Source organism: Vulpes vulpes, chromosome 8 (genome assembly GCF_048418805.1).
Source record: "Vulpes vulpes isolate BD-2025 chromosome 8, VulVul3, whole genome shotgun sequence".
NCBI lineage: Eukaryota > Metazoa > Chordata > Mammalia > Carnivora > Canidae > Vulpes > Vulpes vulpes.
The window spans coordinates 105692215-105980572 of NC_132787.1; the positions used below are offsets into that span (position 1 = coordinate 105692215).

General features: G+C 41.0%; 3 protein-coding genes and 1 long non-coding RNA gene across 57 annotated transcripts; 2 read left to right on the forward strand and 2 right to left on the reverse strand.

Moving 5' to 3' along the window:
- The first annotated feature begins 17025 nt into the window (after positions 1-17025).
- MBOAT2 (membrane bound glycerophospholipid O-acyltransferase 2) lies at positions 17026-139931 on the forward strand. 5 transcript variants are annotated; one of them, XM_072767743.1, is made up of 14 exons: positions 17086-17213; positions 59884-60048; positions 64682-64827; positions 70240-70317; positions 101233-101328; positions 112320-112375; positions 113608-113662; positions 118738-118921; positions 123652-123844; positions 124219-124322; positions 128012-128076; positions 129784-129916; positions 132005-132156; positions 133909-139931. In XM_072767743.1, the coding sequence occupies exons 4-14, from the start codon at positions 70286-70288 to the stop codon at positions 134132-134134; spliced, it is 1296 nt and encodes a 431-aa protein (XP_072623844.1). In that variant the 5' UTR covers positions 17086-17213; positions 59884-60048; positions 64682-64827; positions 70240-70285; the 3' UTR covers positions 134135-139931. The 5 variants fall into 5 exon arrangements, with proteins under 5 accessions (XP_072623846.1, XP_072623842.1, XP_072623844.1 ...); XM_072767741.1 differs by lacking the exon at positions 59884-60048 and having other exon boundaries at positions 17027-17213; XM_026009141.2 differs by lacking the exons at positions 17086-17213; positions 59884-60048 and adding an exon at positions 36220-36331.
- An 11667-nt stretch (positions 139932-151598) lies between these two features.
- Positions 151599-259412, forward strand: KIDINS220 (kinase D interacting substrate 220). Of its 50 annotated transcripts, none has more exons than XM_026009157.2 (33): positions 151671-151844; positions 159895-160038; positions 166844-166942; positions 167644-167742; positions 169942-170040; positions 170968-171069; positions 173723-173821; positions 176418-176615; positions 178821-178919; positions 181158-181256; positions 182551-182649; positions 184715-184892; positions 190593-190757; positions 191927-192106; positions 193135-193300; positions 195102-195253; positions 195440-195729; positions 196472-196612; positions 197327-197570; positions 197749-197837; positions 199445-199589; positions 203563-203725; positions 223131-223309; positions 224376-224602; positions 227015-227128; positions 227928-227984; positions 232238-232273; positions 233970-234002; positions 238163-238294; positions 240138-240236; positions 241251-241487; positions 248945-249001; positions 257459-259412. In XM_026009157.2, exons 2-32 carry the CDS (start codon positions 159931-159933, stop codon positions 248993-248995), a joined length of 4179 nt encoding a protein of 1392 aa, XP_025864942.1. In that variant the 5' UTR covers positions 151671-151844; positions 159895-159930; the 3' UTR covers positions 248996-249001; positions 257459-259412. The 50 variants fall into 50 exon arrangements, with proteins under 50 accessions (XP_072623891.1, XP_072623892.1, XP_025864945.1 ...); XM_072767779.1 differs by having other exon boundaries at positions 257462-257815; XM_072767780.1 differs by lacking the exon at positions 257459-259412 and adding an exon at positions 254353-254450.
- On the reverse strand, positions 257197-260866 carry LOC140600036 (uncharacterized). Its single transcript, XR_012003248.1, has 2 exons — positions 260650-260866; positions 257197-258780 (listed from the first exon to the last, which is right to left on the reverse strand). It is a non-coding gene; the product is annotated as an uncharacterized lncRNA (long non-coding RNA).
- A 13667-nt stretch (positions 260867-274533) lies between these two features.
- On the reverse strand, positions 274534-276977 carry ID2 (inhibitor of DNA binding 2). Its single transcript, XM_026009161.2, has 3 exons — positions 276511-276977; positions 276093-276156; positions 274534-275302 (listed from the first exon to the last, which is right to left on the reverse strand). Exons 1-2 carry the CDS (start codon positions 276856-276858, stop codon positions 276100-276102), a joined length of 405 nt encoding a protein of 134 aa, XP_025864946.1. The 5' UTR covers positions 276859-276977; the 3' UTR covers positions 274534-275302; positions 276093-276099.
- Between the last annotated feature and the right edge of the window lie 11381 nt (positions 276978-288358).

The following is a 288358-nucleotide window of genomic DNA, read 5'->3' on the forward strand; positions in this document are numbered from 1 at the left end:
CTCTGTTCTGCACTTTGTGTCATAATAATCCTTTAGTCCCTGCCCTTGGAGCTTCTTACCCTTGAAGCAGAGACTATACCTTATTTCATCTTTGTCTCCCTGGTCCATAGCCCAGTATGTGATGTGCATCAAATAAAGAAATGGATTTTCAGGAAAAACATTTTTTCTCATGTTTCACTTTCACCATGATTTTATTTATATTGAAATGCAAATCTGTCTTTGTTGGTGGTGATATCATTCTGTCCTTACTGAAGAAGGAAAACAGTGTTAACAAGAATCAAAAAAGAGCAACCCAATCCTCTTCCATAGCTCCCCACTTTCTGCCCACCGACTTTTGATTTTCTAATAATTACTTTAAAAAATCATTACTATGCATCCGCCTTGGAACTTTTCCAGATTTTCAGTCTTACTAAAGCTGATTTTTTTTTAAAGTAGGCTCCACACACTGCATGAGGCCCAATGTAGGGCTTGAGCTCATGACCCTGAGATCAAGACCTGAACTGAGATCAAGAGTTGGACATTTAACCAACTGAGCCACCCAGGTGCCCCTTAAGCTGAATTTTTAAAGTCAAGATACTTGGGGTACTTAGGTGGCTCAGTGGTTGAGTGTCTGCCTTTGGCTCAAGGCGTGATCCTAGTGTCCTGGGATCGAGTCCCACATCAAGCTCCCCACAGGGAGCCTGCATCTCCCTCTGTGTCTCTGCCTCTCTCTGTGCCTCTCATGAATAAATAAAACTTTTAAAAGTTTAAAAAAATAATAAATCAAGATACTTGTAGAAACTATTCTAATAATTCTGAATATTACTCTTCACCTTTCATGAACAAAACTCTGATTCAATATAGGGAACAAGAATTTATTGATCACTTACTTAGGATGTTGTTCAAGTAAAAGTCACATAAACCTTTCCTATTTAGCATTCTGAAACTTTTCTTTTTTTCCATGTTGGAACATGGCCCAAACCAGGACAATCCATCCACCAAAATAATTAAGTATAATAATGAATTATAAACCAATTAAAAATAAAAAAATCATTACCAAATTATAATAGACAAGAGGGAAAGGAAGAAGGAAAGAAAAAGATCAACCTATCAGTCAAGCAATCAATAGATGGGTGAGAAGGAGGGAGGGCTTACTTTTATACCAGGATGCAGAAGCCAAATGCTACATATAATGTGAGTACTGGAGTTGGAAAACCCCATATTGCAACCATGATGTTAAAGATCGACTCCAGTAATCAGGGGCTGTTAAGTTTAAGGGAAGTATTGATGAGGAGCAGGATATTTTTGAGGTTTTCACGAGTTACTTTCAAGTAAAATTATTTATTATAAGGGAGGAAAATAAGCATTATAGAGTGGAGATTTTGGACAACCACTAGACTGGGTGATCAAAATGAACGTGACTATGAGGGAGAGACTGACATCACACACAAAGAATACAAAACCGCCTATGCAGTATTACCTCCATCCAACCACAAAGGAAGTATCAGGTAAGCACAAAATGAGGAATATTGTACTAAAAAAAAAAGAAAAGTTAATGGGAGCTAGAACTATAGTCTTCAGAAGTGTCAAGGTCATGAAAACCAAAGAAAGGCTGTGGAAATGTTCCGGACTGAATGAGGCTAAAGACACCTGCTAGACTGGATCCTGTCCTGGGAAAAATGCCCTAAGATTTAAAAATCCCATTAGATCACCTGGTAAGATTGGAGTATGGGCTGTAGATTGTTAGATTACATAAATGCATTTCCTATCAATATAATTAATGAAGTTGATAACTATTTTGGTTATTTAAGAGAAAGTTCCTAATCTTAAAAAATACACACTGAAGTACTTAGAGGTTATGGGTCATAATGTATATAACTCACCTTAAATTATTCAGGTATTATTATTAAATCACGTGTATGTAACATGAATGAAGGAAGGAAAAAAGAAAAAACAGCACAAATGTTAGAGCAAATGGGATAAAATGTTAACAGTAGGTGAGTCTGAGTCTGAGGAAAGGGTACACACGCGTTCCTTGTGCTATCTTTATATTTGTAATTATTTTCAGGCTGAAATGGCTTCCAGGTAAAAAGTTAACAATTCTACTGTTCTGATAGAGTCCATGAAACCATTTCTCTGTCTTCAAAACTAAACTATCTCCCTCCCTGTCTCTGAATACTTACAGCACTTATCTATGTTGCTAGTGTTTTTTTAATCTTTGCATACAGCCTTGTATTATTACTCAGTTGTTTCTGGTTGATTTGGGTGTGGAAGACTGTATCTTATCTTCTCAAGTGCATGTTAAGCGCTGGGTGTGTGCTCTTTGTAACTTTCATGTCCCCAACAGAACATTGGCACAGAACAGGTGCTCCGCATCGTCTGGAGAGACCTCTGGCCAGGAAGATTTGGCTTCACATCTCTGTTCCGCCGCTCGGTTGCTCTGTGAACTTGAGCAAATCCATAGACATCTCTGTGCCTCAGTTTCCCCTCAGTTTGTTAAGCTGGGGGACTACAGGTGACTTGTTTTAAGGCCAGCACCAGGTTAAAGATTTGGTTATGTTGAAGCAACTTTATATTCTAGAAGAACATGTAAACAAATTAAAAGTTAGAATATGAGTTTCCATGTATTTAAAAAAGTGCTTTATGGCATATCAGGCTGAAGCTATTAGAAACAATACAACAATTTTGAGAGTTCAAAACCTCTTGACCCTTTCAAACTTTTAAGTTTGAGCAAATTTGTTGAACTATACATAGATACCTCTACTTGTTTCATTTTGGTGACATTTTTTCTTGACCATGAAGAGCGTGGTAATTGTGGGCATAGAGAGAGTGAATTTCCCTGAAAATTTTTTTTTTCAGCAGTCAAGTTGGTTTTATATCCATCCACATTCTACCCAGCTTCCCTGTGGCTAATAAAACACACTTGTAAGATACTTGGTTGAGGTGATTAAGCGTGCCTGATGTCCTTAGCAGTTTGATGTTCAGTTAATAATTCTGCATTTCTTACTTTATGATCAGGCTAAGTGTCTAGAGCAAAAGCCCATAGAATTTCAGTCTTCTTTTTTTCCTCCTTCTCAGGGCCAAAAATCACTCAGTTTTCACATTGAAGCTATAAGAAGTCTCGTTCAAGTACATTTTTGCTCCTGAAAGATTAAAATAATGGGCATAAGAAAAGATTCCTTCTCTTTTATTGATTGAAGTAAGTTCTCTCTTTTTAATTTCATCTTTGCCTGTTTCATATCTAACCAATCTACCATCATATTAGAATTTTCAAAGGTGTCCACCAATATAGTAACAAAATGTACTTTAAGTTTTATCTCTAAGTAGAAACAAAATTGCAGCTAATAAAAATGTATGTGGAGTGTCACAGTTTCGCTAATAAAAATGTATGTGGAGTGTCACAGTTTCCAATTGTCAAAGCTCCCACAATGTGTATGAGAGCTAAGTGGAATTTGTATGTGCACTGAGGTTAGCCACATAGTAAAGGAGGTTTGTGGTTCATGGAAACACTGTTAGATATGTTTCTATTATCTCTTCAGTGTTTTAAACACAAATATTTTGTAGATAAATGAATAGACAGTAACTAATACTAAAGAAAATATAACTATAATAACTAATACTGAGTGCATGCAATTTCTTAACATTTTCAAAAAAGTTCAGTTAGTACTCATTATAGTCGTGAATTGGTTTCATCCTGATTATGTCATCTGTGAAGTTTTAAAAGCAAAAATGGGCTCCCTGAAAGGTCTAATGCTGAGACCACTCATGTTAATTTTCCTTAGCTATTCAGATTGAATCAGATTTAATTCTCCAGTTGGGAATATTGTAGTAAATCAGAATAGTTATGACCTCAGAAGAAATATTCTTTTGTGTAATTCTGTGTCACCACTGAGGCCTTAGTTTTCCTTTACTACATTATTGCACTTGTGCTTTATATTGATTAATTGACCGTGTATTGGGAATAGTGGAAAACCCTCCACAAGTGACCTGTTGTTTTCATTATACTCTTTAAAGGTTGGCGAGAATTTTATCTTGTGCCATAGCTATTACAGATAACAGAATGGCTGCTGGTGAAAATATCGTTCAGAATTTCTACCTTGCCAGCAGCAAAGAGTGAGTGATGGTCCATTTCACTCTATCATTATTGCTTCTTTAAATAGAACTATAATTTTTTACTTTGTGAATATGACATCTTGGGGAAAAAATGTTTGGTTTACATATATAGAATCAAACATATTACACAGACCATCAAATGAGACCACTGCCCAAGGTCAAAGATATATTTCACCTTCTACAGGAATACCATTGAAGTAGAGAATTAATATTGTGTGAAATTCATGTCCATGTTATAACCCACTGCCCACATCTTCAAAAGCAGTATTGGTTTCTTTATAACTAATGGCTTTTCAATACATTGGTGAATTTATAACTCACCCTCCTCCTTTTGAATGAAGTGTGTGTCTTCTCTAGAAATTTGAGATGTATTTCAACTTGGAAGTCTAGGGGCTTACTATTCTGTGGCATATATTTTAAGGAAAAGGTCAATTTTTGTTCACTAAATTGTTGGCCTGACAAAATGTTGACACCCCAAATCTTGACAAATATCTGTATTCAGAATAGGTTTATACTTTCCCACCTCAATAGGAACAATTGGAGCATTGGAAATACTACTATAGGTTTGTCTAATTCAAACATTTAAGAATTATCTTTATAAGAAAGACTCGATACATAAACATAATTCAGAAAAAGTAAACTTGGTTCAAAACTTAAATCTGAACACTGTTAATGTGTAATGTGAAATATTTTAAATGATAAAGATGCATGCGTGTTCGTTTCTGTTTTTTCTTTTTAAATAAACTGGTTTTTTTATTTCTTTTTTCTTTTTATTTATTTATTTTTTAATTTTTATTTATTTATGATAGGCACACAGTGAGAGAGAGAGAGCGGCAGAGACACAGGCAGAGGGAGAAGCAGGCTCCATGCACCGGGAGCCCGACGTGGGATTCGATCCGGGGTCTCCAGGATCCCGCCCTGGGCCAAAGGCAGGCGCTAAACCGCTGCGCCACCCAGGGATCCCTAAACTGTTGTTTTTAACAACCATAACAATTGTACAACTATTAATTTAGGGTTAGGTATAATAGACCTGGAAACTATTTATGGGTGAATTCATATACTTTGATATGATGCTATGTCTGATGATAATGTTAAGTTGGCTGATTTAATGGCCACTTAAATTCAGTTAGAACACAGTTCAAATCGATACTTTAATATGTGTAACCATTACTGTTAGTGATATTTATTTGATGTTGTTTATTAGTCATGCTATTTTATTTACTCTGTTGAATCAGATTCTCCTTGTAAGTATAAAAAAATGCACTATTTCAGTAAAACCTGATTAGCAGAGTTTAGGAATCAAGTTTATTTTTACTTTGTAAACATTTAACATTTAGTGTCAAAGATGCTGTTATAAGTTGAGTGCTGCTACTGTGAAAATCAGAAACATGAGGTGGATTTATTTTTTAATGTTCTCACTTACATTTTATAAGTGGTTGATTTAGTAATCATATAAACAGTGGAATACCGTGATTTAGTCGATGAGTGCATCAGCTTTGCCTGTGGTTTGGGTGTGTTGTGACCGCTTGTTTTCTTTTGTTGTACAAATTCCTTTTCTTATAACATGAAATTTTTAACTGCTTACACCATATTGCATCGTTATCACATTTTGTTACTTTTATTCATTACCAAAGTTTAAAAAAAAAGGATTTTCAATGAGGGAAATGTATGTAATTTTTGTGACCAATTTAACGGAAAATATTTGGTGGAAAAAAACAGTAAATCAGGAAGATAAAGTTGAGAAAGTGTTAAATAAGACAAAGAGCTGGAAAATAAGAAAAAAAATTGAATTGAATGAGAGGATCAGTTCAGGAAGTCTAATAGCTTATAAGTAAGAAGTCCATAGAGAACAGAGATAAGGAAGTGGAGAAATGGTCAAAGACTTAAGAAAATTTCCCTGAATTGAAGGTCATGTGTTTCTGGAAGTGAACAGGCCCCTAAAATACCCAGTACGAGAACTAGAAAAGATCCTCCAAGACACATCCCTAAAATTTCAGAATACTAATGATAAAAAGAATATCCAAAATGTTATTAAATAAAGAAAAAGAAGAAGAAAAAAAACAGATCACATACAAAGATTCAGGAATTAAAGTGGCATTTCTTAACAGCCTCATTGGAGGTTGTAATCAAATGGAGTAATGCCTTTGAGATTCTAAGTGCAAAAGAGTTTCAACCTAAAATTCCAGACGGAGCTTTGGCGGATGTTACAGATCCGTGCACTCAACAGCCACTCCCCCTCTTTCCTCTTCCTAACTGCCTTCCTCTGCTTTAAGTACTCCAAAGCTAAAAAACAAAACAAAACAAAACAAAACAAAAAACTATTCCCCAGGTTCCCTTGCAGCAAAAGTGCTATGACTTACCAAGGTCCTATCAAGCGAACCCACCATGAGGGACTTGGAAGGTGGAGATGTGTAAGGGGCTACATGGGGTATTAGGCCTTCTGTGACATCCGTGTCTCAGTGTTTCTCACCTTTTTCTTTTTATTATTGCTCCCCTGAGGAGCCTTTTTAGATATTTCCATCCCCAATTATTCCCATCTATGATATTGTAATACCACAGGTACATTGTCTAACCATTTTTGTACTATATGTACGTTTTATATTTTATTTATTTTTTTAAAGATTTATTTATTTATTTATTTTGAGAGAGACAGAGACAGAGAATGAGAATGCACCAGTGGGATGGGTAGAGCGAAAAGAAAAGAGAATCTGAAGTAGATACCCTGCTCAGTGCAGAGCCAGATGTAGGGCTCCACCTCAACCCTGAGCCAAAACCAATTGACTGCAACACCCAGGTGCCTCAAGTATATGTTTTATATTTTGAAATAGTATTTTTGCCTACTCATTCCCTCCAAAAACAATTTTTGTCTCTATTGGGGGAATATTGTGCCTGCTGAGAAATCATGTACTCTCTGATCCCTAGAATCATAAGTACCAAACAGCAGGTGGCATTGGCAGTGGGGTTGCTATTAGAACAGTCCAATGGGGTGATTGAGTGTTGTTCTTGGCTGTGTAACACCCAGGTGTTCCAACATAGGAAAAAAGTGAGAGAAATTCTTCCATGACACCAAATGAAAACCTTAGGCTGAAGGCTTGCGTTAGAACTCAGAGAGCACCCAGTCCAGAATGGGGCAGGGGAATATAGCAGAACATCTAGGGAACCATAAAACTGATAGATTACCCCATGCATGCAACTCTGTTAATAGATGTTTTAGAGTTGTGTGGTCAGATTTGGAGATGAATTAGTGATAGTTACACAGAAAATTGAATGAAGAAAAAGGTAAATGTTAACTCCAGGACAAACACAAAGTAATGGAAACATAATCATAGTATATTATGTGGCTCATCTTTGAAGAATATTTATGAGGTTATAATAATGGAAACTCTGAATATTTATTTAACCCACAGTGGTGATATAATTATACTGGGAGGATAGGTTCGAAGGAAGGGTGGAAAAAGAGCTGTATTCCCACCATCCATAGTAAAGTGGGCAATGTATATTGCTTAAAATGAGAAAGTTTTGAAATAGCAGTACATGCTTTTTTTTTTTTTTTAAAGAAAATTCAGAAGACAACAGAACAGTTTTAAGAGTTGAAAATGTTAACTATGGGAAGCAAAAATCAGGAGTGGGGAGAAATCAGGAGTTGTTAGGTGACCTTCCTTGTTAATGTCTTATGTTGCTATTAGGTTTTTAACTTGCACATGAATTGCCATTTACATACACATAAATGCAGTGAAATTCAAAAAATAAAAGCAAAAGAAAAAATGCCTGTACTGTTATTATTATTATTATTATTATTATTATTATTATTATTTTGCCTGTACTGTTCTAAGGTCTATTAACTGCTTCTCTTTTCATCCTCTCCCTGGATGATCTCGTTAATATTTGTATACAATGTCTTTTTCTTCATAGAAGTCCCGGCATATGCCATTCCTTGGGAAAACATTAGATATGCATATTATTTATAGGTCTTGATCTAAATGAGCCTCTTAAAACTGAACACTGTGGTAAATGAATTCCCTTTCCTCCCCACATTCTCTTCCTGGTTCAAATGCTCTATCATATGAATGGTATATTGGCCCATGCTGGCTCTCAAACGCAGGATCTCAAAGTTGGCAGATTTATGATTTTTGTAGAAACCAGTTACCAGAAACATAGAAGAATATTTATATCCTTATTACACATATACAATCAAGAATTTGAGCATTTCATTTTGATTTCATCTAAATAACAGCATGAGTCTAGTAATGTTAGTTGTATAGTTATCATTACTTATTTAGCATTAGTGGATTTAGTTATTTTGACATAGAAAAAGGGTTATTGATTGATTATCTATAAATTTGAAAGACAATGGAACCTAGTTAATTTACTTATTCTGGTAGAAGAGTCAAGATCTGTGACTTATTTCTGTATCTGCTTAATTAAAATGAGGTTCTTAACAAAGTAAGACCCTAGAGCAATGGTTTTTAAACTTCTATGTGTGCTTAGGAATTAACCATGGATGTTGGTAAAATGCAGATTCCAGGGCCCTGACCTTTAAATCCTCCCCTTCCCCTCTCTCCTTCTCCTTCTTCAAATTCTGATTCTCCATGTGTTTGGTATTGTCCAGAAATCTGGATTTTAAACAACTGTTCTCAGTGATTCTGGTAAAGGAAGTTGCGTGGAAGCCACTGAGACACACTGACTTGTTGGGTTGTGTCAGACATATTTGTGTTGGCTTTTTTTTTCTTTTAATTTATTTCTCAATGATACTCAAGCAACTCTAGAGGGAATAATTTTAAGTGCTCTCTCAGATAAGTATCCAGGGACCAGAGGCTGAATATATTTTGCACAAAGAGGAATAGAGTAGCTTTATGCAATAAGATCAAATTCCTGGCTCCTGTCCTAGAATAATATAAGATCATTTCATTGGTTACCAGTTGGACGCTGACCAAAAGAAGATAAGTATTTGTGGATTCAGAGAGATGGTATTTAAAGAAATACTATACAGAGAGATGAAGTCTAATGGTAACTGGGATTTTCAACATCACCATTCAGAGTAATAATTTTTTAATTTTTACTTTATAGGTGGGGGGCAGAGGGAGAGGGAGAGAGAGAATCTTAAGCAGACTCTGCACCCAGTATGAAGCCTGATGGTGGGGTCGATCTCAGAAGAATCCCTGAGATCATGAACTAAACCAAAATCAAGAGTTGGATGCTTAATTGACTGAGCCACCCAGGTACCCCCAGAGTAATAATTTTTAAATGTTTCACAAAGTAATACTCCAAATGATAAATTATGCATTCATTTGCGCAGTTCTCCATGAAATCCTTATATTAATTACTGTTTGTCTTTTTCTTCATATTTTTTCTACTGTGTATATTGTAAAGGCTTGGAATCGATACTGACAGTTGAAAAACAAAATAATCTAATTAACCACAGTATATTCCAGGATTTATGAAGAAGATAAAGTTTACTTGTCATCTGATCTATTTCTGTGAATATAAAGCTCTGTTTCAGGTGAGGTAGGCCAGGACTGTGATCAATCATTTAAATTAATGTTCTCAACAATCCTAAAATTTGTAGGGAACCATAAAAGACCACAAATAGCCAAAGCAATCTTGAAAAAAGCAAAGTTGGAGGTATCACAACTCAAGTTATATTACAAAGCTGTGGTAATCAAAACAGTATGGTACCGGCACAAAAATGGACCATGGAAGAATAGAAAACTCAGAAATAAACCCACAATTATGTGGTCAACCAATCTTTGTCAAAGGAAGAGTATCCAATGAAACAAAGACTGTTCTTCAACAAATAGAGTTGGGAAAACTGGATGGTAATGTGCAAAAGAATGAAACTAGACCACATTCTTACACCATACACAAAAATAGACTTAAAATGGATTAAAGACCCAAATGTGAGAACTGAAACCATAAAAATCCTAGAAGAGAATACAGGCAGTAACTTCTTTGACATTAGCCATAGCACCTTCTTTCTAGATATATCTCCTGGGGCACAGGAAACAAAAGCAAAAATAAACTACTGAGACTTCATCAAAGTAAAAAGCTTCTGCACGCAAAGGAAACTATCAACAAAGCTAAAAGGCAACCTACAGAATGGGAGAAGATATTTGTAAATTACATTATCTGATAAAGAGTTAGTATCCAAAATATATAAAGAACCTGTAAAACTCAACACCCAAAAAACCCGAATAATCCAATTTAAAAATGGGTAGACGACATGAAAAGACATTTTTTCCAAAGAAGACATACAAATGGCCAACAGACACATGAAAAGATGCTCAACATCACTGATTATCAGGGAAATGCAAATCGAAACTACAATGAGATATCACCTCACACAGGTCAGAATGGCTAATGTCAACAACACAAGAAATAATAGGTGTTGGTGAGGATGTGGAGAAAGGAGAACTCTCTTACACTGGTGGGAATGCAAACTGGTGCAGCTACTTTGGAGAACAGTATGGAGGTTCCTCAAAATATTAGAAAATAGAACCGTTCTGTGATTCGGTAATTGCACTATGGGGTATTTACCCAAAGAATACAAAAAATACTAATTGGAAGGGAGACATGCACCCTGATGTTTATTTATAGCAGCATTATCTACAGTAGCCAATTTACCAAAACAGCCCAAGTGTCCACTGAGTGATGAATGGGTAAAGAAGGTGTGGTATATATACACAATGGAATATTACTCAGCCATAAAAAAGAATGAAATCTTGCCATTTGCTTAAGTCAGAGAAAGACAAATACCATATGATTTTATTCATATGTAGAATTTAATAATCAAAACAAATGAGCAAAGGGGAAAAAACAGAGAGAGACAAGCAAACCAAGAAACACTAAAGTATAGACAGCAAACTGATGGTCATCGGAAGGGAGGTAGATGGGTGGATGGGTTAAAGAGGTGATGGGATTAAGGAGGGCACTTGTGATGAGCACCAGGTGAGTGGAAGTGTTGAACTGCTACATTGTACATTTGAAACTAACTGTATGTGTTAACTAAGCAGAACTTAAATAAAAACTTAAAAAAAAATTTTAAATTAAAAATAAATTAACTCTTTTTACATCAAATTTTAGTCCTCACTGGTTTTGTTTTCCCTCTCAACTTGGAGAGATAAGCTAACTTTTTGTTGTTACTCTACACTTCTGGTTGGTCTATGTTTTCCCTTGTAAATGTGACCATATACTGTGAGACCTGAGACTCCTATAATAACAGTGGTGAGGATGATGATGATGATGGAGGTAATGATGGATAATGTTTATTGAGAGCTTATAGTGTGACAGGCATCACGTATTTGAATGGCACAGATCATTGTTATTCCCATTTTATAGATGGAAAGGTTGAGGTCCAAGGAGATTACATAACTTGCCCCAAACAAATAAGTAACAAGTAGGCTTCCAATTCAAGAAATCTGGTTCTAGTGCCCAACTTCTTTACCTAGTATTTTCTGTAATGCTACCCTCTCAATGTCTCCCCAAAATTAGGGATAATATTTCAAATGAAGAATCTAAGAAAGGAGCTTCTACTGGTAGTATTTTCACCCGATCTGCATTCTCATTTTGGATGTGGTAACACTATTTATAAATCTGGTAATATAGTTGGTTTAATCTATCTTGGGAACATTTGGTACCTCTTTCATTACAGATTTCTACTTTATTAATATCTTGTCAATTATGACTCAATTTTATTTTGTTTTTTAAGTAACCTGTATGCCCAAAATGGGGCTTGAACTCACCACTCCGAGACCATGAGTCACATGCTCTACCAACTGAGGTAGACAGGCATCCTGGATTTCCACTTAATTTTAGTGTGTTGTGATTTTACTTTATTTACCTATTTTTAAAAAAGATTTATTTATTTTAGAGAGAAAAAGAGAGAGAGAGCTCACGAGACAGTGAGCAAGGGAGAGGCAGAAGTAGAGGGAGAGAAGTAGGCCCCATGTCCAGTGTGGAGCCCATGCAGGACTCAATCTCACAACCCTGAGATCATGACCTGAGCCAAAATCAAGAGTCGGAGGCTTAACTCACTGAGCCACCCAGGTGCCCTCTAATGTGATTTTAATAGGAACTCTCTCGCGGTATTCAGTATTTAAAGCTCAGGTCAGAATTGACTTATAAGAACACAAATAACAGAGAATAGCTATCAGGTTTCAAATGGAAAATAAATTGAAATATAATTTGGTGAAATCGAAACCAGGCCACCATCTGATTACAAGGCATTCCTTAGCATGTACCTTATGTTTACCCAGAAGAGTCATCTGTCCAGAAGAGCAAGTCCTTTGACAAGCAAACTAGGTTAGATGTGGTAACCACAGACTTTATATGTAGAGATGATTTTCATTCCTAATTCTTTACTGCCTCGGGCTCTAGCATCAGTATTGTAATCTGTGAAGCAAAACCCAGCATCTGAAAAATGACAGAAATGGAGGAAGGGTTTGAGCAGAAAATACCTACAACACAATATGTTCTTTGACACATTTACCCACGAAGAAGGAAATTTGCTCAAAGTGTTAGGCCTCTGGGGGACTTACACAGAACGTGGTGGGCTGGAGAACCACCAAAGGCTCTCTCTTTGTTGCGGAGCTGGCAACTCCGCTAGTCAGACTAGACTATTTAGAAGAGCAGTGATATGTCAACATATCTAAGGAAGGGAACTCCTCTTATAATTACAGGTAAACAAGAAAAGAACCTGAAATATTAAGCAGAACTGAGAAAATGAGGCCTTCTTGCCCAGCATGGTACCCCAAGTAGATGAAGTCAGTGTTCTTCAGGGTGATGGTAATTATGATGAAATCTGGGGTGGGAATTATGACTTACATTTAATGTGTTTCATAATTTGGACACAAATGCCATTATGCAAACGTGTGGAAGCATGAGGGTTTGTAACCGCTTCTATATAAGGATCAAAGTTTTCAGATGTCATACTTATAAAAAATAAGCACTAAGGTGCTGTTCTTTTTTTATTGAGACTTTACTCGTTCATCTAAAGGTGAAAGAGCTGAATAAATCTATGAGGAAGGTGGAATGTTTCCCCGAGATGATGCACAGATATAACTCAGAAGTCATCACGGGTCGCTGAAAATCATAGACTTCTTGAAGAAGAAGGTCTGATTAGAGATAAATTAGAGGTAGTTCTGAAACCAGAGCAATGCAATTCTCAAACTGGTGAGTAATAGTTTTGTGTGCAGCTCCTAGTCACATAAACCTAGACTGAAGGTAGGCTTAGGGAGACAGAAAAAAAATCTAGAAATCCTTGGGAATCATATAATTTTCGGCAGAGAAGTCACTGTGAGATTAGTTTCTAAATCTAATGTGTACATGGAGGAAACCAAAGCAATTTGTTTGCTGTTATAGGGCCTCGTAAGTGGCAGAGCCAGAAAACAGCGGAGCCAGGACTTCAATGCAGGTCTCCTACCTTTACGGTTTCCTGTGTTTGTTACCTCGTGTTCAGCGTACTTTGTGATGTCCTAACTGAAGCATGTTAGGTCTTAAAGGGTGACTTCCTGAATGTCATTTTTTTGGTCTGTTAGGGTTAGTTTGTAAGTGCTTAAAGATGCCAATCAGTTAAGTGGGGCTTTTATTACGTGTATGATCTAATGCCCTTCATCATCCAAATTATTCTAAGATAAAAGAGCACATAATGGGCAGAATGATTGCCTAAGAACTCTCCTTTCATGACACATATCATTTTTATGAAACAAAAGCAGCTTGGCAGATTATTCATTTCTTTTGCGTGGTTTCTTCAAAGTTAAAAATAAGTTTATGTTAGCAATCTTTAACTACCAGAGCCGTTTTAGGAGGGAAGAGCAAGGTAGACAGTCATTTTATTATAGGTGAACTCTGCTCGGTGCTCTTACAACTTGGTCTGAGCAACTCTTGTTAAAATGCAGTTGCTATATGGAAACCTCTTCCATGTGAGTTCTTGTCTCTAACGCAAATACTACTCGTACCTTAAAAATAAGTAAGCCTATTGTTAATTTCACGTTCATAGAATACTCCTGTAAGGTAGGAGGAAGTTATATGATCCAGTTTAACAACGAGAAAGTTGAGGCACAGTAAAGTTAAGCAGGTTTCTCAAGTTCACAGTTATTTAGTGGAAACGTCAGGACTAAAATTCGGGTCTTTCTGGACATGTTCTTTTGATTTTAACATTAGAAAAAGGATCTTATTTGGTACTTTCCTTACAGCGCTTCATTCTCTGTTTTGTGGATGACTGTTTTCTTTTTTCGATTATAGCACCCCACAAAGTTCATGGGCATAGCAAGTACTCAATTTTTTTTTTCTTTTTAAGAATTAAGAATGTGAGAATCACTCTTACAGGATGGATGTGATCTGAGGTAGGACAGTGAGGCATTATATATAATTAGTTCAATTATTTCCCCCTTCATCACAGTGTAAGAGCATTCTAGTCTAATTAGCAGACAGTGGGCGGAAGGCCTGCACCAAATTTCCGCTATCATCACAGTTATTAGCTCAAGATACAGGCCTCAGTTTCTTCATTAAAAACATGAAGGGGTAGTGTTTTTAATATGAGAAAACTAGTTTCCATTTTCAGAATTACATTTCTTGGCTGGTAATGAAGAGTTCTTAAGTTTTACCATACACCAGGCACAGCTCTGAGCTCTTCATTTAGGTAAGCTTTTATAACCTCATAACCCATGGTTTTGGTGCTATTATTATCCTCATTTTCATACACGGGAATCTGAGGCTTAGAAAGGTTAAGTAGCCCAAGATTTTGCAGCTAATCAAAGGCAGACACAGCTGAAAACCTAGGTCTGACTCCAAAATATAAGTATTAGTATTACACTGTATTTTACCTATAGCTTTACAACTCTGACAGCCAAATTTTCCAGATGACTAAAGTCCTCCCTATTGTAGATATGTGGCCACCCCATATAGAGGTGTATCATGTCCTACTAAGATAAAAATTCAGTCTAAGGAAACTCCTTTTTGTAGACATTATTTGTTCTAGACCTGAGGCTGTATCTGGATGCTACTTTATTTAGGTTGCAATATGTTCCCAACACCCACCTTTTGAGTTTTTTAAATGGTATTTTAATTTTTCCATCAGTTTGTGTGCTCAGACACCTGTAAGCTTTCTCTACGATTCCTCACAGTGCAGAAAAGGAATATTTTTTAACATTATATTAGTAGAGAGCTCCAGATTACTGGTATATTTTAATGAGCAGCCCATTGAACAGGTTCGCTAATTGATTACAACTCCCATGGGAACTCTACTCCAGGGAGAACGAACTCCCGTTTTGCTTTTTCCTTCTGTCCTTTAGTCAGTTTGGTTGTTAGGATTAAGCTAACCCAACAACCAAGGATTGCTAGGCAGAAAAGGATTGAACCTTTAGCTCAACTGCCTCCTTTCCAGAGCGATGAGTGAGGTCCAGGGGATTTAGAGGCGCATATATTCATATCTGTGCTGTCTCATCATCCAAGACTCTAGGTGATGGTCTAGTCAACGGAGCCCCTGACAGCTGATGAGAATTTCTGGAGTAGGTTTAAGGGTCAGGAAGAGGGGGCACCTGGGTGGCTCAGTGGTTGAGGTCTGCCTTTGGCCCAGGTCGTGATCCCCGGTCCTGGTATGGAGTCCCACGTGGGGCTCCCTGTGGGAAGCCTGCTTCTCTATGTCTCTGCCTCGCTCTGTGTGTCTCTCATGCATAAATAAATAAAATCTTAAAAAAAAAAAAAGATGAGGAAGAAGAGGGCCTCGTGTTTCAAATATAAAACTAAAAAAGAAGACTACTTGGATCTGTCCTTTCTGCGCTGTTGCTGTGCTCTTGTGGCACCTTGCCGCCCTTCTCTGGGACTCCGTCTGACTTGCGGGTGGTAATGGTACTCATGGCGCACGGTTTGGTGTGGACACCGATACCTTTCAGGCCTTCAAAGCACTGTGTAGCCTGTGGCTGAACTCCCATTAACCATTAGCTGTGTCCACCCCAAATTTCAGATTGCTAAATCGTTGCCGGTTGCGCTTTCCTCGACACTCTCTTCCAGGAATCCGAGTCTTGTAGACAAAAGCTGACACTTGCATTTTCAAGGGCCTCAAATGGTGCAGTTTTATGAAGTCTGGACACACAGCTCCGACATCCCCATCACCTAGACCAGCAGGCGGGCAGGTGCGCGGAGACTGCACCCGGCGGGGCCCGGGCGGGCGGGCAGGTGGCCGCGGGGTGTCCGGCGGTCCTGGGGCGGCCGCCGAGTGGCTCCGGGGGTGCGGGGTGGGGTGTCCTGACCCGGGCTCCAGCTGCACGGCCAGGGGTCGTGGGCGCGGCGCAGAGGCACACACGATGGGCGCTGGCTTCAAGGGTGGGCTCCCCCGGGAGGCGGAGGGCCGCCTCCTCCAGGTCGCCCTCCTGGTGGGCCGCCTCCCCGCGGGCCCCCACCTCGCCCTGCGCTGGCTCGACGGCGACCCGCGCGTCGCCCCTTTGTCTGGCGGCCCCTCGTCCCCGCTCTGCTGTCAGGGCCTCCTCCCGGGGAGCGAGGCTGCCCCCGGCTGTGGCGACGCACGGAGGAGGCGGCGAGGGCCGAGGCCCCACACTCCCGCCGCGCGGGGCGCCCGCCCACAGCCCCGGCCGCAGCCCTCGCCGAGGCCCGGGAGGGGGCGGGGCGCGGCGCGGTCCGCGCCCTCTGATTGGCTGCGGGCGTCGAGGCGCCGCGCCGCGATTGGGCGGCCGGGCTGTCTGCGCGAGGGCGCGCGAGGTGGGGAGGGGGCGCTGGAAGCTGCTGGAAGTCAGGGGCGGGGCGGGCGGGCGCGGGCGCGGGCGCGGGCGCGGGGGCGGGGGCGCGGGGCGGGCGGGGCGCGGGCGGGGCGCCGGGGGGCGGGGGCGCGGGCGCGCGGGGGCGCCGGGGGGCGGGCCGGGCCGGTCACCGCCCCCGGCCCCGCCCCGGCCCCGCCCCGCCCCGCGCCGCTCACACCGCGGGCGGCCAGGGGCAGGCGCGCCGGCTGCATCCCCATCCTCGGCGTCGCCCGGCTCGGCGCGCGGGGGAGCGGGCGCGGGCGGCCGGAGCGCGGCGGGCGGAGCGCCAGGCCGGCCATGGCCACCACCAGCACCACGGGCTCCACCCTGCTGCAGCCCCTCAGCAACGCCGTGCAGCTGCCCATCGACCAGGTACCCGCGGCGGCCCTGCTGGCGCGCGCCCTCGCCGCCCCCTCCCCGCCGGTGCCACCCGCGCGCGCGCCCGCCGGGGAGGGGGCGACCCGCCCGTTATTGTCCGCGCGCCGCCCCGCGCCGGCCGCCGCTCCCGCGTGCCCACCCAGCCCCCACCCGGCCCCCGCCCGGCCCCCACCCGGCCGTGCCCGTGCAGCCCGGGGGGCTCGGGCACCGACGTGCGCGCGTGCATGCTCGGCCCTGCCCCCGCCGCCCGCCGCAGCCGCGCCCGGACCCCGCGACCCCGCGACCCCGCGACCCGGCGACCCGGGGCCGCTCGCAGTGGTGCGGGCACCGGGTGCGCGGCGCAGGGAGGCCGGGGCGTCCGCGCCCCCCGCGCGCGTGTCGCGGAGGGTGCCCCTCGGGGAGCCGCGTCGGACGTGCCGCGGAGGAGGGGGGCCCGGACGCGCGAGCGGGGCGCGGGGGAGGCCGGCTCCGGGCGCCCCGACCCGCGCCCTGGGACACTTTGCCTTCAAGTGCGGCGCGTTGAGCGAGAGGCAACAGTTTGCGGGAAGGCAGAGGTCGGGGAGGGAAGTCGGAGCGACGCGGTCATCCCGGGGTCCCCAGCCGAGAAAGTTGCAGCCTTGTCGTTGGCGAGAGGGCACCTTACCCCGCCCCTCCCGCCCCCTGGAAGAAACAGCCGGACCCGGTTTAGGGAAGGGGCGTTTGAGTGTGTGCGAAAGGCCTCAGGGTTGTTAAGGAATAAACAGGATTGTGATGGCAAAAGCAGCGCCATTTTTGTGGAGAAAAAAGTTTGGAAGTAATTTCTCCGAGTGACATTTAGGGTAGTGGTTGGGGAAGGGGAAGGGGAAGGGGAAGGGGGCGGCCGAGCTGGAGAATTGCCCTAGCCCCAGGCTAGAGGTGATTAACTGAAATTTCTGCTTAAAAGTGTTTCAGGTGTACTCCATCCAGAGGGGGTTGTACTTTGCAAGGGATCCTGGTTCCTTTTCTTGGGAGTGTTGCTGTCATGTCATCAGGGATTTCATTTATAAGACAGGATTCCTCTGTGTCCATACTCGGTTTCATAGCAGCAAGATGGGAAACCACTCCTGGGCCTGACATTATGACATTAACTTGCTTTGTGCTTGACTGTTTTTTTTTTTTGAAGACTGAAATGTGCCTGAGTATATAAAAAATTTCTGCCTCCTGTTTGGACCTGAATCCCTTATTTCTATTTCAGTCCTAATTTTTGATTCCTGGTAAAGTACCTATGTCCTGCAAATCTTGAGCAACAGTTCTAACGCTGTCATGCTAATGAAATACGAGCCGTGAAATTAATCATGTACTCTAAGAAAGTAGTCCTCTCTGTTTATTAATAAACTGATGAGGACCTAGGGTTGTTTTTTTTTTTTTTTAAATCTTGGCCCCTGTGGAGGATTCTCACTTTTCCAAACTGAAGTACAGTATGACCTTTTAGTGTATTACACTACTGACTTAAGTAGGTTGCTGCCACGGTAGCAGCAAATGGCAGGGATGCAGGATAGGCATCTGTTTAAAAATTTTTTTGATGACGGGAAGCTAGGCCTCAAACTTTTTTCTTTTTAGTTGAGGTGCAGTTGGCATACAGTGCTCTGTTAGTTTCACGTGTACAACATAGTGATTGGACAATTCTGTACATTACACAGTGCTCACCAGATAAGTGTAGTTACCATCTGTCACTATATAACTTTTCATTAATTTTAGGGAACAGGTGTATTCTTTCTTGCTCCGCCTACCATGATGTGTTTTTTTTTTTTTTTAACTCTGCTAATACCTTTTAATTATATAATGCTTATAACTTTTTAAAGTGATGTAGTATTAGTGAACTCTTGTAAATATCTCAGCAATCCAGAGCAAGCTCTTCTCAGTACTGAAATAAACAGGAATCTCGAGGAAGGGTGACAGGACTAGAGATTTTTGACTTTCCTTCTTATTACCTGTAGGTCCTGATTTGGTATCTTGGACAACTTTCTTTCTCTGGGGACTCCTCTCAATTTTTGCAGCCAGTTGTATTTTGAGTTGTTTCCTCTTCTCTAAGCTAATCTGAAGATGTTGGATTAATAACCACACATGCTTAACTTTTTATAGTGATAATAAACTATTAATTTGAAGCACAAAAAAGTCGACTTTTTTTGCTGAGAAAACTCTTGGAGTAATTAAAAACTCATGTTGTAGATTGGGTAAAGAGTCATTTAACCATTAAGATTGAGCAAAATAGAAATTAATTTTTCTAACATGTAAATAATTGAGTCCAAGTTGAGAGGAAGCCTAAGAATTACTTGTAATCAAATAGTGTGATTCAACAGGAAAAAGACAAATCAGGAAATGAAAAGTGTAAAAATATAACTTGTTAGTATGTTAATTTGGTATGTGCTAATTAACAGTGTTTCGAAAATTTAGGAAATTATAAAAGCAGGTGTTTAATGTCAGAGGAAGAAAAAGACCGTGGGGCCAGAGAAATAGTTGAACTCTTGCACAAGAGTGAGCATAGAATTTACAAAATGATAGAAAATACTTGTCTGTATGGAGTATACAAATGTACATTGCAGGCTGTAAGGTAAGAGAGAAGGAGAAATGTTTTGCAGTGAGACCAGGCAAAGCAAAGGGGCAGATCTTGCCTTAGACTCCTGAGTTGGTTAATCCTGAGAATTGCAAAGTGACCTTGAGGTAACCATAGTATTTCTCAGCATGCCTTACATTTAAATAAAAATATTAACTCCAGTATGGAGTGAGGGTAAATGATACTTTAAGTCTCTGATGTTGCCCCTTTCTAGGCCTTGGATTCCAGGTGACTTTATTTCTAGGGTGGTTATCGTGAAAGGGGTGGATGGAGAGTGGATTTTGAGTTAGGACTGAGGGAGAGCTGTGCCAAGACGAGGGCCGGACGTGCTGTGGAGAAGCCATCAGATGTCACTGAATATAATTGTGTTCTTTATTAAGCGCTGATGCGGTGAATTTTTAAAAGACCCCCAAAGTGAGAATGATTACATGTCCCAGACCAAACTATTTTTTAGAGTTTTTTGTTTTTATTTTTTTAGATCTCATCATATCGTATGTTCTGCTACATTTGATTGACTTCACTCTGAGTTACCAGACTGACTCTGCTCTGGTAGCCCCAGAGCAGCTATGGTAAAATATCCCCAGCGATGGGGTATCCAGGGTGGCATTCTTGGCAGCCAGTTGGCCCCATCACACGGTCCCATTTGGAGACAGCGCCATCGGTTTAGGGATGGAGCTATTTGGGTGGAGAGAGGACAAGAGGGAGACTCAGATATTTTGAAAAGTTTGGAGGAGGAAGAAAACGATGGGTGGGGGAAGGAAGATGACCTGTTGCAGCTAATCCTGCAAAGTCAGGTCATCATTACAGTGGGTGACACCTTACAGTTTACAGATCTCTTTCACAGCATTGTATGATGTAATTGAGCCTCACAATACCTTGTGAAGTCAGATGAGATTCAAGGTCTGATATATTTTAGCTGGATGTATATATGTTATATATATGTCGTACATATTATGGTATTAACCATTTGAGTAAGAGGTCAATTTTAACTTATAGTCTTAATATGTGGCAAATAATTTTGGCAGATCACTGTTGTAGATCTGGATTGCCAGTATATTTTGGGGGGAGATAGTGGAGATAAAGAACTTACCAGATACTGAAGTTCTGGTGGTAATTGTTGGAATAGAGAAAACTCTGTGTGTCTGTAAGAGAGAAAGAAGTGTGAATGGAGGCTTATAAAATCCTGTTTTGTTTTTGGTCAATTTGTTGATTGACCTTTTCTGTATATTTTTCCCACTGTACGATATAGGCATCCAATGGAGTGAAGGAATATGTCTGGGAAAAGAGTAGTTTCAAATATTAGCTTATTTAATCCTCCCATAGTTCTGTGCTGTGATGAACCCCATTTTACAGATGAAGAAATAAGTGGAGTTTTCAGCATTGGGCCTTTGTAAGAATACGGCTTTTAGGGGGAAGAAGGTGAGTAACAACGAAACAAGCCAATCAAGGATTGATTTTATTTTAAAGCTGCCACTTGAACGCTTTAGGTTTAGGACATAAATATTTAACTCATTTGTCTGTCCTGTCTACTTTTACACCCGTAATGAGCATCAGTCTTCATCACGAGAACCCAGAAAATACTGAGACAATCTGCTGTGGAAGATTCCTTTTAATAAGGAAGGCATATGGAACTAGGAATCTTGAATCTGTATTTTAGGCCCTGTCAGTTAACTAATTTTAGATATGTCACTTTACATAAATGAGTTCCCTTCTGTGTAAAATGTGTGTTGCGCTTAGTTTTAGAATTCCATGATCCTGTGTTTGTTTCATTAGCTGAAGAAGCTGCCCCAAATTCTTTCTGGACTGAGTTGGAGGGAATATAAATAAAAACTTGAGGGAGGAAAAATGGACTAATAAATTTTGAAGAAGTTTGCAACAGTGAGAATTGAAACTGCCTTTCTTTAATCTGAAGCAGCTAAGCAAAATAACCACATGCCCTGAAAATTGCAGTTAACGCTGGTTTCCCTGAATTCTGTCCCTTTATCTGTAGGAAGTAGTAGTGTGGTGGTGGGGTGGCAGAGGCACGATTGGGTCTGCAGCCAGACTCCGCCAGCCCTGTGCTCTTTGGCAGATTACTGTTTTTCTTCAACCCCCAGTCTCCTCATCTGTAAAACAAATAATAAATAACACCTACTTGTAGATTATTGTGAAGATTAAAACACATGAAGTCTCTGTAGAGCGCCTGGCTCCTCGAATGTTTGTTACACCTTTCCTCTCCACGCGTTAGGAACTGTATGTAAGTTAACATCTGTTCATATGTATTCCAGTTTTCATCTTTAGGACTTCCTTTTTTAGGAAGGGAAATAGGAGGTTGAGGTTCAGTCATATGCCCACACAGTGATTAAATTAGGATTAAAAAATCTAGTTTTGAATTTGGAGTCAGAAGTGGTTTTTCTGCCTCTTTACAGCTTCAAGAGTTCTTTTGTCCCCTGCTTTAAAACTTCCTGTGTTGGCCCTGCCTTGAGAGGTACAAATAACCCCAGTCTCTGTTTATGGGGGGTCCATCAGGGCTGACTTTCCAGGGAAGTCATCAAAACGACTCACACACACACAGCTTTTGCCTGCAGTCAGTTAACAGGTGAGATTCCACAATGAGAGAACTTGATAAGATTTCTTTAAAATAAGACAAGCCATAACCACAGTCCTTGCAAGAGGGATCATTTCATGATTTTAAGGATGACATGGGTCTAGCCTGAAGCCCAGCTTTGGTAAATATGTAGGGTGTGGAAAAAGAGGGCGAGGATCACTAGTGTGTGAAAGGTAGAATCAGGATTCAGGAGATCCGAATAGGCGCCAGCCTTCTTCTTTCTGGGCTTATCAGAATCCTAACCATTCTTCCAATTCTGTGTCCCATGCACCTTGCGAATAAATCTTTCTCTGAATCCTCTCCGAAGTGACTGATTTCTTATTCGAACCACAGAAGTATTTTGGATTTGATACAGTTCCGGCATTTATTCTGCTTATCTATGTATCAGGCAGGGTTCTGGTGGGAGCCAGGTTGAACTAGGTAACCAAGGAGACCTTAAGAACTATTTACTGAGATAAGGGCAGGTTTAGGGAAATCAGCAAGGAGGAGCCCAGTCCCCCAGGACCAGCTCCACCAGGCCTAGAGACTGGGAGGAAATGGAGCAGAACCCTAAGGGGGAGCCCGAGGGGCTGCTCCCAGAGGCCTCCTTGAGAAGGGGGTGGGAGAGGTGAATGATACCTTGCACCCCTCCCATCCTCCATCTCCTGCTGGTGTCTCCTTCGAGGGCGCTGGATGCTTTGGGGCCGCAGAATTGAAGTGGAGGGTGGATCTGGAAGGGCATTTAAATACCCACAACAATATGATTACTAGTAAGTATCTTACAATTTTACTCATTTCTCGACCTGCTGAATACAAATAAAAAAAACCTTTTGTCACATCCCCATTCTTTTTCTCAGTTATTCATTTTGAAAGAATAGTTGATTCTTGCTGTTTCATTTTCCTAATTCCTGTTCACTCTTAGAACCGTTGCAGTCAGTCTGCTGCCTCCAACACTAACAGCCGGGTCCAGCGGCGGCTTGAAGAGATGCACTCATGGTCACTTGCCTGTGTCACACTCCTCTTGGCCTCCACGCTGCCTGCGGCGGTGCGCTTTCAAGAGTGGCTCTGAGACCGCTTGTATCAAAAGTCCCTCCCTCGGGGCTGTTGTTAAAAATACAGATTCCCAGTGTCTACCTAGAACCTCCTGCATGAGATGAGGGCCAGGGAACCAGTGTTTTTGACCAGGCTCTTTCCTACCCCCACCCCCAACCCCACCCCCTATCAGAAAGCTTTTTAAGAGTCTCCATATTAACTCAAAGGCTAGAAACATGTGATGTGTTTTTAAAATGTTTGTATTTGATTATTTAATGTGTAGCCTCTAAAATAGAACACAGGATTATGGTGCTATTGGCAGTAGGATCGCAATATTTGGAAAAATAAAATTCATAGTGTTCTCCAGGCGGTATGGGCCTGAAATGGGCCAGGTTTTTTGTTGAATGAGGTACACGCCTCGCTTCAATCCTGTTGTTTATCTCTCGTGACTGTGTATAACCTCAGGTATAGACAGTGTCAGGAGTTAGAAGGTGGGCTCCTCCCCAGATATGAGGCCTGCCCGGTGAGAGGTGCTGTCCCCCCCGATTGCCAGCCCTACTTTGAGAACCTTGGACGGCGGGCTGAGAACCTCTTGGTGTGGCCGCTCACTCCCTTATATTATCCAGAGCACGGCCGCCCCAGCCAGGCCGGGCGACAGCGTGCCCAAGGCCTCGAGTCTACAGGTGGTGGAGCGGGAGTTTCAAGCCTGGTCAGCTGCTGCTTGAGGTACCTGTGTCCTCAGTCACTTGATGTTCCTTCTGTTGCTTTTCCTGTCTTTTGAGTCCGCCTTGGAGTAAGCTGTTTCCCCTGCAGCCCTCCCGCTCCGCCTCTCCCCTCGGCTCCGGGCTCCCACCTGTTGGTCCCTCCATGGGAGTGGAGCAGAAGCGCCCCCCCCCCCCCCCGTCATCCGGATCTGTCTTTGGGAGGCGTTAATGGGCACATCTCGGGCTCCCCCCTTTCCTGGGGCTCCTTCTCACACGTGGTTTCCTGCCCACTCTAGGAAGCCCTGTTTGGTTTCGGGGGGTTTGGCCACCGTCGCTGATGAGAGCTTCCCAGCAACTGCCTCGTGTCCCTCCTGCTTTCACCTCTGAGGGCACCTGTAGCACTTTTACCCAGATGATTTCATTTGCTTATTTTATTTCATTTATTTCATTTTCTCCCTGCTGGGCCATCAGTTGCCTACGAATCGGGGCCTCCTCTTACTCACGTGTGCCCCTCATGCTTCGGACCAGCGCTGGCTCACTTAGGCCGCGCTTGGGATGAGGGCACCCCCGCGGCCAAGAGCACAGATTGGCACCGGTGACTGTCACTTACTAGCTGTGGCCTTGGCATCCACGGATCTCTGGTAGGCAGGAGGGTCCTGGTCTCTGGAATGGGGCAGCCGGTGGGCCCTGCGCCTCGGGATGGGCTTGGCGGGGTGGAGGTGGCTCCCTGGGCGCCGCCGAAGCTCGCTGGTGGCTCCCGGACTCCGCAGGTGTCTTTCCCAGGTGGTGGCCGCCACAGCGTCGGCCCGCGAGCTCGGGGGTCTGGGGGTGCGTTTGCGGCCGTCCCTGGTGCCCGTATTTGAGCGTCCGGTGTGCCGGACAGTGTGCTGGCCCTGCGGATCCGGAGAAGAAAGTGGCTGCAGCCTAGAGCAGTGATTTTAAGACTATTCCAGAAGCACCACTAGCAGGGGGAGCCGGTGCCCGGGATCGGGGCGGAGGGTCTGGGTGAGGAGCTCCGAGGAGTGGACAGGGGGCCTGTGCACTTGTGCTCCACGGGACCCCGGGATCGTTTTCGTGGTGGCTCTTTACTGGGTGACGCGCTTCCTTGTCTCTGCAGCCCAGCTGGCCAGGGGCTCCCCGCGTGGGGTTCAGGTCCCCCCGTGACTTGGTGACCTCCAGCGTCCCTGGCCTGTGAGGCTTACTGAAGCCTGCACAGCCGACCCGTCGTTCCCAGGGAAGCTCCACCAAGCCTTTTGGCTGACTTTATTTTTTTGGTAACTTAAAAGGAGATTGGGAAAGCCTAGAAGAACTTTGGAGGGCTGCGACGATTGTTCCAAAGGAAATGAAGATAACCCCGAGAGGTACCAGCATTCTCAGCGAAATGACTGCAGCGTCTGGTGATGCGGGAGATTAGGAGTGGTTGAGAAGAGAGGCTTTATCAGGAGATTGGGAAGAAGCCTTCAGACTGCGTAATTGTCTTTATTCAGAAAGAACAAAGGGCTGCCGCGGGTGCTGTGCCCTCTCCCCTTCCAGAAGGACTCCTTTGGGGTATATGCCCCCTGGCCCAGGACCAGCCGATCCAGGGAAGCCCGGGCCAGCAGCAGGTGCCACCACTGGATCCCCTCTTGCAGCCAGCGTCCTTGTGGACTGAGGAAGCCAGGGGACCCCCAGCTGCCAAACAGAGGGACCTGACTTTTTTGTGAAGACGCAGGCCTCTGACCAGCTCGCCTTGCCCCTGTCTAGGCAGTGGACAAAATGTCACATACTTTATTTTAATCCACAACCCCATAGAAACCTAGTTTTTAGAGGATTTCTGTGTGAAACTAGGTATTTATGGAAGACTGGACTTACAGATAATGTATAATTTTAGGTATATTTAAGTTACTCAGTTATATGTGTATTAAATAACTCTCTGCTTATACAAACAACAAACTCTGAATCCTTTTCCTTTTTTTAAAAAATATTTTATTTATTTATTTATTCATGAGAGACACAGAGAGAGGCAGAGACACAGGCAGAGGGAGAAGCAGGCTCCCTGCAGGGAGCCCGACGTGGGACTCGATCCCAGGACCCCAGGATCATGACCTGGGCTGAAGGCGGCGCTGAACTGCTGAGCCACTCAGGCTGCCCTGAATCCTTTTCTTTTTGAAACTAAATTATATGTAAATCTACATACATGAAAGATACTTAGGTGATACCTAGGTTTTTCTTTTTTTAACTTATTTAAATTAAGTTAACATACAGTGTATCATTAGTTTCAGACGGATACTTATTTTGTTAAAACTGAATGGAAAGGCTCTGCCTTTTTGCAAAACCACAGGTCTAGTGGGTGCTCAGTGGTGATTGAATTGAATGCATTCAATTTGACAATATTAAATTTCAAAGATAAATGTAAAGTCCTGCAATGAAGTTCTAGAAATTAATTGTATAAAAGGAGAATGGCCTGAGACCAGCATTAAATTTTATGAGTAAACCTTGGGAGAGTTTTTGTTGATTGGAAGGTGCCATTTAGCTGACCAGGTCACAGGTTAGGTGAAGTAGTAACGCCAAATTAAATTACAAATTTGGACGTCTAGAGGTCACTGGGCAAGGAATGTAAATGAACATAAATGTAGGTGCAGCCTTTTATGAGGTGCGGACAGCATGGCCATCTCTAAAAAGAAAGCCCTCCCTCTTGCTCATGGTTACCAAAGCTGATTTTTCAAGGGAAGCTGGAATGCTAGATTTTTGTGAAAATACGATTTTTAAAATTTTGGCTAAAATATGCTTACGTTTTCTTTCTTTGAGCTCGAACAACACGTGTAGGCCAGATTTAGCTTATTGGCCATTAAGAAGTATGTAGCAGTTTCTGTTACAGTTGAGGGTGGGGAGTCTGCTCTGAAGTGTATCGGTCTGGAACATGAACCAACCAGATTATAACAATAGTCAGCACCCAGGACTAGAGAATCTCTGTCATGCAGTAGTTGAAGAAGTAATTCTTTTATTTCATCACTTGGTAATTTCATCCTTAAATTGGCCAATAGAATTTCAAATTAAGTTTCACCTGACTAGTTCTTTTCCTTGGGAGTGGGTCACATCTTGGAAATAATCTTGAAAGTTGATATCCCTCTATTTTTTATTTTTAAAATATTTTATCCATTTATTTTAGAGAGAGCTAACAAGTAGGGAGGGGCAGACAGAAGGGGAAAGAATTCGAAGCAGACTCTGCACCAAGCATGGAGCTGAATGCAGGATGTGGGGCTTGATCCTACCACTGTGAGTCCCGGACCTGAGCAAAAACCAAGGCTTAGATGCCCAACTGATTGTGCCACCCAGGTGCCCCAGAGAGTTAATATCCCTTTAAAGAGGGAAGGTTGGAATCTTACACAACTATCGTTTCATTCTTTAGGCAGATCTAGTATTACAGATTAGATTAATTGATCTAAGTTGTCCAGGCTGTTTTGTGGGGTGTGACATTAAAAAAAAAAATCTAATAGGGAATAAAGTAATATTTGAAAATATTTGATTGTATAAGCCCCTGCCACTTTTTCAGTTTTGTTAGAGTGTACATTGTATTTTGGCTGGTGTGTTTTGTCTTGTGATAACTATTCAGGGTTTGGAGTTTAAGTTTAATCTACAGTTGCTTCACTGTGAGTCTTAGCATGCCTTTTCTAATACTAGGACTGGCACAGCTGTTCATGTTAGCTGCTTACCAAGAATAGAAATAACGAAGACTTTCAGTGTCTGAGTAGAGCTGAGAAGATGAAGGTAGAGGGCAGGGTGAAGATTCCCTTGCTGATCCTTAGTATCTTTGGAGATAAGAGGTCCCTAGTCTAAGATGATAATTTTGTTCTTGTAAAATATTTTAAAATCACATAGTAAGAGAAAGTCTTAGTATATTTGGCATCAAGAAATTGAGCTTCAGCCTTCCATTGGATTTGAATGCAAATTCTGATAAACTAATCAAAATTGAAAGAGAATTTTGGGTATTGTCAAACTGGATATTTGTTACAATTTGCAATATGGCTTGGAAGGATTCCATTCTAAAGTGGTTTCTTTTTTAAAGTGCAGGAAATATAAATTAATGGAGAAATACAGTGTTCTAAGAAGGTTTTTGGCACAGACTCAGAGTTTACCACATAGGATATAAAGTAATTTATAAAGTAATTTTGGTAGCCAACACTTGAGTAGATTTAAAAAAAAAAGTCCTCAGAATATTAAAGACCAAAGGATGTTGGGACCATTTCAGCAAAGACAGAATAAATTGAAATAATGCCCAAAGCTGGTCCTGGATTATTTTCCTTTCTGTATTGATTTTATTGAAAACAAGGACCTCTGGAAAACAATGAAAATGTTAAACTGCACTTCCCTATTTTGTTCCTAATTCTAGATTAGGGAGATGTATAATATTGAAGTTTTAGCTCTTGTAAAACGATAAAAGGCCCTATAGGTCAGTGTGCCTTGGCTAGGTTGGTGACGTGGATTAGCAAGTAGATTAGCCATCTCTGTTTTGGACAACAGACAGTGTGCAACAGGGCCCGGCCCAGCAAAGGAAGGCCAAGTGTGTGGTGTATTACTGTAAGTCCTATCCTGGGACGGTGGACGATGACCAAAATCCAGAGCCTTCTCTGAAACTGGGGATCAAGTTAACGAGATAGTAGTCATGTAGGAGATAAACCTTTGATAAATTGGTATCATTCTGAGAGTGACTATGGAAATTTGTAAATTGTTGGAGGGTGGTAATCTGCAGCGAATGTTCGTACTTTTAGAACATTTTTTTTTTAAAGACATTATTTATTTATTCGTGAGAAACACACACACACACACAGAGAGAGAGAGAGGCAGAGACACAGGCAGAGGGAGAAGCAGGCTCCATGCAGGGAGCCCGACGTGGGACTCGATCCCAGGTCTCCAGGATCAGGCCCTAGGCTGTAGGCGGCGCTAAACCGCTGAGCCACCAGGGCTGCCCTAGAACATTTTTTTTTTAAAGAGGAAAGTTGCTGGGTGATGGTAACACTTGAGGTGTTAGGAATCACCATTTTGGTGGGAAAGAGAAAGAAGGATAAGTAGTTATGGCTTACTGAGTACGTTGTAGGCCACGGGTTTATTAGGTCCTGGATGTGAAGATGAGTAAGAGCTGGTTCTGGCTCTTGAGCTGCTTGTGTAGCACGAAGAGAAAGATTGACAAATGTTTACAGCATGTACGTGAGCATCAGAGGAGATGTTGGGATTAGTTTGGATAAAGCTGCTACAACAGAGAAGCCCAATAATGTCAGTGACTTTGAGATAGTTTATTTTTCTTAGGTATCAGTTTGATGCAAATGGCCTAGACTGGTGGATAGTTAGGCACCACCTGGTCATCCAAATACCCGTATTTCTTTCAGCACATTGTTCTTCTACTGGGGCCTTATTATCAGCCTGATTGAGGCTGGTTTGTGTATGGCAGTGGTCGTCCTTAAGCTAGAGGTGGCACGAGGATCCTCTGCTGCACTTGCTGAAACACATTGCTGTGCCCTATGAACAGGTTCCAGATCGGGGCCTGACAATTTGCCAAGTGTACTGGGTTCACAGGTGATGTTACTGCTGCTGCCCTGGCAACCATACTTTGAGATTTTGGAGGGTTCCAGTCCTCCAGCAGGAAAGAAGGAGAGAGAACCCAAGTGGTCAGTCATTGGCCAGAAGTGGCACATACGTATCACTGTGACTCACATTCCTTTTGCTAGAGCTTTGTCTCATGGCCACAGGTCACAGCAAGGGGATGGTTGGGAGTGGGTCTAGGGGCTGGTAAATGTCACCTACCTGGGCAGCCGTGTCCAGCCACACTTCTGCTACTGTGTAAGAGCAGGACAGGCTCCACCCCACTCTGGAATCATCTAGGGAAAAACAGCTGTAACTCAGGGCTGGTTTGGCCATGCAAGGTAACACTGGAGATAGAATCTTGAGGGTTGAATTTTCCTGACATCCCAGGGAGGCTGAACAACTTGCATTTCAGGAAGTTGTTTGCAAAGGAAAGGAGGGCAGGCTCACTCCTTCAGTAAATACTGGTTGCTGGTCAGGCTTTGTGTGAGGCCTGGTACTGCAGGGAGTCAAAGTAGAAGGGCAGGGGCTCATGATGCCACTGATTAAAAAGCAAATATGCTTCATGCATTAAGACTCCAGTGGTTAAGATCATAGGTGCAGGAGTCCGCGCGGATTCAGGTTGTGGTTCTGCCACTAAGCAGCACAAGCCATGTGCGTCGCTTGGGCCTCACTTCTGTACCACAGAGCAAGCGCTCCATGAACGATGGCTCCCATTGCACCTTTGGTGGGCACTGCTCATGTGAAACAAAATCTTCGCTAGGAAGTCTCTGCTGGATGGCTGTCTGGCTTCTCCTTGAGCACCTCTGTGATGGAGAACCTCCTTCCTTTATTTGGCCAGTTCCATTTCTGGATAGCTGTAGCTGTGAGGGAGTTTGTTATCCTGGGGCCCATAAACTTTCTGAAATAATCCAGAAATGCTCTGATTAAGCCCATTTCTTCATGGTCACCTTTCAGGTCATTGGAGACATTCCATTCTTTCTTTCCATGGTTGGCCAATGAGCAACTGCACTTTAGTAAATTAGATTTCGCTACCCCTCCATTTTCTAATATGGAATGCATGGGCTTATGCGTGAATACTTGTAGCTCTCCTGGGATGGATGCCCTGCAGCTACACGTTCAGTTTCCAAGTGTTGCTCTCTTGAGAGTATTGCATTGTTGGCATACTTGTTTGAAGATTTATTGCTTTTTTGCCTCTATTATTTACTAATATGTACGAAATAATAAAAACAAAATTACTGATTGAGTAATGGAGCATGTTCTCATAAATGATACGTTTGAATGATCATGATATGATAGATGATGATAGAAACCATTGGGCATGCCCCAAATGCCACTCTTTACGACCCAGTGGCCTCATTGTACACAGCTGGCTTATTGTTCAGGTGTGAAAAAAAAGAGTATACCTGAAGAACATGGGTGAAATGCTGGAAATGTGTCATCTAAGATTGTGTTTAAATCTTGTGTCCATCAAGTCACATTTTTGATCAGATGTCTGATGGTTGAATGGTTAAAATCAACAGTAAGTTAAAGCTGAATATTATCCAGGCAAATCTCAAGAGTTTCTCTGTCCTCAACTCCTAAAAATGATTGACAATGTCTTCTAATTATTTTGGCAAACATTTGTTTCCCTCCATAGATTTGAAACAGTAGGAATTCTCTTCTTAAACATTCTTATGAAGACTGTTGACTTGAGGTTTAATTAGCGAGAACAAAACATGTTTTGGATACCCTAGTTCTCATTCACACCTCCCTTTTCTTCATAGTCCTGAGGTATTTTTATTGTGTGTGTATGATTCATTGTGGTTCATATTGTGAGTTTAGAGTTTTTCTGCTTGTGAAATTGAGATGGTGGAGCTGATTATTCTGTTTTTAATTCATTCTTAGAAGATGTGTAGAATTCCCAAATAGAGCATTTTCATTAAAAAAAGGTCATTTTTCATGACTTGAATGGAACTAAATAACAGTTTTGGCACTTATTAATTATAACAGCAGTTTACTCCTGTGGTAAGAAATGTGTAGTTATAGCTCACCTGATAGATAATAATGTGAAAATCCTACAAGGTGAATTTACAAGTTAAATGTATAATGCTTAACTATATATATTTGAAAGTAAATATTCATCATGAAAAATAAATGTGAATGACATGCATTGTTTGTATTATTGGTGTTACTTGGCTGCTTGGAGATAATGATAGGTTAGGTTATCTCGGGAGATAAAATTGAGATAAGTGAAAAATTCAAGGATACCAGGAAATAGGCCTTTTACCGGCTAAGACCCAAACCAAAGCAGAGCAGTGGCTTTAGGCTGAGTCAGCAGGGCAAAACCAAACTTCAGTTCATCTGTAACTTGAGAAGTGGATGAAATTAGGTATTTCATATTTTTTTTTTTTTTTTTTTGCTCTTTGGGAGCTGATTCTTCTTATATTACATATAAATTCATTTGATATTTGTGCATTTTTATTTCATTTGTATTTTTACCAACGATGTATTATGTACACTATAGGCAACTGAACTTAGTTTGTATATTTTCTATCTGATTTAAAAAGTAATACATAATTCCTTGTGTAAAATTTGTAAGATACAGAGTATACAGATAAAAATTGGAAAATCACCCATTATTCTTCCAACTCAGAGGCTACTTTTGCTGACTCCTGTATGAGTGTGTGTATGTATGTGTACACATTTATGTATTTAAACAAAATTGAGTACATCCTAAATGTTAAATTTTTGTGACCTTTTATTTTTACTTAACATTTTGAGAGTCATTTCCAATTTTATTAAATTTCTTTCCAGGGATGCCTGGGTGGCTCAGTGGTTGAGCATCTGCCTTTGGTTCAGGGCGTGATCCTGGAGTCCTGGGATCGAGTCCCATGTCGGGCTCCCTGCATGGAGCCTGCTTCTCCCTTTGCCTGTGTCTCTGCCTCTTTCTCTCTGTTTTTCTCATGAATAAATGAATAAAAAAAAAATCTTAACAAAATCGCTTTCCAAAACCTATATAATATTCCAACATTTGGGTGTACATAGTTTAATTATTCCTCAGGTTGTATATAGTTTTTTGTTATCATTTTGCAATAAACTTCCTTATGTATCCATTTGGTACAAACACCTGTTTATTTCCTTAGAATAAGAAATTTCTTAGGTTTGAGGCAATAGGCAAAATTACTGTTTTTTTTTTAAATAATTATGAGAACTTTTTCTTTTAATTATCACAGTTTATTTTCTTCTTTAATATTTTTAATCATGTTTTCACTTTTGAAAATTTCTTCATACTTACACCCTTTAGAAGTTACCTTGTCTTGGGGCACCTGGGCAGCTCAGTTGGTTAGGCAACCGACTTGAAAAAATTTCTTTTTTAAGATTTTATTATTTATTTATTTATTTGACAGAGAGAGAGAGAAAGAGAGAGAGAGAGAGAGAGCGCACAAGCAGGGGGGAGCAGCAGGCAGAGAGAGAGAGAGGGAGCAGCAGACTCCTTTCAGAGCAAGAAGCCTGATGTGGGACTCGATCCTAGGTACCAGGGATCATGATCTGAGCCGAAGGCAGATGCTTAACTGACTGAACCACCCAGGTGCTCTTAAGCATCTGACTCTTGATCTTGGTTCAGGTCTTGATCTCACTGCCATGAGTTCGAACTTAGTTAAAAAGAAGTTACCTTGTCTTGTTCTCCTGTGTGGGAGTGTTTTGTGTGTAGGAAGTTGTCAGGGCTGCCCAGCTTGGGTGAGTGTCCACTCACAACTGGGAATGTGCTTCCCTTGCCCCTCCACCTCCACCACTTGGTTGAAGGATTAAGAAGAGGCCCCATCGTAGGTGCTATGTGGCTCTTTATATCCCTTGCCTCTGGCTGGCACTGAGCGAGGGGCTTTTTTGTACACTGTTTTTGTAAGCCTTGGTTTACCAGGTTGTTTCCCCGACTAGACTGAGCAAGGTCTTTGGTGCAAGAACCAGGGATCCGTTCAACGTGCCTGCCTACATCTGCAGGCGTTTGTCAGATGTCTACATTGCCTTCAGGTTTTAGGATGATAGTTCCAATTTTTAGAAAAATGATACTAAATTAATTTTTAAGCCTTCAGACCATTTGGAAGTCTACCAGCAATTTTTTTGTTTGTTTTTAAAACAAATCAGTTACTCAAAAGCATTTCTAGAATTTCGGTGTCATGCTTAACGTCTTCATGGTATTTGCTTACATGTTCTCATTCCAGGGTCCTAGTTTCTTACTCCACTTTGTGTGGTGGTGAGTTAGACTTTAACATGAAAAGGAACCACGCCAGTTGTGGATTGGATGGTATGGTCGGGGGATGCTGGAGGCTGGATATCTGCCTGCCTTATGCTCAGAGGTCACCCTGAACTACCTCTAATGAGGTGTCATGGTTAACTGAACAGACGCGTCCATTTTTCCTTCGTTCTCCTTTCAGTGAGTCCTGCCTCATGTTTCTGACAATAATAGGGAGATTCCACTCCTCCTTGGTTCTCTACCTGTACATGAAGAAGAAACAAAAATTGTCATATTACTTTAGGAAATGTAAAGAAAGTGAAGATAGATATTTAGGACAAGTCATAGGTCCATTGCTTGCTCAGGGTCCCTTGGGGAGACTAGAGCCCCAAGTCCTGCCATGATTGGGCCCTGCCAACTTGTTTAACCTAATTTCTTAGAGGTTTTTCTCCTTTCGGTTTCATCTACACTGGCCTCACAGTTCTTTGAATATTTGAAGCATGTTCCTGCCTCAAGGTCTTTGCACTTGGTATTCCTGCTCAAGGAATATGGCTTACTCTCTCGCTCAAGGCCTTCTAGAGGAGGCCTTCTCTGAACTCCCCATTTGAAAATAGAAACTCCAGTCATTTTGGGGTGCCTGGGTGGCTCAGTTGGTTAAGCGTCCAACTCTTGATTTCTGCTCAGGTCATGTTCTCAGAGTCACGAAATCGAGTCTGGCATTGGGCCCTGCGCTCAGTCAGGAGTTAGTTTTGAGATTCTCTCTTCCCCTCTCTCTCTACTCCTCCTCCCACTTGTGCTCTGTCTTCTAATCTGTCTCTCTCTAAAAGCAAATAAACAAAATCTTAAAAAGAAAAAAAACCTCCTGTCATTTTTCTGTTTCTGTTGTGTTTTTAGAAATATTGACCTACATTATTTTATACATTTTGGTATTATATATTCATTTGTTTACTGTCCATTTCTCTTACTAAAATGTAATCTCCATGAGAAGGGACTTTGTTTTTTCCAGTAGCATCTGAGACAAGGCCTGGCACATAGCAGTTGCTTAATACGTATTTATAAATGAACTATGAACCTGATGATTATTTGTATTTTTTAGGTTTCATTTCCTAAAGCTAACCGAACATCATTTATCAGCAGCAAATGATGGAGCAGATGACCTGTCTTAGCATTAACTTCTATTTCCTTTTTGTCATTTTACTTTAAGATTAATGCATTATCAATTGGGAAATGTATTTTTTTCTTGTTGAGAGGCAGCAGTGTAAAATGGTGGTAGGGCTGCTTTTTAGGTAGAAAACCTGAAACTAGTCATTTAACCTCTAAACTGGAGATGCTTCAGTTTCCTTGTATGTAGAGTAGAGATAAAGGTAATGTTGAAGAGTTTTAGAATTTAGTCATTAATAACCCACTTTTACCAAATTTAGGCCAGAGAGAGAGAGTGAGAGAGAGAGAGAGAGAGATTTATAAGAGTCACTAGACAGTGGATCAGATTGTCAGGCCTACGGACAGAACCTGGCTTGGAAGCTGTGACTTACAGGTGCTGCCCAGCGGAGTTCCTAGTGCTTTGCTCCTGGAAGTAAATTTAACTCCTCCAGTGCAGACAGAGCTGGGTGTCTGCAGGTTTCCCCTAGAAGAAACACAGCTTCCCAGCAAACTTCCCACATAGCAAAATAGGGTGTAGGTTGGCAGGTTTAAAGAAAGCCCAGAAGGTTAAGTGAAATCGCTCCTCCTCTGATGGGAAGGAGTAGGGCAGGCAGGTGTGTTACTAGGAGAAACATAACACCCCAGAGAATAGAGGGTCCCCCAACAGGTGGTACCTATTGCAATGAGGGCTTTTATAAGATCTTTGCTTGGTGCAGAGTTTGGAGCATAGGAAGTACTGAATAACTATTAGTCATAATTAGTGTTGTAATACCTCTTTATCATAATGGACTGTAATATTTTTTTTCCCTATGTACTTACTAGACTAGCTTACAAGCTCTTGGGAGAAGAAACTCTTGGTTCTCTCTTGAATCTCTGGTGCTAGGTGATTTCGTGTTGGTATGTAGCAGTCAGGGACTAGGTATTTGTTTGAGAAGTACGGCATGGTCAATGTACATAGGGCATTGGAGTCAGAAAAAGAGGTACCTGCTTTAAATTCTTTTTTTTTTTTTAATTTTTTTAAATTTTTTTATTTATTTATGATAGTCACAGAGAGAGAGAGAGAGAGGCAGAGACACAGGCAGAGGGAGAAGCAGGCTCCATGCACCGGGGAGCCCGACGTGGGACTCGATCCCGGGTCTCCAGGATCGCGCCCTAGGCCAAAGGCAGGCGCCAAACCGCTGCACCACCCAGGGATCCCTAAATTCTTTTTTAAACCAAGAGGAGATACAAAAAAGTCAACACCAAGAAAGGAAACTTGACTAATACATATATATTTAAGGCTTTCAACAGTAGTAGTTAAAATAACTTCTGTTTCATCGAAGAATGCAGGTAAGCAAAATAACACAGACCTTGAATATTTCGTCTAGATTTTACAGTGTTTTTCTTCTTTTGAATAGGTAGTAGGAAAGAAGTTAGGCTCCTGCAGAGTGATGGGTAATTTGCAAATGTTAATATTAGGATGTATTTTCTAATTAAAAAGTAAAGACAAAGTAGGAGAAATTAACACTGAAAAACTACAGTGAAGTCTATTTTTGGATATACCTCATTAACATTGAACCGTTTTCAGCAAATACCGTAAGGGAGAGTGTATGTATGTTGATCAAATTTAAGAAGACAGTAAGTTCTGGTCAATGGCAGATAACATTACTAGACAGTCGCTAGCTGTCCCAGCTGTCTTCTCTGTTAGACATCCTTGAATCTGAGCTCTCTGTTGTCCTCAGCGTTGCTTCTGTTCTAGCATTCTCTGCGCCCTGGCAGCGTTGTCACATATTGTTCTGACTGTGCATGGTGACAAGGCGCACGTTGTAATGGTGCTGGCCCTCCCTTCAAGGGTGGAGAGTATTACCTGTTATAACTCCAGCAGAAACAGACTTTCTTCACCCTGGAGCTTCCCTGGTCTTTTCCAGTCATGATGGCACCTGCACACTCAAATGTCATCTGGCAAACACTCCAGACACGGTCTCAAAATCAGGTGTGGTGTCAAGATCCAGATGGCCACAGGGAGGGAGGGATACCAGCCCAGAGATCCTCCTGATTTACCAGATGAGGGTGGTTTCACCTGATTTGGCCCTGGATCTCGAACCTTACTGGTAGGTGAAGTCTCATGGTCCAGAGTTAGCCTTTGTATATTAGAAAATGTTGATTTTCTTTTTCATCATGCTTTCTCCAAACTGTTGTAAATTAGTTATATGCAAATTGGGGGGAGAGTGGACTGAGCATGATCTTTGGTTTTGGCCTCAGCTTGAATCTGGCTCCCCTGCTCTCTGACATTGTCACAGTACTTGAATCTTCTGAGCTTCCATTTCCTCATTTAAAAAATGGGGAGATTAGGAACTATTTTCCAGGTTACCAAGAGCATTATACAGGTAATGGAGGCTGTCAGACACCTTAGTACTTTGTAGCTGCTCAACAAATGGCAGTGATTACTGATCATCCTTTCAGCATATGGGCGAATTGTGTGAAAGAGCTTCCATTTCATGGGTGCCCACTCTGTGCTGGGCGAGTGCTAGTTCCTTCTCAGACCTTATGTTCACTCCCTTGTCCCTCCCAACAGCACCACAAATCCGCAAATCCACCACAATCCGAACAGCACTCATGTTCAGATAGACAGTATTGGTACTGTCCCTGTGCCTCTAGGCCCTTCCAGCTGCTGAGCAGGGGGCTCTAGAACTTGGATCCGATGAGGTGTGTACTGAGTGGTTCTCACTGCAGTGTGCACATGGACACACAAATGCTTTCAACAGGTGGTTGCTTCTTCCTTTTTTTTTTTTTTTTTTTTTTTAAGATTTATTTATTCCACAGAGAGAGTGCCCGCTCTCGGGTAGGGGGGAGGGGCAGGGAGAGAGGGAGGAGAGAAGCTGACTCCTTGCTGAGTGCAGAGCCTGATGCAGGGCTCAGTCCCCCAGATCGTGATCTGAACTGGTATCAGGAGTCAAATACTCAACCAACAGAGCCAATCAGTTACCCCAGAGTGGTTACTTCTAAAATGAATGAAGGTATACGATGGAGATGGTTTTTGTGTGAATTTACCAGCTAGAAAGCAATAAAATCTCATTTTTTAAGAATTATGTATATTTTGGAAATTACTTCTTCTAGGACATAAAATGGAACCCTTAAAAACTGATAGTTTTCATTGGCAATGAAACAGAAAATTCTTTTTTAAGTTTTTATTTATTTATTCATGAGAGACACAAGGAGGGAGAGAGGCAGAGACATAGGCAGAGGGAGAAGCAGGCTCCATGCAGGGAGCTCAATGTGGGACTCAGTCCCAGGACCCCGGGATCATATCCTGAACTGAAGGCAGGTACTTAATCCCTGAGCCACCCAGGCATCCCCCAGAAAATTCCTTTGTTTTGTGGGTTGGGGAGCATAAGATTTTAATGGTCTTTATTTCTCTTTGGGGAGGAAAAAACTTCCAAAGACTTAGTTTTAGGTAGAGAAACAGTCAATTTAAGATTAAAAACCTCTATTCTTAATAGTTTTCTGTCCTTTAAATTTGCTATCTTAAAATTTTCTTTATATAAATTTTTTATGATGAAAATTAGTAATACTGCCCATTATAGAAATTTGGAAAGTATATTGCTAATTTAAAATTTGAATTCCAGATTCTTAGGAATAACATCTATACTTTGAGAATTTATTTTTCTCTCCTTGGAGAATTGTCTTCTGGAGACTTCTACTTTCCACCTCTAATCTGGATTGGCTGCTCTATTGCCCTATTGTAATACTGTCATTCAGCTTCTTTTGACTGCATATATGAGCCAAATTTATTATTTCTTTAATCCTGTGGCATCTTTCTTGGTTTAGACTTTTATTTTGCTGAAGCACATGTCCAGCTGACTTCCTAAGAACACGTGAAAAGTCAGCTTTCTGAATCTTTTTGTATTTGAAAGTATCTTCATAGACCCTTAGGTTGAAAATGCCTTAGAACTCTTAAGGCATCGTGTTGTTATTTTTCAGCATATGATATTGATGATGAGAAGTCTGATGCTAGTCTGTTCTCCAAACTGTGTAGTTGACCTGATTTTTTCCCATGAAGACTCATAAGATTTTCTGTTTTTCTTGATGTTGTCAAGTTTCACATTATCTCAGCGTGGATTCTTGGTAAGTTCTTTCAGTTTGAGGATGCACGTTCTTTAACACTGGAAACCCTCTGGAATTGTTTCTTAGATATCTTCTCCTTCTCTTTTTATTGCTTTCTTTTTGGAATTCTTATTTGTCAGATAGTGACATCTTGGATGAATTAAGTCTCTCTATATTCTCTCTTGCTATCCATGTCTTTAACTTTGTATTTCAACCTGTGGTAAATTTTACTTTCCAAAAATGGTCATGGCACCGTTTCCAGTACTTGTCACTTCTTATCAAGGATGTTTATTTTCTGTCCCATTAAACTGGGATAGGCTTATGATGGCTCCAACTAACAGAATATAGTGGAAGTTATGCTATAACTTGGAAGTTATGACTTCCAGGGTTAGGTCAGTAAAAGTCTACAGCTTCCACTAGTACGTGTACCTCTGTTTCTATTTCTCTTTCTCAGAGTGCTTGTCCATGAAACCCATCACCATGCTGTGAGGAAGTCCAGGGCTCACAGAGAGGCCGGGTGTAGGTATTTCAACCTACAGCCCCAGCAAAGGTCTCAGATGGCAAGTGCCAATGAGCTGACACATGAGTGAGCGAGCCTTTAGGTAATTTCAGTCCTTGGCTGATGCCAGACCAAGCAGGGATGAGCTCTGAGCTCTCCCTGTCCAACTGTGCTCAAATTGCAGCTTCACGAGAAAAAGAGATGTTGTTATTTGCTTTGAGCTACCAGGGCTTGTGGGTGTTCAGAAGGCCACAGAGGTACAGTATTGTTTTAATCACTTCACATCAAGTGTGCACATTTTCAGCTTGACTTATCACTGTTGGTATAATTTTGATCACCAGGCTGAGGCAATGATTGTCTGGGTTCTCCATTGAATTTTCTTTTTTACCCCCACTTTGCATATTATACTCATTGGAAGAAGTCGTTCTGAGCAGCCACACATGGGTTGTGCTGGGGACCAGTGGTGTGCTTGGTGGACTGGGCCAGCAGTGTGGCAGGGGGAAGAGGGGAGGGAGGGTAGGATTGTGGCGTGCTGGGGATGGGGCCGTGCTGGGGATGGGGCCGGTGGTGTGCCGGCCTTGGGGGGTGAGGCAGGCAGGGTTCCCAGTGTGCTGGGGGCGGGGCCAGAGGTGCTCCCTGATGGATCTGAGGTGCACAGGAGATAGAAGAGTAGGATGGCCACCTGCTCCTAGGCTTTTGGCCTAAGCACCTGGGCAAATGATGGAGGAGGGAAGAGAGTGGCTTTGGAGCACAGGAAAGGGTAGATAAGAGGGATTTTCCCTTGGCGTGTTAAGTTGGAGATGCCAGCTAGACTGTGAAGTAAAAATGTTGAGAGGGAGTCTGGAGTTCAAGAAAGGGGAAGGCTCAGGATTCAATTAAAGGGTGTCATTGTGCTTTCAGACTCAGGTTTTGGTTTGATAGAATAAAGAGCCGGTGGTGATTTGATTAGAATGATGAGAAAAATTAAAACCAAACAAACACAGCCTTTCTGAGAGCATTGTGAAGAAAACGACGGAAGCAGGTGATCTTTCGGACAGCATCAGTGGCTCTGTCTGGCTTCGGCTCCCAGCTAAGACAGCCCGCTGAGCAGTGGGAAACTCGGAGGTTGAACTGGATGCTGTAAGCTCTCAGGAAGAGGCGCTGGAAATTTTAGTTTTTTCCCTGAGGAACTATGTGCATGTGTCTTGGGGCCTCACGGCCAGCCGGCGTGCAGCGTGTTACGTTCTCTGGCTCAGAGGGCTGCCAGCAGGAGCCTCTCTCCCTGCTCTTGGGGGGCACCTGGCTCTCCTACCTTGATTCCTCCTCTTGTGATGGTGAAGATAGGGGGGCTGAAGGATTTATTCAGTTTGGGGCCACGGGAGGAATTTTAAAACACGTTGGCAGTTACACATTAAAATCCCACGACATTTGACCGGCGCTACAGATGATGTCAAGCGTTAAGTTGCTGTACAGAAGTTGGTAGGTTATTACTTAGAAGACAAAGTTATTAATATTGGGGGATTTATAGTTTTCTCCTTTCCTCTCCATCCCCCAAAGTTCTTTACTCATTTTTAGAGCCTTTTATCCTAGTACATCCTCCCTTTTCTGGGGAGTTGATTTTAAAAATTAGATTTGCAGGGGATTAGAAGCAACCACCATGTTATTAGAGGATGATGAAATCCTCACCCGTGCTTCCAAGTTCAGGGAGACCTTTTCAAGCTCCCTGGCTGCCCCTTGCAGAACTCACTCAGGAGAGGAGCCACTTCCGGAATTTGGGGTTTATCATTTCCTTTTTGTAGTATTAACCATAAACGTGTGTATCTTTAAACAGCATGGTGTTTACTTTTGCTTGGTTTTGACTTTTGACCTTTATTTAAATGCTTTGTGCCATATGTTTTCTTCTGAGTCTTGCTTTTTATTTTACTCATTTGAGAGAGAGAGCGGGCTAGGGTGGAGCAGAAGGAGGGGACAAGCAGACTCCGTGCTGAGCACAGAGCCTGACACGGGGCGGGATCCCACGACCCTGAGGTCCTGACCTGAGCTGAAATCAAGTCTACTTAACAGACTGAGCCACCCAGGCGTCCCTGCGTCTTGCTTTTTACATCAATATCGTGTTTGCCAGATACATGTCTTTTGGTAGCTTAGCTGCAGTTCTTTTGTTCCCACTTCTCTTGAGTGTGAATATGCTAGAACTTCTTTGTGTTCTCCCAACCAAGGCCATTGGGGCAGTTGACAGTTTTTTACTGTTTGTAAGTAAGACTGTAGTGAAGTTCTTGTTCATGTCTCCTTGTCACATGTGCAAGAATTTCTCTAAGGTTTATCTACCTTGGATGGAATTAATAGTCATGGAGAACGTATCCTCAACTCTATTAAATACTGCCAAACTGTTTTCCAAAGTGATTATACCAGTATACGCCCAAACCAACAGCATATTAAGATTCTCCTGTTCCACATCCTCATCAGCACCCAGATTATCAGGTTGAAACACTTCGGCCATTCTTTTGGGTATAAAAATATATCTTGTGGTTTTAATTTTCATTTTTCCTGAACACGATATGGTTAGTATTTTATCACATAGCTCCTGGCCATTTGTATTTCTCTTTTGTGAAATGCTTATTCTTTTTAAAAATTGAGTAGTATTTTTCTAATGGTTTTAAAGATTCTGTCTCTGTTCTGGATTTGAATTCTTTAATCCATTATTTATGTTGTAAAATACCTTCTTTTAGTTTGTAGTATGGTTTTTCATTTTCTTTATGATGTCTTTCGATGAAGTTCTTGATTCTTTTTTAAGAATTTATTATTTTTTTAGTGTGGGGAGGGACAGAGGGAGAGGGAGAGAGAATCTTAAGCAGGCTCCACACCCAGCACAGAGGCCCAGGGTGGGGCTCGATCTCATGACCCTGAGATCATGACCTGAGCCAAAGCCAAGAGTCGGACACTTAACTGCCCCTTGATTATTTATTTCTTAAAATAACTTAAAAAATTTGAAAACTGTGATAACATATAGCATATGTAAATGTATAAAATTTGCCACTTTAACTGTTTTTAACTGTGTGGTTTAGTAGTGTTCAGTATATTCACATTGTTGTACAACAGATCTCAAGAACATTCTCATCTTGCAAAATGGAAACCATATACTCATTAAACAGCAACTCTCCACCTCTCCTTCCTCCAGCACCTGGTAACTATTCTACTTCCCATTCCTATGAATTTGGCTATTCCAGATGTCTTATCTAAATGGAGCTCCCTTGTGTGGGGTCTGAACCTGCTCTGCCCCAGCGCAGGTGGCCAGGCCGGCAGACCATGTTGGGTGAAGGAAGGGAAGTCTGTGCCTTTTTCTTTGTAAATTTCATCCACAAATGTAGATAGAGTTTATTCCTTTTTTCCTATTAAGAAACTATGACATAAAGAGGTTATGAATGCCAGAGGTTACTTGGTTATGGCTGGAGCAAAGGTTTGTATTTATAGTTTATTAGGTAATAATATGCTGCCTACTTTAGATCTACAGTTGTCAGCCTGCTGTGATATGCTGGGTGACATTCATATGAGACACATTCCAATTTCTGAACCGTGTGTCACATCCAGTTCCCAGCAAACCAGTGACATCGCTACTGCTTTTTTCTTAGAAATGGGAGGGCAAGAGTAATGTTTTGGGGATAAACGTTGTTAAAGCAAATTGTTCACAAACTCGACTATTTTAATTTTCATTAGTGATAAATTATGAGTGGCACACCTCAAAACTGAGCAACTTTCCTATGATTCATAATTGCTGTCTTTGACTTCTTAATTATGTTGACTTTCTTTATCAGCTGTATGGAGCTACTTAACATTCACCTCGGAGTTGGTGTAAATATTTGATAATTTGGGACGTACAGATGGTCTTCCAGCTGTGGTTTCCTCTCAAGCCTGGGAGCAGAAACTCTTGTTAGGAGTTTGGCAGTAGAGTCAGTGTATCACAACTGTGTGGAGTCTTGCCTTCTCCACATACCCTCCCTAACAGGAGAGATACTGATCTCTTGTGATCACCTCACCGGGTGTCATGACATAATTTGGAAGTCAAATATTTGTTGTGATTACATCAAAGAATTACTTTTTTGCTCATGCTTAATATTAAAGTGACACCAAGCAATAGGAGGAAGAGATTATACATAAATTTGAAATAATATGGTGGTCTGAAAAAGATGAAACCAAATGTGAGTTTGCAAGTATTTAACACATATTTGTTACATGCTGGTTGTATGCCAGGAGTAGGTGCTAATGGATACAGTAAACAAAATAGAGAAAATCTCTGTTCTCATGAAATGTACATTCTAGGGATTATTTTTAAAGATTTACCATAGAATAATTTGCAATATTTGACATTAAGACACATAATGATTACTTGTGATTTTTTTTTTTGATAGCAATGTCTGAAACCTTTGAGTTCTTAAGTAAGTGAAAAATAAAAAATGCTTACATTGGCTCATTTGGATTATATATAAATGCTTAATGGCTAAATATTCCAAGAGCAGCATCTCAGAGCTCAAGCGAATCATTAAAAGTTAATGCTTTTTATATTGACATGATCCTTATTGAAAAGTATACTGTTTTGGTGGGAGGTAGTATAATTTCAGAATCAAATCAACATATGTGTAAGTTGATACTGTACTGAAGTGAAATCTGATGCTAATGTGGCAGCCCAGGAGAACAATGAGTTTTTTGCATAATTCAAAACCTTGTAAAATTAATAGGGGCATTGAGATTGACTTTGTTTTTTTTAGGGTGGGTGTTTTTTACCTAGTAGTATGTAGGCTCCTGGATATGAATGCTTTCAGGGTAAATTAGGAGGATCGCTATTATTATTTGGGCTAATGCTTCTGATAACAGGAATGAATGAGTAATTTAAATTAAAAAATAAATCTTTTGGGATCCCTGGGTGGTGCAGTGGTTTAGCGCCTGCCTTTGGCCCACGGCACGATCCTGGAGACCCGGGATCGAATCCCACGTCGGGCTCCTGGTGCATGTAGCCTGCTTCTCCCTCTGCCTATGTCTCTGCCTCTCTCTCTCTCTCTGTGACTATCATAAATAAATAAAAAAAAAAAGAAGAGAAAAACTTTAAAAAAAAATAAATCTTTTTAGCAAATATAATAAATACACAAGTTTATTTGAGAGAGAGAGAGAGCGCGCGCGCACAAGCAGAGGGAGGGGCAGAGGGAGAAAAGAAGCAGGTTCCCCACTGAGCTTGGGGCCCTGAGGAGGTGCTCCAGGCTGGTCTCAACCTCAGGACCCTGAGATCATGACTTGAACCCAAGTCAGATGCTCAATGACTCAGGTACCCAGGCACTCCTTGAGTTTAGATGTGAATGGTGAACTACCCATTTTCTGCATTCCAGGTGTGGGGTTGGACTACTTTGGCTTTGAGGTGGAAATGAGTTTGGTATGTTGGGAGTTCAGTATGGTTTAAAGGCTGTCCTTGAGAGAAAAAGTCATAGATGAGGCTATGGAGGGGGCCTGGTTCTTTGGGGGCAGGGTAAAGACTTACGAGTTTATTTTAATGATGATGAGCAGTCTACTAGCTAATTTTGAAGCTGGGGACTGGTGTGGTCACATGACTGGCTGCCGTGGTAGCTGACATGTAGAGGCAAGAGAGGGCATAGGGTGACTACATGGGTGTCTGGGGGAGAGGCGTGGGTGGCTATAGAGATGGAGACCAGGTGCATGGCTGGGTACAACTTGGGAGAGAGAACTGAAAGGATTTAAGAATGGATTCAATGTGGAAGAGAAGAAGTGAGTAGTAGTAGGGTTGATTACTAGGTTTCCAGTTGAGTGATTAAACTTGTGATGATGCCTTTACTGAGATGTATAAATTTGGGGGAGACATTGGTGATGGGGAATCAAGAGTTCCTTTTCGGGCCATTGTAAGTTTTAGATATTATTAGACATTCAGGTGAGGTAGTTTAGTGGGCAGTTGAATAAATGAGTCTTATGCCTGGCAGAGAGGTCAAGACTAAGATTACAAAGTCAGGTGTCAGGGAGCAGAGGTGAACTCCCCAAGGGAGGGATTTTCTTCAAGTCTACTTCTTTAAAGTGAGGAAGTGGGACTGGGTGGTCTTTAAGCTCCCTTCTTTGTGAAAACCAGACATTTATTGAATCACAGAAACTCTTTCTGAGAAATTTTAAGTTTCACTAAAATGGGTCTATTTAAACTGTGGAAGTCATGACCAGGAAGGAAATATAAGCCTGTAGGTGTTCCCTATCTGTATTTGGTCCAAAATTGCTGTCTGTGGCTTGTCCACAAAGTATGGTATGTAACTGAAATGACATCCTTCTAAAAGTAAAGGTGATCTCACTCATGCTAAGAATAATCTCACTACCCCCACGATGGTCAATGTGAATTGATTTTTATTTAAAAAATTTTAAACAACTCTTTTTAAAGAAGATTTTATTTATTTATTTGAAAGAAAGAGAGCGAGCGTGCTCATGTGCATGCTGGGATGGGACAGAGTGAGAGTCTGAAGCCGACTCCGCGCTGAGGGTGGAGCACGACACTGAGCTCAATCCCACAACCCTGAGATTAAGACCTATGTCAAATTCAAGAGTTGGACACTCAACCTGGAGTGTGCCACAGGCGCCCCTGAAACAGCTGTTTTGAGGTATAATTGGACACACAATAAACTGTGTGTGTGTGTGTGTATATATATATTTTAAAGATTTTATGTATTTATTCATGAGAGATAGAGACACAGGCAGGGGAGAAGCAGACTCCATGTAGGAAGCCTGATGCGGGACTCTATCCCGGGACTCTGGGATCACACCCTGAGCCAAATCAACTGCTAAGCCACCCCGGCGCCCCTAAATTGTATATATTTAAAGCGTAAGATTGGATGTTTTGACATACGTATCCATCCATCACATGTCACCGCAACAAGATAATGCCCATATCCATCACCCCTGAGGCTCTTGTGCCCCTTAGTAACATCTGCCCCTTGCCCTGCCCCCCAAGCAACCACTGCTGTTAGTCATTATAGAGTAGTTTGCTCTGTCCCAGAAATTTGTATAGAGTCATACCGTAGTCCTTTTCTTCTTTTTCTTTTTTTACGTTTCTCACTCAGTATATTTTTTTTTTGAGATTTATCCATGTCGTCACGTGTGTCGTAGTAGTTCATTCCTTGTTATTGGTAAGTATATCCTATTGTATATCCTACCGTATGATTTGTTTATCCAGTCACTGTTAATATAGACTTGTCTTTTTCCCTTTGCAGGTCTTCTGATTTGCTAGTATTATTTGTGACCGTGGGAGAGACAAACATTTGGGTGTACACACAGGCATGCACACACGTGTGCTCTAAACCCTCTTAATAAAAGGAGCGGTAGTTCCTTGTTCTTATATTTACTCCCCTTTACCCTATTCAGGGATGAGCAACTTAGTCCTATGTCAGAGTAAGTTGACAAGTGTTGTGGATGATAAGCAGACTAACCCTTTCTTTGTGTCTGTGCTCATGTGATATTTTGGGATGTGTGTGTGTTGAGTTTATTTATTTTTATCTGGATTAAATTTGTTTCAGCAGATTGCCTTTACTTGAGCTTCATAATTTAGCAGCTGTGGATGTAGTTAATCTAGCACCTGTTAATTTCATAGGCAAATATAAATAAATTCCTCTTAATTAGTTCCTAGGAATTTTATATAGATGGGTTAAGAGTGAGATTAAAGGAGATGAGCTCTCATTAATCTGGAAGGTAGAGGACAGGTACTTTTAACCTCTGCGAGGTCTTGATGAGATCACTTGCTTTTCCCCTGTGCGTTTGGAAAAGCTTACTGCTTTTTGGTTTCTGTGGATGATCTGAGAATATGCTTCAGGATCTGTCAGTTAATAAACCCCTGGGAGTCTGGCTGTTTTTAATGATGCGGAATTCACTATGGAGTAGGAGGTTATGGGAGGTCTGGCTCTTGCCTTGCGGTTGTGTATGCCATTGTCTGGGAAGGAAGAGGAGAGACTGTTCTATCAGTATGTGCTTGTCCTGGTAGAGCAGGGCTCTTTGCTGGCCAAACCCAGTGTGTTTTGTTTACGTGGGGGTTGCCATATAATTCAGGCAGTTGCTGTGTAATTCAGGAGACAGGATATAGTCCCCAGAGGCATGCCGTGCATGTCCTTTTACTTTGTGTTCTTATGGTCCCAGTCCTCAACCCACCTACCATCCTGCTTAGCAGCCATCCCTGTTGGTCTTTTGCACATCTGCTTGCTGCCAGAAGATTCTGAGAGCGCAGGAGGTACCGTGTCTGCGGGGTTCGCTGTACCTGAACAGTAAGTGTTGAATGGTGAATAGAATTCATCTCTATGCTTCTATGTTTATTTTTAAATTTCTGGTTATGAAGTTTCTAATGGTAGAATTAATATTAAGAGCTTTAAGCCTCTCGCAAAGATGGAAGATAAATATGAGCTGTTATGTTCTTTTTTTTTTTTCTTAATTTTTATTTATTTATGGTAGTCACAGAGAGAGAGAGAGGCAGAGACATAGGCAGAGGAAGAAGCAGGCTCCATGCACCGGGAGCCCGACGTGGGATTCGATCCCGGGTCTCCAGGATCGCGCCCTGGGCCAAAGGCAGGCACCAAACCGCTGCGCCACCCAGGGATCCCCGAGCTGTTATGGTCTTAACAGTCTGCTCTCCTTCATTTGAAGCAAACTCTGAGGCATGACTTCTCCCCCCTCCCCCCACTTTTTCTTTCAATAAATTGGAAGCACGGAGCCTGACACTCCATCCGGGGGTGGGTGGGAATGTATAGACGATCGGAATTTGTTCCCAGGCCTTGAGAAACTCACAGTCCAAAGGAAAATCAGACTAGTAGGCCGGGAAGTGACAGGTGCTATAGAGGAGTGATTTAAGACATGTTTTGGAAGCCCCCAAAATATGAGTGAGTGGTACACAGTGTCTAGTCGAGGAGCTGGGTGCAAGTGATCCCATTACCTAAGTTGGGGCCCCAAGAGGGAGGGGGCAGTTTTGGTAGGATGAGGAGGTAGGAAGGGCACAGTAAAGACTTCAGTCTCTGTGTCCAATTTGAGTTTTGTGAAGAATGTGTTATTCTTATTGGGGAATCTGTAGGTTTTTCTGGTGGTTTATAAAAACTCGTTTTCCAGATTTTTGGTTTGAATTTATTTTACTATTTGTGGGGAGGAGGTAGTTCTCAAATTAGGAGTTTTGTGTTATCTTACCAGAGTTGCTCCCGACAGTGGTGGGGTTCAGTTTACTTTATGTGTGTTGAAAGAGTTGTTCATTTATGGCAGTGACCAAATCACATTCGAAAATGCTCATGTCCTTTAAGACCTGCTGTTACGACTTGACATTTAGCGGGATGAAACTAGCCATGCAGAGGCAGTGTAGGGAGATGAGGTAATTGTGATCCTCAATCTTGGTGCTCAGGTTTTTTGCTTGGAAATTTGAAAACAAGCATATATCACTTAAAAAAAAAAAAAAGATTTATTTGAGAGAGAGTAGCGTATGAGCAGGAAGGGCAGAGGGAGAGAGAATCTCAAGCAGATTCTGCACGCAGCACAGAGTTAGACTCGATCTCATGACCCTGAGATCATGACCTGAGCTGAAACCAAGAATCAGATGCTCAACCAACTGTGCCACACAGGCACACCCCACAAGCAGTTATCACTTTAAAAAATTTAATTATTTAGGGGTAGATTATAAATGCTCAAGGTGTAAAATAAAATAAAAAAGTAGACAGAAATATATGATGAAAAGTCTTCCTTTACCCTTTCCCCCTACCCTGAAAGGCAACCACTGTTACCAGTTTCTGGGGGATCCTTTGAGAGTTGTCCCCAAGGGGATGTCTGTGACCTTGTGGAAACCCAGGGATAGCACACTTCCAGAATCGGTGAGCTCAGTAGCTTAATGCCGTCATCAAGGCCTGCTTCTTTGGTCTTTTTCTTCTGCTTCCCTATTTATTTCTCTTAGCCTGTGCCCCGCCTGACTCCCAGGCACCTTTCCCATTCAGTGGGTCTCACGTAAATCCCAAAGTCAGGGGGACAAGCCCCGTATATGGGTGTTGTGTCCATTTGTACATGTGAGGAAGCCTTTCTCGACCGTCCTCAACTTCATTCCTCACGCACCAGCACCGCAGCAGCACACTGCATGCCCTGAACTGGTTGTTGGTGGGGATTGTCCGAGACCAGTCACTGTTCACCCCCTGGCACTAGGGAAGGGTCTAGCTTTTCTCAAAGCAGGCGGCTCCCTGGTAACTGAACCAAATCAGTGTTTTCTTGGCAAGGAGAAAGGTCTGCTGTTACAGGAAATCTAGATCATTTCATCTTAGTACTTACGGGGTTGCCTCATTCTTTTTGATGGTTGTTTAGCATTTCATTGACTTAATGTACCATACTTAAACTAGTCTCTGTCTTTGCCAGTTTTTCCCTTTATAGAATGTTGCCGTGCATATACATAATATTAAATACATACTCTCCCACATTGCCAAATTGCTCTCCACCAGCATTCTGCTAATATGCACCGCCACCAGCAGTGTCTTACAGTTCCTGTTTCCTTTTGCACTTGACAGTATAGAGGGCTTTTGAAGTTTATTTTACTCAATTAGATAGGTGAAGTGTTACTTTATTCTGATCTTAATTTCCATTTATTATAGAGTTTGGGCACTTTTTAAAAAATATGAATGAGAACTGACGATACATATATCTGCCAATTTTTCTACTATTTTATTACTTTTTTTTTTTTAGAGATTTTATTTTTAAGTAATCTCTGTACCCAACGTGGGGCTTGAACTTACAACCCCAAGATCAGGAGTTGCAGGCTCCACCAACAGAGCCAGCCAGGTGCCCCTGTTACTTTTTTAACTATTGATTTGTAGGAGCTTTATATATATTGAGGAAAGTAGCTTTTTATGATATGGTTTCTAACTATTCCTTTCAGGTTTGTTGTTTATCTTTTTACTTTGCTTATAGTGCTTGGCAACTAGGAATTTTTTATATTTATGTAATGGAATTGCTTTTAATTTTTTAAATTGGTTTTGCCCCAGAACGTCTTTAAAATGTTACCTTTATCATATTCTACCTGCCCTTGATGTGTTGGAATCTATCTCTGGACTTCCAGTTCTGTTTTATTGATCTTTCTCTTCATCTGGTCCTCATTCTTGTTTTTAAATTTGCTTTATTCTTCAATATGGGAAGTCTTTTCTCACTGTAAATTTCCTGGCTATTTCACTAATTTCTATATATTAAGATCAACTTTTTTTTTCCTAAAAAGCCTGTTGACATTTTTATTGTGCTGGACTTAAATGTAATGATTGATGTAGGGAGCAGTTAACATCTTTTATACTACTGGAGTCTTTCTATCCAAGAATGGCTACCCTTTGTAGTCAGGTAGTTTTCGGATCTCATTCTGTAATATAGCATTTTAAAATTTACTTCATTAGTACTGTCCATTTCTTTCAAGATTATTTTTAGTTAATATTTCTAGTTGCTGTTGTCTGTGGGTTTTTCCCTTCCCTTCCATCTTCTAGCTGGTGGTTATTTGTCTGTATGAATATGTTGCCTTCTAAGTTGAAGTTAAGAGATATTAAACAAGTTAACAACAGTTGGACTCCAAAGCCTGTTATGCTGCTTCATTCTGTTTTGCCTTATCATCTTCCTACCCTCATTCTGTTTTGGTTCTAATGCTCTGCTTAGCTTTTCAGAACACCCAAAGAATTAAAACCAACCTTATTACAAATGGGAATTATATTGGTATGTTCATTAAAAAAAATTTTTTTTAAAGATTTTATGTATTTGAGAGAGAGAAATCACAAGCAGGGGGAGGAGCAGAGGGAGAGGGAGAAGCAGACTCCCCGCTGAGCAGGGATCCTGATGTGGGGCTTGATCCCAGGACCCTGAGATCATGATCTGAGTCAAAGACAGATGCTTTACTGATTGAGCCGCCCTGGCATTCCTATATTGGTGTATTTGGAGTGACATTTAAACCCTAAGCAAAAAGCTTTTGTTGGAAGTTATTTTTTTTTGTTCACATTCCCCCAATCATTAGAAAATTTGAGGTGTTTTAAATTAGTGAGTCTAATGCTTTGCTCCTTAGTCTATATTGAACTCTTCCCTCTTCTTATTTGTATAGTCATGATATATTTTGCTAAGTGACATTGGACCTGATGTTCACCTGCTACACCAGAAGGCATCAAATTTTGTTATGTTTTCTGGTAGACTATTTCAGTTACAGTTTGGAAAACTGGGTTTATGTAATAGCTTTTCAGTCTGAGAACAATAATTTATGAACAGGAATGGTATTTAGTATTTAGGACTAATAAGGTTATTAGCTAAGTTTTATCAAGAAAAGGAGAAATCTATTGAAATTTGTTTTGAGATGTTGTATATGTCAGTACTATTGAGATATTATATAATTATTGACTTTAATTTGAACATTTAAAAGCCACTAGTGTTGAGAGTGCATAGAAAGTTCTATTTCCCCACTCTGAGAATGGAACCATTTAAAATGAGGACTGAACTCTCTTTTTAACCTGTTCTCCAAAGAAAATATCATTCTAAGCTAAACTTTGTTTCTTCAATTTTTTTTTCCTCCACTTATATTTCCTTAGAACTTTTTTTTTGTGTATAAACATTTGGAATTTTATTTAAAAAAATCACAACCATGAACATTGTTACAGTTAGAGGCCCTCTTGGTTCTCCACAATGATACTGAACATGCTCACAAGGGGTTCCCATTTAGTTAATCCTTAGAACTTTGTATTTAGAATTATTTTTAATGACTTGTAACATTTCTGGTAGGTGTCAGAGTAGGTAATAAATTCCTAAGCAGTATTCTGTTTTCTAAAATTTAGTTAAAGCATCAGTTTGTGACTTTAAGAAAGCTGTATATTGGTGTCGTAGGATTCAGAAATTGTCATACCAGAATCAGAGAAATACCTTGTTTTTCTCTATTTGAGTAATGTCTAAATGATTTGGACAAAGTTGGTAAAAAGACTGGAAAGCTGTTCTGCAAATAGCATTTGTTGAGTTTCCGTGGCTTATTGTGGAAAGGAGTTTGTGCGTCTTCAAAGGGGTTATCCTTGTGGAAAGCTAATGAGGCTTATTTTATGTCTTTCTAGAAGACACGAAATAGGCCAATTCTTTCAAACAAAAGTTTGTTTACTGTGTACCAGATTCTGTGCCCCCTGGAGGAGCATAGAGACGGACGTGGAGAAGTGCACACAATAGGCACGCACACCGAGTGTGTGTGGGTCCTGGGGGGCCACAGAGGGTGCTCGCCTTGGCCCAGGTCGGGACAGAGACCAGCATGCAAGGAGGACTTCTCAGATGAAGAGTTTGGGTCTCGGTCAGGAAGAACTTTTGAAAAGTTAGTAGTTTCCAACGATGGAACAAACTGGCTTGTGAAGCAGTGAGCGTCCTGTCTCTGAAAGTCCAAAGATGGATGACTGACCCTATACACTATAGGAAACACTATATGGCCTGAGGGTAGGACTAGCTGGTCTTTTAGGACACTTGTAATTTTAAGATTTCTGTGGGTTTAAACATCCATAATAACCTTGAGGTACAGATATACACTTAACAATTTACTGCTCTCAATTTCATGCCTTGCCTTCCTAATTTAATTGCATCTGTAAAAGGACATTTTGAATTTCTTTCTTGGGGCAGACTCACTTGGACAGATATAGCTATAGTTTTTCATTTTACTTCTTTAATTGTGAAATGTAATGCCCCAGTGTAGGCAAGTGTATGCAACACGACAAAGTGTGGTGGAGCCTGCTGAGCAGGAGTCAGTGTTTCCCCTGTCCTGGCACACAGCCCGACCCCATGGCCCAGGCGGCCTTGCAGTGTGGCTGCGGTGGGGGGCCTCCACCACCAGCTCTGCCCACAGCCATCTGTGTCCCATTTCCCAGCAGGAGCTCTTTAGAAGCAAGTCGGCCTTGTCCACCCTCTCCTGTTTCCCTTCCCATGGCTGTGATGAGGTTCTGGATAATGACCTCACAGAACGGAGGGAGCCAGGACCCCTGGAATCACCCGCCTAGGAGGGCTGCCCACAGCCAGGAGAACCCGCCTCACACCCAGTTTTGTTGGAGCCATTACATATTTTTGTGGGCCTGTTTATGACAGCACTGAATGTCGTCACCATAGCTCACACATAAAGTTGAACAGAAAATGAAATAGTGAGGATCTCTGTAACCACCATGGGAAAGAAATAGAATATGACCACCCTGTGTGTTCCTCATTATAACCTGATCCCTCCCTCCATAGTTATCACTTTAGTGGCTTCAGGATGATCACTTCATGCTCTTCTTCATAGCTTTACCACTCATGCAGCCATCCCCCACCCATGGGGGTTGTTGCTTGTGTTTTGGAACTATTTATGAATGCATGTTTTTATGTTTTTTGTTTACCTCTGAATGAGATCAAGAGATGTGTGGTTTCTTTTGCACAGCATTGTGTGTTGAATTTAATCCATATGTTGTGAAAAAAATCTATGATTCTTTCATTTTCATTGTTCTGTGTAGTCTTCCACAATATATTTAGCCATTTTACTGGTTATTATTATTATTTTTTTTAATAGTGAGAGCGAGCACAAGCAGAGGGGGAGAAGTAGAGGGGAAGGGAGAGAAAAGAATCTTACTCTCCACGCCCAGCATGGAGCCTGACTTGAGGCTGGATCTCATGACCATGAGATCATGATGTGAGATGAAGTCAAGAGTCGGATGCTCAACAGATGAGCCACCCAGGCACCCCTAATGGGCTTTGAGTTTTTCTAGCATTTGGCTTGGGAGCCATGCTGTTTTGAATATCCTTGCACATGTCTCCTGGTCCCCATTCTATACCTCTTAAGTAGTGAAGTGGCTGAGTCATAGGGTATGAATAGTTTCAGTCCTGTGAGAGAATATAGTTGTTTTCCAAAGTAGTTGTGTTAGCATTGTATGAGATCTCACTGTCCACACTGCAGTCTATGCTTGGTGTTGTCAGACTTTAAAATTTTGGCAAATCTGGTGGGTATCTAATCGTATCTTATATGGATTTCATTTGTATTATTTCCTAAAGATTTAAAAAGTGTTTTTTTTTGTTTGTTTGGTTGGTTTGTTTTTGTTTTTTTTCTCTTTATTGTCTTGCCTGTGGGGCCCATCCTGTCTACTTGGATTTGAGATTGGTTGATGAGGACATGTTTCCCACACATAGCTGCACACAAGTTTTGCCTAGGGAATTAAAAAAAAATTCAGGTCCTGGTTTAGGCTGGGGGAATAAAAATTCTGGGGCCAGTATCCAAGAATCCATCTCTGACTGGCTCTCTGGGTGATGATTACACAGCTGGACTTAACACAGGTAGATTTGAGCATAGGGCCAATGACACTAATGTTTGTTTTGTTCGTGGGGCCTTGAGAACCCTTTGTTTCTTGGCCCCAGGCTGTGTGCCCACTCCCCACCGCACCAGTGGGAGGTCTCCCAAAGCCTGGCTGTTTACCTTGGAAGACACTGACTGAGAAGGTAAATGTACTATCTAAAAGCCACTTATACTATAGAAGAGAACATAAAAACATTTTTGTATTCCTTTGATAAGGGATATTGAGGTAGCAATTGATACTTTGGGCCATTCTTGTTAATATGTTGAGGATCGTACTCCTCGAGTTTTACATTTGAATTGCCTTGAGATTTATGTTTTTTTACTCTAAACTTAAGTTTTTAAAAAATTCTATTTCTACTCTAAAATAAGTCAATTGTTGGCCTATAGAGTGCTTAGTTCGATGTAGTGATCATTAACAAAGTGTTGTTGGGCACATGTGGCAGTTTAAGTATATATTTTTTCATAGGAGGAACATTTTTAAGCTTTTAAAATAAAGTGTATCAGAAACAAATGTTGGTGAGGATGTGGAGAAAGAGGGGAACCCTCTTGCACTGTTGGTGGGAATGCAAACTGGTGCAGCCCCTCTGGAAAACAGTATGGGGGTTCCTCAGAAAGTTAAAGATAGAACTATACTACAGTCCAGTAATCAAACCACTGGGTATTTAGCCAAAGAATACAAAAATACTAATTTGAAAAGATACATGTGCTCCCATGTATATTGCTGCCAAACCTATGGAAGCAGCTCAGGTGTCCATCAATTGACAAAAGAGTAAAGAAGATGTGTGCGGAATATTACTCAACCATAAGAAAGAATGAAATCTTGCTATTTCAACAGGGGCATAGAGGGCATAATGGTAAGTGAGATAAGTCAGAGAAAGATAAATAGCATATGATTTCACTCATATGTGGAATTGAAGAAACTAAACAAATGAACAAAGAAAAAGACCAAAAAGCAGACTCTTGACTGTTGACTCTTGACCACCACTAACAAACTGGTAGTTACCAGAGGGAAGGTGGGTGATACAGATGATGGGGATTAGGAGTGCATTTACCATGATGAGTACTGAGTAATCTATAGAATTGATGAATCATTATGTTGTACCCTTGAAATTAATGTGACGCTATATATTAAGGAATTTAAATAAAAAATAAAATATATCAAATTTGCCAGTGGCTGTCCAATAAAAATACAATGTGATACACAGATGTTAACTATACATATAACTTTAAATTTTCTAGTAGACACATTGAAAAGGTGAAAAGGAACAGGTGAAATTAATGCTCATATTTTATTTAGTATGTTTAAAATATTTCAATATGTAATATAATATTTAATGAGGCATTTTAAATTTCTTTTTCATACTATGTCATTGAAGTCTGGTGTGTTTTTGACATCTCGATTTCTAGTAGCCACGTGTAAGTGCTCACATGTAGCTGGTGAATTCCTATTTGACAGCACAGAAAATTGACAGTTCAGAAAATTGCACAGTATTAGGTGTATAACTTGATGCATTTTGAACACCTCCAGAATCCCCTCCTCCTGTTCCAGGAAAGGGAGGAAATTTGAAGCATAGCATTTTCTTAGTTACACGTTAAAGTGTAGGCACCCGTGGTAAAAATGAGAAAATGGTAGGATCAGGTTCAACTTTGGAACTTAAAAGAAAAAAGCCTAAGACAGAGCCACAAGCTCTGGATCCCACATCTTCCCTGCTTGCTGTTTCTTTAAAAAAACAGTAATGATAACATTGATCTCCCATGAATATTGTGAGGGTAACTTAGGTTTTGTGAATTGTGGTAATGTTTATTATACAGCATCAGAAAACGTTAGTGCTGGGTTAAGATATTTGATTTAAGTAGTAATAGACACAGAAGTGTTTTAACACCTTAAAAGTAGAAAATTCAGAATCCTGGGTTTGATTTCATTCAGTGATCACACTCGAACTGTTTTCTGCTTCTTTTTAAAAAACTAACTCCCAAAGTAGATGGATATGTGTCCATGTATTCATGAAATAAATACAGTTGTATGTGTAGTGCAGGAAAAAAAGGCTAAAAATGGTGGGGGGTGGACAGAGTGGGCGAGGGGGCGTGGGAGGAACAGGCTTCCAGGCATGGAATGGATAAGCCCCAGGGATAACAGACACGGCACTGTCTGGGAGGAGAGAGTAGCTGCACTGGTGCATAGAGCATAGTGTGTAAGCTTGTGGAACAGTGACATCAGTGTTGCACACCTGAAACTGCTGTAACACTGTGTGTCAACCATACTCCAAAACAAAACACATTTTACATCGATTGGCTTGGCAAAAATTACAAGTCTGACAGTAGCAAGGATCGCCAAGAATATGGGGCAGTGGAACTAGAATTTTGGAGTGTAATCTTAAGTGTAAGAAAGATGCAGATCCTTTGAGTGTCTGGGTAGCTCAGTCGGTGAAGCCTTCAGCTCAGATCATGATCTCTGGGTCCTGGGATCGAGTCCTGCATGGGGCTCCCTGCTCGGCGGGGAGTCTGCTTCTCCCTCTCCCTCTGCTCCCCGCTCCCGCTCAGGCTCTCTCTCTCTCTCAAATAAATAAAATCTTAAAAATTTTCTTTAAACATTCGTAGCAACACAATATGTAAATCGTGGTAGAAGTATGAAGATACTTGTGAGAGTGCTCCATCTGAAGGCTGGTAGTTATTCTTGGCGGGAGAAATGGAGGGAATAGAATCAGAAAGGGGTTTGCAGAGGGGGCTTCACTGTACATTGGTATTGGAAATACTGGGGTGTTTCAAGTCCATTTCTTCTCCATTACCTCCTTCTTGGGGGTGACAGGTCTGACCGTCGATGCCTGGCTCTGTGCACGTGCATAGGGAAGCAGAGCAGCATGCGGTGAGCAGCCCGGACCTGCATCCCCAGGGTGGTCCTCAGGGTCACACGGACACGGCCTGTGGCTGGAGCATACCTGCTGTTTGTTGAGCACTTACACTTAGGGAAGTGTGGCACTCACGAATAGATGGTGTGGAGGCCGTGCTGATGTCTAGCACACCGTGGGTGCGTCGTCGGTTCGTAATCAGTACAGCACACGTGTGTGTAAGGACTGACTGTATACGTAGTTTGGATCTTTCTCCCGTTCTGCAGCTTGTGCTTCTCCCTCACGAGAACATCTTGGTGATCTTGCACATCAAAACATACAGATCTCTGCAATTCTTTTAATCACATTTTAAAAATCCAATTTAATTTTTAGTTTCTTTCTGAGAATTATTTCTTTTCCCTTTTTAAAAAAGATTTTATTTATATTGGAGGGAGGGAGGGAGAGAGAGAGAAGAGGAGGAAACAGAAGGAGAAGGACAAGCAGACTCTTTTGAGCCCAGAGCCTGACTCTGGGCTTGATCCCACGACCTCGAGATCATGACCTGAGCTGAAATCAAGAGTTGGATGCTCAGCCAACTGAGCCACCCAGACACCCCTCTTTTCCCATTTTTTAAAAAAGGTTTTATTTGTTTATTTTGAGAAAGAGCACACGTATGTGAGAGAGAGCAGGAGCAGAGGGTGGGGCAGAGGGAGAGGGAGACGCAGACTCAGAGTGCAGGGCACCCAGTGCAGGACTCTATCCCAGGACCCTGGGATCATGACCTGAGCTGAAGGCAGATAACTGAGCCACCCAGGCGCCCCTTAGCATTTTTTAAGTTATGTTTCCTATTGACTTTCAGTTCTCTCTGAATTTTGAATATTAAAACCCTTTGTTATATATCTCATGTATTTTTTCTTCCAGATTGTTATTTATTATTTTTATGTTCTTTTGTGTAGAAGGTTTTGACTTTTGTGTTGCAAATTTGTTTATTATGTAAAATTAACATTTATTGTTTATATTATATAATAAGCTTATATAATCTCTTACATTCTTGTCTAGGACATACACAGTTTTAGTTATCATAGCAAGTCAGGATAAACTAGATTATGCTGTGGTGACAACCATCTCTAAATCTCACAGGCTTAGAACAACAAAGGTCTGTCTTGCTACTTGTCTAATTACCAGTTGGCAGGGGGGCTTTGCTCAGTTTCTGGAACATTGCAGATGGAAAGACAACTCTGGAGTTTCTTGCTCTAGTAATTAAGAGGTGACACACATCACTCTGCTCACAGCTCACTGGCCGTGGCTCGTGATGACAGGGAGTCAGGAAATTCATTCTTCCCTCTGCCCAGAAAGAAAGGAGAAGCAGCTGTGGGTGAAGAGCATTAATGAGCACCATGGTTGAGTATGGATAATTCATCTGGAATTTGTTTTAAGTGTAGGAGGCAGTACATTGGTTTCTTCATCTCTAAAAGAGTAAAGCACATCTTAGAGGGTTTGTATGAGAATTACGTAGGTAATTTTAAAGGGCTTGAAATGATTGTGTTAGTTTGGGTCCTCGAAGAGTAGATGCCGGGAGCAGTTAGATGAGATCTACCTGGCGCAGTGCTGGAATGCTGGAAGGGCCTGAAGAGGTGGGAGAGCCAGCCGCCTGCGGGTCTGAGTCGTGCAGAGGGGGGTCCGCGAAGCCAGTCTCCTGTGTCCTAGAAATGGGCCTGGCTTCTTTTCCTCCCTCACCCACTGACTGGGAGGCCCCTGGAAATGGGGCCTTGGTGGGCCCTGGTGACAGGTGTCAAGGGCTTAGCAAGCAATCATTGGTCAGGTGGAGACCTGAGAGGTGCATCCTCACACCTGGGCCACAGTAAAAATGCAGGCAAGTGTCAGCACAGAGCTTAGGAAATGGAGTGTGACTTGTTTTTCCCGAAGAGGAGTCCTTTACCCTAGTTACATTAATTGTAGAGCTTTCTTTCTACTGATGGGAGATGCACCATCTATTTAATGACGTCCTGGTGACGGGCACTGTTCATGTCTGTTGTAAACATTAGTGCTACAGTGAACCCTCTCGTATAAACAACCCATGGTGTGTTTGTGCCACTTGATCTGGGATCGTGTTGTGGACGTTGAATTTCGGAGTCAAAAGTAGTACAGCTTAAGTTTTGATGATCGTTGTCAGACTTCCTCTGGAGAGCCTCACCAAGTTACACGATGCCAGCAGTGAAGAGCACCAGCCTCCCCGCCCCTCAGCCCAGGCTTCGTGCCTCCCTGACAGCGTATCTGCAGGGCTTTACTTGGGACTGAGAGAAACGATTTTTCAGATCTTTATTGGATACTGACATTTGTAAGTGTTCATGCTTTTTGCTTAATTTTCTATTCAATAGTTCAATTTTCTTGTGGATATGTAGAAGTTCTTTGTTAAGTAAATGACTCATTTTTAAAAATCATATGTTCTGCAAATATTTTCCCACTTTTCCTTTGACTTTTTTTTTGCGTTTTGCCGTACATAATTTAAAAATCTTTATATGGTAAGATCTACTAGTCTTTTCTTTCATAATGTCTATATCTTTGAAATAGCTTTTAAACTACTTCAATACTTTTCCTCCCAGTTTTATTGAGATATAAGTGTAAGGTATACAACATAATGACTTGGTATATGGCATATTGTGAAATGATCAAGAAGTTAGTTACCATCCAACACTTCCCATGCTTAAATCTCTCCGTAGCTGTGGATTCTGAGTTGTGGTGTGTCCTTGGGCAGAGGTGAATTCTGAGCCTCCTATGTCATTCTCTTGGGCCCTTTTCTCCCTAAATGCGCTTACAAGTTTATTTTTGGATATTCAGCATTTCTTTGTCCTTAAAAAATAGTTAATCTTGTTGCTATTACTTTGGAGTGTCATAAATTATTGAGTAGTTGGCTTTTAACCTGAGTCCTGAGACAACTAACTTAATTGTGAGATCAAGCCACGTCATTTGGTGTTGAAGAAAATACTTCTCTTACCAGCTCATGTAAAAATGCTCCTTAAAGAGCATCCTCTGATATGTCTACAACTGTTGCTTTTATAAGGACTTTTTTGTGCAACTTTTCAAAAAAAAGCCTTCTTTTGTATAAAATGAAGTATTTTACCAGTAAGTCTTAAATTAGCTTAAGGTTTCCCAGTCTTCTTTCTCCCTTCCTCTATGTGCCTACCCTTCCACCCATCCCCCTCAACTCCCAAATTACTGGCGGCAGGTTCTTTGAAGGCACATCATGTCATATGTACATATTTTCAACAGAACAGTTTTGCAAAAAGATCATTAAGTTTCTTAGTCAAAATTTCTTTCCATCTAAAAGAAAGCTTGTAGAAAGGGTTGACCCATAACAAGGCAAAACGAATGCACGTGAACTCCACATAGGATCTTTTATATTGTGTTTATTAGCAACAGGAAGTGGCCAGTTTGATGTTTTGTTAAATAGGATGACAGTATTTTGCAGATAGCATTGTTCCTAAAAGTCTTGCTTGTAGGAATCAAGTTTGACCTTCAGACATTCTCTGGAAGTAGAGAGGAAGCCATTGAACAGCCTAGAACTGGTCGGACTTGGATTTGAGTCTGGGGTACCACCTGTTACTATAAGTGACCTGGAATTGGTTGAGTAAAATGGAGATATGGCACCTTGTCCTGGGGAGTAAACGAGATAAGCAATGTCAGGTGTCCAGCACGTGATGGATCTCCAGACATTGTAGGCATGGTCCTTCTTTCTTGCTCTCTGTCCCTCTCCAGTAATCATTAGCCTCCCCAGCCCTACCCTACCCAAGAAAGAATGACCAAGATATGGGTTTCACTTTGGCAAAATTTTGACTTTAAGACCTTTCTAAACTGTTATTTGAATGTTAGGGTATGTATTTGTTCTAGTTTTTTCTATGTAAGGTAGTAGTGTGGACTTCTGTGTCTGGATGACCTATAGCTTCTTTTCTGAATACGAATTCTGCTGCTCCCTGTTCCTGGAGTTCATGGCTTTGTCTGACCAATTCCTTATCCTCCCAGGCCTAGACACAAGGCTCAAACACTGGCTATGCCTTGGGGATGCTTCCCTAGGTCCAGGGGATGGTGTGCTCCTCCTCTGACTTCCTGGGTCTGAGCCTTAGCGCTTAAACTGTACTCTGGTTCTGTGTCTATGACTCACTCTTGGTTCTTTTGGGATAGGACCACATCTCATGCATCTTTGTATCTCCTGCAGTTATTCTGGCCGTTAGTGGATAATTTATGAATTATTCTTAAGCTGTGTTATTTTAGGTCACCTAAGCATTAAGACTTACTTTCCTTATCTATAAAATGTGGCTTTCTGCTCTGGACATTTCCCCCACCTTGTCCTTTCTTACCATGCTACCATTTATTAATGACTTGTTGCCCTTCACATTCCCTCATCCCCTCATCTCGTGATCATACCTGACAGTCTACTGGCCTGAGCATCGTTTGAATTGATTCCCTCTTTGTGCCCCTGCAACTGCAGGCTCCTTTCTCAGGGGGGCTGATATAGCAGCCTCTTGTCTGTTCTGCTCCTGCCTTTGCAGAAGCAGAGGGTGGACCACATCACCATCACTTTTTTATTTTAAAAACTTCTGGTGGTTTTTCAGTACTTACGGGCTCAACTGTCAACACCTCAACTGTCAACACCTCAGCCTGACCTGATGTGCAAAGCCCTCACTTTCCAAGCCCACCCCCTCATCCTAACCCCCTCCTGGGATTCCCCATTGTGCTCATTTGCATTTTCATTTCTCAGTGGTTCTTTCACATTATTTTTGTTTGTTTGTTTGGTGGTGGTTGTGGGTATTCTTTCTTTCTTTCTTTCTTTCTTTCTTTCTTTCTTTCTTTCTTTCTTTTTTTGTCATTTATTTAAAACACACTTTCCCTAATTTTCCAACACTATTTGTTCTCACACCTTGAGAATTATCAAGACCTGTGGTTGTTTTCTTCTTTTTTGTTTTTTATATCAACTTTTGGGTTTACCCTTAAAGAATTTGATTCAGAGTCTGGAGTGAGACCTGATTTCATTTTCTTTATCTGCAAGATGACACTGTTGAAATGGGTGTTTTACAAAGGTAGAACATTCTGTATATCAGTGGCCCTATAATGCTTCTATAATAATTATCACACTTTGTCTTATGTTGGACACTAATGAAAAGAGAAAGGGAGGAGAGAGAGGAGGAGGGAGGGAGAAACTCCTCAGATGGTTGTGGGTATCTGCTATGATTAGGAACTCATGTCAACTGCCTTGTGACATTCACTCCTTTATACTCCTTCCTTTGGTGCCCTGTTTTTGTTGTTGTTGTTTTGTTTTAAAATATTTATTTATTTGAGAGAGAGAGAGAACATGAGCCAGGGAAGATGCAGAGGGAGAAGCAGACTCCCCACTGAGCAGGGAGCCTGACATGGGGCTCCATCCCAGCACCCCAGGGTCATGACCTGAGCTGAAGGTAGATGCTTAACCCACTGAGTCACCCAGGCGCCCTGGTGCCCTGTTTTTAAAAACACTTTCTCATATAACCTCTAAAAAGATATTTTAATAATTGAGTTGAGGTTCCTTGTGTACCTATTTGCTTTTTTCATTAGATTCTAGAGTTACCCAGGGCTAGCACGGGACTTGTATATTTTTCAGTTTCTTATGCCCTGCCCATAGTAGATGCTTTATAAATTTTTGGTGAATTCAAGGATATTTGAAAGGAAGTTTTTAAACTGTAAGAAGCTTTGCAGGTGTGAGTAGTATTTATATAGAAAATATCCATTTTCCCTGTGTATTTCCTTTTTGCTTAAGAAAGTATTGTTAGGACCTTTTAGTAGGGAAAAAGTGCTTAGAACCTGTTGGAATGACAATTTGCTTGTAGTGAGTCTGTTTCAAAGAACAATGGTCTCTTAGACAAAGTACAACAATGTTCAACTGTGTTTCTCCTTGTAATGCAAGAAAAAGCACATAGTTGTCAGTGTCTTTAGGCAGAGATATCTCTATGGAACTATGGCAGCATCTACATGTAGATCGTGTGATTTGTTCATAATTGAGGCCCCTGAAACAGTGATTTTGTTGTTGTTTTGTATGTGTTTTTTTTTTTACAAGTTCCTAATGTCAGATGGATTTTTTTCTTTTATTTGGATTTTTAAGACATTTTCCTTAATCATCTCCGAGAATATATTTCATAAGAAAGGAATGGAGATTCTGCTTGAGTCTTTAAATCCCATAAATAGCTTCTCACTCTTAGCCTTTTATGCCCCATTTTGCCAGGGCAGAAGTATTAGACTGTTGCCAGCCTGAACCTCATTCCGCAGTTAAGACCAACATCACTGCGAGTTATGAAGAAAATTAAAAGCTGATACTGGTGCACTTGAGGGTACATGTTTTTCCTTGCTGCTTCCTGAAGGCTCCTTCCTCTGTTGTCATACATCCATTTGCTTCCTGAACCAGTGCTTGAGATCATCCAGAGCAGAGGCAGCTGGTCCCTGCTCTTCCTCTGGTGGTTCTAGACCAGCTCCCATGTTGACACCCTCTGCCAGGAGTGGCTGTGAAATGGGGTTCCCAAATGGAAGACCCTCAGGGATCGTGACTAGATCTTGACCCAGGGGATTTTTGGAGAAACCCAGCCATTCTTTTCTACCAGTTATAGGATTGCCTGTGACATTAAGACCAGTTTCTCTTTCCCTTAAGCCACAGGGTACCCTGTGCTGTTTCTGTGTCTGCACCCCCATGTCCTTCAGATTGTCCCAGGTGGTCCTCTAGACCTTCCTATGCTGGGTGCCCCCAGCATGCACCAGCCCATCTCCTAGAACTTGGAGCTGTCATTCCCACGAAGGCCCTAAGTTTTGGTTTTGTGTTGGTTTCTCTTATAAACTCGGAAGATCTTCATTTTATATAGCCGTGGCTTGTTTGTCCTGAGAATTTAAATGTGACGTCAAATGAAAAATTCAAGTCTGTATTGCTAATTTGAAATTTCAATTTTTCTTTACAGGTCAACTTTGTAGTGTGCCAACTCTTTGCCTTGCTAGCAGCCATTTGGTTTCGAACTTATCTACATTCAAGCAAAACTAGCTCTTTTATAAGACATGTCGTTGCTACCCTTTTGGGCCTTTATCTTGCACTTTTTTGCTTTGGATGGTAAGTAATTATTTTGATGATATTTAAATGAAGACTTTGGAGGTCTTTGTGATTCAGTGTGCACAAGGATACATTAGATGGGGTTTTGTTCTTATACTTACATGCAAAGTTTTCTATTTTTATTTTTAATAGAAAAAAAAGTGTGGAGAATAAACTCAGTCTCTTCAGTTTGGGCTCGGAGGGCAGTTTACTATTTATAATGTCTGAAACAGGACAGATGAAGAAGAGACATACAAACATTTTCTTCTGTCACGAGTAGTTCTTTTTCACCCATTTTGCACATCTTTGAAGCCAAGACAAATAAACCGCTTAAAAGAGTATTTTTCTTTCTGTTCAAGTGGCTTTTAAGAGTCCGGTGAAGCCCAGTAGTAGAACTCTATTACCAGTTTTAAATTTCTGCTGTGTGCAAAAGGGATTGGCTGGTTGGTTCTGGTGGGGAAGAATCATTTATGATGGAAAGTTTTTAAGTACGACCCTTGACCCTCCAGGTGTGTGTGTGTTACCTTCAGGTTGCTCCCTCCTTACTTGCCAGGGCTTCCCTGAGAGCTTTAAACACAGAAACACCCCACTTCTGTTTGTTCCAGGTGACTAGTCGCAACAGAGGAAAATCAGAAGAGCGCCCAGTCTTGGCGAAGCAGCAGAGACTGAGTGGAAGGGCTTCTTTGTCATCTCTTCTGAATTTTCCTTTTTAAGTGAGAGCTTAGGCTGCTTGCTCCTTTGCTGTATCGTTAACACGCTCACAGATAAGGCTTTGTAGGTCTGCTCTTCTGTAGACTCTTGTTTGAGATGAAAATTCCCCAAGAGGGGAGAAAGCGCTCACTTGATCTGCGCTTTAGTAGTTTTCGCCGTGGGGTGTGGAATCCGCGGGACTTTGAGAATGCCTCTGTGTTTGCGCTTAGGATGGTTTTTTTTTTTTTTTCCTTATTCTGGCGAGGGTTGGAATATACTGGTATTTCTTAATCTAATGTTTGCCTCTGGCAATTGCAAATGTTTCCTAGAAACAAATGAAAATCACTCAGGGATAATTTATTCAGCCTCTACCATATTGCCATGTGGCCAGTCCTCTGAAAGGCACTGCCAGTTGTAGGTATGGGTGTAGTCCTGAGATTTAGAGATGGTCTCTTCATTCCCACATACAGTCTTTTCTGCTTCCTTGATGACATCAGATTTGTAGCATCAAAGTTTTTGTAGTTTTCTTGGATGGTTCTATTTGAATTTCTCATAAGTCATGCCATGGGGTTAGAGTGTGTGTGTGTGTGTGTGTGTGTGTGTATACTTTTATAATGAAATTTTTCAAATGCAGACAGAGAAAAATAAACCCTTATATACACATTACCTAGCTTCAACAGTTTTTAAAATTCCACCATTTTTATTTGTTCCTTAACTTATTTTTCTGGATTAATTAAAATTATATCCAGTCTACATATTTCACCCATACATGCTCCAGTACTTAGGGGACACATTTTTTTTTTAATGTATTTTTTAAGGATTGATTTACTTATTTGAGAGAGAGTGCCTGAGCATGCACACACGTGAGGAGGGGAAGGAGCAGAGGGAAAGAAAATCTTCAAGTGGACTCCTTGCTGAGCATGGAGCCCAACGTGGGGCTTGATCCCAGGACCCCGAGATCATGACCTGAGCCGAAATCAAGAGTTGGACACTTAACTGAATGAGCCACCCAGGGGTCCCTGGGGGACACATTTTAAAGAGGGGTTGGGGAAGGCTTTAGTTCAGAATGGCCAGCCCCAGGGACACCATTCATACCATGGTCAGTGTAAACAGAAAACTGTAAACAGTGTAGAGAATTGAAATGTAAGTAGTCTCCTTTGCTGTCATGCAACTTGGAGCAGTATGAAGGGGAGCATGCTCTCTTCCTTTAGGGGTTTGTCCTGAGGAGATGTTTTCTTGCTGTGAAGCCTCCTCAGGTACTGTATACACAGAACCACGAGGAACCTGACCTTATATAATCCTTAGTATTTCAAATCATATGATAACTCTATTTTTAAAAATAGAGTTCTCTGGGTTTTTTTTTTTTTTTGGTGTTTTGTTTTTCTTGAAGAAGAAATGTTTTATATTTCTTCCTTTGGGAAGATAAATTTTTTTTACTTCTTTTACCAGGTCTCAGTAACTTTTTGCTAATTGGAATGAGTAGAGGACGTAGAGTATCCTTTCAATTTGCAGTGTAGCATTTTGATTTTTTAGGCTCAAAGGCAGTCATATCTGCTATTGATTTTGATAACTTCTCTTTTGGAAGACATATGTTAGTAGTACTCGGAATAGAATTGATCATTATACCTACTATATTTTATATTATATTATTTATTTTTTATATTTATTTATATTTATATATATTTATATTATTTATATTATATTATACCTACTATATTTGGTCTCAGCTTTTTTTTTTTTTTAGAACTATCATCTGCAAGTTTGTTTTGATTGAGATTTTCCATATACTTTTAATTATTTATTTAACTATCTTTGATTACTGTGAAGGCTAGTGTAGTAGAGCTGGAACTCTGAAGTCAGACCCCTATTCTGCTCTGGGCACCTTGGTCAGGTCGCTCTGTTACTCTGGACATGGCATTCAAACCCTTTTGGCTTTACCTTTATTGTGTGTGAAAGGGAATCTGTGATCATGGTGAGATCTGAAAGGTTTAATACCAGAGAGGAGTGTAGCACCATGGCCAGCTCACGGTGAACCTGGAAGGTCACCCAGGGGCAAGACCATTGTTGTCATTATCTGTTATTACCATTGTCCAGTTGGCTGTCCAGATTGAAAATTTTATGTTTATCCAATTACTCTTTTAGTGTTTGTCACATAGTATTTTTTTTAAAGATTTTATTTATTTATTTGAGAGAGGGCATGAGTTGGGAGGGGGGGATGGGAAAGGCAGAGGGAGAGGGAGAAGCAGACTCCTTGCTATGCAGAGAACCTGATGCAGGGCTGGATCCCAGGACCCCAGGATCATGACCTGAACCGAAGGCAGATGCTTAACCAATTGAGCCCCCCAGGTGCCCCTGTCACACGGTATTAAAATGTAGTCTGTTGTTTGTGTGTCTTCACCTCTAGACTGGATGTTCTCTGAGGACAGAGACCTTGTTATGTTGACTCTTTATTCCTACTGTGCAGGACAATGCCTGCCAGACAGCACACACACAGACACACACACATGCACAGATCAGTTGAATAATCGGAGAGGTGTTACTCAACCTTTTTAAAACTTGTATTCTTTTTTACTAAACATTTTTTATTTATTACCTGTATTTAGTGTGATTTGAAATTCAAAATAAGACGTGTTATCTAAAAACAAACTGAAGTTTCGAGATAAAGGATCGCTTTGTTCTCAAAGTCGAGCTGCTTGAGAGGCGTGATGTGTGATGCATGATGCGTGATGTGTGATGTGCAGTGTGTGAGTCCCGCCCGCCCGCCCCTTGAGGAGTCAGCCAGTGGGTGAGTTGCCCAGAGAGAAACTAGTTGAGTTTTAATGTCAGGGTACTAATGAAGTACGTGACTTTTAGTACTTAGTTTCCTCCACTGTAGAATGATGAGGATTGGATTATAGACTTTGAAGATACCTCCTATCTTGAATTTCTCCTTCACTAAAAATACTTAATAGTTGAGTGCTTACTGTGTGCCAGTTACCCAAGTCAGCGCCTTGTACACATGATCTCTTAAGCCTGAAAAATACTAAGTGGCTCCTCTGTATTTATTATGCTCCTTTTACTGAGAGCAAGTGGAGTGGCTGCATGTGGGGGATTATGAAGTAAGTCACCAGTGCCGTAAATGAGTGGAAAAGCAACTTGAGGCTTGTTGTGGAGGTCGATGACACAGAGATACACGCCCATCTGCTTCGTATGGACAGACTTGTGCTGTCACAGTAACGAAGCCTGGTACAACAACAGAAGGCTGGCCAAGCATGATGACGCACCCTAGAAGATGAGCATGTCATCTGAACGGTGATGCCAGGGGAGTGGGCATTTTCAGGCAATAGAAGGAACCATGGTTTCATTTGAGAAATAAAACTCTTAGCTTGTAAAATTGGTGTATGTCCCCCATGTTCCAAGGAAATTTCCTCATGCAAAAGGAAAAAAAATTTTCCCAAGGGTCCTCAAATAAATTTTCTTAAGACCAGTATCTTGAAAGAGTTCAACTCCCAATTAATAAAGCCCTTAATAGTATGTGGCAATCCTCTTCAGCATTTCCACATTAAATCTTAGTGAATTGTTAATGCTGGCCACAGATGGGAGGTGGATAATTAATTAGAAAAGTATGTGTTTTAATCATGTTTTTAAAGCTTCCTTCTGTTCCAGTTTGTACGCATATACGTTCACCTGCTTTCTCATGACTTGCTAGTTATGGTGGTATCACAGGCCAGCGTTGTGTTCCCATGTGTTCTGTGTGTTAGAGGGGGGACAGACAGACAGACATACTCTGTTCAGGGGGATAAATAGGTTCCTTCTGCAGTCCTCCCTTGGAGCCTGCTTCCCATAGAAATATTATAATATTTCTATGGGAAGATTTATTCAAAAGTTTAACTATTTCCACACTGGAGATGCCCATTATTCTTTAATGATTAGGTTAAAAAGCAATTTTTATCACAGGTTAAGATCCTTATTTATATTTTAATCGGTGTACAATGGTTTGAAAATTTTTTCATAAATTATTCATGCCATCAAAGGGAAAGAAAATAGTGAGTTCATGCCTGTGTGCCCATGTATGCATCATCTCAGGGATAGTTTGGCTTGAGTTTGAAACCAGGGATCTTAGTCATGTTTGCCTGAATTTTGTGAAAGGAAGGGGTAAGTTAGTTCTCTCACTTAATGGTGGGTTTCCACGTTGGGACATTCTGTGTCACCTCAGCCAGAATCTTTTATAGATGGATGACTGGAGATGATGGGTTAGAAGATCATTTAATTTGAGCCATCATGTTTTCAGAGTAGATTTGGGTGTAACTGGTTTTTAGTAGATACTAATATTTGGTCCTTTTTGTTGCTTTGTGAGAAACTGTTTTAGGTACTTGGGAAAACAAATAACTAATGTTCTGTCAGGATTATTCTGAAATCCAGATTTATTGCTCCTTTTCATCATTGTGCCTTGAGTTATGGAAAAAGCTGTAATCCTTGAGCCACATAACCCCACAATGCTTTCACGTAGCTAGGAGATGTGGAATGCCAGGGCACCGAGTGTGCCTTGATGGGGTTTCATTTTATGTTTCCAGCTTTTCTGGGACTTGCGATAGAGGAGTCCCTCTAAGATGTTCACAGAATTTTGGGCTGCAGAAGTTAGATTCCTTACTTTTTACCTGGGTATGTTCTGTGTGATACATAAGCACTTTGTAGCCTCAGTAGTTTCAACCTAATGTTTGTGAATGGGTGCCCCCCTTCTAACAGCGCTCTTACTTTTTGTAGGTATGCCTTACATTTTCTTGTACAAAGTGGAATTTCCTACTGTATCATGATCGTAATAGGAGTGGAGAACATGCACAAGTAAGTGTTCCTCTTTATTCACATATCCATATGTATTTCACTATAATAGTATTAGATCAAAATGCATTTCTATTACATTAAAAATTATTCTGAGTTGTGATAATTTTCTCAGGAAAAGCTGTCATAAATTACTTAAAGCAGGCTTTCCCAGCCTCAGCACTGTTGACATCTTAGGCCGGATAATTCTTAGATGTGGGGGCTGTCCTATGCACCTTGGCCTCCACCCACTAGGTGCTGGTAACAGCCCCCATCCCCAAGTTATGACAACTGTGAACATTTCCAGATATATTCAAATGTCCCTTGGGAGGCAAAACAGCATCCATGTTGAGTTTTTTGTTGTGTTTTCTGAATATAATGCACTATCTAGGAGTTCTCATTAAGCATCTATTGAATGAATGAATGAATGAATGAGTGAACAAATGAATGATACTATGACTTCTGTTTGACATGAAGCTCTTTCCTGGTAGTCTCCTAAAGCTCTTGCTTCTGGGCCACAGCCTCTCCCTCTTTGAGCGTCCCTGAGTTCCATCTCGGGGCTGCCATTACAGTAGCCCGTCTCCTCCTCTACCTGCAGCAAAGTCCCAGACCTAATTATTGAACCTGGACACCTGTGCTGGGCTTGACCTCAATCTCAGTCCCCAGAGAGAGTGGAATGGGGGTGGGGCAGAAAGGATGGGAATGAGAGAATGGGTGTAGGCTGTAGAAGAGGAGGGGGAGTAGAAATGTATTTTGGGCTTACTCCTGGAATTAGGAAGACATTGTCCCTGGAGAAGGCAGCACAGTGTGGCTTGGCTCTGTGCTGTTCCGATGTGCAAAATAAGCCTTTGTGGACGGGCGTGGGAACCTAAGCACCCTTCATGTCAGTGTTTTGTTTTCTGACTTTTCTATGGGAAAACTTGTTTTGGGTTCTAAAAATTCTCAGACTTCTGGAACACAGCACAAAGGAACTGCCATTATTTAAATACAAACAGCAGAAATGTGGGATGGTCAAGCAGAAGGAGTAGAAAAGCCCGTTAACCTAGAGAAGTTAAGCTGAAGTATTTTCTTTACAAGTTGGCAAGTAATTTTCAGCAAAACAGGTGATGTAAAGAAAAAATGTAAGAGGTGTAGGTAATGGGTTGCCAAGCTGTGGATGGGGTTATATTGTAGAAGTAGGAAAGTAGTGTATTGCCTTGCCTCCCCAGAAATTTGAACAAACATTTCTTGTGTGCCACAGTGTTTCCAGAAATCTAAGGGTAACGGACATGTGGTCCTCTGAAATGTACTGTTGGGTTGGAGGTATTTCTTAGTTGATGCTGGGATCCCATGACAGGTACCGGGACATATTCTGTCTCAGCAAGATGCTTATTACTTGAACTACTGTCCACACGGTGATGAGGATTAGAAAAAAAGAATATACTCAGGGCTGGGGAAGCATAAAGGACGGGATGACTAGCTGGGAAAGTAGGAATACCCAGGCTGTCCATGTATCAGCCATTTACTGTCTGTCCAGTAGAAGAACCCATTTGGGAACAGAGTACAGGTATTTGGTTTTTCATAGGAATTAAGCTAAAGCATATTTTTAATAATTGAGAAATCTTGACACATACTTACCCCACATGCCTCCTTTATTGATGATGAAGTTGAACAGCAGGCTAGGTCATGGATAAAGATCGAACACAGACTCTGCCTTCTATTGGGTGGCCTTGGTGGTTGACTGGATGAGTACAGGTTGGGAGTCTGTATATATGGGTTTGGATTCAGACTCTGCTAAATTCTCATTAGCTTTGGGACCTTAAGCTTAGTCACTTAAACTTTTTGGGTCTAACTTGGATTAAACCAGTGCCGCAGCTAAGGAGCATGTGCCTACCTGCTTCATACTCCCGGCATCCACGGATGCTCCGGTTTGCACACAGGGTTCAGCTAGAAGAAGAGGTGTTCACATTCTGGATGAGATGCTTTCTGAGGTCATTCTTAGTTACACATATTTTGCTGGTTTTTTTTTTTTCCCCTCCTGATGTCACGTCAGAGCTCATTGTAGGCACCCTGGCCTCTATGGACTGTAATTCATCTTTTCTTCCCAGGATGTGAACTCCTCGGCAGGGATCTTTAACTTATTTTTTAATCACATGGTTGAGCATCCAGATGATAGAAGCTCTCAGTAGGTGAGGTTATCTCTTCTGATTATTCTCTGCCTCTTGCTTTTGAGTATTTTTTGTCATGTTTTTGGTTATGGTATTTCCAAACATTATATTCATTCCTGCCATCGGCTTTGAATGGCATGCTTGATGGGTTGACTTGCAGCTCTGTTCGTGTTTCCTGTTCACTTCCTCCTCCTTCTTCCCAGTAGAGTGGAAGCCCTGGGGGCTGGGGCGTTGGTGCTGGGGCAAGAGAGAATGCAGGTGTAGCTGACCTGGCCCTGATCTCTGTCCTGGACGACTCCAGGAGCTAGTAGCACAGGTTTGTATTCACATAGTATCTGCGGGCTCTAACGAGACTCCTACCATATGGATTCTTGGATAAAAATGGCATTAGGAACTGCCTGAACTCTACGAGGAAGGAGCGATGATCTCGGAGATGCCATCTGGCAGGCAGAAGCCTCAAGTCACTTGAAAATTTGTCCTCATGAAGTTAATTAGCAGCGGGTAGTGGCTCAGTGGGAACTCTGTGGGGAAAATATTAACTTGAGTGAGGACAATCTCATGCTCCCATGAGAGGGAATAAAATGTAGCAGGAAGGAAACTGGACTCTTAGATTTTTTTTCCTTTATGCTCTCTGTGGACCATGTTTGAAAGCCTTGCAGAGCTTTGGGATAAAGGTGCAGACCCTTTTGGTATTGCTCTGCCAAAAGTCGAATTTTGGTTGGAAAACCGTAATTCTAAAATCCATTTTTTATGTTATCTTATTTTTATAACAGTTAGTGCTTCAGTGATGATTCTGTATTCACTGCGCAAAGCACACGCATTGGCACCTCCTTTGGAGGTGAGTGCAGTCGACCCGTTCCACAGGGAAACAAAGCTTAGGAAGCGATGGATCTGGAATTGGAACTAGTGTGTCTGCCTTTACCCAGGGCCCAAGCTTTTTGCCTCTGCATTAGATTACTTCTAAGCCCTAAGCATTATGATTATGAGAATGTGTCATTAAAAAAAAATACCCTAAATTGATGGAGAAAAAGTAATGAGAGCTACCCAGGGTCCCCAACAAAGGCAGAGATTTGTATGCGGTTATCATTCTTTCTTAGAACAAAGATGCAGATATCTTTATCCAAAAAGATGCAGTGACCATGTGGCATATTGTGCTTAGGATCTAAGGTTTTTAAATATTCTCAATTCTAAAAGGAGGAAAACCTGTTACATAATGATAGGTAACAGGATGTCCAGGTTCCATTGGATTTATGAAAATTCTTTTTTTTTTTGATTTATGAAAATTCTTGAGGACACAGCATCATTGCATAAAATCCTACGCTCAGGAAAGAGTGTGATTCAGTTTCCTTTATACTATTCGGTCAGTTATAGTATCTCTTTTGGAGATACTCGATTTCTAAGTTTTATTTCTAATTGTATACTGGATCTTTCTGGTAAGGAGGAGGATTCAATTATCCTTGAGCAAATGAGGGAAGCTTTTTTTCCTTAGGATTAAGCAGAGGTTTTTATACAAAGTAGAGGGATTATATTAATGCAGCGATGCTAATAAGACGAACACACATCTCTTGGTAAATAAAGGCCGTACTCTGGGCGATGCTGCTCATCTGAATGTGTTAGAATAAAGAGAAATTTGCACAGATTACTTGTGTAGTGAGGTTCTACTGCGGTAGGTCTGTCTAAAAATGTTGGAGTGATAGCTAATACCCCAGATTAATCACCTAAAAGACAAAAGAGGGTTTTGGAGATACTACCCAATTAAGCAGTAGATTCTTTTGACGATAACGAGTCATACATTATTTAAAAATAACTGGATAGTTGTGATAATTAAAAATAAGAGTACTTTCCATTGGAAAAGTGTAAGGAGGCATCTTGTGGTTTTAGGTACTGCTGGAAACTAATTTTACTTTTACATTAAGATCTTCATCCTTGCCAGAATGTTGAAAGAAAAATTAAAAACTCGCATAACCATCTGTTAGGATGACGAGCAAAATCATTCAGTTATATGTCATAACACATGCCACTTACATAAAATATGTGATCCTTGTCGAAGTTTTGTGAGAATAAAAGCTTTTGTGACTTTTTTTTTCTTTTTAACTCTTGAGTAAGAAGTGGGAAAATGGTTTTGGAAGATTGGGGCCTGCTAACTGATGGTGTACCGCTATGCAACTATGAGCACATGTGTGAGTTTTGTCTTCACAGTGTAAGAAACAGTATGACCTACGAGGGAGCAATTGGACTTTGGCATTTGAATGATGGAGTGACTTCTAGGTCCCAGTCACTCTGTGGAGGGCTTTTTACAAATATCCCAATTAACTGTCTACACAGGCCTGCTGAGGAGGTGTTCCTTATATACAGACCAGGAAACTGAGGTACCAGAGGTCAGTTCACTGGAACACAGTCACAAAGCTAGTAACTGTCAGGCCTGGAAGTCCATGAAATTAGTGTGTGTTGTTAGGTTATTTACCAACATTCCTTTCAAGATTTCTGTCGCTGTTTTTAGTTGGAGAAACAAAAGATTTTCACGGTTTACCAGACAGCATACAAATTCTAGTTGTTTTTTGGAAGCATAACAAGCATGGTTGAGACATTGTGTCATGACGGGCTTTTTCTTAGTCTTCCTCCAGTAGAATGAAATGTTGGGATCTTTTTAAAAGGCTCTAAGCTTTAAATAAGTATCCAGATAACAGTGATTTTAATCTCTAAAACCTCTCCCATTCTTTAAACTTGTTCGGACTTTTATAAGTGCTATACCTTAGATCAATGTTTATTAAAATGCATAATAAATACAGATTCTGAAATGCTGTTTTAATGTCAATTGACAAAAAATAGAATTTAAAAATATTTTCAGATAAATTATGTAAGGAAAAAAGTACTGACCTCCTCCTATTTGTTGCTAGCTTATTAAATAATTCACATTTACAACAGTTTTGGAAAGATGGAGGGTAATAGAGGACCTACCTGTTAACCCAGAAAATGGCCAGGCATTTTGGTCAAAGTGTATGACAGCAAGTGAGCCCAGCGTCTGTTTTTCACTGTGAAAACTGAGCTTTTGCTTAAACTTAATGAAGAAAGAGATGGCATTACATATCTTTTTCTGACCCAAAATTAACCTTGTGGGTATTACAAAGGATGTGCCTTTAGCATGACGTGTCTTGGGAAGAAGACAGTATCAGGATGGTCTTCGCGCTATTTGCCTTTCAGAGTTTTGGAAAATCTTGTATGGAACTCAGGTTGTTGGAACAGTTTCCTTTTAAAACTCCAGTGATTAGAGAGCTATCATTTAAATTATTATGCAAAACCTTTTTTCTTAAACATGAGAGCATTAAACTGTTTGGAAAACAGACTTAAAGGATTGCAAATAAAATCCAGGGGGCACCTGGGTGGTTCAGTGGTTGAGCATCTGCCTTCAGCTCAGGGTGTGATTCCCAGGGTCCTGGGATCGGGTCCTGCATTGGGGTTCTCACAGGGAGCCTGCTTCTCCCTCTGACTGTGTCTCTGCCTCTCTCTGTGTCTCTCATGAGTAAATAAATAAAATCTTAAAAAAAAAAAAAAAGAAAGACAATAAAATCCAATGAAAGAGAAGGATAAAAGTAAAGTGAATGGAGTAAAATCCCTGAAGGACAACAGAACATTAATCATTAAAAAATTACTGGTAATAGCTAAATTACTATTAATAGCTAACATTTATTAAATCCAGATTCTATGTCAGATACACATTAAATGCTGAAGTGAATTCCCATATGTTCCTCAGGACCACCCTGGCTAGAAGACCGTTCTCTCAGCTTCATGGTTGAGAGAACAGAGACTCAGAGCCACACACCTGCCCCAGGTCTATACAGCTGGTCCGAAGCAGGCTCAGAGTTTGAAACCCATGTGCCTGGCCGCTGAACTCGGCTCCTCCCTCACTATATCAATGAGTGGGTTTTCTATGGGAAACGATCAGTGTCCCATCCTTTTATTTCAGGGTTGTTTTCCTTCGTTGTTAATTGGTGTGTCTGCAAGTCATGTAATTTAATCTTAGCTTGAACACTGTATTGGGAAACTAAAGCTTCTAATTCTAATTCTTGGGTTTTTTAAAATTTTGTTTTGAGATTTATTTATTTGAGAGAGAGAGAGGAGAGAGAGAGAGAGAATACACACGCACATGCATGAGTGGGAGGGGCAGAGGGAGAGGGAGAGAGACTCTCAAGCGGACTCCATGCTGAGCACGCAGCCCCATGCAGGGCTTGCTCTCACAACCTGAGCCCAAACCAAGAGTCAGAACTGACCTCGTGCCCCCCAGGCACCCCTGTGGGGTTAGTTTCTTAATTTCCCTGTGCTTCATTTGATGGCTTCTGTAAGTAAATCACTTTTCTTACCCCCCAGTACCTAACAGAACATACCTTTAATTAGCAATATATTTTCTATGGCAGTAATTGTCAGCTCTTGGGAATAAAGGGAGGTTATACCAGAATTTTGAGGAATGAGGTCATGGTTCTGATCTATCGCACCCCTCCACCTCCACCAAACAATGAAACAAAAAGAGTGCCAACAGAATTTGACATCTGATTTAATTTGTATGTCTGCTGGCGTGAGGCAGCCGTTCTCTCCCCTACCCCTAATGCTTTTTCCATCTTGGGGTTTATTTGGCTGCTCTTCTTCATCTCTGAGTCACCTCTGTCTGTCCTCCTCTGTCTAGACCAGTAGTTTGTGGAGTGTGGTCCAGAGACCCCTGGGAGTCCCTGAGATCGTCCTAGGGTATAGAAAGGTCAAAACTATCTTCTTAATGACATTTAGACGTTTTTTTGCCTTTTTCATTTTCATTCTCTCAGGGGTAGGTGGTGGGGCTTCCTCCGGAGGCTCCGCACTGTGGGACGTTGCAGTAGAGCATTTGTGACTTCAGACGCTAAGGACACTCACACAGGTGTAAAACACTGCCATTCTTCTTATTAATCTTTTTGGAAAATATATTTAGAAAATATATTTTTTTAAAGTTTTCTTTTTTTTTAATTTTTAAATTTATTTATGATAGTCACAGAGAGAGAGAGAGAGAGAGAGAGAGGCAGAGACACAGGCAGAGGGAGAAGCAGGCTCCATGCACCGGGAGCCCGACATGGGATTCGATCCCGGGTCTCCAGGATCGCGCCCTGGGCCAAAGGCAGGCGCTAATCCGCTGCACCACCCAGGGATCCCAATATATTTTTTTAAAAAAGAAAATATATTTTCCCTAAAAGTGCTGCCTATATTGGCATGACATTGGTTTATCATCATTTTTGAATTCAGTATTTTTTAAATTCTCAGTTTTATTCTGGGGCGAAGATTGGTGGCTCTTGTTGATGTGGGTTATGCTTCTTTGGTTTCCTCAATAATTTTTAAGTGGGTAAAGGATCCTGAGCCCAAAAGATCGGAGAGCAGCCGCCGTAGAACCCCTTCAGGCCTCTCAGGGCTCGTGGAGCTCTCACCCAGCCTCCGTCCTCGAAGCCGTCCGAGCTCCTCGCCCGTGTCCCTTACTCTTGTGCTCTTGCTGTCCACTCGTCTGGTGCCGCTCTGCTGCTGAAATCTGTAAGTTCTAGAAGCCGCGGAGAGCACAGCCTCCTGCCTCTGTGCTTGCCTGCCCCTCGCTCCCGGATCCACACACCCCGGGCCGCCCGCCTGGTGGACTGTGGAACCACGAGACACGGGCATCCGGAGCCCAGACACATGCTGGAGGGCACGCCGTGTCCGCTCCACCGTCCCCGGGCCTCCCGGGTGGGGTCTTCCGACCTCGCTCTCTGTTGCTCTCAGCCTTTCTCACAACCTCTGCATCGTTCCATACGCCGCCGGGCAAACGTCCAGGCGTGGGTGGACGGGCAGGCCCGTGTGAGAGAGCCACGTGGGGCTACTGGGCACTCACGATTCCTTAGTTCACTTGAGTCTTTAGTTTCCTTGCAGATTATTTTCCCTGATGGTTTTCAGTTCCGTGTCCCATTCCATTCAAGATCAGCCCAAATCTGAGTGACCATCAGGTCCATTCGCCTCATCTCCATCCTCTCACACTCAGCAGACCGTGGAAGTTCATGGTTCAGAGTTGTGGGATGGAGATCAAGCTACTCCTTGCGGGAGAATCCTTCAGGATGCAGGCTAAGGTGTTAGGAGGAGTCGCAGAGAGGAGGAGGGGGAGAGGAGGGGGAGAAGGAGGGGGAGGAGGAGGAGGGGGAGGAGGGGGAGGAGGAGGGGGAGGGGGAGCGAGCCCCGCCGAGCAGGTGTCCTTCCCTCGGCCGCGCCTTCCACGCCGGCCCACCCGGGACCGAGCGCCCCTTGCGTCAGCTCCCCTCTTCCTCGCCCACCGCGCTCTGGCCTCGCCCCACCCGGGAGCAGAGCCTGGTCCTCCTGGTCACCCGTGTCCGGCCGTCCCCGGGCTCCGGGTGCTCCGTCTCCTCTCGGGGTGTTTCGGAGAGGAGATGCCTGTGAGGCCTTTGGCCCGCCTGCCGCGTAGCGAGCCCTCCCCCGGGTCCCCCCCAGGCCTCGGGGCCCCTCCTGCTCTGCAGGCCCCGTCCGCTGCCGCCCTCCGCCGCCCCGCCGGTCCTCTGACCCCGGCCTGGCCCTGGCGCTCTGCCCCGACGGCGCGGGCCCCGCCCTGACTGCCGCCCTCGCCCCGGCTCGGCCAGGCCTGGTGCCTCTGTCCGCGGGGAGCCCCCACCCCAGCGTGCGGTCCTGCCGGCCTCACAGGGCGTGACTGTGGGCCCAGGCCCTCCCCTCCACTCCTCCCTGCTGGGTTAGTCACCCTCCCCCTGTAGGCCCCCAGATGTCACATGGGGCGCTGTGCTGTACACGTTGTTCACTTGTACAGGACAAGGACAAGGCGGCGGCTGGGATCCTGGCTGCAGGATCCCCTGCAGCACCCCCCACCCCGTGCACCTGCTTAGCAGCTTGGTCACCCTGAGTTGCTTAGCCCCTCTCTCTCCTCAGTTTCATCGTTTGTACAAGAGGAGTAATAATTTCTACTTCCTAAGACTGTGGCGAAGATGAGGGATGCTGTAGTTCATTAAATGCAGGATGCCACAGATTGTAAGACGCGCCATTATTTGTTTTCTACCACCACTGAGGAGTAGTTGCTGTCAGTTGGGAGAGCGTTCTTGATTTCAAAGATGCTAAAATGGGAAAATACGTGAGTGCCCGGCTCGGGGAGAAACAGTAGGCAGAGCCGCTTGGATGGTGCGGGGCCAGTGCCAGGTGTGTGCTGCCGGATTGCGCTCCCTTCGCATACGGGACTTGGAACCCGAGAGCACAGGGGCTGAGCTGCATTTGATTTTGCGTCCTCGGAATCTCGCCCGACAGCACTAGTGATTAGAACGTGTATTTGAACACAGCTGGATGGCCTCTGCTCACCAGCTGACCATTTTCTCGCAGCTGCAACCGGAGGGCCGACTGAAGTACATTCCTCTCCTTCTGGGTCCCAATTTCTGAGAAGTTGGTATGAAGCTGACCAGCTCAGCTTTTGCTCAGCTCTGGTGGTGTCTTCCTGTTCCCACTTCTTAGATCTTTGGTATTATGAGATAAAATGTGGATTATGAAAAACTGTAATTGACAGTCTTTTGTTTTTAAGAGCTTTGAAGAATTAGGGGCGCCTGGTGGATCAGCTAGTGAAGCGTCTGCCTTTGGCTCAGGTCATGATCTTAAGGTCCCGGGAGCGAGTTCCACGTCAAGCTCCCTGCTCCAGGGGGAGCCTACTTCTCCCTCTCCCTGTCCTTCTCTCCCTCTTTTTAAATTTATTTTTAATTTTTTTAAAGATTTTAATTTATTTATGAAAGATACAATGAGAGACAGAGGCAGAGACAGAGGCTGAGGGAGAAGCAGGCTCCCTGCAAGGAGCCTGATGTGGGACTCGATCCCGGATCCAGAGATCATGCTCTGGGCCAAAGGCAGACGCCCAACTACTGAGCCACCCAGGTGTCCCACCCTCTCTCACTCTTACTCTCTCTCTCTCAAATGAATAAAAATCTTTGGGAAAAAAAAATGAAGTACCAAATTGTTATTTTAAAACAGAGCTTTGAAGAATTAATGAACCACTCCCCCCCCCCCCCATGTTCCTCCTATACATATTTTTTACCCTGAAGTATAATAGAAGAAAGATGAGTGGTCTTTTGTGTGGGTGGGGAGGGAGGTCAGGACCCTGTATTAAGATGCAGCCCCTGAGAGACAGAGTGAAAGGTTCCTAATCTCCTGGCTGGTAGAGGCCCAGGATTTTTAAATTGAGAACTGATAGGGGTGATATGAAGCCTTTTCCAAACATCCTTTTTTTTTTTTTTTTTTTTTTTAGAGTCCTGGTTTTATTAGCAGTGAGAACAGGCTGAAATCTGGATGTGCTTTTTGTGGATAATTGTCTTTCTCAGTTGCTCCCAAGATCTCTCATTACACTGTCAGATGTAGTTCTTGATGCAGTTAAAAGCTTTAAGTTTATGCATATTTATTGGCTTACTAGGAGAGGCCACTAATCAGATAATATTTTGAACTAGAATCCAAAGATCTTAAATCTCAGTGTAAACTATTAAAGTGTCTATGTTGAAAGATAAAATAATCTTGCTTAATGCTAACAGCCCAAACCCAATTTTATTTGGATATTTGAGTCAACTTTGAGAAGAACAGTCAAGTGACTTCATTATGTTACTGAACAGGTGAGAGAGCAAAAGTTGGATTTTTTTTTTTTTTTTTTTTAAAGCTGAACAGTAGCTGGGTGGTTTGGTTCATTTCAGTCATCAGTAAACAAAGTGAGAACAGGAAAGAATTGAGTGACTTCGTATATCAGTGTCACTATTGTGTCTGGTCTAGTGAATACAGCTAAGCTCCTTTCCATTTTTTTCATGAATAAGGCTTTGTGAAAGAACACACGAAATCCCTCATGACTTTTATTATATTTGTAACTCAGTGAGGTCTCTTTGTTCCGGCTGAGAGAACACCTGGTCAGCAAGGCAGGGTAGATCTCCCAGCAAGCCCAGGCTTCCCAGCCACAGTGGGCTTTTCATAAGGAACATAAGATTACCTGCATGTCTCTAGGAAGGAATCAAGAGTATGTTCTGGTCACCAAACACTGGATTCTGTACTCGGGGAGAAGCCTTAAAGTGGGGATCTGTAGAGATGGTTCCTTTACGGAGGAGGACAACAGCATCCTAAAGTGACTGCGAACAAGATGAGGGACCTCTGAATCTTGTGTGAAGATGGCATGACTGCCTTTTGCTGGTAAAGCAGGTCGTTTTCTAGTGTTTTAAAATTCTTCTGTTAGAGTAGTAAATAGAAAGATGATTTCCCATTGATAAACATAGTTCACTCTTCCTAGAGAGGTCTGACAATCTCCTCTTGCCATCAAGACTTTAGTTGGTATAGGTAAGTTTCTTAATTTCTGGGTCTATATTAGAAGTTTGATTTACCTCTCCCACATACAACATTTCTATGCTAGCCTACCAAACCTATCCTAACTGATGGATATTGAGCTGTTGAGAAAAAAAAGAGGTTGACAAATTTTCTTCCCCCACCAAAACAGCTATAAAACTGGAAAAACTTGTTAAAACCATTTTAAGGCTCTGGAAATTGACCAGAAGCAAACAACATTTTGAGAAGCACTTATTCATTAAAAGAAACTGCTAAACTTGGTGTAAGAATAGTGGGAATCTGTGGTGGCCTTGCCTGGGAATATCTTGACTCGTTACTCTTTGGCAGAGCAACTGCTGCTGCAGGACTGGCCATGGAAACAGAAGCTTTCATACCAAAGGCAGCTGACCTTGTTTGGAGTGGAGGGTAGAAAACATGTAGTGGCTAACAGAGGCTGCCTCCAGCTCTGCTCTCCTGCAGAGGAGGGACATGCATTGAATGGGGAGATACTGGACATAAGGAAGCTGTGAAGGGATTTGAGAAGATTTCCATGCAACACTGGCTGCCTGGAGGCTGCATCCATGCCCGAGGAGGGGAGGCCCGAGAGGGCCTGGGGTAGGGGGAACTACAAGCTGGGACAGACCTGACAAATGCTGGACTGTGAATGAGTTCTCTAAGCCACATGCAGATATACAGGCAGACGGGAAGTGCCTTACTGGCTGAAGGTGTTTGAACACAAGCTCTGACTAAGCCTAGCTGACCACTGAGCTTTGCAGACACGGGATGGCCCCTAGAGTGAGACTAAAAAATAAAACCCAAGTATTTAAAAACTGAGCAGAGACATCAGGTGCTACATACCATGAGTGAGAAAGGTTCAGTGGATTAAGTCCAAGCTAAAAAACAAAAATAGCACAACAATAATGCCCAAGAAATAAAAATAAATAAAAATTAAGTTACTATATCATTTACTATGTCCAGTTTTAAACAAAAAATTAGGACAAATGGGGAAAAGGGAGTCCACTGAAACTGCCTCTAAATAGATGTTGAATTTACTAAAGACTTCGAAGCAGTGATTATAAATATGTTCAAAGAAATAAAAGATACAATGACCATGAGTCAATAAGCAGGGACTATCACGAAAAGAATTAGAAACTATTCAGAAGAACCAAATGAAAGTTCTAGAGTTGAAAAGTTAATAACTGAAGTAAAAAATGTACTAGATGTGCTACGTGGTGATTTGTGATGGCCAAAGAAAGGATCAGTAAACTTAGAGGTGGATCAATAGATATTAGCCCATCCGTAGAAGAAGACGTAAAACATAGTGAAGAAAAACAAGCAGCTTCAGAGTCCTACCAGACAACATCACACATATCAACATGTGCATAGTCAGTGTTCCCAAAGGATAGTGGAAAGAGGAAAAGCAGGGGATCCCTGGGTGGCTCAGTAGTCTAGCGCCTGCCTTTGGCCCAGGGCGTGATCCTGGAGTCCTGGGATTGAGTCCTGCAGTGGGCTCCCTGTGTGGAGCCTGCTTCTCCCTCTGCCTGTGTCTCTGCCTCTCTCTCTCTCTCTCTCTCTCTCTCTCTCTCTCTCTGTGTGTGTCTCTCATGGATAAATAAAAATCTTAAAAAAAAAAAAAAAGAGGAAAAGCATTTGAAGAAATAATGTCCATCAGCTTCCCAAACTTGATGAAAAACATTAATCTGCATACCCAAGAAGCTCAGAAAACCCCAAGTAGGCTAAACAAACAGATCTTCACTAAGATACCGTGTAGTCACACTGTTAAAAGACTGAGAATGAGGACACCTGGAAAGCAGCAGAGGACCAGTCCAGTTCTTACTGGAAACATCAGAGGCTGAAAGGAAGTAGAATGACAATGCTCTCAATGCTGAAAGAAAAATTCTCAACCCTGAGTTCTATAGCCAGCAAGATTATCCTTCAAAAATGAAGGTGAAATAAAGACATTCCCAATACACAAAGACCTGTCTTACAAGAAATTCTAAAGGACGTTGTCTGAGTTGAAAGGTAATATGAGAGGCAGTAACTGGAATCCACAAGAAGCAGTGAAGAGCCCTAGAAATGGTAAATACGGGCGGTGAATATAAAAGATGCCATACATATACATTTTCCTAATTTATCTAAAGGGCTACACGAAGCAATAATTACAACACTGTGTTACTAGGATTATAGCATATATAGATGCCACATATGTAATAATAGTCGTATAGAGGACAAGGGAGGAAATGGAGCTATACTGGAGCAGACTTGCTGTATTTTATCAGAGTTAAAGCATCATTAATCTGAAAGAGAGTCTGCTAAGATGCATACTGTGAGATCCCTAGAGTGATCACTGAGAAAATAACTAAAAAATGTATAGTGAAAAAAATCAACATAGGAATTAAAGCAGTATGCTACTAAACCTTTAAAAAAAAACACACACACAAAATGAGGCAGTAAAGGAGGAACAGAAAAGACCTGAGACAAATAACAAAATGGCAGATATAAATCTAACCACATCAGTAATTACAGTAAATGTGACTCAAAAGGCAGACAGGATTAAAAAAAAAAAACACCTAATCATATGCTATCTGCAAGACACATTCTTTAGAAGACACAAAGAGCCTGAAAGTAAGAATAGATAAGATGTATCTTGCAAACAGTAACCAAACAAGTGCTAGAATGGCTATAAAAGACTGCAGAAATAAAGCTGCAGGGATACAAGAGGAGTAGACAAAATCAATTATATTTCTGTATATTCCAGATAGTCCGAAAATGAAAGTACAAAAGCAATTAATTCCATTCATAGTATTATCAAAAGGAATCAAATACTCCAGAATAAATCTAACAAAAGATCTGCAACTGCACTTAAAAACATCTCCGAGAGAAATTAAAAGGGATTAAACGGGGCTGCCTGGCTGGCTCCGTTGGAAGAGCGTGCAACTCTTGATCTTGGGGTTGTGAGTTCAGGCCCCACGTTGGGTGTGGATCTTACTTTAAAAAATTATTAAATGGAGAGGTATTTCATATTCATGGGTTGGGTTGGAAGGCTAATATTGTTAAGATGGCAGTACTCCCCAAACTGATCTATAAATTTAATGCAATCTCTCACAAAAATTTCATAAAGCATTTTAAATAGAAATTGACAGGCCAATCATAAAATTTATGCAAAATTACAAAGGATCTTGAATAACAAAAATTTCTTATAAAAGAATAACAAAGTTGGTTGTGCACTATGGTAGAGTGATAAAGGTGCTGTGATAATGGTGTAGGGAAGGGCACCTGTACACCGAAACAAAATCAAGAGTCTAGAAACAAACCTTTTATGTATGGTCAGTTGATTTTCAGCGAAAGTGCCTTGGTCATTAGGTTGGGAAAGGATCTTTTCAAAAGATGGTGCTGGGACAGCCGAATATGTGAAGAACTGAATGCAGACCGTCCCTCACCCCATCCATAAAAAGTTACTCAGAATGTATCAGAGACCTAAACGTGACACCTTAAACTATAAAATGTGAAAATATAGGAGCTCTTTATGACTTTGGGTTAGGCAAAGTCTTCTTATAGGTGACACTCAAAGAATGGCCCCCACAAAAAATTGTACTTCCTCAGAATGAAAACCTTTTTCTCTTCAAAAGACACTTTTAAAACAATAACAAGGCAAGATTCTAGGAGAGGATATTTGCAAAGCATAGATGTGCTTCAGGACTTCATCCAGAATATGTAAAGAACTTTTACAGCTCAATGCAAAGAGAACCCAACTGAGGCTATAGTCAACAAGTCCTCAGATACCCGAGCGCCTGCTTTGTGCCATAGTCTGTTCTAGATGAAGACTGGTGCCACGCCTGCCGTCCTGGAGGTACCGTAAAGGGGGGCGGCAGACCGCAGGCAGGTCAGCAACACAGGAGCTATTTCAGAGAGAGATGAAGGAAATAACTTGGGTGTCTTTGGAGAGAGTTGATGCACACAAGCCAGCAGATCACAGACCCAGAGGGGGACCCCGGGGACAGGAGGGAGCCCCCCAGCCCTGCGGAGTGTCGGGTGTAGTCAGAGACTGGAAGGAGGCCCAGTCTCACAGGGGCCTGGTGAGCAAGGTCGCTGGTGCTAGAAGATGAAGTCAGAGAGGCAGGCGGGGCCAGTTGTAGTTGTAAGTACGGTGGGAACCCCCGGGCACCTTGGGCAGGGACGTACTTTGTCAGGCTCTGGCTCCCAGTGCTGCGTGGATGGGATGGTTGCCGGGAGCGTGGAGTGGGAGCGCCGGTCACAGGGACCAGGGAGCCAGGCCAGACTGATGGTAGCATCGGACCAGGAGGGGGCCGTGGAGAGCAGCAGACGGGTAGGGGGAGATTATAGAGGCAGTACCAAGGCTTGGGTCGAGGGTTGGCTATGGGGCACGAAGCGAAGGCGGAGTGGGCCTCTGGAGTCCGGAGCTGTGTGTGTGTGTGGGGGGGGGGGGGGTAGGGTAGGGTGTGCACACGAGGTGCTGGCTCTGCTGAACGGACTCTGGTGGCTGTGCCGGGTGTCCGGCGGATGAGCCTGGTCGTCGGGTAAAGGCTTCTGAGCCTTGATGAAATCTTCCAGGGGGAAAATTGCTAAAAATAAGAGAAGGCTGAGGCTTTGTGCAAGCAACTTTTCTCAAGTCACAGCTAGTAAGAGGCCAAGCCAGCGTTCCAATTGAGGTCATTCTTTTTTTTTTTTTTTTTTTTTTGAGATTTTGAGATTTTATTTATTTGAGAGAGCATGAGAGAGAGCACAAGCAGGGAGGAGGGGGAGAGGGAGAAGCAGACTCCCTGCTAAGCAGGGAGTCTGATGGGGGACTCGATCCCAGGTTCTCAGGATCATGATCTGAGCTGAATGCAGACTCTTCACCAATTTAGCCACCCAGGTGCCCCCAACCTGGGTCTTTTCTTTACTCCAGAATCAACTTCCGTGTTTTCTTGAGACCCCTTAATTTAAAAACTTGACCTTTCCTCTCACTTTCTATAGGCAGCATGTTATATAAAAAGTTGGAGTTCTTTTTACTTTTCCTTGGAAATCCTTAGCACTTTCTTTCACGTTTTCTTAGCCAGGGATTACTTTTCTCCAGCTGTTTAACTGTTCTTGTGACTGCCAGATGTCTTTTTTCTTATAATCCATCATATACATCGATTAGTCTTTATTATTCTCCAAGTAACTATTTCATTCTATTACTTCTTTGCTCAAAAACCTTTGAATGCCTGCAGGAGAATACCCAAAATACTCATATTCAAGAAATTCATGCCCTTCAGAATATTTTGAACCTTGTTTTACCAACTAAGCTTATTCCCTGTTGTTTTTCCCAGTTTTTGCTGGATAGATGTCATTCTGGCCATGGCATGATGATATACTGACTCTTGGCTCTGCACATTCATTCACCTTAGCTGGGAAGCGCCATCTTCTATGTCTCTCTTGTTCTGGGTTTGGGGCCTACATCAACATGGTCATCCTGGGAGGAGCCTTCCATTCCGTCCATACGATTAGTGTGGTGATCTTTTCACACTAATTCTGTAGTACCCACATTCATCTTCTGAGTACCATCCCCTCACATGCACATGTCCCAGACAACAGAACTGAAGAGAATGTCTTCTTTGTCATGCTCAGTGCTAGGCACTCAGAGTCAGATGTCTGAGGTCCTCGGAGGAGCTCAGCGTCATGAAGGACGTGGAGCTGAGAAACCAGTTTTTACAAAGTGTGGTAAAGCTCTTCTAAATGGAGCACCATGGATATATTGAGATGGGAGCGACTGGCATCTAGAGCTAATGCTACAAAACCCAGCATTGTTACTCATGATTGGCTATCAGACATTGTGACAGCATCCCTGACTTGATGGTAGGTTCTTGAACTGGAGAAGTTGTATCTTTCTGTTCTTTCTATTCCTCCATAAAAGGCAAGTGTATTGAGTCAAAATGACGTCTTTAACAACCCACTCTAGGAAAGGATGAGACATGTGACCTTAAAATGTGAAGAATGGCTATTGTGTATCTTTAAGAGGGTATGTTTATAAATGTGGTAATAGTGGAAGGAGCTTTCAAACTTGGTTCTTAGAGAGACCACATGGCTAGTTGATTTATCACCTATTGGTTTTCTGAGGCTAAATTAAACTGTTCATTGTAATACCGCAGCAGAAACAGTATATCTTAGTATGTGTTACTGCATACAGAGTAAAAAAAAAAAAATGAGAACAGTATCACATTTATTAAAATTCCATTAAATTTATAACTAGAAATTCTAGATTATTAGAGTAAAATTCAAGAAATTATTGAAAAGATTTTAGAAACTCAACGTTTTGATAGTGGTTTCAAAATGAAATTTTGGGGCAGCCCCGGTGGCTCAGTGGTTTAGTGCTGCCTTTGGCCCAGGGCATGATCCTGGAGACCCTGGATCGGGTCCCACGTTGGGCTCCCTGCATGGAGCCTGCTTCTCTCTCTGCCTTTGTCTCTGCCTCTCTCTCTCTCTCTCTCTCTCTCTCTCTCTGTGTGTGTGTGTCTCTCATGAATGAATAAATAAAATCTTTAAAAATAAATAAAATGAACTTTTGAGTCATATGTAGCAGATTAAACACACATTTATTTACCCGAAACTCCACTGAAATGTAAATTACCAGAGGTATTGAGATGAAGGTGTCAGAAGAGCTGAAGCCAGAAGCACTTGCAGAGGATGGTGCTGTGGAGGGGTCTGGCTGTCCTGCCGTCCAGGGATCAGTCAGGGAGAGTGCGGGCCTGGACACGGCTCTGTCATGATGAGCCATGCCGAACCCTTTGACTTTGAAACTCTGTGCAGATATGACTTTGATATCAGTAGGGACGAAAGAAGAGGTGAACTCCCTTTGTGATGTTGACTTGAGAATAATAGCATGCAATGGCTATGGCACTTTGAGATGGCATCACATAGAAAAATAATTCTTTGGGTCTTCTTCCACATCAAAACTGCTGAGTAAAAATGGACAAACATGGTTAATCATAAATTTTTAAAATAGAAAACATTAATAATTTTTAAGCAGTGATCTTTCCACATCTCTGCTACTGAACACTTTCAGTCTGTATTGCTCATTAGTGCCATCTTTAGAGTTAAATCTAATGCCCTCCACCAGTATTTTTCAGTTCTCGGCTTATGTGTTTTTTTTTTTAATTTCCTTTTTTTTTAAGGTTTTATTTATTTATTCATGAGAGACGCACACACAGAGAGAGAAGCGGAGACACAGGCAGAGAGATAAACAGGCACCATGCAGGGAGCCCGATGTGGGACTCGATCCCGTGACTCCAGGATTATGCTCTGGGCTGAAGGCGGATGCTCAACCACTGAGCTACCCAGTCATCCCTTGGCTTCTGTTTATTGCTGTTTAGCTAGATAAAAAATAAAAAGGCTAGCTAGTTTGGGTGAATTGTAGTTATTTAATTTGAAGTGATCCATTCTGGAAGTGGAAGTGTGTAATTGTGGATAGAAATTTGGGGATAGATTTTGAGAGAAGTGGATTTGATAGGCTTTAGAGAATTATTTACTTACAGGTGTTTGTTTCGAGTGAGTGAAGTCTCTTTTCAAAATTATGAGATAACATATGGGCTTCAGGATCGTGTGCCAGCAAGTAGAGGTAAGGTTTGGAGATACCAAAACTCGATCCTTGACTTAAAGGCTTTTGTGACCCACTAGCAGTTTTAACCTGAGTTTACTGCTGTCAGCTTCATGTTTTCACCCCACAGTGCCAAGGAGACAGAGGGAGAGGAATCAAATAGAGGAACCAATGGTTTAGCAACAATTATACAAGAACAAAATTATTTTAAAAATGAAATGGAGCCCTATCTCCCCAGATTAATTAACACGAAAATAGCACCAATTGAAAATTATGGCCAACTTTAGACAACACTGATGGTAACTAACTTGTCCTTCCCCCGAATTGCTGGAGTTTCCATGATCTGCCTGTGCACACATGTGATGGGTACTTGGAGTGTTGCCAGGCTTCTCTGAGCTCAGTAATGTCCTAATGTTATCAGTCTTCAAGAATTCTAATTCCTTGATTGTAATTAAAAATCTTTGTAAATGTGTATCATTCATTCAGTAGAACCAAAGATGAGTTTTGTTTTTTAAATTAGACCCCGGGTTAACAAACGTTCTTGAAGAAACTTGGATTTGTTCTGGGTATGCTGGGTAGCTGCTGGGGAGTGTTGAGCACTCTGGATGCTGTGTTTATAACAGACCAAGGAGGGATTGGGGGAGGGAAGAGGAGGCAGGATGCTGTTAGAGCAGGCCCAGACCTGCTCCCAGTGGGAATTACTCAGTCCAATGATATTTTGTAGATAGATTTGGGTGTGGATATGAGTCATAATGATATGCAGTATGAAGATGGATTTGGAGATCTGGAATGTGGGGATGGGAGTCCCAAAAATACATCAAAAAGGACCAGTTTTTGGGGCAAAGCCACTGCATGAGAGATGATACCGTTTACTAGGATGGAAAAAACTAGGGCAAAGGTGATTTTGGTGGGATTAGGATTTCTAGTTTCAGATGTTTACTTACTAGGCTACACCTAGTGATGTTAAGTAGCTTGTTGGTTGTTTGAGTTTGGAGATTAGGAGGGATATCTAGGCTGGAGATTGAGAACCTGGGAGCTGTTAGTATACCATGGGTATGTAAAATCATGGGGCAGGGTGACATCCTCCAGGAAATCAGTGTAACTGGAGAAGAGAACCAAACCTTGGGCAGCCTGGGTGGCTCAGCGGTTTAGTGCCACCTTTAGTCCAGGGTGTGATCCTGGGGACCCAGGATCGAGACCCACGTCAGGCTCCCTGCATGGAGTCTGCTTCTCCCTCTGCCTGTGTCTCTGTCTGCCTCTCTCTCTCTCTCTCTCTCTCTGTGTCTCATGAATAAATAAATAAAATCTTGAAAAAAAAAAAAAAACCTGAGGCCCCAGGATGAGAAGGAATATGCAAGGAAGAGTGTATAAAATGTGTTTGTTTCCAAAATAAGTTGTAATCAACATTAGGTATAATTCACCCAAAACAAAACCACCAGTTCAGTTCCAGTGTAGTCATTGGACAAATGCATAAACCGTGTAACCACCACCCAAATTAGGATAGAGAACATTTTTACTCATCCCCAGAAGTTTCTTCCTTTCCCTGTGTCATCAGTCCAGCTCCGGCTCCTGCAGCCAGTGATCTGCTTTGTGTCACTAAAGTTAGTTTTGCTGGTTTTAGAGTTTTGTATAAATGGAACTCTACAGTATGTAATCTATTGTGTCTGGCTCCCCTCTCTTTTAACGCAGCTTAATGTTTTAAAATTCATCCATGTCATTGTGTTTATCAACAGATTGTTCCTTTTATTGCTGAGTGGCTTTCCATTGCATAGAATATATGGACCATAACTTATGTATCTTTTCATCTGTGTATTAATGGACATTTGGGTTGTTTCAAAATGGAGACTTATGAATAAAACTTCTAAAATATTTTCGTACAAGTCTCTGATGAATATATGTTTTTGTCTCTCCTGGATGTGTGTAGCAGGAGAAGAATTTTTGGGACCTAGGGTAAAGGTATAAGAAACTTTTCCAAAGTGGTTATGTGAATTTTCATTCCCACTGGTGAAGTATGAGGGTACCTGTTGCTTTACATACTAAACAACACTGGGTCTTATCATTCTTTTCTATTTTAGTCATTCTAATGAGTGTTTAGTGGTATCTCACTGTGATTGTAACTTAGATTTCTCATGATTAATGATATCAGGCATTTTTTTCTTATGCTAATTGGCCAGTTAGTTGGACACCTTCTTTTGGTACATGTCTGTTCAAATCTTCTGACTCAAAACTTTATTATTATAATTCCTTCTTTTTATATTTGGATATGTCTGTGGTCAATTTTATGAATTATGAGTATTTCCTCATCTGTGACTTGCCTTTTCATTTTCCTAGTGGGGATTTTTAAAATTAAGTTTTAATTTTAATTCCAGTGTGGTTGACGTACAGTGTTATAGGAGTTTGAGGTGTACAATACAGTGATTCAACACTTCTGTACATTGCTCAGTGCTCATCATGATAAGTGTACCTTAGTGGTGATTTTTGAGGAACAGAACTTTGAAATTTTGATGAAGTCAGTTTAACAATTTCTTATAGTTTAGAGCTTTTTGTGTCTTTTCTAAGAAATCTTCATCTGCCCTAAGATTACAAACATTTTATTTTGGAAGTTTTATAGTTTAGGCTTAGATGACTTGATCCATTCTGAGCTATTTTTTGTGTAGGTTATGAGTTAAAGGTTGAAATTAACTTTATTTTCTATACGTATATCACTTTGTCTCAGCATTGTTCATTGCAGATACCATCTTTTCTGTATTAGCTTGCAGCTCATCTGTATGTGTGGCTTGGCTTCTGGACTCTATTCTGCTTATTGATCCATGTGAGTAACCTTTCAGAGGCTGTACACGGTAGAATACTGACTTGACTTTCTCCTTATTTTGCCTTCCCCTCTGTGTATACTCTCCAAGACCCTATATGCTTTTATGCTTTTTTGTTTTATAGTGTTCCATGTATTTTTAAAGTTGTTTCAAATATTACATAGAAATACAAAGACTACAGACTAGCCAATAGTATGTGTTTGACAGAGCAAAGTTTCGAAGTTTCAAAACTAAGTATAAATACCTGATTTCAAGACCTAAGTATAAACAAACAGAGTCTGGGAAAATATAGACAGAGGGAGAGGCAAAATAAGAAAGCAGTAAGTTAGAATACAGACATGCAGACCTTTCCTAAAGCTGAGTGACAACCAAGGTCATCTGGGCTCATGCACCTTGGAAAGCAAACAGTTTAATTTGATTTAAGCTCAGTAAAACAATTATTCATTCGTTCAATTTTGTATTTACTGCCATTAGGATCTTGAACCTTTGGGTGATGTTACCTGTTTTCCTTATTTGGGAAGAATTCTTTTTCATTTTCCCTCAGCATTTCTGGTTCATTAATCCCATAATCCCTGAGCTCTCTGTTTTTTCCAGAACAGTCTCTACTCTGTAGCTGTCTCTAAATGAATAAATATTTTAGATGTGATTTCTCTCTTTGAAATGAAGCAGTAATTCAACATTTATATTTCAACAAATAAGAAAATGTTCTGTTCTAGAACTCTTCAAATGCTGTTGCTTTAATTTTGTTATGAGTAATAATTACATCATGGCGCTTTTGGCTGCAAAGAGCAGAAATCCCAGCTCGTGATGGCATAGTGGTGTGAACAGTATAGAAAGTATAGAAAGATTTACCTCTCAAAGCAAGAAGTCATGAGGCAAGGCAGCTCATTTTGGTTAATTCAGCAACTTGGTCTTAATGAGGGCATAAAAAAGCTCTACTTTTTGTTCTACTTTATTTTGCCATCCTAGTGTATTGACTTTGTCCATAGGCTAGCTTCTTTTTTAAGCTAACGGTGGCTGCCGTACTTACAGGCATGACAATAGCAAGGGTCATACTTCAAGAAGGAGAAAAGTCTTTCCAGAAGCTCTGTGTCAAGTTTCATTGTCCAGACCTCAGCCTCATGCCTCCCCATAAACCAGTCAGTGGCAATGAGGACAGAATCATAGTTGATTTGAGTTAGAATCGTCAGGATCCCTGTGTGTCTACCTTTTGTAAGTGACTCTTGTATTGTCACAGGTAGGAATCATTAAAGGGATGGGGCCATTATTACATCTAGGTCAGTTCTGCCTGGAGCTGATTTGCATGTATATTTTTCTGTGTGAAGGCATTCAGTGAAACTCATACCGTGAGCATAGCTCTTATGATAATACCACACACATACACATTGGCTCGTATGTCTGCTTTCCTCTGCTGATGTGTGTGTGAAAAGTCAGAGGCTTGCCCCATCACTTTGCCCTGCGATCGAATGCAGAAGAAAATAACAGAAGTTTAATGTGCTTTGCCATCACTTCGAAATGCATTTCGGTTGCAGATAATAGGGGAAAAAATCCGCCACCTGCAAATTCATTCTGGCTTAGGTTGTTCAGAGCCAGTGTAGCAGCTCATTGTGTCATTAAAGAAGCAGGATTCTTCTCTTGTTCTTTTGTGCTATCTTAGCCTGTTTGCCACCTCACGGATGCAAGATGGTTGCTACAACAACCATTACATCTGTTTTCTGGGCAGAAAGAATTCAAAAGTGAAAAGCCACACCAGCTGTCTATCCCCTTTTTTGTTTTCAGGAAAACTATCTAGCACTATACATTAGAAATACATTGTGAGCCACAGATGTAATTCTGAATTTTCCAATACTTGCAGTTTAAAGAGGAAAAAAAAGAATATATTTTATTCAATATGCCCAAAATATTATCATTTCAAGATATAGTCAGTGTAAAAATTATTAATGATATATCTTAAATTCTTTGTGAAGTCTTCAAAAAGCAGAGTGTGTTTTACAGCTATGGCACATCTCAATTTAGACTAGTCACATTTCAAGTGCTCCCTAATGACATGTGGCTAGTTGGTGGTACCCTGGGAAATGTTGGCAACTAAAGGGGCTTTCTGGGGAAGAATGATGCATACATATACATATGTAACTTTATCGTGAATTTTACTAATATAGTGGATATATAGTACATAATTTAAAAATAATAGTAAAATAGACAATACTCTTCATTGTAAATTCCACAGAGCCAGTTGATTCTCACAGAAAGCTTTCTTTGATTTTTGCCAAACTCTTACAGCTCACCTGGGGTTGTACTTCAACCATGATTTGACAAAATCTCAGATTACAAATAAATGTGTGGTAACCGTTCAGTTCAGTAAAGAAGTTGCTTATATCATTGACAAACAAATGGAATTCTATTATGAATGTTGGTTTGTTGGTTGATATTTCTGTTTATGTTAATGAGTAAGATGAAAATCAGACAAGGAAGACGTATGTTGGAACTTCACCCATCTGTTTATGTGTGAGCAGCTTCTTTGCTGCCTCAGTAAGAGGTTTTACAGAATGGAAGACTATTTCCTCTTTCTTTCTTGTTCACAGTACAGTGGCTCTAGATAGTCATGACACCTTTTTAAAAGTTTAACGTGCATTACTAGCATTTTCTTCTTTATTCCCCCACCCCCATCGTTTTGTTCATCATTTTAATTCTCATTCAGGTCAGTAAACTGCCCCATAAATATTTTAGGCCTTGAGGATCATTACAGTTGCTGTTGCAACCATTCAGCTCTGCTGTTGTAAGGCAAAAGCAGCCACAGACACACATAAACAAATGAGCTTGGATGTGGCCAAATAAAATGATACTTACAAAACCAGGCAGGGAGTGAAGTTTGGTCTACAGCCTATAGTGTGTTGATCTTAGTTTAAATGATCAGGGAGGCTTATAGTGATTTCTGGTTTTTATAGTGTAAATGCTTCTACCACAGTAGCTTTGGAGTGATTGACTTGAAGTCCCTGAGTGGGGGTTGGGAAGAAATGCTCAGGAGCTCGCCATTATAGGGTATTTCCATCGTGCAGATGCAGGATATGTGAATAGCATCAAGAACACAGAAAACAGATGATAAGAAGGAACTGAGAAGTGGTGAGTTTTGAATATTTAATGCCTTTGTAATACTATTATTTAGCTTTATGTTCACATTTAATTTTTAATAATGGCTATGTTTAACAACCAGTTTACAAAAATTCTTAAACCAACAGCTTTCATGAGCTGGTATGACCCAGACCTAGAACACTCTTGCCAGCGGAGACCATATTGGACAGCACAGATCTAAATCTTTTCCGGGAACCTCCGCAGACTTCCGCATCCATTTCCCAGGCAAGATCCGTGTGTCATGCCACCTCTAGTTGCAAGAGCACCTGGGCATTGAGTATTTATTAGACTTTTCGCCTCTGTGATAGAGGAAAGCAGGGGACAATGGAGACAGAAATACACATGGAATGAGTCAGCCTAGAGTGTCCACTACAGTTTATCTAGAACTTTTTCCATAATGTATCAGTATATGTTTATATAAACACAAATGTGTGTAGATAGATAGATACATCTGTGTAAGTGTTTTTAGTACCTAAGGTGGGATGATTCTTTAGTTCACTTTTTCTGCTTAATTGATTTTGTACGTACTTATAGATATCTCCTTATTCACTATTACTGAATTCTATAGTGGGGCTTTCTATTTATTATTTCCATTTATTTTACTTAATATCATATTGGAGACATTTAGTTGGTTTTCTGTTTATCATTAAAATACAGTGCTTTAGTGAGTATGTATAGATCCTTGTAAATATATGTAAGTATTTTTGTTTTTTTAGGAGAGTCCAGAAAGCGAAATTGGCAGTCTGTACAAATCCTGATGTATACTGCAAAAATCACTCACCAAAATAAGGGCTGGTTAAAATTTCATCCCCACCAACTGCCTTTGAGAATGCCTGTTTTCCCTACCCAAATTGGATATTGCCTATTTTTAAACTTTTGATACTGGACAAATATTATCATTTTATTTATTTATGTATTTATGTATTTATGTATGTATATATGTATGTATAGCACTTGGTGAGGCAGAGGGAGAGAGAAAATCCCAAGCAGATTCCATCTCTAGCATGGAGCCAACACAGGGTTCAGTCTCATGACCCTGAGATCATGACCTGAGCTGAAACCATGAGTCAGATGCTTAACCGATGAAGCCACCCAGGAGCCTCTAATGTGCTCTTCTGGATTATAATTATTAAGATTTCCTGATTGTTCCTTGTCTTGAATCTCATTTCATTTTCTTAAGTTTATGTTTTTTTAGTAATCTCTACACCCAAGGTGGGGCTCAAACCCATGACCCCGAGGTCAAGAGTCCTCCTCTTCTCCAGCTGAGCCATTTATTTTTCTAAATGGACTGACTTTATAATTTTTTTAACTCTATTATTTACTCATTCACATTCTCACCCATTTTCATTTGATTTCTTAATCCTTTTTTTGTTGATTTGTGGGATTTTTAAATTAAAGATAGTAACCTACTATACATAGTAAACAATTTCTGTTGCTTATTTAATGTTCTGTTATCTCTCCTATAGAAATTACCAGTGTTTATATAGTAAATATTTGTCAGACGTCATCTTCATGGCATTTTTTATTTTTGTCATGCTTAGGAAGATTTTTCCATGCCAAGATTTTGAGGATATTCCTTTGTATTTTATTTTGGTACTTTTTATTGACCTATTTTTAACATTAAGATCTGTTCATAATCTGGATTTTTGTATGTGTATGTGTAGTGCAAACCAGGAAACTATTTTTATTTCTGAAACGAGAGCTAAGTTTTTGATCTCATTTACCTCATTCATCCTTCTCCCACTAATTTCATATGCCAGCTTTAAAATAAACAAAAACTTCCAGTTGGATGAGTCTTTTTTTTTTTTTTAACTTTCTTCTCTCTGTTTGGTTAATCTTTTGATCTGTTTATGAAACAATACTACATTATAAATCACTCTGATGTGTTCTTTTATCTGCTGGGGTTGGGCAAGTCCTCCTCATCAAATGTTTGTTTAGTTTTCCAGAAGACCTTGAAAGTCAGCTGGTCAAGTTACACCAAAAAGTATTGTTAGGATTTTGATAGGGGTTCCAATATTAAATTTAGGGATTAAATTGAGAAGAGTGGATTTTATGTTATTTGAATTTTCAAAATAAGTCTAAAATAAAGTTCATCTATACTAACACAGACACTGCTTCTTTCCCACTTCAGAAACTGTCGTATGCTTTCCCTCACAAATTAGTAGTGTCTCAGGGCTGACAAAATATTGAGTATTTTGACAGATTTTTTTTAATATATATTCATTAAGAAAGGATCCTTTTCTCTTAGTTTGCTGAGAGTTCTAATTCTTACATGGTAATATTAAATTTTATTAAATGGCATTCTCTGTATTAATTATAACTTTTTCCCTTTGACTCATCACTGTGATGATAGATATTACTAGTCCTTTTATAGTGAATCATGCCTGCATTTCTCAAATAAGCCCTACCTGATTGAGGTATTTTATTTTAAATTACTATAAGTTGTAGCATGCTAAACTTTTACTAAGGAATTACTTCAGTTATCTTCTGCAGCATGACAAACGACCCAAAGTCAGTGGCTTAACAACAGTTTATTACTGTTTTTCTTGGTTTTGTATGTTGGCCAGACTTAGCTAGAGAATCTTTGCTCGAGGACTTAGGTGGGTGCTATTACATGTTGGCTGGAACTGTGATCATTTGAAAGCCTGACCTCTTGGCATCCAAGATGGTTCCCTTCTGGCAGTCAGTGTTGACTGTTGGTTGGGAGATCACCTGGGATTGTTGACCGGGAATGTTACCTCTCGATGCACATGTGATAGCTGGGCTCACAGTATGCTAAGGACAAGCATTTCAAGAATGAAATGGAGGAAGCTGCAAGACTTCTCATGACTGGGCCTTGACATTTCAAGAAGTCATTTTCATTGTATTCTGTTAGTAAACTAAATTATTAAGTCCAGCTCAGATTCAAGGGGAAGAGGATTATATTCCGTCTCTTGCTGTTCAGAGCTACACATGCACGGGTTATTGCTTGGGGCAGCAATCTTTGGAGACAGTCCTTTGGCCCCTAAAATTTACATCCATCTTGCATGTTCTCACTTCCTCTCAAGACCCCAAAGTGTCACCTCCTCACCTCCTTATGGCATCAAGTTTGACACCTCCCTCTGGTCATCTAAATCAGGTCTACTATGGATGAGGCTTCAGTGTCGTTCTTCAAATATAGCTCTTCTCCATGTGAGGACCAGTGCGCTAAATGGGGCAAGTTTTGTACCCCTCCACCCAGTAATGAATATACAATGGTGAATAGTGGTAGGATAATTATGGTAGATCCTTCGTTAAAAAGGGAGAGGAATGCAAATTGCTTAACAGTCTCTGGTACATAGCAATTATGAAGTCCATCGGGACACCCGTTACCTGTTCCTTGAGTAGTGGCCCCATCTCATCCCTGTGAGTTGGTCTCTGTGGCTCTTTGTCCACACCCTGAGCTGTCCTTCCTTTGATATAAGAAATAGCCAGATTTTGCAGTTGAACAGCTTTCTTAGTCCTGTACATACCAGTGGATAATTGGGGACAGAAAGATCTCTTCATCTGAACTTTCTCCCTTCCCCTCCAGTCTTGTACAACTCTTAAAAACAGGTGTGGGCGTCCTATGTCTCTATAAATCTCCTGCATTAGACAGACAGAAGCCACTCCCATAGACCTCTCCTAATCTCCTTTTACTGTGGCCTGAAAGTGCTGTGGGATAGCATCCTTCAGGTTCTTGAAAACGTTCTTGTCTAGCAGAGAGTCTAAGAGACATAACCTTAAGATTCTTGGAAGCTGTTGTTTTTTTCCTGAGAGGTTCTCTGAAGATGTGCCCTTACATCTTCCTGAGGTATCATTAAAGAGTCCTCTTGACTTCATCTTTACTGTGATTATTGTAAGAGTGTTTTGTGACTGGAAAGACTGTCCTGAGCCCTTTCTCTTTTTTTTCTAAATTTTGCTAAAAACCTGAATACTTCTCCTTTTTAGCTCATTTCTCTATATCCATACCTTGTCGTATGCATCTGAAAGGAACCAGTGAGTACCATGTTACCCAAGTTCCGTAGCTTCCAGTGACAGTTTCCTTACTGCCCTTCAGATCCTCACTAGCAATCTTCTTAAGGCCTTTACACGTCCCACCTGCACTCAGTCCTAAAGCCAGGGCTATGTGTTCAGATTTTTTATCATGGTAGTGCTTCATTTTCACTTACCAATTTCGGTTCTCATCCTATCACTCCACTAAACTATGGTGGCCTAAAACAAATAGGTATGTTATTTTACTAATGATTTTGTGGGACAGAAATTCAGGAAAGGTTCGACTGGATAGATCATCTCTTTTTGATATGGCATCAGCTGCTTCACCCACGTATCTTACTATCTGGTGTCTGTCTCTCCTAGACGGTGTCTCATCCTCCTGAGCCTCTGCATGTGGTGGTTTCAGGATAGTCACACTTCTTTTCAGGGTCTCAGGAGAGTCACAACTTCCACAAAGCAAGAAGTAGAAATCACCAGGCTAATTATGGGCCATGCCTGGAACTAGCAAAGTGTTATTTCTGCCATAATCTGCTGATCAGAGGAGCTGAAAGGCCAACCCAGACTCTAAGTGGATAGAAAAATAGACTCTTATTCATAACGGGGGTGGGAGGGGGGAGCAGGTCAGGTTGTCGAAGAGCATATGAAATGGGAGATGTTATGATCATCTTTAGGAAACACCATCAGCCACATGATTTTTAGAAATTATTTTGATTTGTCACTCCTGTGTGTGTGAGTATGTATGTGTGCTATTTTGTCAAATATGGTTATCAAGAGTATATATGTTTTGTAAAACATTTGAATTAGGAAGCTATCTCCCTCTGCCCCCTCCCAGGACTAATTCAAGTAGATGAAAATTACCTATTTGTTTAAAGTTTAAAAGATTTCTTTTTTAATTTTTAATTAATTTATTTGAGAGAGAGAGAGAATGTTGGCATGTAAGTCGGGAAGGGCAGGGAAAGGGAGAGAGAGAATCTTTAAGCATACTCCCCCCCTGAGTGGGAGCCTGAGGCAGGGCTCGATCCCAGGACCCTGAGATCATGACCTGAGCCGAAATCAGGAGTCTGATGCTCAACCGGCTGAGCCACCTAAGTGCCCCAAGTTTAAAAGATTTCTTTCATAAAACTGCCTGAATTGCCTATACCAGGAAACTTAAAATTTTAACAGTGTTTAGAAAGTCCTTCCCCAATTTGAGAACATTTGAATATTTATCCACATTTCCTATGTGTTCTGGTTTTTCTGTTGTACAGTAATTCTTTAGTTTCTCTAGAATTATATTGACTATTTAGATAATAATCCCTCCCTGCTCATTTGCATCACAGCCTTTATCATGTTCTAGAATTTCTGTTATTTTCATATTGATACATAAATTCTTTTCCATACTATATGTTTAATTATTGTAGCTCTGTCCCAAGCACCTTGAGAATGTGGAAATAAATGTTCACTAAATGTTCATACCTATAAAATGTGAGTAAATGCCATCTGATCCACACTAAGGATGTATGATTTTAGTCTGTTGAGAGCAAGTTTTTAAAATCCTATTAAGAATTTGTTTAATGTATAATTTAGCCAAAAATCTTAGGGCTAAATTGTGTTTTCTAAAAAGGAAGAGAAATAAATAGAAGAAATACCAATACTCACAGTTTTATACTTGTGAACATGACTTTCAAATATATAGTTTGATTCCTGGAGGTCTTTCAGAAGGAAAAAATTAATAAAAGCAGTAATTAGATGCATTTACCATTGAAGATGGTACAAAATTTACAAAAATAGACTTAAGTAGATACTAGTTAAGAGTTGTTACAGTTTATTAAAGAAAGCTATTTGTGGAATAGATCTAGAAATATTTAAGTTTTGAACCATTTAAATTTTGAATCATATGGTTAATAAATTGCTTTGAAATGTGTTATTTAACAAAATGAATCTTTTATTTTCACTAATCTAGTTTGTTTTTGTTTTCCAGATATTGTTTTGTGTTTGCTTTGGGATACCTCACAGTGTGCCAAATTACTAGAGTCTATATCTTTGATTATGGACAATATTCTGCTGATTTTTCAGGGTAAGATGAACACTTTGACTCAGTAGCCTGTTTTATCTATTCTAACATGTTGGTGAGAAGACAACATACAGTTGCATTAAGTAGTTCAAATGAAAAGTGATTGACAAACATTTTGGTTGGAAATTCCTTTATGAATTTAGATATTTTCTTTTTTAAAAAAATTATTTAAGAGAGAGCATGTGCACATGCACCACGCAGGTGAGCGTTAAGTTGGGGGAGGGGCAGAGGGATAGAGAGAGAAAGAGAGAGAAAATCTCCAGCAGAACCCTGAAATCATGACTCAAGCCTAAATCAAGAATTGGGTGCTTAACTGATGGAGCCAACCCAGGTGCCCCAAATTTAGACATTTTCTTATGAAGTGGTCTTTTATGGTTCTGTGTAAGTCACAAAAATAACCTGTCTTTTTAAGTTGACTTATATACAGTTTCCAATATGTAGCAATTAAATTTGTTGTATGGGATTCTGATAGTGGAAGCATTCTCTAACTTTATGGGAATTTCTGCCATCAGTTTTAACTATTGAAAGCCAGCTCCCTGGAGTTTGTGTCTTTGACTCTGTTTCTTTCTTCTCCTGAGAGTCTTTTGTACATTTACCAGCTTCTGTATAAGATCTGATCACTTCTTCTTGCTACTTTTTTTTTTTTTAAGATTTTATTTATTTATTCATGAGAGACACAGAGAGAGAGAGAGAGAGAGAGAGAGATTGAGAGGCAGAGACACAGGCAGAGGGAGAAGCAGGCTCCATGCAGGGACCCTGATGTGGGACTCAATCCTGGGTCTCCAGGATCATGCCCTGGGCCGAAGGCAGACCCTCAACTGCTGAGCCACCCTGGCGCCCCTTCTTCTTGCTTCTTAACACCCCCTGAGACTTTTTTTTGGACCAGAGGTCCTTGGCGTAGCGTTGTCTTCTGAATATCCTAGAGAAGACACTTGAGCATGTATTTTACTTGTGTGCATTTCACTTTTATGGAATGTTCTACATTCTTATGTCTAGTATTTAACTGAGTCATGGAAATAACTTCTGCCTTTTTAAAGTTCTTTCAAAGGGAAGGTAGTCAGTCCCTCCATGGTACTCTGTGTCCTGTAACAAAACTGATTAAATGTCTGCTCCAAGATAAATGTAGTTCAAGTTCCTAAGAGCTAACGTGCTCACCATCTTTATAAAGGGACCTCGGCTAAGGATGAACAAAGTGGAAAAAATAAAGTATATCATGGCATGTATGGAAAAAAAGGTTACTCAGCATTAGAAATGGACCAAAGTTGTATAAGCTTAGAGAAAAATTACTGCTATGGAACAAGAGAATTTTAGAAGATGAAATTTCTTTTCTCCTTAATGGGATCCAAGTAGATTTTACTTTTAAAAACTGATTTATTATTATTAAATATTGTATTTATTTATTTGAGAGAGAGAGAGTGCAAGCAGGGCAAGCAGCAGGCAGAGGGAGAGGGAGAATCAGACTCTGCATTGAGCAGAGAACCCCATATGGGACTTGATCCCAGGACCCCGGGATCATGACCTGAGCTAGAAGCAGATGCTTCACTGACTGTGCCACCCAGGAGCCCTTAAAAACTTATTTAAAAAATAGACTTAAATGAAAGGAGGCTGCATACAAAAGAACAAACACAACCCAGCCGAAATGAACTGATTAATATACTAAAAAAAACTCCTTAAATTAGTGATATATTGGGTAGAATAGAGAAATGTACCTGGAATTCAGAAAAGGAGACTAGATGCTGGCAATCTGGCTTATAAATAATAGATATTCTTGCAGAAAAAGAGCTAATGGACAGAATCAGTGAATATATTGGGCCATTAAAAATCTTTAGAATTTGAAGATGTAAGCCAGGTCACAGGTTGTCATTAGGGTATAATGAAAGTAGGAACAAGTTGTGAATGTTTACAAGAGTTAAGGCCACTTAGTTTAATCTTCCTGGGTGCAGTTACCCTACTGGTCTTGTTCATTGGGGGGGTATCCTTAGTGCTTAGCACATAGTGGTGTTAAATAGACACTGAATCAATAATAATACTACTTAGTAAAGAAGAAGGTAGAAAATACACCAAGAACAATGAGGGGAAATAACAATCACAGTGCAGAAAAACCTGAGCCATGTGGGTGAAGCTGTGCTATCTAAGAGATAAATTCATAGCTTTAGTGCTTGCATTATAATGAATTTAGAAATGAATTAAGCATTTAGTATGAAATTGAAACAAAAAGAATACTGTTGACTAATTCAGTCTATGCATGTTGATAACAGAAATGTTAACATTAGCAGCTGGAAGTTAACACTGTAAACCATGAATTTGCAAATTGCCTTTTTGAGTTCTCAGATACACTAGCCAAGTACCAGGTAGGGGCCAACCAGGTGAGGCTCTACCCTCCCACCACAACTGCTCTGTGTCTCTAGCTTATATTTTGGGATTCCATATAATATATCATTTAACAAATACTGTGCTGCTTATATTTTTAAATTGTCAGATTTCAAAAGTAATTAACATAGCTAAATTGAGCTCATGAATGTGGTTGGCATGAGTACAGATTTGCATGACACGGTGTTTCCTGGGTCCTCCAACCCCCCTCCCCCCTTTGGTTTGATCTTAGTAGTTAACTTTCTTATTTCTGGTACCTGATATTCTAAATTCTTGTTTACTACTAGTCTCTAGCTGGGGAGAGGCTAACTGCTATTAGAACAACAGCACAACTTCAGTGGCTCAGCATAATACATACTTATTTCTCAGTCCACTGAGGAGGGAGCCTTTGCTTCACACAGTCATTTAGGGAAGCTTCTTTCTTAGGGCTTCACCTCCTTCAGCATCTCAGGAATCCTCTTAGTGAACAGTGAACGGAGGCCCTGTTGATGAGCAAACGGAGAGTGCATGCCTCCTCACCACTGCTGCTTACTTCCTATTGGAAAGGACTCTGTACGTGGCCCACAAATTAGGGGGTAGTTTTGCAGTAAGAGCAACATGCATGTTTAAAATTAACTTTATATGACATGGCTTTAAGTATTTTGCTGAGACTTAAAATGTCATTTAAATATTTAAGTATAATTTAAAATGTTTATGTGGAAGAAAAACAACATAGCATGTTAAAGATGGACAACCTGATATAAAACTCCCAGTTTAATGTATAATTTTTATCCATTAGGAGGAAGCATTGACCATAACCAGTAAACTGATAAAGATTAGGCAAAGACAAATTAGCTGAAGGAGGCCATCTGACCGAACTAAGTTGAAGGATTTTTTTTTTTAATTGGACACAGGACAGAAAAGAAGCCATCTAGAGGCAGACTCTTCCCCTAATGAAATATTTAGGCGTTTAGAAGTCCTGAATGTATTTAACACGTGAGCATAAAAGATGCTAACTTGATCCTAATTAGGGTAAATATCCAAAATGCATGATGTCTGCAGAAGGTAGAATTGAATACAGTGAACCATCCTTTATCCTTAGCGCTCCTGTGGCCCTGAAACTGGCAGTACAGAAAGCAAAGCCAGGTTCTTGCTGAGGAATCACATGGGGGCTCTTTTGTACAGGGCAATCTTACTTGCATGATATATGGGAAACTAATTGTGTGTGTGTGTGTGCATGTGTAGTTAGGCATGAGTTCAAGATGTATTTAAAATGTCAATCAGATAAAAGGGACTTGCTTTTTAAAAAATTATTTATTTGAGAGAGAGCGCAAGTGATGAGGAGGGGCAGAGGGAAAAGTAGACTCCCCACTGAGCAGGGACCCCCAATGCAGGACTCGATCCTAGGACCCTGAGATCATGACCTGAGCTAAAGGCAGGCGCGTAACAGACTGAGCCCCCCAGGTGCCCCTAAGGGACTCATATCTTAGTAGAAGTTTCTTTTCACAGAAAGGTTGAGAAGCTACTGACGTCTTGACTTTTGTGCTTGCCTCAGAAAGTAGGTACAGGAAAAGTATAAAATAATTAATTAGCTGCCTTTTATATCAGCAATAACCAGTTAGCAAATATAGTAGTTAAAGGATCCTAGTTTCACAAGCAGTTAAAACTCTGATATGTCTAGGAATACATGTAAAAAGAAATGCACAGGACCTCTGTAGAAGACGATAAAACTTTACTGTAGGATATGAAAGGACACTAACTGGAGAAATATCTTGTTATTCAGATGGTAAGATTCAGTATTATAAAGATAATAATTCCTTTCAGGTTAATCTGTAGGTGTCATGCAGTTCTAGGTGGGGTGTTGAGGGACATTAGATGAACTGAAAAGTTTCTCTAGAAGTTTGAGCGCGTGCAAGTAGCAATTTCAGTACAAAACACTACTGTTTGTCAAGTAGCAGTCACTTAAATATTACAAGACTAACAGGAATCGTAAAGCCAGGGCAGAGAAACAGCCCCATGGGATCTGAGAAATAAAGGTACAGAATAGAAATGGTGGGATTATAGATCCAGTGGGGAAAGCTCTTCTTGATTATTCAGTAAATGGTATTGAGACGGAAGAATGAAAGGTAAATCCTTGCCTTCTTTGTAGATAAGTAACTTGTAGATGGAAGTGAGAACAGATTTTTTTTTGGCAGGAAGGTGATGAGTTCTGATGTCGATTTTTATGGTGCTAAAGGGATAGCTTAATGCATCCACCAAACGAGATGTACATGACATAATTTTCCATTCGGATTAAGGATGTGTTTTAGAGCTAACCACGTAGTATCAGATGCTCAGCAAACATTTTGTTACTGCTTACTCCTGTGTGTTCATTCAGCTAGGATTTATGGAGCACATGCTGTACATTTTGTTAGGTGCGAAGTACTTTTGTAGGTGACAGTCCTGTCCAGCATAAGGGACAGACCATTTGGTCTAAAAGCTATAGGTGTGATTGTTAGATGCACCTCTTTATTTATTTATTTTTTATTTTTTCAGACAGGGAGGGGGGTACAGAGGCAGAGGGAGAGAAAGAATCTTAAGCAGGTTCCGCACACAGCAGGGAACTGGATGCAGGACTCAATCTCATGACCCTGAGGTCATGCATGACCTGAGCCAAAATCAAGAGTGGGACACTCAACGCAGTGAGCTAGCTAGGCTCCATTGGGAAAGCCTTGTTCAAGCTGAGAGTCAGTTGTAGATGTCTCTCTGTGCTCCGTGCTGAGTTCTAGAAGATCCCCGCTCTCATCACCCTCCTGTCACACGGCGCCCACTGACTGTGTTGTAAGTGGGGTAGATGTAAATTATTCAATTGCTCAACCTTAATGTTCCGTTGATCCTGTTTCATCCTGGGGGAGTGTCTCCCACACCTTGACCTATATTTGGTGGGAGGAATCCTTCTGTCCAGCTGCTACTAACCTAGGTCGAGTTACCAAGAGCGAGCAGGGCACTAGACGGCTTGATTTGTCCGGCCTCTGCCCTTCTGGATCCTTCTCCACTGTTCTGTCCGCTTGCAAGGCAGCGTGCTGTAACTATGTATTGGAAGTCTGCGGGTTCCCGAGGCTCTGAGCCCCCACGGGGTGTGCCCAGCCTGCCCCTCAGCCCCTCAGCCCCGTCCCCGCTGTCCTCCTCACCGTCTCTGGATTGTTCTCCCTGCTTGGGGCGCCCTTGCAGGCCAGCTGTCCGCACACACCCAGCGCCCCTTGGCCCACAGGCCCAGGGGATATGATGTGACTTGGACCCCAGGTTTTGCCCTCGTTTTAAAGCTCTTTCTCATCTCTGCACACATTCCTTCAGATGGCTCATCTGGCTCATAACACTTTTATATAGTTATTCACATACCTGTTTATCTCCCGTTTTAGTGAGAAAGCCTCTCTGGAGACCATACTTTACAGCTAATTATCGTGTCCCTTCAGTGCCTGATGCCTGGTAGCAGTTCCAGTATTTATTAAAGGAAGGTTTTGTTAGACATTTGCTGTGTCTCAGATACCGTTCCAAGTATTTTTCATGTTGCTACTTTATTTAATCTACACAATGGCATCATTATTTTGATATTTTATTTTTTTAAAAAAATTTTTATTGGAGTTCAGTTTGCCAACATATAGCATAATACCCAGTGCTCATCCTGTCAGGTGCCCCCCTGAGTGCCTGTCACCCAGTCACCCCATCCCCCAGTCACCCCATCCCTCTGCCCTACTTTGATATTTTAGATAATAATTTTGGGGGGGGGACTTAACTAGCTCCCCAGTCTCCCATAAGCGATTGCCGGTGGGGGCAGGATGTAGGCAGTTTTCAGACTCAGGTGACGAGCTGCCAGTTCACCACCCACACCTCCACCCAGAGCTCCAGGAGGCACCTCTGTCCTTCTAGGTGGTTGCTCTGGTCAAAAACCTTGGTGGCGTTGGATCTCAAGCCCTGCATCAAACCCCTTGTCAGGTCGCCAGCAGATCCTGTCATCTCTACCTTCAGATGACAGCTGGGCACCACGTCAGACCCCATGTGCTGTCACCCTGGTCTGAGCCTCCATCCTCTCCTGCCCACTTATCCCACTGTGGCTTCTTAGTCTTTTTCAGCCCAGAGCCAGAAAACGTCCATTTAAAACCAGGTTACTACGTGCCGAGAGCCGTTCAGTCCATGTGTCACTCGAGACCCAGGCCTCACTCGCCCCTGCAGAACCCACCTGGGTCAGACCGCTGCCCCGCCTGCCTCAGGCATCTGCCCTGTCCGCCCTCTGCACCTGCTCCAGGCCTGTCAGCGTCCTCCTGTCTCCCCACATACCAGTCACAGTTCTGCCTGAGGGCTGTTGAACTGCTTCTCTCCCTTCCTGAACCTTCTTACCTCCACAGGCTGCTCTCTACCTTGTTCTCGTTTGAAATGTCACCTTCAGGCGAGGCCAGTTATATATCACCATGTGCTGGCACTCCCTCTTCCCCTGCCCTGCTTTGTTCTTGGGCTCAGCCCTCGGCAGCATCTGGCATATGATGCATTTGCCTGTTTATTCCTTTATTATCTCTCTCCGTCCGGTACATTGTGAGGGCCGTGGCAGCGAGAACTTCATCTTGTGTATGGTTGTGTCTCTAGCATCTGGTTTATTTTGCTTGTTGAACACCTGTTTCTGAATGAGAGAGTAAGGTGGAAATCCATGCCCTTTTCCATCACGTCTCCCTGTGTGGTCTTTGGCATTCTGTGTGTGGGGCTCTCTGTTGGTAGGTGACTTGTACCCTGGTGGCAAACTGACCTTTGACCTGGCAGGTGTGTTGCTTTATCTCATTCGAATGCAGATGTCTTTAGAGATAGCGTCTCCTAGAGATGGACAGTTAAGAAAGTGACTATTCTTTTTAGCATTCATTTTCTAATAATGTTTAACTACCATTGAATTCTGTGTGATAGAACTAAATCCCATTCTCATTATTTGTAGAGACCAAAAAAAATGCATATAAAAGATTTTTAACTCCTGCATTTGTTTTTTTAAGTTTCAGGAAGTATAAAACTTTTAGTTCTTTACATCAGATAAGGCTTTTTAAAAAATATTACCTGCAACTCTTTCATCAGTTGCGGTATTTATTTTGAACAGATTCCATATTTTCCCACATTCCTCGCAGAGTGCCAGCAGGAGTAAATATGCGTCCTTACACTTGAATACAGAGATGTCTTCATGTAGAAGGTATGGTGGCTCTGTCCACAGCCCTGAGCTCACTCGCTGGAAGCCACCCACCCCCTCTCCCTCCTCCATCCCTCAGATTCCACCCTGGGGGAAAAGCCAGTCTTTCTGATTTGCATCAAGATCAAGATCACTTGATCTCAGACTTTCAGGACCCAGGAAGTGATTAGCTATTGGAGGCTCCACTAGATGCAAAGTCAGCAGGTAGTTAAAATATAGTTAAAAGCTACAAGTGAAATAATGTATGAGTCACCGAAACAAGTATTTATGAACAAAGTGCGCTGCTAAGAAGATGCACTGCTGGTAATCTGTTTGAGAACATTGGAGTTGTTTGCATTTAAAAGAAGATGCAGTGCCAGTAATGTGTTTGCATTCAGACATGTTTTCTCTGCATCCTGGTTCAGCTGTAGTGAGGTGAGGGTGGTTCTCCTTCCCCATCACTGTGTTTTGTTTCCTGGTCTCACACACACACACACACACACACACACACACACACACACGCCTGTGTTGGACTCATCTCTCCGTTTTCCCCTCTGGTTTACTTTTCTGAGCTCCCATTAATCTGTCCGTGCCTTACTGAACCTCTTACTTCAGTACTATCTTACTTTCATCTGCAACTTACTCCTTCAGGGTCTCTCTGTAGTAATTCTGCCTTCTAGCGTTTTACTCTCACATTTGCCACTCCCTGAACCCACCCCAAGACAAGTTGGACCAGAGGCAGTGGAACTACCACCTATTTAAAACCCAAGGGAATATTCAGGGCTAATGACCACTGGTAAAGAAAACAAAAAGATGTTGAGATGTTTTGCAAACCAGTTGGTTCTTTGAGCCATGTATATGCCAAGTATCAAAGGTGCAGAGATAACTAAGGCAGAGTTCTGGTGTTCAGTGGCCCATGACTTTTGTGGTGACAGGAAAGTAAACAAAAAATTAAAAAACAGTATGATGAATGCTTTCAAGCACAGATGAGAACGGGCAGGTGGGAGGGAGCCTGATTAACCTGTAGAAGGAGTAGGGGATCTTGATTGGACACTTAGAAGAGTCTGTTTATTTGGCATTTTGAAAATATTTATTTAGCACATATCTTGAGCCAGGCCCTGGGAATTCAGAGGTGAAAAAGACTGTTGGTTCCTTACCTCATGGGCTTTCTAGAAAGGAAAGACAGATTTAACAACAACCGCTGTAATTTGATTAACGAAGCACCCATGAACCTGAAAATATTTTGAAGGAGGCAAACAAAGGTTAAATGAAGGGCAGGTGTGGGCGTTGTGGCAGAGGGGCCACTAGAGGTGGCGCTGTCCTGTGGGCCCCTAGGACAAAGTAGCTTCTCGGCTGGGACTTGAAGAAGGGGCTCTCTTGGCAAAGCAGAAAGAGTGGTCTAAGTAGACGGAGCAACGTTTGGAAAGACTCTGGAGCCTTCACCTCTGCTCCCTGCCTTCCCTCCATCCCTGGCAGGGAGCATGGTTCTCGGATCCAGCACCACAGCCTCGCACACCCCATCCTCCCTGCCCAGCTCATTTCCATGAGCCGGCTGCAGCCTGCACACCTGGCAGCCACAGGAGCCCCCACACCTGACACGGGATGCCCCGACGCCGGGGCCTCAAGACGGGCGCGCACTCAGAAAGCACACAGCTGCGGGTTTGGGATCATCATATACGTGTGTGTGTCACTGAGTTGATGAACTTCGTTATTTGATCAGTTGTTTTTATTATGTTTTGAGAGAAAATAGGAATTCGAATTTAGAACCGAAGAGTATTTTGTAATTCTTGGGTGAGCTAAAGGATGAAGAGAATGAGGCAGGATGAGAAAAGTGATTCTTTGCCCCCAGGGAAGTGGGAGTCATTATTTTTACAAACCTCAGAGGCTTAGAAAACATCCTGCAAGCTAACCGGCAGCTGGGTGTTCCTGGCAGCCTGGGGGATAGGTTGTCTGAGGGATCATTTCCCGAGAGTGAGTGGTGGAAAGGTAGGAACTGACTTGTACGGGAACCCAAGGGGAATTCCTCTCCTCCGTTATGCACTTTGAGTTTGAGAGCAGTTGTCATATGATGGGTGTGTGTGTGTGTGTGTGTGTGTGTGTGTGTGTGTGTGATCTTGCCTGTCAGGTCAGTAGAATGAGCAGTTCTGGGGCCCAGGTCTGTGCGTCGCATTGCCTTGGATGGTGTTCTTCTTTCTTTAGGAGTTGAAGGATCCTCGCGTTCGGCCAGAGGTGGAGTCCACACCGAGCAGTCTCGAGCTCTGAGTGGTGGGGACAGGTGGAAGAGCACTGGGTCCCCGTGGTGGGGTCTGAGCTTCCTCCTGCCGCTCGCTGGCTGTGTGGCTGGCCTGTTCTGAGGGCCTCTCCTTGGCTGTGCAGTGGCGGTGGCCATGCGTACCCCGAGAAGATAGAGCTCACACTCTACCTGTAGGCAAAACACCATTTCCTGGTTTTAGGGAAATTCTCAAAATATAAATAAATACCTTGTGATTAATGGTTCTGTGATATGAATGTCTAAGCTAATGTGATAAAGGATAAAGGTATATCCTGGTGGCTTTCTTATGTGGATTGATTTATTTTTCCTTTCCAAGTTATCCATTCAATTACAGATTATAAAATATAAAAAGATATTACCATCTTAATTATGACATGATTTAGCACCCTCATTGAAGGGGGGCTTTATTGGGCACTTGGGTGGCTCAGTGGTTGAGCGTCTGCCTTTGGCTCAGGGCATGATCCCAGGGTCCTGGAATCGAATGCTGCATCAGGCTCCCCACAGGGAGCCTGCTTCTCCCTCTGCCTGTGTCTCTGCCCCTCTCTGTGTGTCTCTCATGAATAAATAAATAAAATCTTAAAAAAAAAAAATAAAGGGCTTTAGGTGTTGTCCCTAGGGCAGCTCTCATGGGCCCTTAGCCCCTGGTCTCAGACAAGCAGGACAGACATTGTCCTGTTTCTTCCTCGCCCATCCCTCCTGTTTTGTTCTGCATTTCTCACCCAACCTCCTTTAATTTTCTACCTATTCCCCTTTTCCCAACTCACTTTCCACCTGTAAGTCAGCTGAGGCAGAAGGCAGCATGGTATGTTGGAAAGTCAAAATCAGGAAACCAGGGCCATGCCTGATGCCCGGGTAACCCTGTGGCCTGGTGTTCGAATGCACAGAGTTGGGGCAGCAGTGCTGCTCACACAGGGTCTCTCGTGGTTTCTCTCTCTCTGCCTCCTTCCCATTCCTTCCCTTCCCCTCCTTTCTCCTGCTTTTTTCAAAGCAAGGGAGAAGGCCTAGATCTAGCTCCCATGCCTTCCCCAAACACTGCAGCCCCTGGATTATGTCTTTGAAATCCCTTGGAGGTCTTTTTTTATGTTAAAAAAATGTCAGGATTTTGCAGTTGTATAAGGAGAGTAAACTCTTTTTCATACACCACAAGTATTACTTTAAGTTTCTGCTTTTAAATACTTATTTTTTATTTTGTCACAGCCCAATGATGATAATTACCCAGAAGATCACTAGTTTGGCTTACGAGATTCATGATGGTAAGAATCTAGAAATTAAATTTTCGTCACTGAAAGAAATCCTATTCAAATGTACTTTTGCCTGAGATATGACCCTAACTTTCAGCTCTTGTATTAGGGGAGTTTAGAAAAGGGAATATTTAACTCTGCGTGTGTTTATTTTTCTGCAGTGTTTCATCTTGGTTTCACACTTGATTCAGTGATAAAAACAGAGTAAAAGAATGGGATCCTGTCATATGACCCACATTAGTGGCGATTTAAAATGTAAAGGAAATAGACATTTGATCTAAATCAAGTTGTATTAATCCCTGCTTCATCTTGTGTTACATTTTTATTAATATTTGAATGTTTTTCCCCGTGTCCCTTATCCCTGATTATATGATACATACAACACATACTCACAGTTATATATGTTTTTAGCATAAATATTTGTATATTCCTATTTTATATTTTCAGTGAATGGACACCTTGCCATAGGAAATGCTAATGGTGTGGGCTATGAGTCATGAGTTAGGCTCTGGTTTCTTCACAGACTGGAGGAGCATCCCCATCAGACCAGTCATTTGTAGTGGTCTAGGGAGCTTCTTGCACAGGGCTTTTAGCCTCACTGTATAGATCACCCATCCTGTACCATCTGTTAAGGAAGACCTACAAATAATTTTTAAGTATATCATTACTTCTTAGTTCAGTCCTCCTCTGGTCTTTAAATTAACGGGCTTAGGATCTAATAAGAAACCATATCCTCCTCTCTGAGGAGAGAAGGTAAAGAAATGGATGGAGATGGTATAGGAGTACCTTTTTCATTCCTTAGCATCGTAGAGAGGTAAGGAAATCATTCCTTGCTTTGTGTTGAGCTTCTAGCCCATAATACTGATATTAGTCACTTAAAAAATATCTAATAATAGAAACACTTTAACACCTTCTTTTGAAAGTCATAGTGTTTACTCTAAAATATGTTAGCAATTTAGCAATTTGAAATTTTTAGTAATAATTTCCTCTAGAGAAGAGTCAGATTTGTGCACCGATGTGTGTTATTTATCTTATACAGACCTAGACATGTTGGGTTACATGGCGGTCCTTTGACGTGATCGGACCTATGTGGCAGTGAGAAAGAAAGGAACCTGTTATTCCAAAATTGGGATTAGAGCTTGAATTTCCAATGAGAAAAGGGGAAGAAGTGTGAATGGGAGAAAATACCATTCTTTTCTTGGGAGAAACCATAATTGATTACAGTACCTGTTTGTATTTTTCAGGGATGTTTCGAAAGGATGAGGAACTGACTTCATCACAGAGAGGTTTAGCTGTAAGGTACGTGCCCGCTTATCGTGTCCTGCCATGGTCCATGCTGTCTCTGCCAGGATATACTTTACTCTCATGGTTAAGGCGGACTCGTACCACTAGAGGTACTGACTTCATGAAAACCAAACCTGCCTCCCTGCACATACCTCCCTGCCACCAAATCTTGCTAGGCTAGGCTATCTACCCCTCCTAGGGCTCCCGTGGCACTTTGGATAGATCATCCTACAGTATGTGCCTCTTATGTACCATGAGGATATCAGTACATTTTCTGTCTCTCCTATGATTTTCTGAGTTTCCTGAAGACAAGAAGATCATATAGTTTTCATGTCTGCCATATAGTAATGAGTGATAATCACTGCTTCCATTTATAGACCAATAACTTAATGGTAGGTACTGGGCTAAGATATGTTAATATTAGCACATAGATGCAATGTTTTGAACCAGTAAGATGTCCTCGATATTTGAGGAATTCATTCTGGGTGGGTTTCTACTTCATTTATTGTAGTATTCTGTTGACTAATCTGAGGAATAGCTTAATTTCTCAGGAGGGTCTGCCCCAACCTAATATAATTAAGAATCGAAAATGTATTTTTACCTAAAGAAAAAATTCCCAGGAAGCCCCTTGTTTTTTGTAAATCTAGAACTAAGAGATGCATGGCTGTCAGAGGAATAAGGTTCAGTTTGTAAGTGTAGAGAGACCTTACCCTGAGTGTTCACTTTTGGTAACGTGTCTTGGGAATCTTCTTACAATTTATCCAACTTTATAAGTTATTCTATTTTGATGCTCTCTACAGCCATTGTTTACAAACCAGTAAACGTATACTGGAATACACTTAGGTGATGAGAGATTCCTTTCATCTGGGTTCTCTGATCTTAGGAGACCTTTGCCCAACCACTGTAACCTCTCCCTAATAGACACTCAGCCCCCATTTCGGCCTTTCCCTCCCACACCCCCACCTGGCAAAACCCCAAACCCTATTAAATTCAACTCTCCGCCTGCCCAAACAGTGGAAGAAAGCAGAGTAGAAAAACATTCATTGTTGATTGGACTTGTTCTGAGCATGTTCCCACAAATTTGGGATTACGGCCGGAGTGTTGCTAGGAGTTCCACTGCATCTGTCCCCTCGCCCTCCCACCCGTGAGCTGGTGTGTTCTCCTTCCTCAGACTGCCAGCACTCCCTCCCCCGCACTCACTTAGGATGGTAGCAAAGTTTGACTCCTGGAGAAAATAAAGGCAGCTCCACTTCCTTCTGCTCCCACTAAATCTGCTACAAAATACTCCCCTTTCTGCCCCATACTGAGTATTAACTGTCCATAATCCAGTCCAAGGCCAGCTTCTCGCTTCTCACTGACCCCAGCGGCTTCTCTTTGAACTCTTTGAACTCGGGGATTTTCTCCTTCAGCTTCTCCCTGTCTTTCCCACTCCCTGGAAGGAGAAACATCTTGACCTCACTTGCCCTTCCAGCTCCCTCCCCATTACTCTGCAGCCTTTAGAGCCAGACTCTGTGAGAGTCTCCCCTTCCTGGTCCCCCATTCCCACCTCAGCCCCCTCACAGTCGGGTTTGTCCTCACCACAGGTCTGACAGCGTGTTTCAGGGTGACCCTTAATCTCTGTGGGTGTAACTGTCAGCCTCTCCACCCTGTCCCACCAAGGGGACCCCTCGGTCCCGGAAGTACCTTCCTCACCTGGGTTCTCTTCCTGCCTCTGGCTCTTTCCTTCTGTCTTCTTGCCAGAATCCTCCCCTCTGAGGTTCACCACTGAGTGTTCGTGGGCTCCACCCGTGGACGTCACCATCCTCTGGGGATCCCGTGCAGCCCGGTGACCTTAAGTAGTGTCCACGTATTTGAGGTCGGAACCGTCCTCCCAGGACACCTGTCTCCCGAGCTCCGGCCTCATAGCCAACTGCCGTTGCAGCGTCCCGGCGCGGATCTGAGCAGGCATCTCAGTAGAGCACATTTCAAGGGGGACCTCGTGACTCCTGTCTCCCCTTCCCTCTCCCCAGCCTACCACCCATCTAGTTCACGGCAGCACCATTTGTCACTGGTGTTTTTAGGGCGAAAACCTAGGCAAACTCACATGTTCTTACTGCAGATCCGCTTCACTGCAGATTCCTTCCCTGTCCTGGGAGGCCTGTGTCTCACCTGTCCGTGACATCTGACTGTCTCTGACCGGACCGGCCTCTCGCCACTCTCGCCAAGAGCTCCCCGGCCGGACCCTCGAGCTCTACTTGGTCTGCTGGGAGGCCTCGCCCGCAGGGCTCAGTCTTCTGTCTTCTTTCCCCCCAGACTGCTCTCCACTCAGCAGCCAGAGGGCTTGTAATGTGTGTGGGATTATATTACTCCCCTCCCGTGAGGGAGGCCCCTCCACTGCTCCCCAGGTAACTACCTGGGAGTCGACTGACACACTTAGGACCACCTGGCACGAGGCCCGACAGGAGCTGGCAGCTCGTAACTGCGCAGACTTCTCGTCAGAAACCCCCTTCCCTGCCGTCACTCTCTGGCCCTTGGCCCGGCTTTATTTCTCTTCATAACGTGTGTTAACTGTCTGATGTTAGATATTTCTTTTGCTTGTCCCTCCCTCTACCTTCCTCAGGTAAACTCTGTGAGGATAGAACTTCCCATTTATCAGTATATCCTTGTCACCTGGATAGCAGTTCCCTACTGAGGACGCCTGTGTCCCTCAGTGTCTGGAGACATTTTTGGTTGTCACAGTGGAGAGGAGAGGGGGTGGTGCTACTGACATTTAGTGGGTGGAGGCCAGGGTGCCCCTGGACATCCTGCAGCGCCCCCTCCAATGAAGAAGTATTATCCAGGAAAGTCCATAACGCTGAGATTAAGAAGCTCGAACCCAGAACAATGTGGAGTTGATCCCGAATAAACATGGAACGAAAGGATGGTTCTTTCACTTAATGTCATAAATGAAGTATTGCAGTCATGCTTTGTTCCCATTTTAATAGCGAACATCATAATTATCTACTTAGTACCAAAAATGACTTCTCATTTGATAGGACAGTTGAGCCAGAAATTACCTCAGCAAATTTCATGGTTCAGAGTTATCTCCTGTCCTTGCAATTGTGATACATAGTTTGACTTGGGAGGACTGGGCTGCGCCTTGATAACCTGGCATTGGTTGGGCCTTGAAGTAATCGGTGTTGAGATGGAGCACATCTGTCATGGGAGCACAGGAAGTTCTATTGTGGATTTGATTGTAGGGCGCTCACCCCAGTGTTTGAGGCAGAGCATTCTCTTTCAGTATTACAGAAAAAAAAAATGCAAGAGAAAATCTGCCAGCAACAATTTTCGCTCCTCAGTTTTGAGCCTTCAAGAGAAAATATGTAAGGCTCAAAATGCTTTTAAATGTAGAAGAATAATTCTGGAAAAAAATCCAAAAAAGGAGTTTTAGTGACATAGCTAGTATCAGATGGACAGGAAGCCCTGTTTTCTTTTGTATTGTTTTTTATAAAGATACATATGCAGGGATCTGTGAGCTTCTCTTGGCCACAGAAGAGTGTTTGTGCTTTTTAAGGAAACCGCTTCTCAGAGGAAGGAAGGATCGTAACATCTTCCAGAAGCCTGCTTCCCATCCTCAGGTGTAGTTCTTCTATTTATGATAGTTTAGAATTGTCAGTGGGAAGCAGACTTAGTAAAGTAGAAAATAAATAAGGGGCTCCTGGGTGGCTCAGTTAAGTGTCCAACTCTTGATTTCAGTTCAGGTCATGAGTTCAAGTCCCACAGTAGGCTCCAAGCTAAGCAGGAAGTCTGTTTGAAATTCTATTTCCCTCAGCCCTTCCCCCTATTTTCTCACACATGCTCTCTCTCTTTCTCTCTCTCTCTCAAAAAAAAAAAAAAAAAAAGAAAAAGAAAAAAGAAAAGAAAAACATAGGCTGATAATTCACCAGTATGATGTGTATATGGTCAACATGGGCTCCTGTGTTGCTAGGTATTTTTTTTACCTGATTCCTTCCATTAAGAACTAGAAAGCTCGGTAAGCTTTAGATGCCATGTGCCACCTGGATAGACTCAAAGCAGTTGAGTGAAAAACATTGCAAGACATCCTTCATTCCTTTTTCTCTTGCACCCACATCTAGTCTACAGGCAAACCACCAGGCTGTCTCACCAGACTATATGCGGGTGCTGCCTCCCCCACTGCTCCCAGCCACTGTTGCCTCCTCCTGGAGATCCCAGTGGTGCCTGCCTGGCCTTCTGACTTCCACCCTTGTCCCGTCCGCACTCAGAGGCTAGAGGGATTCTTTGGAAACATGGTCTTTAAAAAACCCTACTGTTGTTTTTCATTGCATTCAGAGTAAAGTCCCAAGTTCCTACCATGACTTATAAGGCAAGCCCTAGATAATATCACCTCCATTCTCTCTGATTTTCCTCCTGTCTCCCTGGTTCAGCAACACCAGCCTCGCTGCTGCTGGACTGCCTCCTTCAGGGATTTTGCACTGACCCCTCCGCCTGAAATCCTTATCTCAGATACTCACACAGCTCCCTGTCTCACTGCCTTCCGGTCTCTGCTCAGATGTTGCCTTATAAGAGGTCTTCTTTGAATTGTTAATGTAATAATAATAATAATAAAAACCCTTTATTTTCGTAGTACCTAACACTTCTGCAAATACTTTTTATATGTATATTTTAATTATCTGCTTTCTGCATCTGTTATGTGAGCTCTGCGAATGCAGAATATTCCTCTGTTTTGTTTACTGCAGTCTCTCTAGACCCTGGGGCATGTGGTCACATAGTTGGTGCACACATGGATTTGTTGAGTGAGTGAATGATGAGCTAGTGAGGGATGATTCTTTATGCCATATCTGGTCTGTCTTAGGTTTGTTTTATAATGAAGAAATTCAGTAGCAGCCCTTTGTACTTGCTCACAGAGATCTGTATGAAAGCTCTCATCCAGCAATACTGTTGAGCATTACTGCACCCTCATCTTTTAAATTCTTATCGTACGAATGCCAGTGAAAATGAAAGCTTGTTTTGTTGAGGAAATGGGAAGAGCAGCAAGATGGAAGGCCGTGATTGCTGCTGGATTTTCGGAGAGCTTGTGTCACATCTCACGAGCTGCGTTGTTTTACCCACAGGCGCATGCCGAGCCTCCTGGAGTACCTGAGCTACACTTGCAACTTCATGGGCATCCTGGCGGGCCCGCTCTGCTCCTACAGAGACTACATCATCTTCATTGAGGGCCGGGCGCAGCACAGGGCACAGCCAAGCCCAAGTGGGAAAGAGGAAATGCCATGTGAGAGAGCAGAGCCATCCCCGAACGTAAGCCCACGAGATTGATCTGAGCCTTGATGGCATGTGTTGATTGTGTTGTTTGCTTAAAGATACTAATGTCTTCAAGGTTTGAACTTACTGTGTCTTTGAAACTATTTTTAAGATAAATGACTCTTCACAGCGCACCTAGTAGTGATGCCTGGTAGCACGATTGTGCTCAAAGAACAAAACTAAGGTTACTTGAGAAGCGGTGCTGAGGGGCACCTGGGAGGCTCAGTCATTTAAGCATCTGCCTTCCCCTCAGGTCATGATCTCAGGGTCCTGGGGTTGAGCACTGTGTCAGGCTCCCTGCTCAGTAGGGTGTCTGCTTCTCTCTCTCCCTCTGCTACTCCCCCTGCTTGTGCTCTCTCGCTCTCTCAAATAAATGAGTAAAACCTTAAAAACAAATAAACAAAACAAGCGATGCTGAGCTCCTGAGTGAGAATGGTGCTTCACAGTTACCAAGTATTTTACAGGAAAGCTGTGTGTACAGAACTGACCCAGCCAAGTTTCCTAGGGTTTTTCCTTCCCTTTGCTGAAGTTCCAGCTAATTCAGGGTGTTCTCCTCTCCTGACTTCCCTCTCCTCTTCCTGGTTATCACTAGTTGAAATCTTGCTTCTCTTCAAAGGTCCACATCAGGGCACCTGGGTGGCTTAGTGGTTGAGCGTCTACCTTTGGCTCAGGTCCTAATTCTGGGATCTTGGGATGGAATCCCACATCTGTGGGGAGCCTGTTTCTCCCTCTGCCCGTGTCTCTGCCTCTCTCTGTGAGTCTCTCATGAATAAATAAGTAAAATATTAAAAATAAAGGTCTATATCAAATATCACCTTTTCCATAGAAGTATTCCTGATTTCCCACAATAAAAAAGTTAAAAATAGTTACCACTTTGGTAGCACTTCCCCCCCTGCCTGGCCCTGCTGGGGACACTTCACTTATTCTCTCCGAGCTCACAACACAAGGTAGGTAGTTCACTGCTTAACAGATGAGGAAACCAGGCCTACGTAATTTGATGGAGATGTCCCAGGTTGGCAGTAGGAAACTGGAATTCAGACCCCGACAGTCCTGAGTACAAAGTCTGTGCTGGATTGCCTCACAGCTCAATATAAGCTTTATTTCCCTTGAGCTGCTGGGATATAGATGCTCCTGTGTCAAGAAAGACTCTGAAGCTTTGTGTAGGCTGAGTTTCTGTTGGATTTGATCTGGTAAAATTTAAGAGTCCCATGAGAAACGGGCCGATCAAAAGGTCTGAGAGACAAGAAAGGGGGCTAGTGTGTTTTTTTCTGAATGTGGGGCTTGGAGCGAAGGATCACCTTCCTTCTCTAAGTTATTACAGAATGAAGCATGAGTGAGGAAAGGTGCACACATTCACAAAGGCTCCTATTTTATCTCTTTTCTGCCATGTGACTCATTGTGTTTTATACCAAAATGGTCCTTTTATCTTCATCCTTTCTATTACTGGCTAAATGTTAATTGATAAATGCCGTATCATACTGGGTTGAATTTCACACTTGAAATTGAGTACATTCACATCTCTCCCATTGACTATTTTGTGTCTCAGGCTGACCACTTAACCCTTTAGAGACCTTTAGAGGTCTCACTGCCACAGGAGAAAGAAAGGGTTATTATATATAGATAGCTCTGATATTCCAGAATAAGATTCTGGAATTCTGGAAAGAGGATCGAAAGCTAGGAATCAAGGTACTGAACATAATGTAAAATATTTGAAAAAATCTCAAGTGCTATAAACTTTGGAGTACTAGTAAATCAAACCCAACAAAGGATAATTCACATTTATATATTCTATCACCTGACCCTGAATTTTAATGGGTTTCACTCTTATAAAATGCCACTTTTCCTCTCTTGGGTGGTAGACATCATAAATCAGAGGTTGTTGGCAGTGGCAAATATTCTTAATCTGCTATCGTACTGTCTTACTATGTTTTGAGTTTAAATTCCACACGTACAAAGTTCACACAGAAGTGGTAGTTATTTACAAATCTCTCCAAGGCATTTGGAAGCTCTGTGTGCATCCGTCAGGTATGTAGGCTCTTATGATCCAAAGTAGGGCAGTCAGATAGCCAGTGGCCTTTTTGTTGGAATTCTCAGTTATCTTGGTCTAAATCAGATAACGGGTTTAGGTGCTGAAACGAGGTAGAAGTTTCTTTTTCCCCTCACACGACATCCAAAGCATCAGTGGTCAGTCAGTAATGTGGTGGCTCCATGGGTCGAGGATCCAGGCTCTCCCCTGTTTCTGCCATCCTGGGGGTGGAAATGCAAGCACACGGTGTAAGCTGGCTCGACTCAGCGCTGTGCACGTTACTTGAGCTAACATCCATGGACCGCATGGCTACACTCGGCTGTGGAGGGGACCGTGGTTGTGTGGTCAAATAAAAATTTAGCTAGACGTGCTCAAATAAAAATTCCATCATTGTGCAAGAAGGGGAGGGTGGCTCCGGGGGAGCACTTGTCAGTCTCTGTTGTGATGTCTGTAGGACTTTTCTCTGGAGCTGGGTCCCTTCTTAGTGAAGGATCCTTCGGTCTCCTACAATCTTACGAGGTGGATACAAACTTGACTGCTGGTTTCTGGAGCTGGCCTGGGCACAGGGGCTGAGGATTTCACCTCTTAGGATATGGACTTCCTCCAGAGTTTCCGCGTTCTCCTTCTAGCACTTACCCAGTCCCCCACTCTGGACCCATGTCCCTAAGCCTGGGTCTTCGGCTTCTCTGAGAGTTAAGCTCTGGCCTCCTGCCTGTATGGTGGCTGGGTGGCACTCAACCAAGCAGAGAGGCCGTGGGAACCAGGGGTCATGCCCCATCTCCCTCCTTCCGAGGTACCTGACCCCACATTGCCTGAGCCTTTGTGGGGACTCTTATGGCAGGTGTGTGTGCCACCTGGTCGTTGAGATCAGCTAGAGGCTACTTTAATTTTTGTTTTTAAACTGAGACCTGGAAACTTGGGTCTAGTCTAATGGCTGCAGTATTGCTTATTGTGACACTAAGATGATCCACCCAATTTTTATGTTAATGTGTGAGGCCATTTGTTTCATCTCACTGCATTTACAATTCCAATTTTTTCTCTTGTTTTAAATCTCTTCTCAAATGCACAGCTTAGATATTTGGGGAACGGGTAAAGAAAAGGTAGCCTTACCATACTGGAGAAAGCTTTAAAAAACATTGAGGAAAGTGAGAATGGGGGCTGGCTGCAGCAGAGAGTCCTCAAGCACACAATACCTCCAGTGAGCCGCCTGAGAGCAAACACAGCTTTTTCAGAAATGCAGTGACTCTGGTATGTGCTTTGACTCTTGCCTCTGAGCCCTTTCTTCGGGCACTGTTACAGAAAGTGTGAAAATAGGAATACTCTTTGGCAGATTAATTTGAATACTGTTTGATTACAATGCAGGGTACTCAAAATCCAGGTATTTTGTTATGTTCCATTACCTGGATGTAGCTTTTCCTTTCTTCCACTTGTTTCTTTCCTTTGGCAGGTTTTATAATCTCCCCTATATTGAGTCAGATTCAAATATTCTGGCCTATTAAAAATACAAAAACACTATGAATTGGTTTTTTTTTTAAAGATTTTATTTATTTATTTGAGAGAGAGTGAGATTACAGAGGGAGAGGGAGAAGCAGACTTGCCACTGGGTAGAGGAGCCTGACTTGGGGCTCCATCTCAGGAACCCAAGATCATGACCTGAGCCAAAGGCAGACACCTAACCAGCTGAGCCACCCAGGTGTCCCCATGAGTTGGATTCTTCTAAGGTGATTTAACATTACCAGGATATAATAAAGAATGGCCTTTTTTCCCCCCATCAGAATCTTCTTTGCAAATCTTTTTGTCTTCTTGGGTGTGTAACTCTTTTGGTTTATCATTTGTGAACAAAATTTCATGACAGAGCTTTCAGATTTTTTTTTCATTTTTTTAACCCTTTATTTTTTATTACTTTTTAATAATAAATTTATTTTTTATTGGTGTTCAATTTACCAACATACAGAATAACACCCAGTGCTCATCCCATCAAGTGCCCCCCTCAGTGCCCGTCACCCATTCACCCCCACCCTCGAGCTTTCAGATTTAAATAGATACATTAAATTGTTTATTGTAAAAATAATGTCTGTGAAATACACATAGCATTTGAAAAATATAGGGAAAGCACAATGGAAAAATAAGCCATGTGTGTTTTGTGTGCGTATAATATAAAACCCACTACCAAAAGTTATATTACCAAATATACTGAATATTTTTGTGTATTCACACCTATATGCCTGTGTTTGCTTTCAGATTTTTTTCTTTTTTAAGATTTTATTTATTTATTCATGAGAGACACAGAGAGAGAGGCAGAGACACAGGCAGAGGGAGAAGCAGGCTCCCTGTGGGGAGCCCAATGTGGGACTCCATCCCAGGACCCCAGGATCATGACCTGAGGTGAAGGCAGACACTCAACCACTGAGCCACCCAGGCATCCCTCAGATATTTTTTTTAGCTGAAAACACAAATTCAGGTTTCTAGTGTGACTTGAGTCCTAATCCAGAGGGAGTAGTCAGAGAGAAAAGGCTGGAAATGTTCCTGCTGTGAGACCCTGAGGGTTTGAAATGCTGAGCTCCACACAGTTTATGATTTTTGACTAAGGGAGAGTAAGAAAGTTCATATTGCATTCAGGAAGATTAACCTGGCAGTAGTTTGTCAAATGAATTAGAAGAGGTATGGATTAAGCTTTTGAAATCCTGTCTTGTCCTTTCAGATCGCAGTTATTCAGAAACTCTTAATCTGTGGACTTTCCTTATTATTTCACTTGACCATCTCTAAAACATTATCTGTGGAGTATAACATTGATGAGCGTTTTCAAGCTACAGCCTCGTGGCCGACAAAAGTTGTCTATCTCTATGTCTCTCTTTTGGCCGCCAGACCCAAATACTATTTTGCATGGACGTTAGGTAAGTCACGTCTGAGTAAACCTGACTGTTGCTGTGTTGAGATGTACCCTGCCCTGTAGCTAGCTGGGAGAGTGCCCTCTTGAGGATATGTAGTTAAAGACCAATTGGAAAAGACTAGAGTCCTGTATTAGAAGAAACAAACTTGACAACTCCTATCCTAAATACAAGGAAATAGCCTAAAACCGGTTAGGATATCCTAGAAACTGGATCAAGGCTCATTTTGTTACAATATCAGATAAAAATAAGCATGAATAAATCTACTTTTACTGTTTCAGAATAAAAAAATCCTAGTATATAGTAACATATGTTTTGGGAGAATGTGGTAGATTGTTACATGGATTCTTAATACTGTCTTTTCACTTTGTTTACTGCAGCTGATGCAATTAATAATGCTGCAGGCTTTGGTTTCAGAGGATATGATGAAAATGGAACAGCTCGTTGGGACTTGATTTCCAATTTGAGAATTCAACAAATAGAGGTGAGTAGATCATTTACCAGTTAGTTACCATGTGATACTTTACATACCATGCTTTGCTTTTATGAGTTATGATGTGATGTTCCAAGAGTGGTATTGAAGTCTATTTGTTAATAATACCCATCTAATTAGGGGATCTAATAAGTAAGATTGGTGTGATCTGGGCCCTTGTGGAGCTTTAATCTAATGAGGGCTACAGGGACACAGAAGGATAGGTTGTGGTCAGAAAGGTGTAGGGTGTGTGCGTGCTACAAGAGAGGCTCCAACTCAGGTGAGATAGGTCAGGGAGGGGTCCTGAAGGAAATAATGCCTTAAGCTGAGTCCTAAAAGATAAGGAAGATGTTGCCTGGCACTCCCAAGTAGAAGGAGGGGTGCCCTTGGGGTGAGAAGTGGTGTGTGGCTCACAACGCAGAGAGTGGTGACAGATGAGCCTGTAGAAGTCAGAGGCAGGCCCAGACAGTTTCAGAGGCCATATAGAGGGTTTGGAGCTCTTACAAGAGCGATGGAGTGTTGCTGGGTGGGTTTTACGCAGGCAAGTGAGGTGATCACAGCTGTGGTTTGGGAGGATCTGGCTACATCAGGTAGAATGAGTTGCTCTCGTGGGACAGAGTGGTCTGTTCGGATTGTTGTGTTGATCCAAGGTGATGGTGCCCTAAACCAGGGTAGGGCCAGTGGGGCTGGAAAGACCTAAACACCTGTGTGGGCTGTTCCAGAGACTCAGCAGTGCTCGGTGTTACATCGACATCAGCAAGAGAGAATGAGTCATGAATCGGGACCAGTGTCATGGTGATGCCTTTCACTGGGAGAAGGAACAATGAACAAGCCTAAGTTTGGAGGGAAAGCCACTGTGTGTTCAGATTTCAGACTTAACTAAGTTGCCCAGCAGGCACATAAATGACCAGGCACTAGCCTCAACTGCTGAGCTCGAGATCCTAATTGGGGAACTGTCAGCGTGTAGTATTTCAAGTTTTGGGAGAAACCAGAGAGTAGTCATGAAAGAGCACTGAGAGACCCAGAAGGGATGAGACACCCCCCAAACCTCCCACACCCCTCTGCACCCCCCTGCTCCACAGGATCACCTGTGCTTACAGACTGGGAGAGGAAGAGGCAGGTGAGGAGGAGGAGCCAGAGAGAGAAGAAGAAAACCAAAAAGGGACATCAGTTTGCCAACTTGGGAGAATTAATCCAAGGGTAGAAATCACTAAAACTTAAGGTGAAGGGTTGACAGACAGGTTTATAATGAATGGGTCAGGATGGACCCACCAATGCATCTTAGCATCACTGAGGGTTCGTCCCTAAAAGTGGGACAGTCGGTCGCTAAGCGCCTGTGGGTGTGATGCCAGGTGGGGTACAGCCCCGTCTCTCAAGTATTTGCCGAGATGCTTAAACCCGAGTAGGTCTCTTGATCTTGCTAAATTTAGAGGGAGTATAGAGTTTAGGGAAATAAGTTAAACACACCAGATCCAGAAGTGGGAAATTCTACAAATGACCCAATTTTTCTCAACAAATAAAGGACATGGGAAAAGCCGGGGTCAGAGAGGAGCTCTTCGAGATTAAAAGGGATTTTAGCCAAACGCACTGTGTGTGCACCGTGTTTGGGCCTTGATTGAACAGACAACTGGGAAAACATGTTTTTAAACAATCAGGGATATTTGAACACAAAATGAGTATTAGATGATGTTAAAGAGTAATAATTCGTTTTGTTAGGTCTGATCTTGGTTTTTTAAAAGTCCAATAAATTTTGAACTATTTACAGGTGAAATAAGACATCTGGCATTTGCTCTGAAATTCTCATAATAATGTCAGTAATAAATGGGGAAGGGGAAGAAAAAACGGCTAATTTTGGAAATTGATGAATGTATAAATATGTGGCAGTGTTTCTAATTCTTGTGTTCATTATTGGACCTACAGAGACTTTGAGACATGTGTTTCCTAATCAACCCCCCATGAACCGTTATATCACATGTTCCGTATATCCGTGTGTGTACTCTATGTATACATGTGTTTTATATGTGAGAAGAGTAAGACTTTTTTGTTCCTAAGAACTGGTTTTTATCCTCTTGGGAGCAGTATCACTCTTGCTGAGAATGCACAGGATAAGAGAAAGTAAAGAACAAAGGAGTTAGTTTTTCTAAAGGAAATCAGCGTTAAATGCTGCTGAAGATGTGCAGGAAGAGGAGGACTCCCGAGTGCCATCAGCTCTAACAACACGGGAGTTTATCGATGATTTCAGTAACAGTTTCCAGGGAGGGGTAGACATTAAAGCCAGGTTATATAATCCGAAGGCATTTATTACCTGTACAAGGAAGGAGGGTAGAGATAAGGTCATAGCTGAGGAGAACAAGTAGTTGAAGGAGGGATTTTTGTTTTGTTTAATTTTGTTTTAAAATAGAGAGATTAAAAAAAAATAAAATGGAGAGATTGACACATGTTTACCAGTTAGAGTATCTGAAGACTGTGTGAAAATATGGTAGAGGGGGAGAGAGGCTGATGGACACATGATGTCCCTAGGAAGGTGGAGGGAGGGGATATAAGAAGACAGGTGCAGGGATTGTCCAAGTGAAAGAGGAACCAGGGACGGAGAAAGGGATGTGTGGAGGCAGCTGACTTTGTAATTTTGGTATGAGATGTTGGAGTCTGATGGTTTATGTCATCTCGATAAAGTTGGAGGCAAAGTTACCTGTTGTGAGGGTGGGAGGGCAAGTGGGAAAAAGTGATAGGACCAGAGATAAGAAAGGGGGGAACTTGTGAAGTATTCATTGGGATCTCATGGGATTGCTGATTTTTACCTGCTTTTGACTTACCAAAAAAAAAAAAAAAAGACAATTTAAAATGGTTCAATCCAATAGCTGTTTTTAGGAAGAGGAGGATGAACTGTGTAGGAAAACAAGGATTACCTGCAAGGTTGAGGCTCAACTGATAGCAAGAAGTATGGGTTTAGGACCAAAGTCTCCAGTGTTGTATGATATTCTGCACGTGAATTCAGAGGTTATGAGTAGGGAAGGTAGAAAGTGTGGTTGATCTGGGGTTAGGATTTTGATAGGTAGGTGAGTTAAAAGGAAAAAGAAACAAACACATCAAGAATTTTGATGGGAATAGTAAATAGTGGATCATGGAATCTACACAGTAGGAAGGAAGTGAAGACGCAGGAGGGGATAGTTATTGAGGGAAGAAGGAGAGATAGGGGACCAGAGGAACCTTTGACATCTAGAGGAAGCTTTTATGGGGGAGGCTTGTGTGATGAGCCTAGAAGGGTGGGAAGATGGTGGTAGTTCCAAGTGGGGCCAAGGTTCCAGGTGGTCATAGATGGTGGCCGAAGAGGCATAGAGGTGGGGAGTTGAGAGCCTGTGGCTTGATGGGATGGGTCCAGTCCCCAGTGAAAGAGTCATTAAAGGGGCCCTGAAAGGTCATTTACATATTGGGAATGTCTTCAGGATAATTCCATGACGACCCTGATAACATATAAGGAGAAAATGGTGATAATCCATTTATCTTATAGATGGCTTTTACAATACCCAAATCCCAGTTCCACAATGATGTTACTGTATTAGAAAAGCAATATTAAGAAAAGAGACCAGTACATGACCATCAATGCCAAGTAACACATTTTTAGCACAATAAAACATTATTACTTATATTTCAAGCTTCGTTATTTTGTTGGCCAAAGAAAAAAAAGTTCTTTTGTTTTTCAGATGTCAACAAGTTTCAAGATGTTTCTTGATAATTGGAATATTCAGACGGCTCTTTGGCTCAAAAGGTACGTGCCTTCAGGAGCTGTGCCACGGTATCTAATAATACTTGAGCTTCACTGAGTTAGATTCTTGATTATATTAACACTGTGTTGAGTGACATTGTGACCTCGATGTCAGCCAGGAAACACTGTTAACATCCTCCCGCAGCAAGAGTCTGTCAAACACAAGAACTTTCCGGCCCAGGTGGTAGATACAGTTACCGCCGGCCTCTCAGCCGCCCTCCCGAGCATCTTTCCGAGGCCTGAGATCATCAGTGTCCTCCTCTCGTTCACTGGAGATGTGGTTAAATAAAAACAAAGTAGCCACACAACCACTATGCAGATGCCCTAGAGTTTCCAGAACAGTTCCAGTTTTAAAATATTTCCATTTGACATATGTTTCTGTCAAATGTCCTGTTAGGCACAGGACACAAAGATGAGTCCGGCAGACAAAAAGGCCCAGCCTCCTCAGCCAGAGAGTTCAGGAGCTTGTCAGATGCACAGCAGCATCCTCTACAGGGGCCTTTCCCTGTAGTGAGGAGCAGCAGGGAGAGTGAGCAGCAGGGGCAGGTGGGCACGGGGAGGGGCTTGCTGGTGCTGGGATCAGGGGCTAGGAGTTGGCCAAGGACGAGGAGGGAGGTCTGTACAGGCAGCCCAAGCCCAGCAACATTAGGAAATTGCATAGAAACTCCCAGCGACTCTGTCTCCATTTTCCCAATGAGACATGGGTCTCTACCTCGAGTTTATTTTATGAGATATTTACCCTGTGATGGTACAGCACTAAGCATGTTCTGTGGAAAGCAGCCTTTTCTGGGGAATGTCTTTTATTTTGTGACAAGTTGAGGATCTTTTTTTTTTTTTTTTTTAAGATTTTATTTATTCATGAGAGACACACAGAGAGAGAAAGAGAGAGAGACAGAGACACAGGCAGAGGGAGAAGCAAGCTCCATGGAAGGAGCCCAATGTGGGACTCGATCCCAGGTTTCCAGGATCACGCCCTGGGCTGAAGGCGGCACTAAACCGCTGAGCCACCAGGGCTGCCCTAAGTTGAGGATCTTTATCCCTTGAAATACCCATCACACGATACTTTGCAGTCTCCCGAGTGGCTGCAGATTCTCTGAGCAGATCTGTTGTGTGCTTTTTGTTATTGTTATATTTTAAATTTGACACCTTTGGGGGCACCTGGTTGGCTCAGTCGGTGGAGCATGTGATGCTTGATCTCAAGGTTGTGAGTTCCAGCCCCACGCTGGCCATAGAGAAATAAATAAATTTGATATCTTTGGGAAAATCTTATTTTCATCTGAGTACTCTGTTACCAAGGGAAATTTTAGACTGAGCGCCTCCAGACTTGCCAGAAAGAAATATTACTAGGTCAGTTGAAAGTTCTTAATTAAATAAAAATCATTAAAGAAAATAATAAAATAACATAAAATATATTTAATATTAAAGGTTTTTTGGTGAATCGTGTAGATTTCTAACCACTTGGCAATGATTATTTTAGCTATTACATATACCACAAAGAGATGAAAGTCAAGTTTATTTTCCTAAAGAAATAGGAATATTTTGCAGCTGTCACCTCCCTGATGTCACAGGTCAAGTTATTGCTGCCATTAGGCGGCAGCTATTTTCCTAATTACTCTGTGTCCTGTCAGATAAGAAAAGAATGATCACTGTGGACTATCTAAACTCTGATCACTCACTCCTCTTGGCTCCCTGTGGTTTTCTGGTTTCTAGGGTGTGTTATGAACGAGCGTCCTTGAGTCCAACCATCCAGACGTTCATTCTGTCTGCCATTTGGCACGGGGTGTACCCAGGATATTATCTGACGTTTCTAACAGGAGTGGTGATGACGCTGGCAGCGCGAGCCGTAAGTATCCCGAATTCCATTTCATACTTCAGTGCAGTCCCCTTGAGCTGGCTGGCGTAAGAGGCTGAGACACCCTCCCTAGGCAGACCCTGTTTCTGGGCCCCAGTCGGTGCTCCACTCTGGCCACGAGTGAGGCGTGCACCTGGTGTGTTTGTTGAGTGCTCCCGGGGGCTCCACCCTTGGTTCATCTGAGGGGAAGAGTTGGCACGTGGGAGGTACCCACAGAGCGTTCATTGTCTTTACAGAATTTTCTGAATGAGAGCTGAAAACAGAGTTAAATAAAGATGATCAGAAGGGTGGGTTTACTTTAGAAACGTTTCCTGAAAGTGGTCACCTTTGAGAGTCATCTTTTAGATGAAGAGTGGGGTGGAATTGGGTGTAGAAAACTGGGTGGGCCATCCCTGGGGTGGTGGGCACCACATTGGAAGCAGGACACAGTCCTTGGTTGGAACCCAGGGTGATATTTTGGGAAACAGTTGAGAAATGAGGTTGCTGACATGGGTGGGCAAAGAAGGACATTTAGTTTAAGTCCTTGAAAGTCCATCAGAAGAAAGTGACGTGACAGAGATGGTGCCTGAACCGGCTGCGTGCAGCGCTTACAGGCGAGAAGCCTTCATTTAACAAACTAGCAGATATTTATTCAGTTGTCAGGTACCTTGGGGGGGTGTATGAGGGAAAACTCCGAGAAGCGCTAACTCTAAGGGCTGTACCTTCTGCTCGTTTGTGGCCTGACTGGGGCATAAGGTATATGTACACGTGAGTACGCAAACACCACGGGGCGTATGTGATACATCCTGTGGGTTCTGTAGTAAGTAACGGAGTTGTTCAGAGGTGAAGGAAATCCTTTTGGTTGGGTTGATCCAAGATGGCCTCATTAGGAAAGTTTGGATTTGGGCTTTGAAAAGATAAATGTTGTTTCAAAAGTGAGGGAAGCATGATGGGGGAGGAACATGACGTTCTAGGCACATAAATGACATTAACAGAACCACGTTTGAAAGTACCTGGTGTATTAAATGACAAGTAAATCTGGCTGAAGCAAAGACGTCGTGAATTCCTAAATCGTGGATAATTCTGGAAAGGCAAAGGGAGTGCAGGGGAGCAGGGGGAGGGCAATCATAGCAGGATTTGAGCACCAGCCTGGGCACGGGCCTAATGCTCTTTCTGTCCGCATACCTGGGGGTCAGAGGAGGTTTGTAAGCTGAGGCATGGAATGCCGAAAGCTGTGCTTCAGGAGGATTGATTTGCCATCCGTGATCAGAAGGGAAGAGGGCAGGTAGCTGCTGTGGCGGTGATCCGGGCAAGACGTGGTGGGTGCCAGGGTCTGTTCCCGCCACTAGGAACCATGGTCTCTACATGGGAGAGCCGTTAACCACACACCAGGTTACTTCTGGAAAACTTGGTGGCATCCTCATAGCAGGGCCATGTTTCACCTCTGACCACGTTAGACAAAGCAGGGAACAGAGTTGAAAAAAGGAAATAATGGTTGGTTAAGTTTACACATTTCAAAACTGCAATGTTTTGACTTTTTTGGAAGCTAAAAAAATGTGTAAAGAGTGGTGATTAGGAAACGCCTGTTTTGAGAATAATGTTCGTTGTTGCCATTTATTCTGATAAGTGTGTTTTGACCTAAGCTCAGGGTATCGAGAACCATCTGTCTCTCACAAATGCAGAGTTTAAAGAAAAGGAAAAGATATCTCAGTGTAGCAGAAGAAGTGAAAACAGAACTTTATTTATATATTATAGTTTACCAAATATGATTTGAGGAACTCAAAGAGTGTTGTTTTTAACTTTTTTTTTTAGAAACTTTTAATTTGAATACAACTTTAGATCTACAGAAAAGTTGCAAAGCACTCCCACATGCCCTCTACCCAGATTCCCACATTTTGCGCTCTCCATATTTTTTATACATATGTGTATTTGTTTTTCCTGAACCAACTTCTCCCATAGTGGTGGCACCATTTCCGATGTCCCACCAGCAATGTGTGACAATTTCAGTCACTCCACATGCTTGAAACAGTTGGATGCAGTAATTGTAGTTTTATAAGCAATGTTAAAGACCAAGCCAATATTTTTGTTTCTTTATTTCAGATGAGAAATAACTTTAGACATTATTTCATCGAACCTCCCCAACTTAAATTATTGTATGATGTTTTAACGTGGATAATGACTCAAATAGCAATAAGTTATACAGTTGTGCCATTTGTACTTCTTTCCATAAAACCATCATTCATGTTTTACAGGTAAGTGTCACTCTTACAAATATATGCCAGGGGGAATAACTTTGTTTTTAAGAGCAAGCGCTTTGCCATTGGGTAGCATAGAAAAATAGCACCACAGCCTTACTCTCTGTGGTTACTTTTTCATTTTAAACCAAGAGGTCTCAAGTTTTTTATGGAATCATTCACACCACTCACCCCTGAGATGAGTGTGATAAAGACAGAGAAGTATCAGCTGGGTAACCCCCACCTCAGATCTCTCCAAGAGGTTTAACTGGAAGTATAGCTGTTCTTTTTATAGTTGGATGTTAACTAGACTTATCACAGTGATCTTTTTTTTTTTTTTTTTTTTTGCGATATGTACATCTATCAAATCATTATATTGTACACCTGAGGCTAACATAATGTTACAGGTCAGTTATGCCTCAAGTTAAAGCTGTGACGTCAGGGCTAGATGTGGCCACGGGCTAAAGTTTGCTCACCCCTGCTCTGGGGTCAAGGTGTAGGGGTTGATGTGTTAGAGCAGAGGCGTGTGAGTCACTGGGGATATTCTGGGAGCGGAAGCAAAATACATCCTCCGATAATCATGAGTAAGTGGTGGTAAGGTCTGCCCACCAAGAGTTCAGGCCGCCAGACTGTTAACTCCAGAGACGAAAGGATAGGGCAGCTTGAAATAAGATGAACAATAGAGAATATGACAGAGTGGTTTTAAAAAAAGAAAAAAGTGTAGCTCGTTCTTTACAAGGAATTGTGAATTCTCTTAATTGCTTTCGTCAAAAGAAAAGTAAATTACTTCTATTTCAAGAATTTGTTCCCTTCTTACTCTTTTACGTTTCCCGAGTACTTTGTCTTCTCTGTATCATAGAAATTCTCGTCTTCAATTCCATGCTTGATCTCTGTATTCTCTCGCCCACCCACCGGATTCCACTCTCAACGTGTTAGTGATATCTTGGAGATCAAAAACTTCACCTTTTATAAAGTTTTCATTACCCCAGCCTTTAGAATGACAACACAGAGAATGTGGTCACAAATTTTTGCACTGACTATGGCGTTACTTGTACAGAAAGACATCAAGTAACTCCAGCTAAAATTCCCCTTTTCACAAAACTATTACATATATTTAAATGTGATTGAGCTGTTGGTTAGATTTTCTATCGGAAGTACACTTTGTTCATACTCACTTGAATTTACAACTGTAAAAGCAGCCTAGGTCACATTTGATTTATATTTGATTTCAGGAATGATGCTTCTAATAATATTTTTAATAAGATGGCCTTCCTTTATTATGTGACAGCGGCCATTAAGAGGCACTGTTATCTGTTACTCACATCACTGGAATATTTGTAACTTAATTAGGGACCATACACAGCAGAGGAGGCCAGAGCATTAAGGTCTTTACCAGCTCTGCGTCCTCTTTGTTCGCTCTCAATATTCAATTCTGTGGATTTGAGAGATTATTTTCAGGTCACTGCAGCTGCTAATAAGTACCTTTTTGTTTTTGTTCTGTGCAGCTATGGACTTATGACCCTTACAAAGGAATGTAATATGATAGCTAGTATCATGCTTATAAGTGGCCTGGGTTTATAGGGTGCTTTATAAATACCCACTGGAGAGCTTCATCTCTGGGTGGGGCTGGGGGAGGGGGGCGGGAATGCAAGATTAACGGAGTAAATCTGCACATCCTCCGTGGCGCATGTGACATTTTGACAAGGGTGCCATTGCTAAGGATTAATTCTCAAAATTTAATAAAGTCAACTTTGTCCATTTTGCTCTTAGCTCCTGGTATTACTGTCTGCACATTGCTGGGATCTTAATATTATTGTTGCTGCCGGTGAAAAAAACTCAAAGAGGAAAGACTACACATGAAAATGTGCAGCTGTCGCCATCCAGAAAGTTCGATGAAAGAGAAAATTCTTTGGGACAGAATAGTTTTTCCACAACAAACAATGTTTGCAATCAGAATCAAGAAATAGCCTCTAGACATTCTTCATTAAAGCAATGAAGGGGAAAACACTCTGATGGCTATTTTGTCTCTGTTAACAGAAACCAATCTTAGCACCTTTTCGAGGGATTTGTGTTCTTTTGAAAAGAGATGAAGTGGGGGGCAAATGGGACAGATCTAGATGGGGAGTTTCCAGTATACCAGATTGGGAATGGAGCGAATAACCCCTCCCATGCCATGTCCCTGGGGGCCACGCCTTATATAAAAATATTTCCATGATCTCAATGGGCACTCAGGACCTCTGCAGATGTTGTAGGATGGTACGTGTGCCCCTCTTGCTGAATGTATGTTGCGTATCCCAAGGCACTGACGGGGTGAAAGGGTAACCGTGTCAATCTGGAGGATGGACAAAAATTAACTTTTCCAAATGAATGTCTTGCCTTAAACCCTCTATTTCCTACCATATTGTTCCTAAACGGTATTTTCAAGTGTAATATTGTAAGAACGCCATTTCAATATTTGATGTCATGGTCTTGTAAAGGAATTCCAGAGGAATTTGAAACAGGATAGTTAAGATCGTGGACACTTTAAAAATGCAATAAACATCTCAGTATTTGAAGGGTTTTCTTAAAGTACCTGAAATGACCATTGTACGTAGCGAAACTAAACAGAAAGGGATGCCAAATTATAGGTAGCTTATTTTCCTGGAGAATTTAATTACTTTGTGTCGGTCAGAGCCCATCAAGGGAGAATTTCTTCAACATAATTAAAGGTTGGTAATGCGATATTTTAAACTTATTTTCTTAAAAAAAAAAAAAGGAAAGAGAACAAGAGAAGATGATGAAGGAAGGAAGGAAGGCATGGATGAAGAAAGCACCACGTGGACTGGAGCTGGTGGCAGCTGGGGCAGGGCACGGACCAGGTGCTCAGCAGAACTGCTTTTCCCCTTCATGTATCTGAGTTCTTTTTGATTCTGTAAGATGTAAAGTGTAATGACTTTTTAATATGTTGGACTTTTAAATGAAATTTGCCAGGCAAAAATCATATAGAATTATGGCAGGATTAGGAAAATAATAGTGGTAGATGGCACAAGGGCTGTGTAGGAGAAATCACTGGGTTAAGGTAACAATCTATCTAATCGCTTCCTTATCCTTGACCGCATAAGTCATAATTGGGAACGTTTTAGGGAAATGAAAACTTACAGTCATCGGGTCTAACCCACCTTTTTAGAGAATAAAAGAAATTAGTTTCCAAACTCTTAAATTCTCACTTTCAAATTTGGCTCTTAACGCTTTTTAATGAGTTTTAGGTTCTATGAGTAGGAAAAAAAACATGCTTCTAGCATATAGGCCATTTTCACCACAGTTAATCTCACCTTGAATTATCAGATATCTCTGTTAACCCCACAGTCTTGGGGTGGCTGCAGTGGCTGAAAGCAGAAGAGTGGGCGGCAAGGCCACCCTGGTATGGGCTTCAGCCACAAGACTTGGAGGTGAGAGAGGAGGTGAGCGGGGCCTTCTGACTCCACCTTTATTTGACCACTTTATTTCCTTTCTTGCCTTAAATTTTCAATGAAATGCAAATTGTCTATGGTGAGTATATATATATATTTTTTAATTTTTGTCGTGAATAAGTTTGCAAATGCAATTACCGCAGAACAGCCATCTGTCTTAAGCTCTGTGGTTTTTCATTTAAAGAAGAAAGAACAACAACTATACCAGGAACTTTTGAGGTCCTCATCAGCAAAAATATCAGTGGATCTTTTTTAGAACTTTAGAAATATCCTAGTCTTCGATTATGTAAGATGTTTTTATTTTTCTAAAGGTAAATTTTTTCCACCTGCCGAGGTTAGCCAAATCCTGTTACTTCCCAGAAAAGGAGAGGTAGCTAAATAAAATTTCTCTGTTTTCCCACACACTGAAATTAAGCCAGCTGTGGGGTTTGAGAGGATAGAAAAGAATAATCATGGAAAGTATCTGCCCCTAAAAGATCTCCTTAATTAATGCTGCAGAGATCTGATAACTACTTTTAAAAAAGGTAGATAAATTTAGGGTTTAAAGGACAAGTCTAGACATGTTGTAAGTAAAAACAAGAAAGCTTAATAAAACTCTTAGCCCAAGTGGCCATTTATAAATAAGCACTATTTATTTCTATTACCTGTGTCATTTCTTAGCCTCAAAACCTAAAATCACTGTTACCTGTTTCATGACGCTGTCATTGCAGAGAGCAAGATGACTAAGAATTCTCCAGTTCCTTTGAAGATAATACATTATCTGTACAATTTGACTGATTTTCGTCCCCTGGATCAACTAGGTTTTGTATTTTTGTTTCTTGGGGTTTTTTTGGTATGAAATGGGTTTTGGATAGCTTTTCTCTAATTTTGGAGGGATTAAAATAAGTTTGTAACCTAGAAGAAAAGCTAAAGAAATAATTCTAATTCTCAACTTGACTTTTCTCCTCAAGAAGAAACTTTTTGTGCTCTATGAAACAAATATATCTGCTTGGAGTGTTACAAAGGTTAATGCTTCCCTTCTACTTAGAGTAGAAGATTTGAAAACTGGTGTATATCTCTACATACTGTTAAGTATAAAGGGATTCATTGTACTATGTGCTCCCTGCTCTTTTAATCAACAGAACAAGATGCAGTACATATTTATTTCTCCACTCTTTAGTTGTCATGAAATCACTCCAGAGATGATCTGTGACCATCATACTTAGACTTTTGGTTCAGGTTCATTATTATACTACTCAGGGAAAAAAAAATTGAACAAAAATAATTACTCTTCCCTCAGTTTCATTTTCTTAAATCAGTAAGTTAATTTGATGTATGTCAGCTATCACCATTTTACAAGTAACTTATCCTCAGTTTTTTAAAAAAGTGTTTTTATTGGAACTCAGGGTAATTGGGGAAATGTATTTACCTTCTAAAACATCTAGCCTGATAGAGAGGGTTTATTTGGCTTCAACAATGTCTGGCTACCACCATACTTTTAGTTAAAAAGTATTTGTGTCATCAACCCCTGCCACGTGTGACATTCACATACAGGATTTCCACAGATACCAGTTTTCAGAAAAATTTGCAGTAAAAGAGAATCGTTCTAAAAAGCAAAGGTAACTCGCATTGAAGCACTCGTTGCCCTGGGAGGAGACCTGGATGTTCATCTGGCTCTTTTATTCATCAGTTGGGATTTGGGCAAGTTACTTGTCTTCTAAATGAAAGTTCCTTAATAAGAAATTAAAGGATCAGTTCCGTAAGTTTATGACCAGTTGTGTTTGTAATGAGTGGAAGCCATTAGCAAGATTTGAAAGAGTCATGGACAAAGGCAGATTCACAATCACAACTGTTATCGTGGTTATTTATTTTTATTGAGCTCAAAGCCCTGACTTTTCAAAAGGTTTTCTTGGCAACAGAGGAAAACCTTCCAGTCTGTTAAATCAGAAGGTGTGGCGCCATACCATTTCCCCTGAATGTAGCCCTTAAAGAGAACTTTTGAAAATGAAATGGTCTCTATTGAAGGCAACCTATTCTCCTTTTGCTTTCTCTGCTTCTTTGGTTGGTTGTGCTAGGTGAAGCTGAAGGTGCTCTACGCTAGAAAATGTTAGTACAAACCATCAAGTTTACTGGACAGGATCTTACCATCATGTAACTTCTCAAATATTATTTCATTCAAAGATAGTTAAGGCACATTTAATTTAGTTGCACATTTTAAACTACAAAAGAAATGACATTAAAATTTTGCCATTAAAATAATTACAAAATGTATACTTTTATTCAAGGACTAGATTACATTTAGGACAAAAAAGTTTTTCCTATTTAAAATTCCTACCTTGTAAATTTTAATTTGTATATTCATGAGCAGCTCTGGACATTTATACTGTTTTGTTTCCTTGTTATAAACTTTCAGATTGTTAGTTAATTGACTGTAAGAGTTCTATGTTATGATTGAAAGAAAAAGATTACTGGGGAGAATAATTATTTCGGAATGGTGCCCGTTACTGTGATGTCAACGAAGGATTTGTCCGGAGTTTTAAATATAAACCAGTATTTTATGGAGGTTTTCTCAGCCACCCTAGTCTATCTCGGCTGAAATTGAGTACATCAGATTTAACATAGGTGCGGAATTCTACATAACACTGTGAAATGTAATCTTAACTGCCCTCAAGTACCTTATTAAACTCTTACTCTGAACCCAGTGTACATTTAGTGAATGGCTTATCATTGCTACAGGTATCTAAGATGCAGAAAGTTCTGTTTGCTGCAGTGGTCCTTCTAAGACCGGTTTGTACCAGAGCATGCATGTTCCTGATGGTGAAGGAAGAGATTTGCTAGGTTGCACCTGAAACCTGGATTTGAATGATCAGCGGGTCGAGGTCTGTACAGTGTTTCTGCAGCACCATGTGTTCGAATCGATTTACAGTAACTCTCATTACAGAAGAAAATTTAAAATGAAATCTTACACGTTGGTATTTTATAGGAATGCTCTTAAAATCGATGACTAAGCTGCTTTTTTGAGGCTCTCGTTGTACAGAGGATGCAGCCAATTACATTTTAATCGGTGGGCTGCTTATTAATGTTTTTATATGTTTTGAAATAATATTTATTTTAATAGATTTTTAATATGGAAACCCTAGTAAACAACTGACAAACTCTGTAGGTTACTGATAGGGAGGACTTTCTGGAGTGGAAGCCTGAAGACACACACTTCTTTGCCGAGTAATTTGTCTTACCTTTAAAACTAACTATACTCGTTGTCTTCTGGTAACCCTTTTGTAAAGCAAAATCAAAACAACCCCAAGACTATATAGTTCTATAAAGAATAATATAAAGATCCATGCGAAATCACTGTCTAAAGCTCACTCAATGATGCATGTTTTACCAGATTTTTGCTACTGTGAAAAGAAATGGAAATAAAATAATGAAAAACCGAAAGACACAGAGCAACATCAGTAGAATGACTAGCCGTTTTCCTAAGAACACGTTTGAGATGGAAAAAGTGACTGGCTGCCTTTTACCGGAGTCGTAAATGACTGTGTCCTGCCCAGTCTCTGTTTGGGGTAACTTCTTTGAGAAATTAATTTGGTAGTATCCCTTTTTTGTACTTCCTTGCTCAAATACAAACACATGTAAAAGAGTTCGACAGACTTAGAAGATAGACCTCTTCCCAATTTGAAATATTTTTGGTTCTGTATGTGCAGATTTGTCAACAAAGTACATTTGCCCTGGCTTCTTGTCACAAAGAGGAAGGAATCCAGCCTCCCCCCCCCAACCAAACATGTTCCAAGCCAGCCTCCATCCCTGGCACCGGGGCACGACCGCCTCTCTGAACCAGAAGGGCACCCTTCTATAAAGCAGTAGGAATGAAAGTAAGAATAATTCAGGTGAAACAAGAGAACCCTTCCACATGAAGAGTGAGATTGTGTGAGTTCATTCCTGCCTTCCTTTAAGAGCTGTATCCTGATCCCTGCCTGGGAGTAGTTGGACAGTGTCGCCCAAACGGGGAGGGCCCCAGCTCCGCAGCCAGTATTTACAGCGTTCGTCTGCCTTCCCTGGGTGAGACTAGAACGTGGCGTCCTGTGCTTTTTGTTTTTATTATTCCAAAATATTTTTTTAAAGAGGTGTTATTTTTCAACAGATCCATAAATTAGTTCTTGTTGTATGGTTCTAAGTTTAAACTACCCCCGTGTCAGTTACACTGTGATGTGATGATTCCATTACTGCTCATTTTTTTCCGGTCTGTGTCCTCAGCGCTGCACTGCTGGCTTACTGCTGGGTTTTAAAGATGTTTTTAACTTACATATAAATGTTTTTTTCTAATTTGTGTGTCTTTAAAAATGATTAAACTGTAGTTTAAAAATACGTATGTGTGTTGTGTGTGGGTGTGTTTGCTAACTCCAGAGGCTTTAAATTCTGTCTATAGAACTGAACACCGGGCCTTTCCCATCATGAGAGGTGATACCCCCCCCCTTTTCTTTTTTTAAATTGAAGGATTCTTCAATATGATGGTAATATTCTAAGGAGTCATTGACTCTTTTAACTGCTTAAAAATTATTTAAAACAAAATGTAGTCACATTGTAGGCACTTTGGAAGGCAGTTAAACTTAGGGGTGCCTGGCTTGCAGAGTTGATAGAGCATGTGACTCTTGATTTCGGGGTTGCAAGTCCAGGCCCCATGTTGGGCATAACACTTCCTTTAAAAAAACAGAACAAAAGCTTTAAATTAGTATTGGTATCTATAGCAGAGCACAGGGACTCCCACTAGATTTCTGTGCCATGATTCCAAACTCCAGGGAACTGTGAAGTATGCTTCCAGAGGCTCTTCTAGGCTCTGTCATGAACAGTTGTGGAGGAAGCCGCTCTAAACTTGCACTGTTGCACAAAGATGCCAGGCTGAACACGTCCAAGGAAGTCCTATCTTGGTGCTTTCTCACTGGAAGGCCTTAGGCTGTGATGGCAGATTCAATGACCCCATTTTGAGATGCAGGGCTGTGCTGAAATTGGGCCATGAGTATGGACACAGCAGCCGAGCTGCCTGCCGGCACATCCCTTCCATGCATTTATCTTGACAAGCACGACAGACAGCTTCAGTAACTCAATTTGCTTCACAGTCAGGAAGGCCCCAGAAGGCCAGTTGATAGCAGGCCTCCTATTGTATGTAGATGGACATTGTAATATATTTTGTATTTTATCTTTGAACTGTTCATTCCACAATTATTTAATGAGTTCCTACCCATGTGCTGGGTAACTACAAAATAAATCACTGCCCTTGGCTTCAAGAAGCTAATAAATGATTACCATATAGTACAGTAAGTGCTTTATTCAAGCCATGCACAAAGGGCCTTTGGAATCCGAAGGGGGCAGGGAGCCTGGGAAGAGTTGGGGAGAGCTGTGCAGAGGAGCTGGCACTTGGGTTTGGGAGGAAGTGTTTTACTGGCTGAGAAAGATGTGGGAGGGGCATTATTAGAGGAAGGAAAAAAGCCTATGTCAAGAATCATACCGTATGACACAGAGAAGAAAACACGTTTAGGTCCACTATGTGCCAACTACCCAACAATAACTTATCTTCCCTCCAGTTAGAAAAAGGAATAACAGGGAAAAATTGAGTTGACAATTTTTTTTTAATAATAAAACTTCCCAAATTTTTCAAGCATATGGTTGGTTCACTATAGAACACTATAATATACATTCATGTGCCCACTGCTCAGATGGAACAGGTGCTTTTACCACATTAGATTCAAAATTTGCTTTTTTTTTTTTTTTTTTTTTTTAATAAGAAGTTGGGATGCCTGAGTGGCTCAGTGGTTGGGCACCTGCCTTTAGCTCAGGGCACGATCTCGGATTCCCAGGTTCAAGTCCCACATCGGGCTCCTTGCATGGAGCCTCCCTTTCCCTCTGCCTGTGTCTCTGCCTCTCTCTCTGTGTCTCTCATGAGTGAGTAAATAAAATCTTAAAAAAAAAAAGTACATTGGACATAAGACCAGCACACCTTCCCCTTCTTCCTCCCTCAGAAGTAACAACTATGTCAGTATGAGCCTCTTTTGGTTATCTTTTCATTTGGTTGCCTTTCTTTTCTTTTAAACTTAGCTGTATGACTTTAAAAATAATTGTGTGTTCTATTTGGTATAGCTTTCCTAGGTGTCTGTAGCAGGATGGGTTGTGTTGGCTCAGTTAGCTTGTTGCTGTAGCCAGATGTCAGCTCCGATTGTTGTCATTAAAATATTGCATTTCTCCTCGCTGGTAAAATCTTTTCTATTTTCTTATTATGTATCTTTTCTTTTTCAAATATGCTTTGTTTTGTGCTTGTGTTATCTTTTTTGGTCACCTCCTTCAGAGTAATACCAGTGGTTTCCATGAGTACAGGCTGAGACTCACTATCAGCAGAAAGGCAGGCCCTCATCTGCCAGCGCGGGGACACTGTGTCCAGCAGAAAGATGCCGTTTGCTGGCTGCCGTCCTTTTTGCAGAGTAAGTATGAGAGTACCCTAAAAAAACAACTACAACAACAAAACACCCAGGCCTAAGATCTGAGCGTACGTGCCAGCTATTCGTACCGTCAATGGGGAAAGCAGCTGCCCAGCACCCAGAGGCCAAGGGCTGGTGAGATGATGAGGCCCCCAAAGCTGGCCAAGGGGGCCACCAATCCCTCAAGAAAGCTGGGTTCCTGTTTGTCACTCCACACCTTTTAAATTCATGAATCATCCACTTCAGGAAGAATGTTATAAACACACTGCCTTAGGATTGAGCTTCTCCCATCAAAAAAAAAAAAAACCAAAACAAACAAGTACTGCAACACCATCCTACAATCCAGCCTGTACACTAAAGCTGCTTAAAAGAGCAGTGAGCACAGGCCCCTCTGCTTCCTTACCCCTCCCCAACCCTCTGCTGAACACCCTCTGACCTCTGTTGGTGAATCACCATGTGGGTTTCCCTTTTTTTGGTGTCACGTGATCTTCGCATTGGGCTCTGTTGACCACAGTCTTCTCAAGATCTTTCCTCCCATCTGTTGAATTGTCCTGTGCTTCTCCTCCTGCTTCTGGATGATCGCCGTCTGCGGAGACCCCAGGCCAGACTCCCCATTCACACACCTTTCTGTCCTACTTCCTCAGTGCCCCTTCTATCCCCCACACCCCAGAATCACAGGCACCCCAAATGTAGGACATCCAAACCCATCCTCTAGTTTCATCATCCCAGAACCCGGGGTGCCTCTCATAGTGCCTGTCTCATCAGGCTTCACGAATATTCCCGTGGTTACCCAGATCAGAGACCTGAGCACCACCCTTGGCCTTCCTTACCCTCCACAACTCCCAGGTAGCTAACATGTGTCCCGTGCAGCTGCCCCTCCGCTGCCCCCACCTCCTCATTGGTCACCCAGCTCGGAGCCCACTTGCCCCCCACGTTCCGGGCTTGTATCCTCCAGCCCATCCTCTAACCCGCAGCCTTGAGCCATCTTTCCACAATCAGCCTGTTTCATTTTCCTGCTTCAAAACTAAAGCTGTTGCCCCAAACCTTTCTGATAAGTTCAAACTCTTACGTCTGGCATAAAAATCTATGATCTCACCCCTGCCCATCCTTCTTGGTGCTTTTCTCTCCTGATTTATGCCCCTACCAGCACACACGTACTGCTGTGGACCGAATGTGTCCCCCGTGAAATTACGCTGGAATCCCAAGCCCAGGGTGACGGCGTGAGGAGGTGGGGCCTTTGAGAGGTGCTGAGGTCACGAGGGGGGGCCCTCGAAATGGGGTTAGTGTCCTTGTAAAAGAGACCCCAGAGCGCTCCCTTGCCCCTTCCAGCACGAAGGGCACAGTGAAATGTGGGCAGAAAGCAACTTATAAGAAGGCCTCTCACGCGGACTTGACCAAGCTGGCACCCTGATCTTAAACTTCCAACCTACAGAACTGTGAGGAAGAAGTTTCTGTTGGTTCTAAGCCACCTAGTCTGTGGTACTTTGTTAAACAGCCTGAATGGACTAAGGCACTCGCCTATGTTATGCTCCAGCCACGTTGGATAGTTCTATTTCCTCCAGTCTCCTCTCTCTCCTGCCTCTCACCCAGTCTTTGTACCTGCTGTTCCCTTTACCCAGAATTCCCCTCCCTACCACATCCCCACCACCTGTCCTGCCTGGCTAACCCTGCTTTCATCATCAGGATACAGCCGCATTGTCGCTCGTCAGGAAATGTTCAGTGAGCTTAAACTATGTGCCAGGAATAATGATGAATGCTGAGCCTTCAAACATGAGCTACTTTTCTCTGAGGTCGAGGCATGAGCCTGGGCCTGCCTAAAGCCAGCCTCCTGGGCTTGTCATGCTAGCATTTGAAATGACTTTTCAGTCATTACATGTGTAAAATTTTAAGTGGAAGATCTATCCCTGGTCAAAAAGGAAGTTGTCTCCTGCCAAAATTTATTCAAGAGAAAAACAGCAGAAAAACAGCACATCGCAACGGGGAGACATTCTATGAAATAACCCGACCAGTACACCTCAAAGCTGTCAAGGCCATCAAAAATAAGGAAGGCCTAAGAAATTGTCAGGCAAAGGAGCCTAAGGAGACATAACGACTAAATGTAATGTATCCTGCATGGGATTCTGCAAAGGGCATTAGGCTTAAAAAAAAAAAAAAAAGGCTAAGGAATCCTGAATAGAGTGGGGGGGCTTTAGTTAATAATGTATCAGCATTGGTCTAAGTTATGACAAATGTACCATCTAAAATAAAAAACCTTTTGGGAAACAGAGGAGCCTGGGTGGGACAGTCAGTTAAGCATCCGACTCTTGGCTTCAGCTCAGGTTGTGATCTCTGGGTCTGATCTGTGGGTCATGGGATCGAGCCCCACATCAGAGCTGAGTGTGGAGTCTGCTTAGAATTTCTCTTTCCTTCAACCTCTGCCTCTACATCCCTCTCTCAATCTCTCAAATAAATAAATAAAACTTAAAAAAATAATTTGGGAAATGTGGGGTATGTGGGAACTGTATACTATCTTTACCATATTTTCTGTAAAACTATTCTAAAATAAACTTATATACATATATATATATATATATATATTTCAGTGATTTAACGCATACAATTACTGATGCACCATACTTTGTTGTTGTTGTACCCCACAAAATAAAATTCCTCAGAATCCCTGTGCTTTTAGAGCAGTGTTCTCACTGTAGCGGTAGTCCAGTACTATTTACAGACCAGGGTCTAAGCAAGGTAAGGGAGAGGAGTAAGAACGTGGGCTCAGGTCATGGGATATACACGTAGTGGTGCCAGAACAGATGGAGCCTGTGTACCAGGGGGAGTGAGATGGAAGCTTGAGAGGAGGTTGAGAGCAGGGAGTTTGAAATCAACTTTTGGTTGACAACAAGGTCTGAAGCACGCCTACTGGTGGCCTGACATAGAATGGCAGACAAGATCTTTGTGGAAAGGCAGATCTGGGAGGCCAGAGTGCTGGAAGGTTCTTCTGTAAAGATACTGAAATCATCAAGGATCATGTGTTGGAGAGAGTGATGATAACCAGGTTCCAATATTTTTTAGTGGGGAGTGACCCAGGTGTCGGCAGCAAGGAGGGAATGGCATGAACTTCTAAACTCTAGTGTTTTAAGAAGGAAGCAGGGCCCATTTTTTTGCATGTGATAATGAGGAGGAAGGAGGGCACCTTCCTCGCCTCCAGGCCCTGTGATGAGAGAGGGAAACCAGCTAACACTTAAGAGGTCTGCAAGGAAAGGCTTTACCTCATGAGTGATCTGGGTTTTCATGGGAGGGAACATGGAAGGGAAGCACTTGAGGAGGTAGAGGGTATTTTATCAACAAAGTGCCATAAAGTCCAGGGACAGTGGCAGATGTTGGGGAGTAGGGGAAGGGAGGGTGTGGAAGAGAGGCCGTGCCCAGCTGCATGGGGATAGCAAGGTTTCCACTTTCAACACTGGGGGAAACAGAGATGATTTGGCCAACATAAATATATTGAAACGCTATGCTCTACACAAGACAAACTTCCACGCAATCACTGTGGCAGCATGAGGTCTGGATGGCTTAGCCATTCGTATAGGAATTTCCAACAAAAAAGCACCACCATCATATACTAAAAATACCTACTCCCACTGTAGTTTATGGGTCCAAATGCCTAATGGAATAAACTGTCAGGAGCACATGATTGTTGGAATAAAATTCTATAGTTTTTCATTGGTTAGTCAGTTTCTCCCTGAGCAAACTGATTCAGAAAGTCAGATGATAGTCATTTGGGCTATTTCCTTCTATTGGGTATATTTTGAATCATCCGATTGTCTACTTTTTCTGTTATTCTTGATAAAAGTCAATCAAAGTTTAAATTAATTTTATCTGTTTATGGCCGACCTGTGTCAGAGAATTACTCCCGGGAAAAGCCTGTGCCCCAGTGTAAAGGTAGGGAGGTACATGTGACTTATGCTCTAACTGCCTCAAATACACATATAAATGTAACTTGATGACTTATTTTCCGTTTTTATGGATTGGAGTGGGGTTCAATGGATATGCAGCTTCTTTTATCTGCATATTAATTGCATCTTTTTTTTACATTTTTTATTTTATTTTTTTTAAAGATTTTATTTATTTATTCATAAGAGACAGAGAGAGAGATCGGCAGAGACACAGGCAGAGGGAGAAGTAGGCTCCATGCAGGGAGCCCAACGTGGGACTCGATCCCGTGACTCCAGAATCACGCGCTGAGCCGAAGGCTGACATCCAACCGATGAACCACCCAGGCGTCCCCTCCCCCGACCTTTTTTTACATTTTTAAATTTAAATTCAATTTGCCAACATATAGTATAACACCCAATGCTTATCCCATCAATTGCCCTCCTCAGGGCCCATCACCCAATTACCCCAACCCCCCCCCCCCCACCTCCCTATTAACTGCATCCTTAATTTCTCTCTTTCCCTCTTCCTGTTGTCCCTTGAAGTAGACTCCTTGGCTGGCAACGTGAAAATGTGTCTGCTGTGCTGGTAGCCTTGTTTGGTAATGAACTCCGTTATAACTTTCTTTCCTCCAGCTCTCTCCCTGTCTCTCCCTCTATCTCCCCACTCCACCTGATCACAGGGTCTTACGTTTCTCTTCTTTCTGGTGCCATCGTAGGGTGAAAGAAACTTCCTTCTGTGTGTGTGTGTGTTAATGTAGAAGGAACATACTAATCAAACTGGTCAGGGAGGAAGCTGGCAAAGATACAAGAGAAGTGATAGCAACACCACCATGAATTAAGGTGGAAAAAATGACATCTCAGGAGCATCCTTGTTAGTCTGCTCCTTTTCAGTAGTGGCTATTTAAAGCAATAACTTTGGTCAATGATGTTTTTGTTTCAAACTGTTCAAAAAGGTAGAGAATTCTGTGTGGTAAGATTAGGTGGGATGATTCTTCCAATTTTTTTGTATTTTCCAAATTCTTTGTGATGAACACATGTTCCTTTTATAATCAGAGGAAAGCAGTTTGGAAAGCAAGATAGCGTGTAACTTCTTAAGATTTCTTTTCTAAAAAGTATTTTTATTTGTTTATTTTAGAGAGAGTGTGTGAGTGGGGAAAGGAGCAAAGGGAGAGGGAGAGGAAGCAGCAGACTCCCGGCTGAGTGTGGAGCCCAACACAGGGCTTGATCCCATCTGAGCCAAAACCAAGAGTCAGATGCCCAGCAGACTGAGCCTCCCAGGGGTCCCATAACTTCTTAATATTTCTATGAAAAAGCTCATATACAAGGAAATCAAAGCGATGTTAAGGAGATCAGACTGCTGAAATCCTCATTGCAATATGCTGATACTGTTAAAAAAAAGATGAAAGGGTGATTAAAATTACAGTGTTGATGGGAAGGTGGTAAGTGATGGAATGATAACTCCTAGTTTTCCTTCCACATAATAGCACATGACAAGTCGAAAAGTCAGACTCTTGGAGTGATTTAAGTGTTCTGCTGAAGCAAGAAAGCCTTACGATGGGTTTGCCAGAAAGATTTAGGCAAGCTGTATAAACCGCAAAAAGACCAAGGAACGTGGAAAGAGAGAGATTTTTATTTTTTTTTTTTTTTTCAGATTTTATTTATTGACTCATGAGAGACACACAGAGAGAGGCAGAGACACAGCCAGAGGGAGAAGCAGGCTCCCTGCAGGGAGCCGGATGTGGGACTCGATCCCAGGACCCCGGGGTCTCGCCCTGAGCCAAAGGCAGAGGTTCATCCTGAGAGAGATGTTTGAAAGAAAGCTGAGGGGAAGGCATTTCACTTCTATTTTGCAAGAGTTCCATTGTGGCAAGATAGGAGTGTTAGAGTCCTTGAGTATGAAAGGAATAAACAGCATTTGGCATGACTTAGGAAATACTCATTATCTAAATAGATATAATTTCCTAAATGTAACCAGTATGTTGATAGAAGAGAAGGGGATACAGTGAGATTATAAAGTAACTTGATTTTCCTCAGGACTGCACCTGTAAACGCTTCGCAGTACTTGTGGCCTCCCACCCCTGGATGAAATTTCCAGCAGGTCTCCTCACTTAGATCGTATCTAGTCACTTTTAGTCAGTAAAAACTATCATTTTGGTAATTAAACGCTTGTCCTGGTATAATAGTAAAACCCCGTCCCCAGGTCAGACTTGCGATGGAGGGGGAACCCTACTTGGTGCGTGTTTTGTCTCCTTCATTGCTTCTCTTTCCTCCCACTCTGCCTCCCTGGAATCCCACCCTCCTCTAGTCCTCCATTAAAATGTGGGCTGGAGTAAAGCCTGTTCTTCCCAGGCAGTTATCTGGACTGTTTAAATGAAAAAAAAAAAAAACTCCTTAAAAGAACAACTTGTACACAGAGTATCTTCAGGGATTTTTATTTAGGGGGAGGAGGCGGGGAGGAGGTTCTCATAGCAGAGGCAATGGTCCTTTCAGCATCTGGGACTGAATGTCCCACTTCTAGGATGGGGTTTGCAAGGCTCTTACCTGAGAACTCCCCACTGCAGTGCAGAGGTGCTTGGGGCCACCTAAGCCAGAGATGGACAGCTTCCTGCCCCACCTCCCCGATCTTGCTTACTGTTGTATATTCCAATTTCCCCCAAGAGAGGCCTTCTGGTGCGCTGGTTCATGGCACTCAGCAGGGCTCACGTGTGGTGGGCACAGCTCAGCTGATGCAGAAGCCCCTGGCCTTATTGTGGAGGCAATGCTGCTGCTGCCCTTACAAAAATTAGGGGGTACAAGGGCTGGGGGGAGGAGTGGTGAAGTGGGGATTATCATGGGGGTAGCTCCTCTCATCATGGTGTCCCCCATGGAGAGGCACACAAGGATTGAAGAACCCCATCTGCCTGAGTTGTGGTTTCACTAGCCAACACTGCAGCGAGATCTTCAGTGCCTTTTGACCCAATCCACATTTTCTCTATGTTCACAAATTCATCAAGAAGACCTGTCAGATACCTTGCAGACTACTCAGAGTTCATTATGGTTAGAGCACAGGTTGCTCGTACACAGAGGCTACAGATCCTTATGAAACCGCAAATTCCAATTCCTATGCCACTTTCACAATCAGTGGCTACTAAAATGTCACCTTGTATCATATGTAGGCCCTCAAAAAATTATTTGACATTAAAACAGTATATTCATATTGAAATCATTGATTTGGACACAATAGGACTCAAACCCAAGACTGAGAATGGTATGTCATTGGAATCTGCTGGGGGGGATTTTGTTTTTTAAAGATTTTATTTATGTATTCATGCAAAACAGAGAGAGAGAGAGAGGCAGAGACACAGGCAGAGGGAGAAGCAGGCTCCCTGTGGGGAGTCCAATGCGGAACTTGATCCCAGGATCCTGGGATCACACCCTGGGCCAAAGGCAGATGCTCAACCCCTGAGCCACCCAGGTGCCCCTTCTGGGAAGTTATTTTTAAGTCCCCAAATGTGACCTTAATTTTTAAGAAGGTCCACTGATGATTCTGACGTGCCAAGGTTGGGAACCATTGATAAATATTTCCCAGTGGATCAATCCAGCAACTCCCGGTAAAAGCCAACAAGGAATATGGCTACATCAGATGTTGGTGTGACATGCACGAGACAAGGAGACATTTCCCCAGATCATATGACAGGGTTGTAAATAGTGTGGTTTCTTCCTTAGTGGCTTGCTTAGGCCACACACTGTTCCAAACAGAATAAGGGAGTTGGTGTGGAATAAGGATGGGGTAAACCTCATCGTGGGGGGAAGACTGGTAAACAGGAGAATATGCTTAACACAAGATCTCTGAGTACCTACTAGGCATTAGGGAGTAAGACGGCGGATACCGAAGATGGACTATACAACTCTGCTTGAGGCCATCCAGGAAGCTACACCAAATTGGGGACCACTTCAGTTGCATCCTTTGGAATCAGCTGGACAAGAGGGAGGGAAGAATGTCCAGGGGAGGAAACAATACTGTGCAAAGAATGGAGAGGATAGACAGTATGGCCCAATGTTCCAGGAACTGCAAATACTTGCCAGCCTGGGGGTGGGGGCAGGATAGGAGGAGAGTAGTGAAGAGACCAACGCAGGAAGTCTGGCAGGAGCCAGCTCCTGAGGAGTCTTGCATGCTAAGTACTTGCTGGGAATTTATTCTATAGAAATGGAAGGCTGTTGAGGAATTTAATCAAAGAAGGAACCTGAGGGAGCGATCTCCTGGAGCATCAGTTAGTGGGATACCAGCAGAGGCAGGAGAGAGTTGAGGACTCTTAGGACAGTCCTGGTAGAGAGCTTCTGCAGCCATTGTATCGGGATAGGGGCACCTGGGTGGCTCAGTGGTTGAGCGCCCACCTTCGGCTCAGGGTGTGATACCAAGGTCCTGAGATCGAGTTCCATGTCAGGTTCCCTGCAGGGAGCCTGCTTCTCTCTTTGTCTATGTCTGCCTCTGTGTGTGCGTATGTCTCTCATGAATAAATAAATAAAATCTTAAAAAAAAAAAAAAAGACAGATCAGGGTTGATGAAGTGACTGATTGGATGACATTGGGGAGGGGAAGGGGAGGTGTATAAAATGACTTCCAGTTCTGGTCTCCGTGGATGAGGACAGGTGCCAAGTCCCGAGACCAGACCAGTACAGGAGGAGGATCACACTGGTTGGGGATGGTGAAGAGTCCAGCTTTGTGCTGAGCTCTGGACACGTCACCAAGTGCAGGGAGGTGGAATCTGAGAGCAGCAGCCAGAGAAAGGGGAGGATAACCAGGAGAGAGAGAGTCACAGAAGCACAGGGAGTGGAACATTCCAGGAGGGAGTCTGGAAAGGAGTCAACAGTGGGATGTGGGCTGAAAGCTGTCAATCGCTTTTGGCCTCAGGCAAGTCCAAGGTACCCTCGGCAGAGGCAGGCGGACAGCAGGCGCCTGGGCTGCGCAGGGACCTGGGGAGCGGGGCAGGGAGGCGGTGGGCTCTCTGGAAGACCAGGGTGGACGGAGATGCCCCGGGCGCCCCGCCAGGGAGGACACCCGGCCTCTGGGTTCCGGAGCAAGAGACTTCAGCGGGCCTTAGTTCGCGACGTCTCAGCAATGCCTGCTGCAGTTACCACTGGGGTTATTTCTCTCCTTAAAATTTTCTTTAAAGGATTTTGTTTATTTATTAATTCATGAGAGACACAGAGAGAGAGAGAGAGGCAGAGACACAGGCAGAGGGAGAAGCAGGCCTCGTGCAGGGAGCCCGATGCGGGACTCGATCCCAGGACTCCAGGATCACGCCCTGGGCCAAAGGCGGCGCTAAACCTCTGAGCCACCCAGGGATCCCCTCTCTCCCCAAATTTTGATTGCAACGGGGACTAGGGATCATAAATTAACTGTAATTAAAGGAGTGACACTGACAAGGAAGAAAATATTGCCCTTGTCAAAAATACACCCATTTGGAGGCCAGAGTCCGCTGAGTCCGGCGAGTTGCTGGCCCCACGCGGCGCCCACCGCGCCCCGCGCCCTGCTGCTCCCGCTCTTCGGGGGCGTGGCCACTGCCGCCCGCCCCGCCCCCGCCCTCAGGGGGCGTGACCACCGTCGCCAGCCCCGCCCCCGCCCCGGGGGCGTGGCCACTGCCGCCCGCCCCCGACCGGCTCCCCGCCCTCAGGGGGCGTGGCCATCGCATCCAGCCCCGCCCCTCGCTCTTCGGGGGCGTGGCCACTGTCGCCCGCCCCGCCCCCGCCCACGTGACCTGTCAGTGCGCGGAGAGGGAGGAAGATGGCCGCCGGGTTTGGGGAGGGCGAAGCGCTGGAAGCCGCCGTCTCTCCCTTTCCCGTTTTCTGACAGCACCTGCGGCAAAGGAAACCCTTTCTGTTCACGCCGTGGGCGCGGGCCCCAGGCCGGGTTGTGAGACGGTCAGTGCGACGGTCGGCTTCGCCGGGTGACGGGGAGAGGAGGTGGGGGCGAAGCCCAGCGGGGAGGGGGCGAGGCCACGAATCTGGGTGGGCGAGGCCGAGAGTGGAGGGCCCGGGGCCAGGTGGAGAGGGGGCGGGGTGTGGGGGCCCAGGGCCGGAGGGGGCGGGGCTGGGGCCTGTGAGGCAGGGCCGCGGCCGGGTGAGGAGGGGGTGGGGGAGGACGGGGAGGCGGGGTGTGCGCGCCCGCGGCCGGGGGGGCGGGTGAGGCAGGGCCGCGGCCAGGTGAGGAGGGGGGAGGCGGGGTGTGGGGACCCTGCGCCCCGGGGGGGGGTAAGGAGGGGCTGGGGCCCTGTGAGGCGGCCGGGTGAGGAGGGGGAGGTGGGGTGTGCGCGCCCGCGGCCGGGGGGGAGGGGCTGGGGCGGGTGAGGCAGGGCCGCGGCCAGGTGAGGAGAGGGGAGGCGGGGTGTGGGGACCCTGCGCCCCGGGGGGCGGGTAAGGAGGGGCTGGGGCCCTGTGAGGCGGCCGGGTGAGGAGGGGGAGGTGGGGTGTGCGCGCCCGCGGCCGGGGGGGAGGGGCTGGGGCGGGTGAGGCAGGGCCGCGGCCAGGTGAGGAGAGGGGAGGCGGGGTGTGCGCGCCCTCGGCCGGGTGAGGAGAGGGTGGGTGAGGAGGGGTGAGGCGGGGTGTGCGCGGCCGGGGGCGAGGAGGAGGGGCTGGAGCGAGTGAGGCAGGGCCGCGGCCAGGTGAGGAGGGGGAGGCGGGGTGTGCGCGCCCTCGGCCGGGTGAGGAGAGGGTGGGTGAGGAGGGGTGAGGCGGGGTGTGCGCGGCCGGGGGCGAGGGGGAGGGGCTGGAGCGAGTGAGGCAGGGCCGCGGCCAGGTGAGGAGGGGGAGGCGGGGTGTGCGCGCCCTCGGCCGGGTGAGGAGAGGGTGGGTGAGGAGGGGTGAGGCGGGGTGTGCGCGGCCGGGGGCGAGGGGGAGGGGCTGGAGCGAGTGAGGCAGGGCCGCGGCCAGGTGAGGAGGGGGAGGCGGGGTGTGCGCGCCCGCGGCCGGGCGGGGCTGGGGCAGGTGAGGCAGGGCCGCGGCCAGGTGCGGAGGGGGGGTGTGGGGGCTCGCGGCCTGGTGAGGAAGGGGAGGGTGAGGAGGGGGGAGGCGGGGTGTGCGCGCCCGCGGCCGGGCGGGGCTGGGGCAGGTGAGGCAGGGCCGCGGCCAGGTGCGGAGGGGGGGTGTGGGGGCTCGCGGCCTGGTGAGGAAGGGGAGGGTGAGGAGGGGGGAGGCGGGGTGTGCGCGCCTGCGGCCTGGTGAGGAGAGGAGGGGTGAGGAGGGGGAGGCGGGGTGTGCGCGGCCGGGGGCGAGGGGGAGGGGCTGGGGCGAGTGAGGCAGGGCCGCGGCCAGGTGAGGAGGGGGAGGCGGGGTGTGCGCGCCCTCGGCCGGGTGAGGAGGGGGAGGCGGGGTGTGCGCGCCGGCGGCCCGAGCGGGAGGGGCCCGGCGAGGCAGGGCCGGTCGGGGCGCGGAGAGGGCGAGGCCGAGGCCGGGCGCGGGGCCTGCCGCTGGGCGCTGGGGCCCTGGAGGTCTGGCGGTTCCCGGGAGGCCTCGGGCGTGCTGTCCGCGGCGGTCGGTGAGTCGGCGGGCGGAGAGGGGCTGGGCTGGGGGAGGGGCCGGGCCTCAGGGAAACCATTTGTTTCGGGTTGTGCGGCAGCCGCCGGCACACGCTCCATGTCGGGACCCGCCTCGGCTGGTTCCGTTAGGGCAGGTGTCCCAGGTGCCTTTCCCCGGGCGTCCAGCGGGGAGGTGGTCGGTTTTCCTCCTTTGCTTTCTCATCGGGCTTCATTGCTCCATTGTCCTGTGCAGGCCTTGAAGTGCCTGGCAAGACATCCCCAAGCCGTTGATGACGATGCTTCCACAGTTTATTTATAGGGAAACGATTTCTTTGTCAGCCAGGAATATGGATTATTTTTCTTTCAAGTTGTTTTAACAAGGAGAAAGGTTTAAACCAATGAAGAACGTTTTCTTATTTGCAACTGTTTATGGAACCGTCTCTGCCAGCCGCTAGGGGCGCTGGCTAAAAATCTAGGTTTCCTAGCCTTACCCTCAGAAATTCCCATTAGGCTGGCTTGGGGTGTGGCTCTGGAATCACCCCTTCTGAGTTCACGGGGGGCGATTCTGATGTTTTGTCATTGCCCACACTCTGGCAACACTGAGGACCGAACGTCTAAAAATGGTTAATACCCCTTCGGGAGCTGATGGAGAGCCAGGGGGAGAAATGGGGCGGCCAGGTTATGTTCTTTGTTCTCTGCATTAGTCACAAGGACACTCTTGTCAGAATCATTTTGGGGTGCTTGTTAAAATGGCAATTCTGGGCCCACCGCAGATCTATCGGATGGGATTTTTTGGTGGAGAAGCCAAGGAATATTTGTGTTTGGCAAACTTCCCAAGTAGCTCTGGTGCACACAAGTTTGAGAATCCTTGTTCTGCATTCTTTGTGTAAATGGTTTCCAGATCTGTTTTTATGGCTACTGCGTGGATTAACCAACCTAGCTTTTTTGGAGCACCTCAGCTTCCGCCTGGCCAAAGCATCCGTGGCAGGAGTGGTGGGGAAGAAGGGGGCCATAACCCTGAAGAGAAAAATCCTGACTTCCCCTTTTTGTTAATGGGTATGCCCTCCTCCAGTCACCTGTGCTTGACATCTAGTTGTCCTTGACTTTTTAATCTCCAGTCACATAGTTTCTTTGATTTTTACATCCAGAATCTCTCTGCTGGATATTTTGGTAGGTTAAAAGGTCAAATATCAGGGATTTTATATTGTTCAAGCTCATATCTGCCATTTTTCTTTATTCCCACCACCCATCCCTTTCCTGTGGGTTGTTTTGGTGTTTTCCTGACTGGTGTCCAGAGTTCTAATTCTTTGTGTTTTTCTGGTCTGGGCCACATACTCTGCTGGGAAATGAACTTTCCTAGGATCATGCCAGTGTGCCATCTCCCTCTTCCTGCTTTTGCTCAAAAACTCAGTTTCTCAGGTTTATCTGTTACTGTATTAGTGCTGTTTAAAAGGCAAGAACAGATACTTACTCTTTTACCTCAAGGAAAAGGAAATTTATAGGACTTAATCAGCAAGAAATCAGAATCCAAGGCCACTTCTCTCTCTCTCTCTCTCTCTCTCTCAGGGGCCACATTTGTTTCCTTGGCTTATGAGGAATCTTTTACTCTATTCATATCTGTTAGGTTCTCTCTGCTGACTAGCTGTCTCAAAACTGTATCATTTGGCACATGGCTCATAATGACTGAGTCTTGGGTTTCAATTCCCAGTTCTAAAAAGAGGAATCTCATTGGCCTGGCTTATGTTTTTGAACATTCACATGTCCTAGATCATGTGCCCATCCCTGGTAATGGCTGATGTAGAAAACAGGGTAGCAGAGCCTGTGGGCAGGCAAAGGCCTATAGACTAGGCACGTTTAGTACACCTATGCAGTTATTTCGATTTGACAGTTACCTATAATGTTTCTACTTGGTCTATTCCTGTGGTAGGTTCTGGGGATAAAAGAACAAAGGAGAGACAGCCCTCGTCCTTGAAGAAGTTACAGATCTAACCAGCCACCCTCTTTCCAATCTTAGCACTTTTTTACTTAAACGTCCCATCCATGCTATATACATTGTTTCTTGGGCATACACCAAGAAATAGTCTTTTGGCTTTTTTATCTTCACATGAGAATACCAAGGTCTAACTGTGCATGCCAGGCCAGTTCCTGACCGTCAGGAACTGTTTTTCTCTTTCTTAGCCTTAATTTTATAGGCATTGTGCCAGATATAAGGTGGGTCTTGCCTCAAGGACTTGGAGTTTATAGTTGTCAGCAACGATGAGTAAAATGGTATACGAGCTGTCAGAGTTTAGGTATATCCACAGGGTGTGGAGTCTAAGAATCGGAGCACTGACCCAGCTTAGAAAGTAAGCCAGTCAGTGGAGGCTTCCAGAAGATAATGTTAGAGCCATGTCCACAAGGATGAGTAGAAACTATCCAGGCATGTCCGTGAAGGATGGGCTTTCTAATCTGAGAGGGTAATAAGTGCAGAGGCCTGGAAAAAAGAAAGTGTGGGGCAGCCAACGGTTGCAAACAGATTAGTCTGCCTAGACCTGGAAGAGTGGATGTGAGTAGGGAAGCAGCTTTGGGTCAAGAATGGGTGAGGCTGGACTGGTAAGATGGGGCCAGATTGCTCTGCGTAGAGCAAAGCTTTTCATAGGAATTATAGAATTGAATCTTTACAGTGGCTTTCAAAGGCTCTGAGGGCTTCAGTTCCTTGAATAACTAGTGAGTAATGAAGCTATCATCTTTTGTTCTCCCAGAATGAATTTATGGGGAACTTAACAGAAGGATTCTAAAAGAAGTGTGTTTTAGATCCCTTTTCAATGTGTCAGCTTGATTGAGGGTGGGAGAAGACTGGAGAGAGGAGATAAAAAGTTGGGGGACTATCCCATTGATCCAGATGAAAGATGGTGCAGTAGAAATTCTTAGAACAGGTGCCTAGATTACAACAGTTTCCTTTTTTCTGGAAACCGTGCCATTACTATATGACCTTATAATCCCCTCCTAACCCTGTGACTATAGTTAATTGGCTCTGGTTGCCACTTGACCCAACCTGGGACTTTTGGATCTGGGAACAAGAATAGTGTGTGCACTCTCTCTCTCTCTTTTTACTTTTTTCAGAGGGGGAACACAAGCAGAGGGAATGGCAGGCAGATGGAGAGGGAGAAGCAGTCTCCCTGCTCAGGGACATGGGGCTGAAGCCCAGGACCCTGGGATCATGACCTGAGCTGAAGGCAGATATTTAACTGACTGAGCCACCCAGGCACTCCTCTTTTCTCTTTTTCTTTTTTGAGAAACTATCTGATTTGGGACTTAGATAGCTGTTGGCTGCCATATTCTTAATTGTGTAGAAGTTGGTCTGTAATGAAAATAGATTAAGCCAACAGAGAATGAGGATTTTACTGGCATTTGAAGTCCAGTGGCACCCACCTTTCCCATAGTGTGGTTTTGCGAAATAAATCAGTATCCTTAAAATGAATTTCCAGTTTTGCTTAAGTGAATTTAAATTTGTCTCTTGTACCCTGAGGAGTCTTGATTGATATAGATGATGAAGGCCCTAAACTAGAGCACTGAGGGTGGGGTTGGCAGATGTTAGAAGTTACAAGTACGTTAGACAGAAAGCAGTAATGGTTGTACTCTGGAAAGAGTGGTTGATGCTTTGATACAGTGGACATGAGGATGGTGTTCAAAATGGAGGGAGTAAATTGAACAAAGGTAGGTGTGCGGAGCTGCCTACAGGTAGGGGCATCTTTGAGCGCTTCAGTTGGATTGGGCTGTGGGAGGAAGTGGCACTGGTATAAAAAGAGAATGGTAGGTAGAGCCGGATCCTGGATGCTTTACTGAGGTATTAGACTTGATCCTATAAGATAAGAGAACAAATGAAGGCATTGAAAATTGGTGACAACTGCTAAGAGAAATCTCTTACTGGTTTGCAATAATAGAAGTATCCCAAGTATTCTTGGGATGTGATATATAGCATAGGGAGTACAGTCAGTAATATTATAATAACTTTGGTGACAAATGGCAACTGGACTTAGGGGGATCAAGAGGTGTACTTGAAACTAATTGGATATTCTATGTCAGTTATACTTTAGGAAAAAAAGTGTCGCATTCTGGAAAATTAGGAAATAATGTTTCTAAAGAAAACAAAAATTATATTAATGCCATTACCATTTGATCTGTTTCATTTCAATATTTAAAAATGTGTATATTTACAATAGTTGAGATGCTGTGTATATAGTTTGATTTTAATTTTTTCTACCACCTAATATATCACATAGTTTTTGATGACTGTTTATTCCATTGTGTGAATTTATCATAATTTATGTAATTTCCCATCTCTAAGTTTCTTGTTCTCATGAATAAAATTGTGTTGTACTTTGTCCATATTTCCTGTGTTTTTAGAATTGATATCTAGCAGTGAAGTTAGTGGAATAAGTAACATAACTTTTTTGGAGGATTTTTGTAAAATGAGGTATTGCTGAGTTACACTCTACATCAGTATTATTTACCCTTTTTACTGTCCAGTTTTGAATTTTGACAAATGCATATAATCATACTACCACCACAAGCAGGATAGGGAAGAGTTCCAAGAACCCCCGTAAATTCTCTTGCACCCCAATGTAGTCCTCTCATTCTCTTCCCTTAGACTCTGACAATTTCTGATCTGTTTTATGTCCATATAGTTTTCCTTTTTCAGGATGTCTGTCTTTTGGTCCCCAGAAGGTAGACTTCTACGCCCATGCAAAACCCTATCCCAAGGCTCCCCCAAAGTCTCCGCTCATTATAGCATTAACTCAGTCTCATTTGAATCTTGTCAGCTCTCAACTTCTAAATCGCATCATCTAAATCAGGTATGAGTGAGGCTCTGGGTAGAGTCCATCTTGAGGCATAATTCCTATCCATCGTGAACCTGTGAAACTTGAGAAATAAGTCATATGCTATAAATTATAATGAGGGGACAAACATGGGATATGAGTTGACAGTGCTCAAAAAGGGGGAAAATGGAAGGATAAAAGATGTCACCAGTACCAAGTAATTTTATTCTCTTAGAGCAAAGATTTTTAACATTGGTGAACTCTGATTTATCATTTTTCTTTTTTTGAGGATGATGCTTTTAGTGTTAAAGAGTCTTTGCTTATGCTTTTAGTGTTAAAGAGTCTTTGCTTAATCCAAAATAGTCTGTGTTATCTTCCAGAAGTATTGTGCTTTTAGATATTAAGTCAATTTTAGTATATGTATTTTGTGCAAAGTATGCATTGATATTTGTTTATTTGCATTTGGATGTCCAGTTGGGTCAAACAACATGCCTACTTTTTTCGAATTTGCATTCTAGTAGTGGTAGATGAACAGTAAACACATAATATGATGTATTTTCAGTGGCGGTAAGTACCATGGAAAACATAAAGCAGGGCAAGGAGGTGGTGGGAGTGTGGGGACCACTGTGGAGGATGTGTGAGGTTGTTAACTATTTTATATCACAGGGTCAGGTTAGACTTTCCTAATCAGGTGAGCAAAGGAAGTGAGGGAGGGAGACGTGCATTTCTGGTGGAAGAGATTTAGGGAGACAGAATCCCTGAGGTAGCACAGTTTTTGGCGTGTTCAAGCCATGAAATGGGTAAAGGGGAGTGGTAGGAGATAAGGTCACGTAGAGTCATTGAGAGCAAGATAACACATGTGATTTGGGTTCTGTGAGAAGCCAGTGGAGGGCTTTGAGCAGGGAAAGATGGAATCTGACTCAGGACCACTCCAGGTGGGGTTCTTCAGTCAGCAGATGAAGCACCATTTCCTGGGAGCTTGTTAAAGATGCAACTTGGGCTGCACCCACACCTACCAAATCAGAATCCCTGAGGGTAAGGCCTAGGCATCTGGGTTTTGCAAGCTCTCTAGGTGATTCTGATGCATGTTGTGGTTTAAGAAGCTCTGGTCAGACTTAGGTTTTCAGAATATCACTGTGGTTGCCTTGTGGAGGATGGACTGTAGAGAAGGCAAATGGAAGTAGGAAGAGCAGTTGGGATCTAGATGAGAATCTAGACCACAGTGATTGGACCACAGTGATTGTGTTGGAGATGGTGAGCAGTAGTTAGATTTAAAATATGTTTTATAGGTAAAGCCAATCTACTAGGATTTCCTAATAAATTGAGTGTAGAGTGTAGAGTGTAGAGAATGAGATAAGTTGGGTAGTTCCGTGGAAGGATGGAGCTGGAACAGCCATTTACAGAGATGGAGGAGCCGTGGAGCACTTTCTTCTCTTAAGGGGTGATGAGGAGGATGGATTGAGGGATGCATTTGGAGTTTAGCATTTGGATGAGTTAAGATTGAGATGTGTGTGAGTCTTGGGAAGGGAGGGGTGGGCATTATGACAGCTGAGCTGTAGGGCCTTGTACAAGTGTAAGGTTAAAAATGATAAGATAGTAGCAAATTAGTTTTTTCCTAATCACAAATTATGTGTATTTTATCTAATCTACTTTTAACAGGTATTGGATTAAGGATAACTACAGCTTTTTGTGAAAATGTCAGTTCTGATATCACAGAGTGTAATAAATTATGTAGAAGAAGAAAACATTCCTGCCCTGAAAGCTCTTCTTGAAAAATGCAAAGATGTAGATGAGAGAAATGAGGTAAGACCAAGTTTCCTTTCTTTCTTTCTTCTTCTTTTTTTTTTTTTCCACACCCAATATGGGGCTTGAACTCAGAATCCTGGGATCAAGAGTCAGGTGCTCTACTGATTGAGCCAGACTGGCACCCCTAAGACCGAGTTTCTAAAATTAAATTCTTTTTATGAATATTTGTTAACTAGTGCTTAGCTCTGGTAAAATTGTTCAAAGTACTTCAAATTCTGTACTTTTGGAATACATTTGAACTCATATATCTGATTGAATATGGAGTTTAGATTTATGATTGATTTTTTTTTTTTTAGATGGAATAACCAATATTTGGGAAGTTTGATTACTAAAGTCTGAAGTATTTCTAGGAAGTTTTAGAGAGTTTCTAGACCCACTCTTCCTAGAAATAGATTAGACAAAATTTTAAAAATATTTTCTGTAATGGTACCTTGGTTCTCTAAGTTATTCATTTCATGCACTTAGGGATTTTAAAGAGCCTACATCTTTAAGGGATAGTTAAATAGGTTATGTGTTTTGTTTAATAAGATAGGGAAATATATATTTACCATTTTCATTAACTTCTATTAGATATTTCTATTCAACAATATAAGTAAATAGACTGTTGATCTTATCTAATCATGAAGCACCATACTGCAGCATTTTAGGGACTAAAAAACTTTCTGTATGAATTTTTTAAGTGTCAAAGTTTGTATGTATTTTATGGAATTTAAGAAAAATAAAACTTTCGGGGCACCAGACCAGCTCAGCTGGAAGAGCATGTGACAATCTCATGATGATGTTTAAGTCCCACATTGGATGTAGAGATTACTTAAAAATAAATTTAAAAAAGACTTAAGAAAAAAAGGAAAAAGCTTCTTAAAGCTGTATTTTCAATGTAATTTTTTTTTTTTTGCCAGTGAATGAGGAGTGATACATATATATGTATGTATGTGTGTACATATATGTATCTGTGTGTGTAGACATGTAAAGAAGTTTCAGTTTTTTTATTGTAGGGGGAAAAAACAAAATTTATCATCTTAACCATTTTTAAGTGTATAATTCATTTGTGTTCAGTCATGTAACTAATTTATAATGTTCTGAAATATCTCCAGATCTTTTTCAAGTCAAAAACTCCATGTTGGTTAAACAGCAACTCCCTATTTCTTTTCTCCCCAGCCCCTGGTAACTACTCTTCTACTTTCTGTTTCTATAAATTTGACTACTCTTGATACCTCATATAAGTGGGATCAAACAGTATTTGTCTTTTTATAATGGCTGATTTCACTTAGCATAATATTCTTAGGGTTCAGTCATGTAGCATATGACAAGATTTCTTTCCTTTTAATAGAGTTGAATACCATTCCATTGTATTTTGTTTATGCATTTATCTATTGATGGACATTGGGTATTTTTTCTTCCTCTTGTCTATTGTGAATAGTGCTGCTATGAACATGAATATGCAAATATTATAAATGTTTAAAGTTGTGGAATCAGCAGTTATTTTATGATAATTATTTTTGACATAGGGTACCTAATTTCTTTAAGTTAGTAACTGTCACAAGCAAATCTTAACATAAAAATTTTGTTATTGCATACAGAAATTGTTGCTGCTATAATTTTATGATAGTTAATGTTTTTAATTGAATCAGCTCATTTAAATTGCATAGCAACTTTATAAAGAATAATACTGTTATTTATCTTGATTTACAGTTAAATGGCCAGTTTCCTATCCAAGTTACTACCTGGTAGAACCCAAATTTGAATGCTGTTCTGTTTTATTTCAAAGTATAACCTGTTTATGCTCTATTGCCATTCTTTGAGTTTTCAGAGTAAGTTCAATCTAATGATATGCCCATATTTTCAGTGTTTCTGTATTGAATATAATATATTTTGGTTAGGTAACTCTTCTGTGATTATGCAAGTTGTCAATAATTGTTCTCAATAGGTAAGAGAGAATTTATAATTGGAGATTGTTCATTGTTATAGTTACTTTAAAAAGTGGTCATTTTATTAGCATTTATTAGCATATTTGAAATAACAAAAGGATGATAGTTTAAAAAGATTAAATATTACTTCATAAACATTTTCTATAAGAATACCAAGGAAATAGTTTCACTTGGAAGGAGAACTATAGCATATCAGTAAGCACAAAATTATTAATCTTTCCCATAAAGAATGAAGCATATTTGGTATAGAGAGCTTCACTAAATCGTGCATGTGGTAGCATTTAACTGGTATTAATGTTATTTATTATTTTCTAATTTTTAATTTTTATTTATTTATTTAAAGAGTGTACAAGCAGGGGGAGGTGCATGCAGAGGGAGAGGGAGACTCTCAAGCAGACTGCACTGAGCTTGGAGCCCAAGGCCAGGGGTTGATCTCACAACTCTGAGATCATGATCTGAGGTGAAATCAAGAGTCACCTGCTTAGCTGAATGAGCTACCCAGGCATCCCTGACATTAATGGTATTTTTATCTAGTTTAGGGTTGCATCAATTGAAATTAAGAGTTTTAAAATAATGATTTGAAGCAACCTGGATTGTTAATTATGGCTCAGTGTGAGAGTTGGAGAGAAAGTAGTTTTCTCCAGGCTTTTTTGGGGTATTTTGCTTCTATGGCTTCTGATAAAATTTAAACTTTATAGAATTCTGTAAAGTTGTATGGATTTTCTTCTTTTTTCCTCCCTTTAAAAGTATTTTACTTTATATTAATGTGTTTTGGTTATCAGTTTTGAAAAGTTCTCTTAAAGATTACATCAATAAAATAAAATAATGTGGGGAAAATTGTTGTACTGTATTTAGCATACAGTTAGCTACCCTCAGTAAATGCTAATTTCTTGCATTCTTTTCCTCTGAGCTTTATTTGTAAACTAGGTAGCTCTTGGCCTGTGAATGTTCTCAGTGATGGCAGATTTTTGCCCTTGGTAGGATAGTGAAGGACTTTTATTTTAGAAAGAACAGAAAATTACTCTCAGCTCTTTTTGGTACAAGATTATAGTGCTGAGGTAGAACACCATTTTCCCAAGAAAATAAAGTGGGACTCCAAATTCGAGGGATGGATTTGTTTATATGCTTAGAAATAGGCTCTGAGGGAAATTTCAAAGGAGAATTTAAAAATATTTTAGTTTTGGGATGCCTGGGTGTCTCAGTGGTTGAGTGTCTGCCTTTGGCTCAGGTCGTGATCCCAGGGTCCTGGGATTGAGTCCCGCATCAGGCTCCCTAGTGGGAGCCTGCTTCTCCCTCTGCCTGTGTCTCTGCTTCTCTCTCTGTGTCTCTTATGAATAAATAAATAAAATCTTTTAAAAGGAAAAAAAACTGATAAGTTTAAAAAAATAAAAAATAAAAATATTTTGGTTTCACTACAATTATCAGAAGAAGTATATATTCTCCAAAGGTTTACTTTAAAGGGCAGTGGTTATTGAGGCTATAGTACACCCAAATAAGTAGAAGTAGTTTCTCTAGGAATTGGGCAGAGCAAAGAGATGGTGAATAGGAAATGTTTTTACATTCTAGTCTTCTGGGAAGCTAAGTATGGTACCTGTTGAGGGAACTTCTGTTGGTGCAATGTTTGTTATAATGTGTTTTGGCTTGGGAGATCTTTATAAGTGGAGTAGGGGTCATGTGAGTTCTGTGATTCTCTGTATTTTGGAAAGCAATGGGCTTGGGGTTTACTGGGATGTGCAGGATTAGGTATGGAAGGGGCCTGTACTGATTCATTTTGAAGTGGAAGAATAAAGTTGTCATGGCTGATTCCAAGTTACTCTGTCTCTACAAGCGTAGTTATAAGATTGGTTAAGCAAGAACTAATAGAATAAATATTTTGTTACAAGCCTTGCTTAATGTAACTTTTCTTCTATCTTTGAGAATCTAATAAAACTTCATGGTAGCCTCTTTTGACAGTTATTTATCTTTTTGATTTTAGTGTAGCTGTAAAGGTGTATTAGTTAAGAATTACGTAGGATTGCATGTAATAGATCCTAAAACAATGTCTTAATCAAATTAAGGTCTTATTTTTCGCATGTGAGGACAAGCTGGAGGAACCATTCCAAGGTTGATATGTTGGCTTCCGGAAATCTTCGCAGGTTCCTTCTGCCTCTCTCTCTACTCTGCACTGTGTGCTGGTAACTGCACATCAGCCATCTTGCCATGTTCACCAGTGTGTCTACATATGGAGCAAGAAAAAGGAAGAAGGCAGCTGAGCTCATCTAATTGCTGAGCTGTCCTGGGAGACTTAGCTCGAGCAGTAGCATAGGATGATATCCAGCTGCAAGTGAGGCTGAACAGTGTGGGTTTTTTTTAGCTGAGCACATTGCTGCCCCTAAACAAAATCCTGTCACTTTGAATGCTGGAGAGACCACTACTAGTTTCTGCAAGAGAAAGTAATGACTATTCAAGTTTTAAATTTGGCTTGTTTCAGGATGCCTGGGTCGTTCAGTGGATGAGCGTCTACCTTCAGCTCCGTGTGGTCCCGGGGTTCCGGGATTGAGTCCCACATCGGGCTCCCTGCATGGAGACTGCTTCTCCCTCTGCCTATGTCTCTGCCTCTGTGTCTCTCATGAATAAATGAATAAAAAAATCTTTATAAATAAATAAATTTGGCTTGTTTCTAGTTAATCAAATTTATACCATGTTTCTTATTTGTCTTATAGATATTTATGCACATCTACATTATTTTCTCCCTCATACTCAAGAAGCACCTATCTCTGTGAACTTTCTGAAATGACTGTGACCCCAGAAAGTAAACAGGAAAATTCTGAGTCTCTGGAATTACTAATCTGAAAACTCTGATGTAAAATTCATATATCCTTAGGGCCATGGATTCAGGATTACTTGGTTTTAATTTGTGTATTATATCAATGTCTTTGTTATCTCACTTTTTATCACGGTCGATTAGGAAGGAAAAGGTTGCTATAGAAAGTTTTTCGAAGAAGTTACAGCTGACAGAAGCAAGCTTGGTGTAGTAATTGATGTCTGTGGTTATGACTCAATTGCAAACGTAATGTTTAAGGTAATCTGTTTAACAAGTAGTAATGTGTGCATTGCTTTTTAAACTAATAGTTATCATAAAATATATAATCAAATTTAATGTTTAAAGGATAAGCTTTTTCACCTGGAAAAATCTATTTGGGAATAATACCTCATTCCCTGATGACCTTGGTTGAATGATGCATAAGTTAATATCCACTGTTATATAAGAATGTCTCTATTTAAAGCAATTTACTTTTTTACTTTGCTTAAACCAATATTTGTGTTTTAAGTCTTTGCTTGTATTATTCTTATAATAGCATCTGTTGTATTTTACCAGTTATTGTATTTGCTGCTTTGTATGTTGCCATTGACAGATTTTTTTAATTCTTTGAGCTTTTGCTCACTCATTTACTCAACAGATACTTGAATGTCTGTGTGACAATCACTGTCCTTCACACTGGTGATACATTATTATTTTTACATCTACACTTATGTTTATTCTTTTCATACAGTGTAATACCAGTTTCAGGTGTACAATTTAGTGATTTAGCACTTCCATACAACACCTGATGCTCATCCCCTCTTTAACCCCACCCCCACCCACCTCTTCTCTGGTAACCATCAGTGTGTTCTCTATACTTAAGAGTCTGTTTCTTGGTTGCCTCTCTTTTTGGGAGAATACAGTATTAAATTAAAAACAAAAACAAAAACAGACATGCATCTTACCCTCATGGAATTTAGAGCGTTTAGGAGAAATGGACAGTTATCAGTTGTTAATCACACAAATATAATCACAAAGTTTAGTATAATAAAGGAGAATTAGAGGGCTTAGTCAGACTTCTTTGAGGGGTTGATGTTTGACCCAAGAGCTGAAGGATGGGTGGTAGTTAATTGGGTGGGACAGAGGGAAAACTGTTGTGAGGGTCCAGAGGTCGGAAAGGGCTTAGGAGTATGTTGGTGAGGAGGGAATGGCACAGAGTAAGTTTTGAGGTAGTCCTGCCATGGCCACTGTAAGTATTTTGTTTCTTATCCAAAAGAGCAATAGTGGTTACTGGGGATTTTACACAGAAACGATGTCATGTTAGCATTTAACACATATATCAGTGACCCCACACTGATATATACATAGTAAGTAGATACTTAAATATTTGTCTAATTGAACTTAATTTTTGGTGTAAATTTTTTTCTCATATACCTTAGTATGTTTTAACACTTTTAGTACTATCGTTGTTAGCCCACTGCTGCTCATCTGTTTCTTACCATGGCCCTTACAGAAGATGATCATGTGTGTATTGTCCTTGTGGTAGATGAGTCCTGCTTGTGGAAGGAACCCATCCCAGGATCTGGCTGCCCAGGCCTGCCGTATTCTCAGGGCTTAGATGTACTGTCTCTTACTACTGTGTCTCATTCTAGGCACATAGGGGGCAACTGGAGGTTTTTATGTATTGTTTTACTTTCCTCCCTCTTGCCCTGACGAACATCTTACATATATGGTTAAAATCATATTCTGTATCATATTTTTATCTGGTATTGTTAGAGAATTTGGTTACCATAGATATGCTAAGATTTTTATATACATTGTGGTAATTACTTCTCAGAGCCTAGTATTCATCTTTTCTTGTTTTGAATGAAATTGTAGTGCCAAAACCAGACTACTAATGCTTTAGTCAAAAAAGTTTCATTTTCTCTTTGACTTCGATATTATTAGCAAACTGAAAACTTAAGATTTCAAAGGTGTTTCTAAATTTGAGAAATTCTGTAAACAATGTTTAACATAACATTGTGGAAACACCAGTGTGGTATATTTAACTGTGGCATTTCATAAAGCCCTCTGTGTCTTTTATATTTTCTAGTGTGGCCAGACCCCATTGATGATAGCCGCTGAACAAGGCAATCTGGAAATAGTGAAGGAGTTAATTAAGAATGGAGCTAATTGCAATCTGGAAGATCTGGTATATATTAAAATAGTCTATTTGTTGTCTTTTCCTTAACTTTGTTGTTTTTAAGAAGTGATTCAAAATTAGTAGATTATAATTGTTCTTTCAGGTCTATCTTAATTTTGCCTAATATGCAAAGTCAGTTTTTAAAGGGGTGATGCAGGAGAAATTTTTACTTTCAATGAAAAGTCTCAGCTCTTTGTTTTTTATATATAGATGGTACTGGCTGAATAGGGAGCACATATACTTAGATACTTGTAGCCTTTAATTAAAAATAAAGGACAGTAGTTTTTTTATCATGTAGTTTCTAAATATATCATGGGATCATGTTAGTTTAATAGCTTGTGAATGTGCTCTTAAATCTGATGACGGCTCTTTAATTTTAATTTATAGTAATGGTTGGCAGCCACAAGGATTAACTTTAAGGTTTTGATAGTCATCTTGTCTTTTTTTTAAAAAAATGCAATATGTAATTAGACGTTCAGTGAAAAGACTGAACGAGCAGTTGTGAAAAAGCACTTCTGCACCACTGCGGTGATACACTGATAAATTCTTAACAGAGCTTATGCTTTGGTGTTATTTTAGAGTAGTTTAGAGTGGGTCAGATCATGTCAATTTGGTATGATCATTTGGTACGTAAACTTGAATTTACTTCCCTCACTATGGGTTGTGATTTTTGGTTTTGAAATGGTAACATTGGTGACTGTGTGTTCAAGGATAACTGGACAGCACTTATATCGGCATCCAAGGAAGGGCACATGCACATTGTAGAAGAACTGCTTAAGTGTGGGGTCAACTTGGAGCACCGTGATATGGTATGTGCGTCACTTATGATGTGCTGTTTAATTAGCTGGAATCTTAATCAGTAGCAGGTACATCTGGAACCTTGTACTTTTGTGCATGAGGTGATATTAAAACATCACTTTTAAGATTTGGGGCTGGGCATTGAAACAACCCTCAAGAATGTGTAAAAACCCAGGTGAGATAATGACCTTTTAGAATATTCTTGGTTATCATTTTCAGTTTATTTCAGAGTTTAAAATTCTAAAATATTATTAAAAACAACGCAATAATTTCCAATATATTAGTGTTTTCAACTTAGAGAATTGTTTTCTTTAAGAGGACCTTTAAGAGGGACAGTATAGTTTTAAAAATATTTTCAGTTGTTTGAAGTTACAATTTTCAGAATAATGTTTATAAGTTTATTTTTAAAATGTAATTGTATTCAGACATGCCATCCATATATATTACAGGTTGAACAAGATATGATTCTTAATCATCTTAGGTCTTAATTTGCTTCAGACATCTGCTTAAAGCATAAAGATGAAGAAAGATAATTTCTAGCTTATTTATTATGCAAAATGTTTGCCCTTTTCCAAAGTTAATTTTAACAGTGGAATAGAGGAAGGAATTGCTCTGCCTTGATGTATAAAACGTGTACTTCTTTGCTGATAATGCTTTATGAAGTGCCAGCGGTCTGAGCTTTAAGGAACTGTAGCATTCTACCATCTTGTACTTACTATTATAATTATAATTTACATAGTCTGTTTATCTCTATAGTCTTATATGTATTCTCAAACTTGATGAAGTAGATGAGAAGACACAGAACTATTTACTTTCTGTCTTTAACATTATAGTATTTAGGCAAAATATTGCTTTCCAAAGTTACCTGGGGTTAGCTCCTAAGTAGTTATGTGATTATGTGATTCATTTGTAATATAGTTAGATTCTTTTGGCCCAGTCTGTATTCAGTTTTTCTCTCCATATTCTGGTTGATTTTCAAAAATTTGCATACAGTAAAATTCACTCTTGGGGTATACAGTTCTATGGGTTTTGCCAAGTGCAAATGTCTTATGTCTACCACCACCTTCTGTACAGAGCAGTTAAACCACCTTAACAGTACCCTTAGACTGCTCCTTTATAATTATCCAGTCCACCCACTCCTTAGTCGCTGGCCACCACTGATCTGTTTTCCCTTTCTGCAATTGTGCCCTTTTCTGATCAGGACAAGTATTTTTTTAATCTCCTTTTTCATGATGATGAAAGAGAATCGGAAGGATTAAGTGATTTATATTCTCAGAACCAAATGTGGATTTAAATGGTTTAAAAAAGCCCAAAACATTCATTTCTTAGTATAATTTGATTACATTGGTCTTTCTTACTGAACTGCATTATGACTGAAGAGAAAATTGCTTAAAATAAAAAAAGAAAAGAAAATTGCTCCTGTAATTTAGAAAATAGAACGTCATCATGCTGTTCATTCATACGTGGTGACTTCACCCTGGAAATCCGTGATCTACAGATCTCTGCCTCAGTATCCTCTTTTTTTAGCAAGAGGTGCTGTAATGATCTGGGATTTATAGGATATGTTTAAATGCAGGAGTTGAATATGACTGCTGGAATTCCTCTCTAGAAAAAGTCTAGACTCATACAAGAAGAATATCTAGGGACATAGAAAGTGTTCCAAAGAAAAAATTTTTAAACAGCCAAAATAAATATTGGAAATTCATTTATTTATTTTTACAGATTTTTTTTTTTTTTAATTTTTTTTTTATTATTATTTATTTATGATAGTCATACAGAGAGAGAGAGAGAGAGAGAGGCAGAGACAGAGGCAGAGGGAGAAGCAAGCTCCATGCACCGGGAGCCTGACGTGGGATTCGATCCCGGGTCTCCAGGATCGCGCCCTGGGCCAAAGGCAGGCGCCAAACCGCTGCGCCACCCAGGGATCCCTATTTATTTTTAAATATTGGAAATTTAAAAAATCTAATATGAATGTTCTCTTTCAGTTTCCATGATATAGTCAAAATTTGGAGTAATCATTTTTGGAATTAAGAGATTTGACCTGTTTCAGATCCTATTGTGTATTTGTGAAGTTTGGGAATTTAAAACTACATAGTAGTGCCTTCATACACAATGGTTTTATATAGAAATATTCAAAGAAGGAACTTCATGAATGGCATTTTTGTGCTTGGAGATGACCAAAAGTCATCCCACCCCCTTTTTTTCCTTAGGGAGGTTGGACAGCTCTTATGTGGGCATGTTATAAAGGCCGTACGGAAGTGGTAGAGTTGCTGCTTTCTCATGGCGCCAATCCAAGTGTCACTGGTTTGGTAAGCGTTAAAAATTTCACTGTAATACAAGCGGTAAGTTCTCTTAGGTAATGCTTAAGGCTGGTTATGTTTTAGACTTCATATTGTATAGAAATTATCTAGATCTTATTAAAGATAGTAATGGAGGATATAATTTCAAATCACAATGAAGTCAAGGTAAGCTTCTCGATTTTATCAACAAAAGGGCAACTCTTGGAGCTTAAACTTTAATTATAACTATTCAACATTTCAAAGGAGAATTTGAAATACTTAATTCATCTTGCCTGTTTTTTCTGGGTATGCCTTCTTAATCTAAACTTACTTAAAGAAAGGAGATGTTGACCAAATATCCATACCATTTTTCTGTACATGTCTTTATGTGGTAATACATGCATTACTACTCTACTTAAGACTTGATCTCAGACTGTAGATTGAGAAATTATCTTACTAATGAGGGATATCCTTTTATTACTGTACACATATGTCAAAAAATCATGTTGTACACTTTATATATCTTGTGATTTTGTCAGTTATTCCTCAATAAAGCTAAAAAAGGAGAAACTTATTCAAGTTAATGGAAAGATTATATAAGTTAATGGAAGGAGTATATTATACATTTCTCTTATTAGTCTTGCCATTAGCTAGGTAATCACATTAAATGTATTAATCTGTAAAAATAAATGTGTTAATAATATATATGTATTTAAAGTTGAATGCATTTTATTGGCTGATTATGTCTGATGAGTATTATTTTTTTTAAAATGGAGAATGATCTGTGACTTGATTTTTTAACATAGTACTTTGTATTACTCCCTTTATTATTTACTTTTCTTAGCAAATGTGTGTTGTAAATATCCACCTAAAAGATTTTTCTTTTCCTCTCTCCTTGCATCATCCTTCCTCAACTTCTTTTCTGTCTGCCTACTTCCCCACCTACCTGTCTCCCAGCAGTACAGTGTTTACCCAATCATTTGGGCAGCAGGGAGAGGCCATGCAGATATAGTGCATCTTTTACTGCAAAATGGTGCTAAAGTCAACTGCTCTGATAAGGTAGGTCAGCAGGATATTTCCAGGTCCAGTCCATATTATGTCCACTCAGTATGTCTAAATACAAGTTTTTTCATGTGATCTCATGACTGTGCTGGTGAATCTTCTATTTATATATATGAATGTATTTTATATAGATATCTCCTAAGTGGATCCCTTATACATAATACCTACTAGATGTTCCTCCATTGTCTTTTATATTACATTCATCATTCTCTGGAAAATAGGGATGATTCCCTATTTTTCTTATTTGAAGTTTTCTCTTGTAACTCTTATTCCTACCTTTAGTCCTAGCTGCTTTCAAAGTATTGTTGCCAGAATGGTCTTTACTAAAATTCAAGTTTAGTTTTCTGTTTCTCACGCTTAAAATGCTGAAGACATCAATCCCTGGTATGATGTGTGAAGATAGGCCTTGGCTCCCTATGCCCTTTTTCTTGCCATCTGAACCCTAAAACTGCCTTTCCTGCTAGACCACCAAAGGATGTGGATGTCTGGATTCATCTATTCTTAGCCCTTCCTTCTTGCCTTTGCATGTGCTCTTTCAGTGTGGAGAGCTCCCTCCTCCTTGTCTGCTTTACTTTCTGTTTATCCTTCACACTCAGCTTATTTGCCATCCGCTTCAGAAAGTTTACCAGAATTTTGTTCTGTTCCTTTTTTTTAAATCCTTAATATTCATCCCAAACATTGAATAAGTGTTTATTTAATTAGAATTTGAGATATTGTGGGTAACTGTAATCTTTTCAAATTAATAACATTTCAGCGAAATATAGGAAAATATCTAATAATTAGACATTTTTGATAATTGGAATATATTCTGAGCATGAATTTAAGTAAAATAGTATTGCTTAATCTGTTCGGAATATTAGGAATCATCCTTATTGTTAATCTGGATTGTGCTTTTATGGGTATATGTATACATATCTATAAAAAAAGGCAAGTAGTATATTTAAGATTGATGCATTTTATTTATTTTTTAGATTTTATTTGTTTATTTGAGACAGAAAGAGAGTGGGAGAGAAAGTAGGGGAAGGGGCAAAGGAAGAAGGAGAAGCAGACTCCCTGCTGAGCACGGAACCTGACACATGGGGCTCAATCCCAGGACCCTAAGATGACCTGAGCCAAGTCAGATGGTTAACCAACTAAGACACCTAGGTGCCCCTAGACTGATGTATTTTATACACTTTATGCAGCTTATGATCATTTTAAAAAGAGTATTACCTAAAATAATAGGTTAGCAAGGACTATAAAGAGATCAATGCAAATACTTAACAGTATGGCACTTAAAAGTATTGTATTGGAGACTGTTCATTAATTCAGATTGGCTGCCTTCTATTTTTTTTCAAATTTTTATTTAAATTCTAGTTAACATTCATGCAGTGTTGGTTTCAGGAGTAGAATTTAGTGATTCATCACTTACATACAATACCTGTGCTCATCAAGATTGGCTGTCTTTTAATTCAGATAGGAGAGGTTTTATTTTATGTCTGAAGTGGATATGGTTCTCTTTGTTGATGTTTCTGATTTGACACTTTAATATGATGGTGAAATCTTTAATTTCTCCTCTTGGCCTATTGAAAAATGCTTCATATGACCTGGCATTCAAGGCCTTTCCAGAATCAGGTATTATGCTACCTACTCTGTCACTCTGACGTTTTGAGAAAATGTTTAGTACTTAGTGTGTGCAATGCCCTATATCTGTACTAAACACAGAGTATACAAAACCAGATTTCCTCAGTCATACTTGCCACATTTCAAATGCTCAGTAGCCATATGAGACTAGTGGCTACTGTATTGGCCAGTGTAGAATCATAGAGCATTTCCATCAGCATAGAAAGTTTTGTTGGACAGAGCTGTTATAGAAAGTAGGCGTTTATTGTATGTTTATTTCAATCTGTAGTCTCATGTAGTGAAAGATCATTGTGGGTATTCATGTCTTTTAATTGCCAGACTCCCCAAAGACGTTGGGAATTGCTTTTATGCATAGAATACATTCTTTGATGTCTTTTGAATCACATTCAAGCTGAAGGTGCCTTTGAGTGCAATTTCTAGGAAAGTTTATTTTATCTAGTATAGAGGCAGATTTGAGGGTAGTGGTTAAAAGCTCAGACTGAAGCAGGTTTGTTGGGGTCATGGGTCTTACTCCACCTCTTAGTAGCTTTGTGACTTCAAGCCTGTAATTAATTTCTCAGGGTCTCATTTGCTGTCTGTGAAAATGTGATGCTTCAAATTTTCCTTATTCTTCTGATAGGGATTACATGAGTTAACCTATATAAAGTACTTGGAATTCTACTTGTCATTTGCTTGTTACTGTTTTTGCCTGTAGTAAGACTGTTGGACTTTAAATTGTATTTCACAAGATACAGGAAGCAATGAAAGCTTGTTGAAAATTAGAGGCTGTATGACTTTGACTTTGTGATAGAAAAATTGTCACTAATTATAAAAGTCAAAGTTAGTTAAAAGAGGTTTTATACAATGGTTAATCATCTCTTTAGGAGAAAGAAAGTGGGGGAAAATATGGCTTATCTAGGATTAAAATTAAAATTTGTATAAACAGTAATTTAAGAATACTCAGTATGATTTTTATCAGAAATCATGTTGAGAAAGTTTCTTTTACTACAGTTCTGATAATAATTTTAAATTTACTGTTTTTTTATAGTATGGAACTACCCCTCTGGTTTGGGCCGCACGGAAAGGTCATTTGGAGTGTGTAAAACATTTATTGGCCATGGGAGCTGATGTTGATCAAGAAGGAGCTGTAAGTATCTTTTCTGTTTAACCCATGGTTAACATATTTCTATTAGATATGTTTTTAGTTTTAAGAGAGAGAATATTCTTTCTTAGTATATGTCTAGAAAAATTTCCCTATAGTTTGTAAGTGATACTTAGAAAAACAAGCATTTTCTTTCTATTATCTTGACAAATATATTATGTTCTAGGTTGTATGTACTATAAATATATGCTTTTAAGGATCTATTGCTAATACACATAAATTTTGGGAGGTTAAAATATAAAAAACATATTCTAATCTTGCTCTTGATTGAATCAGTATTGAAATACTCTTCAAATTAAGTAGTTTGAAATACTATTAATTGAGGGAAAATAGTTATGTTCTGTTAAAATACCTTTTTTAAAAAATCTAAAATAATATTGTAATTTTTAGGATATTTTTAGCTGTGACTTACTTTCTTCCTCCAATAGATTTAAAAAGGTCAGAAAGCAGTGATCAAAACCTAGAAAGCTTAAAAATTGGTTCAATACATCCTACTGAGTAGCAGTTATTAATTCCTTATTGAGCACCTGTTATGCATGCAGCCCTGTGCCAAATGTGCTGGGGGTACTGGAGAAGCCTAACAGAGGCTTTTCCCTTGACCTTGTGAGATTGTAATTAAATAATAATATCATTATTTTAATAGCATTTTTAAATATAATGTTTAATATTTTAATGATATAATTATATCATTTTAATATCAGTTTTAGTATCATTAAAATGATATTTCTGCACAAGAAATGATTAACACAGAGTATTCTTTGCAAAATTATGTGAGATGGATCATAAAGTATTTGGAGAAAGGATAGTACCAAATCTCTGGCTGCAATAATCTTTGTAACAAAAGTGAACTCTAAATCATACTTGGCTTCTTGACATAATACCAACCAGTTCTTCCTATTTTCCACATTGACAGAACTGCTAATTGCTGATCTTTTTAAGGAGTATATAATATTTTTAGTGCTGTGTGGGAAAACAGGATTGTTAGCCATGAAATTCATACCTTTTACTTTCCTTTTCTTTGGACAATTTATCAAGTGGATAAGTGGCTTATTTCTATGAATTTTGACTCTTTTTTAAAATTTAATTTTTATTTTTTTTGAAAGATTTTATTTATTCATGAGAGACACAGAGAAAGAGGTAGAGACATAGGCAGAAGGAGAAGCAGGCTCCCTGTGGGGAGCCTGGTTTGGGACTTGATCCTCGGACCCCAGGATCACAACCTGAGCCAAAGGCAGATGCTCAACCACTGAACCACTCAGGTGCCCCTGATTTTTGACTCTTAATAGGATTTTAAAAGGTTATGTTATTTTAATATGTGAGAGAATTATAACTCAGTTTTGGGGGCTGATCTAATATTTCTTTTTTTTTTTTTTTAAGATTGTATTTATTTATTTATTCATGAGAGACAGAGAGAGAGGGGCAAGACACACAGGCAGAGGGAGAAGCAGGCCCCCTGCAAAGACCCCGATGTGGGACTTGATCCTGGATCCCAGGATCATGCCCTGAGCTTAAGGCAGACACTCAACCTCTGAGCCACCCAGGCATTCTTGATCTAATATTTCTATAAGGAAATCATATGATGTCTTAATATAGATCAGTTTCTTAGGAAGCAGCTTAAATACTTTCGTAAATGAGTCACTTTCTTCTGCTAGGTGATTTATTTTATAAATAAGATATGCAGCTTTTATTTTTGTTAAAGATTTATTTTAAGGCATGCAAGCGGGGGAAGGGGCAGAGGGAAAGAGAGAGAAAGAAATCCTCAAGCAGACTCCCCACTGAGTGTGGAGCCTGATGTGGGGCTCTGTCCCAGGACCCTGAGATCATGACCTGAGCTGAAATCAAGAGTTGGCCACTTAATCATCTTAGCCACCCAAGTGCCCCAGATGTGCAGCTTTTTAAAAAACCACTAAAAATGAGATCAGATTTGAAAATGTGGTTTCTAGATCACTGTGAAAGACAGAAGAATATATTATACTTTATTGTGTTGAAGTACCCTATAGCTATTAATTCATTATTTTACTTCAGTTTTTCCTATATATTTTATTATAAACAATTCTTTGAAGCCTGACTGATCTGTGTGTTTAATTGGACACCTGGGTGGTTCAGCGGTTGAGCGTTTGCCTTTGGCTCAGGGCATGATCCTGGGATCGAGTCCCACATTGGACTTCCTGCATGGAGTCTGCTTCTCCCTCTGCCGGTGTCACTGCCTCTCTCTCTGTGTCTCCCATGAATAAATAAATAAAATCTTTAAAAAAAAATAGAATGTGTTTAATTTTGAATCATCCCATCTCATATTAGTGAGGGGATCTGTTCATTGTTAGTGAATCCAATTTCAGATTATCATTTGAGGAATTGAATGTTATAACTGTCCTATTGACTCAAGAAAATTAATGTACCTTCAATAACAGAAAATAGACTTTCTAGCCAGTATTTGGTATGTGACTGGTTATTTATGTTGACATTTATTATCAGAAATCACTGTTAATAATAGACTGCCTTTTTGAAAATATCAGTTTTATGACTATGGTATAAATCATATGTTTTCTAGAGATAACTGATTTCTTGGGCTTTTGTTTTTTAGAACTCAATGACTGCATTGATTGTAGCAGTAAAAGGAGGCTACACACAGTCAGTAAAAGAAATTTTGAAAAGGAACCCAAATGTAAATTTAACAGATAAGGATGGAAATACAGCTTTGATGATTGCATCAAAGGAGGGACATACAGAGATTGTACAGGATCTCCTCGATGCTGGAACATATGTGAATATACCTGATAGGGTAGGTTACTTGTTTGAGATTTGTCTTCTAGTGGTAACATGATGGAAGATTAACTTCTCACACCTTTCGGGATTCTTCATGTATGCCATACATTTGTTTTAATAAAAGATGTTTTATTTCTACCCTTGAACTAAGAGTTAAAATATATTCCATCTTTGTGAGGGTGTTCTTTTTAATCTTTGTCAAATAATATTGTTACTGAAGATGTCACATGTACTATTAGTCTGTAACCATCCTTGATGTCTGTGACTGTGGTGTTCATGGCTGGTGTTACTCACTTTCCCAAGACTTTCAGCTTTACTTAGAATTTTCAAAATTGTACCTCTTCTCAGAACTCTACACTTGTATTTCCACCTGAACTGTCTGCTTGAATGTCTGATGCGCTTTAAAGTTACAGCAAAGCAGATGTCTTGTTTGGTTCATTCCCAACCCTGTTTTTCCTTCAGTCTTCTTCATCTGGGTCAGTGGCATCACCATTCATACTCTGTTGTTATAGCCTCAAGTTCTATGCATTAGCATTGATTTCTCTTCCTCACTTATCACATCTAATTCTTCAGCTGGTCTGGTTGCCTCTACCTCCAGAACACATCCAGTATCTGTCTGCTTCCTTTCATTTCCACGACTACCTCCCTAGTCCCAGTCACCATCTTCCATTGTTATAGCAATAACATCTTAACTGGGTTCCCTTCTGTCTCTAATTTGTTCTCTGTTCTCAGAGTGATCTTTATTTTTTTTTTTTCAGAGTGATCTTTAAAGCAATAAATCTCATGTGTACTCCTTTATTTAAAGTCACCCTCTTGCATGTAGAATAGATGTTACTTTTTTAGTTTATAAACACTACATGACATTGTCCTCACCTAACTCTTTGTCCTCATTTTGCACCACTCTAACCCCTATTTTAATAGGTTGCCACAATACTGACTTTTTTCCTTTCTTGAACACACTAATCTTTTGCTGCTTTGGGACCTCTGTACCAGCTATTCTCTGTTGGGGATACTAATCTTCACGATCACTACGTGGCTGTCTCCTCGTCTGACCTCATCTTAAATATGAGCTCCTCAGAAAGATCTTCTCCAATGACCTAAAGTTGCTGTCCAGTCACTTTCTGTCATACTACTATATTTTAACTTATTTACATGGCATTTGTCTGATTTTTTGTTTGTGTTTATATGTTGTCTGTCTCCTGTAGATAGTTCTTCTTGAGCTGGGAACTCATCTGTCTTGTTTTCCAGTACCTAGAACAATACATGGCACATAGTAAGCAATGAAATATTTATGACCTTTTATTAACTTACTACTCTGGCACCATATTAATGCTAACATTCTCAACTAAAATTGGTTTGCTTTGGGTTTATTTCTGCTTTTAATGTAGTAGTTAAGATATTCTAGGGTGCCACATTCAATCCTTAAGGATTTGCCTCTTGATTTATAGCCCATCAAGGCCCACTAAGGATTGAGATGAGCCATAGCTCGGGGACTTTCCCAACTCAAATTTCTGCAACTGTTGTGTAGTTTAGAGTTAAAAAGTTCTGCCATTGCCAAAATAGCCATTTTACATTTGAATTAGTAGGAAGATATAATTAATAGTGTTTGTTGCTTGGTGAATATAATTTTAGGGCAAAGTGATATCTCTATGAGGTAATGAACTACATTTAATCCTTGTCATGGGGAATGAGTCAGTCTTATGCCTGTTAGCCTGTAATGCCACATTGCTTAGGCTATGGATACTGGTCTGGGAACTACCCTCTCCCTTGATGAAATGTGCTTATAGACCGACTGACGGCTCTAGCCCTACAACTCTCTTTTTCACAATCTGTGGTTTTTGTCACATAACATTATTTCAAAGGTTTTATATTACATTATTTCTGAATGTTAATTTGGTTTGTTGATAGCTCTCGTGTAATTTTATTTAATTTACATTTATAATGGGAAGTTGGTCACCTTCAAAGAGTATGGCTTATTATTCTGGGTAGCTCGACTTTCTAAACTTTTGTTGTGGTATTTCAGAGTCCTCATTTTGAGGTATAACTTGTCTCTTACTCCAGGGCTATTAATGTCCGTTAATAATATTAGTTAACTAAAATTTTTTTCTTACTCTGAGATATCCTTTTTCCAAGAAATTTTCAGAGAAATATCTGATGATTAACTTCAGAAGTGTTTATATTCTTATTATCAGTTTACCTTTTTCTTTTTTTGTCTTTTTAGAGTGGGGATACTGTGTTGATTGGCGCTGTCAGAGGTGGTCATGTGGAAATTGTTCGAGCACTTCTCCAGAAATACGCTGATATAGACATTAGAGGACAGGTGTGTGATTCCCATCCTACTGTCATCTTTGTGCAGAATCACTTGTACATAATGACTGATGACATGGTCATTCTTCTGATTTTCCTCTGGAAATAAGCTAATAGACCCTAATATAATGGATGCTTAATTAAGTTTCACTGCCTTTATTACAGAATTTTTCTATTAATGTCATATTAGATGACTTTGGAGCATGTTCAAAGCTCATATTTTTTAAATATACCTCTCTTACTCATACATAAATATATTCAATCCTGAAATGAATAGTTTATGATACTGAGACAGTTGTTGGTACTTCGAATGTATGCAATTTGTTTATTTTCTTTAGTATTTTCCCTCTGTTTTGTCTTCTTTGTCCATGTTATTTTTCCATTCTTGCTCTTTTATCTTTCTTCTCCTTCTTCCCCACTCTGCTTGCCTTTCCTAGGACCCCCAAATAGTGCCTATGGACTTTGCTTAAGGCAGTCATAGCTCACAGAGCTTCAAAGGTTACTAATATTAGGCAAAAGCTCCCCTAAACTTGTGAATTCATCCAATATTTCAAGAGCTTTAGGTAAAAAAAAAATCTATACTTAATAACCCATTTTGTTGTTGGTGAGTCTACATTTCTGCTTAGTTTTCCTTTGAATTTAGCTTGTATCCAAATCTATTTTAAATCAAACCAATAAATATTATGCCAAATGCTATGAGGGACTTAACATGGAACACTTGCCTGTAGGAGACATTATTTTAAGTTAGGGAGGTTTTACTTTGTTTTATGTTTATTTTTGTGTTTTTACTACACATACGAAGTGATGCCTTTTGGTATAAGGTAGCCCAGTAAAAGGTTCCAGTGTAAGAGTCTTGAGGTGGGGAGAGAAGGCATTAAGGAAGGCTTCTGAGAGAAGGTAGAATTTGAGCGAAGTTTGAAAGATAGGCTAGATTTAGATAGATAGACAGAAGATAGGCTGGTATTTCAGGCAAAGATGGTGGAATAATAGGATGAGGAAATTCAAGAGCAGGGGGAAGTGAAAGACTACTCTTCAGCTGTAGAGGTGGAGGCAGAAATAGAAAGGGGCAGGGCAGGGAGAGGTCTGATGGCAAGGATAGGAATGTTGGGATGCACAATTTTGAGGGGGGATCTTCACTAGAGAAAGTTGGGTGTGGGAAACTTTTTTTTTTTTTTAAGATTCTGTGTATTTATTCATGAGAGACATAGAGAGGTAGAGGCACAGGCAGAAGGAGAAGCAGGCTCCTTCCAGGGAGCCTGATGCAGGACTCGACCCCAGGATCATACCCTGAGCTGAAGGCACAGATGTTCAACCACTGAGCCACTCAGGTGTCCCTGATATGGGAAACTTAATGTGGCAGAGCAGAAAGTCATTCACTATCTTTTACATTAAAATCATATTTTCACTGAATGATGGTTACTGGCTCACCTATTTAGATTTTACCTAGTTTCTTTTTGTCTCTCAATCCTGCTTTCCTACATTTTAGTCACTTATTCTGTTCTCTGGCTCTCCTTTCAGGGACTATTGGATCTGTTTTTGGTTTTTGAACTAGATGGGATTTTAAAGGATCAGATCAGAATTGGTGTATGGGTGCAGGGTGAGTAGGGATTAAGAAAATAAAACATGGTAAAAACCTTCTGTTGCTGTAGTATATTCTCATGCATTACCTTTTGAAAAGATGGGGCAAATGGAAAGCCAGGGGTCAGAATATTTGTAGAATATTTGACTTGTCTAAGGATGAGCTCAGGTATTGATGACTTCCATTGCATGGCCCAGAAATCCAACCACATTAACAAAAGCATACTTTACCTTATCAAATATGTGGCGTTGCTGCTTTGTACATAGTAATATTGTTTTCTTAGGCTTATTTCTTTTTTTTTTTTTTTTTTTTTTTTTTTATGATAGTCATACAGAGAGAAAGAGAGAGAGGCAGAGACACAGGCAGAGGGAGAAGCAGGCTCCATGCACCGGGAGCCTGATGTGGGATTCGATCCCGGGTCTCCAAGATCGCGCCCTGGGCCAAAGGCAGGCGCCAAACTGCTGCGCCACCCAGGGATCCCTCTTAGGCTTATTTCATAAAGAATTTCTCAAGAGTAAATCCAAGATAGAGTAAGGATTAATATTATTTCTTTTTTGGTAAGACCTATCAGTGCTTTCTGGCAGAAATGTTAAAAATGATGTTTTATGTTTACAAATAGCAGTTGCCAATATTGTATCTTAAATGAAGTGATTATTGTTTTCTGTTATACAGGACAACAAAACAGCTTTGTATTGGGCTGTAGAGAAAGGAAATGCAACAATGGTGAGAGATATCTTACAGTGCAATCCTGACACTGAGATATGCACAAAGGTATCAAGGACATTTCTGTTCTCTTAGTCATACCCAGTACTGCTTATTTTTTTCAATTGTTTTTTGTTTGATACTAGAATTATACTGATTTTTACTGGTAATAGTCTATATCAAATTGGGGAGTAATTTTGTATCCCTTTTGAAGTTCTTTATTCACAGGAAAATATAGTGTGCAATTTGTTACTTTAAGTACTTTCAGAAAATATAATATCAGCTATTCGTAAGTTGTGGGCAGGTCATTTTTTCATAATTCTTCTATGCTTTTGTTTGGAATGCAGAGCACATTTCCTTTTAAAAGACCAATGTGAATGGTTCTTACCTCCCCAAACTAGTCACTTTTGTCTGTTTTTCTCAAATCATGTGAAAATTATAAAACTATATAAGACTTTAGGATTGTATTTGGCCTTAATGTGTTATCGTTTTTCATGGGGAAATATATTTGGAATGAATGTATATGGATTGAAGTGGCAGGAATTCTTAATGAGTAAACAAACTTGTGGAGTTACCCAGAAGATATTACTATTTTATCTGCTAGAGATTGAGACTGGCATCTTTTTATACTATGGTAACTTCAGTATCCTAGGACAGAAAGTTTCCTGGGATGCCTTTTGGTTTGTGGGTGACACCTTGATAATAATTTTTGTTTTTGAACTTATGTGTCAGCCGCTGTGACCATGTGTGGGTTCTGACCAGGTTTCTGTTTTTCCTAATTCAGTGCTGAACTATGGTCTCTTCCATTATCCCCTAATTTGATTTTGAAAGCAATCATGAACTTTTTTGAAGTTTTCCAGAGGCATGCTTATTGTACCAAATTATTTCCCCTATTTCACACCCGTTGTCAGGTATACAGAGAACTGAAGTGATGCTGGTACAGATCTCTGAAAAATCTTGGCACTGGCTTGCCTGGACATTGACTTGCCAAGCTGTGGGTTGGTTGGTGGGGAGTTGGTGTGAATGGGGAGTAATTTCTGGAGGGGCTGCCCTTCGTGTTAGTGGTAGAACATGGGGAATGGTCATATCAGTGAGGGGCAAGAGACTGTTGCCAGATATGGGTAATAAGTAGCTGGGCATATCCCATTCTTGGCTGAGTGATATAAAATTATTTTGATACAAATGATTGTGAAGGGAAAAGCATTTTTGCCATTAGTTTTTGCAGCTATGTTTTCTTGAGAACATTTCCAATATAGACTGTACTAGAGTCAGATATTTGAATTCTTACATATGCATTTATGTGACTTTAAACATTTAGGAGTAAAGCTATTAATCTGGCAAACCTTCTTATCTGTGCCCACAGGATGGTGAAACACCACTTATAAAGGCTACCAAGATGAGAAATATTGAAGTAGTAGAGCTGCTGCTAGATAAAGGAGCTAAAGTGTCTGCTGTAGATAAGGTAAAACATCTGTGCAGAGAGAAGACTCTTTGGAAGGCTCTTGGTAGACTGACCTATATATTTGCTGGACTTAAGTGGGTCTGGTTTTATTTTGTGGAGGGAGAGTTTACTTGCGGGGCTGTGTGTGTGTGGCATTTTGGTGCTGTGATATCTTCTTGGCTGTTCTGATAGCTGATTCTGTTCTGATTATAGAGGCTGTGTTAGATTTCCCTTCTGTTGCTCATACCAATTATGGGGAGCTGCCATTGATCACTATTTAAAGAGGATGTCATCAGATGTAGTGCTTGTTGCAAACAAAGGGAAAGAACCCAAGGGGCTGGAAAAGACAGATTCAGAGCAGACTAGTGTTAATGTCCACTAACAGCAGAAACAGTGTTCTGTTGTGTCCTCACCATGATCCTTCTAGAGAAATGTTTGTATTTTCCGTGGTAAATTTAACTCTGAATTGCTTAATACTTCATACAGAATTGATTCCTAGTTTTTTTTTTTTTTTGATTCCTAGTTTGATTTTGTTTTCATTTTAAATGGAATTCTTTCTTTACTTCAATTGATTTCCTCCCATAAAAGGAGTGAATTGATTTATATATGAAATAAGAAATATAAATGTTTCCATTTAAACGTATGGTATGATTTGGGCTCTCCTAATCCGTAATAAAGTTTATATTTTTATTATTTATGAGGCAATTACACAGAAAACACAGAATCAATATGTATTTGCTTTTTATTTTAGCAAGAAACAATGTTGTTTAAGAAAACAAAACCAAAATCTTCCCACCTATTATTACCATGTTTATATAATTTCTTATAAAAAAACGGAAACTTTGATATTGAAAACTAGGAATGGCATAAAATTAAGAGATTTTTCAGTTGAATACATTTAGCGTTATAGAAAAGTTTCCGTATTTCCTGGCGAGAAAGATGAAAACTGAGGTCAGAACTTTATTTTTCTTATGGCACATGTCACATTCTCATTTGTTTTATAATTGCCTGTTTATCTAATTTCTTCCTGTTATATTGTAAGCTGTTAAGGTCAGGGACTGTTTTGTCTTCCATCTTTATATCCTCTAGGGTACCCAGCACAGTGCCTTACATAGAGTCAGCTCAGTACATAGTTATTGTGTAATGTATTTAGAATGTGGAAAGAGAACCTAGAAAAGGAAGAAGTATACCCAAAGCAGAAGAGGAGAGTCAAAATCGAGATAAGGTTGTGCCATCAAAGCTATATGGAGAATATTGCGGGTCATTTTCATTTAGTGTTCTAGAGAGATCAGGGTCGATGAGCACTGAGAACTTGTTAACTTTTTGGGTCATTGTCTTCAAGAGAAGTGTTTGTAAAGTAAAAAGTAGGAGAACACAGTGCAGACCTAAGGTCTTTTTTTTTTTTTTTTTTTTGCCTGTTTGTACATGTTTTCATTAGTATTGGGTATGATTGCTAATGTGATTGGGGATTCTAATAAGGGAAGAAGGTAGCTTAATGTAGGAAGAATTGACAGGTGAGGAGGGAAGAAGAGGTTGTACTGGCAAAAGATGGATAGATGTGATATGAAGGACACTAAGGGAGAGAAGTATAGAATGAAGTTTAAGGGTTGGTTGGCAAAGGGCATGGGGTAGATGAGATTACTCCTGTTAGATGGGATATTAGTGTGGATTATGAAGCTTTCTAGACAAACGCAGAGGAAAATTGTACAGTAGAATTTAAATTAGTTGAGAAAAATGGAGGACATTGTGAACAATAAATATTTGGATGATGGATAGAGGTAGGTCCATGGCCCGGCAGGTGCTGTAAGGAGAAAGCCTGTTGCTTCTCCTTCCAGTGAGTTGAGGGGAGGGGAGAAGAATGACCTTCATTCTAGAGGGCTGTGGGAGAAATAATACCCAAGAAAAGCTAGGAAAGGAACTTTAAAAAAAATTACAGTGAAGAAAGAGATAAAAATTCAGATTTTATTCACCCTATATGAATAATATGAAAAGTTTAGATGTTTCATTATTTTACAGAAGATGAAAATTGTTACTTTGTAAATACTATATGTAAAGTATATGAAAGTTCAAATTTCCTATTTTCCAGAAAGGAGACACTCCTTTGCATATTGCTATTCGTGGGAGGAGTCGGAAACTGGCAGAACTTCTTCTAAGAAATCCCAAAGATGGAAGGTTACTTTATAGGCCCAACAAAGCAGGCGAGACTCCTTACAACATTGACTGTAGCCATCAAAAAAGTATTTTAACTCAAATATTTGGAGCCAGTAAGTATTGGGTTTTATTCCTGACTGCTTTTAAAAGATAAGCGTTACATGAAAAATTAAGAGACCAATTGCAGTTTTGCACTTATCACTTAACTGGAGATTATGGAAGTTGAGAAAGTTATTACTTTGCTGTGGAAAAATACTCCTTCCTGTCTAGAGCTCTTCTGCATTGTCCTGTAGCAATTATGTGAAGTACATTCAGAATTATCCATCAACTTTAAAGACCTCTAAAAATCTAGTCTGCTTTTCTAAAAATCTTTTCCCTCTTATTCTCCCAGGTATATTTTGCTTTTATCAAAATATGCTCCATTTTCTCTGTGGCCTGAGTCCTCTGAGAACTCAGTTCTCCATATTTGCTTGTTATGCCTGCCATAGGTCTGCCCTCTGTCCATGGAGGTTTCTTGTCCAAATCTTCTCTCTCCAAGGCTCCTGTCAGTTGTTCCCTTCTCGGTGAATTTTAACTGATCTGCCTAAACTGGACAAAATTTTTGCCTTGTTTGAATACTTAAGCAAGCACTTGTGTTTATATTTCTTTTTTTAATACTTGTTATACATGGCCTTTTATTTCTTTTAGAATTTTCTCCCTTCAGATTCCAAGTTCTTCACGACAGGGACTATTTCTTCTTTATGTCCTCTGTAACATCTAGCATAATTCTTTGAATATTGTACTCAAATAGTTTTTGTTTGAGAAGAATGTATATGAGTATGTAATCATATGTGGTGTTTTGAAATACGGAACACCTTTTTACTCAAATTACAAGAGATAGGTAGAATGCCACGACCTCTCAGTTGAGTTTCTTACTTACCAATTGTTTTTAAGTATGCTTCTATTGTATTATGAGTTCTTATAGTTTAAAATAATTTTTCTGATTATGATTATGCTATACACTCTTACATTTCAAAACTGAAGACACAAATATAATAGAAAGTGCAAATTTCCCATTGTCTCCTATCTCTTAATTCATAGCTGTTTGAATGACCCTGTAGGACTTTCTGTACATTTCTAAAAATGTTTTTAAATTAATTAATAATTAATTTGTTAAAAATTTAACAATAGGGTAATCCCATATTATAAAATTTTTTTTCTTTTTAAGATTTTATTTGTTTATTTGGCAGAGAGAACAAACAGGGGGAGCAAGCAGGGAGAGGGAGAGGGAGAAGCAGATTCCCTCCAGGGCAGGGAGCTCAATGTGGGGCTTGACCTCAGGACCCAAGGATCACAACGCAAGCCAAAGGCTGACACCCAACCCACTGAGCCACCCAGGTGCACCCTCCCCCCCATATTATAAAAGTTTTTAATAGCGAACTATGTTTAAAAGCTAGTGGTACAGTAAACATCTTTGTAATTGTATTCATTAACTATTGCTTTTAGGATTATTTCTTAGAATAAATGCCCAGAAGTAGAATAGGCAAGTCAGCGATGCTCACAGTTTTGGGAGACTTTCCATACAACTATAACAATTTCTTCTGTCTTGGACCATGTACTATAGTGTAGCTCCCCTAACCTTGTGAATACTAGAGAGCTCTAGCCTCCTTAATCTTTGCTAATCAGATCAATACGAGAAAAAAAATCTCACATAATTTGCATTATGAAGTTAATAGATTGTAATCTTTTCATATGTTCACAGGATATTTTTATTTTTGCCATTTTCCTGTTTGTATCCTTTGCCTATTTTCTCTTGAGTTTTGGTATTTTTTTAAAAATTGATTTTAAGTGTCTGTATGTTATGGATGTAGGTCCTGGGTCCATCCTATATGTTGCACCTCCCTCCCAGCTGCTGCTTTGTTTATGGTGATGGGTTTTTTATTCCCCATCTAAGAGTTAGGCAGTTTTGCAGTTTATTTGTTGGTCCTTTCCTGCAGTTCTGGCTTTAATATTATGTTGAGAAAGAAAGGCCTTTTATATCTGAGATTAAAAAATTTTTTCCCTTATATTTTCTTCTAGTGTTTTTATTATTTTTTACATTATTTTTTTAATGTTTCTGAAACTTTTTTTTTTTAAGGTATAAGATGTATAGAGTTTTCATTTCCTTTTTTTTTCAGATGAGTGGTTCGCTCCTCCCAGAATCACTTACTAATTCCTCCCTTGCCCACTGGTTTGAAATGCCACTTATGCTAATATCTTGTGCTGGTTGTATGATGTTTTAATTATTGTAATTTTATAGTATATTTTGGTTTTCCTCCAAAGACAACTAGTCTTTCTCTGGTAATCTTTTAAAATTTTTTCTTAGCTATTTTTATGTGTTCTTCTGCTTTTCAGTTTTTCAAAAATTCCCGTGGATTTTGTTTTTTGTTTTTTTTAAATTAATTTTTATTGGTGTTCAATTTACCAACATACAGAAAAACACCCAGTGCTCATCCCGTCAAGTGTCCGCCTCAGTGCCCGTCACCCATTCCCCTCCAACACCCGCCCTCCTCCCCTTCCACCACCCCTAGTTCGTTTCCCAGAGTTAGGAGTCTTTATGTTCTGTCTCCCTTCCTGATATTTCCCAACATTTCTTTTCCCTTCCTTTATATTCCCTTTCACTATTATTTATATTCCCCAAATGAATGAGAACATACACTGTTTGTCCTTCTCCGATTGACTTATTTCACTCAGCATAATACCCTCCAGTTCCATCCACGTTGAAGCAAATGGTGGGTATTTGTCGTTTCTAATTGCTGAGTAATATTCCATTGTATACATAAACCACATCTTCTTTATCCATTCATCTTTCGATGGACACCGAGGCTCCTTCCACAGTTTGGCTATTGTGGCCATTGCTGCTAGAAACATCGGGGTGCAGGTGTCCCGACGTTTCATTGCATCTGAATCTTTGGGGTAAATCCCCAACAGTGCAATTGCTGGGTCGTAGGGTAGGTCTATTTTTAACTCTTTGAGGAACCTCCACACAGTTTTCCAGAGTGGCTGCACCAGTTCACATTCCCACCAACAGTGTAAGAGGGTTCCCCTTTCTCCTCATCCTCTCCAACATTTGTTGTTTCCTGCCTTGTTAATTTTCCCCATTCTCACTGGTGTGAGGTGGTATCTCATTGTGGTTTTGATTTGTATTTCCCTGATGGCAAGTGATGCAGAGCATTTTCTCATGTGCATGTTGGCCATGTCCATGTCTTCCTCTGTGAGATTTCTCTTCATGTCTTTTGCCCATTTCATGATTGGATTGTTTGTTTCTTGGGTGTTGAGTTTAATAAGTTCTTTATAGATCTTGGAAACTAGCCCTTTATCTGATATGTCATTTGTAAATACCTTCTCCCATTCTGTAGGTTGTCTTTTAGTTTTGTTGACTGTATCCTTTGCTGTGCAAAAGCTTCTTATCTTGATGAAGTCCCAATAGTTCATTTTTGCTTTTGTTTCTTTTGCCTTTGTGGATGTATCTTGCAAGAAGTTACTGTGGCCAAGTTCAAAAAGGATGTTGCCTGTGTTCTCTTCTATGATTTTGATGGACTCTTGTCTCACATTTAGATCTCTCATCCATTTTGAGTTTATCTTTGTGTATGGTGCAAGAGAGTGGTCCAGTTTCATTCCTCTGCATGTGGATGTCCAATTTTCCCAACACCATTTATTGAAGAGACTGTCTTTTTTCCAATGGATAGTCTTTCCTCCTTTATCGAATATTAGATGACCATACATTTCAGGGTCCACTTCTGGGTTCTCTATTCTCTTCCATTGATCTGTGTGTCTGTTTTTGTGCCAGTACCATCAAGACAGTGGTCTTGATGACCACAGCTTTGTAGTACAACCTGAAATCTGGCATTGTGATGCCCCCAGCTATGGTTTTCTTTTTTAAAATTCCCCTGGCTATTCGGGGTCTTTTCTGATTCCACACAAATCTTAAAATAATTTGTTCTAACTCTCTGAAGAAAGCCCATGGTATTTTGATAGGGATTGCATTAAACGTGTAAATTGCCCTGGGTAACATTGACATTTTTACAATATTAATTCTGCCAGGGATCCCTGGGTGGCGCAGTGGTTTAGCGCCTGCCTTTGGCCCAGGGCGCGATCCTGGAGACCCAGGATCGAGTCCCACGTCAGGCTCCCGGTGCGTGGAGCCTGCTTCTCCCTCTGCCTGTGTCTCTGCCTCTCTCTCTCTCTCTCTCTGTGGCTATCATAAATAAATAAAAATTAAAAAAAAAAAGGAAAAAAAAATTAATTCTGCCAATCCATGAGCATGGAATATTTTTCCATCTCTTTGTGTCTTCCTCAATTTCTTTCAGAAGTGTTCTATAGTTTTTAGGGTATAGATCTTTTACCTCTTTGGTTAGGTTTATTTGTAGGTATCTTATGCTTTTGGGTGCAATTGTAAATGGGATTGACTCCTTAATTTCTCTTTCTTCAGTCTCATTGTTAGTGTATAGAAATGCCATTGATTTCTGGGCATTGATTTTGTATCCTGCCACGCTACCAAATTGCTGTATGAGTTCTAGCAATCTTGGGGTGGAGGCTTTTGGGTTTTCTATGTAGAGTATCATGTCATCGGCGAAGAGGGAGAGTTTGACTTCTTCTTTGCCAATTTGAATGCCTTTAATGTCTTTTTGTTGTCTGATTGCTGAGGCGAGGACTTCCAGAACTATGTTGAACGGCAGTGGTGAGAGTGGACATCCCTGTCTTGTTCCTGATCTTAGGGGAAAGGCTCCCAGTGCTTCCCCATTGAGAATGATATTTGCTGTGGGCTTTTTGTAGATGGCTTTTAAGATGTCAAGGAAAGTTCCCTCTATCCCAACACTCTGAAGGGTTTTGATCAGGAATGGATGCTGTATTTTGTCAAATGCTTTCTCTGCATCTAATGAGAGTATCATATGGTTCTTGTTTTTTCTCTTGCTGATATGATGAATCACATTGATGGTTTTACGAGTGTTGAACCAGCCTTGTGTCCCGGGGATAAATCCTACTTGGTCATGGTGAATAATTTTCTTAATGTGTTGTTGGATCCTATTGGCTAGTATCTTGTTGAGAGTTTTTGCATCCATGTTCATCAGGGATATTGGTCTGTAATTCTCCTTTTTGATGGGATCTTTGTCTGGTTTCGGAATTAAGGTGATGCTGGCCTCATAGAACGAATTTGGAAGTACTCCATCTCTTTCTATCTTTCCAAACAGCTTTAGTAGAATAGGTATGATTTCTTCTTTAAACGTTTGATAGAATTCCCCTTCCCCGTGGATTTTGATTGGAGTTGTCTTAAAGTGTAATTTAATTTGTTGAGAATTGCTTTCTTGAAGTCATTGAACCTTTCTGCCTGGAGCCATATAATGTCTCTTTTTCTTTGATTACTGTATTTAATTTTCAGTAACATTTAATAGCTTTCTTTATATAGGTATTACACATTAAATTTATTCCTATGTACTAGTTTGTATATTAATTATATTTTATTGATTCTACAATGTACATTATTTCACATTTTAACATCTCTGAAATTGGAACGTGTCTTTTAATTGATGGGTAAGAGCATTGTGTCACAATTTGGCAACATATTTTTTTTCTTTCTTAGTTATACATAATAGTGTTTCTTACAATAAGTAGGTATCTTAAGTTCAGTGAAATATGGTGTTCAAGAATCTTTTAATCTATTTTTATACAGTTCTAACCATTTAACATAAGGGTTTTTTTCTAATTAAATAAACAGTTGATAATTGAGAATTGATGTTCTTTCTAGTGGTAATGTCTCTTTTTAATGTAAGGATATGGTGTGTTTATAATTACAGGACACTTGTCTCCCACTGAAACAGACGGTGACATGCTTGGTTATGATTTGTATAGCAGTGCCCTGGCAGACATTCTCAGCGAGCCTACCATGCAGCCACCCATTTGTGTGGGGCTGTATGCACAGTGGGGAAGTGGGAAATCCTTCTTACTCAAGAAACTAGAAGGTAAAGGGCATGTGTGTAAAAAGTCTCTATGAATAACGAGGCTCCTCTGTGGTTTTTTTTTCTGAAGTAATGCAAAATTGATTTTCATGTATGGGTATGTGTGTTGCACGGTTTACTAACTGAATGTGTTACTCCTTCCACAATCATTTGAGTTCTCTTCCTAAAACAAAGATTCAGTTGTATTGTAACATTCCTAAGACACCTTGGTAGCAGATGGGCTCCACACCCAACATAGACTTGAACCCAAGATCAGGAGTTACACATGTTCCACTAACTGAGCCAGCCAGGTGCTCCTGTATATGCTGTTTATAATCGTCATATCCAGAGCCCTTCCTAAACTTGTCACTTTGCGTGGCATACCTACCAGCACTGCCTCACGTGTATGCTTTGTGCTGCACTCCCAGAGGGCTGTTGGTTCTTGCAAGAACACACTAGATACTTTTCCTAAGTTGCTACCTTTGTTAGGAACTTTCTAGATGGCTCCTCCCACCACCCCTTTGATTGGCAAAATCTTACTCCTTCAAGGATAGGTTTCTTCAATGATAGGTATTGCCTGTAAAATTTTTATCAAGTTTTGTAGAAAGGATGACTTGTTCAGGGCTCGTTTGGGCTCCTCACACAACATAGCTTTAAGAGCAGTGATTCTAAAATGTGATTGGAGGGAAAACGGGTGAGGAGGGGTGCCACAGAGGAACGGTGGTGGTCTGTAGCATGAAGACATAAAGCAAAGTAATGTTTTCCCATTTTGTATGTGGAAAAGTACCTTGTTGCTTATATAATATAAACCACAAAAAAAAATCTTGACAAATGGGAATATATGACAAAGGATTTGTGCATCCTCAGTATGAAGCAAGAAAGTGGGTGAAACAAGAGTGGGTATACCCCTAGGGAATGAGGTTTGGATGTTTCTCTAAAGAGAACATTGGCTGGCATGGTTAAGTAGCAACATTCTATTTAGGGACTTAGTGCCCAATAAATGTTTATATTGAAAATTTTTAATTGAGTTAGAAGTTGTATTTCTTAAAAACTTGAGAGAAAAAACCAGAACTACACCTGAAACTAGTATTACAGTACATTAACTAACTGGAATTCAAATAAACACTCGGAGGGCAGGGAAAAGAAGTTGTATTTTTTAAAATAAGATTAAAGTTTTCCTGTTTCTCTTTCAGATGAAATGAAGACTTTTGCAGGACAACAGATTGAACCTCTTTTTCAGTTTTCCTGGCTTATAGTATTTCTGACCTTGCTACTTTGTGGAGGGCTTGGTTTGTTGTTTGCTTTTACAGTGGACCTGAATCTTGGAATAGCAGTATCATTGAGCTTCTTGGCTCTCTTATATGTATTTTTTAGTAAGTTTTTGCTTTTTATTTTTTTCAAAAAATAGAGACAATGTTAAGACTCTTTGTTTTATTTAAAATATTATCTTAATATTTTATATTTATGTATGTATATTTGTAAAATATAAAACATCTGTATCTCTCCTGAGGTTGATTTTCTTAAGTAATTAGTGATTTTCATAATTAATAAAGATTTTTCATATCTTTTTGCTATTTTATAAGTTGGCCTAAAGAGACATTGTCTACAATCTGGTTGTAGTAGCTTTAAACACTGATGTATTGCTCCTTAATACTGAAGGAGAACTCTAATTTATTATACTGACTTTTTAATATGTTAATGATTTATTATTTTTAAGTCTTTTTAAAAAATAAGTCTTTAGAGCCATCAATGGCATTCTCTTGGGCATTTTGATCATTCCTATCATCTTTATTTCATCTAAAAGCAAAGTAAAAAAATCCATTACAGTCCTGTTCTTAGGGGATAGCATTAGTCGTAGCAAAGGAAATAGATTCACTATCGGAGGAACTGGTCAAACTTCCATAGGTGCAAAAAAGTGATGGAACCCCAAATCATTTACATTTGAGTCTGAACTAAGTGATATGCTTCTGTTTAAGGCTTTATCTTTCTTTCTTTCTTTTTTTTATAATTTTATTTATTTATTCATAGACACAGAGAGAGAGAGAGGCAGAGACACAGGCAGAGGGAGAAGCAGGCTCCATGCAGGGAGCCCAATGTGGGACTCGATCCCGGGTCTCCAGGATCACACCCCAGGCTGCAGGCAGCGCCAAACCGCTGTGCCACCAGGGCTGCCCAGGCTTTATCTTTCTGATTATGTTTCTTACATTATATTTTAGTTTACTTTCTGTTTTTCATATACCTTTTCTGTGTTGGTTAATTAGTTGAGTTCTTTGAGAAGTAGTTAGGGACCAGGGAAAGTCATGTAAACCTATCTTTCCTTACTTGATATTTGACAATGTGAGAAAAGAGGCTACTTGAGTAATGATTGCTTTGAGTAATTTTTTTAAACGGTGCATTTCAGTTGTCATTTACTTTGGTGGACGAAGGGAAGGAGAGAGTTGGAATTGGGCCTGGGTCCTCAGCACTAGATTGGCAAGACATATTGGATATTTGGAACTTCTCCTCAAATTGATGTTTGTGAATCCACCTGAACTGCCAGAACAAACCACTAAAGCTTTACCTGTGAGGTGAGTTGGTCCCTTATGACAAAGTAGTTTTTAATAAGGTGAAGCAAAAATAAACTTATAAGGTGTCATTTCTCAGTATACGTTCCAAAAAAACATTGATTTCTGGAACTTTATATATGAGAACTAAAACAATGTGTCCTGGTAAAAGTTTGAGAAGCACTTCATATTGTATCTTCTTCTTCCTCTTGTACATAAAAAGATCAGAGACACCTGTGGTTAACTTTGATTTATCAAATTTGATCTGAGCATTAACTTCTTGCTCCTTCCCCTGCCCCACTCATGACATCTTTTCTATCCTATGGGAATACTTTGAAGAGAGCACAGGACCCAGGATGCAGTCCTGGCATCCCCTTGCATTAGTGTGTAACCTTGGCAAATGAGCTCGCTCTCTGAGCCACTCTTTCCTCGCTTGTGGAAATAAATTGACTTGCCTCTCTAAAATTGGTATTAATGTCATATAGGAAATGTAGGAGAAAACAGTTTAGAAAAGGTGAAAAACATGTATGTCAAGAAAAAAGGAAAGGTAGAGGGCTCCAGAGGAATGCCAAGTGAAAAACCAAAAAAAGTAGAGAATTGAAAGCAAAAGGAATTCAATAGAAATGAGCAGAATAGTCAAATATGTACTAAATGATTAAGAATCATAAAATTATAAGATGTGTAACTTAAAATGAAAATAAATAGGCTAAACCAGATGAAACAGCAAAACTATGAATATAAGAGATAAAGATAAAAACTTGTGTAATTAGCATATATGATTAAGCATTAGGAGAAGGATTTACAAATGAAAAGGTTAGAAAACATAGAGAGTAGAATAAAATAATTGGAAATATTTTTACAGAAAATATATTTTAAATTAATAAGATGGTATTTTAAAAAACAATTAAAATAATATAAGCCAAAGCCAAGATCACACAAGAGAGTATCGTGTAATCCTAGGTTGTATTTTGAAAGCAGCTCTTATCTTTTGGATTGAGATGAGCATTTAGTTTAGGAATTGAAGGGGAGAAAGGAGCAAATGCAGAAATCCTATCCACTCAGAAGATCAGCATACAAATTATTCAGTTAGCTCAAAGAACAACAGTGAAAATCTTTGACACCTCATTTTTAAATCCTTGGTAAATGTGTAAGCTATAAATCAAACATTCTAAAAACTTGAGTTTTGCAGTGGCCTTAAATTCTTTTTTTTTTTTTTTTTTAAGATTTTATTTATTTATTCATAGAGATGCAGAGAGAGAGAGGCAGAGACACAGGCAGAGGGAGAAGCAGGCTCCATGCAGAGAGCCTGACGTGGGACTCGATCCTGGGACTCCAAGATCATGCCCTGGGCTGCAGGCGGCGCTAAACCGCTGTGCCACCAGGGCTGCCCGTGGCCTTAAATTCTTAATGACTGGAGTAGTCTGTCAGCCTTCTGGTCTCTCTGTCGCTGCCTCACACATGTTCTCTGTGCGCCCCATTCAGGCTCTGCACCTGTGGCTGTGCTGGGGTCCCAGGCCCTGTGCTGGGGGTTCTGAGGCCTGGCCTGAGCTCTGCTGCCACTTGTTACCCCACTATCCTTAGAATTAGTTAACTTCATGCAGCTCTGCTGCCTTTCTTTTGGTTATTGCCTTTTTCTAAGACAAATATGTACAATGTTAGAAGTAAAAGGAACCCAATGACAAGTTCTTTTCCCTCCTTGGAACTGTAACGATGATGTTTTAAAAGAGACATTAAGAAAATGTAGGGTAGGTGATACAGAGATGACAGTATGTGGAAATTCTTTCTTTAGATAACTGAGTAATGTTTCATTCCCCTTTCCCCCTAGGTTTTTGTTTACAGATTACAACAGGCTGTCCAGTGTTGGTGGAGAAACATCGATGGCTGAAATGATTGCAACTCTCTCGGATGCTTGTGAGAGAGAATTTGGCTTTTTGGCAACCAGGCTCTTTCGTGTATTTAAGACTGAAGATACTCAAGGTAGGACTTCCTTCCTTCTCCTTCTTTGTTTGTGCATGTAGGGGATGAGGATGGGATGAATGTTCAGTGCATTTCTGTGAAAACACAAATCAAACATCAGAAATTCATATGCTATGACTGTCATGGTTAGGATCTTCTAGATACTTGGGCTGTAAGTAATTGGTAAAACCATTTGTTGTCTTATAGGCAAAAAGAAATGGAAAAAAACGTGCTGCCTGCCATCTTTTGTCATCTTCCTTTTTATCTTTGGCTGCATTATTGCGGGAATTACCCTCCTGGCTATCTTTAGAGTTGACCCAAAACATCTGACAGTGAATGCTGTCCTCATATCAATTGCGTCAATAGTGGGATTAGCCTTTGTGCTGAACTGTCGTACGTGGTGGCAAGTACTAGACTCTCTCTTGAATTCTCAAAGGAAACGCCTCCATAATGCTGCTTCCAAACTGCACAAACTGAAAAGTGAAGGATTTATGAAGGTAAGTACTCATTGACCATTAGAAAGTAATTGTAATATGAGTATGCTACCATGACCTTGATATGGGACATTAGGGCGTGGACTCTCAAAATGTTGCAGTGTTTTTTAGTTTTATTCCAGATTTGCCCTGTGGAAATGTACATATGAAGTGGGAAAAATTAAAAACAGGTTTTTATCAAATAGACTTTTTTATAAGGTACTTCTAGCAGTTAGCAGATCGCTCCACAGGTCACTACCTACCTAATAGTAATGGGTTTCCTGCCTAATGATACGGGCTCCTCTAGAAACTGATAGAGGAAGCAGATTAAACCACCAAAACATGTAAAATAGGACCATACTTTAGAATCAAAAGGGACTTCATTATAATATCTGGGGCCCCTTTCTTTGATCAAGGTCACATGCTATCAGGAACCAACTGTAGTGTGGTGTTTAGATCATTTGAATTTGCTTTCAATTCCTAGTCTTTTGCCTTTCAGAGCATTTGATCTTGGCAAATAAGTCAGTTAGCCCAGTTTGTCCTTTTAAAATGGATATGTAGCTACCTTATTTTAAGGGTAAAATGCTCTGATTTATATAAAGTCACTTTATAAATTGTGAAGCACTCACTGCAGTTTTAAGTGGAACCACAACTGGCAGTGAGACTTAGGATTTTTCTTCCTATTAGATGAGTTTCTGTCAGGCTTTTAAAGAAATGTGCTTAAATTTCATATATCTTCAGTGCTTCTGTCCTTTTTTTTGTGTAGGTTCTTAAGTGTGAAGTGGAATTGATGGCCAGGATGGCAAAAACCATTGACAGCTTCACTCAGAATCAGACAAGGCTGGTGGTTATCATTGATGGATTAGATGCCTGCGAGCAGGACAAAGTACTGCAGATGCTGGACACTGTAGGTCTTAGCCCTGTTGAAACTTATATTGTCACATGTGGCAGCTGAGAGGAATGACTTCATGAATTTCTCGAATGCAATTTGAATAGTACTTTTTCTTTTGTAAAACCAACCTTTTTTTTTTTTTTTTTTTTAGTGCAGAAGCATAGCAAGAGTAAATGTCTCCTCACAGACAGATTCAAACAATTTTAGCTCAATGGCTATGAGAAAATGAGAGAGTAGCTCTGAAGACCATAGTGTGACTCCAGCTCTCCTTTGCACGTAGTTGTGGTTAGAGTCAGAGGCAACAGTAGGGAACTTGCAAAATCTGTAGGTTTTGTTTAAGTAGGGATAAGTCAGTGGCTCTCTGTAAGGTATGTTACAGCAATAGTGTGTAGCTGTGGGTAGAAACCAGTCTGTCCAGCACCTCATGTAGGTTCACAAATATTTCTGTGTATTGATCTTTCCTTTTATGTAGACCATAAATATCTAAAATAGGATAGACCTAATCGTTTTCTTTGGAGGTTTTATCACTGTCAGGTGGTGAAAAATTGTCAGATGGTGAAAAACCAGATTGAAGCTTAAATGAAATTTGTTTTCATGTGAAATAATATTTTGAAAAAAAAAATTTGAAAAAATATAGTCACCAAAGGGTAATACAGATTTGGAAGAGACTTATTGTTACTTTGGATATTTTTAAATTTATATCATAAATACACATTTCTTCTACCACAGGTCCGAGTTCTGTTTTCAAAAGGCCCATTCATTGCCATTTTTGCAAGTGATCCACATATTATTATAAAGGCAATTAACCAGAACCTCAACAGCGTGCTTCGTGACTCAAATATAAATGGACATGACTATATGCGCAATATAGTTCATTTACCTGTTTTCCTTAATAGTCGTGGACTAAGCAATGCAAGAAAATTTCTTGTGACTTCAACAACAAATGGGGACATTCCCTGCACAGATACTACAGGTAAAGATCCAGTCCTCAGCTGCTTCAGGTTTGAAGTAGTCCGTGTATTTTATGGTGGCTTACCTTTTACCTTGAAAAATACTATTGGTGTTTCTCTTAAATATCGTGTACAACGAAAAAAACATCATGTACAATGGAATTTTAATACAAATGGTGCTCTCTCTGCAAATTCTTTAAGGGATACAGGAAGATGCTGACAGAAGAGTTTCACAGAACAGCCTTGGAGAGATGACTAAGCTTGGTAGCAAGACAGCCCTTAATAGACGGGTAAGATGCCACCTTGTCTTGAGCCACGTGTTTGTATTGCTGTTGTTTGAATAAAGTAAAGGTGATGCTACTGTAAATACTGAATTAAGTTCATCAAATAAATTTTATTATTGAATTTCCTTTTGGTTTCAGGTGGCTTTTTAGGAAATTTATGAGCCTAGAGCTTGTAGGAGCTGTGGATTGTGTGGTAGTGCCCATTCTGTCCTAACCTGTTCCCAGGTGCCCGTCCTCAGACCAGCTGAATGAGAATCTCTGGGACTGAGATTTTAAAGCTCTCCAGATGATATCATCCAGGGTTGAGAACCCCTGTATTCATTCTAGGCCAGGTTGTACCCGTTCTGGATGCCTGTTGCCACCAGAGCTGTATAGGACAACAAGGCTTGTAAGAGAAGAGCTTCATGCTCTTCCTGCTGGCCTTCCTCCTGCCCTGATGACTGTGAGGTGTGGCCTTTTCTTTTACACCCACATAGTGATGTTGTGTCCTACCCAGTCACCTTGGGTTTCTCTTGTAATGCTTGTGCTTTCCCTGTCTTACCCTATTCCTAGAACTCTCTTTTGTGTAGATTGAGGGAATATTACAAGACAGGAAGATGTCCACTTGCAGGTAAGTTACAGTGATTGGGCTGGCAGTAGCACTGTTTTCTTTTTCCTAATTTGCTACCATTAAATTTGGGACATTTTATATAAAAAATGTGTCTTCAATGACATTGTGATTTTATGTTTCTATCCTATACAAGTATGAGTGCAAAATTAATGTACGATATTTGGTAGTACTAAATTAAGAAGAGGGTATAATTTCACATTTTGAATTTGTCTTCTGGGAGTCTGGCCATTTGGGCTCCCTGTGGTTGCATATACCATGACTTCAGATGACAAGTCACCTTTTTTGTGCCTGGTTCTTCCTGCCATTACAAGGGATTCTCTACCCTACTCTGACCACTAGAGTGCCTTTATTTCTCATGCAGATGTGGGAGTAGTTGTCACACATTTAAAAATAACCTAAACATCAAAATGCTGAAATCTTAAAACTAGACAAGAAGTTATTTGCTTTATTATTTAGGGCTCCTATAAAAATGGAACTCCTGGCAGCCTGAGTGGCTCAGCGGTTTAGTGCCTGCCTTCGGCCCAGGGTGTAATCCTGGGGTCCCGGGATTGAGTCCCACATCCGACTCCCTGCATGGAGCCTGCTTCTCCCTCTGCCTGAGTCTCTGCCTCTCTCTCTCTGTGTCTCTTATGAATAAATAAAATCTTAAAAAAAAAAATGGAACTCCTGTAAGAGTTTGACTTGAGTTCTCTTTGCATAATTCTGCCTATTTATAATCTTCAAGGCATTTAGCTTTCTCTAACTGTACAGCTATAAATCAGAATACACCTGAAGCTAAACTACACCATTTGATGCAGTTGCTGCTAATATTACTGTATAGCTGCTCTGTGAGGATTCTGCCTCGGGGAATAATCATAATAATTATAATGCCTGTTATTATTATAATTTTTCTCTAAAATTTTGGATTATTTTTGTTGTCGTCATAAACATATATTCTCAAAAAGTCTTAAGTTCTCAGGCTTGGAGAATTTGGTTCATTCTCATTGTTGATACAATCTTTCAGGATACTTACCGAAGAAGGCAGATGCAGCGGACCATTACTCGGCAGATGTCCTTTGATCTTACAAAACTGCTGGTTACCGAGGACTGGTTCAGTGACATAAGTCCTCAGACCATGAGAAGATTACTTAATATCGTTTCTGTGACAGGTAACTTTTGTTTCTTCCTGTCTTATGGTAGATAATAAACTTGAACACCTTAACAAAGCAATTTCAGAAGCAAAAGGATGTATTGTGTTCCTATGTTTACACTGCTTATATCACTTATATTTGCAGTAAGTGTATCTAATACAACATGCATTAGTTTTGACAGTGAAGATCAACCATCGGTTGTACATTGTTATTTTTAAAACTCGGTGATTTAAAAAATCTTTTATTTCACCTCAGGTTTAATTTTTCTCTTTGTATAAAGATAATTTTATGCTAATTTGTATAACTGAGTATAATTAACTTATAATTTAAAATGTTGACATTCAGATTTTGTACGCTGCTATTCTTTTTTAGTTTTCAAGTGATAGATATTTTTTCTTTTTTATTGTGTTAAATAAAATACACATAACAAAATTTACTGTCCTAATCATATTTAAGAGTACAGTTTGGTGGTATTATATGCATACACACTGTTGTGCAGTCATCACCACCATCCATCCCCATAATTCTTTTCATCTTGAAAAACTGAAACTCTGTACTTGTTCTATAATTCTCCCTACCCCCCCCCAGCTCCTCACAACCACAGTTCTACTTTCTGTCTCTACAGAATAGGACTATTCTAAGTACCTCATATAAATGGAATAATATAGTATTTATCTTTGTGATGACTGATGTATTTCATGTCTTCAAGGTTCACCATGTTGTAGCATGTAGAATTTCCTTCCTTTTAAAGACTGAATAATATTCCATTGTATGTATATACCACATTTTGGCTTATCTGTCTACTGATGGACATGTGATTGCTTCCATGTCTTAGCTATTATGACTAATGCTGCTATAAACATGAGTGTATCTTAATATTTTTTGAGAACCTATTTTCATTTCTCTTGGATATATACCTAGAAGAGGATGGAATTGCTGGGTAATGTGGTATTTCTATTTTTAATTTTTTTTGGAATCCTCATTCTGTTTTCCATTGATGCACCATTTTACATTCCCACCAATACACAAAGGTTCTAATTTCTCTACATCCTTGCCAACACTTGTTTGTTTTTTTTAAAGTAGCTGTCCTAATAGGTGAGTGGTAGTATCTCACAGTAGATTGGATTTGCATTTCCTTAATTATTAATCATGTTGAGCATCTTTTCATATGGTTATTGACCATTCCTATTTCTTTTTTGGAGAAATGTTTATTCAGGTCCTTTGTCCATTTTTGAATTGGATTCTTTAGGTTTTTATTTTTGAGTTTTAGGAGTTCTCTGTTTTTTGTGGATATTAATCCCTTATCAGGTATATGATACATGATTTGCAAACATTTTCTGACATTCTGTAGGTTGTGTTTTTACTTTGTGGACAGTGGTATTTGATGTAAAAATTTTTAAAGTTTTTATGAAGTTGGTCTTATTTTTTTTGTGTGCCTTTGGTATTTTATTCAAGAAATCACTGCCAAATCCATGTTGAGAAGTTTTTTGTTCTATTGAGTGTTTTATTGTTTTAAGTTACATTTAGGTAACTTGATTCATTTTGAGTTAATTTTTATATATGGTGTCAGGTAGGTGTTCAAATTCCTTCTTTTGCAAGTGGATCTCCAGTTTCCCTAGCACAATTTATTGACAAAACTGTCCTTTCCTCATCTAATGATCTTGACACCTTTGTCAAAAATCATTTGACCATATATGTAAGGACTTATTTCTGGGCATTCTATTCTATTCTATTCTATTCTATTCTATTCTATTCTATTCGTTTGTATGCTTGTGTTTATACCAGTCTACACTGTTTTGATTAATGTAGCTTTATAGTTAGTTTGGAAATAAGGAAGTATGTGTCCTTCAGTTTTGTTCTTCTTTTTCAAGTTTGTTTTGGCTATTATCACTTTAAATTCCATATGAATTTTATGATGGGTTTTTCTACTTTTGAAAAAAAGTCATTGGAAATTTTGACAGGGATCGCATTGGATCTGTAGATGGCTTTGGTAATGTTGACATTCTAACAATATTAAGTCTTCCAATCCATGAACATGGGATGTCTTAATAACTTATAATTTAAAATGTTGAAATTCAGATTTTTTACGTTGCTGTTTTAGTTTTCAAATGATATTTTAAATTAAAAAATATGACAATAATATTGAAGATCATTGCCCTGTGACCAAATTCTTTATATAGAATTCTGCTCTTCACCATGTTAATGCTTATATACAAATATAAATACTTGTAATTTAGTATGTAAGTATATGTTTCTTTCTTTGCGTGATATTGAAAGATACTTTGTAATATTGAATAATGTTGACACTGTTATGATAGTTACACTGGAATTTGCTCTTAGACTAAGGTTGAGGTGCATGCTATGAACTAGATTCCAAGGGTAGTTGTATCTAAAAATGTACAATATTTTTGATAATTAAATCCCTTCGAGTGAGGTCTCAAACTTTATTAAATTGATTATGTTCTACAATTTCACGTAACATAATTGTAGATGTATCATCAGTATCTTTATATGTATTTCACAAATATATGGTGAGTATCTAGATATGCCAGATAACGGTCTGGGTATTGTGGAGATAAGCAGTGAACAAGATAAAGCTGCCCTTTTGGTGAAGACAGAAGATATAAAGTCGTGTAACAGTAAGTGCCATAAAAACATAATTTTCCCTTACCACTGAGTGTTGGAATGCTCCTGGTGCGGGCATTGCTTCTTTCCTTTTCCATCTAAACCAGCTCCTTTGGTAATCTCATTTTGTCCCAAAGGTTTACATACCATCTACATGTATAGGATTCTCAAATGTGTATCTTCAACCTTGTTGCTCTCCAGCTACCTATTTAATATCTAGTGGGGTCTAATATATATGTCTGATATTTACCATGTCCAAAACTGAATGTCTCATCCTCTGCCCCAAACTTAATCCACCCGTAGTCTCCCAACTCAGTTAATCAACTCTTTTTCCAGTGCATGGGCAAAGAAAAACTTGATATCTTTTTTTTTCCTACACCACCTCCAATCTGTACTACCTTCTTTAACTCTATTTTCAGACTATATCCAGAATCTGACCACTTTTCATGATTTGTAACATACTACCCTTACCCATTACATCATTATGTCTTATCTCTTCATCTCCCTGCTCCTACTTTTTCCTCTAGTTTATTCTCCATGTGGCAGCTACAGTGACTGAAATAGAAGCCAATCATGTTATTTCTCTGCTCAAAACTATTATGTTTCCATTTTGCTAAAGATAAAAATCTTAAGTCCTTACTGTTTCTTACAAGGCCCTTTTTGAGGTCTCTCTCTTGACCTCTGCCTACCTCTGACCTCATCTTCTATTCCCCTCTTCTATCCCTTACTGACCTCTTTGCTGTTCCCTGAAACTGCCATGCATGCTCCTGCCTAAGGAGCTTCTGCCTGTAATGATCTTTCTTTGGAGAGATGCGTAATGGACTTTCTCATCTCCTTTTAAGTCTTTACTTAAATGTCAGCTTTCAACAAGACCTTCCTTTGTTATCTTATATAAAATTACACTTCCTTCATCAACACTCCTTGCTTTATTAACTTATTCCAAAGAACTGATCACCTTTAATGCACTATATCATTTATTTACCAACTTAGATGGCATTTTAAAAGATAAGGTCCATCATGGGTGCACTGATGTTCTGCTGTCTGATCTTGGGCAGTGAGTGTTGAGACTGTCTGACACATAGTTCTGAAAGCTTTTTGCCTACATGTACATGGTCAAAGCGGTTTATAGCACTAATGGCAAATGATACAAAAAAATTACTTTAGAATTAAACAGAATTGTGTTTTCCCTAGAAGTTTTCCAGTACAGCTCTTTGGATTATAGAGGCTATATAAATAGTAGATTTCAATTTGTAGTGTAAATTAAATTGCAACTTTTAAAAATTTAAATTACTTGTCAATATGTTAAATGTTTTGATTAGTATATTACACACTATTAATTTTTAAATATTTATACATTTTTTTAAAGGGCGGTTACTGAGAGCCAATCAGATTAGTTTCAACTGGGACAGGCTTGCTAGCTGGATCAACCTTACTGAGCAGTGGCCATACCGAACTTCTTGGCTCATATTGTATTTGGAAGAGACTGAAGGTATTCCAGATCAAATGACATTAAAAACCATCTATGAAAGGTACTTTGACCTCTTTATATTTGATTTTATCTTAGCTTTAGTTGACTTCTTAGAAAAAAGTTAATGCATATAAAGCAAAATGAATACAAAATAATATGCATGAAATATGTATTTCTGGATTCAACCAATCATTCTCATTAATTCCATTACAATTGTAGAGTTGTATTAGCACAGGTAATATCGCATGTAAAATTTACAGCATTAGTTGGATATATTCTTCCCCAGGTTATTGTAACTTACATGGTAAAAGGAAGTTTAATTAATCATCCTTTTATATCCTTTGTGTTTATAAATACACAAAATGCAGATCTTGAAATGTTATTTTTTCCATTTTATATTTTACTCTAAGTGTCTTCATTGAATATTAAGGAGGTTACATTTTTCAGAGCATTCATTAGTGCAGGTATTTTCAGTTTTGTATCTGGAGGATTTTTGAAATCGAATATAGAGTGGAAAACATTCTTTGCATTAAACAATGAAAGAATTTATTGTTCCTTTAAGGTCAGTCATTTGAAGTACTTTTAAATTGTTTTATTCTGATAAGAAATTAAATTTATTCTTGAAAGACATGCAGTTAAGTAAGGTTCAGTGAAACTTCAAGTATGTAAAGTTTTAAGAGTTGACAATTTCTTATCAAATTCATAAATGAAATAGTAAATTTTTTTGTTTTCCAGAACACTTAATTCCTTCAAAGTGTTTAATTGCTGTGCTAATTAAACTATCTCTTGGAAAAAAGTACGAAGAAATTTTACAATTTTATAAACTCAGTATAACCAAAATTATTATTTTAATATATAAATGAAATGCTAAGTCTAACAAAGCATTTAGTGTATAATTCATATATTGCAACCTTTAAGATTACAAAAAAATTTTCTTTAAGTACTGTCGGCATATGGTTTTTCTTATTTTTCAATCCACATATTTTTTAAAGATTTTATTTATTTTAGAGAGAGAGAGTGTAGGGGGAGGGATCGAGGGTGAGGGAGAGGGAAAGGAATCTCAAGCAGACTCCATACTGGGCACAGAGCCCAATATGGGGCTCCATCTCATGACCCAGAGATTACGACCTCAGCTGAAATTGAGTCTGTCACTTAACCAGTTGAGCCACTTAGGTGTTCCTCCCCATTTTTCATGTACGTATTTTATTTAATGTTTTCTTAGTTAAATTATTAGCTTTAGAATTCTAGAGGATAATGTGGTAATAGTGTACAGATATGAGCTCTTGTTGGTTTCGCCTTTTAATTTATACTAAAATGATCAATTGTTTAAACTGTGTGCTGTCTCAAGTAGGTATTCCAGTAGATGGCAGTGATACATAATTACCACATGCTATAGAGAAGTAGTATTGCATCTACTCTTTGATATTTTAGAAATTATCTTTTTCTTATAAGAGACATAATTGGTTTTTATCTTGGTTGAATAGAAAAATTTGTTTTATTTCATGAATAAATTTTGCATCATAACACAATGTTTGCTATATGAGCACAGTTATTAAATAGTTAAAATGTAACTTTTTAAATGTTTTAACTTCTTAAATATAATTCATACTAATATAATGGGACTTATTTTCATATGGTATATTTTTTACACAAAGCACTAATTAACATGAACAGATAATCCTCTGGCACTTCAACTTATCTTTGAGAAATTATTATTTGTGTAAATGAAAATATGTCTGAGAAAAGACTAATAAGCCTCATTTAGGAACTATAAACGGGATTTTTGGAGTCTGTCTGAATTGCTATTGTTCCTAGATTAATACATTTGTTTTCAAGAAATTTGACATCATGGTTAACAGGAGAGCTGCTCATCTCACAGGGGTCCTCATTTAAGGAAGGGTTGCATTCCTTAAATCATCATCATTAGCATTTTCTCCTTTGGCATGCATATCTCCTACCTTCCTCAAGCACCAGGTTCTCTGCCAGGTGCCTTAGTTCTCTTAAAGTTTCACAAAGCACAGTGGTTAAAATGGTTCCATGTTATTTATTAACAAGGAAGATTGTGGTTCAGAAAGTATAGGTCACTTCCCAAAGTTACTTAGCTCTTAAGTAGTAGTATTGCTGTTTCCAAGTGCTTATCATGGTTCTGAACACTTCGTTTTCACACCTTTTGTTCTCATAATCTATGACGCAGTAAGTGTCATTATTCTTATTTTACACATGAGAAAATCGAAGCCCAGAGAAGGTGAGTCACTTCCTGATATCTCACAGCCTCAGTGGTAGAGCTGGGTACCTGGCTCCAGGGTCCACATGTGGAGGGCACTGCCTCTCATAGGCAGTGTGAGAGGCAGGTATTGTCATCTAAATTTTCTTAAGCTGTAGCCTTGTCTGGAATACATAAGACCCTGAAAATTTATGATGAAAATGAAGTGTCTGAAGTTTTTATGTTTCTGTGTTCTCCATTTCTTTCTAGAATATTATAAGATAGTAATACTCTATTTAATATATAAGATGTTTAATATAAATTGTCTTATTTACTCCAGTGACAACTAATCTATTAAGCAGGCATTGCTATATTATGTTTTCTACAATTTTTCTTTGCCTTTGGAAAAATACCAGTTTTCTCTATTTAAAATAAACTATTAGTTATTATGTTGTGTTTTTCAGTTTTTTTTCCCCCTTTTAACAAGTATATATAGTTCATGTCAGTCTATGGTTTGGGTACAGAAGAGGACTCAGGTCAGGCTCTTTACCTTCCTTTAGTTGAGTATATTGCTTAGAAGTACATTGTATCTCAGGATTACAGAAACACTGATCAACTTTTTACATTTCGAGGGCCCAGGCACTGGGCCTTCTATATGCTCTGTGAAGAAGGTAGGAAGTGATGAAAGTCTGGGTGCTCGGAGACAGAAGCAGGAGAGTTGTGAAAATGAATACAGGGGTTTTAAAGTCCCCCCCCAAAATTCATATTTCAGTTCAATCCAACAAAAATTTATTGTGTTTGTTATTTGTGGGTCCTACTGATGGATGCTGGAGCTACAGTAGTGAACAAGTACTTGTGTATTTACCTTCAATCCGGTAATCCTACTTGCAGAAATTTACTCTGAATATACACCTCCACAAATACAAAACCATGCAACTTAGGCGTACATGTATAGTAACATTGGTTGAATAAATTTTAGCACATCTACCCTAGTATTTTCTAACTGTAGAAATGAATGAGAAAAAAACTTTTGTAATTGATATGGAGGAATTTGCAGGATATATTAGGTGAAAATAGCAAAGTGTGAATGATGTACAGCATGATAGGGTTTATATAAGAAGGAAGGAGGAATAAGAACATTTATATATAGATATTCTTTTTTTTTGTAAAAATAGAAAACAAACTCCTAGAAAGGGTAAACTAGAACCTGGTGAGAATGCTTGCCTATCACAGATGCAGAGATGGAAGATGGTGCATCTCTGTACATTTTCATGTGGTGAGACTCTCAGTAATATTCCAAAATAAAGAGGATGGAAAAAAGTGAATCCTGGTATCAAATACAAACAGAAAGAAATAACCATAACAATATATGAAATTGATAACATAACCACACAGAGAAAATAAATCAGTCACCTTTGAACTTAGTACTCTCTTTATTCTTAATAGAATATATCTTGAGGACAAGATTAACTGCAAAGAAATCTTGAATTTAGTAGATTTGTTGTTGGTAGTAGTACTGCAATTATACTTTCACAGTCCTTTTGAACATATTGTAGAATAGAGTAAATGAATAAATAAATAGATAATTTGGGCAACTAGTATTTTCCTTGTGGGAGAAATGAGATACAGATATTGAATAATAAATATTTGTTGCTTTGCTGACATTTTTACCTAAGGACATAGTTTAAATTGAATGCACTCAAGAGCTGTACTTCTTAATACACTCATATGAGTTCAGTGACCTTTACACACATGCCGCGTACAGTTGAGAATCATTATGTATATATGCATAGTTTCATTGAAAGCTTAAAAAACAAAACAAAACAATGTTTTGTTTTATGGTGGCAGGGTGAATCACAAACCACACTTGGTTGTTTGATTGATTCTAATGTCAGTACCAGTACCTCTTAAAAGGTATGAAGCAAGTGGATGCAGAAGAGGCAGCACTCATTAGTGTGTTAAGAACTGAAATCTACAAATGTTAAGAAGCCCAGTTAGCCACTTCAGATCCTGCAGTAAGGAAGGAAGATGGACAGTCCATCAATGAGGTCAAGTATGATTAGACTCTGCAACTCTCAGGTTAGTAAGTTATTCAGGTGAAGTTAGAGATTTTAAAAAATCCACAGTGTCCAGTTCTTTGCAGAGAATTTCTTAGTCCAGCACACTGTTAAACTAAATAGAAAATGCTGAGCATATTTGTATGAAGCAGAGCTTTTAACTTATTGTTGTGCAGTACTTTGAATTAGAAGTTCTAGTTACGGAGTTTCCTATTAATCTTTGCTGGGATGGTGGCAGGAAGGTGAAAGATACGAAAGGATGAGCAGTAATTTGATTTCATTTTAGATACTATCATTTGAAGACAACATGTTTTCTTAAAATCTTGCCTCTTTTTTTTTCTTGAAGAAACCAAGATGAGTAGGGGATAGAGGCCCTATGGGTTCTCTTGATTTTTGTTTCTCCATTCTAGTTAATTTTCTCCACTCATCATGTGTTTAGTGTGAATTTTTATTCTGGGTCAAAGGCTTATGTGGTTGTCCTTTATGCTTTCTAGTGTTGTAGGGGAACAGGAGGTGGGGTGAGAAGAGGAATAAATATAATGAGTATATTATGCCCTTGAGGAACTTACATGTTTTTTATTTTTATTTATTTTTTATTTTTTTTACTTACATGTTTTTTAATTAATTTTTTTTCCATTTGAAAATACCTTCAAACTTACAAGAAAGTTACAAGAATAACAGTATAACAGAGAACCTCCTATGCCCTTTCTTCAGTTGATTTGCAGTTGAGGTTCTGTCTTTGCTTTGTCATTAGTTTCACACTGTCTACTTTGCTGGCTCCTCCCCCCCCCGCCACACTTTTTTTTTAAACCATTAGAAGGTAACTTACATACCACATATCTTTTATCCCTAAATACTTAATACATGTGTTGAGGAACTTAAATTTAGATTGAGGGTAAAACACACACTGGAAATAGTTGGGAGGAAAGTAAATACATGATAGCTCAAACAGGCAGTTAAGTTTCATCAGCATCAGGCTGAAACGTTGTTTTCTGGATGATAGAACACTTTCTGGATGATAGATACAACTGTTCTTTGCTGATAGAAAATTGCTGGACTGTCAAGCTGTATGACAATGTTCAAGGAAATGTTCAAAAGTTTACATTTTTAATAAAATGTATCCTACAAAGAAAATATATCACCCACCTATAGCTTAAAGTAGTAATTTTTTCATCCTATTTATGAAATAGAATATTTGCCAAAGAAATCTTTTTGATGGGGTATTTTTTCATCATATAAAGCAATAATTTGGAGTAAAATTCTGTAGGGAGAATATTTTATTTTGTTCAAGTAAATGTAGAATATTCTTTATTGGAGATACTCTGAAGTAATCAGAACTTTGTTTTGCCATTAAATTGATCCATTATTTTCGACTCCAGCACTTGATGGGCCTGCTATTCATTAATGGGTTGGATTCAGAGGGGTTTTTAGATTTTTTTTTTCCTTTGAGAAAAAAATTGTGTTTATATGCGTACAAATACTTACAAAGAATATTTTGTAGCTAGTCTAAGGAAGAGAGATAAAAACAATATAGTAAGAATCTCTAAGAATTCATTAAGGAATTGACTTAATAATTGAATTTAAGGTGATTTGGAATGAAAAACTATGGAAAGACAATTTGATTAACATATTGAAAGATCATATATTGGGATATGTTAGAATAAGTTAGATGACTATTTCTAGTTAACCATAGTTGAGTTCTTTGATACCATTGCTTGTCATTTGAATAATAAAAAGTTTTATTTACAGCAGACAAAAGCAGCAGTATATAATTGATATTCATTTATTTTATTAAAGAAATCTGATTTGATAAAAACAATCAGAAAATAGTATTTTTAACGCTAGTAGTAAAATTTATTTTTTAATCCATAAAAAGCTTCATTTATTTTTATAGCAATTTGATGACACATCTGCTTGCTTTATTCAGCTGAAAAAGAAAATGTTGGTTCTTGGTGTTTGGTAAAATTGCTTTGTTAAATTATTTTCTAAATTGTTCAACTTTTAACAAATGACATTTGATACTAACACTGGAAAGCAATTTCAGCTAATTAAGTAGATCCCTCTATAAACCATTGGAACATTAAGATGACATACTGTTCATTCAAGATTATTTTAATTGGTACAATTATTGTAATTTTCTTGCAATTATGTGTTGAGCTAAAAGCTTTTGTCTAGATCATTTGAGGGGTTTTTTTTGTTAACATACATTTAGTAAGAAGAAAGGGAGTAAAATAAAAACTATAGATAAAGATTTTCAGTCTACTTTTTATTACAACGTTTTAGATAACCATTGAAATATTTTAGTATAAGACTTTATTTCTGGTATTTTTCAGTAAGCATTTTAAGCAATGATAGAAGTTTTTAAAAGATCAATTTAAGTAGTTTTCGTGAAGATAATGTTTTAGATTTCTGTTTTGACACTACTCAAGCAGTCTTTTACTCAGGATGATATGGTCAGAATAGTTTTGTGATAAGGATAGTGCCATACTTTATTTTGATTATTTAAAACAATTGAATAAGTTTTGAGAGAGACTTGGAATGGTAGCCATATTCCATTTCACTGAAATAGCTGTTTCCTGAATAGGCATATAGACATTTAATTTATAACATTTATACTCAATTCAGTATCTTTAAATTATTCAAGTAGTGGTATTTTTCTACTTGACATTTTCATAATAAAACCTCATATGATCTTATTTGATATTCAGCCAAAATTTTTCTGAGTTTAATTTGCTCATTTCTAGTTACCTCATGCCTCCCTTAGCCCTCACTGACCTCCCTCCTCTTTCCTTCATTTCTGGGTGATTATTTGTTGCCTCTCTGCCCGTCATGTGACCCAGATTAGGCACAGGTTTATTTCTGTTGGATTTAAGTTGTGAATTTCAATAGCATGCAAAACCAGATACTGGTTAGTTTAGATTTGTGAAGAACTTGTTTCATCTCTTTTGTACTACAAAGTACATCCTTTGTACTGATGATATCTCTAATTTAGATTTTGAGATACTAGAAATATTTATGCCAAACATTATTCCATGCATGTTGTTTTGGTGCTTATTTATATGTAGTTTAGAATCTTAATGAAATTCTTTTTGATATGAGTGACTTCTCTGTGTGTTTTGGTGTTGTTGCCATTCAACATTTATTAAATTACTGTCTTGTATATAGTTATTGTTTTTTTTAAAGCACAGTTCCCCTTAATATATATGATGTAAATACTGTTTTCAGGGTAGTTCTTGTTGAGAAGGAAAAAGTTGAGCAAAGACTTTGAAGGAAGTGAGAGAATTAGCAAGCAGTTATGTATGGAAAGTATTTCTAGAGAGAGGGAATAGTATAATAGACAAAGGTCCTAAGGTCCTAAGACCAGAGAGTACCAGGAATGTACCAGTAATAGCAAGAAAAGGGATTTGGTGCAGCTAGAGAGGATTCAGTAAAGAGAAGGAGGTGGGAGATGAGGTCAGAGGAGTATGGGACATGGTGGATCATTGTAAAGGTTTTAGCTTTTACCCTGAGTGAAAAGGAGATCTGTTGCAGAGTCTTGAAAAAATTGTATCCATGCCCTTAGTATTTTGTTGCATCAATATAACTTGGCCTGAGTTTGGGAATTCTGTTGACATAAGGGAACGTATTTTGATAATCCTGTGCTGGGAAGGGGATAGAAAGGAATCTCGGTGGGAAAGTTAGGGTAAATGGCAAGTTGTGCAGAAAGTAGGTGGGGATCCCACGATAAAGATGAAAGAGCGATGAAAAAGCTAAGAAGTGAACATGAAAAAGCTAAGAAGTGAACATTCTCTGTAGTCTTGTTGTAATGTACTGAAGAAAATGTTTAGTTTTTCTAAACATCTCCAATAATTTCCCTATATATCTTTACTGTTCTAATCGTTTCTTAGGATCATTTTATTCCTTATTTTCTAGTAAAATATTGGATTTAGAAGCCTACTTTTGGAATCTTTTTTTTTTTTTTTTAAGATTTTATCTATTTATTCATGAGAGACACAGAGAGAGAGGCAGAGACACAGATGGAGAAGCAGGTGCCGTGGAGGGAAGCCCACGTGGGACTTGATCCCGGGACTCCAGGATCACACTCTGAGCCGAAGGCAGACGTTCAACCACTGAGCCACCCAGGCGTCCTTGGAATCATTTTTTAAATTGCCTTTGCTCCTTTGGACTTGACAGCTGCATGACTTGTCCTATACTCTTCACATTTAAACCCCTGGTTGAGACTAAATGAAAGGTAGTTTCCATAGCATTGACTGTTAGGTGTAGAGAACAACTAGTGAGGTGCTTGTAGAGTAATCCTGAATTTGATTTATGAATACTATAAGATGGAAATGATGGTCATTGCATGTCAACTTGAGGTCTAAGGATAAAGAGAAGGAATTGGTCAAAATTTGATACATAGGAATCAGATTTATCTGGAGTTCTAAACAGGCCTTAGCCTGGCTCTCTAGCCTGTTCTCATGCTTCTCTTGCTTGCTTTTCGCCTTCCCACCTGCGCTTCTTTGCGGTCCATCCTCCCCTCTCCTACCTCCTTCACATCTTAAATACCACAACCTCAGGAAGCCTTTGTGACTAGCCATATCCCGTTCTTTCAGGATTTTCCTAGATGTGTTAATTCTATACTGGTATTTTCCTTCATAGCACTTACCATACTTATGCTTCTTTAAATATTTGCATTACTTTCTTTAATATTTGTTTCTTGAACTAGACTATTAAATCCATGGACTGTAATTTCCTTAAACCTTGCTGAATCCCTTGCTTCTAGACATACTTGGTATAGAGTCAGCAGTGGTGACTATTTCTGAAAGAGTAAAGTAGTATGTTGATGACATTTGGCTTGAGGAAAGCATGGATTGAGGAAGGTGGTAAGCAAGAAGCCACATTTTATCTTGAGAAATCTATTCATACCAACACTTGTTCTTTGGTTCTAAATGTGGGTAAAATGTTTCCTTTGTTATATGCCAGCATATCCCTGGGTCAGGCTATGTTCTGAGTACATGCAATTGAATGGTGACTACATATTTCAGTTAACACCTAGTGGTTTCCCCCTTTTGTTGGGTGATACTAAAATGAAAGCCAAGTTTTCATAGGCATTTCCCTGTAGCTCTGAGTTCAGCTGCATTTCTAAGGTTTCTTGCATTTATAATCCTTTTATGAATGCCATGGTTTGGAATTGCTTCATATTGGCATGCTTTTCGACAGGTCCCTCCCACTTCAGTCCCTACTTACAGGCTGTTGTCAGTATTGTTTAGAAAGGCCTTATGAATTAGCTGGACTCCATTATTGTCATGCTAAACATTTTGATTGGGTTCATTCATTAAGCAAATATTTATAGAGTCTACTAAGTACTGGGTACATGCTAATAAAAGTACTAGTTAGTATTACTTGAGTCCTCAGTATATGTCACACATTGGATTAATAAGCATTTTACATAGGTTATTTGATTTAATACTAACTCTGGGAGGCAGAAAGTGGGGGTTACCTAAGATCACAAGCTATCACTGTTGGACTTTCCCCGGCCTATTTCTGGAAGCCAGGAGATGGTCTGTCACTACACAGTGGAGCACTAGTTCTGAGATTAGAAATACAGAATTTTATTTTTAAAATGCTAATTTTATTTTTATTTCTAAATATATTTTACTCATTTTTTCAAATAAATATTTAGACTCATTTATTATATATCCATGGGAATGTTATTATGTATCAGTGGGCAGATAGAAATTTTTCCAGAGGATTGGATATATTCTCTATTAAAAAAAAATGCAACTTCTTACCAATTGTGTAAAACCCAAGTAAATGTTTTATTCAGTTCTAATTGTGTCTAGTAACTGCAGTAGGTTTTGTAGGGATTGCTTAAAAAAATCAGTTGTAATATTTGGCACTTAAACAGCTGGTGCATCTGTTTGTTTAACTTTATACCACTTTTATATGCACTAAGTGGCTGTAATATTTTTTAGGTAGCTTTTCAATAACTTTTCTTTTGCCTTAAATAGGATAAAGTTGATTTTAAAAATATTTTCTTATTTAAACTCCTGATGGCCATGTTCAGTAATTTTATGGTAATGTAGAACAAAGAAAGAATTTTAAATATTCCGAAGTTATGTGTTTCTAACTCCAACAAGAAGATCAAGTGTATTAGCTAAGGTTATTTGAAAACACAGAAATAGAAAAATTAATTTCTCTAAAGTATATGTTTTAATATGTGAAACAAAAATATTCCTACAAAGGCTTACAGTTTATTTTGTAATACAGTAAGAGCATATGCACATTTATATTAAGAAAACCTAACTCTGATTATTTAAGAATTCACATTTGCCGCCAAACCATAAATATATGCATATATTTATAGTCTATATATAGAGAGAGCATATATATATATGTATATATGTTTTCAAAGATGAGATTTTTTTTACCTGAAGTTATTTTTTTCAACAGAGGTTTATGATTTCAGAATATCAAATCAAAATAGGTTTAAAACTCCTTGAAATATGAGAATAAACAACAAAAATGCTACATAATTGAAACACTAAGGTGAGATGCTGCTGTAAAGCCATGCTTCAAGCAGCTTCTGTTAGCAGTATCTGAGAAGTCCACAAGATGGGAGTATTTCACTAGAGACATTATTAGCATGTTCAGCCAAGAAATAAGATATAACGCATTTTGCTTTTCTCTTTCCGTAGCAGAAAAACAAGGAAAACATGACTGAGTTTAAATATGAATATTTTAAACTTTAAAGTTTAATTTCTATTCCTATTTTTTAAATGGCTTCATAGGACATTCATAAGCACTGAGAATCAAGATCAGAGGCAAATGAAAGCTTATCTGTTCATATGGCATAGTCTTTATTAAGTTTGGTACTACCTATTTCTCCTAAAATGCTTTTAAATTAGTTTTTAGGAAAAGGGTAGACATGAAAAAGAAAAGTTTAAAATTGATCTGCTTAAAAATTTGTATTTGGATGAAAAAGTATTCAAACCATTGTAGATCTTGGATTTTATGCTTATTGGACATTAAATCTTCAAGATAACTTGTCTAATAAAGGTTTTTGCTTTAATCTGAGGCATATTCATACAGGCTTTGATTTCAAAGCCTCCATTCTCTGTATCTGCTCTTCAGAGTTTTACTGCAAAACATTTGCTTCCTCTATCTGGTTAATGAAACAATTTATAAAATTCTTAAAAAGAAACGACATAAGTATCTCTTACTGCTTGGTAGCACCTTACAATACTATTAATGCTCCTCCAACAGCTATGAAAATCGGATCTCATTTACTTTTGTCAGAGTATTTTTTAATACATCATAGTATAAACTTGATATAAAACAGTGGTTTTTACTTTTTTATGATACTGTTTTTATATTGAGTCAGTTGTGAGTTATTTTGCCTCTCTTAGCCTTTTTACTGAAGTCTTCTCTTACTGTTCTGCCTTGAAACTCTTCTTTTACTATTTGAATTGGTATTATCTGATCACTTGCAGTCTTTTTTTTTTTTTTTTTTTTGATCACTTGCAGTCTTAACAACTAGGTAGGCATCATGTTGTAGTACATTGTTTTTTAGGCTTTTTCCCCCTAGTGGAAACTCTTTTGTGAATCAAATCTTAGGCACAATCCCAGTACGTAGAGTAGGATGAATATAAATTAAGTGATTCAAATTACAACATTTCCTAATAAATTCAGTTAGTAAGAAAAAACGAGTTGTGCCAAAGAAGATTAGAATTGAAACGTGGATGATCCTTGCAGTCATACATTGGTTTAAACATCTCTGTTTTTCTACTTAGTTTTGTGATATCAAGGAAATTCTAAATCCTAAGTAGATACAAGTGTTACCAATTTTTAAACCTGCTTTGCAGTAGCAGGATATTTTCAATTAAGTTGGCTTCATAGGTCAATCACCAGTATTAGAATTGCTCACATTTCTAATTGGTTGAAGTGTTGGGTGCTGCTTTTCTGACTGGGTCCTATCACCTGGGTTGTGTGAATTAACATTGTGATTTTCTTTTTTTTGTCCCCTTTTTTTCCTTAAGATTTTACTTATTTACTTGAGAGAGAGAGAGTAAGCAAGACAGAGAGCACACAAGCAGAGGGAGAGGGAGAAGCAGACACCCTGCTGAGCAGGAGCCCAATGTGGGGCTTGATCTCAGGGATCTGGGATTATGACCTCAGCCGAAGGCAGTTGCTTAACCAACTGAGCCTCCCAGATGCCCCACATTGTAACTTTCTGTTATTACACTCTGCACTCAGGCAGATAGAGTGGAATACTGCACTTACTTGCCTAATTTTATGAACAGAAAAACTGGATTTAAAAAAATGAAAGAACTGATGCAAATAAAGATGGAGGAGAAACTTTATTTCAGAGTCTGCAAAAAATTAAAAAACCAGGCTGACTTGGTAACTATAGGCTTCTATGTTGGTCTTCAGTGTGTTAAAATTTAGTATGTAACAACATTCTGTTTTATTATATTTTAAGGAGTTACAAATATGTAAATCATTAAGAATTTTGAACCATGTCTGTGGCATCCAGTTTGAACTAGTGCAGGGAACAGAGCACAGGCTTTTAAATCAGGCTAGATAGGTGCCAGCTGTGCCACTTACATCTGAGGTAATGTCAGGCCAGTTGCTTCACATCTCCAAACCTGTTTTCTCATTTTAAAAATTGAAATACCTATGGAATACTGGTAGATAGAAATTAGATGAACTAGACCAAACACCTGGCTCAGAGAATGGCAGGTTGCAGGTATTCTACATATACTAGTTCTTTTTAAAATTTTCTTCTCAAGTCTTTTAGAACTTGCAAAGATAATCTTCCTGTTAGATTGTATGTATGAAAATGGATGTGTTCCTCAGAGCGTTTTCCCACAACACACATAAATGAAGGCAGTGCCTTATCAGTAACGTAGGTAAGCCTAGGCAGATACCTCTTTGAGCTTTCATATTTCACCCTGCTTGTCTGTTGATCCTTTCTCATCCCTGTAGTTATCAGAATTGCAACCTTAAAGCCAAGTGACGTTGTGCTTCCAGTGTCATTTTTATACCACAAACCAAGGGAGTTCAAAAGTGGAAGGGATTGTGTAGGCCAGTGCTTTTCTTCATTACTTTGAGAGAAAGACCATCTCCCACATGGCAGTTTGTGGGAAGCATCTACAGGACTATCGATAGGATCTGAGAGATCTGCTTCAGCCCTCTGGAACAAGGAAACTGGAATCAAGAGAGGTTACATGATTTGTCCCATATCACACAGTTATTAACAAGTGACCTAGACTTTAAATAAATTTTGTTAGGCCTTGTAAAAAAATTAAACTGGTTGCTTTTAATTTTTTTAAAGATTTTATTTATTTCAGAGAGCATGAGCAGGGGGAGGGGCAAAGGGAGAGGGAAGAGTAGACTCCCCACTGAGCACGGAGCCCCAGCCAGGCTCGATCCCAGAACCCTGAGATCATGACCTGAATTGAAGGCAGATGCTTAGCCAACTGAGCCACCCAGGTGCCCCTCATTGCTTTTACTTTTAATTGTCGGATATCATAGCTTTATTCTGACTTCTCTGAGATGGTCAAATCTGGATTTAAGGAAAGCCATTGCAGTAAACACTCTGTTCTGTCCTATCAGAATCCAGCCAAGTTGCATTGTATTCCTAGAAATGACTACCTTTAATGGAAAGCATCTAATATGTAAATATGTAGTAAGTTGATATAATAGCTTCAAAGGGAGGTTTTTACCCCAGACTTTGGTATACTAAGTGTCCTTGGCAGTTGAACACACATGTTCATCACTGGATTGAATTGAATCATCACTAGAGATTATTAAGCTGCATTTCTTTTCGAGTGTAAATGCTTCTGTGTCAAAATAATACAGTGCTTTTAAAAAAATTTATAAAGGAGATTTTTTGAATTTCAGTATAATTAATGTACAGTGTTATATTAGTACAATATAGTAATACAACAACTCTGTATATTATCAGTGGTCATCACAATAAGTGTACTCAATCCCAAGGAGATTTTTATGGTCATAAAATTTTCCTATTATTTTTAGGTCTAGTTTGTTTTTTAGTTTCTGACTATATTTGTTACTTATACTCAAAGCAAGAAATAAGAACAGCTGAAACATAAAAACAAGATATGGCCAACAATACTGACTTCTAATTCAGAAGTGGGAACATAACTGGGAAAAGGGGGAGCTGTGTCACATGAGGTCTTGGATATAGTGGTATCTCTGCCACCAAGGTCTTATCTTGTGCTGCCCCTGTAGGTCTAGCTGAAGCCCAGCTGCAGATATGCATATTGTGTTCCTAATGATAGTCTACAAAGTTTGTGTATTGAACATTTAAAAAAAAATTATTATATGACTACATGTTTCCTCCAGTTTAAAAAAAAAAAAAAAAAAAAAAAAAGATCTTTGGCCCTAATATTTCTACCAGATAGGAAATCTACATCTTCTTGGATGTATACACCTTTGGTGTGAAATAATTTTTTTTTAATGTAGAATAAGCTCTCTGGTAAAAGAATAACATTGTTTAGTTTTGTCAGTGGTTTATTTGGAAACAGACAAGTACTTTTATGGTTTGTATAATATAATAACCCTAAATTGGACACATAAGCACATAAACACATTAAATACTTGAAACCAGAAATGAACCTGAAGGTTTGGGATAATTATGCATTCTCTGTGCCACACATACAAGCACTTTGTTGTTGCCTATTGCAATTACTGAATAGGATGCTTTTACGATACAATATTACTTTTGTAAGCTTTGAAAAGTAGTATTACTGAGAATACTTGACACTGTGTGCACTGTTGTCTTGAGAATCAGCACTGACCACTGCATGCAGATGCCTCTTCATTTTCTAACAAGTTCTTTGCTCCATTGAGTTTGTTTTGCACTCAACACAGCCTTCTGCATTTGGGCAGTTTTTACTCTTATTACTTTATTACTTTACTTTAGCTATAGCTAAGGACTATGTCTATTTTTCTCACCCCCTAGGCTTAAGGCCTTTCCAACATAATATGAAAGGTGACCCATGAATTGTTACTAAGGTACTTTTTTATAAGAATTGTAGAAGTGATTAAAATTTAAGGGATGCAGCAAAGGCAGAGCTCAGAGGGAAATGAATAGCTATAAATGCCTACATTAAAAAAGAAGAAAGTCCTAAATAGCCTAACTTTTTAGACTTTAAGGAACTAGGAAAAAAACAAATTTAAAAAATTTCAAAGCTAGCAGAAGGAATGAAATAATGAAGCTTTGAGCTGAGATAGAGAATAGAATAACAATAATGAGAATTGACAAAACTACAAGTTGTTTCTTTGAAAAAGATTGACAAGATTGATAAACCTTTTTCTAGACAAAGACACAACTAAAAATCAGAAAATGGAGACATTACCACCAGTCATACAGAAATAAAAAGGATTGCAAGAGAATATTCAGTGAGTGCAGGAAAGGCGTTTGACAAAATCCAGCATCCTTTCATGATAAAAACACTCAGAAAACTGGGAATACATGGGAACTTACACAACACAAAAAAGGGCACTTGTAAAAGACCCACAGCTAACCTCATTCTCAATGGTAAAACACTGCAAATTTCCCCACTAAGACTGAACATGACAAGGATCTTTGCTCTGGACTGCATGTATCCCTCCAAAATTCATATGTTGAAGCCCTGTTCCTCTATGTGGTCATATTAGAGATGGAGCCTTTGGGAGGTAAGGAGGTTCAGATAAGGTCATGAGGGTAGAGTCCTCATGATGGGATTAGCATCCTTATAAAGTAGGACCAGAGAGCTAGCTACAAACCAGGGAAAGGGTTCTCATCAGAACCTGACTGAGCTGGCACTCTGATCTTACACTTCCAGACTCCAAGAACTGTGAGAAATAAATGTTCATTAAACTAATCAGTCTGTGGTGTTTTGTTATAGCAGCCCGAGTTGACTAGACACCCACTTTCATCACTGGTATTCACTGTTATCCTGGAAGTTCTAGTGAGTGCAGTTAGGCAAGAAACAAAGTAAAAGGATCAAAATTGGGAAGGAAGAAATAAAACTATCTTGTATTGCAAATGATGTGATCCTTTATATAGAAAATCCCAAGGAATCCACAGGAAAGCTGCTAGAGCTAATAAATTCAGCGGACTTGCAGGCTATAGATCAACACAAAAATCAGTTGTTTCTATACCCCTGAAATGAACAATCTGAAAGGAAATTAAGAAAGCAATTCTGTGTACTATAGCAGCTAAAAGAATAAAATACCCAGGAATAAATTTGACCAACAAGGTTAAAGACTTGTACACTGAGAACTACAAATTGCTAAATTAAAGAAGATCTAGAAAAAATCTAAGTAAACACAAATCTGACTCCTGTTCATTGACAGGAAGACTAAATAGTCAGATGTCAGTACTACTCAAATGATACACAGATTCAACACAATCCCTACTAAAATTCCAGTAGCCTTTTTTGCAGAAATAGAAACCTGATCCTCAGATTCCTGTGAAATTGCAAGAGATCCCAAGTAGCCAAAAACAATCTTGAAAAAGAAGAAAGTTGGAGGGAGCTCACATTTCTCATTTCAAAACTTACTACAAAACTACAGTAATCAATACAATGAGGCACTGGCCTACAGATAGGCATATCGGCCAATGGATAGAATTGAGAGTTCAGAAATGAACTCCTACATCTATGGCCAATTGAGCTTTGAGAAGGGTGCTAATTCCGTTTCATAGGGGAAAGAATAGTCTCTTCCACAAATGGGGCTGGGAAGAGGTTTCCACATGCAAAAGAATGGAGTTGGACCTCTGTCTCACAACATGTGCAAAGATTAACTAAAAGTGGATCGACCTACTCTTTTCCAAGCATACTTTTTTTTTTCAATATCAGAAAGGGTAATTAAAGTGAAAATTATTATGAAAGAAGAGTTCTTTGGGAACAATGCATTTTTCCGTGTGTGTGTGTGTGTGTGTGTGTGTGTGTATTAACAAAAGCGATAGGACAGTATTCTGCCTCGAGGCACTGGAGATGTAATAGTGAACAAAACCAGACTTGTTGCCAGCTTTAAAGGAACTTAGACTCCAGAGGGGGAGTAGACGGTAATAAAATAATTCCACTAATGATCATAAAATTCCAGTTGTGATACGTGGTGTGCAAGAAAGCGTCTGTGCTATGATGGTCTGGTCTTGGGAAAGACGTCCTTGAATGGGTGAGTTGGGCTGATATGAAGGACCAGTAGGAATTAACTGGATGAAGACAGAACACAAGACCATACTTAGCTCCGAATGTGTTAGGGGTTTTGGGTTGTGTTTCCACAGATGTGTACTTCATTTTGTCTTTTGTTTCTCACCCGTTGGCTACAGTGCAGAGTAGCTGTTTTCCGTCTGTACGTTCCATCTCTTAACCAGAATGCATAGAACATTCTTTAATAAATGGGCCTTCACTGATAGAAAGTATTTGAGTCAACTAGGGATTAAATTTGTTTCAAGGTAAAAAATTCTGAGGCAGGTGAGAGTTTTCCCTGTTTTTTAAAGAAAACTTATTTTTAACCTCCAATGATTAAATAATGACATTATTAGGTGGCTACTTTTAGATAAAATATGATAAATAATGCCTTCTTCATAAATTATGCTTTTAGAATCTGTTTATATTTTTATTTAAAATAGGAAATTTTTTCCCTGTAATTTAAGACCTCATTTTGAATGGAAGTGATTTGAATGGCTTATGTAGTTTCTGCCATGGAATTAATGTGGACTTTCTATAAACCACTGTCGTTTATAATCAAAATGCTTTTAACTTACATTGATGTTGGCATTAACAAGTGCTGCTAGATTGATAGCATAGAAAGAAATTGCATTTAAACTTACTAGGAGCTCATGGATGCCTGAGGTTTCATAATGCTTTCTGTGGGCCATTTAACTGCTGGCAACTTTAATTCACATGATTCATAATACTGGAAATTTAAATTCACTCTTAATTGAAAAGTGAAGTTACTTAAATTCTTTAAATACTAACCTTTGGAAAAATATCTGAAAAATAAAGACACATATGATTTTAGTGGCCCACTGCCAAAAGATTATCATTTACATAAATATCTCTTTCAGTAGAAGAGCTTAATGTATTGAGCTCAAAAGGTTAGAATCGAGACTTCAATCTGGATACCAGCAGTAGACTGTTGGCTTGTGAACAGCAGTATTGTTCATCATATTGAGAACACTGTTCACATTCAAGTTTAAGCAGAGCTGGCATTAAAATTCAGTTAATTTGTTTCATGTGACTTGTCAGCTGTGTGTTTTTATCTAAATCTTTCTAGCTTCTCTTCTTAGTATTTTATGTTAAACTCCTGAAACAGATGAACTACCTTTTTAACTGTTTAAGCTCTGAAATTTTGGCCACTTCCATTAAATGATTCTTGGTAACAGTTCTCCAAATTTTTCTTACCATTTAAAATACATTAATAATCAGTTTGAATGCCATTCTAGTTTATTAAGTAATCCTGCTTCAGAGGGCTTTTCTGTTTTGTGCATATGTGCATGAGTCTGTAAGAGGGACTCCCTGAAATTCATGAAGACAAAATTGCTGTCCTTATCTTCTCACCAGCACACTATTCTTTTCTTGTTTGCTAATTTTGTTCTCTGGATTTTCCCTCAGATGGCTTTTAATGTTTGGCTACTAGCCCAGGATTGGGTCTGAGCAGTGAAGAAACAGAGAATAAAACCTTTTTTGAAAAAGGAAAAACCTATACTAACTTTTTTCTAGTTTATGAAATTTCTTTAAAAATTGTTTATTTCTTCTTTCCTTTGTGAAGGCAAGAAGCATGGTATCCCATAATAAGCATGGAGTTTAGAGCCGATCAGTTTCTCTTGCGCAGTTGTGCGGCTTTAGGCAGGCTGCCTCATTTGTCTGAAGCTCACTCTCCTTGTGTGTAATGATAATGATAATTCACTTAATATTCACTGGTAGGGCCTCGTCAACATGTGAAGTGCCTAGAATACACTGCCCTCCTTCCTGTTTCCTAGCCCCAGTCCTGCCTTTGGTCAAAGGCATTATAATTCTGACCTCATACTTGTTATCTTAGTAATTTTATAAATGTACCAAGTTTATTGTTCCCTTTTTTCCTTAAGAAAAATTTTAATGAGAACAAGGTGTGTTATTTATTTTTATAAATAAATTTTATGGGACATGTGGAATTTTCCTTTTTAATAGTGATATTAATGACCTTTTTCATTTATTTCTTGCTTGAAGAATATCAAAGAATATTCCAACAACTAAAGATGTTGAGCCACTGCTTGAAATAGATGGAGATATAAGAAACTTTGAAGTGTTTTTGTCTTCAAGGACCCCAGTTCTTGTGGCTCGAGATGTAAAAACCTTTTTGCCATGCACTGTAAACCTAGACCCCAAGCTACGGGAAATTATTGCAGGTGGGTATTCGTAGTGAATTTAATTTGTCTTATCTGAAGTCCTCAAAATCCCATTTCTAACTTAGCTATGTAAGTTTGTCTTGCTCCATGAAAAACCAAGATATACTAAACCAAGCACTACACAGGAGAATTAATGAAATGGAACATTAGGGATCTTGACATCCTTTAGAGAATGTCAAGAAAATGTTACTTGTTAAACCATTTTAATATGTTTCTCAGCTCACACACCTGGCTGCTTCTTTGGAACCAAATTCCTCTTAAGATAGAGTCACCACTTTAAGATATTGGTCCATTGTAATTTTCCTGGGACTATTCTTAATAGGGGTCTCTATCCAAAGGAGCAAAAATATCTTTATATTACTTTCTAAACTTAAACTTGTAGATTGGAACTTGAGGATAGTGACATTAAAGTTTTGTAATAATTTCATTTGTTCTTGAGGCACCACCAGCTGCCCCTGTACACACAGAACCTTTATTGGAACATCATCTTTTGTGTGGCATTGCTGTCCCACCTTTGAGTTTTCTGGGGGTTATGATGAGAAAGCTTAAAACTACTTCTACATTCTTTTTTAGGTACCAGTTACAAGACTGATATCAAGGTGTATTTTGTGGCTGTGGAATTGTTTGTTCAGAGAAGAATAAATCATACAGTTTGCAAACCCACAGTTTAGTGGTCATTATATTTTAATAAATTAATAAATTAGACAAGTGTGTGTTTTTAATAGTAATTCTTTATGGATCATAACCATTATTAGAATAGCACAAATACCTTAAAAAGTCAGAAATAATTATTGTTCTGGTAACTATAAAGAGAAGAATCCAGATGTTGGTGACTTTTCAAATAGTGACAAAAGCTTTTATGCAAAGTTGTTGAGTTTTTCTCACTAGATGTCTTTGGGCAAGACTTTTTGAGTCAGGATTTCCTGTCTCTTTTAAGTCAGTTGGAATCCTTGGTAAGAGTGAAAAAAGCATATTTCTATCTGGTAACTAAATGAAAAAGTGATAGTTGGATTAATTACTAAAGTCTGTTTTCTTTTGCCTTCTGGGGTGCCACTTAATCTTGTAGATGTTCGTGCTGCGAGAGACCAGATTAACATCGGAGGACTTGCATATCCTCCACTGCCTTTACACGAAGCTCCTCCTAGACCACCGTCAGGGTACAGTCAGCCTCCATCTGTCTGTTCTTCTTCCACTTCATTCAATGGACCATTTGGAGGTGGGGTTGTGTCACCACAGCCGCACAGCAGCTATTACAGTGGGATGACGGGACCTCAGCATCCATTCTACAACAGAGTAAGAAAGTGCTAGAAATCTTTAATTTTAAGAATGGGCGGGGGGAGGAATATCAGAAGTTTTCTATGACAGATTCTATTATTGTCTTGAAACCACTTTAGCTTTAAAATAGGAAAAATGTTAAGTTTGAATTGAAAATATATGATTTTTTAAAAAATCAAAAATTTCTAACTTTAATGGGTTCTAGATCTCAACTGAATCTTGAATGTTAGAAATGCTTTTTGCTTTTATAAGAAAGTGAACTCCGGAGTCATCAGTGACTATCCTATGCAACAAAGGGAACTGTTTCTCTATTTGTTCATAAACATTTATTATGTTTGTTATATTTTGTGTAATTATATTGACATTTAAAACAATGATTTAACTTAAAACGTAAATTTCCTCAGTATTCAGTAAATCTATATTTAATATGTATTACAACTTTTTAAATGTGAGATGGAAGATGCTGCTTGTAGGATTCAGATGTTATTGCCAAATAATAGCACTATAGCCCATTTCTGGAATTCTATTTCAAGTTATTTGTAGTCCTGCGTAATTGTTTACTTATATAAATATCATTTTCTACTGAAAGAGATGAAAGTACAATGATCAGTGGTATACAGACCCTATCAAGTTTAGTGGCCTGAGCTATACCCATCTTACTGATCTTAAACACTAGTATTTCCTGTGGGATAATGAAGCTTGAGCCCTAGTATTATACTTTCTGGAACTGTACACTAAGGTCCATTACAGTTTTCTTATTTTTTTGTCTCCCTCTTTAGTCTAATTTGAGAAAAACGTAGGGACTAGGATTCACAGAAGCCAACTGCATGCCTAAGTAAATGTCACATGAGCTAGGAAGAAAGCGAAGTTTAGAATAAATGTGGCAAGGAAGGAATTCCAGAATTTAAATTGAATTTTCAGTTTTAAAAAAATGTTGGCCATAGAAGTACAGTTGACTCTTGAACAACAGTAGTCTGAGCTGTGTGGGTCCACTTAGACACAGCATTTTTTTTTTTATATACAGTACAGTACTGTAAATGTGTTTTCCTTATGATTTTCTTAATATTTTCTGTTCTCTAGCTTGCTTTATTGTAAGAATACAGTATATAGTACATACAACTTACAAAATATGTATATTCGACTATTTATGTTGTCAATAAGGCTTCCAATTGCCAGTAGGCTATTAGTGGTTAAGTTTTTGGGAAGTCAAAAGTTATACACAGATTTTCAAGTACACAGTGCGGGAGAGGAGTCAGCACTCCTGAACCCTGTGTTGTTCAAGCTCAACTGTAATTAGGGGCACTATTCACAGAGGTCCTATGGATGTTATTCTACTCTTATATTCAGACAAGGAGAAAGAAGGTGGAACAATAGCATTTTATAATGTATTCCATCCTTGTAAAATTTAACTGTGTGGTAGACAGTGTTGAAATGCAGGGTTTTATTTAGCAGTCTTAAAATCTCCTGTAATTTTACATAAAATGGCTCATTGATCAGTAGATGACAGTTGAGGTTTTGAAACCAAAAAAAATTTTTTTTTTTAAGTTTACCATACCATCTAGGCTGATGTGGTACTTTAATAGCATTTTATCATTTAAAAACACTTAAAGTTTTCTCGTGTTTTTAGATCTAGTTATTTTTTGTTCTAGTTATTTGAGGTTTTTAGTCTGAAAGTTAAAAGGGGAATAATTTTCCTAAATGGCAGCAGTAAAAAGGTAGAGTAAGATGTTATTTCAGTGTAATGAAGCTTAATGAGTTTTAATCTTTATGTTTAGCCCATATAATCTGATATCTCCTGTTTATGTGAAGTTGGCTACAAATAAATGCTGTAGTTATAAATCTTGCTAAACAATGTATTCCCCATTAGAAAAATGGGTATAGGACATAAAGTAAGCTCTAGGAACTTAAAGTAACAATATTCTTGGACTCCATGTTGGGGTGTTCTCATATGTATTGAGTTTTTGTTGTTGTTGTTGTTGTTTTTTTTTTTTTTGGTTTTACTTAAGGCTAGCCTTTTTTTTTTTTTTTTCTTTTTTTTGGTAAAGAATAGTATTTTATTAAGAGTCCATTCTGCCTTTTTTTTTAAAGAGATTTTAAGAGTGAATATTTGTAAATCACTTAAGAACTGACACATGATAAGCCCATAAAAATGTTTAGGAGAAACTCTTTTCAGATTGTAAGGTATAAAACTTTTAGTTGTTTAAAAAATCTTATATTAAATCAACAATATGACAATTTAAACACTGGGTCTTAAATTTGGGTTTGATATCTTACAGACTATGAGTAAGGCTCTTTTTCTTTTGTTTTGTCATTTGCATTATTAAAAATTTGGAGTTGTATTTTATTGGTTAGTTTCATTTGATAAATCTCATCACACTTTGATTTCTGTAATTGTTTATCCCCTTCTTTTGTTACGTGTTTTTTCCATAGCCATTCTTTGCCCCCTACCTTTACACGCCAAGGTATTACCCTGGCGGCTCCCAACACCTCATCTCACGTCCATCAGTAAAAACGAGTTTGCCCAGAGATCAGAGCAATGGCCTAGTAAGTATAAAAAAGGGTAACTAAAGTATTAATCTAATAAGACACATAGACAGCAGTAGAAGTTTGGTTATTTCCTTTCTGTAGCAAAAGAATGCAACTTATTTTATAAATAGTTTTAAGACACATAAGCTATTACTAACATAAAGTGTATTTTGTTTTCATTTCTAGTAAATGTCTATGGAAGGAAAATTACCAGCAGCCTCAGTGAATAAATGTTGAGTTGTTTACAACCAGAGTTTCTGGCTTATAGCACAGAGTCTGTTACCAAAACTTTAAAAAATTAAACCTTTACATCTGCTAATTTCTAATATCTTTAAAAAAAACATATATACATGGTATCTGTGTGTGTGTGTGTGTGTGTATGTATATATATATACATATATATATAAAACACACACATATATATATATGTGTGTTAGCCCTATGGTATAAAAATTCGAGGATACATTGGAAGAGCATTTTAATCTAATGGCAGAAGTTAAGTAAGCTAAGGGAATTATTCAAATGTATGATTGACTCTACTCCAAAACAAAATACATTGTAAAATATTACATGTTTCTTATGGTCAGCTTAGTTTAACAATTTAAAAATAGAAATTCCCTGTTAATATATTTTTATAAAGTAGAAGGTAAAAGGTATAGAACTTAAACTGTTACTTCAAATTTAAATGTCACTGAGGGAAACTCTAATCACGTTCAGGTTTCAGTGTTGTCTGTGATCATGTTAGCATCGTGTTCATTCATCATCCTAGTTTGGCCTCCCCTCACCTTTCACCCACACTGTTGTTTTGTGTTGTTAGGAGGTTATCAAGGAGGATGCTGCTGAGGGGCTTCCTTCACCCACAGACTCCTTGCGGGTAACGGAGTAGTCTTGTGGTGGGAACAAGAGCCTATCATCGCTTCTGCAGCAGTAACAATTGTCTTAGTTGTGGTGACAGCAGTCCCCTAACTCTGCATCCATGCTGTGATGGCCACTAGAGTAGAGTAGCTGAATACTAATAATTATATTTCATAGATTAATTTAAAAGCTAATGTTTAACTTTACCCTTTATTTCCTCCTGTTTTTCCCCTTTTTCAATGACATGGGATGGGCGCTTTTTTTTTTTTTTATTGTCCAAGAAGGATGGGTTTTTCTAGCAGCCATCAGGAGAAGTTAGTTGGTATTTGTTCCTTAGTGTTGAGCAATATTTTCACCTTTTTTTTTTAAAGATTTTATTTATTTATTAATGAGAGACACACACAGAGAGGGGTGCAGAGACACAGGCAGAGGGAGAAGCTGGCTCCATGCAGGGAGCCTGATCTGGGACTTGATCCCAGGTCTCTAAGATCAGGCCCTGGGCTGAAGGTGGTGCTAAACCGCTGAGCCACCCAGGCCATCCTTTGATTGTTTTTCTTAAACAATTGGTACTGCACACATAGAATACTTTTGAAAGATTCAAAATCACCCTTGAGACCACAAAAGGACATTATAAGCTAGATGGTACAGATCAAATGGATCTGTAGTGACTCATTCTTAATTTGGGTGTCCACAGTTTATGAAACCTTAGTGTGAATATAGTACTATTTTTCTTTATAGGTATATTTATTAAAATAAAATTTTTAGATAAACAAGAGGTAGTTCATTATGTAAAGGGAATTATTTAAACCTTTTGGGACCAACACCTTACAGTGAGTTTTTTAAAAAAACTTCTATAGGAAATCACTGCATGTATTTATTATTCCAGACTTTGTGTTTAATAAGAAATATTTTTAATATGATGAGCCTTAATATCTTCATTTATTCAATGTGGAATTTAGAACCCAACTTGTATTTTAACTTCTCTTGATATATTTACAGAATGTTATGCCCATGTGGACACGATCAATTTAATCTAGAGCTCTGCTGAAATGTGGCATGATGATTAGAATTAATGTGGGGGAAATACTACATCCTGAGCTTATCCATAATTTTTAAGTTAAAACATGCATTTGGGTCAGCAGTAGTTTTTTAATTTTCTTTTAGTTAATGGTAGTAAGAGAGAGAAAGAGAACCGTTTTGGTGTTTTCATTGAGGAGCTGATGATTCTTTTTAAGTCATTAACATTTCAGATGAAGTGTTTGAGTGACTCCAATTATCCAGGAATAATAGACACAGTAAACCATAATAATTTTGTTTGGGTGTTGGGGAATCTTTAATGCGTGGATCATTGCCACTATATGCAAGAATGACTTTTAGTTTAGTCAGAGAGCTCTTCATACATACATTCATGCATGTAATGCAATTCTCTAAGCTGAAATTCCTTAGCAAATTTTTGATGAAAATCAGATACTGTGAAGAATTTGATGGTCCTAATGACACAGACATGCTGAAATTAGTAGCTATTCCTATGCTTGAGTATGTGGACAAACACTTGTAATTAAAAGATATCTGTAGTTTCTTTTAGGGACCAGTGAAGGAGCATTAAGCAAATTTGAAATGAGTTTTTGGGGAAGGGGAAATAATGCAATTCTTGTGATGTGTTTAGAAACCCAATAACAAAGAATAAAGGAGCTCTGCATATATTAGTGCCTTTGTTTAGCAAAATAACCATACTATTTGCTCTTCTTTTAATATTAAAAGATAGTTTTGTGATTGGCTTAGTGAATAATTAATGCTTACCAAGCTTTTTTTGCTTTTAAGAAATTAACAATGACAATAGCATGTAAAATTTGTTTGGTAGAAGACTAGTAAAAATAGACACTTAGTTCAAAGCCAAATCAAAAGCAGTGGTGGAAATGTGAAGTACCTGTACATGGGAACATTGTCTAGAATCTTTATGGCTCAATCACCATAGAAGTTAATATAAAAATTATTTAGCCCCTCGTGGCAAATACTGCTTTCCAGTCCTATAGTAGAAAGTTTTATATTTCCAAGATAGCAGGAGTGTGGATTACGTCTATCTGCTCATTCAACTGTCCCCCTGTATGCAAGAGTTGACAAGAGCTGCTTATAGATAAGTGTCAGGAGCTACACAAACACTTTTGGATAAATCGTCTTGTCATTACAGACACAGAGTAATGAGTAAAAATAAACACCACCACCAATAGAGCAAGACCATAAAGAGTTAACCAATTGGTATTTTCAGTGTAAGTGGTCCCATCTTTTTTTACTACAAGGAATTCTGCTAAACCTTTAAAAAGTAGATCCTAATGAAACAATTGGGTTTCCTCACATTAAGGAACATTAGAATGATTATAACTTGTGAAGGGCAGCCAAGGATTTTCCAGAGAAGTTATAGATACATCCAAGTGTTTCACCAAAGTGAAGATGTAAAATATAAGACTCTATGCTAACTTTAAAAAATAATTTTACATAGAAGAAAATATGTGCCAAATCTTATAAAACTGGGGTGGGGGGGGGAATTAACATTGGACTCAAGATATGCTCCCCAGAATATTAGAGCTAGAAAGGACCAGTGATTTTCAAACTTCTAAGCAGAGAATTTTTTTTCAGAAATGAAATATTAATCAGAACACTACTTCATAAAACCAGTAAAAGCAGAAGTATGGCCCACACCCTGGAGTTGCCTTCCCTCTTGAGGATCGTCAGGAACATTAGGACCGATGGTCTCATTGAGCTCCATGGTACAGAAGAACATTGAGGCCTGGGTCAGTGAGACTTGCCTGAAGCCCACAGAAGGGGTGCCCCAGATGTGGGACTGGAATCCATGTGGTGTGTGTCACAGCCCATTCCTCAAACCATGCTGCCACCTTTGCTCCTGTTAATACTAAGCATGACTTAAGTATTTGATCTTAAGTTAAATAGACCCTGGTGGTTAGCTCTTTGCCTTGGACAAATTACTTCAACTCTTGGATAGCCATCTTCATCATCTGGAAAAAGCAGACCTACCACATAGGTCTGATGTAAGAATTACTCAGCCTTAGGACACTTTAAGGACTTAATTATTATTATTATTATTACTACACCAAAGGCCAAATTTCATGGAGCTTTAAAGAAAGACTCAGGAACTAAAACTGTTTCATGTTAATTACTTCTGTCTCAGTAGTAGGAGGAGTGTACAGATACACAAAATTGTGTAGATTAACTCAGCCTTTTATCTGTTGATGCTTCTCTGGCCCAAAAGCTATCAATTAGTTTGTTTTCTTAGAATTTAGAAGGATTTCTGGGTTATTTGAATGCTCCAAATACTTAAAAAATGGTTGACAGCTTTCTGGGGAATTTACTTGGTGCCTGTGCTTTCTTTCAGTCTGGGTCCCACTAGGTAGGAAGTAGTAGCTTCTGAGCATTCTGTGATCACAAAGGGAAGGACCAGGGAGGAACCCAGTAGGGAGGGCTCATCTCAGGCAAGGGCACCTCAGTGGCATTTTGCTATGGTTTTTCAGAGTTGCTCTTAGGACTATTGTAGTCATTTTTTTTTTTTTTTAATTTAAGGTATGCTGTTCATGGTGGAAACTATATTTCACTGGAAAGCAGTTCTTTAAAAGCAGGGACGATATAGCATTTCTATTTTCTCTTATTCTTCCTTGAATTATTTAGCACTGAGTTCTATAGATGCCTATGTGATCACTCATTGGCTAAACAAATTTATTGAGTGTCTACTGGGCACTGTCCTAGTGGGACAGTAGTGAACAAAAATGATGAAACTCCTGTCCACCTTGAGCTTGTGGGTTCGAAGACTGCCAAGGGAATTATCCAAGGCTCTGATACCATTCTTTCGTAGCCTTCTGTGCCACAGGGTTTACTCGATAACCTTTAGGCAGCTATATTTAGATCACTTATATACCATGTTGAAAAGGCAAGAAGAATTAGTACCCAGTGTCATTGGGAAGAACTTCAGAATTGCAAAGGCAGTTTCACTGATAGTATCTTTATTTCCAATGTGCTATTAAAGATCAATGAAAATTGCTGAATTAATAAAAGTATTAAAAATGAAGGTCTTGGTTTTCATTAAACTGGATCCAATTGGCACAGTAACTAGGTAGCTAAGTAAAAAGTAAAAAAAAAAAAAAAAGTAAAGTAAAAAAAGATGGGCTCAACTGTAGATAATTTTTATTTCCACCACTGGCTTAGAACTTTTAACCTGTTTTTGAACAAATGTATGTCCAAATCAAGCTGTCTCTCATTGTTCAGGAGCAGAATTGGACAAGAAAGTTAAAGATGCCATGGGTAAGGAATGGGCATGTTTTAGGTTTTGTTTAACGCGTAGGATCTGGATACTCACTGCTACCTCTCAGTGGCTTTTCTCAGGGTCATCCACACTTTCTAGAGTATACTAGAAGCGCATTTTTATTATTCGATTTCAATGTGAAAAAGAATTCACTTATTTGTCCTTTAATAATTTAGTGGAAAATTGTATTTGCTTCGGTCTTGAAAATCTTTGTGCCAGATTTAAACTCAAGAAAACTTTTTCCCCTAAACGATTAATAAACTGCCACAAAATTGATGGAGATTTCCACAGATATATACTGTAGTTGGGAGATCACGGAGATACTAGAGTACAATTAGAAGTTAAAAATAACAAAATAATATTGTGGTTTTTAGTATTTTTGTTTTTTAAAGATTGCCCTTAAAATGTAGTGTTAAGCCTTATCTATCAACTTTGACCACATTATTATTTCTCATGTGATTTGAAGAGTAAGTTATATTTTCCAACTAGGTTAACAGTAGTTTTCTTTTATTTTTTGGGTATCTTAGGCTAAGCCATAATTTCATTAGGACTCCTTTTTGATATTTTTTCAAGTCTTCACAGTAATATAGATACATAGTAACTTTCTCAAAATCCTATTTATAACGATATGTAAATTAGAAAGATTTCCATTAGTTATTGCAGATATTGAGAATGTCAAAAGGAGAACATCTAACATTAGACTAGCAAAGCCCTGCCCTTTATTAAAAAAATTGGAAATTAACTTTGAATCAATATTGTCAGTCATCTGTAGATTATTTGGGCTATTTAACAATTTTTGCTACCAACCTAATGGGCATAGAAAAATAATTAACAGCAGTGGTATCTGCTTTGAATGGGAGTTTTAAAAAATCCACATCACCAGAATAGTTAGTTAATCATGGTATGCAGATATTTTCACCATTACCTTTATGGTTTCTAGAACTGTAAGGCTGTGAAGACCTTTTTTTCTTTTTTTAAATTTTATTTATTTAGGAGAGAGCATGCTCAAGGGAGAGGGAGAAGCAAACTTCCTGCAAAGCAGGGAGCCTGATGCGAAGCTCAATCCCAGGATCCTGGAATCATGATCTGAGCCGAAGGCAGACCCTTAATTGATTGAGCCACACAGGCATCCCAAGGCCTTTTTTTTCAAATGGTGTTTTAGTGCATCTGTCCTGTGCCGAATGCCCACTGAAACAAAACCCGTTTGAAAAGTGCGTTTCTGAATATTAAGTATAGTGTGGCTAGAAAATATTTTGTATAATGAAGTCATCATGTGAATTCCAAGTGCTTAAGTCTTATTAAATTGGTTAACTTTAGTTGTAATGTTTTAATCAGAATATATAGATACTAATTTTATGTTGATATGTGGTGGGAATACTGACTTTCAGAACAAATTTTATTTAGCCAGTTTTCCTGAATGTATGGCCCATGATTCATTCTTTTAATGGGAAGACTACAGATTTTGAGAGTACAATTTTAAAGTTACCAAGCACATGTTAATGTCATTAAATTACAGTATGTGTGTGCGCGTGTGTGCATGTGAGCATCCTTTGCTTTGTGCTGCTTGCAGAGGTATGTTCAAAGTTACAGAAAGTCTGAAGAATGACACGTGTGCTGCATGTGTTTATTATATGTACCTGTTTGATGTTTTACTTAAGCTTGTGTCCTTCATTCTGTTTTATTCCTTCCTTAAAGCCGTGTGACTCTGGGTTTAACAAACAAAGACAGGTACAGAAACTTTCAGTGAAATCTATTCACTTCTTACTAGACTATTAGAAGCAATCATTGGCTCCTTCACGCTGGGCTGTTGATAAATCTGTGCTTATTTCAGTGCCTTGGATTTATTTTAATAGCTGCTTTCAGCCTTTGCATGGCACTCATTCTGGCTAATCAATTCTGAACTTACTTAATAAATTTACCAAAATGATAATGTTTCCGAGTATAGTTTTAATCTACTTACAATATAAAATAATACAGTTACATCAAGGTAATTCTAGTCTGTTTTGTTATCTTTGCTTTTCCTTGAAGAAATTCTAATTTGTATGCATTTTGAAGTTTATATTTAACAGTTTAAATAAACTAACACCTTCTATATTCAAATATCTGCATTAGAAATTTAAAAAATAAATTGTGATATTTGTTGAAATGATCTGTTCTAGATATATAGCAGGTATATATTAAGTAACAATGCATGATAAACTTGAAAGTATTACCATTCTTTGTGTTGTCAAAGTAATATAATTAGTTTTCTATTAATTTACCTGTTGAATTATTATTTCTGTATCACTTATACTCTTCTCCTTCCTTTTATGAGATTTCCAACCAAAAATCATTATTTTGGTCACTAAGATTGATTTAGTTTCAAAATAATTGTATTACATGTGATTACTTTAGAAAAGACCTGGCAGGTAATTACCATATCTCCTACTCAAAGAAGCATCTTATAACATACTTTAATTTACTGATAATTTACTCTTTATCTTCATAAAGCCCTACTTAAATCTAATCAAGGGCCAAGACTAGCTTTGATGGAGTTACTGGGATCTTACGTTCACGTATGTGTCTATCTTATAAAATTTCTAAAAGTCATTCAGGGAATATATATTTTCTACATAATCCCCAATGATAAATTATGGGTTTTTTTTGAGAAATTATGTTTTAAAATAACTGATAAAATGCAAGTTTAAAAGGCTCATAAGAGTAAAATTACTGGTCTTTCACAGGACAAGCATAGCAGCAGCACGTCTCTGTTGCCGAGTTCTCAGATTCCCCTGTGGAAATAAGATACTCTAAACATTTACATTTCCCCCTAAGCTGGGAGAGTTCATTTGTTCCATGTCTATTATACTTTTCCTTTTTAGCACAGTCAGAAATAGAGTTTTTTGGGGATTAAAAAAATTTTTACTTTAAAATAATTTGACTTAAAGAGAAGGTACAAAAATAGTATTCCCTTCATGTTAGCATCTTTCCTAACTGTAGTATACCGTTCAGAGCAGGAAATGAAAATTGGTACAATTCTGTTGACTAACTATGGACTTTAATTTCTCCAGATTTTTTCACTGATGTCATTTTTCTGATCCAAGATCTACTCCAGTTGTGTTTGTTGCTAGTTAGTTCTCAGAGTTCTCTTGTCTGTGACAATTCCTTGGTCCTTCCTTGTCTTTCTTGACTTTAATTTGCCATTTTTGAAGAATCCTGGTCTGGTGTTTTGCAGACTTTTCCTCTACTTTGGTTTGTCAGTTGGAGGTTCTGTATGTCTGGGAAGAGACAGACCCCTTCTCAGAATGTCCTATTAGAGGGTCTGTGCTGGGCCACAGTCTTACTGCTGGTGGTGCTAACCATAGTAAGTTGGTTAAGGTGGCATCTGCCAGATTTCAGCACTGTGAAGTTTTATTTTTCCCTTGTAACGAATAAATATCTTGGGAGAGAGACCTTGACCCCTCTGCAAATAACCTGTTTCTGCTTGTACTTTTGCCCATTAATTTTAGTATACTTTGATGTATCTTATGTATAACTACTATTACTGTGGTGTTTTCTTAATGACAATTTTCTCTTTCCTTTCACATTTATTAATCCAACTCTATAAGAAAAAACTATCTTTTATTCCTCATTTATTCAATGATTTATTTTCACCTATTCGATTATTTCTATCAGTATAGACTCATTCTGTATAGAATAAGCTATAATCCAGTATGATAGTTATTTATTTTTGTGATCAAACTGTTCATTTGTGATTTTTGAACCAAGAATATATAAAGTAGAAACATATCTAGAGAGAAGAGACAGGTTAAGGAGTAAGAGTGTTTGGAAGACTATTAAAGTTCATTTTAAATATTATTCAGCAATAAAAAAGAATGAAGTGCTAGTACATGCTATCACATGGATGAAGCTTGACAACATTATCCTAAGTGAAGGAAGCCAGATACAAAAGGTCACATGTTGTATGGCTCCATTTATATAAAATGTCTAGGAAAGACATATCTGGAGACAACAAAGATTGCTAGTTGACTGGGGCTGAGGCTGGATGTTGGAGGGATGGAGCATGACTGCTAATGGATACAGGCATTTCGGTTTAGGGATGTGAAAATGTCTTAAAATGAATCGTGGTGATGGTTTTATAACTATGCAAATATACTAAAAACCATTGAATCATATACTTTAAAAGGGTGAATTGTAGGGTATGTGAATTATAACTCAATAAAGCTGTTTAAAAGGAAAGGAAGATAAAACAAATATGGTTATTAGAAATTCATAGAAAGCATTTTAAATTTCCATTGTAAATACTGGAAAATTAGCACTTTGAATACTGGCTATACTCATTCAGGCAGAAATTAGAACTATGTATAGAGATATGAAAACTAAATTATGGAAATACTAGTGTTTTGTTATTACTATTTTTGAAGCATTGTACCTCAGACCATATACTATATGGCATATTTAAAATTTATATTTAATTAAAAATAAACTATGAGTAAACGTATTTGGTGCAGGATATTCCAAATCATTAATTTCAGGACTTTTATATGCTCATCTCATACTTGTTCACTTGCTGAGACTCCCTGTCATAAAATGAATACTCCAACTCCCTGTTCAATATGGTCTTATCCCCTTGCTATATTTATATGTAATATAGATGTACGCTGTATATAAGCTATTTGTATATATTTACTTACCAGTTTGTACGACAGTATTATTTATGCTTTTACGTTACAAATAGAGTTTAACAACTGGCTACTAGGCAGTTTTGGCTGTGTTACAGTGTACTTTTGTCCTCAGTATGGTAAAAGAGGAAGTAGAAAATATAAATACACATCCTTGAGGATAGGATAAATTGTACTTATTTTTTTAAGGTCAGATTGAATAATAAACAGGGCAGATCATTTGGAACATTCTCCTTATCTGCTATATGAGTTGGTTTGTCTTCTCTTCATTGTGGTTATAGTTTCTTTAAACTTTTCAAAAATAGACAGTTGGAATAAGGAAAGTAGGAAGTTGTTAAGAACCTCATAAGTTAGGGTTCTGGCCCAAATCTTCTACTAACAAGCTATTTATTCTGTGACTTTGAAGCTAAAACTTAACCTCTTTAGACCTCAGTGTCCACAGCTGTAATTGAGGTGATCTGTATATAATGGGCCAAGGGCTGGTACTTCTTTCGTATGTCACCACATTCACAAAACATTTTTCTTCTAAGTAAATATGAGATTATTTATTATTGTGATTTTTCTTTTAAATAAGACCAAATTTTAATGGATTGTATTTACTTTTGCATGTGTTAAGTAATATTGAGTAATATTGTTGTTTTATATTTATATGCTTATATATGGATTCTTAAAGGGAAGTTTTAAATTCCTTGGATATAAAATATCAAGATCTGAAAACTTCAGCTGTCATAGACTATTAAGGTAGTATGTAGAGACATTTAAAGCTGTTTACTGTAGGTACTTAAAAATTATTTCACAGATTTTTATATTTTTACATTTTGTATTTTTATAATATATGCATCAGTAGTTTTCCCTCTTTGTTCCTTTTCTTTTTTTTTAAACCCCTGCTCTTAAGGGCTGCACCCTGTTCTTCCACAGTCAGGCTGCAAACATCTGACAAGTTGGCCTATACTTGATTCATGGGATGTTCTATCTTCTTAGAACAGTGGTTGTTATCACACTGTATTTTCAATAATACAAGCTACTCATTAAAGTAAAACAGTAGCTAAATCTATTCACTAATGGCATTTTCTATATTATACACATTTGCTGTTTTTAATTCTAGTTTGAATATTTGTTATTAATCAGAGTACTTCACAGTGCCACTCCACGAGTGTTTCTGTCATGTGGTGCATACATCTGGCATTAAATGCTATTCACACGTGTATTTTTCCGTGGCTCATCTAGGGGTCAGGCCCAGCCTCAGGAGCAATGATATCACTGAATTCAATGAATGTGGATGCAGTATGTGAGAAACTGAAACAAATAGAAGGGCTGGACCAGAGTATGCTGCCTCAGTATTGTGCAACAATCAAAAAGGTGATGTATACACTTACCTGCTGACTCGAAGCCTGGCTGAGGGCATGGGAAATTGGGCTATGTGGACAATGAACACTTTGGTTTTAGCTTCACAGTTAGGGAAACAATAACTCATGTCTCCAGTACGCAGCATAGAATGTTTGAAGGCTTTTTTTTTTTTTTTTAAGATTTTATTTATTTAATCATGAGAGACACAGAGAGAGAGAGAGAGAGAGGCAGAGACACAGGCAGAGGGGAGAAGCAGGCTCCACACAGGGAGCCTGATGTGTGACTCGATCCTGGGACTCCAGGATCATGCCCTGGGCCGAAGACAGGCACCAAACCTCTGAGCCACCCAGGGATCCCTGTTTGAAGGCTTTTTATGCATTATTTTCTTTGATTGTATTATTTATTTGTGACTTAATAATTATTAGAGTAAACCACACTTGCTTCATTTTCCCCAAACCGTCATTTTCATGTCTTAATAGGACTTAGGAGTGTGTCCCATTTGATGAACCTCATAGGTTTGGTTTGTAAAGCTAACACATTTGGGGAAGTTTCTTTCTTTGTAGATCCTGTTCTTGCCATTCTAGTAGCTACCACAAAGTTGGACAGTGATGCCTGGGATTCAGGGAAGGCTTCCCATATTATACAAGGCTGCATCCCTGTTACAGTAAATATTTCCACGAAATATGCTTTTTTATGCTTTTTCTAGCAGAGAACTACAGTAAAGTAGAACATTAATAACAAACCTCTACTGTTTATGTACTTTAAAGAATGGCATCTAAAATGTTTTGTAAAGAATTACGAGCAGGTATAGATAGCATGTTACTAATCTCAACCTACTTTATTTACATCGGTTTCCTTATGGATCTGGTTAGTGCTAATCCCTGTTTGCAGATGCATCAAACACTGCTTTTCCGAGGTGCAAGCCTGAGTCCTCTAGGTAGCCTGGGCATCTCAGGAATGGGTGAGACCTCCAGTTTGAGTCCTTGGCATTTTGTTTCTATTATGATAGCATATTCTTCCCACTCAGCTTTACTGGCGGCCCTGGCTTTCCAGGCGCGTCTTGGCACCTGGTCTCTGAAGTGTTTCCAGCTGCCTTGCATTTCTGCAGCAGGACCTCTGTCACAGGCCTGCTCTGTACACTCGTATCTTCAGAATTAACCTGGAGACTGAACATTCCATCGGTTTTAAACACGAATATTCCATAATTTTACCATAGTTAATAAAGCCAGGTTTTGTAGTTTGTGAAATCAGCAAGCTACCTATTAATAAAGAAAATTCCATCTGTTCTTCTTTGGGGGAAATTAGAATTACAGAGACCCTATAGTGATACAGTCATTTCTGGTAAATTTAATAAATTGGGAAATTAGTGGGTGGACATTCTTTATGGCTGAAGTTATCTAATATAATTGATAAACAAGCTTGTCAGGGCTTACTTCATTTAGAACTTTGTCTGTGACTGATGCACATACAAGGACAGATGTCTTTGTCCCGTCCCGGGAGCTTCCTTCGTGTTCATATTTTACAAGATTAGAGGAGAAGAACTAACGGGTTTTTTTATTTTATTGCTCATGACAGGGTGTAGGTAGTTTTGGAAATAGTTGGGAGGGTTAGCTCTTAGGTTGGTCCCTGAGGAGTGATTTGTTTTACTTGTGCGCCTAGGACTCTTGGAAAAATACGGCTGATGTTCAAAGTCAGCTTGTTTACTATATTATTACATAGGATGGTAGTCTTTTTTAGGTCAATATTTTCTAGTCTGTAATAACATTCTTAGTACTAAATATAAATGTACTTTTTAATCACTAATAATTCAGGTATCTCATATTTTGTCTTTATCCTTGCATTTATTTTTATTCAGGCAAACATAAATGGCCGTGTATTAGCTCAGTGTAACATTGATGAACTGAAGAAAGAGATGAGTATGAATTTTGGGGACTGGCATCTTTTTAGAAGCACAGTAAGATATCTTATATTTATAGAATTATTTACAGTATTGTATACAGCAAGTAGTAATCATTATTGGTCCAAACTGCTCTTTTTCTGCATTTTTAAAAAACATGTAAAAACTGTTTTACACTTACATACAACCCTTGTTTGTTCTGTCATGCAGAATATACACAGCAACATGTGGCAGTCTTTGTCTTTGGGCATTTCACTTGGAAATTTGGGGAAGCGGTGACCTGCAGATTTTCCATGCTTTCACTGACAAAGGCTTTCTCTGTGACCTGCCTCGAGTCAGGCTCCCTAAGTCTCGACCTTGGTGTCTGTTCTTCTCAGGCCTGCATCGCCCAGTTTTAGCAAGGATCATGTTAAGTCATTTTAGAAACAGTCTCTACCCTCACCATCTGATCATCCTTGGTACCTGATCAAACTCCTCATTCCCACCTCCCACCCCCAGATGACATCTGATCACACTGGCCTGCCTTTGGTGGGAATCCTGTCAAGTTGGTTCAGCAAGAACCTCCCCCTTAATCTTGATGTTTCCTCTTAGCAATTTTCTACCCACTGACCCCGACCCCACTGCCTGCTATAAATGCCCGCTTGTCCATTTTGCTTTCTGGATGGAGGCCAGTGCTATCCGGAGGTTGCTTTTCCCCAATTGTAGTAGTTTCTGATTAGAATCTGCTTTCACTGCATTAGCTACTGTCCAGCGGTGGTTCTCTTCAACACACTGCAGTTGAGTTGTTTTGTTCTCCAGTTATATTTTATTTAAACTAAAGTAATAATAACAAATGGACATTTTTAGAGTATAATATATATATGATGGTTTTGCCATTACTTCTTTTAGTATAATTGAAATGAGAGGTAAGCAGGTATATTATTTCAAATTCATTAGAAACTCACAAGAAGTCTGCTTTCTCATTTTCATTATAATAACTTTATAATGTTTTATGTTTAAAAATAATTTCTAAGGCTTCTAAAATGTGATTTGTCGGTGTGGATATTAATGTTATTTTTTCCTTCTGTTTAGGTACTGGAAATGAGAAATGCAGAAAACCAAGTGGTCCCTGAAGACCCACGTTTACTTAATGAAAACAGCAGTGGCCCAGTTCCTCATGGTGAATCTGCTCGTCGCTCTTCACACAACGAATTGCCTCATACCGAGCTTTCCAGTCAAACTCCCTACACACTGAACTTCAGCTTTGAGGAGCTGAATACACTTGGCCTTGATGAAGGTGCTCCACGTCACAGTCATCTAAGTTGGCAGGTATTTATTAAATGTCATTTTTCATATTACTGAAGAGAAATAGGGTGATTTCAATTCACTGAGAATATGTTGGTGCATTTATGTAGTCATTTGGAAAATACTTAATGAGTACTTCAGTGAACAAGACAGAGGGCTCCCTATTCTTGAAGAACTGTATTTTTCTGAAGAGAGCAGTGAGTAAAAGAAAGAAAAGCAATAAGATCATTTTGGAAATTGGTAAGAACTGTCAAAACAATCAACTAGGGTAATGGCACAGAGAGTAAATGAGAACAGGCCTGCTTTAGTTAGGCTGGTTAGCAGAGTTCAGGCTTCACATGTTGTTATCTTGTTAAATTCATCCATTGGTGGCTAGGATAGGATACATCTCTAGTGGAAAATTGCCACATATTATCCCTTTGAGCAGCATAACCTGGTTTTCAGTAGCTGTACCCAGTGTTTATGGAAATTCATTTTTTTATTATCTGATTATGGGTGTTTCTTCTTTGGATGTTCTTAGCAGACAGGGGCAGGGGAGGATCAGGAATTAGGAGGAAAGTGAGAGACACATGAGAGGGAGAAAGGAGAGAATAAGAAAAATAAACTTGGGAAAAACAGAGAGAGCATGATGCAGAAAAGAAGAGACAAGCCCCAGAGGAAATACAGTGAGTAGCTAAAGAGAAACTGTGCTGACAGGGAGCTCTATTAGGAAAAGCAGCACCTGGTAGGTCTGCCATTTTTAAGACAGTTTGGTTTGGCTTGGTAGTAAAAACATTTTTTGTTATCATTATCTTTTTATATTACCAGGTACTTTTTCTTGATGGGAAACCATTTTATAATTGGGTACTGATTGAGATAAAAATTCTTTTATAAGAAGATAAGTTCACGCCTGACCCTTTTGTCCCTGTGCTTCTGCAGCAGTGCTTCCTTTCTTTTCCCTGGGATTCCTTTTAGTGTTTCATAAGAAATCCTCCTTCTGTGCTTTTCCACACTTGGTATTTCCTCCTGTGACCTGGAAACTGCAGGCCTTTCCATGCATGCAACAACTCTCAAACTGCTGCTCAAAATGTCTTGTAATCTCAGAGTATCCCTTGCACTTTTAAAATGATTGAAGACCCCAGAGAGCTTTTATTTATGTAAGTTGTATCTGTCCATATTTACTGCATTAGAAATAAAAACTGAGAAACTTTAGAAATATTTATTTAAAAATAAACCACTTCTATGTTAACATAAATAACATTTTTATGAGAAATGACAATATCTTCCAAAACAAGACAAACTTAAGTGAAAATGGGTTGGCTTTGCACAATCTCTTTAATTTCTGGTTCACTAGAAGGCAGCCAGAGGTCCCCTTCCCCCGCCCCCAACAATCTGCTTCTGATTAAATCTCTTCTGACCTCACACATCGGGGAGCCTCTATGAAGCCCCACCAGACACTCTTTGAGGGAGAGTGAGAAGCACTGTTAACGTCCTGTACCGCTCCTATGAGAATTGTTTGGACCTCCTGGGTACCCGAAGTCCTGTGTACACAGTGCATTTGAGAATAGACAGTGGGGGATCCCTGGGTAGCTCAGCGGTTGAGTCTGCCTTCCATCCAGGGTGTGATCCTAGAGACCCGGGATCGAGTCCCACATCAGGCTCCCTGCGTGGAGCCTGCTCCTCCCTCTACCTGTGTCTCTTCCTCTCTCTCTCTCTCTGGCCCTCATGAATAAATAAATGAAATCTAAAAAAAAAAAAAAAGAGAGAGAATGGACAGTGGCTCCATATAGTGTGAATCCAGTAGCAGGGGACCTTCTCGAGGAGAGGGGTCATTTTCTCCCTGTGGGAGGAAGACTCTTGGCCTTATTTCTGCTTCTTTGCTTCAGCCTTTATCGTATACCTTCCTAGACTTCCTTGGTTCTTTTTCTTCCATTTCCCTCCTCTTTTTCCTAATCTGTATTCTTTATTACTCCCCTATTAGCTTTTCTGAGATCTAAAGCAATTCTAATCCCAAAGCTTCACATCGGAAATCAAACTTTTAAAAATACTTCATTTCTCTGTTTACTAGGACTTGACTGTTGGCCTCATGGCTTCCATTTCTGTTCATTTGGATTCTGTATTTGTCTTTTCTTTTGTACTCTATGCTTTATTCCTTTTAAATTATTACTATTATTTTGGCATTTAGAGTACATTTTCTTACTCAATTGAAATTACGTTGTACAGGTTGAGAAAGCTGCTTTTTTTTTTAATTTCAAGGACATTTAGTGAATAATTATTTTTTTCTATTTAAAAAATTGTTTAAAAATTCCAATTAGTTAACATACAGTGTAATATTAGTTACAGGTGTACAATATAGTGACACAGCACTTCCATACAATAACCAGTGCTCATTAGGGAAAGGTTCTTTTTAACATACATTGAAGACTTGAGTATTTTGTGTTTGAGATATATCTTAACTCTAATCTTTGTCTTTTCTAAGAGAAATTTTATCAGCAAAAGTGACTTTTGCCTTAAATAAAAGCTAAAAGTTTGAATTTATAAAAACAGATGCTAAGATTATTTGTTAATACCTTTAATTATACTTTTAAATATTAATAATAAAATAATTTTATTAAAACTTATATAAAGCTTTCTAATAACAGTAAAATTATCCATAAGGTCTCAGCATTTATTAAACTGTTATGTTTAATTCTTTATGTAGAATTCTTTTAAAAGAATTTGGTATTTTGAGGACTTTAAAAATTCTGAGTGTACATATATATTTCCTAAGCTGATATTTATTATGCCTTTTTTTTTTTGCTTATTTGAATTCTTAAATTTATTTTTTTCTGTCTTCACAGTCACAAACTCGCAGAACCCCAAGTCTTTCGAGTCTCAATTCCCAGGATTCCAGTATTGAAATTTCAAAGCTTACTGATAAGGTGCAGGCCGAGTATAGAGATGCCTATAGAGAATATATTGCTCAGATGTCTCAGTTAGAAGGGGGTACAGGTTCCACAACAATTAGTGGCAGATCTTCTCCACATAGCACATATTATATGGGTCAGAGTTCATCAGGGGGCTCCATTCATTCTAATCTAGAACCAGAAAAAGGGAAGGATAGTGAACCAAAGCAAGATGATGGAAGGAAGTCATTTTTAATGAAGAGGGGAGATGTTATAGATTATTCTTCATCAGGGGTTTCCACTAATGATGCCTCACCCCTGGATCCTATAACTGAAGAAGATGAGAAATCTGATCAGTCAGGCAGTAAGCTTCTCCCAGGCAAGAAGTCTTCAGAAAGGTCAAGTCTCTTCCAGACAGATTTGAAGCTTAAGGGAAGTGGATTGCGCTATCAAAAACTTCCAAGTGATGAGGATGAATCTGGGACAGAAGAATCAGATAATACTCCACTGCTCAAAGATGATAAAGATAAAAAAGTTGAAGGGAAAGTAGAAAGAGTATCAAAGTCTCCAGAACACAGCGCTGAGCCGATTAGAACCTTCATTAAAGCAAAAGAATATTTGTCAGATGCCCTCCTTGACAAAAAGGACTCATCTGATTCAGGAGTGAGATCCAGCGAAAGTTCTCCCAATCACTCTCTTCACAATGAGGGGGCTGATGATTCCCAGCTTGAAAAGGCAAATCTCATTGAGCTTGAAGATGATAGCCACAGTGGAAAAAGGGGAATACCACATAGCTTGAGTGGCCTACAAGATCCAATTATAGCTCGGATGTCCATTTGTTCCGAAGACAAGAAAAGCCCTTCTGAATGTAGCTTGATAGCCAGCAGTCCTGAAGAAAATTGGCCAGCGTGTCAAAAAGCCTACAACCTGAATCGAACACCCAGTACTGTGACCCTGAACAACAACAGTGCGCCAGCTAACAGATCCAATCAGAATTTTGATGACATGGAAGGAATGAGGGAGACTTCCCAAGTCATTCTGAGGCCTGGTTCCAGTTCCAACCCAACTGCTATTCAGAATGAAAACCTAAAAAGCATGACGCATAAGCGAAGCCAACGTTCAAGTTATACAAGGCTTTCCAAGGATTCTTCAGAGCTCCATGCAGTGGCCTCTTCTGATAGTACAGGCTTTGGAGAGGAAAGAGAAAGCATTCTTTAAAAGAAACAAGCAAAAGCAGAATAGTATTACTATACCCCTATGACAAAATTGACCTGAGTTTATAATGAATCCATCCATGTGCGTCATCTTTGTATGTTTCATTCACAAATAATGAATGGAAAGGTCTTTGGTAAAAGAAACACACTATACAACAAAGGAGAGTATAAGAAAGGGTGGTTTATTAATCAGCTTCCACTGTCTTTTTAATTAGGTAAAAACTCACTATTGTTATTGTACCTTTAATTGGCACATGACCCCCATAAAATTTTTTGAGACAAGATCTGAGTATAAAGATAAGTCAGAAATATTTTCTTAGATGGAAAGGGTGTGAAAATAGAAAGGTAGAGACTCTCTCTTTGTACAGCATTCACTTGTCAAATATTCAAAGGAAGACATGGTGTTAGGTGAACTAGAATCAAATTTTGCTCTTAGAGGGTAACAGATAAAAGTTTATAGGTTATGGAGTAGTCCAGAGACTAAATGCTCTATAAATTGAGAACCAATGTTGTATATAATAGACAAATTGTTTAACAAGGGCTTTAAAAATTGATAAGAAGATGAATGAATAGTACTCAAAATGAAGCCCCAGTGATGAGACCTTTATGAGCTGCTAGGAGAATGGTTGTGGGGAGGGGCCAAGAACCTCCTTAGGACCTGGATGTTCTCCTCCAAATCCCAGATCTGGCTACAAGTACCAGCTTGAGAACCAGCTTGAGAACCTGGTCTCTTCTGTGACTCTTTTAAATGGTGTGCCCAAGTTTCTTAGCCTACCAATGAGGAAAAACGTGAATTCTTTCTCTGGAGAATTAGAAAGACATGGGTAATAATAGGATCTAATAAATATTCATAGACCAAAAGAATGAGGAAATATATCAAAGATCAGTGTCACTTGACAAATGACAAGGAAATATTAAATTAGGTAAAATTAAATTATTGCCCTCTATACCAGGATAGAGTATATCTGTCTACTTCAACTATTCCAAAATTAGCATGCTGACCCTAGGGGAGGACCATAAGAAAGGGTATACTTCTTTAAAAAGTTTAAAAATGTAACAAAGCAAGAGTAGGAAAGCAGATAGAACTGATGAGACTTTCCATTTATTGTTAGCAGGGTTAAGAGAATTAGCACATTTAAGTATCATATGGACTAGAAGTGGACCCTGTAATCATGCATTGAATTTTTTTGTTGTTTTAGTATAGGTTATTTATGTAGAATTAATTTTGGCAGTATATCCTCAGTCACAGATAAGATCATAGATGATGAGATCATAGAATGTGCAATTACCCAAATTTAGTGTTACATTTGTGATGGTTTTCACTTAATAGATTTTTATTAATATGATGAATAAATTATTTAGTTGACCAGTCAGTGCACTAAATAGTTGCTGTTTTGGGTTTCATTGCTTTGATGTTTGAGTATAATCTAACATTTCCTTAAAGTGTTTATTTCGCATGACTTTAACAAATGTTTTTAACCAATTTAAAAAAGGCAGGATGTTATTGACATATATTGAACTGTTAACATTTTAGTATTTATAGTGCTTTCATTTGCAATATTGTATAATTAGTAATTACTTCAGAGGCAATATTTTGTTCTCTTTCCGGTGAGTAGATGCAGCCTATTATCATTGTAGTACATTCTTTACACTGTTTGTGAAGTTAATACTAGAGTATTAAGTGTACAAATAGATTTAGAAAACAATAAAAAAATTGCATGTTATTCTGACTCATGAATTTTTATTCACTACAGCAATGATGATTCACATTTTGATTACAAATAAAAGAGTAATTTGTGTGTTTGTTTTGTCGTACGTGTGTACAGTTTGTGAAAAATGTTCAGGTTCATGTAGCAGTCACACAGCTGGCTGTTTGCTGAGCTGCCCCTCTAGTCTTTTGGAGAGAGCATGGCTCCTAGGTCCTTGTGGCTGAATGGTGCTGTCCCGCAGCATTAGCGCCCAACAGCATGACTCTGTACTGTGCATTTCTGTAGCTACAAGAAGTAGGTTGTCCAGATATCGATTTAATTATTGTATGAGCATTATGGAAAAGTTTTCTTTCTCCTACTGCTACAGAAATTGACAAGCCAGATGGCTTATTGAGTCACACCATCATTCCTTTGAATCTGTGTGTCTATGTGTGCGTGTATGTGTATCTATTTATACTATATAGCTCAGTCTGATCCTTACATATACAAAACTCTGCTTTAAGCTGGGTAGAAAATGATAGGAAATAAAATTGGTGCTTTAATCTTACTAGTCTTACTTCAATTCTGTATCACTTAGAGTTTTACCATATTTTATAAGCCATTTTACCTTCACCATAAGCCACAGATAGTTCTGTTCATTGAACAGAACATTAAGCCCAGTCACTCACCTTGGACATGTGGAGGGTACGTATGATTATGGCCCTCCTTCAGGGGATCCTGGAAATGGAAGGAGCTATTGACATCTCTCAATTGATAAACAGTTTTCACAATGCTGAACATGTGAGGTCAGCCCTCAAATTCTGGGAAAATTAAGCATTTGTATCTGAACCAGCATTTCCAAAATTGATGGGAAAATCTGTTTTGTGTTTTATTTTATGTGAGTTTTAGATAGCAGTCAATAATTTTAATTGCCTAGCCAAGTAATTTTAGAAATTTATTTGTTAAAATCCTCAACTTGAGAACTCTTTAGATCATTTGCATGTTGTAGTGCTGCAGTAAAATACATTTGTAATCATTTTTTCCCTTACAAATACTAACCATTATAAAATGCTGTTTGAATGAAATTAAATTCTTTATTCTTCCAGCTAAAATACTAAACTTAAAAAGTTTTTTACAACTACATAATTTTTGGTTGCACCAGGAATTCTCAGCCTATTTAGAAGTATCCCAGGGTTTAAAAATCCTTGAATTCCTGGCTCACTCTTGAGTAAATCAACACAACTACCCTGAGAAAAGGGAACTAGAGGTCACTGTCCCTTCACTTTGTGGATGAGTGACATTGAGGGAAAAGCAGGTAAAAGGGAAGGTGTGATGAAATTAACTTTGGCAAGCACTTGAGACTGAACATCTAGGCTCCCTTATTGCCCACCTGCCTTTCTAGATTTATGCTGACACTTGGCAGAAGGGAAGAAGCAGGTGGGGAAACTTTCTTGCTTGGGGATACGGGTGAGGGCTGGCTAGAACGATTGCGTTTTTAATTTCCTGGCGGTGGTGCCCCCTATCCTTCCTACCCCATAATTTCAAGCATAGACTATAATAAAATTAATTGAAAAATAGAAATTTAACAGTGAGCCCACACTGGATGGTCTTTTAATGGTTCAGCACTTCAGAAAGGTTGAGAATCCTTGGTTGAGAATGATTAAGTAGAAAGAGAAGTTAAAATCTTACATAATTTTAAACCCTTTCATGTCTAGGAAGAAAATGCGGCCCTTGAGATAGATACATCTTCAGAGGATCCATTTTAAACTAAGGTATGTAAAAAATGAGTTTTCACACTCAACTAGGTTTTAAGCCAGCTGTTGGACACAATTCTCGCCACCTAGAGAATTTATATGCTTACTACTTAAAGAAAAACAGAATTAAGTAAGAAACATCCAAAACCATCGTTGGAAATGAACCACTGTCACCTACACGGCCAAAGCTTTGTAAGTAAAATTACTAGTAAAGCACAGCCTTGGTTTACACTATCCTGAGTCTGCTGTGCCAGGTCCCTGTGGTGGCTGAAAGGCTTCACTAACGTGCTCTTACTCAACTCGGAACAGAGAACTGCTTGAATGGGGCTTGGGTGGCGTATGTGGTTAGCTCCATCCTGAATTTCCAGGTACAGTGCGGCATTAAGAAAATAAAGGATTCATAAGCATATAAAAAGGGTCCTGGAGAAGGAAGAGCAATTATGTCCAGGACTCTTTGAAAAGTCCATAAACAGTCAACGATTTATCTCACTGGAGTGAAGACCAAAGTTGGCAGAAACGTGTTACACAATACTGTGTGATAAAGACGGTGTGATTGTTTTCGAGCACACAGTATTCTGATGTGCCTGTGGAGTGTAATCAGCAGTCATTTGTTTACAGAGAACACACGTCAGTCCTGAATTTTCTGAGGCTGAATATGGGTTTTGTAGTGCTATTTACACCAGTGATAGACATCAGGAGCCCTTTCTTAGTTTTCCAAGATTTAATAAAATATGAAATGATAAACTGAATTATTAAAACTTAAATAAATGACATTTTACTTTTAAAAAGAATATAGAATTATATGCTCCATATTCAAATTAACAAGCTGTTTGAAATAATTAGGATCGTCTTGATTACCCACTATCATTTTCTAATTTTAACATATATTTTATACTTATTTACCTTGTTTTCTTTCAAGGCAACAAGGGCTCTAGATCTTAGTACCCTGCCCGTAGACCATTTCTCGTGACAATTCGGTTAGCTTCTCACGGTCGGCTTCCTCACCAAACCTAAGGGGGTAAAGAAGATACTACCTACCACTCAGTAATCCTGCTACACAGTCGCTGCAGAAGAGATTTGTTCACCTCTACCAGTTTTCTTTGTTCCTAATAGCTGTAAAACTTAGTTTTAATGAAGTTTTCCGCTTATGAAATTCTAGATAAAAGCCCAAATGTATGGCAAAAAGCATGTAAATGAACTCAACATAACCTGACATTTCATATCTTCTAGCATCTTCTTGGTCAAGTAGCTAATACAAAGTTAGATTGTTATTTTCAAAATTATAGCTCCTGGCACTTGCACGTCTTTAGTTGATTCTGAGAATTCATACACTATGTATTGTTACAGTTAATGCGCATTAAACTCCTTGTATTTAAAAAAAAAAAACCTCTTTCTTTCTGAGCTCTTTGTGCTTTTCTTCCTCTGCCTTTAACCTCACTTCTTTTTGCTCTTTTTTTTGTCTTAAGTGTTTTTTTTTTTACCTCATATATTCATCCTATTTTACTATAAAGCGTTCCTTAGAGCAGAACAACAGGACAGTACCTCAAGACGGCTTTTAGACTAAATCTGGGATTTCAGATAGCCAGTGGACATCCAGTCAGTCCTTGTCCAGTGAATGAATAAAGGTTACGGTAAACCTGGAGGATCTGCCCACAAATCCTACAATGTGTCTTAAAAATGCAGAGTTGGAAAGCCTTAACATGGTGGCTTTGTGCTATATAGTGCCCTACGGGCCCCCAGGGCTCCCCATCACCTTGTACCTGCCCTGCTTGCTGTTCGGGCCCTGTCCACTGTCCTGTTTGTGGCCGTGGGGGTCTGTCATACACCTGGCTTTGTCAAGAACTCTTGGGGAGGAGGACCCACAGCCCATCCCGAGGAGACCCACCACTTAAAAGAGTGCCAGGGCTGTGGGTTCCACGTGGGTGTGTTTGTAATCCTCATGCCCTTTAAGCCCTTGGGTTAGTACTTTGTGGAGGTGCCCATCTCAGCAGTTAATGTAATTGTGGAGTCAAATCAAAATGCTTCACCATAAATCCATCTTACTTTAGGGAGTTGAAAATAAATAACCTGGCATGAGCATGATTTCTCAGAGCCCCCGGAGGATAAATCATTATAATGAGAACATTTAATACCAGGGCCATCTCAGAGAACCTGGTATGTAGGTTTACTCTATCTATAGCTCAGTCTTTCAGCCTTTCTTTCAGTAGCATTATTATTCTCACTGAGCACCCCTCATTGCTCTCTGCCATTTCTGTCTCTCACGTTGCTCACTCTCAGTTTGAGCAAGACTGAGCATGTTATTTGGGGATTCTATACTGACTATTACAGATGAGTGGGCCAGTGCATGTTGTTTGAGAATTTCTGAATAAGGTAGGCTAACAACCCCCTGATCTCATTGACTTAATACAGTTAAAGTTTATTTCTTGTTCCTGTGACAGTTCACTGTCCTCTAAGTTGACATAAAGACTCAGGGACCCATGCTCCTCCATCTGTGGCTTCACCAGTCTCCAAGGCTTCCGAGTCCTCTGGGCCATCTCCTGCCGTGCGTGGACACAGAGGGAAGCAGAGAGGGTGGAGGACCGCACAGAGTCCAGTGCACATGGTCCAGGACTGGAGGTGGTGTACACCCCTGCCAGGGGCCTCCCTGAGTCATGACGCAGCACCGGGCTGCAGGGGAGGCTGGGATGCTGGGTGAACTGCATGCCCTGCAGGGGAGGCTGGGATGCTGGGTGAACTGCATGCCTTGCAGGGGAGGCTGGGATGTGAGGTGAACCGCATGCCCTGCAGGGGAGGCTGGGATGTGAGGAGAAGCGCTTGCCCTGAAGGAAGAGCAAACGTTTTAGTGAGCATGTAGGAGCCTTTCCTACTTAGATACTTGACGTGAATGATCTGTGGCAGATGAAACGTTGCGGCTCATTTTGTTTTCAACTTTAATAGTTCCTTCTTTTTGTGGACATTTCTATTAAATTTTCCTTTGTATGCAGTTTTTCCTTCTGGTAGGGAAGTCCGTTAAAATCATAACACCTAACCTAGAAGAAGGCTTTTAGGGCAGGTTGGTTTTCAATAAGCCAGTTCCTTCTGGACACTGGAGAAACCTAACAGATTTCTGACAGGGACCGATTGCAGGGAGATCTAAGCAGTGTGACGAATGGGAAAAGAATGAAGTTTCACAACTCCTCTAGAGTGCTCTTCTCTCCAAAGACTCTCAGTCCAGAATCCATTCTCTGCAATCTCTTGCTCCTAGAACAGGGCCCACAGTGACTCTCTGAGTTGCTTTTCCCATGGTGAGAGATGGGTCCGTGTGCTGCTGAGGGGGGAATGCTGCTTCCCAGAGAAGCTAAGCCCCCTGCTAGCGACCATCCCTGTCCCAGAAATAGTGCTCCCACCCTCAGAAGTCAGTGGGAAATTAGACTTCAGGTCCACAGTTTTGTTTTCAAATGAACTCTTCAGCAATCTGCTCCATTGACCGCTTGAAAGTTTTTTCCTACCAGTATTTTGTGGGTTCAAAGATGCATGTTTTGTCACATCTTGACTTTTCCGAAATGTCTTGACGACCAACATCATTAATGGCAGCATTTTCCCTTAATGTTTCCGAAAGTAAGGATATACCCTACAGTTGATGGAGGCCTGTTAGAGTTGATAAAGCACGATATGACTTCACTATACGGCATGGTCACGCTGGATTGCACCTTTAGCCAGAGCAAATGAGCTAGTGATGATGTGTATCTAACTGACCTCCAAAAATCAACATCTTGTGCTGAATATTTGTGTCCTCCATTATTACTCATCCTGTATTCATTTTGGATATTTAAAATATTGTTAGGCATTTATTGTAATAAAAATAGCTTACGTTTATTGAACACACATGCACCTGACAATATTCTAAGAACTCTACATGTATTAACCAATTTAATCTTCACAATAACTTCATGAAGTAATTACTATTATTCTCAATTTGCAAAGGAGAAACTGAGTGACAGAGAGGTTAAGTGATTTCCCAAGGTCACACAGTTACTAAGTGCTGAAGCCATGAATCAAGCCCAGGCAGTGTGTCTCCAGAATGTCCCCTCTTCGTGCTACGTTTATCTTTATTGTTCTTTAGCTCATTAGGGCTGAGTCAATTCTTACATATTCTGAGATAGATTTTAATTTTAGCTTTATTTGCTGTATCATCATTGTCTCTTTGTTTTAAAATAGAGTTCGGGGTCTCTCAAAAAGCTGTTTTGTTTTAGAAGGATAAAGACCTAGAAAAAATCTATAGCCATGTAAATAACGTTTATAGAGAAAAAATTGTTTAACATCAAACATCTTTGTTCCAATTATTTTGGAACAATGTTGGATTTTTGGTTAAAAATTTATTGACTTCTTTAAAAGTATTATTATTATTATTATTATTATTATTATTATTATTCATGGATTAGACCATTACATTAAAGTTTGCGCATTATGTTGAAAATATTGATTTTATTTGCAGACTTGTTATATGGCTTTCATACACTTGTTCTTCTTTATGTCTATTATCAACATACTATGTTAGATTATAATCCTAAATACCACTATATATGTTTTTAATTTAAATCCTATTATTTACCAGAATTAATGCTTAATAAATGTTAATAGATAAGTAATATATGTCTATTTAAAAATCATTACTGCAGTAGAGTTTTTTTTTTTTTAAGTGACTCTGGTCACTGCCTCCTAAGAAGATAAGAAAGGAAAATAGGCAAAGCTGGACTCTGTATTTCAGAACAACTAGTCACAATGGCAGGAAGCTAATAGATACATCAATAATAGTGAGTAGGCAGTGCATTGAGATGGTGGTCAGGGGACAGCCCAGCTTTATATAATTGTCTGCCTAATAATGTGAGTGCTTACTTGAGCCAGATACTGTTGTAAGCAGTTCACATGGGCTAACATTACATTCTAACCCACCGATAAAGTAGATCCTGTTATCATCTCTACCTTATGGATGCAGAGACTGCAATGCAGGAAGTTGTAACTTTTGCATAAATTTACATGCATTATATATTTATAACTGTTCCCTAAAACGCTGGCGTTAATAGTATTATCTTTGTTTTTGAGAAACCTGAAGATTCTAGGGTTGGAGGCCCATCCCATCCCCGAACCCCCACCCCCAGGATCATCCAGCAAGTAAACAGAACAAAAGCACCAACCTGGGTTTTCTGCCTCCAGATTTCCTGATTTTCCCATGAAACACCACATTGCCTACCTCTCTTCCCCCAGTACCCCTCCCCGGGCGCTGCACGGGTCTGCAATGCTTCCGTTTTCCATATTCCCTTGTCAGAGAAAATGTTAGTGGAGAGCAGTAAACCCATCCGAGTCCTCACACTCAGCTGAATGATTCTCAGGTTTCCCATAGGAGCTCTCACATGCTGCCTCGGTGCTGTTCCCCGGAACTCAGCAGCTTTGATGCCTGGCAGTGAAGGAGTCCATCAGGTCATCCCACACCTGCAAATCCTCGAGTATCTCAGAATGAGTCCCCTGTCTGGCTACGTTGTCCTCATTGACAGGATCTCCTGAACTGAACTCTATTCATTTGGTATAAATGACCAAGTTGAAATGTCGAAACTGGTTGTGTGTGTGTGCGCGCTTGCATGTGTATGCAATGTATGTGTATTAAAATTTCACCTTGGGTACCTGGGTGGCTCCGTAGGTTAAACGTCTGCCTTTGGCTCAGGTCATGATCCCAGGGTCCTGGGATCGAGTCCTGTGCTGGGCTCCCTGCTCAGTTGGGAGTCTCTTTCTCCCTTTCCCTCTACACCTCCCTTCTTGCTTGTGTGCTTGCTTGCTTGCTTGCTTGAAATAAATAAATAAATAAATAAATAAATAAATAAATAAATAAATAAATAAAATCTTTTTTGAAAAAATAAAATTTCACCTTGCCAGATAGCTGCTTTGATTGAGCCCGTCACTGAATTAGGGGTTGGCTGGCCAATCCATCACTGGTGAAGGAACCCAGAACTGAGTGGCAGGGCTTGAGTGATAGGCCTGGCAGAGAACAGGGAAGGCCAGGTCGCAGCGTGTGGGCTCCAGCCAGACTCAGCCTTAGCGTTAGGTCAAGAATTAGCGGCTCACCCTGGACCCGCTCACCCATCAGGAGCCCTCTTGCAGGTGGTCCCTTATCACTGGAAACAAGGTGATCTTCCCTCCGGGACCTGGAGGCACTATTCAAACTTCAAAGCAGCCACTGAATCTTCCAGAAGTATCCCCTTGTGCCTCCCTGGAGGATGGGGGATGGGGCTGAAAGTTTCACGCTTCTAATCATGGCTGGGTCTTTGTGGAGATGGGCTGCATCCTGAAGCCATCCAGGAACCCACCGAGAGTCATCTAAGGCAAGTTGTGCCTCCACCCCAGGAAATTCCAGGGGATTCAGGAGCTCTGTCAGGAACCTGGGTCAAAGATCAAATATATACATATATTTTATTATATATATATATTTTTTCTTATTGTGCCACAATAATAAAGCAAATATCAATGTAACCACAGCAAGGTTAATAGAAACTGCCAATATCTTAGATGCCTTGTGTGTGTCTCTTCTGGAAGTACCCCAAAAGTACCATTCCCTTGCTTGAACTATCCTCTCCTTGCTTAGCTTTATGATGTTACCACTTGTGTCTCTCTCCTAGAACAATTTTGTCCGCTTTTGATCTCATACAAATAATATCACTCATAGTATTTATGTATGTGATTTGCTTATGTGTGACTATTTTGATCTCATATAAATAAAATCATACTTTGTATTTACCCTTGACGTGCCCTTTTCATTGAACACTGAGATTTAGCCGTACTGCTGTACATAGTTATGAGTCGTTAATCGTCATTAAAGAATAGTATTCTATGACATAAATATTTATAACTTCCCTATTTACCTTATTGGATATTGGGTTGTTTCCAATTTTTATCACAGTGTTTGTACAAATGTGTTTCACATGTCTCCTGGTATACAGGTGCAAGAGTTTGGGCTTTTTATGTACAAACTTCTGGGTTTGAGTTATTTCTAGAAGAAACATGCATTTTTGTAATCAGGAGAATAGTGCAAACAGAAGAGACTCTCCTAGGTTTATTAGATCTCTGAACCTCCCTTGGGTACATCTGTGTCTAGAGTGCTGTGACCATCATAACAAAGGTATTTGGAGCTGAGAGCAAGTGTCAACAGTGAGTGACAGCACAAGAAATTGCTGTTTGGAAACAGACCAAAATTGGGACCTTTCATTTTGGAATGATGTAAGGAAAAAAATAACTGTGACCCAAGGCATTGGCCTTGCGATGGGTATGGCCAGGAAATCGTGTATGTGTGCAGAAATCCCCAGAACTCCAGACCTCCCCTTCCTCCAGCACCGGCGGGACACCACCTGGATGTGGGCAGTCATCTCCTGTCCTGGTCTAACACTGACCTCAAAACTGTTCCCCCAAACCAACTCTCCCTTCTGTGTTTTCCTCCTGGTCATTGGTGCCATAATGATGTCCTTAGTCAGGTTCAGAAAGTGAGTTATCTTTGTCTCCTGTCTCTCCCAGCCTCTCGTCCCATCTATAACCAAGCTCTTAGCTGTCCTCTGTAATGTTTCTCCAGAATTGTCCCTTTAGGGTGTCTTCACCTTGAAACTAGCCCCCACCATCACTTGCCTTCCACTTCTTCCCTTCTTCATTGACTGCACACAAATATTGACAGAGCCCCCAAATCACGGCGTTCATCATTTCCTGCTGAACAGTGGTGATGCCTCTCTGGCCACGCCAGGTATCCAATTATAGTGACCTTCCAGGGATGCTCAAGACTCTTCAAATAAGTTATGGCCCCAATTTACTCCTGTGCAAATTGATTTCTAAGGTAAAGTTGCCCTCTTACCTAGATTTTCCTGAGTATTACAAAGATCTTCAGAAAACTAAATTCACAGAGGATCCTTATTTTGTGGATTTATCCTCACTTCATCCATGCTCAGGTGTGGGCTCTTCTCTTCCTCATGTGCTCGGTGCTGTATGTTCTTGGCACGATATCCTATTGAAATGCAGTTGTCTGGGATTTCCCTTAAAGCTTGCTTAGAAACTTTTCACAAGCCCAGGGAGTGTTATTTGTGCCTTTATGCATGCAGCCACCACACATGCAAGGTATGGGGACGAGAGTCAAACTGGAACTTGGTGTGTAGCGAGTAAACAGAATTTTTTGCTGAAGGAGTTGCAGTAAATTGAAAAGTAATTGGATCTCAAACATTTTAGATGAATTTAATGAATGATAGGTGATTAAGAATGCTATCATATTACTTAAGGAAATAGAAGAGTCCTGAGCTTAGCAACATACAGAAGCATAAAGTTCTCCAAAGAGACCTGAAAAGATTTGAGTCTAACACCCTTCATTTGTAAATTAAAAAATCGGACTCAGAGTGTTTCCCAGCATGTCACAACTTGTTTCAACTTGCAACAGCATTAATCTCAACATTGTTTAAACTGATCTTGTTCTAGCAGCCTTAACAGAGGACTGCATTTCGTCGCACTGGCCTAAAAAGAAATGACCATTAGCTGGAGTGAAGAGCATCAATGACCACGTGAAGTCAGTTTCTCATGTAAACTGTAAATACATAAAAGGAGATTTGATTGGACACAAATGATATCAAAAGCGAGAGTGTGACCCTGAAAATTAAACAAGGTACAGATGATATCGATGATCATCCAAGTAAACAGTTGGCGACACTGTCATGAAAGAAGTAAGACCTGTGATTCTAGCAACGAGACAGGTCCTGGGAGAAGAGTTGGCTTTTGAGAGCCACTCGTGTTCTGAAGGACAACTTGAACCCAAGGTAAGACTTCCTCCCCCCCCCCCCCCCCAAAAAATCTGTACCATTCATTTGAATGACAAGAGGAAAAACCAAAGGCTTAGCATTTGTTCTGGTATTTCAAAGGAAACTGGACAAAAATAGCATGGATTTGAGGAAAACAGTAATTGGTGATGAGAGGTGGTGCTTTCTCTGTGACCCAGAAACAAAATGTCAAAGTTTGCTCTGGAAAATTACAACATTCCCAGTATCCCCCAAAGCACACATGTCAAAATCACAAATAAAGAGCACATTGCATTGTCTCTCTGCCATCTGTGGGATGGTTCAAACTGGAGGTCAAAAGCCCATCGATCCCGTCATGCACACATGCTGAAGAGCCACAGGATGCCTTGCAAAGTGAAGGGTTGAGTGGGGTCTTTTGGCTTCTCCACACCAGGACCCAGCTGAACAATTTCTAATCAAAATCTGTCACCAAATTTGTCACGGACTTTAGCCTTTACCTCGGACGTTTGGGGAAGACTGGTTATGTGAGGACAGTTTGGATTCGTGGTCCGATGGGCTTAGAAAATCCAGTCAAATGGGTTTCTTTGTTATTAAAGAATTTATTAAAACTTTCAATGTATGTTTCAAAACTCCAAGGAGATAGAATGGTGTGCGATCTCTTCCAATCAAATCCTACCCCAAACTCTGTTTCCCTTGAGCCTGGTGTAGGACAGTATTCCATAGAACATCCTGTAATGAGCCTTGCTTAATTGAGGCATTTCCTCCAAATGACTTCCAGAAATTTCAATATAGAAAATATGTCACTAAGCATGTTCAAAAAATCATGCTGTTCCTGTGTAAATGATTTCCACCCAAGGCTCTAGAGTATAAAGACATTTGTGTGGGTAAGTCTAAGAACTCCACTTTCTGTTAAGTAGTGACTTCGGTACCAGTTAAGAATGGGGGAGAAGGATCACATGCAGCTCTTTCCTCTCCATCCAGACATGTCGACCCACAAGGACAAGGAGTCTGGAAAGCAGAGACACACACTGTAACCCATGTTTGCCAGGGGGCCCCTGCAGAGAAGAGAGTTGGCGAGGCCCGCATGGCCCAGGAAGCCCAGGGTCACCCCCTAGAGGCAGAGGTGAAATGTGGAACCCCCTAGAGGGTTCCACCTCCTAGAGGAACTGAAGGCTGGCTGACGTTCCCATCGCCCTCTAAAGCCCTCTCCTCCTCCTGTCAGTCTCCAGAACGTTTCCCCAGGAAACGTTCAAGCCAAGTGATTTCCAGTTCTTTGCCACCAATAAAATGGAAGCTGGATGTGACCGAGTTGTCATGGTATAGAACACTAAAAATAAACTTTGAGACTGAATTGCTGTGCAATTTTTAGCATGTGACTTGGACGAGGTTGAAAGAATCAATGACATTGCTCTATCAAAACTGCTTCCAACTCCATCTACTTCTTTATGTGAGTGAGATTTCTTGGCACTTAAATCTATACAAATACAAACAGGGATTAAAATTCATGTTGAACTGTGGCTCATTCTATACAATAGTAATATTCATCCGTGGATACTTAAAATAACTGAAAAACAGTTTTTACTCATGTTATTTTCTGTAAAATATTATCTTAATGTGTATAAAAATTTTTAAGCATTGAGGAATGTTTTGTGATAACTGGAAACAAAAACACATAATTTCGATATGTACGTGCACGCATATATTCTTTTTGCAGAAAGGCACAATAGGATGAGAAATGATTTTCAAATGCAAACACAGAATGAAACTTTGTGAGAGACTCGGACTAGTAACACCAGGTCAAGGAAAAAAAGGAACAACGTGAAATTTCTGACTCCAAAAGGAGAAATGGTTCTTGTATTTTATTTTTTAAATATTTTATTTATTTATTTGAGAGAGAGAGAAAGAGAGAGAGCATGAATTGGGGGAGGGGGAGAAGGAGAAGCAGACTCCCTGCTGAACAGGGAGCTCAACGCGGGGCTCGATCCCAGGACCCTGAGATCATGGCCTGATCCCAGGGCAGACACTTACCCGACTAAGCTACCCAGGTGCCCGAGGTTCTTGTATTTTATTATTTTATTATTTTTAAAGATTTTATTAATTTAGTCATAGAAGATACAGAGAGAGAGAGAGAGAGAGAGAGAGACAGGCAGAGGGAGAAGCAGGCTCCACGCAGGGAGCCTGATGTGGGACTCGATCCCGGGTCTACAGGGTCACACCCTGGGCCAAAGGCAACACTAAACCACTGAGCCACGAGGGCTGTCCAGGTTCTTGTATTTTAAACATGGGTGATCATAGCTATCAAATTGTGTGGATATTCTAGTGGATGTACTTAAGAGAATGATGTAATGATTTTGTTTGAAATTTTATTTTGCAGCCATTTAAAGGTATAACAAAAATTGTAGAAAGCAACTTAAAAAGGTGTGGGCAGATACATGGTTTTTCAAAGTCCTTTCAGGAGATTACATGAACAAGATATTTTAAGATTATCCTTTTTTTTAAAAAAAAAAGATTTATTTACTTATTTGAGAGAGAGAGTATGCATGCGCAAGCGTAGGGAGGGCGAAGGGAGAAGGAGAGAGAAACTTTGGCAGACTTTTCACAGAGCTCAGAGCCCAACACAAGGCCTGATCTCACGACCCCAGTATCATGACCTGAGCTGAAACCAAGAGTTAGACCCTTACCCGACTGAGCTACCAGGGGCCCCAAGCTTACCCTTCTTAAACAGCATAATGTCTTATTTTTTCAGCTCATGTGCAGGTTACCAATTGCTGTGTAGGAAATCACCCCAAACTGGATGGCATAAACAACGACTCTATGCTATGCTATGTTATATATATATTGCTATATATATGTATATATATATATAATTTTTCTTACAGTTCTGGGGTTGACTGGGCTTCGCCAGGTGTTCTCACTCAGGGTCTTGCGTGCAGTTGTGGTCAGATGGTGGGAGTGTCTGGAGGCCTCTCAAAGGTTTTCTCACTCCATGTGTCTAGTGGGTGACAGGTGTAGTGTCAGCCGAGATGGCAGCTGTTGCTGGCAACACCTACACGTGGTCTCTCTCTGCATCTTGGGCTTCCTCACAAAATGACAGCTACATACCAAGGGTGAATGTCCTGAGTCTGAGGGAGAGAAAAAGAGAGAGAGGGTGAGAGAAAACCAGGGCAAGTTGTATGAGCTTTTATGAGCTAGCCTTGGAATTCACAGAGCATCCCTTCCATTGCATTCACAACGGCCAGCCCAGGTTCCAAGGCAGGAGACAGACTCCACCCCATGCTGTTGGAGTGGCAAGGTTCTAGAAGAGCATGTGGGATCAGAAATATTTTTGCAGCCTTTCTGGAAAATACAAAAAACTACCACAGATTGCTGTGCAGGTCAGGAAGGCGAATACTCTGCTGTGATACCATCAAGGCAGAAGACAGGTGGACAAATAGCTCTGCTGTATGCTGGCCGCATCCCAGCCTGATGGCAGAGGACCGATCTACTTCCAGGGCAGGAGGATTCCAGATAGCACGCTGGAGCTGAAAGGATCCGTCACCTTGCTTCTGCTGGTGCTGACAGCTGGTCAGGGCCTGGCGGTAGGAGGCTGAAGCGCTCGCTGCCCACTGCTCTCCCGTGGGCCTGACATCAGCTCTGTGCTCCACGAGGCTTCCACCAGGTTAGCCTGGGGCAGGGAACAGGTTTGGCTGAAAATATTTGAAACCAAGTAGGAGACGTTCCCTCATCACTGAAGCCTTCCACGTACATTTGGTGTGCAAGGGTGTCCACTTGTCCCCCCAGGATGATTTTCACTTAGTTGGAAAATGTCAGTTAAAATTTACACCCTTACTATAGTGGAAAAAGATGTAAAAAATAGAAATGGCTTTCTTTTCAGACACTGTCACCATCTCTCTCTTGCATATGGCTTCCAGCAAAAGGTTTGTTTCTTTCCCCCCCCCCACCCCTTTCCTTCTATTTCACTGATGATTTGGCTATGGAATCTCAGAGAACTTGGGCCTTTGCCTATAACTAAGAATGTAAAGGCCTTACACAGAAAATGTGGAAGCGTATAAAAAATCTTCAATATATACTATTTTCAGATTGCATATCAACATAACATTTAGGATTCAAGTCTCCTATCTTTATCTCTGTAGATGCTACACCAGAGCTACCACCGTCCTATGTATAAATGTGTGGAAATGGCCCAAGAGCCACTTTCAACATTTCCAGAACTTCGATCTTTTTATCTACTGAACTACTTGAAGGGTGTCACTTGCTATGGTGGGACCCAAGAACACTATCGATTGTGTGTGTTATTTCCGGTAATTAAAATATTTCCTACAAGACAGGCTGCATATATATTCCAGCTGGGCAGGGCAAGCAGAGGGAAGGACTCTTGGATTTTATCCTGGGCTGTTACACCTTGCCATTCCATGTATGTGTAGAAGAATCATTTCAAGCCCAAGACATTTAACAGTATGAGTTTAGGTCTATGTATCTCATCTCTCAGATTTGCCACGATGATCCTCGTCACTGTGGAAGTGGAAATGTGATTCTCCTCAAAGGTTCTATTTATGACCAGGTATTTAATCAACTGGGAGAAATATTTGGGAAAGGGAAAATGATCTAGTGAGTTATGAAGTTCTACGATGCGTGGTTACTTAATATGCTATTTCTCCTTGGGTTTTAAAAGCCAACTTAATTGTCGTCTGGTTAATAAGTTTGAAATATATTGGCTATAACTAAAGAAGACACATAGAAACCATTGACATCTAGACATCTCAGCAGCTGGAGAAAATGCCAGCATAATTCCTAAATTGAGAGTTTTAGTGACAAAGCAAGATACGCCTGGAGGAGTCACACAGCCAAAATTATCCCTGCCATTTCCACCAAATGTTTCCAAAGAGCTTCTAAAATGGTGCCTGCAGTATGGAGTTAGCCATTTCCCACTTGTAGGACCCATGGATTATAGCTCCTGCCCAGGTCCAAAAGTCCCTTGATTTTTACCAGCAGCACAGGATTCGGGATACCTAGGCTGGCTCTGATCCCATCTCACCCCAAAGTCCAAAGCTTCTAGTAAAAAGAGCCTGTGTAGCCCACTTCCAAGATGGCGTCAGGAATCGCCCACTCCTGGCACCCCCACCCTACATCGTACACCCTCGTCGTCCCTCCCATTGTGCCAGAGTTGGTCTGTGTGACCCACCGTGGTGGTACGTCACTTCTGACATTCTCTCTGTCTCACTCTGGGGGAAGCTGGCTGCCATGTCGGGAGCAGCCCTATGGAGAAGCCCATGTGTTAAAGAACTGAAAGACCTTTGGCCAAAACAGCCAGTGAGGAACAGAGACTTACCTCAACCACGTGAGTCTGAAGCTGATCCCCCAGCATGGTGAAGCCTTGAGCCAGAACCACCCAAGTAAGCCACACCTGATTCCTGACCCTCCGAAACTGTACAAGGTAATAAATATTTATCTTAAGAAACTGAATTTTGGGGGTACCTGTTATGCAGCAATACAGAACTAATACATGACTAAAATTCTATTTTAAGTCCAAGACTTAAATCCAAGACTGGCGAGCCTGTGGTGTCCCTCCTCTGAGCACCGCGTATTTCACGTCATACAGGAGAGGACACAGGGTTGAAGAGTCCAGTGTACTGGTCAAGGTCCAGGCCCAAACTTCAGCAGAGAGAATAAAACTATTAACTAGGTATCAGGTACTAACTAGGTAACTGAAAAGGCGAAAAAAGAACTCTCAGGTCTCACAGAGGTGGTTACTGCAGGGCGCATTTCCACCCTTGGGCTGAGGACACAAAGTGGGAGGCTGGAATTATCAACTGTCAGAAGCTCTGAGGAGGGGGTGCCACTCACTGGTGTGGGGGTCTTTGAGGCACAGGAAGGTGCCCTGGGCCCCAGATCCCAGGAGGAGCAGATGCTGCTGGCTGGTGCTGGAATCTAGGAGAGGGGTTGGGACAGCTGTCTCTCCCTCTGGGTGTTGAGAAGCCACCAAGAGGGTCCAGGTGCTGCTGCAGGGTGGCTGGGTGCAGGGGTGTTGGGTGTGGCTCCTGGGAGTCCCAGCAGCAGCTCCAGTCCTGCTGCCTCAGGCCTGCAGTTGCCCTCCCTCGCCCAGACTGGCCATCCTAACCCAGAGGCCACCCTTCTGCAGAGTGTCCAAATCACAGAGTGGTGGGGGTGGGGGGGTGGACTTGGAGCCCAGAGACAGTAACTCAATCCCTGGCTCACCTTGCAGCCCCTCTGGACTTTCCTTACTTATTTTTCTTCATAGCACTTGCCACCCTCACGTATGATAGAATTTACCTATGCATGACCTCTGTCTCACTGCTGGAATTCGGGCTCCCCCAGGGCAGGGACCCTTGTCTGTTTGGTTTGCTGTGTCTGCAGTGCCTAAACAATGTCTGGTACGTCAATGGCATCTGATAAATGTTGGTAGAATAAGTAGATTAACAGATGTGACCCCTTCGACACATAGGAGATTGATCTCTGAGAAGAGGTGTCTCCATGTTTTAGCAAGAGCAGCTTACGAGGATGGAGTGTTTGTTCTCATAGACAGTAGAACACGGGGGAGAATTAGTAGGACACGTCCTTCTGTGTATCCCTTGTCCCCATGTGATTTGCAATTGCTTCTTCATCAAATGGAGTTTGCAGGGATCATAGGGTACATATGTGTTTTGGGATGATTCTCAGGAGTCATCGTCAGCCGCAAAACCAGGGCTTGACAAACTTGTTCAGAAATGTCTTTCCCAGTCAAGAAATTTTTAATTTGGATTGACTCAACCAGCATGGGTGAAATTTAAGTTTGAGATTTTTTTTCCTCCTTTAAATATTTTACTTTAGGGGATTAACGTTTCAGTTAGCATTTTTGGAATATATTTTTTTTCCCCTGGTAGGCTTTGGCAAATTCTGATAAAATTAGAACATTAAGTATGGCCTTTCCTTGTTCCTTGCTTGCAGTGCTTCTGGAGGATTTTTTGAGACATGGAAGTTTGAAGGAATGTGTGAGTTTTTAAGAACTTTCTTCCAGAACCAATGGAACTCATTTAGAAGCCTGTGTAAAATACGTCTTACGGCATTGTCTCTAGGTGGAAGCTTACTTCATATAATCAGTCATATATATGGAAATACAGACTGCTCTCCTCTGCTCACGGCAGTGGGGAGGAGACAGAACAGGAAGACATTTCTGGGCCTCCTCGTAGAGATTTTCTTTGCTGCCTGCTGGTGGGACGCATGACAGACATCCCTGGGCACACAGAGCGGTGTCTCCTCTCAGCGGGGGCAAAGGCAGCTGAGCCAGGTGAGGAAGGAGAGTCCAGCCATGCTACAGGTCAAGGTAAACCTGGACGGAGGGAACCAGGATGCCAAGCAACATGGGAGGAGGCCAGAGCCTTTGGAGAAAAGAACGTCTCTCTAACATACCAATCGTGAGAGTTTCCAAACACAGAGTGCAGTCCTGTGCCCGTCACTCAGCTGTGACACTAGCAGCGTTCTGCTGTGCTTGTCTCATCTGACTTGCTCTCTTTTCCTTTTTTCTGGAGTATTTTAGATCAATTCTCAGATGTCATGTCACCTCGCCTGTAAATACTTCAGGATGCATCTTAAAAGGCAGGGCCATGCTCCTAGGTAACATCACATCAACAACTAATTCTGATGCCTAGTGTTCGTTCAGATGTCTCCCACGGTCTAAAACAATTGCCTGCTTAGAGTTTGGGAAGCTGAACAAGACCCATTCATGGCACTTGACTGTTATATTTCTCAAGATGTAGTCAAGGGTAGCTTTCCCCGACCCCCACCCCCCTCCTCCCCAGGCGCCCGACTTTAATGCCACCCATGTGTTCACAAAGCTGGGTCAGTTGTTCTGAGGAAGCCTCCATCCTGGACTTCTGACAGTTTCCCATTTCACCTGCTCTCCCCTGTTTCCCACAGGCAAGAAGTTAGATCTAGAGGCTTTATGTTATTTCAAACTGGGTCATTGAAAAAAAAGTTTTCCTAAAAATATTTCATGAGGGATGCTGTGTACTTCTGATGGTAGCACGCCAGGGCGCATCTCACGGTCCTTTGTCTGGATTTGTAGTGACTGACTCAGAGGTTCAAGTAAGCATTTCCTTATCAACAGCCTGATCATGTCACTATAAAGTCCCCCATCAATCTTTCACATAATGATTTTGCTAAACATCAATCACCACTGCCTGCCTCAGCAGCCACATTCGTTATCACACATTGCAGCCTTTCATTCATTGTGATGTTAGGGACTACAGAATGGTGGTTTGCTAATTTTGTCTTTCTCTTCTGGCTATCTGACATACAGCTCATACTGGGAAGGCAGGACAAACACTTTATTTTATTTTTTTACTGAGAGAGAGAGAGAGAGAGAGAGAGAGAGAGAGAGAGAGAAAATCCTAACCAGGCTCCATGCCCAGAGAATGAGCCTGACATGTGGCTCGATCTCATGACTCTGAGGTTATGACCTGAGTTGAAGTCAAGAGTTGGACACTTAACTGACTGAGCTACCCAGGTGCCTCAGGACAATTACCTTTTATTTCCCTCTAATTATCAATTTTTTAAATGAGTCGGTGCTCTGGAAGCCTACCCTGGGACCCAAAAAGTTTTATTTGATTTTTGTCTCCTCTTTTTTGTTTTTATTTGTACTCCCTGTCCTAGACTGGGAATCAGCCATTTCTCCAAAGAGCCCTGCTTGTGTCTGGGGGTTGATGGTACTGGAGAACACAAACTAGTGGAAGGGGGTGCTTATTACTGCCAAGTCATCATTGCTTCTTGGCATTTGCAGTGGAACATTAAAAAAAAATTTTTAAGAGAAAAAGTGAGTTTCAATTGATAATTACAGTTCAGAGATTTTTGGGCTTTTTCTTTGTTAACTTTTACTTGTAACTAATTTCTCTTACCCTGAAAATCTTGGTCCCTGATACCATTAAGCATAATTATTTCCTTGCTTACCTTATAATGTCTATTTATCTGTTTAGAAATAACAGTATCAAGATTATTACTGACAATATGACAACTAAATAAACTTTATGACTGATTTCTTTGCAGATCTTGTCATCCTTAGAACAGCTCCACTGGGCACGTCGAGTAAAACTATTGTGTTCTACAGTCAGCTGGTATAATTCTTTGCTTGGTATGGGTACATCACCAACCTGAGATACAATTAGATTCATGTGTTCCATTATTTTAAAATTTTTATATATTGCTTTTTTAATTAAAAAAATACATTATAGTCAAAACTATATATTAGGAGACATCACATTTCTCCCTTGTTCTATCCCTCCTCCATCAATAACCATTTCAGGGAATCCCTGGGTGGCTCAGTGGTTTAGCGCCTGCCTTTGGCCCAGGGCATGATCCTGGAGTCCTGGGATCGAGTCCCATATCAGGCTCCCTGCATGGAGCCTGCTTCTCCCTCTGCCTGTGTCTCTGCCTCTCTCTCTCTTTCTCTCTCTCTGTGTGTGTGTCTTTCATGAATAAATAAAATCTTTTTAAAAAAAACATTTCAATTGGTTTTTGGTTTATCCTCCCATTTTATTTCTCTATAAATATAAAAAGATATGAATCTCTATGTGTATATTCTTCTCCTTCTTCTTCTTCTTTTTAGAGAGAGAGAGAGAAAAAAAGAGTATGAACAGGGAAGGAGGGGCAGAGGGAGAGGGAGACAGGGAATCCCAAACAGGCTCCACGTTCAGCACAGAGCCTGACATGGGGCTTGATCTCAAGACCCTGAGATCACTTCCTGAGCTGAAATCAAGAGTCGGATGCTTAACCGACTGAGACACCCAGGTGCCCCTATACCTTCCCTCTGACACAGAAGTTAGCCTGTTACACACACTGCCCTGCACTATGCTCTCTCCACTCGACATCATACCCTGGAAAGCTCACATCAGTGTATAGAGAAGAGCTCTTCCTCTTCACAGTGCAGCATCATGGAGGTACTATAGATTTCCAGCTCCTACTGATGGACATTTAAGCTGTTTCCAATCATTTGCTATTAAAAATAATGCCAAATCTATTAACTGGGAGAACAGATTATTTCGTATTTTGCAAGGGTGACTTTGGGATAGATTCCTTGGTTGGGACAGCTGGGTGAAAGAGTAAATGCATACATGATTTTGCTAGCTGGTGTCCAATTCCTCTGCAAGGGGTCGTTCCATTTTATCATGAATGATGGACAAGATTCCGCCCCCTAGGTCTGGTCCCCGCCCAGGTCTGGTCAACAGAATGTATGGTCACTTTTAGTCTTCTGTCCATCTGCTCGGTGAGAACTGGTATCTGGTGTAGTTTCCATTTATACTTATCTTGCTATGAATGAAATGGACCACCTACTTGTGTATGTAAAGGCCATCGTGTTACTTTACCTGTGAAACCTTTCTCTCGTGTGGTTGGACATGTTCTTTTCGATTTTTAGGACATACCTATGTGTGGCACGTTAGCTTGACTGGAGGCTTGTCTGATAATTAGACGTGTCTAATGTTCAACTTGCCCGTTTGCTGTCGCGCCCTCCCCTCTGTTGTCACAACCCTCAGTAAAGTCTGCCTTATGTGTTGGACTTTCCCGTTCCGTCTTCTGTGTCCTACCTTTATTTGATCTCTGTGTTATCTTTATCTCTCTGTGCTGTATTTTGGGTTATCTCCCCAGATGCATCTCCCAGTTCATTAATTCTCTCTCTAGCAGCTTAAAATTTCTTTTTCCTGTGGCAAAATACACGTAACATAAAAATTTACCACCTTAATCATTTCAAAGTGTATGATTCAATGGTATTAAGTACATTCATGCTGTTGTGCAACCATCACCACCGTCCCTCTCCAGAACTCTTTCATCTTGTAAAACTGAAACTTTATACCCCTTCCCCTGGCACCCACGTCTGTACTTTCCGATTCTGTGATTTTGACACTCTAAGGATCACATATACATGGAATCACATGGCACTTGTTTTTCTATAACTGACTTATTTCACTTAGCATCATGTTGTCAAGGTTCATCTTATAGCAGATGTTGGAATTTCCTTCCTTCTTAAGGGTAATATTTCACTGTATGTGTATACCACATGTGGTTTATCCACTCATCTGTTGATGGACACACGGGTTGCTTCCATGTTTTAGCTATTGTGAATGATGCTACCATGAATATGGACATAAAATATCTCTTTGGGACCCTGCCTCAATTCTTTTGGATCTATAGGCAGAGGTGGAGTTGCTGGGACACATGATAATTCTATTTTTTAATCTTTTTGAGGCAATGCCATACTGTTTTCCATCGCGGTTATATTATTTTACATTTTCACTAACAGTGCACAAGAGTACCAACTGCTCCTCATCCTCCTAATGCTTGTTCGCTTGTTATTTTCTGATTTGTTTTTTGATAGTAGAAATGTCGTTATGGTTTGGATTTGTATTTCTCTAATGATTGGTGATGCTGATCGTCTTTTCATGTTTTATTGGCTGTTCACATATCTTCTTTGGAGAAATATTTATTCAAGTCCTTTGTCTATTTTTCAATTGGGTTGTTTGGTTTTTTGTTGCTGAGTTTCAGGAGCCCTCCACATATGCTGGCTATTAATCCCTTATCAGATCTACGATTTGCAAAGACTTTCTTGCATTCTGTGGCTTGCCTTTCTACCCTTTTGATGGTGTCCAGTGAGGCACAGTTGTAAATTTTCACGGAGTCCAACTTGTCTATTTTTATTTTTGTTGCCTGTGCCTTTGGTGTCATATCCAAGAAATCATTGCCAATTCCGATGTCGTGAAGCTTATGCCATATGTTTTCTTCTAAGACTTTTATAGTTTTAGCCATTATGTGTAGGTCTTGGATGCATTTTGAGTTAATTTTTGTATATGGTGTTAGAGAAGGGTCTGACTTCGTTCTTTTGCATGTGGATCTCCAGTTTGTTGAAAAGACTGCCCCTTCTCTATTGAATGGTCTTGGCATCCTTGTTGAAAATCATTAGACCACATATGTGAGGGTTTATTTCTGGATTCTCTAGTCTATTCCATTGGTCAATATGTTTGTCCTTATACTAGTACCACACTGCTTTGATTGCCATAGCTTTATAGTAAGCTTTGAAGCCAGGAACTGTGAGTTCTCCAACTTTGTTCTTCTTTTTCAAGATCATTTTTGCTATTCAGGGTCCCTTAGATTCCATATAAATTTTAGGATGAATTTTTCTATTTCTGCAGAAAACGTCATTGGGATTTTCACAGGGATTGCACTGAATCTGTAGATTACCCTGGGTAGGATTGCAATTTTAAAAGTATTAAAATCTCCAGTTCATGAACATGGGAGGTTTTTCTGTTTATTTATGTATTCTTCCATTTCTTTCTGCAACATTTTGCAGTTTTCAGTGTACAAGTCTTTCACTTACTTGGCTAAATCAATTCGTAAGCATTTTATTCATTGTGATGTTGTTTTAAATGGAATAAATTTTTTATTTTACTTTTGTAAAAGTCGGCTCCACCCCCTAATGTGGGGATTGAACTCACCACCCTGAGATCAAGTCACATCCTCTACCCCACCAACTAAGTCAGCCAGGTGCCCCTGAAATTTTTTCCTTAATTTCATTTTCAGACTGTTTATTGTTAGCATCTAGAAATGCTCCAGTAGTTTTTAATCTGGGTTTGAACCTTCCATTGAGTTTTCAATTTCAGTGACTGTACCTTGTGATTTTCTTGTTTTTAATTAGTTCTTTGATTTCTTTTCTCACATCATTTTAGTTACCCTTACCTTAGAGCCTACAGCTCTTTGGTTTCTAATCTTTCTCTTCATTGTATCTGCTGATTCTTTCTTTCACTTGGAAATTGGTTTTCAGTAGGTTCTAAAATTTTTTATTGTAAACCTACTTGCAGCAAGCCATTGAATATGACAATTTCGTGTGGTCGGTATTGAGGGCTTCTCACTCTGGAGAAGTTTTGCATTTGCTCCTGCCAAACACCCTAGGGGTATCACTCACCAGGAATGATTTTTATGTTAATTTATCAGCATTTGAATTTCTCAATGATTAGAATTTCTCAAATGAACAGGGCAGTATATATTTCTGTCTCCATTCCCCAGGAGGGCAGACCTGTGGCTGTGAATTTTCAAGGGAGATGTTTCTTTCCCCTCTGGAGCTCATGTGGACATATGGGCTTCCCCATGATGGTCCTGGATGAGGGATAATTTTCTCTTTGGTCTACACTTTAACTTAGATTGCAGGCCTGAGAGAGAGAGAGAGAGAGAGAGAGAGAGAGAGAGGTGTCTCACTTCCAACGTCCTGCTTCACATGGGAGTGAAGCCTTCTCTCCAGTTCCCTGTTGGCTCCATGCCGCCATGCTGGTTTTGGCAGCTTCCCTCAGGAGGTGCCCCCCCCCCCCCCCAATCAGGTTCTGATGTTCAGCTCGCTCTGCGTGTGTCCTCCCTAGACGCACCCCCTGCCTTCAACGCCCTGGGCACCTGTGGAGGGTGCTCCTCTAAGTGCCTACGTCAGCACTGGGCACTGAACAAAATACCTGTTAGGCTTCTTGACAATTCTGTCTCTGTCTCAGATGATCTTTATGAGGAAACAGACATTCAAAACCTTAGCAGAACCATCACCCAGAAAGATGCTCGGGACCCGGAGGCACCTTTCCAGCAGCAGAGGGTGTCGGAAATTGGAAGGGTATGTGGTGAGCCAGGCCACAGGGATTTGGATGGTCCTGGAGCTGCCACTCACAATGTGGAAAGCCCCATAAGTAATTATCCTTGAACCACAACAAAAGCTCACGAAACAGGGTCTTATGGCCAAGAATGCTCTTTCCTGTTAACTTCTACATCTTTGTCCTCAGAAGCCCCTTCACCATTCAAGTGAAACACTGGGCCTAGTCTGTCTACTGACTGTGGTGTGCCCTTGGTCACTCTCTTCATGTCTGTGAGTCCAAGTTCTGTAGAATGGAGAGACCACATGTTTGCCTACCTTCGAGGATTTATCCATGGCTTTGAGAACTAAAATTAAATGTAAACTGACCTGCACATTAATTGTTTGAGGTTCATGTGACCTTAGATTCCAAAACCAGATAAGAATAGCACAAGAAAAGAAACCACAGGCTCTATTTTATTCTCAAAAATTCCAAGTAAAATATTAGCTAATAGAATCCAACAGTATCTATACAAAGTGATCATACCTCATGTTCATACTTACTTGGGACTTATTACAGAATTGCAAGGCTTGTTCACACCAGAAGTCAGTGTAATACACTAGAGAAAAACAGTATCAATGAATAGAATAAACATATTTTACCAAATTTGCTCCCAAATTGCGATTCAAAATCTCCCCAAAGCAAAAAACACCTAACAAAGGGTTCTTCCTAAAATTGATCAAGACTATATATTACAACAAAATCCCAGAGGCAGGTCATGCATAATGGAGAAAGTCTGACATATTAAGATCTCGAATAAGGGGATCCCTGCGTGGCTGAGCAGCTTGGCACCTGCCTTCGGCCTGGATGTGTCTGGGGACCCAGGATCAAGTCCTGCGTTGGGCTCCCTGCATGGAGCCTGCTTCTCCCTCTGCCTGTGTCTCTGCCTCCCTCTCTCATGAATGAATAAATAAAATCTTAAAAAAGAAAAAAAAAAGATCTCAGATAAGACAAAGATGCTGGGACGCCTGGGAGGCTCAGTAGTTGAGCATCTGCCTTAGGCTCAGATGGTGATCCCAGGGTCCTGGGATCGAGTCCTACACTGGGCTCCCTGAATGGAACCTGCCTCTCCCTCTGCATCTGTGTGTGTGTGTGTGTGTGTGTGTGTGTGTATCTGTCATGAATAAATAAATACAATTAAAAAAAAGAAGACAAGGTTTTCCCCTTCTCTCACCCCCTATTCCTTTACTGCAGCACTGGAGGTCCTGGTTAATGTTATTAAGCCATTTCAGGAAAAATAAAATTGCAAAAAAAAAAGAAAAACTTAAGGAAAAGAGAAGGGAAAACTCTTTGGCTTTCATTTGACTTCACAATTCGTTTTCCTCCACCACCCAGTTATCATCTCTCTGGGCCTAGGGGTCATCATGCCTGGCACTTGGATCAAAACAAATCCATCGGTAGTAGACGCTAGTTTGCGAAAGGGGCCCCCGTCTGAGCTCTGAAGTAGCGGAGAGGGAATAAGATCCACGCGTGGAAACCACTTACACAAGCCAGAGAGGCAACCTTGCACGAACAGTGCCTCTCCAGGGGCTGTCCCCGGCCGAGGCTCCGCGGCCCGCCCCTCGGGGCCCGCGCCCCAGGACCCCGCTCCAGGGCTGCCGTCCTCGCGGCGCCCAGCAGGTGGCGCCCGGCCTCCACCGGCCGAGCCCAAGCGCCGCGAGCCCCGCCGCCGAGTCCGCTGCTCGCCCCGCCGCTGCCCCGGGTCGCCGTCCGCGCCGCCAGGGCCCGCTCCCGAGGCCGCGCAGGTGCACCAAGGGCCCGCCCCGCCCCGCGCGCACGGCCTCCCCCGGGTCCCCGCGAGCCCCTGCAGGAGGCCCCCGTCGGGGTCGGGCCGCGGCGGGGCGAGCAGAGCCTGCGGGCGTCGGAAGGGACGGGGGGAGGGGCAGGGCCCGTCCTCGCTTCCCCTCCCCCATCCCTGCGCGCCGCCGGGGACACGCGGCAGGTGGCCCGACCTAGCGGGCAGGTTTGAAGGCGGCCTGCCCCGGGATGACCCGCCCCGCCCAGGTGCGGCGGCCACAGCGGCGTCCCCGGTGGTATGATTATCAACAACAACGACGGCCCGGACCCAGCACGTGCTCACCGGGCCGCACCTGGCCCCGCGCTCCCCGCTCCCCGCGACGGATTCCGTGTCAGGGCCGGAAGCGCCACCGCCGCCGGGGCAGACGAGGTGGCGCCACCCAAACACCTGCTGGGCTGGGCCTGAGAAAGTGGCCCCAGGTGAGTCGCCCATCCCCACCCGCCCGTCCTCCCCACCTTCCTTCTCGGGTTCCCGTCCACCTCGGACCAGCCTTCCAGAACCTCCCACCCACCCTCACACACCCAAGGAAGGGGTCTTCCCGGGTGGGGATACTGCACACGTTCAGGGCGCGTCTGGAAGCGGGGTCCCACAGCCGCCAGGTGGCCAGGTGAGGGCCACAGTGGAGAGAGCGCGCTGAGACCTGAAAGGCCTGCCCCCTCTCCCTCCCTCGTTCCTTCCCTGGGCAGTCAGTCCGGGTGCAGTCAAGGGTGAAGGGCGACTTCACAGCCACCTGTCTTGGAAAGTGGGCTCCGCCCAAGCCCTCTCCGGTGAGCTACAGGTGGAGGAGGTACCGGCCGGCTCAGGCCCACAGCACAGCTGTAATCCCCGCGGAGCACTCGGGAACACCCAGGGGGGGCTCTTCGGCCCTTGCCTTGCGTCTTTGAAATCCTGTCCCCAGCCGTGGAGGACATACTCCTTCTGGTTGACAAGCAGTGTCATACACTCCAAAAGGGTCTCAGCACCTGCTCAGGCCAAGTAGTCCTTCCAGACTCTGCAGTTATTTTGGATGACCTAGGAGTCACTGCCACAGCAGTTTCTTGGTTTAAAGCTCAGCCCCCCCTCCCAAGGCACAGAACTAGTATTTCCCTGCAGGACTTAAGAGAAACTTCTGTTTACAGCCCTCCCAGCCCTGCCAGCCCTCCCGAAACGCTAGCAGCAGCCCTTTGCCCCCAAGTGCGCGCCACCGACCATGCATCTGATAAGCAGTTTGCCTGCATACAAGTTCTAAGGCTGAGGAGGTGGTCAAGGGATGCAGAAAGGGTTAAATTAAGGGAGGCGAGAGAGAGAAAGAGATCTTAAAAACCATCCAGGATTCAGGTATTGACTTCAGACATGTTTATTATGATCTTATACAGTCTACATAAATTTGAACTTGTATTTATTTGGGTTCAGTTATAACATAGCAGAATAAAAATCAAAGCACTGGTCCTCTGAAATAAAGCAGGCAATCACCATTCAATAAACACACGATTTATTTTGTATAAAAGGGTTAAGTTTACAACTAAACTTTTATAAAAAGTTTAGCATGAATAAGTACATCATTACACTTTGTATGCAGAAATACACATCTCTGCCACTATACAAGAAAACTCTAATTAAAGAGTTCACAAGGTTTCACTCAATATATATATATATTTATATATAAATATATACACAGCATTCAGTAGGCTTGCGTCAAAAAGGTAATTTCTGACCAAAAGACTTCATTTAAGTAACTGAATACTGGATCCTTCTGGTATTCACGCTCCACCTTTGAAAAAAGGCAAAGTCTGCTTAAATTGGGAAATTCCTTGTGATTTTAACGTTTTTCGCTCCCCATGGTGGGAATAGTATATAAAGAAAACCTTCCAACTGCAGAAAGGGCATTTAAAAGTCTTTTTCATAAATAACTAATATCACAGTCCAGGTCAGAGAACACCCTGGGGAAGATGATCATTCTTAGTTTTCCTTCCATTTTTTTTTCTTTTAAAAAGGTCCATTCAACTTGTTGTTCTCCTTGTGAAATGGTCGAAAAATAAGAAGTTCAGCGCCTTAAAAGATCCTGTGGATTCGTTGTTGTTGTGCAAAGAAAAAGAAAAGTCACGAACACCTGCAAAAGATTGGGGGAGAGGCATGTTTTAGGAGAATGGAACCTAAGGGCAGAGGCGGGCAGACTGGCGCCGGGAGGAAGCCGCAGTTTGAACATTTAACCACCAAACACTCAAAGATTGGGCAAACCCTGGCGTCCAGATGCAACACACACACTCGGCCTCGACAGCGAAAATTAAACATTAAAATAGCAGAGACTCCAGGGAAAAACTTCCCAACGCAATCTCCTATTTGGATCTCCAACAGCACTGCTCACAGGCGCCAGTCTGCTTCTTGTAACAATTATTTGATTGAAAACAGCCCTTTAGTGAACAGATAGGGAAGTCGGATCCCACATCACAGGGGCTGGGGCGCTTGGCCCGGCGAACCTGGGAGGGCTACGGCGTTGGGGAAGGAGGAGCTCTACGGAATTTGCCGTGATAAGATTAATTAGACGGAGGTTAGTACCTCGTAGTACCGGAGCAGCAGCAGGGGAGAGCCAGGGCATAACGTGTGGCACAGCAAGCCGACGCACATTTCCCTCTGCCACCTTCGTAGTAAGCGGCTGGTATTTTTTCTTTTTTAAAGGAGAAGGAATGCTCTGTGATCTCGAGGAGCCAGAGCTGGGAGCCCCTTCCTTCGGAGGGTACCCAGACAATGTACTACGGGCAACACAACTAAGTACACAGTCCTCGACTAAACCCCCGAATTTTGCAGATACACAAGTCCCCGCAGCCACAAACACACACGAACACACACACACACACTCCAAGAGGCAGTTTACCAAGGGGAGGCACGAGCAAAACACTCACCATTTATTCAGCCACAGAGCGCTTTGCTGTCATTTGACATTAACTCAGAAGGGAATTCAGAAGCCTGCGAGAGAAAGGGGGATAAAAGGCGATGTTAGACCATCTTAAGGAGAAACGGCCCCCCCCCGCCCTTCTTTTTCTTTTTTTTCTCTTTCTTTTTTTGAGCAGCAACTTAAAACAGCAACTTTCGTTCAACACGTTTGTGCTGCAATTCAGAATCAAAGGCAGATGCATTAACGTGTCAGAACTTATCAGCAATTTCACGCACGACTCAATCTATAGCAGATCTTTTTTTTTCTTTTTTCTTTTTTTTTTTTTTTTCCGCCCTAAAAGTTAATTAGCTCATCTGGAAGTCCCGGACTGGGACTGCGGCGGTCTGGACCACGGGCCTGCTCGGGGCGGGGGGGCCAGGTCTCACCTGCAAGGACAGGATGCTGATGTCCGTGTTGAGGGTGGTCAGCGGCGTCCGGGACGCCTGGCTCTGCCCAGGTCGCTGGTGGTGCAGGCTGACGATCGTGGGGTGCGAGTCCAGGGCGATCTGCAGGTCCAAGATGTAGTCGATGACGTGCTGCAGGATTTCCATCTTGCTCACCTTCTTGTTCTGGGGGATGCTGGGCACCAGCTCCTTGAGCTTGGAGTAGCAGTCGTTCATGTTGTACAGCAGGCTCATCGGGTCGTCCACCGGGGTTTTGCTCCGGGAGATGCCCAGGCCGTGGTCCGAAAGGCTGTTTTTCCTCACGGACCGCACTGGACTGAAGGCTTTCATGCTGACCGCGCGGGGGCACGGAGAGACCGGGAGGGAGCGGGCTGCCTCGGAGCTCAGGCCGCCGCCGCCTGCGGAGCTTCCTGCGCTCGGCACCGGGCTCGGCTCAGAATGAAGCCGGGAGCCCGGCGGGGCGGCTTTTATAGGGCCTCGCCGGGGGCCCACGATCCGGCTTCCCCGCGTCCCCATTGGCGGAGGGCGGCGCGTCCATCAGGCCGCGCGGGCGATCCGATTGGCGGGCGCGGGCGCGGGGCGGGCGCTCAGCCCTTCCGCGTTCGCAGCCAATCCCCGCGGAGTGGGCGGGGCGGGCGCGAGCCCAGCTGGGGTGGTAAATAGAGTACAGTAAGCGCGGGGCGGGAGGGGAGCGGAGGCCCGGGGAGGGGGAGGGGGAGGGGAGGGGAGGGGGAGAGGGGGGGCGGGCCGGCGGCCGGCGGCGGGGGGGACCCCAGGAGCCCACATGTGCATCTGCATTCTATTCCCCGTGGTGAGCCCCTCGCCCTAGGGCGCCCCCGGAGCGGGCTCCGCGGCCCTAACACCACCGCCACGCGGCCGGGTTCTGCACGGCGCAGGGCAAGTCACCGTCCCCCCGCCACCCGCGGGGTGTCACCAGACAGCATTTCGGGAGAAAGTAAAAACGCACGCGAGTTTGCCATCGACAGGAGAGACGTGCGTAGGGTCCGGGCTCTTAAGATCAGGCCAAGCGACGTCAGGACAGCACAAAACCCCCAACACCCACGCGCGCGCTCAGCGACAGGTTTGTTGTGGGATCGCGCACCCCCCCCCCCCCCCCAGCAAAGTCGGTAGAACCAGTACTTCTTGGAAACCGTGCTGAGCGCCGAGGAGCTCCGAGAAGGCAGGACAGGACGCTTCCAGGGTTCCCTTGGCTATCAGAAGGATCCTATTAATCGGAAATCATTAGGGAAATTTGCATCCTGAGGCTGGATTTACATACACTGCCCTTGAGAGGCCGCGGGTCTGAGCCTCGCCGGGTGGGCGGCGAAGTAATGTGATTAATTATGCACAAATCCTGATTTCTGGGGTCACATTCCAGCACTTCACAGTAATTTTAAAGTTTTGTGAAAGGTAGGCGGCCCTAGCCGTTGACCGACATCTAAGCACTCTTAAAAAAAAAGAAAAGAAAAGAAAAAAGAAAAGCTGTCGTGTATGAGGCTGGAAATGTGTTCGATCCTATTACTGGACGCAGTTTCACGTTTTGTTGTTTTTTTTTTCCCCCTTGTCTTCCCTCTGTAAGATGTTTTAAGAAATTATTCGGGCAGTCTGAAGTTTGCAGCCATTTACCTACACACTTTTCAGCGAACGCACGCAGAATGCTAGTTTAGCTGAAGACTTAACAGCAAATTAGTTGTGCTTTGAACACTCCAGGCGCCCCCCCAACCCCCCAGAATACAACAATCTAGAAAATCCGGGGGCCATGGGGGTATTTGTTAGCATCTTGTTTACTTGTTGTCTCAGTCGTCACCTTCCCGGCAGTTTAAGAAACAGGAAGGGGGCAGAAGAGGAGAAAAAGCAAAGCTGAATGATGGGGAACCTGCGTTCTGTGCTCGGATTCCTGATGAGTTTCTGAGCCTGCGGGCGGGCCTGTCTCTGACACGGGCCGCGACCCAGGGCTCCCCTTGGGGGAGGCGCCGGGGAGTGCGGAGGCGGATGTCACTGTGAGAAAGCCACCCCTCTGCCTCGGAGGACGGAGGTGGATGGTTTCCTGACCAGCAGAGGAGTCTGCTGAGGGCCTGGCCCTGCAGAAGCTGCCTGCAGCTCTGCGCCTGAGTGTTCGATTAACCACCTCCCTCCTCCGATATTAACTCTGGAAATGATTTAATACCGAGTCCCCCACAGTTCGAGCTTTTTGATGTACTCTGTGCATGTGTTTCTGTCACATACGTGCCACAGTGGAACAGATTTTGTTTTGACACTATTTTGGTTCATGATGTTATACTTTGACTATTTTACAATAATAGCCAACGTAAACAAACATCTTTGGGATTCTCAAATTATTACTTGTGATTCTTGGACATTGCAGCCCTGCGATACTGACGCATTCCTAGCTTTTTCCAAGGACACCGTATGTTAACATCCGTGCCAGCCTCATTATCCCAGCAGCCAGGCTCGGGGCTGGTTCGTAATGAGCGGCGTGTTCCTTGGGGGGCCCCCCGGCGAGGTTGAGCCCCCCGTGGTCGTGTGTGCCCCCTGAGGCGGTAAAACCGCTTCGCAGGGTGGAAGTTTTGTGCTTTCCTTCCCTGGCGGAGCCCAGTGGGCCCGTGCAGACCTCGACGGGCGGGCACGCTACCCGGTTCTGCCTTCAGTTAAAGATCACGTTGGGGGGGGGGGGGGGGCTGAGGATGCAGAAGTTAGTGACCACGAGGAGGGGAAGGAGGCCCGATGGCCTCGTGCGTGCGTCGGTCTCCATCCTCCATCCGCAAGCCCGATGGATGCGAGTCACCTTTCGAGGGAGGTTCTCCTAGAGCAAGCACTCGGAGCCGGGGCGTGTTCGGGGCGGGGGTACGGGCGCCGGGAAGCCTGTCTCTGTGGGTTCGCCTGCGAGGCCTCCCAAGTTCAAAGGGTCCCGGCTGCAGAGAGCGCCCCGGACCTGCAAGATGCGCGGGCGCGGGGAGGTGTGAAGGGCTTCCGTGGAGGTGGTGGTGGTGGGGAGGGGGGGGGCTCCGGGGCTGACTCACCGGGGCGCCCCCAGGTCCCGCCACCTACCTGCCCTGGAAGTTCCCCTGCGCGGGGTCCAGGGCTTGCACGCTCGGCCCGGCCCGGCGGCTGCAGCGCGTGCAGCCCCCCCCCCCCAGCTCCGCCCGCCAGCCCCGGGGCTGGAATCAGCAGCAGCTCCGGGCCGCCGCGGCCACCCCGCGTGATGCACGGGGGGGGGGGGGCGGGAGGAGCCTGCACGGGGGGGGGGCGGGGGCGCTCCGGGTCCTCCCCGCACATCTGGCGCGATTGGGCGCGCTCGCCTTTCTTCCCCCCGGTTTTGTTCTCACAGCTGTGTCCGTGCCGCCCGTGACCCCCCGAGCGGTCCCTGACAGGTGATGAATTGGCGGCGGCGGCGGCGGCGGCGGCGGCGCGCGGGCCAGGCCGCGGCGGGGCCGGAGCCGGAGCCCCGGAGCAGACTCTCTGGCGCCAGGCGCGTGACGCCGCCCATTCACGCCGCCCTGCAGCCTTGTCCTCGCGGCGCCGCTCAGGCGGCTGCCATGGCAACGGCGCCGTCACTCAGCGCGCGCGCCCAGCTGATCAATGCCTGCGAGGCCCGGCCGTCCCCGGCCCGCCCGGATCCCGGCCGCGGCCCGCGCGCACCTGCAGCCGCCGCGCGTCTTAAGTTTCGAGCGATCTGGGGGAAGGAAAGAGGACCGGGAAGAACAGGAAAGGCGGGGGCGGGGGGGGCGGGGGGAGTCGGGGAGAAGAATTGAGAAAAAAAAAAAAAAGAAGAAAAAAGGAAAGGAAAAAAAATAGAAGAAAAAAAGAAAGAAAAAAAATAGAAGAAAAAAAGAAAGAAAAAAAAAAAGCCGGGAGAGGGAGGAAGGAGAACTCTTCCCTTTGCCGAAAGAGGCATAACGCGCCTTGGAGGCCGCCGAAGCCAGGGTTGTTGTTTTTTTTGTTTTTGTTTTTTTTGCTTTATTTTATTTGTTTTTGCAGCCGAGGCGTTCAGGGTGGGGCCGGCGCGAGGGAGGGACCGGGACCGGGAGACGGGGACGGTCTTAGCGGACGGCGAGCCTTGGGCCTGCCTTGGGGTCCTCGCGGGGAGGGCGCAGGCTGCGCTAAGGACGCCCTGCAGGGCCCGCCCCACTGCGCCCCACTGCGGCCCTGCCTCGCCCCGCAGAGCCCTCGGAGGTGGCCCGGCCCGGCGAGCTTCCCAGCACAGCTCGCCCAGCCCCGGGCCCGCGGGAGGTGGAGGTGGGGGTGGGGGTGGGGGTGGGGGCGGGGGTGGAGGTGGGGGCGGGCAGCGGGCTCCTCGGCCCCAGCCTCCGCGCGCCGCCCGCCCGGGACTCGAGCTCCGAGCACCGAGGGGCCAGGAGCCTGCAGGCGGCGGCTGGGCCCCGGCTCTATCTCTAGGGAAAGTTCCATTTTAAGAGCCAGATGCCGACATTCCGGGACGGTTTAGGGCATCCGGGCCCCTCAAGGGTGCTCATCTGCAGGCCAGAGTGTTAGCCGTCATTCATCGCCTGTGCTGGAGGGGAGCTGAACAGGGCATGTCCTCCTCTGGCCCTAAAAGCGGGGTGGGGTGGGGTGGGGTGGGGGCACGACTGTTGGGATCCTGTTATCTGGCTTAGCAGAGTTTTGTTGTGGTTTTCGAGGAAAACAGCATCTGGATTACATAAGGATTCAAGTTTTTGCTTTACTTGTTTATTTAATACCTTGGCAAGAGGGAGCCCTTACCCTGAAACCAGATAACCGAATTTGGGTTTAAAAACAGTCTTAGACGAGGGACAACCGGAGAGGAAGAAAGTAAGGAAAGCCACAAAAAGCACACAGGGCGACGTTTATTTTTCAACCCTTTGCGTATTTTTCGAAGACCTGCCCAGCCTCTTCTGCTTCTGGTCGCCCACAGCTAATGCATCGCCTGAGCAAAGCCCTGCGCCTTCCACGACCACCCCAGCGCGCCAGGATCCCGGGATCGCGGCCCCAACTCCTTCCAGGATCCCGGCGCGCGGTCCTGTTTGCCCGGGGATCCCCCAGAGCACGGGGAACAACAGCGCGCTGAATCCAATTGCTTTCCACCGTCTGTCTGCCCTCCTTATAGGGGGGTCACCTTTCAAAAAAAAAAAAAAAAGCAGCAGAGTTTGGAAGTTGGCGGAGGGGCCTAATTTAGCTACCAGCGCAGCAAATATTTAGTTGCAAATGCCGCGAAGGACCGTCCTGGGACTTCTGTTCCGGTCACCAAATTAAAAGAGAAAATGCACTGGAGCAGCAGATAAGGTCTCCGAGAACAATCCCGGGCGGCCGGGAGCTGGCGGGCGCGGGGCTGGCGTCGGCGAGTCTGCGCACGCTCGGGGGTCCGCGCCCCGCGGGGAGCTCGGGTCACCGGGGTCCCCCCCCCGCCCGCCGCGCGCCCTCCGCGCCCGAGCGCAGCGGCGTCCGTGGGAACCGGGCCGCCCGCTCCCGAATCAGCGGCATCTTCACCTTGTGACGCGCCACCCAAAGCAACACCCCGGCTGGCTGGCGCGTCCCTAACCAGAAACACCTGGCGCGCTCCCCACGCCCTGCTGGCCGCGGCCACGTGCGCCCCGGGGTCCCCGCCGCCCGGGGGGTGGGGGGGCGTCCGGCCCCCCCGAGGCCCTGGTGGCACCCAGGCGGCGCCAGCTGCGGGGATTGCAATCTCTGCCCTCTCCGGGTGCCTGGGGGAGAAACTTCTGTCTATAAAATAGCTCACCCTCCTGTCCCCACCCCCCTCCTTGGGGCTTTCACTCCCAGATTCTGCTTCTGACACCCTCCCCCCTGAAAGGGCAATGGACCTCCTCTTTCTGGCTGGAGGGAAATCCAGCGAAGGTTTTGCAAGCCTTCTCTCCACCCCCCAGCACGCACCTGTCACCTGTCACCAAGTGCCACTGGCTGCGGGAGGGGACAGACCTAGGGCTGTGTCCTCTCGGAGATGAGTGCTGGGGACCCCCAGGCCCCCGGAGGAGCAGCCCCCCTGGGTGCTGGTCCTCAGCCCGTGGGGGTCCTGCCATCATCCCAGCATCAGGGGGCTGAGGTTGGCCATCAGTGCGGGACCCTAAGGAAAGACGGGGGAATTAAGTGGTACATTTGGTGTGACCGTGCCTGCCTTTTCCCGGAGCCTGAAGAACCCCGACATTCCATTTCAAAGAAAAAAAGGACACACAATGGCCCTCTTTAAGAGGAGGTTAAACATTCACATTGGGTAAGAATAACTAATAATTTACAAGGCCTGCACAGCTCACCTATTTTGCTCTTCATCTTGACCCCATGAGTCAGGAGAGGCAGATGCTGTCCCGGTTTTACAGAGGAAGAAACTGAGGCACAGATGAATGACAGATCCTACGTGGGCCCAAATCCCTAGGACATGACCCTGTGACAGTGCACAAGTGTGTGACCTTAGCCCCAGGGCCGGTACTGATTACTTTTTTACCCTAAATTTTTTTCCGGTGCTGCCAGCCTGGAGTGCCCACAGCCAAGCACTTCGTTCTCGCCTTCCTCAGAAGGTGACTCCCAGCGGCTGGGCCTGACCCTGGGTTAACAGACGATCTGACGACTTTGCAAACCTTAGTGTCTGTGGGAATCACTTTTACACGCAAAGTCCTGGAGCCCACCTCTCGGAATTCTGATTCGAGGGTGTGGTGAGCAGCCTAGAGACCACAGCGACCTTTTGAGCAAGCATCCTAAGGAGAGGCTGGTGCAGGTGGGGAAGGAACCACTTTCCGAGAAGCTTCTGGCAAGCCACTGGCCTCTCAAATCAACCCTGCAGTTGGGGCAGTTGGTGCACTAGGTAGGAATGAGTCATCTCAGTCCTGTTGAGGACTGCTCCGTTTGCTTTTAGAAAACTCAAGAAGACGAGAAAGTCTGTTATATTTACCGACGTTATTATTAGTATTATTAGCTTTATTCTTTCTTCCTTCTTAATGTTCCAATATTCTTTCTTTTATGGTTATTTTGTGTTTCAAGAGTGTCCTTTAGACATTCTTTTAGGGTAAGTCCGTGGATGACAAGTTCTCTTCGATTTCCTGCATCGAGAAGGTCTTGCTTGTCCTTTGATTCCTGAAGAATATTTTTGTTGACTCTAAACTTCTGGGTTGACAGGTTTTTTTGTTGTTGTTGTTTTTGGCTTTTGACATGTTGTGCCACTTCTTTCTGGCTGCTATGGTTTCTGATGAGAAATCTGCTGTCATTCAAATGGCTTTTTCTTCCGTAAAAAAGGTGGTGCTTGTCTCTGCTTGTTTCTTTTGTCCTTAGCTTCCAGAGGTGTACTTATGATGTAGCTTGGCATGGAGTTTTTTCCAGTTTGGGGTTCTCTCAGTTTCTTGAACCTGTAGGTTTAAATCTTTTGCCAAATTTGGAAAAAGTTCAGCTATTATTTCTTGACATATCTTTTCAGCACCACCTTCTTCTCTCCTGCGATCCTGGTGACACGAACTTCAGATCTTTGCCCATAGTCCCTCCAGGGTCTATGACACTATGCCTTTTATCTTTTTTTTGGAAGTCTACTTTCTGTTGTTCAGATTGGGTAGTTTCTATTGTTCTATTTTCAGGTGTATTGATTCTTTCTTCTGTCCACTCCATTTCACTTTTGAGCTCATCCAATGAGGTCTTTTGCTTTGCTTGTTGTATTTTTCAGCTCTAAAATTTCAATTTCATTCTTCTTTTTTTTTTAATCTTCCATTTCTTGGTTGAGATTTTCTTTTTCTCTCCCCCCCCCTCACATTTTGGGAGCAGGTTTGTAATTGATCATTGAGAGACTTTTTTGGTGGCTCAGAAAAATACTGAGCTGACCCCACCCCAATCATTAACTGCCTAAACATAAAATTTGTACACAAATATTCTTAGCAGCTTTATTTGTAATAGTTAAAAACTGGAAATAACCCAGATGTCTTGCAATCGAGTGAGTGATCAAACCAAACATCTGTACTGTGGAATACTACTCTGCAATGAAGAGAAACGGATGACTTTGATTCACACAACTTGGGTGGACCTTAAGGGTATCATGATGAATGAAAGAGCCAGTCTCAAAAGGTCCCATACTATATGGTTGCATTCTTAAATGACAGGATTATAGAAATAAAGAATAGATTAATGATTGCCAGGGATAGGGACTGGAGGGGGTATGGGCTATGTGTGACTATAAAGGGATAACAGGGAGTTCCTTTGTGCTAATGGAACAGTTCTGAATCTTGATTATGGTATTGATCACATTACCTGGGCTAAAACTCCATAGACCTACACACACCCACAGATGAATGCATGTGAAATCTAGTGAAAGTGAGTGAGGTCTGTAGTCGAGTTAGCTGTATTGTGCCATTGTCAGTATGTCAGGTTTGAAGTACTGTAGCGACAGAAGAGCTTACCACTGGGGGAAACTGGGCAAAGCGTACATGGGACTTGCTGCAACTTCCTGTGAATCCATAATTATTACAAAATAAAGAGTTAGATGGATTAAAAAAAAAAAAAAGAAGAGATTCCCCATGAAGAGATTCCAAGGGGTCTAGACTGTTCACAGGAACCCAAGCAATAAGATTATGAGAGAAGTTGTCATTGGAAGCCACTAATGTTTGAAGTGGTTTATTACATTGATAACTAAATGGCCACCAAAAGGGAAAATGGGCCAGTGGTGGTGGGGGAGTGGGATCAGAGTTTCTAAGTATTATTTTACATATTTAGTTTCTAAGTATAATTTTGCATATTATGCATATCATCTAATTGTGATCACTTATCATTATTTGGGGTTTTCTTTCCCCCGAAAGTTTTTCAACAAATTATTTATAATGCACAAAATAGCATATCCCACATCCAATAAGAGTGCATTGATTGTAAAAGAAATGAATGATGTTTCAGTTGACATCTTGGTGTCCAGTATATACTCAGGTTATAGTGTGGGTCTTTTTAATTAATTAATTAATTAATTATTAAAGATTTATTTGTTGGAGAGAGAGAGTGTGTGAGTGGAAGGAGGGTCAAAGGGAGAGAGAGAAAATCTCAAGCAGACTCCTTACTATGGACAGAGACCAACATGGAACTCGGTCCCTTGACTCTAAGACCCTTAGATCATGACCTGAGCCAAAAATCAAGAGTCAAATGCGTACCCAACTGAGCCACCCGGGCGCCCCAGTGTGGGTCTTTTTCTTAGCCAATCAGAATCCCTACTAACTTTTCTTGAGGGTACAGACTTCATAGCCATATAAGATAACTATGTTTTGAACCCAAACCGAGTTGGATAAATGGTCCAAGTGTCTCTAGGGCCCTGGGGAGGATGGGAGAGCTGAGTGGTGGAGGAGGGTGTCTGGAAGTAGGCTACACAGCTTCCCTAGGGTGGGAGTAAGAATCAGTGCCTCCAGATATTCCAGAAACTGTATCATACAAGCATCTCAGAGGTATCACGCCTCATCACCAAGATTTTAAGGAGATTTTGACATTTTTTCTTCATACAACATGAAGACTTTGAGTGTGGAGGGGTTATGCTTCCCAGGTTGGGGCAGTCTCTTTGTCCCACCATCTTGTTGATCTAATTTCTAGGGACCCCCTGGGACACCATTTCCCCTTCAGAAGACACCGCTGGCATGGACCGAGAAGGGGGCTGGGTGCCCCGTAGGCAGTCGCCATTGGCAGCTGCCCAAAAGCTTCCATCTTCCCCCCATGACACTATCCCAGTGTGGCCATTTCTGATCCTGAGAAAGGAGTCAGGAGTGGGTTGGTGTAATTACAATTCATTAAGTCCTGCTTTGAAGTGATGAGCCCATATTCCCAGGGAGGAGAAATGCAGAAGAGCAAAATGCTCGCTAGCTGCAAAGCTCTTTTAGTTGGTCTGGTTGCTGCTGCTGTTGCTGCTGGTGTGTGTGTGTGTGTGTGTGTGTGTGTGTGTGTGTGAGGGGAGCACCCAGAGGACGTTGAAGCTGAGCGGAGGGCTCTGAGGGCTCCTGCACTCTCCCCTCCTGAGCCTGGGCCCTTGGCTTCCAGGGGGTGGTTTCAACCCAGCCCTTTATTTCTTTATGCCCCGTGAGTCCATGTGCCTTCAGTTGCAGTGTGGCCCCAGGTGGGTCGCCGGAAGCCCAGGGGGCCTGGCCCTCCCCCACCTGTGTGCTGAGGCGTAAATCCACTGGCAGGCTGGACAGAGCACTTGAACCCTGATCTGTACTCCTCTAAACGTGGTGTGACACCCAGCAGCATGGGCATGCTGAGAAATGCAGAGTCTCAGGCTGCAGCCCAGACTGACTTAGAACCTGGGGGGTTCCTGCTGCAAAGCCCGAGGCCGGGAGCTGAAGTCTGTCCGTGGCTGTATGAAGAGTGAGCCAGCACAAATGCTCCTCAATCACCTTTAAAATGGCATCATTTTGGGCACCTGGGAGGCTCCATCTGTGAAGTGTCTGCCTTCGGCTCAGGTCATGACCTCAGGGTCCCAGGATTGAGTCCCACATGGGGCTACTTACTCAGCAGGGAGTCTGCTTCTCCCTCTGCCCCTGCCCCTCTCTCCTGCTCTATGTGCTGTCTCAAATTAAAAAAAAAACTTAAAAAAATTAATAAAATAAAATGGCATCTTTTCTGAGCAGCACCTTGCCTTTGCACCACGCAGCGCACTCCACTGACGCTACTCTGTGACTCCACATTGACCAGTAAGGCAGGGAGCATGACTCCCACTTTGCAGATGAAGTAACTGAGTGCAGAGGCGAGCCCATAGCCACAGGGCCCAGGGGTCACCTGGGAGTTGGGACTGGAGCTCAGGGTGCTTTGCCCATCGCTGTCAAACTGCACGGGCCCGGGGAAGGCTTTTGGAGGAGGGACAGGTGAGGGGCCTGGGGCGGGGAGCAGGTCTGGGTGTTGGGTATGGCACTGGGGCTGTTCGCAGGGCTCTTAGTTCACGGACCTGGACCCCGGGGTGGGTGGGAGTGAGGGTGAGCTCGGCTGAGAGCCAGGGCCTCCAAACTGCTGAGATGCCCCCCCACCCCCAGGCCCTGGCCTGCGTGTCATGGTCACAGTCCACATCCTGGAGCTCTCTCAGGGCGCCTCGGGCCTGATCCTGCTGCCCCTCGGAGGCCCTCTGGCTGTCCCTGCTTCCCTGCCGCGAGCCCGTCCCCACAGCCAGGAGCGGGGGCGCCGGCCTGGCCCCACGCCCGTCTCCCCCCCACGTCTAATCTTGGCGCTGAGTTCCTTCCCAAGGCTCTCTGAAGGGGTATCAGGTCCGTTTAATTATTTCGGGGAGAGATGCTTGCTTTTTAGAAAACGTTTACCGTGGATATTTTGTGATCGTCTGTCACATGCCATTTTGAAATAAGATATTCTTAACGATGCCATCCCCGCCCCTCCTCTGGGGGGCTTCCCGGCTCTGGTGGTGGCCGTCGTGGGGAAGAGGTCCTGCTGTCCGTCGGGGCGGGAGGGAGGTACCGAAGGCTGAAGACGGGACCTCCCCGAGCACACCCCGTGTGCGGCTGCCCCGAGTGTGTGCCGGGTGGCCCTGCGGGTGGTGAGGGGCCAGGGATGCGCCTGGCCCTCCTGATTCCATCTCCCCCCTTTGAAGCCACCACCGCACGGCGCCTCCCTCTAAATGACATTTTGAACACTGAGCGCGGGGCCCACTGAATACCCGGGGTGCGCGGTAGGTAGGCCTGCCCGAGAAATGCCGGGCATCTGTTGAAAGGGAAACTTCAGATAAAAAATAATGCTTTTGTAGCAGACACCCTTGTGTTTTTATAAATGATCATTGTAATGGCACCAGCCACTCCTCATGACAGATCTAATCTGCAAAAAATAAAACATTGCTAACTAGACTTGCAGAATGCGGAGCATAAATACCTCTAATTTGAGGTCCTTCGGGACTAGAGTGGCC

Bases quoted from the DNA above. Each gene is read 5' to 3' on its own strand.
- MBOAT2 (XM_072767741.1), top strand. From the start codon at position 17,139: ATGGCCACCACCAGCACCACGGGCTCCACCCTGCTGCAGCCCCTCAGC. The intron at 101,329-112,319 runs GTAAGATGAACA...ATTTTGTCACAG, and splicing joins TATTCTGCTGATTTTTCAGG to CCCAATGATGATAATTACCC. The intron at 132,157-133,908 runs GTAAGTGTCACT...TTTTGCTCTTAG, and splicing joins CCATCATTCATGTTTTACAG to CTCCTGGTATTACTGTCTGC.
- KIDINS220 (XM_026009143.2), top strand. From the start codon at position 159,931: ATGTCAGTTCTGATATCACAGAGTGTAATAAATTATGTAGAAGAAGAA. The intron at 193,301-195,101 runs GTGAGTTGGTCC...CTTTCCCCCTAG, and splicing joins ACTAAAGCTTTACCTGTGAG to GTTTTTGTTTACAGATTACA. The intron at 195,730-196,471 runs GTAAGTACTCAT...TTTTTTGTGTAG, and splicing joins AAAGTGAAGGATTTATGAAG to GTTCTTAAGTGTGAAGTGGA.
- ID2 (XM_026009161.2), bottom strand. From the start codon at position 276,858: ATGAAAGCCTTCAGTCCAGTGCGGTCCGTGAGGAAAAACAGCCTTTCG. The intron at 276,157-276,510 runs GTGAGACCTGGC...TTTCTCTCGCAG, and splicing joins TCAGCATCCTGTCCTTGCAG to GCTTCTGAATTCCCTTCTGA.